The sequence below is a fragment of the Tinamus guttatus genome, unplaced genomic scaffold (genome assembly GCF_059628265.1).
Source record: "Tinamus guttatus ecotype Peru unplaced genomic scaffold, ASM5962826v1 Tinamus_guttatus_pri_ptg000115l, whole genome shotgun sequence".
Lineage (NCBI taxonomy): Eukaryota > Metazoa > Chordata > Aves > Tinamiformes > Tinamidae > Tinamus > Tinamus guttatus.
Window position 1 is genome coordinate 7,121,400 of NW_028288649.1, and position 288,358 is coordinate 7,409,757.

The following is a 288,358-nucleotide window of genomic DNA, read 5'->3' on the forward strand; positions in this document are numbered from 1 at the left end:
GCGCGGGGCGGGGCGGCGGGCACGGGGCCGCCGCGCGCCCTCCCATTGGCGGCGGCGGCGCGGGCCGCGCGCGGGGCGGGGGCAGCGGCCGCGCCGAGTGGGTCTCGGCTCAGCCCGCGGCGCAGCCCAGCGCAGCGCTCGGCGGCTGCCGCGTCCCGTCCCGAGGGCACCGGCACCACCGGCCGCGGTAGCTCGGGGGTAGCGCCGGGCCCCGCGCGCAGCCCGCCTTCCTGCTCGCTCTCTTTCTGCGCCCGCCGCCGCGATGGAAGAGGAGCGGGCGGGCGAGCAGATGAGACCGCTGCTCACCACGGTAACGCGCGGCGCGGGCGCCCGGGGCGGCGGGGAGTGCGCACAAAGGAGGGCTGCCCTCGGGGAGGGCGCGGGTGGGCGGCCGCTTTGTGTCCCGGGTCCTCTTTGTGTCCCCCTCGAGCGGGGGAGGGCGCAGCCGGTGGCAGGGTCCCCCCTCTCCCCGTGCCCCCTCCCGGCGGCGCCAGGGTCGCCCCGGCCCCCGCAGGTGCGCGCGTGCCGGCCGCGTGCGCCCCCCGCCTCCTCCCCACGCGGTGGCCGTTAGTCCCTCCCCCGGTGACCGTTACCCCCTCCCCGCGGCCGCTGCTCCCCACCTCCCGCCGTTGGGCGGGGGTCTTTGTCCGCGCCGCCCGCGCGGGGCCTGGCCGCGGCGTGTGCCCGGCGGGAGGGACGCGGGGCCGGCCCCGCGCGCCGCCGCCTCCCCCGTCCTTTGTGAGCCCTAGCGGCGGCGGCCGCCCCTCGCCTCGCCTCGCCCCGCCGGCCGCCCCCTCCTCCTCCTCCGCGGCGCCTCTGACGAGTTCCTGGGCGCGGGGGGAGCGCGCACGCATGGCCGGCCGGCTTCCCATGTGGGCGCCCGGCCGGGCGGCGAGTTCCCGGGCGGCTCGAGCACTTCTGCAAGCGGCGGCGGGCGGGGAGGCGCGAGGCTCATTTCCTCCCAGGGCCCGTGGCGAAGTAAAACAGACATGTGTTGCCTTTACTTCCTGCGCCGCTGAGAAATACATGTGGCTCCACAGTTGTAATTTCCCCTCCTGTCAGATGACTCAAGGTCTGGGGTTTGTTAATGAGCCTCTGTGTCCTTACGCTGATGCTCCTCTCCAAGGCGTTTTCCAAGGTGTCACACAGCGGCTGCTTTTTAATGCCTCAGGAAGAGGGATGTGTGCTTTTTTTTTTTTTTTTTTAAACACAAAGTGTGCTGTGATAGACAGAGAAACAGCCCCAGAAACAACACGGAACGCACCCTAGTTTTCACCTCTTTTTTTTTTTTTTCCGTTACTTTTCAAGGAGAGACTTGAGTCACATTTGATAAAATTGGCAATCTAATGAAGCTCTTGCTTCCTGTGACATCAATGTGTTTAGTGTTTCCTTTGTTATAACAGGACCTTTGGTAATTTACAGGCTTAAAGATCCACAAATATTACGTCTTCCTTGGATTCTTCCTGTGTTTGTGGTCTTCAGAAACTACTGCAATTGCTTACCTCCAGGACCTTGGAAATCTACCCACTTCTCCATGGGCTTGTCTTTGCAATAAAAAGGCTTGTTCCTAATCCGTGTTATCTTGTTCAAAATACTTTCAGTGAAAGCAAGCTGTTTTTTTAGTTTTAATCCACGTTAAAACTACCTTACTTCTGTGTCAGTCTTGTTAGCTGTCAGGAGAATTCTCCTCTTTTGTAACTAGATACAAGGCTATATGTAGCAAGTTGCAGAATCTTTGGGATACAGGTGTGTGGTGTTAATGTGAAAGATGCTCATGTGGTTAAAGCTTGATTGGAGGACCACTGTAAGTGGCAAGAAAGTTGGGGTGTGCAGAGTGGTATTCAGAAGATAACTGTACCTGGTACAAAGTGAAATGGCCAGATACATGTGAAAGAGAAGAATAGAAAGATTAGTAGGAACTCGAGGAGAAAAAAAAATGCACATCTAATGCACCACTGCATCACACCAATAGTTGTTTTGTGAGATTTCATGTGTAAGAGGCATGCTTACTGGTATGATACTGCCGCCAAAACTCGAGTAGCTTTGACCATGTAACTTAAGTTATTTTGTTTTCCAAGTGGCGTAGGCCATCCTGTGCTTCTGCTAGTACAGGCCGTACTACTCTTGGAAGAGTTTACTGGAACGGCTCTGCTTCCATAGATTCTCAGAGATCTCTTTGTAAGATGACAGGCTTTGTAAGAAGCATGAATGCAGTCTGAGGAGTTAGTGCTGCTTAAAACCACAAAAAGAAGCATGATCAAACAAATGGCTCCCCAGCTCTTCTTTTTCTTCCTTCTCCAGTGTAGGTAAGGGGGGCAAGTTAGATAATTCTGTGCTAATGGACTATTAGGTAGAAATAAGCGAGTTGTGGTGCTTCTTGTGCAGAGAAGCACCTCTGTTGATCAGTTTCTCTTCCTGCTGGATCAATTTCCTAAAAAGTATGAAAATACTTCCTAAACCGCCTTGTTTTGTGTTGTAGGTCTAGTCTTAAAAGAATAGAGCCATCAAGTGGTTTAGGACACTTGTATGTTTAGGAAGCTGGTTGCTTGGCAAAGTAAACGCATGTGTGTGGCGGGGGGATCAAATGCCTCCCATAATTAATACAACCAGAAGGAATACAACAGAAAGCAGATACATCACTGCGGAAGTCCATGGTTCTTTCAAAACCTTACATACTGCAAGCATCTCTGCTCCCACTTTTCAGGAAAGATGCATAGCTTAGGAGATGACAAAGGGAAGGATAGCGAGGGTGATCAGAGGCAGGAATTAGCTCCTGGGTGTTTGAATAGGCTGGGACTTGGAGGTGGAGCCAAGATGCATTAGAGCTCTGTAATGCAGAGCTATGAAGAGGGTAGATGGAGATGAAGCAAGCAGCGAAGTTAGCTCCATGAGGTAGGAGATGCCAACTGAAGCTGATAGGAGCTCACTTCAGAGTACACAAAAGGAGGTGGTTCTTCACTCTGGGCAGGAATTTTACTGGTACACTTTCTAAACAGCTTGTATAGGAGAAGTTTGCATGGACTAGGGTAGAAATTGGAGAAGAATTTGGAGGAGACATGCATTGAGGTTAATAAATGAATGAACATCAGCCTCAGGAAATCTGAGCTGAAAATAGCTGGAGGTTGGAAGAGCATAATGGAGAGGTGTTGTACAGTGTATTCATGACTTGTTCTTCCTCTTCCCTCGACACCTACTTTTTTTTTATTTTTTTGGTTTGCTTAAGTTATGTGTGTGTGTAAGAGTAGTGCGTTATCATTTTGATTTTTACCCAGTGGTGAGTTTGACACTGCACCTATGATCTTTGCTCTAGTTTCATATTTTTGTCATTGTGATATTCATCACTGGAGAGTGGTGGCTTTTTTTGTTGTTGTTTGTTTTTGTTGTTGTTGTTGTTGAGAAGGCATCAACAGCCACCACTTCTGTTCTCTACTGTGTGTTCTTAGTCTCTAACAGCCTAAGCGCAGATTTTGAAATACCAGGTGTAGCTGCAACTTGTCTGCTTACAGACAGCATGGTTGTAATTCAAGGGAGCCCTGGCTGTGGACATCCAGGTTCCTTGTGCAAGCTGCTCTTCTGTGGTGTTTTTAAGTGGGGGCGTGTGAATGTGGTGCCTCTTGCATTTGGTGAAAACAGAGATTGGTACACCAGAAATGGAAGAGATGAGTCTCATTGTGGAAAAATAATCCCTAGTTGCGAAATCTTTCGGAGACTGGATAGAAGGACCTTCAATTTTAGGTTTAAATAAGAAACCATCATATAGTTTCCGTATGTTGCATAATCAACCAGATTATTTATTTTCCTCTTACAGAGCAAGGTGCTCTGGAGAATTCAAAATTCTCTCTTTGACTTATGCTTACCACTGTTTCACTGAGGTGGGTAAAGTAACAAGGGTGCCTGGGGTATGGACATTAATTTCTAATCATGATGATTTAGAAAGTCTGTTGCAAGCAAGGATGCAATAGAGGGGATGAAAGTAAGGATAAAAAACACTTCGTGGATATTTGTATCAAACATTTCTATATGAAACCACAATATGTTTTCACGTCAGATACAATTATTTAATATTTGCAGCAGCATAAGTAGCATTTAGAAAGAACTTGAATTTCAGTTCTATCTCTATTTTGCAGGTATTTCCATAAGATATCTGTATGCTGCTTTTAATAAAAAAGACAATAAAGCAGATTTGTTTGCTTTATATTTGGTACTGCCTCATGTATACTCCCTGAGTAATGGGAGCACATTGTGTCTCTTGATGGAAAAGTGGGTCACACTTCTTCATGGAAAAAAATGACTTTTTTTTTTTTGATTTCCTTTCTATTATTTTTGTTTTGGGATGGGAGGGTGGGTCTGGACATAGAAGAAAAGGCTTTATTTTATTCATCTCAGCTAACTTCTCTGAAACTTCATTGATATGAGATGGATTTTCTTTTGGAATGCAATGGGTGGTCCTGGAGGGCATATTTATTTACTTATTTATTTTCTTTTTTTCTCCCCCTCTGTTGCCTAATGAATGAAATTCAGCTAGTGAGGCCATTTCCTTGTCAACCTCCTGCAGATGACTCCTGAAAGATGTCTCGAGAATCTCTGATCTGTGTTTTCCAGACCTGTGGTTGTGGTACAGATGCAGGGATGCAGCTCAGAGTGAGTGGGGTGGGGGCGTGTGTGCGGCAAGTCCTCCTGAAGCCTGGCACATGTGTGGTACCCTGGGAAGTAGCCCTGCGTTTAATCAGGTGTGATAACTGTTGGTGCTCTTTGAACATTATTGTCTATGGTTTCCCCTTTTTTTTTTTTTTTTTAAATTTCCTCCCTTTATGCGGTCTCTTTTTTATTCAAATGTTGGAAAGTGGACTGTATTTATGTGTAAGATGAAGTATTGTGTCTGTAATGGAGGCTTTGTGATTTTTTTTTTTTTTTTTTTTTTGAATTCTGGGGGGCTCTTTGTCCGTTAGTGTCATATTTTAAGTTCTGAAGTATAAGATCGTAGGGAGAACGGAATCTGGCATCAAAAGTTGGCACTGCCACATTCAAGGAGGCTTTTATTTTAAATCACTGTGCTGATGATAATAGAAGCGCTAGTGGCTCTTGTTGGAGAAGGGCAATCTTCCAGGGCTCTCCATCTGGCTTTCCTAGGCAAACCATTGCAGTAACACTCTCTGCCAGATGTCACTGAAGAGGCCATTAATGTGCTTCTGCTTTTTCCAATTTAACTGTATGATTGGCTTTTTTTTTTTTTTTTTTTAAGCTGTGTGTGTGCCTTATAAGGTGGGGTTTAGACTTGCCTTTTCAACAGTGGTCGTGTTGCAATTGCAGCTTCAGGTTTTCATGTTAGGCGGGATTTGAAGACTGTTCCAGATAGAAGCTCACTTCACTAACAGAATTCATCATCTCAGTGGGGTCTCTCCATCTTCTTGTCCTGATGTAGTTAGTGCCTCATATTCCAACTTTACAGATTTTTTTTAAAAAAAAAAAAAAAAAACCTTGATGGTTTGAGGAGTGTAGGTTAACATAAATCTGAGCTACCCAAAATAAAAATGTATAAAACTGCGTGAAAATTAGCCTAAAGATTGGAATCCTGCTGGAGATTATGGCTCAGTTTAGTAATAAAAAGCACAAAATGATTCTCCTTTTCAAGATAAAAGCTTTCGTATAATGTCATGTTTATATTTCAAAGGAGTACCAGGTTTTAAGTGACAGCTAGAGTGGAATATATGATTTGAAAATCAAGCTTGGGTCTAGTTACAGCATTTCAGATAGCTTGGCAGTGTTGTCCAATTGCATAGTGCACCTCTTGGGTAGCTGCTGAAACCTTTTGATAGGTAAATCCAAGCTTAGAACATGGATGTGGTACTTTGTACGCAAGAATGCGGGTAACATCAATGCAGTAAAACAAAATTTTACAATGTTGACTACCTTATATCTTTCCACATATCTTGGGTAATTTCTAGAAACTAAATACTATAAAAGCTCCTTTTTTGGTGTGTGTGATTATTGGCCTCTTCTTTGACTTTTTCCTCCCTGATAGTAATTCAACTGAGAGGAGAATATTATGCAGGTACCTTTTTTTTTTTCTTTCATATTAGTATAATGTTGTATTCCCTTTATAGCTGGACAAGGATAACTGAGAGGATATCTGTACTGCAGAATGGAACACAGCAGAGTAAGCTCTCCTCACTGACAAGTCTGCGGTATCTGACTGAATGCTGGATCTCTGGAAGTTAAAGCAGTACGGTTATATGGCGGTATGACAGTGCCTCTGATAAATAGCTTGGAGAGAGAAGTTGATTAGCTGCTCGTAGCATCTCGCTGACCTGCATCTGTAACTTCTGGGAGAGAAACTGCTCAGAAATTTCTGTACTGCACTCTTCATGAGCTATAGACTTGGTTAGTGTACTACCTCATAGACACCTGCACCATGAGCTATGTCCTTGATCATTTCTCAGTCAAGTTACTGCCATTAGCTGTGTACACTGGCAGTCTTTTTAAGTTCTTCCTAAGTTGCCCATAGCTTTCCTAAACTTGAGCTTTCCTTAAGCTTCAGTGGATAGGAAATAAAGCTAAGGTATGTAAGTTGATAGTTAAGTAGTACTTAAAATTTTACCAGTAATTGGTAAAATATATTACTATAACATACAAAAACATAATAACACTTTCATAAGAACTGTAGAATGCCTCAGTGAGTATTGTCATGCCTTTAGTTTGTTACATTCTGGAAAAACAAAGTTTGGGAACACCTCAAATAATTTTAGTAAGACAGATATCTAGCCAAAATTCTGAAATTGTGATATGAATAAAATTTTATAAGTAAGTAGATGCACAGTAGAAAGCACTATAAGTATACAAATTGCTTAACCTTATGGATCAGTAAAAGTCAGAGTAGTTTAGCTGGTATTTAACTTTGAGCTATGAGATATAAAGGATTTCTGGAAACTGCCTGCAAAGTGCTTGAGGTGCATCAGCACCTTTCATATTCCCCCGTGGAGGTACAAAACTGAGAATATTGATTCTTCTACAGAATTTATTACATTGTCTACAGTAATATAGTAATATATAGATATGTGTTTCTAAATATACATTTGCACAATTAGCAGCAGCTGAAATATACAATATTGTTTTAAATAAGCATATTTGCATTTAAAAAGTCAGTCTTGATGTCCTAGAGGCTCTGCTGTGTGTTATATTAGTTAGTTACACAAGCTTTCCAAATCCATCTCACCAGATTATATCAATGGTGATTAAAAAGGATCAGCTATTTAAGTGCCACATTAGCTTGTGCTTGGTACCCACTGAGCTCTGATTTTCACAGGTAGTTAAAATTATTGCTATTTATTGACTAGTGTTAGTGTAGTCTGTGATGAGTATGAAATGTTTATTTTAACCAGTAGATGGAGCCATTTTAGTTCGATACCTGTCAGCATCCCTCTTTACATAAAGATTTTTAAAAGTGTGGGGTTATTAAGTCTGTTCCGTTACTTTGTCTTTAGAATATTGTCCATAATTACTTAATCGTTTTTTTTGTCTCCAGAGAAGACCATACATTTCATCCTCCCAATTTCAGTGTTAGGAGGCTATGTCGTTTTCATCAATGTGTGAAAAAGAGGGTGTGCTTGTGCTTGGTGGGTATTTCAGTTATTTCTTTAAGTATAGTAATATGAGTGGAACCTCGCACTCTTTATAGACCTTGTGTTGCCTGTTGATATCCTTAAGAATATCATATGCAATATCAAATATATTTTTTTCTATAATCTCTTAGTTAAAATGACTCAAAACTGTATAATGGAGTGGTTTTTCGATCTGAGTATATTGACACAAATTGTCTTAATCACTGAAGCAGAGTTGAGCTGCTTCGTATCCCTGAAACACTCCTGACATTAATTTTATGAAGTGCCATTTAGCAGAAGTATTTGCAATGTTCTGCATGTCATATTGTCTCATACCCTCTCACAGCAACTGCTTATTTTCTAAAAGATGCCACTTATGTTTTTCTTGGTTTTATGATTCTTTGTCTATTTTGATGAAGTAAGCAAATTCTTATTTGCTTTAGTGCATAGTACTATGTACTGTACTTTAGTACTATAGCTGATGGACCCTCCCCTCTTTTCCCCATCTTCAAATCTTCCTCACTGAAGACTGTCTTTTTGGTAAACAAAGGCAATGAGAAGAGTAGGACCTCATTGAAAACTTCATTTTGAATTCTTGTCACATGTGGTATTTTGTGAGGTCTTCCCCAGGTCCCTCCTGGGACAGATCCTAGAACTTCTGGTGACTCAGTTGTGATGAATTTTATGCCTGCTTCTTGTTCACTGTCATGGGAAGTTTAAATTTTCTACAAATGAGGTGGAATGAATACTGGCATTTTTTTCATACGACATAGTTGTGCAGAAAGGCATCTAGACTTCTGTTGATGGCAGTATGGCTGAAGCTCAAACTTTTTAACTGGAACCTTTTAGTTTGGGGGAAAAAAAAAAGGACAAAGTCTTCAAACTGGGCATCTCTTGTCAAACAGCTGCCCTTACATTAGAATTTTTGATACCTGTCTCTGGACGAATGGAAACTTCTGTGAATAACATCCATAAGGACAGAGTTTAAAAGAAAGTTTCAAGACCTGCTTTCCTCACCCACAAATTCTAATGTATGTAGGAATTCTGCTGATTGTTCTGTTACTCAGCCCTCTGTGCTTGCGTGTGCTTGCTCTTTGATATACAGCATAAATACATACAGATGTATGTATATATAAAAGAGTATGCTGTACTACTGGGGTTTTGTACTATTGAGGATTGCCTTTATGTAAGGAGAATTGAAGATTCATCTGAAAATTTTATTGAGTGATTATTTTTGTCATCATCTTCTAATGATTGGCGCACATGTGCATAAAGAGTGCATCTGTGGACAGCACATCCTAAAAAGCTATGCTTGCCCAAAGTGTAAAATGAGGGTTGTTACTTTTTTCCCAGCGCTGTTCTCAGAGGTTGTGCAGTGTGTTCCTGCGTAGCTGTGCCTGGCCACTCGGCACCTCAACACAGGTGACCCTGCATTTCCTTCAGCCCACTTTTTGAGGGACACATTGGGTCAATATTATTTTAGCAGTATTGTAAACTTACTTACAATGTACTGACTGTTACTTGAGTGAGATAGGTATTCATTGTCCGTTGCTAATGGTTGTCAAGAGCTTTTCAGTTGGCTGATGCAGTTTCATAATTTTACGGCTTCTGAGTATCAAGGAACCAAACAGCAGAATTTTATGTTTATATTTGGTCACGTCATGCACCTGTATGGTATATATGCCTTTTTTTTAACCTTGAAAAAATTAACAAGGTATTTGTTAAATGTTGTGTAGAGAAAAGTCTGCCACATTGAAGATGCTTTTTGTTAAAATGCCTGCATTTTATTATCGTCTTTTCCTCTGTGTTCTCTACAGGCATAACTTGCTGCAGATGGACGCTTCAATGTTTTGGTCTGTGTTCTGGGAATTGTTCTTTTTACCTCTGTCTCACACTTTCCCTATAGAGGGTCTTACTGAAAAGTGCTACCAGTGCTAGAAAAAATTGGAGTATTTCCATAGTTGCTTCCCCAGAAAGAGTGAAACAATATTCCCTATTGTAAATGTTCTAGGTTTTGGAATTGTGATTTCTTTCTATAATTGTCTTGGTTCTTTCCCAGTGTGTCAGAAAATTCAGCATGCCCACTAATTCTGTTCTTTGGAATTCTCTGCATAATTGCTCAATATAGAGAGTTGTCCAGTAACTTTACAATTAGTAATTTGTCTGGACACCCTTTGGGGATTTTGGAGTGGAAAAAAAAGGTTGTTTTGCATTGTTTCAGTCCTGTTTCTTTAGAATTTTTGCATGAATGTAATAATTCTAGTACTGTAAGGTACCCTTGAGTTTGTCACTTTTTTGTTCTTTTTGTTTTTTTTTGTTTGTTTGTTTTTGTTTGCTTGAGAAACTAATCTTTAGGAACATTAATTTGAGATAGTCTTCAGTGCATATGCATATTTTTGCCTTCTCAAGATTCTCCATTGTGAACCTGGTTGCCCAAACTTGTTTTCTGCTATAGCCATATCTTTTCTGAACATTCATTTTAGATTTTGATTTATTTTACCCATACAGGCTCTGCGGTCTTGCTGCTGTGTGATTGAGCTAACTCGCTTGCTGTTGTGTGTTTGAGCGAACTGTTAGCATTTGCCTCACTTGGACATAACTTAAGATTTTGAACAATGCTTTCTTGCTCCTAATAGCCTGTTACACCGATTTTAGGTGTATTAGTTTCTCTTTTGGTCTTTTTTTGAGACATTTACTTTGAGACTTGGGTGCGATATCTTTAAGTACATCTCTAATTTGCCTGCAAGGATTTAATTTCACGAAAGGGAACTTCATATTAAAAGAAAAATGTTTGTTAAAAAGACACTTGAAGTGCAGCTGGTTTTTTATTTTTATTTATTTAAGTCATGCAAAGATGATGAATCTATGCATGGTGACAGGAAGCCGTTAGGTGCTGATGTTGTGAATTAGCTTCTCTACAGAGCTGTGGACCAAATCAAGAATAGTTTGCACTTCTGTAGGTTTTCTCACTAACCTGTGAAGTCAAAGTATTGATGGCCATCTCTTCAGTTAACATGCTAAACAGTAAGGTGGGATTTTTAAACTAATGCTAAGATTTATTGTTCCCTTGTTTCTAGTTTGCAACTGGTGATTTTTTTTTTTTTTTTTTTAAGATTGTGTTTAGGTTGCTGCTTGTTTTAAGCCTAGTGTTTTGGTATCATTTTTTCCTTTGGCTTGTGGAGCCCTATTGTGAGGTTATACTGTTATGTAAGTGCATGCTTATTTTAAGTGTGCGTGTTTATTTTAAGTGTAAGCATATGCATTTCTTTAACATGTCACACATATTTCCAGACAGGCTTAGTGTACGAAAAAGGAAATGAGAAAGTTCTTAGTCAAGAGCCGTGACTGGGAGTACTATTGAGGGTAAATATCTTCATTTTGTATGTATTAAATTATTACACCCTACAAGCCATGCATTTCAAAGCTGTTTATATAAAAACAAACAGAGAGCATCTGATAACTGTTATGACTCATTTAAGGAAGCGATAAAACTCAAGAATAACAGAGAGCCTTTCCTCTTTCAGCTTGACTTTTTTACTGAAGTTGTTGGACTGGTCTGCGTTCAGACAGTTATCAAAAAGGAAATTAGTAAAGCAAATATTGTTGTCTTATTTGGTTGAATTACAAATACTAGGCTAGATATAGCATGGAATTTCACATTTCAGTTTCTGAGTAGAGTGTATTGAGAGGTTCTGAACAGTTTAATTTTAGATTGTAAGTACAAACAAATTTATTCAAACTCTTCTGACTTATTGTAGAAATTGTATACCAAGAAGCTATTGTTATAAAAAAGTAATGATCTTTTTTCGAAATTGTAAATTCCTTTCCAGTAAGGATTTATTGTCTAGTGTCCTTTGCTAGTTTGCTTGTCCTTGTTTTTATTAAATTACACAACTGTATACGATTCTGCACATGATAAGAATAAATATTCTTCAGTCTTGCATTACGCCAAGATACAGCTCGGTAGGGCTTCAGCTGGGGCAGATCACAAAGTTGATACAGTGAGCATTTATTTTTAAACTAAGTAAAGTTGTGTAGATCCAAGTCTCTAGAAGAGAGGCCCTGAAGCAAACCCACTGAAAAATTGAGCCCCAGTATAGAGAACAAAATTAAATAGCTGTAGAGTCCTACCTTATTTTTTTGTCTTGATTTAGAGAAAGTGTTCTTCTATACACTCTGTAGTCCACTCTGAAACTATTTTGTCTGTTTCTGTCCCCACCAGAGTACTTTTGAGCTGTTTGCCAAATGGTTCTTAACCTTTTGTTCGACATGATTAAATGTACTTAAATCATGGATCCATTTATAGACATAAATGCTTTCCAGTTGTGTATAATTTATCTCTTGTACAATTAAAGTATGCTTGGTGGATAACCTAATGGTTTATAGACTATGGCTGTGCTCTTCCTTAACTATTGGTTGAAAGCCTTAACAAATAGTGCTAGTTTAAGGCTTTGAATTTTTTGAGCATGAGTAAGTTGCTTTCGTGTTGACAGCACAAATGTAAAACAAAATACAAGAGGAGAGTGCAAGAAATTTGATACACCTGAGGTTTCCCCCCACAAATCCAGTTATGTTTTCAATGCACAGAGCTGTTTGCAGATCCGACAACTTATGTTAGAAGCCTCAGACTAGCTACTGATCCTCATTTTCCTTGTAATTCTCTGACTGAAGGCAATTCAAAACCAATTTTCCTATGTATGCATTCAGAATAATGTGCCAATTTTGAACACAAAAAGCAATATCCCAGTTGCAAAGGCATAGTGAAGATGAAAAGTGACAATCTGTTGCAGGGAAAATATTATCTGTAAATTATGGTTAGTCTCTGCTAATTGTAAATATACTCATGCATGGCTAATGCCATCTGCACAGCAATGTGCTTGGTCATGGCTCTGTTGTTAGTGCGTGGTAGCAAAGGGGCTCAGCTGTTTCTTTGCATCTAGGAGTATAATTTGAATCCTCAGTCCAGTTTTTGGAATCCTGGCTCCCAGAGGTCTAGGAACTATGGAGATTAATGTGCCTATGTTAACTAGGTGGTAAGTATTATAAATTTAATAGAATGGGATCTGTAACTGTTTAAAGAAAGGCAAACCAAAATATTGCAGTGTCTGTTTCTCATTGGTGGTGGTGCAGACTTACTCTAACTCGTTTGGTATGTAGGATTTTAGCAACTCCTGATATAGCAAATAACTTAGAACGCGCTGTGGTTCTTAAATAAGGTGACTAACTTTTCTCTGTCACAGTCAGTGGTTTGTTATGTGCCAAATATTTACTGTGTTTGCATTATACTAAGAGGCCGAGTGTCTAATGGTTATGAAGTTCTGGAGCCTGGAGGCAGTGTGAAAGTGAGAAATTGCACCTTAAAGCAGCAGTCGTAAGAGCAACTGTGCTTCTGCCAGATTATATTTCATTGACTTCAGGGTGTGAAGTGTGTGCAATTTACCTGCTAACCCATCTGTGTCACTGATCTTCAGCCCTGTGTGTTTCACTGGGGATGAGGAGGTAGGTCAGCACTTGAAAAACTTTCCTATGGAAGAGTACGTTTACATATGTTTAACTTAAGCTTTCAGACAAAGGGCTCTTAGGAGATGTGTGCAGGGTTTGGTAACCATTGGAAAGGTGGTAGGTGTCAAGCAAGCAGGGCTGTAGTCCTGCCTTTTGCCAGAAGAGGCTGCTGCTCAATCTCTTGATTCCTGTTGGTGGTGCCTGTTGTGGGGAGAGCTGCTGATGTCCCTTCCAGGTTGGAGCCAGAGGATGCAGTGATGGCCAGGGAGCCAGGAAAGTGGGCACTCTTCAGAAACAGCTCCTAAAGAGAGATGGCAGGGTCTTCAAACAGGTGCTTAATTATTTTAGAGAAACAGGCTTCACAGGTGGCAGAAGCCAGGGAAGCATCTGATCAATGGCAAGGCAAATGTCAGGGCTGGGAGCAGTGTTGAGTGGCAGGGAACAATGGGGTTTTTTGTACAGAAAAATCCAGAAGAACCTTAAGAAGAGTGTGTGATTGTGCTCTGTGTTATAGGCAGCAGCTTCTCTTTTGAGGCTAATGTAAGTTCATGCTTCTTCCTATTAAAGTGGTTGTGTGACTTTGTTTTTTATTAATGAAGAGCGTTGGGGATAGTATCAGATATCACGGACCTAACTGCAAGGTTTGTAGGTTTCTGGGTACCTCAACTTTTTTGTTAGGTCTCTTAAAGAAAATGTCCAGTAATATACTAAATATATATATAGCACCTGGAGGAGAAAAAAATAAATTCTTTTAAAACAAAGCTTATGTGCAAGGCTTCTCTGGAAGTCATTGTAGATCTTCTGGGGGGACTTGGTCTCTTTCTCAACCTTGCTGAAGTTCAAAGATTCCAGCTGTTTTCTTCCTTTATAGTTCTCAAAGTGAATGAATGAAGAAATTTACAGAGCTCCTTCAGCTGAAAGAAGCCTTTAATTGGATTAATTGTGAGTGTGATAGCCATTCCATGGTATAATATTCCATGCAAAAGCGTGTCAGTATTACGAGGCACTAGTGTGACAGAAAACTTAGAGTGCCATCCCTGAGGTACACGTTCTGCTTGGGAAGGATGAAATTCTCTGAGGAACATCCTGCTTTGCATTTATCAGAAATTCACACGAGTCTTTTGTGTCTCAATTTAGGATTAGTACTGACTGTTAATTTATAATGTAGTAAGCTAATACTCAGTATTATTAGGATGTTGCACTTGTCTTACATTCTGAACTAAAATAAGGTGTATTTTTTCTATTTTTTTGACTTACCTCTTTGTGATTTGATTGATCCTCTTCAAACCATGTTTAGTCATGTATTGGATTGAATACTTGAGCTAACTCTGAGAAGAGCCAAAGAAGTCCTGTGTCTTTCATATTGTTAAGAATAATCCTTGCCAAGGCAGATAATATTTGTCAGGCTTTGAAATTTGCCACTTTCTATATCTTGCTGTATCAATCTAATTTCTAATGTGGGTTATTTTTAAGGATTAAATAAAAGAATGAATAGCAATTTCCTTCTTAAGAGAGAGGCAAAAAACTGTTTTGTCTCCTTCCTCCTTTACTGTGATTGTGTTAATCATTTTTGAGTGATACTTGATATAGTTTAAGCATTATGACTTCAGTGTCTATTAAAAAATAATCCTCATTCATGATTAACATAATCAAATTGGCTGTGAGTGAAAATTTGGAGGTAATAGTAACATTAGTGCTTACAAGTGATTTGTGAAGGGGGCTGTTTTTGAATATCCTTGGATGCAATGTTGTAGTTAAGAAGTGGAACTCCAGTTCAGTCTGCCCTTAATGGGAGAGCTTCCTTTGGTACAGTTGTTCAGTCCTGCTGAGAAAAGGGTTCCTGACTGTTTGCTGTCATGTAAAATGCACAGAAGCCTTAAACAAAATTAATAGCTTTCGTAGAGAGTGAACCTAGTAATAAATATTTTAGAACATCCATTTATTTGCCTCAGTATGCTTTATATCAATTCCTTTTAGTAATGGCTTCTGTTAGCGTTAATTTCAATAGTCAATAATGCAAACCGATACAGTTACTAAAGGTAGATCTTTTAGAAACTTATTTTTAAGAAAGTCCATAAAAAATAAGCTTAAAATAAGTGTTCATTTTAATTACACTAATGATATTCCACTGAAAAGCTCTGAAATTGATGCAAGACCAACAAAAGCTATGATGTCTTTCTCCCTAATGTATTAATTTCAAAGCAATCCTAATCCAAAGAAATAGGTACTCTTTTCTCCTAAAGAAGATTGTCGTGTCACCGTGAATGGTTCAGTCCCACTTGGAGAACGTAAAGGGAATTGACTCTGTTTGCTGGATACATTGGCTAACAGTGACATTTGTGCAGCCTTATTTACCGACAGTTTCTACAGTTTCTGTAGAGTCAGTCCTGCAAGAAAATGAGGGAATAATGGCCAAGGGGGAGGCAGGTAGATCAATTCCTTGATGTGTGCCCTCAATTAGTATCACTGGAAAAAAAGGGATGGATATTTTAATGCATCTACAGTCAAGCAGATGAAACCACTATTGTTAGAAACAGGCAGAGTTAAATAGTGGTTAAGTGTATTCAAAATTTTCCTCTTGGAGCACTTCTTTATGTGTTGCTTTTGGTTTTAGGCAGTATTTTTTAAATACTACAACTCTTAACTGCTTTTTCTCGTATTTCTTGTATTTCATTTTCCTTTTTTTTTTTTTTTTTTTCTTTTGCATGAACCTGAGGTGGAAGAAGTCTTTCAGAATCATGAAATGATGCAAGATTGTTATACTGCTTTTGGTTGCTAAAGAAGTTCTAAGGTTTATGTATCAAAAAGGCAAACATTTCAAGTTATGCTCTATTCATACATGTTATTAAGATATCTGATCAGAGAAAGTTGCTTGATGTAGTAATGCATCACCCAAGGCCTTAAGATGTAGGCGAACATTTTTTTTATATGCCACATAAAAGCAAATCTTAGATTTTGTGTAGATGGTTTCTCTAGAGATTTAATAATATCGAAAAAAATACTTGCTCTGAAGACTTGGTTTGTAACTTCTTATAAACAAATTTTAAAAAGCACAAAGTTTCTATTTCTTTGCTCTTTCTCTCTAGTCTCGTATTTGTAGAAAAGTCATTTGTCTGACAGATACATTTGCCAATGTTTAGATTAGCTGTTGTATATTTCTGAACATTCACAGCTCCTTACTAGCTTTAAAATGTTAGATTGCAAATGTCTAGATCAAGTTCCTGAAGCCCTCGGGTATATCGTGTTCATTTTACTGGAAGCTATTTTGTAGTAATGTTAATTCTAGACGTTCAGGATGTTTTGGTTCTTTTTTGTATATGCATGTGCCTTTTACATATATAGAGTCTTAGGTCTCTGGTCTTGACAATGCCTTTTATGTATTTGCCTTGTGTTCGGTTTAATGTGTATTTAGCATTATAGTGCTACAGTGTTCATTTTTATATTACTGTTCTTTAGAGTAATTTTAAAAACATAGATTCTTTTCCTTGCTTATTTTCAAAAGAAGAAAATTGGAAAGAAGTATTAAAAAATTTAATGTCTATTCTTGAGATAAAGGATGCAATAAATAAAAGATTTTTTTTTTTAAGTTAGGACTTACTGAAAAATAGAAGCAGAACAGACTTGGCTATGTAGCCTTTAATTATATTCAGCAATGCAAATGAGAAATAAAAGGGGATTCCCTTTTAAAAATTAATATTTTCAGTGATTCTGCCAAGAGAGATTAGTCTTCTGGAAGTTTTAAGTTCTGCCAGGTTTTTGTCTAGCAACATATTCCTTTATAAAAGCTATTTCAGACATGAACATATCATACTGCAAATTGCAAGAGGAAAACAGAAGAATTTGGCAAGAAATGATGGGTTTTTAGGGTACGGGTGCATGCTAGGGCTGAGCTGAACTAATATTTTACGCGCACTGAAAGGGTGATCTCATCTTCTCCACTTTGTCTTGTTTCTTCCATAAATTGATTTAATTTGTGAAGCCTCTTTTCTCCTCTACTCCTCTCAGATCTCCCCTTTTTATATGGGTTGGTTTTCTAACATTAATATTACTGAATTTTGTTTACTCTGAGATCAGGAAAGTGCCAGATCTAACGTACTGTTATAATGCACTACTGTGAGCGTGTCTTGAATAGTAGTTGTGACTTTGTCATGGTGGAGGTTTACTGCTAGATAAGCAATTAGCTGGCGTTTGGTGGCATGTAACTGTGGTAACAAGCTGAAATACATGAAATACATTTTGTATGAGTTGAACTTAACATGGTAAGAGATATAATTTGTGGAATTTATTTTGTTCTTAAAGTAACCTGCAAACAACAGCACATGTTGGCATGCGTGGCACATATGCAAACATTTGTGCAAATGCGTGTGCTGTTTGGAACGTAACAAGTTGTGGTGAAATTTTGCTGTTTAAATTGTTGTGATCACAGGGCGGTTCAGAGTTTTACTTCCTGGATACCTTGTTTGCCAAGCATGCTGTACTCCAGCAACGGTATGGGAGGGCTGACAGCTCCTGCTTTCTTAATCGTCCCGCCTTGCGTGTTGAATACGTCACTTTCCCTTCCTGTTAAAATTTGCAGAGCTTTGTATGTAGTGGTTTTTCTTCATGATGAAAGAAAACATGTAAGTTATTACACAGATAATTGACTTCAGTAGCAGGATGATCTAAATGCCTTACCAGGGAAAATGAATAGTTAAAGATGATGGTAATCCCCCTGTGACTGGGATGCAATTATATAAATAGAGGAGAATTAAAGTGACAGGGAAAGTTGAGGGTGAAGAGTTGGTCTTCACTATGTGAATTGCTGAGTTTTCATGATCCTTCACTTTTCTTGTGGAGAAAGATACGTGGATGAATAGTCATTCAAAAAGTACAACATTGATTGAAAGAGTCAAGCTGTTATTTATTGGCTGGTGGTATTTGGTCTTCTTGCTAAGGAACTGTTCTACATGGGAGCAGCTTGATTCAGTTATGTTTGAAGAGTCTATCCTACCTGTAATTCATTTATATATATATATATATACACACACACACACACACACACACACACATATATATATACATTTTTTTTTCCCTCCTAAGTATCTAACAAGGAAAGACTTCTACATGCTTGTGCTTCAAATGATGTCAAGTACAAAACACAATTTTATCTGTTTCTTAGTATGTTGTTTCACACCTAGACTCACTGGCTGTGCATTTTCTGTGCCGTCTGTAGTTCCAGGATAAAGTTGTCCTAAAGTTGTTGATCTTCCTAGGATGCCCTTAATGGTATTAAAGCAGTTCTGACTGTAGTTCTTGTGTAAGTGATCTAAGACTTATCTGGAATTAAAAAAAAAAAAAAAAGTCTCTCAAAGCTGCCAAATTGCAGATGAATTTGTGTAAAACCAAATGATGAAGGGAATGTTGTAATCGCAAAGGGCAGTGCTTTGAATGTGGAAAGCTCCTTTTTTATAACAAGCTGCCAGCAAGGCCTGGCGCAGTGCCATCGCAGGGCGACCGCATGCTCGCACGCGTTGAAGTGAAGCTCTTGTCATTGTGCTGTTTGTACACAGTGAATTCCTTCCATCTGTCACTGCAGTGGGGTGTTTCTGAGTCCAGAAATCATGTTATGCCAAATAAGCTACTCTAAAAATTGATACACTTCTTGCTCGCGCGCTCTCTCTCTCTCTCTCCCCCCACTTCCTGAGCCCCTCTCCCCCCATCATTTCATGTCCACATGAATGAGGACTTGCAGGGTGATTACCAAAGCTGTCCATGCAATACAGCACATACAAATCTGGTGACTGATGCCTATTCAAGTTTCAGACTCCAGCAGGGTCCTCTCTAGACTGTAGATTTGCAGCTCAAAATGATGTACAACTGTGTGACGTTAGAAGGATCCAAACCAGCACATCTCCCCGATACTGTGCCTAGTGGCTCTGGCAGCTGTCCTGAGAAACCCTGGAGTCGGGCAGTGGGACAGCACACCAGAGGATATCTCTATAGAATGCTTCAGTCTTCGTTTAGACTCATGAAGCAAACTAGCAATGAGCTGAGCCCCCCAGCCTCCCCGTATTGTGTTGAAGATTAGATCCTCTTTACTCTACAGGCTGCATCGCTAGCAAAGAATATAATGTTCGCTTCATGTGACTTGTTTGTGTCAGGAAGGATTGAGTTTGGGTGATGAATGCAGTTCTACCCCTTCCTCAAACACAGTATTTAATAGAAGACTCATGCCAGATGCAGGGCTTTGTAAGGCTGGACGTGTGTGCCTGTCAGCACGGCCTCTAAACCCGCACTTGGCTCCTTTGTGCCCAGAGCTGGCCGGGGGCCAGGCAGCTTCACTCCCACAGTGCTTGTGCTTAAGCTAATGTGCTCAGTCCTGCCTAGTAAAGCTACTTGGTGTGGAATAAAAACAGGCTTGTGCCTCGCTGCCTTAGAAAGTCAGATGAAGCGCAGCTCTGTCTTCTCTGGGCCCGGCAGAGCCTGCAATAAGGCAGCTGCATACGGGTAATAGTCGCCCTTTCGTTTCCAGAGCAGAATCTGGAGGCCAGGGGTCTGTGGCTGCAGTAGCGTGAGCTGTTTGCTGCTGTGTTAACAGTAGCGTTTCTGTAAGATATGATAAGGGCGTGTTTTAATTTAATGCTCTAGAAACTAGTTATAACAAGTGGCATGAAAATTGCTCTCCTGATCCATTGCAGTGTTTTCTGCACTCTACCAGATGGCTAACAAAGGGTTTGAGTTTGGCCTGCTTTAATTAATTTTAAGGATTTTTTTTTTTCCTGGAACCCTGCACTTCTGTGTTTCACAGTATCTTGAGTTTGTTTTTTAATAATAATGATAAAAAAGCCTCAAGTAGTTGTTAAAGATTTTTGTGGAATATCGCAGCATACGGTTGCAATCTTGCTGCAGCACAGGTTGTTTTGCTCTGAGTTCTCACAGTGTTGCCACAGAACATGTTCAAGGACATGATAATTTTGAATATATTTGACTACAATTGATTTTAGAGTACTGACTTCTGTAGTTAAGCATGTTTAGACAGTTGCAGTTTTAAATCGCAACGTTGTTCCTTATCTAATGTGAAGCTTTTCCCTGGTATTTACTCTTAGGTTAAAGCAGACTTTTATCACGCAGAATAATTTTGTTATGAGACTTGGGGGGAAAAATACCCCCCAGTGCTATTTGAAAAATTTGGTTGGTTGGTTGGGTTTTTTTAGAATGTTGGCCCTTGAGTTTCGCTCTCACTATGCTTGTTCTTGTATGATAAGTAAAGTTCCTAAGTGTTTTTTTTTTTTTTAAACACTTCTAAAATTTTGTCCCAAGACTGAGTCACTGTTATGTAGGAGTTGTTTGACTGCAGACTAGATGTGGGTAAGATTTCAGTGAACCTATTCAGTGGTTAAGTTCCCAAGTTAAGTAAGTATTTTTCCAAAATAACAACAACAACAACAAAGCCACCCAGAATCCATAAACCCTTGCCTCATTTTCCAAAAGAACAGGCTGCCATCTGCATCCCTTCCTGCTCCCAACACACCAAAAGGCCCACGCAAACCAACTTTGCACTCTTGGTATATATAGTGTGGAAATTGAAATGCTTTGTTTTCATATGGATTCATGCAAAGGGAGTCCTTTAAAATCCAGGAGAACTGCCCAGGATACACTGAGCATAGCTGCTCAAGTCTTCGTGTGAGTACCTGAAGGAAGTTGCATGGGTCTGTGCTCGACATGAGGAAAAGAGAACTTGGAGCTAGAATATCTGGCATTTTGTTTAGCTTATTCTTCCTAATGAAGTGTTTTATTTATGGACATCACACACAAGTAACAAAGGAGGGCTCTGGTAGTTTGGTGGCTAGAAAATTCACCTGAAGGAAGTAATGACAGCTTACTTTTTAATGTGAACACCTACTTACAGAAATTGAAACAAAGTACTTCTAAAGCTGCTTGTCAAGAAGAGACAACTCTTAGAGAGCACCCTGGCTAGTCTGATTTGGGGGTTTTCTGTGTTGAGAAAGACAGTGATGGGAATTGAACATGTCCTTTTCTTAGGAAAGCCTTCTGGTTTCTGAGCTCTAGGTGGTAAAGGTGATAGGTGATACCATCCTTAGAGTTGCATAGTATACTTCTTTGTTTGGTGGTATTTGATCCAAAGTTATGAATAGTGTGTTATTTTGTTTTAACCAAATTGTTCTGTTGTTTTTTGCTTCGGAGGGGTGCACTACTCCAGCAATTCCAGAATTCTCATCATCCAGGAAATATGAATGCAAGGGGGGGAAAAATAAATAAAAAGGAAAAAGGAAGCAGTGTCATGCTGTAGAAGTTAAGACATTGGTAATGCCCTTAACAATTTGTATTTTGTATGATAACATAAGGCTTAGGGCTAAGGAGGCTTAGGAATGGCAATGATGACAGGAAGAATGAAACGAATCTCCGAATTTGGTATGGTGGACTCAAGGATACGTTTCCCTAAGGTTGTTTTAAGCAAACAAAAAATCTTTTGAGAACTAGACTTATCACACCTCAAAGAGAGTCTCCTCTTAATCTGAAAGAAAGCATGAAAGCAATCACAGCTAATAAAATAAAAATTACATAAGAAGAACTTTTAGTAGTCCTGGTTTGTTTTTCTGAGGAAGAATGCTTTGCTTACGGTAGAAAAACTGCCTTTGCAATGGTTATTCAGTGATGGGGCAGTAATATTAAGTAATAATAAGGCTATAAGCCATTAACAGATATTCTGACTTGTGGAGTGCTCTGCTCTAGAAGCCGAGGCACAAACTTGCTGTCACTTACAGTGCTCACAGGGGCTTGCACCTGAGCAAAAATACATGGCTGGGGCTGCTCATAGCTGCTGTGGGTGCAGAAAATGTTAATCTCGGACTCCGTGTCGGTCGCTTCTTTTTTTGGTCTTGCCCACGCTGGAGCTGAAGGCCGGCTGTGCTGCGTGTGACCCTGGGGAGCCGCGTGAGCCATTGGCTCCGGGACCGGGCCGCGCGTGAGGCAGTCGGGAGCGCGACCGCCGCCACGTGGGGCGGTCACCGCTCTCCCCCGCGGCGCCAGGGCATTTGCCCCTGCGCGCCTTGCTGCGAAGAAGCTCGCCCGGGGAGAAAATGCAACCTGTACGTGAGCAGCGGCCGCGGAGCTCGGGGCTGTGCGCTGGGACGGGCTCTGAGGGCAGCGGTGCTGAGCAGCTCGCAGCTCGCGCCGGGGCTCTGGTGGGCTTGTAGCTCAGGGAGCAAATGCCTGGAAAAAGCTCGTGTGGAAGTAGCACTTGGAGTAAAGATTCCTGTTATATAGGAGATATGTTATATAGGAGATATTTTCTGTGCAACCAGAGCTGTTTATTTGTACATGGTGGCTTTATCTGAAAAGAAAATGTTCTTTTAAAATCAGAAGAGTATGTATATTGCCAGATTTTGAGGGTTTTCTTTTTTTAAAATAATTTTTGACTCAGCTTTTTGTAATTTGAAGGTGATTGACTATGGCTTTATGAGTTGCTTATGAACAATTTTCTGCAAGTATTGTTTCTGATGACAAATAGGGGAAGTTTCTGGTGATCAATTTTGGAATAGCTTTGTGATTTTTTGTTTTGACCTCTCTCTCTTTCTCTCTCTCTGTTTCTCTCTCAAAGGAAAAAAAGCAGTGGCCTTAACGAGTTTGTAACTCAGACAAAATGCTGCTCTCTTGTCCTTCAGACTTCAGTGTTAGAGCTGTAGATCTCCCTTTGTAGAGATTTCTGCAATGAAGCAGTGAACTTTAATAGTATTATGAGCTATTGTGTTGTTGAATGAGTAGCCTTTGTCACTGACATTTAACTGCAAACGCAGCGTGTAACAGGAGAAACTGCTTTAGAGTCCAACTAAAATCTATGGGTGAAATTTTCCTACAACTTAGAGCTTTATAGAGCCTGGTGTGTGCCTGGTTTGTCTGTGTGTGCTTTATTTTTTTAAATCTATCAATAAACTTACTATATTCTTTTTATGAGCATAATAAGGGAGATTTTCATTCAGACACTCTAAAATGCATCTAACTGCAAAGACCCCATTTGTTAAGGGCTCTGCAGAACAGCAGGTAGTTTTTGATTTCCAGTGAGGTGCTGCCTTCAACTCTAGACACGGGGCTCCGGGGCACGCACGTGTTAGTAGGGACTTCTCTGCAAGTCAGTACTAGTTAAAGCTCATTTAGTGCTCTAAGGTAATCCACTTTCTTAGCTTTTAAAAGACAAGGCGAAGATCTCCTTCCTTTATATTGGCATATACCACTAAATGGGAAGTGGGACAAATATTCCTTGAATTGGTTCCTACATTGCTGTTAAAGAAATCCAGCCTTTTAGGAAGTCACAAATGCTTCTCTGTATTGTTTTGCTTTTGTCAAACTCTTGTAAGCGTGAGACTTGCACAGCATATTGTCCTTTCCCCCATTCCCTGTTCCTAATTCCCTAAGTTGTTCAAGCCTCAAAAATCTAAAATGTGTATTTGCTTCTGAATGTAAGAAGTTCCCTTTCATTGAAATAATTAGCTCTAACAATTTTGCTATTTTATTTTGCATTCTGTGTTTGTAGAATCGTTCAGTTGTGAAGCAGTTCATCATATATACCATATATTTTCTCTGAGGGATGTGCTTTAAAATGTAGGGAAAGTAAAATTGCTTGGCTGTTGGACAACTGTTTCTTGGGGCTGTAAATTTAGAAATAACTGAATGGAGCTATGAATCTTCTAGATTAAATTTAATGCAGTGCCACAATGCAACTTCATAAAATGATGGCTATTTTGTTAAATATGCAACTTGATACCATGGTGGGTTGGAGACAATACTTGCTAACTGTTAAATTTTCTGGCCCACAGAACACTGGGTGTTAAATTTAGACATCTAATTCTAATTGAATTTATTCTTGTATTTTAGTCACTGTTGTCATATTCAGTATTAATCAAGCCACCACTTTCTTTTGTTCATTCTATCCTTTTTTTCTTCTTTTTTAGATGTAAATTGTGAGAAGCCTTTCTTCAGGGCTTATGCTTCCTGCATCTTTCTCCTTATTTTCATTATGATTTATACATGGCTTTGTTGTCTAAAGATTTATGTGTGATTTATGAGGGATATAGTTTGTCTCGTAATTCTTAGTGTGATAGGGACCTGATTAGTGTTTTGTAGAACTACTGAAACAAAAAACCTATTAATAAAAATTGAGTATTTGCCTATGGAGGAAGCAAAATGTATTCAACCATTAACTTGTTTAGAACTGCTTTCCCTCTAAGTCATGATGGTTATTGTTGTTGTTTTTTGTAACACCTGCACTTTTTTTCTACCCTGTTTTTCACAAAGTCTTGAAGAAATAAGTAAAAATTAGGGAGAGTTACTGGAGTACTCACATAAGTGTCCAGAGTGAGCATTTGTGTAGTTCCTACTTTCTTTTTTTTTTTTTTTTGGTGAGCCTTTTAGAAGGGAATAGGAGAATAAACTGGGCAGCTAGGGGATTAGTTAACTAGAAAAAAAATCCAACTGCCTTTCGTTGTAGCAATGGGTTGCGGAAATCTGTCAAACTTTCCTGTAAGGTTCTTGAGGATCGCTGCGAATGGGCGCGGGGTGGAGGGGGGGGGCATGATTTACATGTGAGGATAGCTGTGCAATGTAGCAATTGTGTAACCACAGATAAAATTCCCAGGAAAAAAAGGAAACAACTAGAAAGCAAAACAAACAAACAAACCAAAACAGCTTGAGCTGGATTTGAGTTGGCTGTGCTTGGGCAATAGCTACTGCTCTCATGGTGGAAAAAGTCTGGGAAACAGCTGTCCCAGTGCACATGAGATCATAGCAAACAGGAGCAAGGAAGATCCATCAGTAGTATATTTCCTAATTTAAAACTGGAAAGTGTTCTGTTGTGGAATTATTATTAATGTTCTCATCTGTGTATGTTTAAAGGGCAAGACTACCTACAAACTACATGCCAACAAAATGAAATAGGTCCCATTTACACTCAGCACACTCTCATGTGGGGTGCAATCTGGAGGAGAAAAAAAAATCTATATATATTGTCGCGTAGGTGATATTGTACCCAAATGACTTATATAAAAGAATTTATAGGATAACTTGTGCAGTTCTGTTAAGACTGTTTAATGGCTGAATGATATCCTTGTTTTTCCTGTAAAGAAAGAAATGTTTTTTCACATGCTGTTTGTCTTTTAAGGAAGTGTCTGTCTCTGCAAGCGGTCTCCTCTGCACAGCAGACACCAGTTTACCCCTGACTTAAAAGCAGAATAAGTTTGGAGAAGTGAAACAACCTATTTAGGGGCTTTCCAAGTGCTGCTTTTAGTCCTTCCTATGTCAGAAGCCCTGGCTGTGGTGTTCTCTTCTACCCAGCAGGGACCCTAGTGAGTGCATTGGATTTTTGGTTTGCTTTTGTTTTGAGCTGGAGCCTCCATAGCAATCACCTGTCTTATGTGAATGCAAGTTCAATGAAGTAAGGCGTGATAGTGCAGTAATTACTGATGTGACTGGCTCTGCTTCCCGGATCCAGGTAACCAGCTAACATTGTGAATTGTCTGCATTGATTTTTGTCTTTCCTGGGAAGTTTCTGTAAGCATCTGTTGCTGCATCCTTGGAGACAGGATGCTGGGTTGGATGGGCCATCTGGTTTCATTCAGCATAGCTGCTCCTATGTACTGGTGCTGTAAATATGAAGAGCAAAATATCCTGTTCCAAAACTCTTGCAGGTTGTTGATTTTGGTATATAAATATGCAGTAGTGTACTGTATAGATTTGCCACTCAGGTCTGTAAGGAGTATGTAGTTCTGTTTTGTGAGATGAGGTTTATTGGTGCCCTCTTCTAGCCAAAGAACTGAATCCCACCTGGCAAATCTGGCATCTCTAAGATGTAGATGAGTTCACAAACTTGAATGGGAATTACTGCCCCATAGTGCCCATTCCTCTCCCCCTTTCACCTCCCCTTCCACAAAAGATAAAGGCAAGTATTTGCCCTCTGCTCAATCTGAAGAGGTTATGGGGTATGATTGGACTTGGCGTTTTTGGAAGCCTTTTCCAACCATTATGATTCTATGGTTATAATCACAGAGCACTACATAGGTCTCATCCAAAAGTGTGCACAGTTGTAGCAGGACAGTATCAAAAGAAGAGGTTTTAAACTCTTGGCCAAGGACAGATGTATTATAAACAAAGTAGAAGATGACAAAACCCCCTTACTCAAGTAGCAGCACTTGCAGATCTGCTACTGTGAGGGTTCCTGATAGCAAGAAGATGGGGAGCCTGAGTTGTCAAACGCGTAAGCTCTGTCTTCAAAACTGCCAACAAAATGCTTTGTGGGCCCTCTCCTATGCCCTTCTTTCTTCTGCAAAAATTGGAGCAGCCTTTTCTTGGGCCTCTGCTAGTTATCCAGCTGGCTTGGAGAAGAACTTGGCGTTGAGAGGACATACATGAGGTAGAGGGGCTAAGTAATACTTTCAAATGCTGTGTTCAAATTATTCTCCCTACAACTAGTATATTACTTCTGTGTTCCAGAAGTTAACAGTATTGATCATTTGTGTGATGGCTATCGCCAGAATGAGAGAGCTGAGTGAATTGGGCTTTAAGCCTCTGAAGCATTGCCAGCAAGATGCATGTCTTGGAAGTAGTTATTACTGAGTGCAGTTTGGCCCTGGGCCCATCTAAGTCTGTCATGTGTATGGGAATGCGTAACATTAGGCAAGTTGCATGGTGAGAAGAGATTGTACAGATAACAGTGGAAAGTTTCCTTTAGACTTAATTTTCTGTGTGTCATACTTGTGCCAGTCCTATGTGCTGTAGGAGGCTGACAGCCTTATCCCTGCAAACTTTGTTTTTATTCATCCCTGCAATGTTCACACAATTTAGACTTGGTTTTAAAACATACTTTTATGAAACATGGAGTGCTCCTAACATTTTATTTTGGGTATTAAATATTCCGAATGTAGATAGCCTGTAAATTGGTGCCCTTTGTCGCAGTCCTGTGTTGGGGCACTCCAAACACGCTCTGTCCCTCAGGCTTCCGTGAGCTGCTCTGGACGTGTCTCTAATGGGTTCCCTAAATGAGTCGTCTCCTCTCCAGAGAAAAGAGTCTTGGACTGGTTTAATCTGCTGTTTAGAAACTCAGTCCTTTTGGCTTCGCTGTGCTGACACCTAGATGCCCTGTTTTGATACAAACACTAAAAACCTTTAAATTCCCCCACTTCTCCCCCACAAAGTGCTTCCCTTTTGCTATCAAAGAGTTAGTGAGCCATGTGCTATACAATGCACATATGTTTGATTTCCCCCACCCCTTTCCTTTCTCCAGATAAATGGCAAGGGTGCCTGCCTAGGCACATTTTCCACCATTAGGCATTCCAGTCTTCCCTAGATAGCAGGATTGTTGAACAGTCATTGTGACTGATAGCGTTAGTGAGATGTGAGGCATTTTTGGATACTTGTTTGACTGCAGTAAAAAGGAAATTCCCCTTTTCTCTTTGACTGAAAGGGACATGAAAATCAGAGGTGATGACAGGAATCCTGGCAGGATTCTACTAGAGTCAAGTGTCTCTCTGGCCTGCAACAGTTAAAAAGGGATTTTGTTTTCATGCTGTTCTGAAATCGCTAGGGAAATTCAGAAGACCAACAGAGAAGACACATATATAAGGCACACAAGGCTTAATATGAAGGTTACTAGAAGGTTGTGTCCTTGGGACCTTTGCAGGTATTCAGGAGTTGGGGGGTAGGAAAAAGTATGCGTGGAGTATTGTATTTTAGTGTAATCTGAGTAGAATTTCTAAGAGTATGATTTTTGCCCCTGTTTGTTTTATGTTTTCATTTATTTTTATGATTGACCACCTCCTTGTAAAAACAAGTTGTAGCTCAAGGCTGTCACTGGCTTTAAACTCCAGGCAGCTTTGGTTAGTGCTTCAATTAGTTTTCTCTCTTTTTACTGAAGAGATGTTACATGTGTTAGACAGAAATTAGTCTGAAGTTTGGCTCATCTTTGTGAACTGGTTTTGTGCATCTGTGGGGTTACTGTAGGTAGTTTCACATGACATCTCTGGTGACCTGCAGAGGAACGCTTGCTGGGGTGATGCGGTTCTCACTAGTTTCAAACAGTTCCTCCTCGTTCTATGAACTTTTTTAAACATATGTAAACAAAGATGATTTGGAATAGAACATGTCTTGATTTAGCAGCTGAAACTGTTTTCTCTCACCCTTATGTCACAATCTGACATGGTAGAGCTTCTATAATTACTGGAAACCTCTGCCCTACAGACTTTATTTTTAGCAGGGAAAATGCTGTAGCCTGAAGTTAGGTTTGTAGCTTATTTGAACATTGTGGTGCTGCCTGGCCTAAGGTTAAAATGTCTTACGGTGGGACTTGCTGTTGGCATTGCACGCAGTTACATTAAGAAATTTCTAAGCAAAGAATGTAAATGAGAAGGTTTCTTCGCTTGTGATGTTTGTGATTGCTGATGGCTTCTTCTTGGAAGAGCCCTTGCATATGTTGAGTACGTAGCAATAGTGCTGGCTGGGGTCGTGAGGGCACGCGTGCCTTTGGGTAATCTAATCTCAAAAGACGCTCCTTTCACATGATGCAGTTCTGCAAGCTGCTTCTCTATGTACAAAATTGGCAAAGCACCTCTGTTACTAAATTGAAAGGATGATTAATATAAATGGCATCCATATTAATATAAATGGCAAGTGAATACAGCAAATACAGTTTTAAAATGTTACTGAGGGAAATGAGTCTTCTACAGTATGTGTGTGTAACTCTCCCCTCGTGTACACATAGTGTCTGTGGAAAAACAGTGTCTTCCCTTGTTGCTGTAGAACTGAGAGTTTCACAACTTTCAGGTCTTTTTTTCTTTCTTTCTTTCTTTTTTTTTTTTTTTTTTTTTTTTTTTTTTGTTTTGTTTTAAAGGTGGGGGCAGGGGCAGGAGAGAGAGTAGGTACAGGATATTTCAGCAGCCTGTGTGGCTTGTAACCAAGAAGCTGATGTGGAAAAGGTTTTGATGGCCCTTTTCCTTCCCCACCCCTTTCCCTCCATCTCCATTAGATGTTATTAATATGATGATTGCCAGACTTCTGCCCCTTTGCTGTAGCAGGTTTCTGTAACGCTTTAGAGGCCGGCCCATCAGACATGGCTTTAGTTTAATCACACGAAACTTTTGTTTGTCACCATCCGGAGTGCTGAAGAGTTCTGGTTATTTTCTAACGTGTGCAGATCTTGGCTTTTGCAGGGCAGTGGTAGTGACAAAATTATGTCATCTTTCAAGAGCACTCCATTTTTAGTTTTTTGTGTGTGGGTATGTGTTTTATTTTTATTTTTTTTCCTCTCCTGAAATGAATATCCCGGTCCTTGAAAAAGTGAAATCAAGAGCTTTGCAAAAGGAAATTCTGTGACATTTAGAGTACTAGGGAATTTCCTCCCTGTTTTTCCATTATAACAACTTCAGATTCTGTTCACTGGTGCTCTTAAATGAGATGGCTTTAGATTGCTGTAGACAGCATTTGTTTTGTGAGGTTTTTCAAGCCATCCAACTTCTGTGTTCTGTGCCCCTTTCTTTCCACTCTTTATTGTGATACCAGTCAGAATGTAACTCTGAAGTGAATTTTGTCTGTCTCTTTGCCTTCAGTCAGGGCAGCTGAGTCTGTTTTTAAAGAGTAGAAGTATCTCAAAACTATACTAGCCATCATTAGGTTAGCTAGTATAGACATTTATCATTAGGTTTGCTAGACTAGACATAGAATCATAGAATCATAGAATGCTTAGGGTTGGAAGGGACCTCTAGAGATCATCTAGTCCAACCCCCCTGCATACGCAGGGTCACCTAGAGCACGTGGCACAGGACTGCGTCCAAGCGGGTTTTGAAGATCTCCAGAGAAGGAGACTCCACAACCTCTCTGGGCAGCCTGTTCCAGTGCTCTGTCACCCTCACATATAGACACATATAGACACCCTCACATATAGACATATGGTCCTTTATAGTCCTATGGCATATAGCTTAGTAGTTTTACTCAAAATGGATGTTTTTCTACATGTAGTAACATTATCCTATACTGAAGGAAAATGTCTTTTCTTGAGAATTGGTGGCTATTCTGCACCATTTGCTTTGTCGGTTTAGAAGCTGGGCTTCTGCCATGTTAGATAACTCTATGACAAACAGCTTCAAGATTTTAAGACTTAAGATTGTAAAATTGGTAAATGCAGAACTTTTAAAAGAATGATTATTGCAAAATATGCTATTTAAAGAACAATTCTATGTAATTTTGGGTTTTCTTGCTTTAAACTCATGGTCTTGTTTTCTTCAGGGTCACGATGAAGAAGCTGTTGTGGATATGGGCAAAATCAGCTCTACTATCAACACAAACTTCGAAAAAGAAGAACTAGAGAGTAAGTTTGGTGTTTTTCTTGCTTGTTCAAAAATATGCCTCAAGATTTATTTTCCCTTAAGTGCAACCTATGTCACTTTAAAAGAATCAGAATTTTAAGGTCAGCATGAAATTCTAGGAAAAAAACTAATGAACTGCAGATGATTTGTGCTTTTTATGGTCAGTAAGCATGCTAATACATACTCACTGTGTTTTCAGAGCTGTCACCGAAGAATTCATTTAAAAAGAACAAAAAAAATCCTGTTTATGAAGCAGGAAGGCTTTACCTTCCAGATTATGAGTTGGGCTATGATTTTTAAAAACCTATTGCTATTGGTATTTAAGTTGTTTCCCAGCACAGGAGACATAAAGTCCTGCAAATTCAAAAGTGGGGGAGTGGAGGCTGGGTGGGGAAGGGACAGAAGGGGAGAAGATTTAATTTCTGTTCTAAAATTGAGTGTCTTTACTGCTTTAATAATGCACTTCAAATGCAGACAGTGAAAGCAGATAGAGGGCTGTCAGTTCCATGGTGAGCCGTAAATTCCTCAGTACACAATCAGTTAAAATGACTATGGAATTATGTCAGTCTTTATTATTTGACTCAGAATCCTTCACTAAGCAGAAAAATGTAGTTGAATCAAATTTCACATAGCAAAATGTAATATTGGATGTTTGATCTAAGATTTAATTTCCTATTGGCCTGAAAAGGAAGTTGACAGGCATGATAATTCCTGGATGATATTTAGTGGTGCTACAGAGGGAAAAAAGGAGGCGGCTTAACATTGAATTCTTATTTGTTTGTCTTTCACGTTGAATGCTCTAAAGGTTTATTAATACTTGTAAAATGCTAGAAGACTATCACTAAATACACTTAGTGGTAATTTCTGAAGGGACTGACTTCTACTGCCTCGGCCTAGTGGAACTGTTTCTAGCTGAGGAAAGGTGACTTCAGGGTGCTTTCACTTTAGACAGTTTAAAGTGATTAGAAGGTAATTTAGAAAGTTTAAATAACCTGTTTAAAAGCTGTTTCTTGCTTCTGCAGTTGCACTCTTGTGTTGTTCCTTTCAGTATGTTCCTGCTTTCTGTCTTGAATTGGCAATTTGGTTTCTCCACACAGTAAAGCCTGGGTAAGCTAGTCAAAAATGAAACAGTCCTGACAATGGAAAATAATAACAGAAACTCATCAGCTGAGCACGTTAAAACAGCTTGCTACATAGATGGATGTGGGCCAATCCTGAGAGGAGGCAGGAGGTGGGAATATAAAGTTGGGAAGAGGTGGAGGTTGCAATACTGGCCGCCTAGCTAAAGTTAAGCTACTGAAACCACTGCCATGGCTGTTTCTGCAGTTAAATCTTCAATGCAGGCTTAAACTGTCTTCTCCTTTGTTTCGGTCTCTTGCTTTTGCCTGGAAGATGGGCTAGGAAAAACCTGTGTGTGATGCCAGTAGGAGTGGGTTAAGAGGACGCAGTGGTTCAGCTGGAGTAGTTGCCCTTGGGCAGCAGGAGCAGCTGCAGAGCTTTAGCGTGAGGTGGGACAGGGGAGTGCGCAGCCCCAGCTCTCCTCGTCGTAGCCCAGGCGCAGGGGTGCCCAAGCCAGAACTGCACAGCGGTCACACCAGATCCTGGCTGAAAAAAGCAGGAGTTAAAGCTGCGAGAAACAGTTTAAGCATTGGTATTAGCGTGTGGGAAAGCAGCCCTGTTTTAGGTGGCCAAAGGAAAAAAGATAAACCCAAACATTTGTTTCCTGAGCAGTTGTTGCCTCAACTGCTATTGAAAGGAGGAAAATGCACATAAAAGTTTTGTGAAATCTACAACTCCTCTTTCAGGAGAGCAGCAGTTATAGCCTACAATGGTAGAAAGAAGTATTTGTTGTTTTTGTTTCTTAATTTGCCATATTAAAATCTCTCAAGAGGAAAAAAATGAATTGTTTGCTACAGCCACTAGAAAGCTCCATATATAGTAGTATTTTTTCATCTGTGGGAAGTTCTATACTAGCATCAGATTTAAAGATCTGAAAGTGTTTCAGTGTCTCATCTCTTTTGGTGATGTGAAAAGGAGCTCTAGGAATTTGGAACCACTCTGTAAGTGTGTGTTAATTCACTTTCAAGGAGAGTCTGCAAGCGGTTAATTCGGACCAGGTGTGATGTGACACAGCAGTTTGAGAATCAGCAATGGCAAGGATGATATAACCTGACATGACCTGTACAAACTAATATTGGCTGGTTTGATGCTGTGGAATGCTGAGGTTTACTGCTACAGTATAGGTTTCTTCAGTGCTACCAGTTTTGGATGCCTCTTTTTCTGAAAATTTTGTGAGGAACTCTTAATGGAGAGAGGACGAGTTACTACAAGGGGAAAATAAATCCTGGAGTTAGAGCTTTCCAGTCTTTGTGTTCTCTTCATGGTATTTGGGGAAAGCATGGTGCACATCCAGAGTGGCAGTGCTTAGGTTAGACATAAGCTAATGGTTTCATAAGTCTCTTCCTGTAAAAGAGAAGTGGTAAACTGTAACTGTGGGCAAACTGTGTGTGTATTAAATCAAGATTCTGCTCCTTACTGAGAGTGAAGAACTTTGCTTTGAAATGATAAGTTTACAGATAGACAGTTTACAGAAGAAATAGAAAGGGAAGTTACAGAAGGCGGAATGGCATTGGCATAAATATTCCATGCTATTTTGAAGAAGGAAAGAAAACACCATTTAGTCTTTTCTATTTTTATTTATTTTAATCAAGAAGTATATGTAAGCAGAACTTTCTATAGTTTCAGCAGTTCTGTTTGGTTTGATAGTGCTGGGCTTTCAGTGTGTGTCTCTGTGTGTGTGATACTTTTTTTTTTTTTTTTAAAGTGAGTGCTCTAGCTCAATCAATTCAGCTTGATTTCTAGATGTATTGACTGTACCCCCAACCTAAGAGAAGAGAGGTATATTTTGTTATAACTGCAGACCAGTTACTGGTGCAGTAAAGATAAGGAGTTTACACATAATAGAAGTCTTGTTCCAGAAACAATCCTGGGTCAGGAATATCTGTCTCAGTAGACTGGTTTTCTTTGGCATAAATCCAAGAAGCAGCCTTCAAGAGTTAAGATAAGTTAGTAGTAACTGTGCTAACGCTATCCTGTGGCAGGTATAAGTAGTGTTTACATTTCAAGTGACCCTCTTATCTCTGATACCTTCCTAGATGGCTTAAAGTCTGTTTTTCCCTTTAAAAAAGCAGCTGTCGTTTCCAATTAATCTTGGTTGATAAAATATATATAATTAAATAACCCCACATTTTTTTATGTTTAGAAGTTAATGTTGTATGAAGTAAAAACCTTGAAGCACAAGCATGTTAGTTGAAGTTTAATGTGTCGTGAATATCTGGAAACTTTTCAGTATTATGAGGAAACTCTGGGGAGCTAAGAGAATTTCTGCTGCAATTTGTAGTGGAGTATCCTGCTAATATAAGCTTTTTTTTTTTTTTGATGGGGAGTGATAAATGTAAAATTATTCTGTCTGTTTAGATGCCTTTAAATTGCCACTGTTAAAATCTTGAATGGTTCCTGTAAAATCCTTCCAAAAGAACAAATTGTCTAGCAGAACAGAAACACAAGTAATGTAACAGAACTTATCGTGGCTGCTGACATGTATAAAAATGTGCTTAGTATTTAAATTTTTTATGTTCTGTAATAGGCTGTGCTAATTTAGACAGGCAGTACAGAACAGGTTTCTCCTGGTTTTCAAACTACAGAATGAATACTCAAACCTTTAAAAGACCCCCTAATGTCCCAGAAAAGAACCCTGTTTATGAGGAAAAAAGGAATTTTGAAAACCTCTTCCTCATGAAGTTGTATCCTTTAGGTGACCAAAAAGTGGAAAAAAGGATGTATAACTATTCTTAATACAAAAGTAATTTAGGATGGTCATTAATGATTCTTGCAGACTACCTTTCATCCATTCTCTCTATCTCTGATTTGAAAAGGCCTGTCAGCTACTCAATGGAAATTAAACTGACAGTAAGCAAAGTGTGTCTGTTCAGACACAGTCAGCTAGTCAGATATATTAGACATGGTCTGAGATTTGTGTAGCATCAACAAAGCGTTCACATGCGCTAGTTACACTAACAGCTGGTGCAAAATAATTCTTTTATCAAGAAATATATGTTAGCTGTTCCCAGCTCTTCTCTGTAAAGCCAAAAAACTGAAGATATTTTACTAACCTGATTCTTTATGCAATCCTGATTAAGTCAGTGTTGGAACTGTGTTGCATCACTACACCTTTGTCACATTTACATGGAAAATTTGCAGTCACACAATCTCATATATTATTGCCATGGGAATCCTGCATTACACAGTTCACACAAGAGTTTCACATGACTTCTTGTCCTGTTCATTGCGCAATACTCAAACTTCTGTATAGAAAGAATATTTTCCCCATTGAGGTTATCTGTGGTGCTCATCACTATAGTTAGTCTTTAACAAATGCTATCAAAAGTATTTACAGATTTTTCAGCTCAGAGGATAAAGTTGGCAATCTGTTAGTACAGACGCTAAGTTCAATAGGGCACCCAAAGCAAATAGACATAATTTATAATATATTCTATAATTATAGTTTATAAGAATAGCAAGTAGGCATAATGGTATGTTGTTGATTTTGAAGGGTTATTTCTAAATTCCAGAACAGTATTTTTGGAAGGTGTTTTGGATTCTGCACAACCGATTACTTGCAAATTACTGAAAACATGAAATTGTTATTTTGTGTGCTACGTTACTTCTAGATTACTAGAAAGACATACCCTAAATGTCTAGCAAGTGAAACTCTCAAGAAGTTATTTGAGACAAGAGAACTTTTGCTTATTTTTCTTTTACTTCATGATTTTTTATGGTAGCTTACTAAGAGTGGAATATAAGAAGCATAACAGTGTACCCACGTAATTCTTATTCCTGGATAAACAGCGAACATTCAAGTTTTTTTAAAAAATTCTTCTGGTGGTTCTGATACCTTCTTCTTTAAGTGAAATTATTCATGATTCTACAAACAGATCCTCTCAATTTTAGCAAGTGCTAAAACTGTTTTTGCAAAACTGCTATTTTTGGAGACCTTTCTTGTTTGCAGAATGGTCTCATCGGCTGAGAAACTCTTCTGCATACCTCAGTCTGTTAATGGTTGGTGACAGGATGTTTTGTGTCTTGCTAAGAGGATGTTATCCAAATTTACAGTCTAAGTTGGACTTAGCAGTAGTATATACTGAAACTAAGTCCAGCTTTTGCATATGTCTCAAGTCAGTTGTTAGAATATGAGATAGTATTCTTGGTTTGATTTTACTTTCACCTGGGAAGACATTATATAATACTAAGAAATGCATATGACATTCTATTTCAGTTAAAAATCAAACAAATCTGCTCAGATTAAACAGCCTCTGTAATGACTTTTATTTACCTGAGATTACAATCTAACTTCTGCTTTATGGGAAGCCTAGATGAGTAACCTCAGTGGCTAATGGGATACATGAGTAAGGAATAACAGGAACGCGTCCTAGCCGTGCTTCCGTCCTTACGCAGTCAGTTTAGGGTATAAATCTGTGTATAAATCTGTGTGTGTGTCTTTGAAGGAAGTGATGCAGCAGAGAATAAAGTCTGTAACTGCTCCGGAATGTATCCGGAATGTGGTGGGAGAAACAGGAAACTCGCTTGATTCTGCAGCTTGCTGTTTCTTAGTGACTTTCTGTGGCATTTATCTGTCCATACTTAGACCTTAAAAAACTAGATGTTCCAAACACTGGATAAACCTGTGACCTGGGGATATGGATGTCAGAAGTCCTGCTCAATGGATGGTTTTTGTTTCCATTTGCAATTAATCGAAAGTTAATGTTTAATTATAATTAAAGCTTTTAAAATGTGAGATGTTTTGAGATTGATTGCTGTCTACTTCTTATAAGCGAGCAATAAAAGTTTATTTTTCTTTCACCTCCCTTTCTCCCCAAGGGTGACTTACCTGAGGCAAGAATACTCTTCAGTTTTTTTTTATTTACTAGAAATATCAGCAAGTAGATGCATTTTGTGGGGATGGTTCAGTTAGTCCTAATAAAAATACATGCGATAGTTGTAGGAGAGAGGTATGTAATCAAATTTTAACAAGAATATATTTGACCTCTTGATGAAGTGGAAGCATTTTTTTTTTCCAAACACATTTTTTGAAATGTTGTGCAAGTATGGTGTTATCAGTAGGGAGTCCTGCCTTCCCTACAGTGCATTAAAGCCTTGAGGAGGGCTTGCAGTGCAGATTTCCTTACCGCTTGACAAAGGGCCAACCTTGGATTTTCAGGGAACTTTTTCTTGGTATTGCCAGTTCCTAGGTTTTCTCCCCTCCCAACAAAAAAGCTCTTTTGGAGATCATCTCTGCTGAGTATCTTCTGAGCACTGCCAGAGGAGGTAGCCTGTGGAGGATATTCCAGCTCCCAAAGGCAGTTGGTTCCGCCTCCAGACTGTCCTTGCACGTTGCAAGGGCAGCTAGTTCCCCCATCTCGTGCCAAACGCTGGCTGCTTTCCCAGCCAGGAGATACCAGTGCTGGCAGCGGGCCGCAAAGCCACACAAGGGACAGACGGTGACAGAATCCCCCCCATGTCTTGTGAGCTGGCACAAAGCTTTTCCTATTCCAGGTACTACCTGCGTGCCTCAGGCAGTTATGGATAACGCCTTCTTGCATGTTGTTGCTTATGTCAGATTGAAGTATTCAGTCCATATTTCTCTTACGACGGCCACTCGTGGCTCACAGTTAGTTCAGAGTGTGTAGAAGAAACCCACTTCCATGTACGTGAGAGTTCAGGTATTCCTTGCTTCTGCCAGCCAGCATAATATGATGCTGGCTGCACTGCGTTGAAAGAAAACCCTCTTTATACTGAACTCTTTTAATGTGTACTGTCCGTGTAGAATAAAGATTTTGAATCGCATGTTTCAGTCATGTCTGCCCAGATATTTTAGATGAAGACCATATTGTTGGATGCACTTAATTAGTAGGAATAGCTGGAAGAATCTAGGATAAGGCCCCAAAATTTTAAGATTCTAAACTCTGCATTATGGAGAAACTGCAGGGTCCAGATGACTTGTAACTGTTCTGTGAAACAATGGGAGGGTGGTTTTGTTTTAATTATTATGCCATAATATGGATTAATTAAAAAAAAAAATGACTCCGACTATTCTGAAATGATTTGTCAAATCATTCTTTTTTACTTGTAACTTGTTTGTTTTTTCACATAACATTTGAGGAAAAAAATAGCAAAAAACCTTGATGATAATAGGGCCTTTTTGTAGCATCATCCTTGCATAATCCAGGCAGTTGCATCAAAACGCTAATATTCCTTTTTATTTTATTAACTCCACAGGAAAATGATTTGATTCTTTCTGGAGCACTTCTTGTGAGGGAGAGGTTCAGAAAATAAGCTACAATAGAATTGTTTATTTTTAAATATTTGTCTCATAGTTTTTGTTGTCAACATTAAATTTTGCATTGAATTGAATAATTCAGAAACTTGGCATTACTTTTGATTAAAAAAACGGAGAATGAAATTAACAGTATTTTCAGTGAATTTTCTTTTACTCTTTGGACTTAATGATCGGGATTTAAGAAAAGGGAGGAGAAGATTCTCATCGTTTTTAGATTTCATCTTCTACAGCCAAGAGTGTTGAGGAGGACCTTTGCACTCTACATTTTTGGGTTTTTTTTTTGGGTTGTGACAGGATCTGCTTGCTCTCGCTGTACTTCTGTCCAGCTAAGATTATTTTTCCCGTTTGTGTTTCTTCTAACTTGTTGAGCATATCTGTGACATTTAAACATTATTTAAATGAAGGTTTCCATGTAAAATAAATGGTCTGTCTTGCAGTTATTATCTGAAGATACTTGAAAAATACTAATTCTTAATGTTTGTCTTAAGCTGCCTGTTGGCAGCTTACGGAGAAGATGGCATCAGGCAGTTGGTGGAGGCACACAGGGAAAGAGTAAGGGGAGTGGGCACAGGATGCAATATGGGAGATCATGATTAGATCCTAGGAAGAAGTTATCTCTGAGGGTGTAGTCAAACACTGGAATAGGAGACCCAGAGAGGATGTGGAATATTTGTCCTTGGAGGTCCTTAAAGCTGCCTGCCTATCATCCTGAGTAACCTGATCCAGAAATGGCTTCCACTTTAAAGTTAGTCTTGCTTTGAGTGAGGACCAGATGACCTCCAGATGTCACTTGCCACTGTAATTGACATGTGATCGCTGCAGTTCAGATTTCTAAGCAACAGAACATGAAAATGTATAATGTTCACTTAATTTTCTTTGCTTTCCCCTTGCCAGCGCGGGGAAGCGTGTACTACTTTATACAAAGTTTACAAGGCTTCCAGCTAAGAAAATGATTGTCAGAAGAGAAAGCAAGCTCTGTGTGAGAATTGTGCTGGCAGATTTTCCACATCAGAGTATTTTTGAATGCATGTTTTTGATCTCTCTAGGACTTTTGAAGTCTGCTATTACTTTTTAGTGGCTGTGGGGAGAAATCCAGAAACCTACACAAAGAGTTTTCTCTTCTGTTCGTCCGTGTTACAGGGCTTCCTTTTAAGCTGAGTTACGGATGAGAACAGCCATGTGATTGGGACACATAGCAGATGTCTCCATTTCAATTTGTTTCATACTGGTAATGATCTTAACGAGTAAATACCCTTGGTGGATTTGTGCAGTTAAGCTTGGATAAAGTCATGTTAGATTAAAATGAACAATTATCTCTGGAGTTCTACATTACTAAATTTAGTATCAGGCAGCCTACTAATTCTATTGATTATTGGTTTAAAGTAATTCTGTAACAAGATTTGCTTGAGAGCAGTAGGATGGTACAGGTGTTTGTGTGAACGAATGTTTGAAGGTCATGTTGTTTGAAGCCTTTAAAAACAATATTCAAAGTAAAAGTTGGTATTCCTTTTAGAAATAACATTGGTGCAAGCAAGAGAAATGCCAACCTTCTCAGCTGGCTCTCTCTGTGAGGGAGAACTTTTTCGTCATCCCTACTGTTGCTTTATTTATTTATGTATTTATTTTTTGGCAGGGGTGAAGAGAGCTGTTAATACTTCTGTCAGCTTCACTGGGAATGGAGAAAAAAATCTCATTTTTTGTTTTCTTGTAAATTGTGCTATGATCTAATCTTGGTCTGTTCATCTTTTGATTATACCTACGTTAGTAATGAAGCTGAGGGAACACAGATCTACTTAATTCAACTGCCTTTATTTTTTAAAAGGTCATTCAGTGCTTTTCGGTGTGGAGTTAAAATCAAAATTAAGCTTGTCTAAGTGTTATGAGGGTGCAACATGTCTGTGTGCAACATGTCTGTGTGTCATCTTGGTTGTCTACCCAACAGTGATATTTCTGGACTACCTAGGAATATAAGAAATCTTTTAGTTCATATAGCAGTTCTGTACCAAAAAAATTCACTTTATTTTGCAGTTGTTGGTGCATTCTGAAGTTTCTTAGCAGGGGATGGATATTTTTGCAAGAAATGAAAAATAAGTTTCACCCTGTGGAGAGGGCTGAGGAGACTTCAAGGAATGTTGGTGTCGCTCTTAGGTGGAAACAAATCACTTGTTATAGAGCTTAATTTCAGAGTTGGTCATAGTCCCAGTCAGTCAAATTCTAATTAAAACTTATGTTGGAAGTGTGTCAAGAATCAGGCTTAGTAATTTGAAACGGAGCCCTGATCAAATTAACTAAACATTAAACTTACGTATAATTACTGATTAATTTTTCTTAGCGTTTTTCATTTTGTATCACCACAAAAGTATTGTTTTATTGAAGTTTTATGTCTCTCATCACTTAAGCTTAGAGATATATTTTGTTTCAAAGGCCAGTTACATATGCTAGTGCCTTTTATTCTTTTGAAGGAGGTGGTGGAGTTCTGTAATGGTTAGAATATTTCAATAACATTAATGCATGTCCTTGCATATACAGCATCCCACCTCCTAGGGCTTCCTCAACTTTTAGAAATTTGCTGAATTTGTGTCTCTTAAGAGTTGGAAAACCACTTCCTTTTCCTTTTGGTAATCTCAGCCTTTTGTAATAAATTTTATAGGATGAAACAAAGTATTTAGCATTAACTTCCAGGCTTATAGTTAATGTGTCTCTTCCTGAGATTGTTTAAAAAGGAATTGAAAAGGTTATTGTATGTACTAACCCATTTAGAGGAGGCATGTCAGAAATATTTTCATAACAGCTTGTTGATTGATTTCTGTTGTCAAGTTGTTGGTGATTGCATTAATGTGAAAGGCCAAAGGAAAAACAAGTTCAAAGTAAATGCTACAGGAATGCATTTATCCTCCTCTAACATTTTTCTTTTTTCTTCTATCCTTTTAAAGATCTTAATTTGAGGATGTGCAATGTAAGCTTATTACAGGTTTGTGTAATCTTTTGAATGTAAATTTCTAAATGCCGGTTGGGCTCTTAAACTGGTATTAAATTAATGGTATTTTTTCAGTGTCAGGGTCACCTGGATGCTTCCCATGACACTTGGGAATTATTGGTGGCGCACTGAACCATAGAAAAGTTTTTTTTTTTTTAAAAGGTTTTAAGTTATGGGTAGTTTCTTAATGAAGTTCATAAACTGAACTGTGAGATCACATTTTGCCCACTGTAGTCACAATCCATGTATACTGACTTCTAGCAAAAGAAAGCAGTATAAGTTCATAGCATTACCAGTAGTTGTCTGGTGTTTATCAGGTAGCCTCTCCAAAGGTTAAAAATCAAGATTATTTTTCTATATTCCTTGTTTCATATCTGAGTTCTTAAAATGTTCAATTGGTTGTGGAAATCAGCATATTACTAGTACACTGACACCTGGCACTTTCACTGGACCAGTATTACCTCTTGCTGTCTTTGCCAAATGCTTTCGGATTGGTTTTTGGCTGTGACCAGCTCTTTTCTTTTTGACTACAACACTGAAGTTGTGCAAGAAGTTGCTTTTTAGCTTGTTGCATTTAGTTGTTCCCTCTTGCACTTTCTTGAAAGGCCACAGAGCTGTCTATATTGGCGTTCACGTCCCACTTGGAAAGCAGGGCCGTCGACGGCACAGGCATCGTGGGCACAGGCATCACAGAAGAAAAAAAGAAAAAGAAACTGACAGAGAGGATGGTCGAGAATCTCCTTCTTATGGTAAGAAATCGATTGTGTGGCTTGTGTCACTTAAGAAAAAGTCAATAATAAGGGCTCTGTGCTTAAATGTAGTTTGGTAATGCTTTGTTTTATTCTTCCTAAAAATATGCTTTCTGGAACTTTTTCCTTTGGTTTCTTTTTTTTTTTTTTTCCCCTTTATTTTTTTTTTTTTTTTTGAAACTTTTTCAGTTGGAGCTATTGGAGAGCAGATGTTGGGGATAATCATATTAGTTGCCAGGTGATTTTAAATTGTGATGGTACATAAGCAAGGTGCATAAACCTAGTGTTTCTAGGCTACTGAACTCTCAGCTGAAAAAGGATGCAGACCTAAATTGACTCTTTTGAGTCCAGGTCGGGTCTAAGCACAGCTTGCCTCTCATTGCAGTAAGCACCATATGGAGTCAAGGTGTTTTCATTCCAGACTGATTTCTTCCTGGAAGTTCTGTTACTGCAGCCCTTTGCTCCAGAGTAACACTGCCCCATTCCTGTGCTTCTGCACCTGGGCTCATTGCCCTGCCCTGGTGGGGCCAGCCCCAAGCCGAGCCCTTTCTCAGAGCATGGGAAGCCTGCGCTTAAATAAGCTGCTAATTGCGGGCAGGCTGGGTACATGTTCTATGCCCTACTGAGACAATAAAAGGCCCGAGGTCTTCTGGTACTGCAGAGAAGAGCCTTCTGGAAGAGCCTCACGGAAATTATTATTATTATTTTTAAAATCTTTACAGCATGATTATAGTGAAATAGTATGTAGCTTTTCAAAAGAAAAAGAGTGGGGGCAGCAGTTCATTGCAGTTTACACGTGTTTGCATTAAACTGACTTTTTTAAGGCTCTGTAGTAGCTGTAATGCAGTCACTTATTTGATTTTTTTTTTAATTTTAATACAGCCTTGTTGCACAGAATTGTTGAAACCTGTCCTTAAAGTGTATTTATTTTTATATTAAAATATAATTTGAGAAACATTTCCTGGAATTATTGGCAAACATTTTTGATTTAAAAAAGGGAGAAGATTTCTCTGTTGATAGAAGAGTATGTAATTATGTTACCAGGATTCATACCTCCAGATTTTTTTTTTGCTTTGTTTTCAGGAAAAAAAACAATATAAGGCTTCCTTTTCAAGAAGTTTCAATGTTTGTTTTATTTCTGGCCTCTCTTTATACGACTGTTGTGCAACTTGTTTCTAATAGAGAGCAGAAAGCTTAACTGTTATGTGTTGTGTCCTGTGGGAAGCTTTTAATTTTTATTATTATTTTTTCTCCTTTTATTCAAGACACACCATCCCAGCGAGTGCAGTTTATCCTGGGTACTGAAGATGATGATGAACATATTCCCCATGATCTCTTTACTGAAATGGATGAACTTTGCTTCAGAGATGGAGAAGAATATGAATGGAAAGAAACTGCCAGGTAAACAAAAAGCAGATTTGCCTGAAGGTATTGCTTGTAGTGATGCTGTTTCAGAGAAGCCAGGTCAAGCTTAGAGTTTTCATGAACTATAGTAGTTACTCAATTCAAGTTCAATAAATTAAAATGCTTTTTCTTTCTGTCCAACTCTGAAACAGTCAGTGCGGTGTCTCAACAGGCTCTTAAGTTCTTGGTGGTGCTGTCTTGATTTACTGCAGGCTGGTCTTGCCAACTGCTTTTGGAAGATGTTTGGGTATGAATACTGAGGTTCAGTGTTCAGTATTCAGTACTGAGGTTCACCCAAGTCATAGAATCATAGAATCATAGAATCATAGAATGCTTAGGGTTGGAAGGGACCTCTAGAGATCATCTAGTCCAACCCCCCTGCATACGCAGGGACACCTAAAGCACGTGGCACAGGACTGCATCCAAGCGGGTTTTGAAGATCTCCAGAGAAGGAGACTCCACAACCTCTCTGGGCAGCCTGTTCCAGTGCTCTGTCACCCTCACTGTTAAGAAATTTTTCCTTAAGTTCCTATGGAATTTTTGATGTTTCAGTTTCCGGCCATTTCCTCTAGTCCTATCAGTGGCCACCACTGAAAAGATACCATGACCGTCCTCTGCACTCCCTCCCTTGAGGTATTTATATACACTGATTAGATCCCCTCTCAGCCTTCTCTTCTCCAGGCTGAACAGGCCCAGCTCCCTCAGCCTCTCCTCATAGGGCAGATGTTCCAGGCCCCTGATCATCCTTGTAGCCCTGCGCTGGACTCTCTCCAGCAGCTCCACATCCCTCTTGTACTGTGGAGCCCAGAACTGGACACAGTACTCCAGATGCGGCCTCACCAGGGCTGAGTAGAGGGGCAGGATCACCTCCCTCGACCTGCTGGAGACGCTCTTCTTAATGCAGCCCAGGATCCCATTGGCCTTTTTGGCCACGAGGGCACACTGCTGCCTCATGGTCAACTTGTCGTCCACCATGACACCCAGGTCTTTCTCCGCAGAGCTGCTCTCCACAAGCTCAGTCCCCAGCCTGTACTGGTGTCTGGGGTTATTCCTCCCCAGGTGCAGGACCTTGCACTTGGCCTTGTTGAACTGCATGAGGTTTTTCACCGCCCAGTTGTCCAGTCTGTCCAGGTCCCTCTGGATGGCAGCACAGCCCTCTGGGGTATCGGCTACTCCTCCCAGTTTGGTATCATCAGCAAACTTGCTGAGGGAGCACTCTGTGCCTTCATCCAGGTCATTGATGAATAAATTGAACAGGACTGGACCAAGGACTGACCCCTGGGGGACCCCACTAGCCACAGGCCTCCAACTAGACTCTGCACCGCTGATCACCACTCTCTGGGCCCTGCCATCCAGCCAGTTCCTAATCCATCTCACTGTCCAGTCAATTGGGTTATCTTGGAAAATGAAGACTTGTATGAACTAGTGGGTTTTGCTCTTCTGTGTCATGTAGAAGTCAAAGGGAAGGATGGGATCATTTGCCAAATTGCTTCTCTTATAGGAGAAATGACATATAAAGATATGCTAATGTGTATATACTTATCATTTTAGGTGGCTAAAATTTGAAGAGGATGTTGAAGATGGTGGTGATAGATGGAGCAAGCCTTATGTAGCAACTCTGTCTCTGCACAGCCTCTTTGAACTGCGAAGCTGTATTCTTAATGGCACGGTCATGTTGGACATGAGAGCAAACACACTAGATGAGATAGCAGGTTACAGCAAAACTTCTTTTGAAATATTTCATTTCTAAATTTTAATATAAACTTTAAATGTCTTGGTAGTTTTTCCTTATGTTCTGGAAACTTCTGCATTGAAGATATGTGCGGGTTTACTGCAGTTTTCTTCATCTGGTTGTAAAGGGCTGATACTGTAAACTTCGCTTACGATGAACAGCACTGGGATGAGTAGGAGCATTTATTAAATATTTCAGATTGAGGCCCAGGATTTTCCTTTACATTCTAATCCCTGAATGGGTTCTTTGACTTTGTTTCTACAGATTAAAAAAAAATCAAATATCATAGTAGGACTTATTTGTGCATTTTTCGTACCATAATTATTAATCATTGCTTGGCTGATGTTAACTTGATGCCATTAGTGCAGTTGAGTGTTACGCATCTGGTATTTTTTTCACCTTTAGAAGAGGTGAACAGAAATAAGCTTGTAAGTATTGTTTGACCCAGTATGTTGAGTGTCCTCCCCAATCACTTGGCCATGATCATGTTGAGTATTACAAAGTCAGGTTTGATGTATATTCCTGCTTAGCCTGGGCTGCCTGTTTGGACCTGTTTTACATAATTTTCCTGGTATCTCTTACAGTATTCCACTATGTGGTACCTGTGGCATCAAGAATCATGCTGAGGCTTAGGGTTGACTAACAAATATGTGATGGACAAAGTGTTTTAACTGAAAAACTTGAACCAAAAAAAAATTCTGAAATTTTTGAAATTTGCCAAAGAATTTGGCATCCTCTTCCTGTTTTCCTGACTTAAGTCGGAATGTTCAAAAATATCCTTTGTAAATGTAGTGTTTTGATTTTCTGATAATTGTAGCAATAATCTTGGTGCATAAGAAAAAAGAAAAAGTTTAATCCTCTGTAAGCATCAAGGTTTTTTTAATAGCAGGTATTTTAGGTGGAACTAGGACGTACTGAGAAATTCCGTGCATTTGTCTCAAGCTAATTCTATGTGCTATGATGAAAGCATCTAGGATAGCAACTTTGATACAGTATGAAGATACAAATAAGTTTTCTTGTTCCCCTGAGGAAGGAATATGTAATAGATGTTCTTGGTTCACATTTACACAGGAAAGAAAGGTGGGAGGTTTTCTTTTCAGAAGCTATAGCTCTAGGCAATGTGTTATAAAGCCAGTAATCCCTGCAGAAATCGGTGTTGTAATGATGAAGACTTCATTGCATATAACTTTGTAATGTATATGGAACCACCATCCTTTTCATTCTGAAAAGTTCTGTGTCATTGTAGGCTACCAGTACAGCTAAGTTCTTGATACATGGATTAAGAGAGAGAAAATATGTTTTGCAAGTTGGTGTGTCACACTTGTATTAGTTTCAGCAGATGGAACTAGCCTTTGTTTTATGCTTCCTGTTCTACAGCACATGAACTGCATGGCATTAGGTGGGGGGTCCCAGGAATTTAGGATGCTTAAAAGTGACAGGAGATAAATAATTTGTCTTATTTTATAGTAACTTTTCCTTTAATATAGTTTTATACTTTCAAAATACAAAACACCAGATTAAGACTGTCTTAAGGAGTTAAGTAGTTTCTTCTCCATTGGGCGTTTGCCCTAATGCGTTCCCTTCTGAATGGAAGTTGAATATGTAGATGCAGATGGTTGCGGGTTTCTTGTTTTGTTTTGTGATGCTACTAAAATACTTTTTATTTGCATTCACACAACTATGCTTTACTTATTTACGTATTTGCTTGTCCAGGGATGTCTTTGAAAATGTGTTGTGAATTCTGGAAGTTCACCCCTTCCTGATATAATGTTTTTGTATGAATTGGGGCAACTACAGAGCTCGGGTGTGCAGAGAGAGAGATTTGATAGCCATATATGTAGTTTTTAATTTTGTTCTTTTTAATTATTATTTATGTAGATATGGTTTTGGACAACATGATTGCCTCTGGCCAGCTGGATGAATCCATAAGAGAGAACGTAAGAGAAGCTCTTCTCAAAAGACACCATCACCAGAATGAGAAAAAATTCAGCAATCGGATACCCCTGGTTCGATCTTTTGCAGATATAGGCAAGAAACATTCTGATCCTCACTTGCTTGAACGAAACGGTGAGATAAGTTGTAGCATCCAATTTGTTCTAACCTGTTAAATAATGTTCTCACTGGGAGATGAAGGAAAATTCAGCTGATAATAGCAGATAAGTGTTTCCTTCTTGATAAGCAAGGAACGAATGTCTTTCTGTGTGTAACAATGGATGTTCCTCTATGTTTTTGAATTTGCTCAAACTCTTTGCTCCTGCCTGTGTACATAGCATGCACTGTTGTTATGAAGCGTGGAAGTAGACTCACATTGCATCTAATGCTTTATGGGATATGTTTGAATGAAGTGTGTAATGCTTGAAGACTTTCAGCATTTTGGTGTAGCTTTATATGTTTGTCACCTAGATTCTACTTGCTAATTCAAGTTTTTGTACTAGGGATTTTTTTTATGCTGATGTCATGAGTTCAGTGATGCTGACAATTACTATGTTTTAATTGTGTTGTGTAATTTTTAGTCGGAAGACTTTGCTATGCTTAATGAGGAAAAAATATTTTTAGTGAGGACCCTTATTTTTATCTTGTTTTGTATAGAAGGATGAGAGAGGAGGAAGAAAAAAAAAAAAGGTGGGGGAAGAGGCATTGAGAGCTTTTTTTCCAGCATTTATTACATCTCTTACTACAACTAATTCTGAAAAATTCTGGAAAATTGATACATTTCATCTAAAGTCTGGATGCAATGCATATTCCTAGAGAAGCTTACTTTTTTTTTTGTTATATGTCTTATTACCTGTTTCCATCCCCATTCTTCATGTTTCCTTTCCTTTGTGTTAACTAAAACAGATATAATTGCATTTGTAATTTTTCTGTCTAGAGAACGTAATACTGATAACATGAATTGCTCCTTGAAATGAAGTTCCACTTCATTCTTGAAAGATGTCTCATTTCTTACAAGTGTTTAAATTCAAGTTAATTTCATGGGCGCTCTGAGTTTGATACATTCTCGGAGCTCGTCTGGCAATTGTTCAACTTTGTTGATAGTGTTCCTTAGTAAATATATGATGTGTACGTAAGCATTTTACTGATAGTTTCAGAATTAGTTGTTTCTAGAATGAAAATATTAGTATTTTTGCAAGAGTATATCTTCTAATCTTCTGACTTCCGTGTTTTGTTTAGCAAACTTCAGCATTTCAAATGTGAAATTGGTTTTACCCATGCTGGAACATCTAGATTCCTCAACTGTAATTGAGAATTGTGTATTTAAGGAGTTTGCAGTTACTTTTCACATGCTGCTTCCTCTTTCCAGACCATTTTATTCTTATGCTATTCCCACAATAGGTTATAGAATATATACTGATATATTAAACCAGTATAACAGGAGGAACTTGCTGCTAGGATATACTCGTTATTTTTTTAACGTGCGTATACTCATCCTCTGCACAACTGGTTAAACAAACATGCAGTATATTACATTGTAGGCTCCTTTTAAGACTGTGTTTACTAGGGTCAGGTTACCTGATCTTCTTGATTCAGAACAGACCTACTGGCAGAAATCTGATATTGGTAATAGATTAGTGGTTAGTATAGGAAAAAAATAAACAATTTGCCTTATTGGTCCTCCTGACTACTAAAACTTGAGTGTAGTCAAGCTTTAATATTTATTTTAAATAAAACTTATCCGTATGACCCACCTTTCCGTTGTTGGAGTTGGGAGGAAAAACCTATATGATGGAATTTTCTTGGACATAATTTCTGGCTCTCTTTTTTTCTATTTTTTTCTAGTTTATTATTCAAATAATATACTAATATTTTATAGTTATTAAATTATTCTAGAGCTGTTTAAAGTGGTATGCTCTGTGTAGTGCCTAATACAAATATGAGACTAAATGTGCCTGGTTTGTTCTTTCCTTGTTTGATGATGTTATGTGAAAGCAGCATATTTTTAATTTCCAAGATCATAGGGGAAGCAATCAGTACTGTTTACAAAGACACTACCATACTATGAAGAGTGTTCTTTATAAACAGGCAGAAGGATATCACTAAACTGTCTCATGGAAATACTGTGGTGATGCAACCAGCCTCTGAGCGAGGGAGGCAAGCCTATCTTCTGCTTAATATGAAACAGTGAGACATTAAGACTAGGTAGGGCAAAGTAACGGTGGCTTTGGGGAAAACGTGTCAGATCTTCAGCTGATGGGAATACTTGGTAAGTCAGAGCAAACGGAGATGGAGAAGGTACTGTGTAGCATGCATATCTACGTGCCTTCTTCAAAAACTCTCTACTAAGACGGCAGCTGGCTAAGAAAAGGGTTTTTGTTGGAAGACAGATTTAACATGATTACATATGTTTGATCATGTTCATTTTCAAATTATTTTCATTTTAAAAATTGAAAGAACTCTTTGTATTTAATGAATGTAGGTAATAGGGAAGTCATGTAATGTTGGGGTGATATTAAAGGGTTGGTATTAAAGGTAGTTACTAAGTGAGAGATCATTTGTCTAGAAGAATCTAAGGATCTAAGTTGGTTTAAAGCTTTTCTTGGTTGTTTGTTTTATTTTATTCTTTTGCTAAACACCTTGCTGACTTTGAGGTTGTATTATCTTTTCCCACATCTTTTTGGCATTCTAATCAGTACTCACCTGTATTCTGACTGTCCTAATGTCTAAAACCAAATTTGCCCTGACCTTACTTGCATGAGTATGAAACTTTTGGGCCTTTAAAGCTTTCAGTTTACTGTGTGGATTGTTAATACGTAACTTGTGTCTCTGATTTTTAGAATTTCCTTGTTGTCAGCCTCATGGTGTTTCATCTGTTTTGTCTCAGGGGAAGGCCTCTCAGCCTCCCGTCACTCTTTGCGAACAGGTCTCTCTGCCTCAAATATTTCCCTGAGAGGAGAAAACCGTTTGTCTGTTCTTCTCAATTACCTTCTTCCTTCTTCGAGAGCTGGGACCCCGGCAGCCTCCAGGTGCACAACCCCCGTTCCTACCCCTCAAAACACACCACCCGCCAGTCCTACCTTCAGCCACGCGCCAAGCACAGGTGCCCAGCCAGACCTGCCTCCGGGCAAGGAATTGCTGGTGTCGCCTGCCAGTGACGATATTCCTTCAGTAATAATCCACCCACCTGAGGAGGACTTAGAAGTGCAGGAAAAGAAGACAGAGGAAAATATTGACAAAACACCAGGCAACTATCGAAACCTAAGCTGTCCGTGTGCGATGCGCTCTGCATCTGGGTCACTTGCCTTGCAATGTCATTAGCACAGAGCTTGGGCACAACTGAGTATGATACCTCTGCCTGCATGCTTGTTCTCGCTGCGACTGTTTTCTTGTCTCTTAACTTTTTTAGCTTCTTAACTAAAGCCAGCCAAAGTATTCTGTAATTAACCTTGACATGTGTAATTAAAAAGGATTTTTTTTTTAAAGTCAGACATATGTAATCAAAATGTCAAAAATGGTGGCCTTTTTCTTTCACTTAAGCTCAATCCATCTGTTTTTGATATATTTTTTTTCCTGTCCTTATCAGTGGATATAGTAATATATTAAATGTGTGTTTGTTGTCCTGACGTAACTCTAGTCTATGACATAAAGTTTCAATAGGAATAAGGAAAGTATGAGGTAATGGCCACAAACTGAAGCACCAAAAGTTCCACAGGAACTTAAGGAACGAATTCTTAACAGTGAGGGTGACAGAGCACTGGAACAGGCTGCCCAGAGAGGTTGTGGAGTCTCCTTCTCTGGAGATCTTCAAAACCCACTTGGATGCAGTCCTGTGCCACGTGCTCTAGGTGACCCTGCGTGTGCAGGGGGGTTGGACTAGATGATCTCTAGAGGTCCCTTCCAACCTTAACGATTCTATGATTCTATGAGGAAGGCTGTAATAATCTATGTTGTTAGTAGTTTAGTTGGATTATGAACATTTTAGCAGTTCTGGTTTTGCTTCTGCAGGGCTATTAAGAGTAGTAGAAGTTTGTGATGAAAGTGGCAGATTCGGTTTGTAGCTAATTGCAGGTAGCTTTCTACATCAGAGACTTCATTATTGTTTTGTAATTTTTCATAAAATAAGAGAATATGAAGTAAAAAAGTTTATAATCATAGGTCAGAGATCAGCAATATATTAGTGTGCTGGCATCTTGCAAAGCTATTGTTTCTTCCATGTAAAAAGTTAGATAAGTTTATTTAAAAGAAAGATGAAAACTTGGGGACAGTTTCTTTAATCTTTTTTTTTTTTTTTTTTTCATTAAATGTTCCATCACTCATGTATTATATATGCTGTTATACTGACTCTTCTTTTGCAAAATTACCACCTACTTAGACTTTGGTATTCTTCTGGCTAAACCTTATTTTAGAGATCACTTTTCTTTTTAGCCTCCTGGGCTGCTCCTGGAGGAGTTGTTCCCTCAAATAACCAGTGAGGCTTTTCTTGGATTTCTTGCTCACATATTTAGTAATACAGCATAAGCTGTAAAAATTACGGAAACTTAGTTAGCAACGTGCCTGGGTGTGTGAAAGGTGGTTTTTTTTTTTTTTTTTTTTTTTTTTTGTCAGATTTCATTTAGATTACCTTTTTTTGGATTTTTGTTTTTGGTTGTTTGGTTGGTTCTTCCAACTTACCTATTCATCTCCATGCCAGAATCAGTTTCCTGGTGAAAGAAGCACAGACACGTACATGTACAGCAGTGAAAGCAAGCTGACAGTGGAAAGATTTTTCTGCCTTTTCACATTCTTCAGGCAGCTCCCTAACAGCACACTGTGTTGTAGATTATAATTTTGAGTTGGCACAGGGACCTTCCCTTGCTTAAATTTAAAAAAGCAAACAAAAAAAGTCTTTCATTGCCTTCCCTATGGAAAATTAAGATAATTCACATAAAGATCATTCTCATGAGTGATCTTTCAACAGTATTTAAAAAACAAAAATAAAGTAACAGCTGTACGTGGTTTTGCAGTTCTCCTTTTTTTTTTTTTTTTTTTTTTTTTACTCATCAGACAGGAATGACAAGATGTCAGGCATAAGACCTCTGGAATCCAAGAGAGAGCAAACAAATGTAGATGAAATGTAGATTTCTTGTTATTATCACTGTTAAAACTTTCCACCACCATCTCCAAGCTGCTTTCAGATAGATTTTGGGCCTCAAGGGAATGTTTCTGATCTCACCAAGGAAAAATTGGAAAGGACGATTTCCCAGCTTATTTGTAAACGTTTTTGCAGAGAAAGATGAAGATTAATAAAAGAAGACAGACCTTTTTCTGAGGGAGGTTTGGACTGAGGGGGAGGGAAGACTTGTCTTTTTTGGGTTTGTTTTTATGCCTTCCCCCTCCCCCCTTCTCTCCCCTGCCTCCTTTCAACGGAAGAAATCATATGACCACAGAAGTGTTTTTCCTTTGAAATGTCATTGAAGATGTTCTCAGACTGAGTTCTGGGCTGTGAACTGGACTGATGCCCATCTTGGGAGGCAGACCCAGAAGGGAACCCACACGAGGAGTGTTCTTCCTTGTCAAAAGAAAAATTCTCTAGGTTCATATCATTAAAGATAATAATGTGTACTTCCTCCCTAGTAGTTCAGGAATTGGTACTCTAAATATCTTTCCACACCCTAATTATTCTGTTGATTTTTGTATCTTGTGAGCATTAGGAACTGTGATAATTTTCTAATAAGTGACTTCTACCTGGCCTCCTTCTATCCTTGGTCTTGTGCTAAACAGACTTTTTTTTTTTTTTTTTTTTTTTCTCTCTCTAAGTAGCTGGAAGGTTATTGGATGCAGCATGAAAGAGGGAAGGGACATGTTTTCAAATAACTTCGTATTTTTTATCACCCAGTCATCAGTTTTATAAGTCATTTCAGGAAAAGGGATGTTTAACATATCAATGACATATCAATATCCTGTTAATAATTTTTCTTTAATCATCAGTTCAAGAACAGCTTTTGTTGTTTCTTCATTAGAACCGTTGAATGGCGATTTCCTTGGGTAGTAGCTGTGAAAAGAGCTATGTACGGCTTAATTTCAAGATCGTTAAATAACCAGCATCATTACATTTTATTAGTGTCTGTGAATAATAGCACTCTTTTTTTAGCAGGTAAATGTTTTAATGGTCTTCGTTATTCATTATAGTAATTTTATAAGTTTTAAAAATCAAAATTTAGAACAATTTTTTCTTACAATAATTATTACTGAAAATAGTCATTCAGAAATATGTGCATCTCTGTTAGGAATAGTCCTTTTTTTTTTTCCCTGCATAAGACCTCATAGAAATTTATTTAAAAAAATACATATTTCTTTTACTTCCACAAACATGCCTGTGATACGATTTTCCTTTACAAGTTTTCCTTTTCATAAATTTTACGTATACGAACCTGATAGCGCAGGGACATTCATGCTTATAGGTTGACCTCATCTAAATTCCTCTGACAAAGTTTTCCTGTTCACTGAAGCAGAGATATGGGTGGCAAATTTCAGCTTTTTTCTAGCTTTCTTCTTCTTCTATTTGATTTTTCTATTATTCTCATTCTGTTTTCTAGAGTTTTGTCCATATGGTGTTAAATTAAGTGACTAGAAAGCACATGTGCTTTTCACTGAAGGTGTCCCTGGAAAGTACTTCTGAGGAAATTTTAAGACTGCTTCAGAGTTTCAAGGCTAGAAGAGCTCATGGAAGACACTGTAAGAGCACTTGCTCAAGGGCCATCCCGCAGTTTTCTTTCAAAGGAAGCGGGTGATCCACTTGCATAGTACCAAATGCACACGTGATGATTCCGCAGTGCCTTAGTAACACTACAGGAATTTTTGTCTCAATCTGGAAAAACTACTAGGTAGTTACCTAGTTAGTACCAGCCTCTGAATTAGTATTTACTGAAATGGAGAAGATACAGCAATATTAGTCTGAGATCTGAGGTGGTGTTTCGTTATTGGAGGTGGTTTATTCTGCATTTTAGGAAAATAGGACAATTAATCTGTATAACGCAATGCAGTATCATAGGGAGATTCTTGCTCAGGTCTGAAAACAAGCACTGTTTTCATACTGTTTCACTGTTTTCAAGCACAGCACTGCATCCCTCTCTTAAGCAGGAAAACTTGATTTAAATAGGGCATATTCCCTCTTGATATTTTAGCATATCAGTGCTAAAAAGGATGAATCTTGACTGTAACCCTTCGATGAAATTATGAAGGCATCTTTTAAAAGAATTGATATCACTTTAGTGCTGTTAGTATTTCTAAGTAGTAAATTACTTGCTGCTTGGTATGTAGAAGTCTAGGGGTGAAACTGAGATCATTGTTCTTATGTGCATTTGAGAAAATACCCTTTTTTCAGCTTTCAGGCACCGTGCACACTGGGGTTAAACCAGGTAGATAGGTTGCAGAAATGCCCGGTAGATTTGTTCTCTGTCTTCCTCTGCATTATCTCTCTATTTTTCATTCTCATGTCTGCGCGTTCTTGTTCATGGGATACTTATGAAAGTACAAAACAATGTGTTATTACTTACCTTTTATCATAAGCCTTTTATTGCCTTAATTGTTACGTCGGCGAAGTGTGAAACGACCCTGTGGTTATCTGTATATTTACTCCGATGTCACACTCACTCTTCTACTGCGATGAATTTCTAGCACTTCTGCTCTGTTGCCAAATCTACAAATCTTTGATGTAACATCAATGTAACATCTCATTTAATAGTCAAAGTTAATTTGACAGGTGATTGATTGTAATTAGCTCCTCTTGTGAGCAATGTCTACATCTCTGAGCAGAAGGGTAGAAAGTGATATTTTGGTTGTCTATTGCTTTTGCTTCCTGAAAGTAGTATTTATAGCACTACGTAATTACTTGTTCATGTTAGAATTTACAAAGGAAACTGTGGCTTATTAACTTCATTTGTGTGTGTTTTTTTTTTTTTTTTTTTTTTTCCCTTTGGCTTCAGGAAAAGCTACCTATACCATGTGTTTTCCTGTGAACTAGAAGAATGAAGTTGCTAAAATGCTCTTTTTTTTTTCTTTTTTTTCTTTTTTTAAATGTTTAATTGTTAACTAGCAAACACAGAGGTAGGGCACTGTATGTTTCCAGCAGGTAGCCAAAAAGTAGCCTGTGAGGACTTCAGTTTTGTTTTGACTGAAGTGATGTTGACCTTTAAAACAGGCTTTTTATATGTTATACAAAATTCCAAATTCGGGTTTAGTCTAGATGTGGCTTTGGAAGCATGTTAAAGCATGTTTATTACCACATCTGAAAGGTCTAGTGCAGACAAGCAAAGCAAAATAAACTTCTAGAGCATATAGAACTGAACAAGGAAAAGCTCTGTAATCCAAAAGATGGGATTTCGGTTTGGTTAAACATGCCCAGACCAACTTTTTAAATGCTAGTTGGATAGGGATGACTGCAGCAACATAGAATTCAGTATATGAACACTCATATATGAATATGAACATTCAGCAGACCTGCAGTTCATGTTAGTATTTTGTCAAGATACATAAAACTGCTGCGACTTTGGGCAGATATTAGAGGAAAGCTGTACGTTTGACTGAGTAATTTCGCTGGAAATGCCTTTTTAGCTCATGTGTTTGAGAGACCCTTTACACAGAATAATCTGCTCTAATCTATAGTTGGAGCTTTAATCAGTTTATTTAAGTCACGATTTGCAAGTCGTTGATTTTTTCTGTAGTATGCTGCTTTTATAGAGATAGTTACCCTACCAGGCTTTCATCTCTACTACTCATAGCCTGAGTCTTGCCTAGCCATTTTACAATTGGAATACCCATTACACAGCAAATAGGCAAGAGAAGTGTTTGCTTTGATTATTTGAGGACTTCTAAAATTAGTGAAAATGCTGTCTACAAAGTTCTGGGGAGGTTAAGACTAAATGTGAACAGATTTTTCTCTCTCTTCCTTGGCACTCCTCCCTCACCCACCTTAAAGTCACTCTTCTAGTGACTATTCTGCAAATGGCCATCATTTAGGCAACACTTTTTTTTTTTCATTATGTCAAATTTTTTACCATTATGACTTGTTAATGTTGCATTTATGATACTAATGTAAGGCACTTTAACTTGCACATTTGCTTTAAGCAAGCTGCCACATTGAGTTTTTGTAGTGTTGCATACTCATTTCACTCTGAACTTTATTTTGAACTTATCTCCATTTTTTAAATGTAGGACTATTAGCATCTCCACAGTCAGCACCTGGAAATCTAGATACTGGGAAATGTGGAGATGTTAAAGGTACTGGAACAGGAGGAAGCAGAGAAAACAGCACCGTTGATTTTAGTAAGGTAAATAGCACTAAATACACTGGAATTCAGCACAATGAGACTATTAAAAAAAACATTGTTATTGCTGTCTTAGTTAAGTATGACATATATAAGAATCAGAAGGTGGCATAGATTAAATATATGTTTTGATAGTCTTCCTGGTGGGACTGATCTTTCTATTTCATTAGGTGATTTCTCCAGTATTGTGGTAAATTAGTGAGTGCAGTCACCATCCTGTCTCATACAGAGGGAGATATTTGCAGAACTGCTATAAAGTCTAAAGTCTCTTGTGATAATGTGATAACAATTTTATAGACGCCACTATAAAGGTTTTTTTGTTTTATTTATTTATTTATTTATTTTTTTGTAGAGGGAGTTTTTAAAGGGGACTTGTCCTGCACTGCTACTGAGTTTGCCACACAAAAGCTATCATACATCTCACTTGTGTACAACTGTAAATACTATTCATTTCTTTTATGATTTAAATTTGCTGGGCAAGTTCCATCCTGGCTGTAGTGTGAAAGATTGTAAGAAATCGGATTTGCCAAGTGAAATAAATTCACTTAAGCAAAGGTAGCTTACACTATAGTTCTCACCTGATCATGGCAGGTGCCTTTTATTCCTGCTCCTCTGTCACAGTTTTTGTGTTTTTGCTTGGCCTGTCCTTCTGTACACCTGCCTTGTCTCCTGTTGGGCAGGAGTCAGCCTCCTGGCACTGTAGTTGTGGCACACTTGGTATGGGACTCAAGAGGCCATCTGTAAGTTCTCTGGATAGCAGTGTAACTGGTGTTCAGTGTGTGCGTGCTATGCGAACAGAGTTCATGTGCTCCACCGTTTTCTAATGCTCTTCCCTAGTTGCATCTGGAAACAAACAGCAACTTTTCAATTGTGTTTTTCAGGGATGAAAAATGTATGAAAATTCTTTTGCAAAATTTTGCCTTTTTCTAACATGAAATATGAAGCTGTGAAATAACTAGCTACATTCTAGAAAGCGTATAATTACATGAACTCTCTTCAGACTTGTTAAGATGTGCCCTATCATGGAATGCTTGTTGTGAGAAGTAATCTTAAAAAGGTGGCTACGCAGTTTGGAGGCTTTTAGAATATAATAGGTAGTAGTGATGCTAACTTCTAGAGAATAGTTTAATAGATGGCTGGCTGACATTTTATACTTATGTTTGCTGTTTTTGTATTGTGAGATATTTGATTTGCTTTTATGTTTTTCTTTATGCAGTAAATATTTACTAAATACTGACTATAAAATTATGTTACAGAAGTACTGCTAACAACTGTAAGGAAATAAATACTTCTTCCATCTTTTTGTGAATAGGTTGATATGAACTTCATGAGGAAAATTCCTTCAGGAGCAGAAGCATCAAATGTGTTAGTGGGAGAAGTAGACTTTTTAGAAAGACCTATTATTGCATTTGTGAGGCTTTCCCCCGCTGTCCTTCTCTCAGGTCTCACAGAGGTTCCAGTTCCTACACGGTAAATAAATGCCTGGAAAGCTGAGCTTTACTTCTACCATAAATTAATGATGATGATTAAGGTTTCAAAACTTTTCCAAGCCTGTGTTGCCATTTTAAAGGTGTGCATGAGGAGTGTTGTAGTTCCCTTATCTGCAACACAACATGACAGGGAGGAAGAGTCCACTGAACCTAAAAGTCTGTATAGTCTGAAACTGTTATTTGGTAAAAATCTATGCCTAGATGAGTAATCCAGATGGTGAAAAACCTTACTTTTTGGGCTGTGTACCTAAGTCTACATCACTGACACTGTGGTAAGCAATCTGCAGCTGATAGGTTGAATCTTTTCAGAATCTGCTAGATTGTGTCATCCCGCTTGCCCACTCCATACTGTCTCATGAATATTGTGACCAAGTGTGACACTAAATATTTATCGTGTGACTAAAATGCGGGTCACATAATGGGGATCTGAGTTCACTTCTTCATGTGACAGGACTAATTTCAGTCCTAAAGGGAAACGTTTTCTGTGCGTGTTGAGGTATTAGATTGTTGGATGGTGTTTGGCAACTTTTTTTGATTTTTATGTTTTAAAATTATCATAGTGCTTGTTTATCTTCAGTTTTCAGCATGTGTGCTGTAATGAAAAGGAAAAATAATTTTTGCAGTGTTCATTTAAAGGTATGGGAGAAATTTCAGAGAGTCGTTGACGTTTGTGCTCATAATAATATCTCGCGTGAAATTCATAAGTTTGTGTAGACAAATTATTGTAGCTAAAATTCCATCCTGTGTTTTTCAGAATAGTGAAAAGTTGAAGATTTGAAGTAGCAAACTTGATTTTGGAGAAGCAATCTCAATTTCTGTGTGAATAATCTACTGGCAAAGAAAGAATAATGTTGAGATTTTTATTTTGTGAAGTGAAAACAGTGCTACTTTTTTCAAATGGGTTTTACTTAGGAATTTCATACTGATAGAATGTAGTAAGAATGTAAAAAGAATTACTCGGGTTCATTCATAGATTATTGTCCTCTTGTTTCTAAGATATGCCCTGTTTTTATTTTAAAAAACCATGAAAATGATGATTGTGGCTGGTAATGGAGACCAGCTTGGGCCATGTATTGTGAGCCATCCCTTGGTTGGATTCCTTCCCAGTTACAAGACCAAAATGCCTTGTGGAGTATCATTGTCACTTGTTACGTGTCCAAAATGCAGGTTCCCATCATTTCCACTGATATAGAACCAGGATGGATAAAACCAGTGTCTTTGTTGAAATGTATTTGTGCATCCATTAGGTGACATGGGACTTAGCAAATGAGGGGTGTAATTCCCATGAAGAGGTGATCAGTAAGGAGATGGGAGAACAGGTCATAGAGCTCCTATTGTCAATGAGACAAATAGAGCTCCTCATTTGTCAATGAGAGAGATGGAAAGGCTCTAATCTGTAGGAAATGTTAATTGGGCTGTAGACTGCGGTTTTCTGTTCCAGTTATAGCATTAAGTTGTTGAAAAATTAGGCTTGATTAAGTTACTTTGGTTCAGTGTGAAAGCTTTAGTAGAGATTTTTGAGGTTTGTCTTAGTCTTTGAGCAGTCTATGAGATGTGAAGCCGTGAAGAACTTCATCAAATATTCTTATAACATTAGTTTGAAAGAATCTACTGATTATATTCAAATGAGCCAGCCCTCTTGATTTGTCTCAATTGCTTCCTCCATAGATTTTTGTTTTTGTTGCTGGGACCAGCAGGCAAAGCACCACAGTACCATGAAATTGGAAGATCCATAGCTACGCTTATGACAGATGATGTGAGTAGTGTATTTCAAACTCATGTAGTTAAAGACTAGTAAAAATAATGTATTTACCGACTGCTTTTAAATATATGCAGGAATGATGTTTTAGAGAAAAGGAACCAAACTGGTTAAATGAAGAACAGTAAAAACTTCATTTTTTCCCCACAATTCAGTGATCTAGATAAGAGTAAAGCATTTTTTTTCTTATTTCTTTTCTTGTAGACATCCCAAATATATTCCAGAAAAGATATTCTAGCAATGGTTTATGGATTTGGTTTTCCTACTATTAAACAGAATGTATCTGACATGAAGCATATGGCAAGGTGCGAAACATCTTAGGAAAGAAGATTTAAGAATGCATGCAATTGAGTTAACATTTTTAGAAAAGCAGGATTGAATGATTGAAATTAGAATTTTATTAGACATTGAATAAGAATTTATTAGGCTTAGAACTCTGGTGAACAGTTTTAAAGAGAACAGGGGAATGGGGACTCTTTATCATCCTACTGAGCAACATTTGGATGTTGTTCCAGGTTTGGCTTCGTATTGAGCGCCACCTACTGAAAGCTGAATGAACTAGCAGAAATCATTTTTCTATGCTGCAGCAGTTTTAACTGTGGAAATTTAAACCAGAAATTGCTCATTCTATAACTGCATCGTTAGCACAGGACAAAGTATTTGTTCTGAATGAGAACTGAATCTTAATTTGCATCTTCTCATTTTTTAGGTAGGCTAATTATTAGCAGTGATGTAGATTATTGAAATAGAAAATATAAATTACTTGGTGGTCTTCAGAACCTATCTAGGCTTAAAAGTTCTGATGTACAGTTACTAGATGGAGCAGTCAGGTCTTTTAGAGACAAATAGTTCAGGCTGCAGTTATCTACAAAGGCAATTTAGGAATTTTTTCTGCAACAGCTTTTAATACCAAACCTAACAATGTTGTTCTACATCTTCAGAATTCGAGGATTATTTTGTTTAATTTTTTCCTGTTTAGTTTTAAACCATGAATTCAAAGTCTATGTTACTTTAAAAAAAAAAAAAAAAACCTAGTAGAGTTTTAATACAATGGTATTCTGATTGTTTGTTTTGGTTTTTTTTTGAAACAAGATTGCATTCATGTGCTTCTTAACTTTTCTATAACGAATTAAACTAGAGGATGTGTGGTATATAAATGAAGTTCTTCGTAATATCATGTGTTATGGTTTTAAGGTAGTGGGGTTTTGTTGTTTTTTTTGTTTGTTTGTCTTGTTTTTCCCCCTCCTCCCCGATTTAGCACGGTACAGTGGTATTTGACTGTAGTGCAAATTATATTGGCAATATTACATTACTTTGATTTACTGAATATGGAAGAAGAGGATTTTTATGAATTTTAGAAAAAATGCAAAATTCTTTTGAGGTTAAAAGATAGAATTTTTATGGTCTATACAGTTCTTAATGCAAAAGTATGCAAGTAAAAACCTAATCATTGAGGAACTTTAATTTTTTTTTGCCCATCTCATTCCTTTTTAAAAAGTATTAAGTGTCTCTTGTGATCTATTCCTTTTTTAAAAATAAATACTGAATGGTGGGTAATTTCTCCTCATAGGTTTTCCATGATGTTGCTTATAAAGCTAAAGACCGAAATGATTTATTATCAGGAATTGATGAGTTTTTAGACCAAGTAACAGTCTTGCCACCAGGAGAATGGGATCCATCTATACGAATTGAGCCACCAAAAAGTGTTCCTTCCCAGGTAAAATAAAAAAATATATAAATAAATAAAGGGTGAGGGGTGAAAATCCCGTAGCTATGTATGTTGATCTTTAATTTTTAAAACATAATTTCCAAATGCAAGTTAAAATATACAAAATTGTTTATTGAGTATGAATTTCAGGGAAGTATCTGAAAAGCCAAAGCATCCTTTGGAAGAAGAGTCATGTAAGGAGAAAAATATATATATGTTAGATCAGTATCTTGATGTTTTATTTACTTCTGTAATACCAAGGTTGGTTTGTCTGTGATTTTAGAGAGTTGGCTGGAAATAGTAGCTGGGTCCATGGTATGAATTTGATTTTTAATCTAATAGTGGTCAGAAGAGCCTGGTACTTCTTACAAATCCTGTATTTGCATACGGCATTGGCCGAAGTTTTGATGCTGCATGTTGGCTAGCAGGAAGTTTATGAAATAGGTAAAAGTGCCTCCTGTTCCCCACTTTGCTACAAGGCTTAGAACAAAAGTCCTGGGGAGGCAGCACCTCCAAGGGGCTCAGGCTTCCTTGCTCTCTTCCCCCTTACAGCTAAGGGAAAATTCCTCCCACAGGTATCGAGCTTGAGAGAGGGAAGTAACTCTGATTCCAAGGGTGATACTGATGTTGAATTATGTGATGATTTGGGAGAGTGGATGGAATATAAAGGGGCTGACAGTTTAGTGTGAGTTGCAGTGCAGTTTAGTTCATAAATAGCATGAAGCTGCTGCTTTAATTTGTTTCCAAAATAAGCACAGCTAAAGCTTTTCAGGAATGTAAGCTTGGCGGAGAATTTTATGAGGCGCTTGGGAGCTTGCTGAAAGAAGAATGGCTTCTCCTTTATACACTGAATACCTACTGTATTTGTTGTAAAGAGATGTCCATCTTTGTTACAAATGGGAGGCTTCCGCCCTGTGGCAAGGGGTGGAAAATCTTGGTTTTCTCAGCCTCATGGCTGTCGTGTGGCCTTGAAAAGGCAGACTTTGTTTCAGCATGTCTCAGGGGAGGTATTTCCTGTGGCAGCAGAGATGAATACCATTGGGCCAGGCACTAGAAAGATGCTTATTGAAACATTGTACAGTTCAAGTCTTGTGTATTCAACAAAAGTTGAACTTGGCAAGTAAGAGCTGATAAGCTGATAAGCTAGACATATGAAAGGCTTTGGAGACTTGGAGTGTCTATATACTCGCTTTAAATAATAGTGTTTTGTTTTTTTGTTTAGTGTAAGAGCACTCTTGAAGTATGCTTTCTTTTTCTTCTTTCTCTCTCTCCATTTTTTTTTCCTCCTTCCTCCTGTAGGAGAAAAGGAAGATACCTAAGTTTCCAAATGGATCTACTCCTACAGGAGAGACTCTCAAAGAAGAAGGCCATCATGCTGGACCTGAGCTTGAGAGAACTGGAAGGTGTGTTCACTTCCCAAATACTAGTTACCACAGAGAAATAAAAATGATGAATCTTCACAGTTTTAATGATGACATTTTAGCATAAAAGTTCATGGTATAAGTGTCAGGGCGCATCCTTTCTCCTTTTGAAGTGTTGGATTTTTGCCTGTAACTACCAGTCTACTTAAAACATTTTCAAACCTATGGCAATATTTCTCAACACATTCGTGAAGGATTTCATATATGATGCTGCCTTATTTAACTAACTGTCTTTAAATAATGATTTTTATTTTGTAATTGTAATTATTGAGAGTATGCAATTGTCATGATTAGAGCAGAAATATACAATTTTCAGTACTGGGCTAGGTACTGAAGATTTCCATTAATGCAAATCCATTTTATTAAACAGGTATGAAATGGAGCAACAAGGAATATGTAAGGAAATAACATGTTTTGGTCAGGTTTCTTTTAGACCTAAAATGAAAATTGGAGAAATTAATTTCAGTTGCAATTCGACTCTCAGTTCTGAAACCTTTGTCAAAGGTTCCACAGCATTCTAAATGCATTTGGATAAGACTAAAATTCTGAAAAAGATGTACAGAGTTGTTATACCCAGAATGATAAATTTCCAAATGGAATGCACATTTATTTGCAAGAAGGATAAAGATTTTTACCATTTTTTCTTAATTATGCTAATTTCTTGGCTTATTTCGTGCAGTATGTGGGCGTAAGCTCATTTTTATCCGTAGGATTATCTCTAGATAACTCTTTTTTTTTTTTTTTTTTTTAGGAATGGAATAATTTTGCTTTTTTAATTAGTCCTTTATAATTCACAACAAAATGCAAGTCTACTCTAATATTTTGGGTATGGGCTGTGAAAATTTTTAAAAGCTACCAAAAATATTTTAACCTCTTGCTAATGACCTATCCAGTTAAGCTGACTTACATTTTTTTTCAGATTTCCCTTTTGCAAAATATCTCAATGCTCAAAACTTTTCTGGTGTTAAAGATGATAGACATGTATTTTTTAATGGACCTAACCGTATGTTTACAGAGAATCTGGATTAAAACCAAAGCTAAAGTTATTGGAGTTTTGACATTGGAAAGTATTAATGCAGTCATATTGGTTGAGCCTTAGTGTATTTCTTGCATGTGTATTCCTTGTTCTGAAAATCATTAGGCAGATTTGTCTTGTACGTATATTTGCTGATACTATTTGCAGAGATGTTTTTTCATTATCTAGCCCAATATATGCAAAAATACCTAGCCAGCTATTAAAAAATATGGATAATGACCTGTTTAACTGTGTTTTTGAAAATTACCGAATTGGAATTGATAAAATTCATTTACATTTTAAACTATGTTATGCTTGAATTTGGAGTATGAAATAATTAATTTGTGCTGGCAATAGGCACAGGCATTCTTGTGTAGCCCATAGTTTTGAACTAGCTAGAATCCTTTAGTGTACAGTTTGACGAGTTTCATCTCACCTATTTAGGCTTTTTGGTGGTTTGATACTTGACATCAAAAGGAAAGCACCTTTTTTCTTGAGTGACTTCAAGGATGCATTAAGCCTGCAGTGCCTGGCCTCGATTCTTTTCCTATACTGTGCCTGTATGTCTCCTGTAATCACTTTTGGAGGGCTCCTGGGAGAAGCTACACAAGGCAGAATAGTGAGTACCAAGAATGGTAGTGGCCAGGCTTTTAGACCTTCAGAGGCAAGTCACTGTGTGCATTTGTCTCATTTATTTACCCTTGTATTTGAAGAATTTACCCACAGCACTTGATTAGCCTGCCCAAAAGCAGATCTTCCCACAAAAGGTAATTGCTGTGGAAAATGTGGGGAACCCATGTGAACAGGAGAAGATGCACAGTGGAGGTAAAAAATGTTTATCCTGCCTTATTGGATGAATAGCTTCATGAATTGAGGAAGGGCTTGCATTGCCTTCTTTTTGGCTTCTTAACTAAAAGTAATGTATAGCAGTAAAGGTGCACCATCCCACCAGGCAAAGTCAGAGGCTCAAGGTGGATGGCCAAGAACATGCACTGGCCTGTGAGGATGTTAATGCCTACATTGTATGGGTAGAGAAATTACATTGTGTATTTAAGCAATGGACAAAATATATGCTCTCACCAATTTTTTTGTCAATAAAATGATGGCTAAGGTTTAGGAACAGAAAATACTCTTCATTTTAAGTGACCTGAATATAAATAAGTAAGCTTATAAAATGTTGACAGTACTAATATTGGAGAGTATATAACACCAAACACCTTTTTAACCAAAATACTTGTTTGTGCTTTGCATATTTTGGAGTAGGGAAAAAAATACTTATGCAATTTTAGTAAGTTGGCCCTTGTGTCAGCTGGCTTGACTAAGCTAATCTGAAGTGTATTTTCTGTTTTTCAGCTCTATTAGAAAAAATAAAGCTTGATATTTTGTGGGAGGGGAAAGATATATTCAGAAACTTCCTTTACAAATTTTAAGATTGTGATGAAGCTTGTAATGATGCTATAAAATTCATTATACTGCTCAGAGTAAATTTTGAGCTTGTAATGTGTTACAGTTCATAGTTGTATCACTTGTAAATAATGCAATTGACTTGAATGTTTATTTACTGATGTAGCACTTAAAGCTGGTAGCAAATGCAGAAATGTGTCTCTTCTGTGCACTCTTTTTGCCCCTGTAATTTTAGGAATAGATTTTCCTGTGGTTATCAAAATGTTGCTGTAGTTTTTGAATACACCTATGTATAGCTGTGAAAACAGGCTCCGTTATGAAGCTTGCTTCTTAAATACCTTCTTTCTTTTAGCTATCTGGGATTGTTTGCGGGTTTGTTCCTGCCTTCAGATACTTGGTGTGCATCATATAAAATTTAGTTACTGCACACACATGTTCAAGCACAGTAGCTGACTTTGTAAGGTACACACTTCGTGTTCAGACCTTTTTCTCATATCCCCAGAGGTCATCACCTCCACAGCACTCCCTGTCCCTTCCACCCTGGTGGAGAGCCCCGAGGTTAATGCATTGACTAAAAAACAACCAACCAAACAAACAAAAAACTAGTTCGAAGGTAGTAGCTGAACAAGAGACTGCTTTTAAAACATTTTGTTTCTAGTATAATGAATACTCTTATTTTTAGCAACCCCAGCTCAGTAAAGCATTTTGCTCCATTTTAGAAGCTTTCCTGAGTTGGGATTTAACCTTGCGTAATTATTTTTTTCCCCAGGCTTGCATAATTGCAAAATAGTAAATATTTTCAAAAATCTCATTGGGAACTCGTTAACCAATAATTCATGACTTCTCACAATTTTAAGTGCTGTAGTTAACTACAATTATTAATTCTACTAAACTATTCTACTAAACTATTATTAACTACAATTATTAATTCTACTAAACTATTAATTCTACTTTAGTAGAATTAATATAATTTTAGGTTCTAGAAAGCCCTACCTCTCTGTTTTGAGGTGCATTTTTTTTCTTTATAACAGAGAATATTCTACTAAAACATGTTATTCAATAACTGGAATAAGTATCTTTATTCAAGGCAAAGAAATGCATTACCAGGTGGGACATTGGTTGGCTGCTCATCTATAAATGGTGTCATGTATGCATAAACAGATACTGTTCAGTAATTTGCATCCCTCCTCTCCCATCCCCTTGCCCATCAGTTTTTTTTTTTCTTTCGTAACACTTGGTTGCGCAGGTTTGGTAAAGCACGCTGTATCATGGTTTGGTACAGGTATGTTGCAATATGTAGTTCTTTTTATTTACAGACAGATTTTTTTTTTCCATTTCCTTAAACTACATATGCAGTAGATTTTATCTTAAGTAACTGTTGCTATGTTTTTCCTCCATAGCTAACACAACTAGTAACTTGTTCTCAAGCTATTGGATAGCTTTACATTTCACAAGAGTGAAGCTTTCCAATTCTTTTATCTGTGATATTGTTACTGTAAAAGTGTGTTAGATTATTCTTGTGTCTCAAATATCGATATTGGTTTTAATGTTTTTACGTCTTGCTTTGTTTCTGAGTTTAATGCATCTTAAAGCTGTATTTGTGCAGATCTGGTGTTAAATGCTGACTTGAGAGACAGCATAGTTACAGTGCTTTCTTTTCCCCCAAACAGAGTGCAATAGAGTCTCTCTTTGGAGCCTCGTTAACTGGGATTGCCTATTCTCTCTTTGCTGGGCAACCTCTTACTATTTTGGGGAGCACCGGACCAGTTCTAGTATTTGAAAAAATATTATTTAAATTTTGCAGGTAAGTGATGTTCGCAATAGCTTCATGCACTTTCTAAATTTCCAGCTTATTTGAGTATTTTTTTTTAAAGCAGACATCTATTTAAAGTGAAAGTCTGTGAAGATAAAGCAAGAAATCAGGGTATGTCCATGGCTTGGCCATAGCTTGAGACATTAGTGGTCCTTAATAAGAAAATCAGTGGTTGAGAAGTGGTCAGCATCTGTCTCAAAATGATATTCTGACTATGGGTGGGTGCTTTAGTTCTACGGGGATTTAGACTACCATCCAGGAAAGCTCATCTAGGTAGTGGTGGAAAGAACATTCCCTGTAGTGCCTTCCAAGCCGGGTAGCTGCACCCTGCATCCTAGAAATGCCTTGCAAGGTTGTCTGCTGTCTTTCATGGAAGGTGAGATGGAAGAGTTTCTGCTTCCCTCAAAACTGCCTGGTGAAAGAAGTGATGGATATTACAGATCTTGGCCTCAGTATCTCCTTTCAAGTAGGAGATGACATAGATGATTTTAGGCTCAATTAAATGTTTGCTTCTTTTTTTACACAGAGACTATAAGCTTTCCTACCTCTCCCTGCGGACTAGCATTGGTCTGTGGACAGCGTTTTTATGCATTGTACTTGTAGCAACAGACGCCAGCAGCCTTGTGTGTTACATCACTCGCTTTACTGAGGAGGCGTTTGCAGCACTTATATGCATCATATTTATTTATGAGGCATTGGAAAAGCTTTTTCACTTGGGAGAACTCTATGCCTTCAATATGCACAGTGATTTGGATAAACTGACTTTGTATTCGTAAGTATCAAGTTTCTATCCATTAGTAAAATATGTAAGGAAACTTCTTATAGCAACATACCATTTATCAAACTACAGTGTGTGCTGCTTTCCAGGAAGGCAGGAGAGAGGCTAGGGGTGACTGGACATGGAAACTTCGGAAAAATTTTATTCAGGATGAAGAGGAATTGAATTTTCTATAAAAGTTCTGAATGATCGGGTGAGATAAGGGGCTGTGATAGCTGCCTGATCTGTCTGATTAAGCCTTTGATTAAAGGCCAAGCTTTCCACTAGCTGGACAGAAATCCTGTCTTGCCATTTCCAGAAATCAGGAGGACTTCTCCCACTTGGATGAGGAGTATTCCCTGATTGCTGGGCCTTGGTGTGAGTTGAGAGCGGTCTGGGTAATGAGACTTCCACACTTCTTTTAAGTGATTTTTTTTTTTCCCGAAAGTTTGTGTGTTATTTTCTTGTTAATGTTTAATCCGGATAATGAGTGTCGACTTCCTCTTCAACATGATCCATTTGGGACAAATGCTTTGTCATACTGCTTTCTTTATTCCATTCGCAGGTGGTATGTTTTTTTTTTTTTTTTTTTAACTCACTTTCCTGTTTTAACAGTTGTTAAGACGTGAAATGTGCAGGCCATTTTTCCAACAGTGGACCATGGGGGTGCACTTGCACTAGCTCTTCTTAAATTTCCCCCTTTTTCTTTCTCTTGGCTGTTCATCTTTCTATTTTGTTGACTGTGACACTTATTGGACTCCCATGTGATTGAGGTAAAATCATCTGGCAGAAACTATCCAGTTCGTGTGTAGGTCCCTTCCCATTTCCCGTCTCCCAGTTGTTCTGCCACGCTAGTGTAGGCAGACCCATGTGGGGAGCGTATGATAACATTTTTGGAGTCACATTTGTCTTTCTGGACATGCTTCTCTGTGCCTTTCTCTTTTTGGCTCTCTCTCTCTCTTTCAATTCCACCCCCCCGGCAGGAAGGAGTAGAAGATCTGGCCTTATAACTCATCCATGTCATCCGCCAAATTTTTAAAAAGATAGTTCAGATCTCTTTATTCCACTCTTATTTTAGCACAAAATGAGTGTGACTAAGTGAATTGTGACTCATTGTGGGATGGTTTGCTGTTGTAATATTAAAATCTTAATTTGTATACAGTCATAGAAAGCTACTTGTGACTTCATCCAATGATGTAAAAATCTTTACAAGTAATCTAGGATATTTTAGCCTATGTTTTTTATAAAACTTAGGTTTGTGATTTTAAAGATTTTTACTACAAGAGCAATATCTTCCCAAATGTGTGAAAATCCCTGGTTTAAAAAAGCCAAATTTACTAAAAAAGCCAATTTATTTTCTGATGGATCAGTGCATTGTCTTATATGCTTAAAAACCTATTTGTTCAAGATTTGTCAATTCCTTGTCAAGGTCTTTTTTTTTTTTTTTTTTTTTGTCAGGTGCATATGTTCTAAGCCTCAGAATCCTAGCAATGAAACTTTACAGATTTGGGGAAAAAAGAATAAGTCTGTGGAAACGATAGCGTGGAGTAACCTTACAGTGTCTGTAAGTATCTAAAAGGTACAAAAATACATATTAAAAAAAGACACACATACAATACCAGTCTTGTTTAATTATTTAAGCTCTTTTTCAGTTTAAGCACTGACTGGTTTCTTTGCAACTCTACTTTGAACACTTGTGGTTCTGCCACAAAGCTTTAAGCTGAGAGAATTGGAGTTGTATATTTGACAAGTGAGCCCATGTCAGTAAGCACTGATATTATTAAACTTTTTATCTCAAACAGCTATTAATACTGACAGGTAGAACATTTGGCTTTGTGCCAAAGTGCCAATGAATATACTGAGCTGAGGAGAAAACAGGGAATTGCTGCCTTCAATTTACTGAAAAGGAAGGATGAAATATGTTTAAGAATCTGGGAGGATGAAATCTGAAGTTAAGGATGCTGGAGTAGACATGTTTCATGTTAGATATTGGTATAAAACTTCAAGAAAATGAGAGAATTTGATTTTTCAATTCTTCCTTCATCATTCTGATGGGTTAATCTTACCTTGTAAGGATTTATTTCTTGTTCATCTGTATCAAGACAAAGCAAACCCAAGAATAAAGAGGTATAAGAAATTAGGCGGAGCTCATTTTTTGTCTTCATCAACTTGTAAGTTGATTTTGGGTGATCTTATTTTCTTGAGCTTTGTTCTTTGCCTTTATTTACAACATTTAGTGTTGTTATGTTTTGAAAAATAGGATAGAAATGAGATGAATATAAGTTATTTCCTAGGCCACCACCTAACATTTTGGCATCTAGAAATATATATCAGTGTTAGCTTTTGTGACTTTTGGAACAGAGAGCATGCAATCTTTGTTGCATTTTAACTTTTTGCAAAATAATTAAAGTGTGCTTTATATGAAAGGTTCAAAGACTAGAAATCTAATGAAGCTCTTCTCCTTGCAGGAATGTTTAGAATTTCATGGCGTATTTCGTGGATCAGCTTGTGGTCACCATGGACCATATATTCCAGATGTTCTCTTCTGGTCTGTCATATTATTCTTCACGACATTTTTCCTCTCCTCTTTTCTGAAGCAATTCAAGACCAAACGCTATTTCCCAACTAAGGTAATTCTAACCAGAGATGATTGTTCTGTTGAGACAAGTATTTGTGCACATTAGTGTAATTTAACGAGTGGATTATTTTTATTACTGCCCTTCAAAACTTTGTATTGTGAGTATGCTTTTGACCACGTTTCTTTTAGGACATTAGAAAAAAAATAGGGAGGGGTTGTGAAAAATAAGGCATTAGATGCTCCAAATATTGAGACCTGAGCACATCTATCATTCTGTATGGGGTATTGACAAATATCGTCTGGAATGACTATATTCCCTCAATTTTTTCACCTACTAGTACAGAACATTGAGTGCTTTCCCCTAACCAATGATGTCTAGAGTGTCCTGTGCAATTCCTCAAGGAATTGTTTTTTCTTACAGGTGCTCATACAATGATTATCCTCAGATGTATTTGCACTACATGTTTCTGCTAGACAAAATCAAATGGAGTATCATCTCTGGGCCTCAAGCTATACATATAGCATGTTCTTAGTATTTCTTAATGTCACCTTCCAAAACATGAATGTCCCTCATACCAGTTAAACATGAAATGAATGAGTGTTGATATCAGAACGAGTCAACAGCTACACTGAATTAAGCTACAGGAAACCAACTGTGGTGGCCCAGCCTCCCAGTAGAGTTCAGATTGGGTATTCCCCAGTATGATGATCTGAAGATGAAGAAGTTATTTGAAACAATTTGCTTTTGTGCCAGATCACTTTGAATGAGATTTTTGGTTAGGTGAACAGTACTGTAAGCTGTGCTGGCAGATGGTTTACATTTTTACAAGCAAGTAAACAATGTTCAGTGGTCTACTGTATAATATAAATAGACTTTAAACACTATTTATAGCGGAGAAAATTCTCGTTAATCATATGTAAATTGCAATGGTGAAAAGCAAGTGTTAATAAAGGTCTTTTCTTTATAGGTGCGCTCTACCATCAGTGACTTTGCAGTATTTCTGACGATAGTAATCATGGTTTTGATTGACTATCTTGTAGGAGTACCCTCTCCTAAGCTTCATGTTCCAGAGAAATTTGAAGTAAGAGATAAAGCCTTTAAAACAAAAACCCCTTTTTTAAATGCTTGCAATTTTATACACGATGAAATAGTGGGGTTGCGTAGAAACAAAAATATGTTTTTTTTTTGATTTATAATTAAGTATTTAAGTAATTTCCCGTTTTATTTTGGGTGCACATCCCATGTGACAGAAGAGTATGTTTTATATTCTAATATGGTTGAAAAGAATCTATTCTTTTTTTGAGATGTACCAAATCAGAGAATGCTATGGACTATTTTAATCTTATCCATGTAAACATCACATTCAGATTAAGCAGCTAATCAGTCTTTTGGTCAAAGCCATTTTAAAAAATATGTAAACATATAATTAAGAGACTCCCAAAGGAAAAGTTTTAGTAATGGGAACTGAGTTGATTTGTTCATTGTAGTTACTATTTGTAGCAACAAAATATCCTCTTTAGTGAATTAATTCTTTTTTTTTTTTTTTTTTTTTTGTGCCTATTTTTCAGCCCACTCGGAAAGACCGAGGATGGTTCATAGATCCTCTTGGAGACAATCCTTGGTGGACACTCTTGATAGCTGCTGTTCCTGCTTTACTTTGTACCATTCTCATTTTCATGGATCAGCAAATAACAGCTGTTATTATAAACAGAAAAGAGCATAAGCTGAAGGTAAAATCTGTGTATTTTATGAAAAGCTCTGAATTAATTTTGATTGCATAAGTAATTTTGATTTTTAAATTAGACTCATTCTGTAAGTCGGGTGTAAACATTACCGATGGCCACTAATAATAGATCACCTTGCATACTAATAAAGAACAAGTATCACTTTGTGCACACACTCAAAATCTCCAACTTTTGTAGTCATGTGGTGTATGATGTATCACTGTGTTTAAGCTCATAAAGTGAGTCATTTCTTTGCTTGATTTCACAGAAAGGCTGTGGATATCATCTTGATCTGCTCATGGTTGGTGTTATGTTGGGCATATGTTCTATCATGGGCTTGCCATGGTTTGTTGCTGCGACTGTCCTGTCTATAAGTCATGTTAACAGCCTGAAAGTAGAGTCGGAATGTTCTGCCCCAGGAGAACAACCAAAGTTTTTAGGAATCCGTGAGCAGCGAGTGACAGGATTGATGATTTTTGTTCTGATGGGACTGTCAGTGTTCATGACCTCTGTGTTAAAGGTAAAAAGTTTTTTTTTTTTTTTTTTTTTTTTTTTTTTTTTTTTTTTACAAAAATATTTATGCTTTGTGCTTTTTATTTTGATGTTATATTTTATTATTTTGTGGTGTTAGCAAGCTCTAATGTTAAGTTAAATATGTGGACTGTTTTGCGAAATGCCTTTTTAATCAACAAATATTAATTGAATTGAAATGATGGGGGGAGATATATGTAAAATTAAATCTGAATAAGGTAGGTATATAGTGAAGAAAACAGTAAGGTATATAGTGAAGAAAGCAATGTTTATTTGTGTTGCTTGATTTTTCTTGTTAGAGATTTTTTTTTTTAGTTTCTGAGTGTGTTTTACCAGATATAGTCCTAGTAGTTTTAGTGTGAGTGCAGAAAGTGAGAGAAAATAGGAATGTGGTAAAGCTATGAAGTTTTAAAAGTAGAAGTAATATGGAGCAGCAGAAGAAACAAAAACATCTAGGGAAAGTGAGCATCAAAAATGACCTTGTTCACTTTTGTTTATTAGCTCAGTAAACTCACCGTGAGATTTAAAGTTCAGGTTGAGGATTTTAATGGAATAAAATCCCCCAGTTTATATGACTTTCTGCTTAGATTTGAGTAAAATCAATCTCGGATCTGCTTGGCTATGTAAATTCCGTCGATTAAAATGAGAAATAGAGATATACACACACACTAAAGTACTGCCTTAGAGATTCATTATTCCAGGATTCCAAGTTTCAGTAAGAGTCTTTATTCAGTGTCTATTTTAACAGTTTTTTTCTTAAGTTTTCCAATTACATCTTGTCCTTTCTTCATTTAGAACTTTCTTGAATTCATGAGCAAAGCCAGCTGCACTTACAAAGGCTTGATAAAATTGTCACTGAAATCAATAGACAAATTGATTGCTATTCTTACCAGAGCAAAACTTAGCCTTGAAAACTGGCAGATTTTCTTAGTTAAGTAGATGTGATTTCTGTTTCATTTGCTCTGGAAATGCCAGATATGCTGATCAAAAGTAATCTTCATGTGGCAGTTTCATGAAGCTGATGGTCTCAATGCAGTGTCTCGGAGATAGCCACATAAGCTAACATATTTAGTAATTAATAGAAATCTTTGTTACAATCTAGAAAGTATAGCGGATGGGCAGGCAAGACTGAACTACATTTTAATCAGGATGATAGCCTTGAATAGGTCATGGGGAAGGATGTAGATCCTATACCAGTTCCCTGCGTTTTTTATGCTGTTCAGTTGTCAGATTGTAAAAGCAGAGGCTGTTTTTGATATCAGTTAAATATACAGCAAAAAATATATATTTCATTTATTTTACTAATGTGAATTACCATATTCTTTGTTATATTGATTCTAAAAGTAATTGTGTGGGTTTTTTTTTCCTCCGCAGTTTATTCCAATGCCTGTTTTGTATGGTGTCTTTCTTTACATGGGAGTATCTTCATTGAAAGGCATTCAGGTAAAATCTGTTTTTAATGAACAGTTTACTTTTACTTAACCCTAGAGGAAAAGAAAACTTTTCAATACATTCTTTTACATGAGCATGAAATGTGGCCTGTACTGTCACTGTAGAACAGTGTCTGAAGTGGCACGTTCATGTGTTTGTTCTTACCACACTGCACTTTGCTTCTCAATTCTTTTGTGTTTATTCTTTCAGTAGTTTAGCTGAGTAGCAAATTTCTGAAGTATTCTCAAATGTTGAAGCAATTTTGTTAAAAATGTCTGACGCTCAGCACTGCTTCCTCCTACCTCACACATACAATCTCCATGTCCTTCATTACTGCATGTCCCCTAAAAGCTGGGACTAATATCTGCTGCTGGTGTCTCCCAGAAATGTTCCTCTTGCCTTCAAGAGGAGGCAGAGATCTCCCTAACTGAAGTGTGATTTGACTTTTCAATGCAGTTTTTCGACCGTATAAAGCTGTTTGGAATGCCTGCCAAACATCAACCTGACCTGATATATCTACGTTATGTGCCACTCTGGAAGGTCCATATCTTTACAGTTATACAGCTCACTTGTCTGGTTTTGTTGTGGGTGATCAAAGCCTCTGCAGCTGCTGTTGTTTTCCCTATGATGGTAAGTTTTCTGTTCTGCAAGCTGTGCATTTTCAAAAAACACATGCATCAGCTGAGATCTCTTCAGAACATATTTGCTGCCTTAAGAAACGGAGTGGGAAAGAAAGGGTAGTTTGTGCTGTAAGCTTTTCATTTTTGAAACAGAGAGGCTTTTTGTTTCCTGAAAGTAAGCAATTTGGTTGTGAATAGCTACAGGAAATGGATATGATTTAACTGCACAGTAACATAAAACAAGAACTACAAAAAAGGTTCTTAGTTAAAGATACCAAATAAGCTGAAAGTATGTGTGCATGTTAATTCATTTAAATAGTTTAACATAAGTCTCATTTGTGGTTCCCTTAAGGTGCTAGCGTTAGTGTTCATTCGCAAGCTCATGGATTTATGTTTCACCAAAAGAGAGCTTAGCTGGCTTGATGATCTTATGCCAGAAAGCAAAAAGAAGAAAGAAGATGACAAAAAGAAAAAGGAAAAAGCAGTAAGTGCAAATAAATAAATAAGTATGTTGCATTCGTGACCCTGTTTGGACTAATATCATATTACCCTGCCAGGGACATTCAGTTGTGTTTGTATGCAGAGCAGTACTTGAAACCAATTGCTAGTTGACCCTTAATAGAGCTTGTATAACTTCTATGGAAAAGTTGATTTCTGCTGCATTAATTTTATAATCTTCGTTCTTGGGATTTATAGGAAGCAGAGAGAATGCTTCAGACAGGGGACAGTGAAAGTGTACATCTTCGATATGAAGAAGCAAATGTCTTGGATTTTCCTGTAAAAACCCTAAAATACAGGTATATTTGTATGCTGGTCTTTTAAAAGGAATTTTTGTATGATATGCCATAATTTCCTTTTTGTGAGATCAGTCATCTATGAGTTGAATGAACTTTCATCCAAGCTTGTAACACAGCTATGTTTAGAAACCTTTGAAGATACCTCTCATTTTACTGTCCTAGCATTTATATGTGGTGGTGTTCTTTGAAACTGCATCTTAATTGTCAATTTACATGACCATCTTGAACAGATCAGATGACTCAATTTCGACCAGCTGTACTCAAGGTGAAGAGACTTCCTTGGTCAGTTTTCATGGAATATTTGTGTGTTACTGTGCATGAAGTGCTGGGTTTTCAACAGTGATTGATGAATAGCATCAGTTGAGCCATATTTTTACCAGCCTGTTGAATTTTTAAGATCTCCTCAGAGTGCAGTCCTTTAGCTGCCTTGATTTGGATAAACCAAAGTCCATAATTTTGTGATCTAAAACAATTTTGTTAGCCGGCAGCCTTTTCATTTAAACTTACTGCTGAAAGTGAAAGCAAGGACAGGGTTGTCAGTTCTCTTGCAGAGAAACTGTTTCACCCTGATTTTTGTGCTTTGCTGAACTAGTTTAGGAGCAGCTAAGGAAGTGCTTCAATTATCCTGACAGAATATTTCTCCAAGACTGGATGGTGTTTTGTCCCTTTGCTTATTTCCCTACTGAGGAAATATTAAGCTAAGTTTTCAGGTATTCTGCATATGTTGAACATGCCCCAGGGGATGTGACAACTAAGTAACTTGTCACCTTTTGTGCCTCTAATAGTAAGTGTTTGTAGGTTAAGAACTGACTTTCCTATGGATCTAGAGGAGTGTTAAATCTACTTTGATGTGAGCTGGGAATAAGCAGGCTTCAGGGTTTGATATTTTCTGACAGAGTTCTGTCATCTACTGTAAGAGCAAGTTCAGCCCTGCAGTAGCAACTCAAGTGAAGGATGCGAAAGATTTTTTTTTTTTTTAAACCTAAGAGTTACTAATAGTAAAACTGTGTTTTCATCAGCTGTGTGTTTATATGTGTGCATTTACCATATATTGTGCTGTCTTGATTCTTAGAAAGATAGCTTTGAAACATTTCTGTGCTGATTTATAATGCACATAGCTCTGCAAGTTGCAAGGCAGTAGAGAACTGGGCCGCACCGTGTCTGATAGTTCTTTTACAGTGACTGTGCACTAGAGAGCTTTTAAGTGTGCAGCAGAACTTGTGCTCACAGGCACCACATTTAGGCTGCTCTCCACACGGAGGTGCGGAGGGCAAGTGGGTAATAATAGGTGCTGAAAGATTGCCATCTACAAGCATAAACTTACTTCTGTGGGGCTCTGCGAGGGGGAGGGGACTCAATTTGTGTAGCGTGGCTCTGCAGGAAAAAAAAATACAAGAAAAATCTGGAAATCCCAATTTCTAGACATATTTTTACATTACCAGTTTCAAAAATGTATTAGCATCTCTTCTTTTCCTCTTGATTAATTTCTGGAAACAGGTTAAAATAATTCTGATTTATGAGAACCTTAGCAGAGTAATATAATTCACTTTGTAATTCCTGAACATTCAAAATAATGTTAAGTTACAGGATAATTTGAAAATGCAATACTCAAATCTCATTCATTCACTATGTCTTGGTGATATCTGCATGAAAAACTCAGAGCTGTTTTAAGATGCTGTATGAGGAGGGCAGTGCTAATGAGCTAAGAATTCAAAATTTTGTTTGAATATTTTTTAAGAGGTGAATTCAACTTCTGGCTGCGTAAACGTCAAAAGAAGGCCCAACTGATGTAAACATTGAGTGACAAAAAGTGTAATGCTGTTGCGAGGTATGGCGTACTAACCAGAAAGTATGTTTGCTCTCTAGTGTTGATCCCTCAGTTGTAAACATATCAGACGAAATGGCCAAAACTGCACAGTGGAAGGCTCTTGCCATGAGTACTGAGAATGCCAAAGTAACCAGAGCTAACCTGAGGTAGCTATAATTACTCACATGTTTTTCTAACTACAGTTTTATGTTTACCAAATGATTGTTGTGCTCATTTTTCTTGAAGTGAGTCTCAAAATGAGTGTACATGCTTGGTAAACTTGTATTGATGTTTTACTTTCAAGGGCCTTTCATCTGAACTTTGTTTTTTGCTTTATCATGCAGGGAATTCTTATTAAATATGTTATTAGAATGATAAAGTTATTATTTATTTGTTTAATACAATTGCATGCTACTCTGATAGGCATAAGAGTTTCTAAAAACTTTACTAGAATAAACATAAGCATGGGAGCTCTTTGATCCTGAATATTAGAAATGCCAGTGGGTGTAAAAGGTAAGTTTCATTGGTGCTTTATGCATCCCTAAGGATCTGCCTCTTGGTCTGTGTGCATGTGTGGGATTTTTTTGTTTTTGTTTTGTTCTCTGCCCCTTTTCCTCCCCGCTGCCCGCAGCTTATTTTTAAACCCTAAAAAAAATAAACCTGGTCTAAATATCTTCCCTGGAAATGAAAATATTTGCATGAAATATTGGACAAGTTATGAGCTGTTGCTGCTATGAAATTTTCCTGCAGCTGGTCAGCCTTTTTCTCAGAAAAATTTCATTCAGTGAATCATCTTGGGATTCTGCCTTAGTCCCTGTCTGGCCGAATCTATCAAGGGAAGCAAAACAAATCTTGATCATACAAATACATAAGGTCCCCTGCTTCAAGATACGTATTTTGCAGGGGCTGTGGTCTGTTGCAATAGGCCAGCTAATCGTGAGTTGGCAGTGTTTTCATGAGGGGAGAAGAGAATCGACCTGGTTGTCCAGGGAAATGAGGCTTAGCCTCCTCTGTAGCTGCATAATCTTTTGGGTTGGTACCTTTCAGTTAACCTGTTAGAGGAGGACGTTTTCAAGAGAAAGTTGTCCAGCTTTGTGTAAATTTTAACCTCAATGGAAAAGAAGTGGGAGTGAGGGGCCTTGGTGGAAGCAGTGGTAGTGCCTGGCTGCTCAGCACTTCCATACTGCCTGTTTGTTCAGCATGTGCCACACTCCAAACGAGGCATGGAAATGTGCTTTATTTTGCCCAGAAAGTGAGTAAACAAGAGCAAAGCGGGGGATGTGAAGAGGACTCGAAGTGTTGTAACAGAGCTGAAGGGAACAATTCATACACGCTCTAGTGAAACTCTCCGGTTGAATCCCTTGTGAACTTGTCTCACAGAGAGATTGATAGTAGAGGCTTATTTTAGTAGAGTAATTGCTTATTTATTCTCTTTCATGTTAGTCTGAGAAGCCTGTTGCAGAATTTGTGGAGGCTTTCTGTTCGGTATCTGATAGTTCTGGGTGTATGAGGTTTCAAGAGATACAGACCTATGCTTTCCTTTCTAGATGAACTCAAACTTTTAGATTTGTGTTTAGAAGTATGTGAAACTGCATCTTGCACTTTCATGTTCTTTGAGTTGATAAAGATACTATATAGAACTATATACAGCACAAACACATTAGATTTCTGACCTGTTTGTCATATTTTTGTGATCCTCTGGTAAAAAAAGGTGTCACCAGTGCTCAATAAAAAGTATTTTCCAGTAATTTTCTTTGTTTCAGTTATCTTCAGTTGTCTTCTGTTTAACAATCTTCATTTGTTAGTGTGGACGTGTGTGTGCTGCCTGCAGGAAGATTCCATAGTCACTGCTAGTCTCAGATTCATGTATTTCAAATAAGATGCTTGAAGCAAACAGTGTTTTCTGGAGCTCCAGATACCACATTGCATGAGTTGACATTACTCCTTAATAGTCTTAACCACTTTAATATTTCGTTGCCAAAATATACCAGGGTGTTTTTCTTAACATGCCTTTCTAACACTCTTTTATCCTTAAAGAACAGCTCCACAGACATGTCTTCTAACATGCCTGAGAAGCCACTTATCACTTAGCAATTTCTCTTCTCCTTTTCTGTCTCTACCTTGGAACATTTCTGTCTCTGCTTGCATAAGTCTCTGAATATCTGTATCCCTAAGCAAGCCATTTTTGAGGGGTTCCAGACAGCCCTTTGTCTTTAGGGCCTTCCCATTGAATGGAACGTTATCCAGATTTCCAGCTGTTGTCTCCTGTTGCTGCAAAAGTGGTTCCTGATTTTTATAAGACCAAAATGCTTTCCCAGTCTTTTATTATGAACAAAAATTCTCCCTTCACAATAATAAATTATTATTGTTATATACTTGTATTTGCAAATTAGTATCCTTACATAAATAGTTTGCATGTTGACTATTAAGTATAAAATGTTTTAAAATAAGCCTTTAAAGCGAACCAAACCTTAAATGTTCATCTTTGTTTTCAACAGCTCTGAGAAGCCAGAAAGTGTGAAAATAAACATGGAAGATGCACCAGTTATGAAATATGTGGATGCTGAAACATCTTTATAGAACTGAACCAAGGGGAATTTTGTGTATTTGTGTGCGTGTACATGTGTGTATATATATATATCACTGTAGGATATCATACCATTGAAGTGTGATTTCCAAGGTTAAGGAGTAACATATATTTAATTCTGCCATTGTTTAGGGCACTGTAGATATGCTTGCATAATGAGAAGATTTTCCTACAAATAAGATGAGTGGTAATCACACTTCAGATATTTATTTTATTGGAAATTTTATTTTCATTTTTAAATAGGAAGTTTGTAATGAATGCTTATTCTTTTCAATAATCATTATGTGCATAAATCAGCTTTTGCTGATGATTGCTGGTCCACGTTGCTTAGAATTTTGCAATACCTCTGTGTTTATAATGTGTGTTACAGAAGTTTATTTTCCATGCAGTTACTGCGTGTTTTTTGCAGGGTAAGCACGTTTTTTGTGGTTTCGTAGAACGAATATTAATGTGCTGTTAACATGAACTACTGTGTTTTATGTCTCCACTACATGCCATTTTTTTGATTCTGTCACTCATATACAAAAGTGGCCTAGAGCTCCAAGTCAGGTGACTAATCCTTAGAATATATACAAGTATGCTGATGTTCTGATACTTTTTAAGTCGACCCTTGATTTTAAATATCCTGTTCTGTTACTTTTTTTTTTTTTAATCCACTATTGATTGCTCCCCTCTGCCCCAAATTATCACCCAGTAGTAGTATGGTTGCAGTAATCATAGTTAAAGCCCCAAGTCAGTATTTGCTATTCTGGAAACTACAGGCTTAAAAAACATGAATTGAGAAATTTGACTTAAAGACAGAAATTCTGTATATAGGAATTTATACATACTTACTACACTAGTAGTCTTGAATTCTTTCCTTCTTGTTTTTATTTATATTTTCCACTGGCTTTAAAAGTTTGATTTGCTCAGCTGTAAGTCTGAAACTTTGGAGTATTTCATTTCCTCAAAATACCTTTCTTGCTTAATTCATTTTTAAGCTTACTGTGTGTATTTGATTAAATGAGCAGTAGTTGGTTATAATTCTGTAATAGGTTTATGACCAGTATTGTTTTATGACTTACAAATTGCTTTGTGGTATTTGTGTTTACAGTTCTGATCCTCTCCATTGTAAAGGGCATATATGATAGCACACAACCTATTTTTAAGCATTCTATTTATTTTAATTAACATAAATTTTTATCATGTAAGACAAATGGAAAAAAATAAATATTGATTTATTAAAATAACTAGGGTTTTTGGGGGCTCACAATTTTTTTTTAATGAGTGTTCAGTCAGTGCGTTTGTTACACTTTCAAGTTCTAATGTTTAGCATTCTAATATTTGGAAAAATTATGCTTTTATGTAAAAAATCAAAATCTTGATCACTTAATCAGCAATGGAAATTGCAGTGGTTTTTTTTTTTGCCTTACATTGTAGTATTTTTAGCTCTAATTTTGAAATGGTCTCTACGTTCTAAACTGCTACCAGTCCTTTCTGGCTTTAACTATTATCCATGCTCACTTTAAAATGCTGTTACATTGATTTTACTTTCAGCGCTGTTAGGCTGATTTTACTGTCAGCGAAATGGAGTGTTTTACCGTGGGCAACAGGGTAAAATTCTCATAATCTTCAAAAGGAGCAGCTTTTGGAGGAGGGCAGAGTTCATCTGAGAATTCCTCCTAAGGTGGAATTTTGGTGCTCTTCAGATAAGTGTCATTTGGAGAGGAGTTAATTATATATTACAAATAAAGAAATGAACGGGAATATATGAAAATATTAGAAGTAGGATTTAAGTTACATGGACTGTTACCATTCCCTTCGAAAACATAATGGAAGTAAGTGAGGTCTAATGACCAATTTGAGTAATCTGTGCATGAGCAGTGTAGCTGTTTCTTTATTCTTGGGTATTAGTATAGCTTATGCCTTATCTTGAATATGTGCTTTTGCATAAAATATCAATTTTTTTCACTAGTTAAATTGAGATTTTAACTGAGATTTCATTGCAGTGAAACTATGACAGATGGTTTCCTCAAACCTTCTGAACGATTTCAAAAAAAATTTTTTTTAAAAAATAGTACACCTCTGCAGCATCGCATCCGCAGTCAGTGTGGACTGCTAAGTAGCTTTTGCTGAATCCAAGGACAAAATTACTGTTTCTAGCAGTTAACACAGCAATACCTGTAATGCCAGCAATATCTATAATGCTTTCATAGCAGCCTTCCTATCAATATACTTTATACTGCCCTACAACCCTACAAGCAATTTTTGAAGACCCAAGCAGTTGTCACACACGTCACAGTTTTTAAACTCTCTAATGCCAGAAATAAAGGTTCTCTGATGCTGCACACTGGCGTCCACTGCTGAAATACAAAATTTGGGATAATATTTTAGGAATTGTTTTTTCTAGTAAAGTTTTTAAGAAGACAAAAAATATACCCCTAAATCTAATCACAGTATTTCTTTAATTGTGTGCATAGTTTAATTGGTGCTAGAAATACCATGACTTGCAAAGCAATTTACAGTGTCACTCAATTTTGTTACTTTTGGTTAGTCACATATTAAATTGCACATTTTTTTTTTCTTTTTCCATGTGAATAAAATAACTCTTTGAATTAAGTGCATAAAATCCCAGTGTTATTCTATGGTGAAGTAATTTGCTGCTCATCTGACTCCTTTTCTGCTTTAAAACCATAATAGTAAAGTAAAATAGCTAAGGATGTAGCTTACTGTATGTAGATGAACATTTGCCTTAATGGGTGCAGAAAAGCAGTGATAATTACTGTGCTTTGATTTTTAACACAGGGGTCAAGCCCTAAAAAATAATAATAATAAAAAAAGCCAATATATATTTCCCTTCAAACAGCTGGAAATAAACAGCCCTGCACTTTCCATATAGATGCCTTGGTTTTCTAGAATGGAGCTTGTTGCTACTGTGTCTGGCTTCAGAGCCACCTCAGGAAGTTGTGTTGTTTTGTTTTTCCTTTTTTCCCCTCCAATATTTTCCTCTCTACTCTTTTTTTTTTCTTTTTCCTCTTTCCTCTTTCCATTTTTGCTTTTCTCTCTTTCTTCCTTTCCTCTGTTCTTTTTTCCTTTTTTTTCTTTCTATTTATTTATAAAGATGAATGTTTACATAAAATGTAGGTCTTGATTTTGACCACTCCATTTAGGTTATTTTTGAAAATGCTTCATTTAAAAGGAGGCAGTCTCCTGTTTAAATTGCATTTTACAAAACTCATTCTTAGTATTTTTCATGTGTATTACAAGGCAATTTTTTTCATCCTGTTTACATGTGCCCAAGTTAATTATATTTTCTTCCTAGTTTAAATTTGCAACTGTATTGTAATGTCTTGTATGATTATTTAGTGAAATGATCCAAATTGCCAAGTTTTATGATGATAATCTTGCTAAGGTAGTGCCCTAGTAGTTTTTCCAAATAGGCATGTTGGCCATTTTCTTCTATGTTTAATCAAAGTTCTGTAATTTTTCACTTGCTTCCCCTTCATCTGTCTCTATACATTAGTTTACTAATTAGCTCTGTGCCCTTTGCAAAGGCAGGTTCAACATACTGTAAAGTGTATATTTAATGAACAGATGTGCTGTAAGGAAACCTGCACAATTTTAAAGGGTTGTCTTGTACATATGTTCTATAAATCATGAGGTAAATGGTTCATGATTTTCAGCTCACAAATGTAGTCTGTTAGAAGAGCATCATGCAATGATTTTAGTGGTTTTTTTTTTTTTTGGCTTCATATGATTAGTAGTGTTCTAATTACTCATATAGGTTAAATTCACTATGAAGTACAGTGAAAATATGTGAAATATTTTGTTTATACCAAAAGTAATTTATTTTACAGCAAACTAAACTAGAGGCACACAGCTTTGAGTCAATGTAAAAGCAGTGCTATAAATAAAAAGCAAATTTTCTTAGTAATTTTAAATTGATTTTTATTTTGTATTTTTTAGTGAAATCAAACTTTAGAAAATTTTTAGTTGTCATTGAAATTAATCTGAAGACACTTTCATATTGAATTTAGTATCTTGGAATAATGAGTTAATTTGGAGTAATCGAGACTTTTCTAAGTAATGTTTTATTGGCAAGAGAAGACACCTTATTTGTAGGGTTTTATTTTCTGTTGTTGCTGATGCGCTTCTGTGCAAATGTGTCTTCCAGGGCTCAGCCCCGTTCGCTGAACCGCAATTCGGATTTTAATACTGACCCTTTGAAAGGTGATGCCGTGTTGCATGTTTTGAAATTTTTATGGCTGTTTTTCTAATTATCATGATGCTTTCTTACTTTGATTTCCCCCTCTGGAATAATGTTTTAATCGACTTTGCATTCTGTTACAATGTCCAGTTTATACAGAAAACGCCAATCTCGGACTTGTCTTTAATGTGAAAGATCCAGCCTTTTGTTAAGTGTTTTAATTACCGGCGGCGGAAACCGTTCTCTCTTGTCATGTTTCCGGCAGCCGGTACAAGTAATAAAGCCGCCCGCCCGCCGGGGCGGGCTCTTCTCCCCGCGCCTTCACCTGTGCTTTCTGTGCGCGCTGCGCGTGCGCGCGGCGCGGGGCCATGGCAACGCCTGCGGCGGTAGCGGTCGCTAGGGCGCCGCGGAGCACCGGGTCTGGTGATTGGTCGGCCAGCCGGCGGCTCCCCAAGAAGGGGCGAGGCGATTGGCCGCGGCGCCGCCGCAGTCGGGCGCGCTGCGGGGAGGTGGCGGCGCGGGGGCTTCGCGGCGGCGCCGTGAGTGGGGCGAGGGGGGCGGGAGCTGCAGCCGAGCTGCAGCCGGGCTGCAGCGGAGCCGGCGGGAGACAGCGGAAACGCTGCGGGCCTCACACTGCGGAAGAAGGGGTAAAAGGAGCGATTTTGTGCCAGCACACGGGTTGGTGTAAAACACATGGGAAAATTAAGTGCCTGGGGGGAGAGAGACCCTTTGCAAACGACAGGGAATCTCTGTACTTGGAGTCCAGCGTGCGCTGGGTGCCCTCTGCCTGCACGGGTGGCATCTCAGACCTCCGTCCGACCAACAGCCGATAGAAAATGTCTCCTAAAATAAGAATTACGGGGGCCTGTTCGCTCCCACGTTCCCTCTAGCGCCGTCCTCCTGTGCCTCAGCCAGCTGCTCCCCCTGCTCAGAGACATTAGGCAGCCCGTCACCATCTCCAGTCATCCCAATGCACTTCCCTAAAAGGGTCTGGCCGGGCGGAGGAAAAAGATTTCCTAGAACTACTTAAGTGTCGTTGCCTTGTTACAGATCTTCTCTGTAAATCTCGGAAATGCTCCTTCTCTGCATGCATGCGAGCTGCAGTTTATCAGGGTGGACTCGAGCCGGGTCTGCAGCCATAAGTTATGAGCTGGGAAAGGAGCCCAGGGCCTCGAACGGCTCCTCTGCAGGCATGTGAGCCTGGCCTGCCCATTTATGGCTCCACGGGAACTGGGAAAGCAGAGGGAAAACATGCACACAAAAAAAGTGGTTTGAATGTTTTGCTTTGCTGGGGGCATAGGAACCACTCTCTGGATCCTCCCTGTGGTTAAACAAGTAAAAACTGAGAAGTAGGTATATGTGCATAGCGTGGCAAATGTACAGGTTTCCATGTTGATGCAAATCCCGTGAGAAATACCCTTCAGCCGATGCCTGTGTGATTCATGGGTTCAGACTCTCCTCGTCACGGGCTGTGCAGCAGTGACCTTCTGGCTGCCTCGCTCTCTGGGAGCTGTGGAGGAAGCCGTCCCAAGTTCACTTCGATTTCAGCTAACTGCACAAGTAGTAAATTTCGAGAGCTTTCCATTGCCTTTGATGCTTCATTTGACATTGTTTTTTGAAATGCCTTTTTTTTTTTTTCTGTTTTGGCAATAATATATTGATAATTGCTCTTTTAGGGAGAGATTTTTCATCTGATCTCACATCCAGCATATAGTACTAGATACTTTCCTGTCTGACGACAGCATCAAACTCTTATTAAAGCCAAAGTATCTGCTGTCTCTTTATCCAGCTTGCGCCACTTATGCTTCTGTGTGTTAGATAGCGGAGCTCAGCCACTGGTGTAATTAAGAAAAGAATTCATGATAAATAAGACATTTGGCTTACAAAGCTGTTCATATCTATTATCTGTATCTAGTAGTTACTGATAGTAAAAATAATAAAGCATGCCAGATTTTTATTTTCTGTTTAAGACCATTTTTAATTATTATAGTTACGGAGGTAGATTAGCCTCCAGTGCCTCTTTGGGCTTGTTTTCACTTTTTGAAACCTTGTTTCGGAGGAGGAATGGAGGCTGTCAGGTTTCATAGGAAAGTCTTGGTAAGGAGACATCAACGGAACATCCAAACTCTACATTTTAGTGAGGAATGAAACAAAGGGAGGAATGTGTTTTCCTTAAATCCAGAGTGCTCTAACAATACACAGCTCTGTGCAGTTCTCTGGGAAGATTCCTCTGCTCCAGCCCGCTCCGGATGGACGAGACCTTTTCTCCCCTTGGAGCAGGTTCTGCATCAGTATGATTTCTCTAGTGGTGGCCAGAGCTTCCTCTTCTTCTTCCTTTTTGTCCTCCTCCTCTTCTTCGTCTTCGTCCTCTTATTTATTTCTGTGACTTTCTGTCCCTTTCTCCCTTCCTGTGATGCAGTGTTTGCAGTGCGGCTGTTGCGCGCTTTGGAAGCCGCCAGCCCGGAGCTTCTGTGGAAAGTCAGCGCATGCATGGGAGGCAGATGGACACACGGAAAGTCTATGGGCAGTGGAACAAAGAGGCAATAGAGGGGGAGGCTCTGCTCTTGCAGTGCTCCTGTTTCACAAACAGCTCTGCTCTTCTACTGACCTAAGCAGGACACACCTCCCGTTCGATAAGAAAAGCTCGGGTGTTTTTTGGGCACAGCTTTCAGCTGAAATCCAGGAGATCCAGATTCTAAACTCTACTGGAAATTTCTGTGGCTCTCTGGTAGTTTGCATAATGTATGCGCCACATTTGTTCTTCTACCTTTCTACCTGTTTTTCTATCTTCTTTACTTAGATGATAAAAAGCAATTATCTTCTCTGCTGCCTGGGCAACACATTGCACGAGCCAACCCTGGTGTCATCATGTAAGCACTGCTGTCACGTAAATGGTCATCCCACGGTAGGAAGTAATTGTAACAATATGCTGCAAGAGGAGCAATGCCAATGCAGATGAAGAGCAATAGCAAGACAGCTGATGTAATTTATCCCCACTAAAAATGTTTTTGGAAATGAGGGTTTCTGTATGTAGGGTTAATTACTTTGCTTGCTAATATGTGGAATTCTAAAGGATTCTAGGCATTTATTGCCTAGAGTTTTGTGCTGACCAGATAGCAGATCCATGTTTTTCTTCTTGAAGTAATTCCAGTTGTTTCTGTAAGCGTTTGCTGCTTTTTGTCAAAGCCATAAAATTCTATTGCTCTATTTTTCAGGAAATGCTTTTTTTAGCCCCATGACAATGATGGTGGTCTACAATGCCTGATCAGGACAAAAAGTTGAAGAGCACAGAAAAAGCATCAGACAGAAAAGCTCATGAGACATTTGCTAGGTACAGTATATGACGTTCTACTTTGTTTGGACTTCAGCAGTAATCCGTGTGGTATTTGCACTAGCTGCCAAAGCTGAATACTTTAAATGGAAATGCAGTGTAAACATGACGACTGTTACTCTGGTCACAAAGTTTATTTACACCTTTGTTGATTTAAGGCATTCTGGAGAAGCTATAAATTCTTCTCTACACAGAGTGGTGACACTAGGCCATATCAGAGAACTTTATTTTTTCTCATTAGCCATGTAGCTTGTTGATCTCTCTCTCTTTTTTTTTTTTTTTTTAAACCAAAAATTCTTTTATGTAACTATTAATGTATGTACTCATGCTGCTATGTTTTGTCCTAGGGATTATTCTGATCTTAAAAAGCTTCGGGGTCTCTTAAATGTTCAATCAAGCAAACAACAGGTATTTTTTTCACTAACCTCTATTAAACATGGTGTACAGTTGTATAATTTTAAATAATGGTGACTATGCTCTGCTGCAAACAGTTATGACATTGTATTCTGTTACAATTAATTACATCTGTTAGTAAAATCTTGTGCAGAGGATGTGGCATCTTTTGTTTTTTGGCAGACTTCGAGTAGTGGGACAAATCCCATTCAGGAAGAATGAAAGAATGAAGCTGAATAACCTCTTAACCTCACCTGCTGTAATTTCTGTTTAATGGGAAAAGATTGCTTTGTTATGTCAATATCTCTGGAAGGCTTTATAGAGATATTATTGCACATAGTCAAGTGGTCTAACAGCTTTATCTTCATCTGCACTCTTTACACAATACCAGGAGAAAGTAGTCTCGGAGATTTATTAGTTACAACACGATGAAGCGCAATAAAAAATATGAAAGCACAAACTGGCATTTTCACTGTAAACACTTCATCTTAGGAGAGTGACGCTACAGCTCAAGATTCTCAGCGGGTGGATACCAGTGTAGGAGGCTTCTTAGGATCATAGTAAAATCTTCTCCACCTCAATGCACTTAGTGGTGCCTGTGTTTCTCATTCAAAGGAAAAGAAAAGCAAGAGATTGTAAGAGACATCGGTTCTTTGAATGCCAAACAGTTTCTGCCTTTCCGTTCTATAGAAAAATCATGAAAAAATGACTTGAGGAATCCTCCATAGGGTAAAGGAGTTACTCGTTTGACTTCCTGGCTGGAAGCATGGAATTGCTTCTGAGTATAAAACTGAAACACCCGAGTTTTCCAATTTAAGTAAAATACAAAGGCTGTGCAATTGTAAAAGCGAAGGTGATAAGAAGTGATGACAAAAAGAACTGAACTTTGTTTTGAGCTTTGTTATTATGAATTCTAAAAGACAGTATCTTGACGCTTTATGTAACTTGATGTACAGCATTATTTTACATTGGTTCTCCGGTGCTTCATTTTCATATTGTGATATTTATGTGTGTGTGTGCGTATATATAAATATACACGTGTATATAACACAGACATACATATAATACAAATATACATGTATATTTTATAATGGCAATTATAGATCCAAAATTTAATGCTATCTGTGATTCAAGTCAGAACTTGGAAAAACGTATAATTTTGCTTGTTAATGTTCTCATAGAACTGTTAAAATACAGCGATTGCCTTATAAATACTCCCTTTTCTCTTTAGTTTCCAGCTGTTAATTTTGGAAGTGATCAAGGCAGCATGACAAAATCTCAGCAGTGTCTCATCAACAGCAATGGGCAGAAAAACCATAGTCAGTCGCAAGGAACCATTGAATCTGCTGAACTTGAAAAATTCAGGTAAAAAAACAAAAGCTCTCATGGTGACACCCTATTGTATGTCAACATCTTAGTATACCTTAGGCTTGTTGAGGTGTTAAAAGCATTTGTAATCTGTACTTTTATCTGTTACTTGTACTTCCATCTTAACCCACTCTCCAAAATATGAATTATATACTTTCAGCTTTCTAAACCTAACACCTAACTATATATTCTTGCTTCTGTAAGTGTCAGTCATGTGTTCCCATGGAATCAGGATTTATTATATTTGATTTAAATAAAGTAGTAATGTCTTTATTTGCAAAGTCCGAACTATTACCTAGACTCATCTATTGTAATGGTCCCCAATTATGCATGAGAAAAGATTGTTCTTCCATACTGTTCATATTTGGAATTTTGAAATTGTCTTATTGCATTGCAGCTGCTCATATGGCATATATTCTTTTTTCTTGCTAGTACTAAGTTTTGGTAATCTAAAATGATCTTGTTGCAAGACAACTACTAATAAAACTGTTTTTTTAAAACTTTTTTTCGTTAGCATGAGCTACAAGAATGAGAGAAATTTTAGCAAACATCCCAAGCATCAACTCTTTCAAGAGATTTTTACAAGTTTAGTTAAGAACAGGCTTACCTGCAGGTAAGGATACTGCATACATTTATATTTAAGGAAGAGGGGTTACTCTTCCTTGAGTTAAGCAAAGAACCTGTATGCATGGGTAAGATCTGGCATGTATGTTTGAAAAGTAGCCTTTTGTGTGGAAACTACTCGCTTTGTGTATCTGGGTAATCTTTGTTTAAGCCTTATAAACAATCTCTTGTATTCAGTACTGAAGACTGAACACTTGATTGGTAGGAGGAAGAATTAGTTATATTTGACTAAAGCTGGATGACCAAAATTCTAACATCTCCTATATTTCCCATGATTGTCTGTCCAAATCTGGTAACTATAGTTTGTGTTTTTTTTTTTTTAATTTAATTTCATTCCTATTTTATTTATTTTTGTTCTTATTTTTTTGGACTACTGCCTATATATAAAAAGACTAGCGCAATTCGGATGAGCTTATGTTGCTGTTCATTTTTATTTGTACATGTGCATGTAACAAAAAGAAAAGAAAAAACATTTCTAATGTTGTTCTCATAATATTTGATGGAGCAAAAAAGTAAGTGCAAGGCCTTTAAGAAAATTGGCCCCTTTTGATGCCTTTCCTTTCTGGAAAAGAAAAGTCTTTTTCAGAGTTTGATTAATATATGCCACTGAAGTGTGTTATTTTTCATCAAGACGAATCTTTTGAAAATTTGGAAACTCTTTTTTTGCAAGTGAATTTCATCATCTCAATTCTACTAGAGGTGTATCAGTGCTTCCACTTCATTTAAGTATAAAAATTTAAGAATAACTTATGTTGTCTCTTTCCAAGCTGTGTTTACATGTTATGACACGTGTTTTGATGATGATATAATAAAACCAGCCTCCTTTATTATAAATGAAAGCACCCAGATAAGATTAATGAGACAAACATATATTAATAGATCTGTAAAGCCCATAACAGAAGTGCAGTTACAAAGGTGATTTAGTTGCCCTTTGTAAACCTATTACTACAGCGGTGATGTTATCCTCTCTCTGGAACTACGGCCATGGCATTTTCTCAGAGCTGCCTTAGGAGCTGTCACCTGCATCTGCATTACATACTTTGCTGGCTCAACTATGTTTGGTAGGGGTGCAGAAAATTCACACCCACTTACTGACATCACTGTGTTGGCAGAAGGCCTGGTTGCAGCTAGTTCTATTGAGAATAAAGCTCTGCTCAGCTTGGGGTAAATTTGGAGAAGCAGTGCAGCTAACAGGCAGAAAAGCCTCCTGCTGGCATGTGCTGACTTACACTGGGGTCTCTAGTAGCAAATAACGTAAATGTGACTAGTGGCAGAGGCTCTCAAACATTAACTAGGCTCAAAGAATTACTTTCCTCACTTGAAAGTATTGCAGATGGATGGCTCCATTAAGGAAATGAGCTTTGGTCAAGAATCAAGATCCTTTGCAAAAATAACTTTACAGGATCCATGTTCAAAGTGAGGTGCAGATCATTTCCAGTCTCACCTACAACTTTTTCCTAGCGCATGGTTTGCCAGTATGTGGTTGCTGTCTGCTCTGCATGAAAGCAAAGTGCTTTTCTGAAGGGGCCAAGTATGGAAACACAGTAAAAAATATTACTTCTGGCAGAATATTGCATTAAAAGGGCTGCGATTTTGCTAGTATCTATTTGCACAACATTTATTTTTATCCAAATGTTTTTAGCCATTGGCGTCATTCCTAACTGCAAATGCTAACAAGGGAAGAGAACTGCCACGTCGCACAGACTTCTCCCCTTCTTTGGAAACTTGCCCAGATATAGATTCTCTCAAGTAAAGCAAAACCAAGAGGATTCCAATGTTAGGTTCCTTTCAAATGGGGAAAGGGGATATATACTTTCCAAAGACAATGTAGTTACTGATACATTCCTGGTATTATGCAGGACAACGGCCCTTTGATATTTTGTGCAAATCCAAATTGTGGTTTCTGCCAAGCTTTGTATGCAGGAACAATAAAAAAGGAAATTCCATGTGAAAGTATGATCCTATATAAAAACATTTAAACAAAATAAGTTATTCCAAAGACTAGTAATAGTCTGCAGAATAATAAGGCTAATAATAGACTAATATTATTACAGTAGTAACATATTTAAAAAAACAGGATAGATCATGCTCATTTAAAATTTTATTTCAAATCTAGCTATTCTTTCTCTGCAGCACTCATGTTTTTATTACATTTTTAAGAATGTAGAATTTGTGTACTGAAATTTGGCATATGCTTTTTCTGCTTCTACCCTTTGGGGCCTTAATGCTTGATTTATGCCAAGTTTCTGTCAAAGCATGATCAGATCTTTCCTGATTCATTTCTGGATCACTTCACTGATAGTGTTCATATAATGAAATCAATTTAATTAAATTTATTACCAAATCTGAATATAAAGAGGATTTAAAGTTGTATAGTATAAAATTCTGTATTATAGTATACTGTATAGCTAGTGTAGATTATTAATTTCTAGTTTATCAATCCCTAAATTGAAATAACTTGTGTAATGTGGTTTATTGTTTTTGATTTGTATGTTTGGATATTTCCACTGCAGGGAGTGGGTTAACCAAGCTCCATCCCTTCATTTTCTGCGAGTATTAATCTGCCTGAGATTACTAATAAGGGATCCATGCTATCGGGTCAGTATGTCAAAATATTGTTTCCTGCTTAGAGAAAATAATGCTAATAAGCAACATGCATATAATAATCTAGGGCCTTGTTTATAAAAATGTGTGCATTTTTACAGACACAAACTTAGTATATGTTTGCACCTATATTTCTTCATACGAGTGAGCTGCAAGCAAACAGATTCCAAGAGCAAACCTCTGCTGTTCTTTGATAATTCATTTAATTTCTGGTATTTACTATGTAGTATGCATCGCTGCTAAGCCTAGCAAAGAACCTGTGAGTCACTGTAACAGAGAGTTGATCATTGCCCTGGTTGCTAGATTGCTTTCTTGACTTGATTTGGCATTAACATATAAATTTCCTATAATATATTAATTGAAGAAAACTGAAAACTGCCCATTCTTCCTGGAAACCTTATACTTTGAATTACAACCTAATAATTTTGATTGTATTCTGGCTATTATATTTATTATTCGTAAGACTAGCTCTCAAACATCCATGAAGATATTTATCTTTATGAATTTCTTTCCCACGTACTCTGAAGTTTATATCACTGTTCCAATTTCCAAACTTTAAAATTTCAACCCTATGGTTTTATATGTGTAATAAAATTTATATAAGTAATTCTAAACTTGAAGGTGCTGAGCACTTCCAGAATCTATTGACTTTAGCTACTGTTTTTTTCAACTCTCATAACAAATAAGGCATTTATCTTCATATGTTCTCTCATTCTTGTTTTCTGTATTCTTAAGTTGTTTATATATTTATTTTCTTGTAGGAAATGCTCCACAGCTTGGGTGGTATTGAAAGTCTAGCTCAGGTAAAAGTCTTATTAGTACCTTGGCCCATTACATTGCACGTAAAAAGCAGTGGACATGCAGGCTTGCTTTATAGCGACGTGTGTTCTGTTTGCACTCGGGCAGGTAGTGTGTTTGTTTTTTCACCAGGGCCCAAAGCAACTGTTTGTGTAATCGAGCAGGGGTTAACCCATAGTTTTTAGTTAGGAGAGTTCAAAGATGCCCACTGAAGTGGCAAAAGGTTTAGGACAGGTCAAGGTTTGAGTCACTTGAAAGAAAGGGAACTGTAGCCTTTTGAAGGCAAGATGAGTGAAGTCACCTTGAGCTTCAGTGAATGACTTCTGAAGGAGGCAAAGTGCAGTGAAAGAGCTGCTTAACAGGCTGAGGTGTGGGAACTGCAACACCTTTGTGTTAAGCTCATTGTGTTATTGTTATTGCTATGTGTTAATATTGCTTTGCTCTTGTTGTCCATTTGACAGCAAGATTTAGCATCACTCAGATATGTTTGAGATTGACATTAAATATTGGTAGTTTTCCTTCCAGAAAAATAGAATTTACAAAAATAAATATATCCTTCTAGAATGTAATCATCGTTCATGGGTATCTATGGCATCACTGTTACTTCAGGGAACTAATAGTGTGCTATGAATTCTTTGGTCTGACAGTTGCTAGTCTAAAACATCTGTAGAGCTGCAAGTGTTAAAGATTGCTTCCTTCTAATGGATGTGGTTGCCATATGAATTGTTTGGTGTATTCTACTGCTATGGCATTAAATGTTTAATTGGACCTCTTGAGGGATTCCACAGCACGTAGTAGAGTGGCCTACTGAGGTTTTGGCAACATCTGCAAATGCCGTCCTCTGTAGCAGGAACCAAGTCATAGAAGTGATTATCATTTTTGCTGCATAGGTATTGCTGGCCTAGAGAATACAAAAAATATCACCAGTAATTCTAATGTTTTCTGAACTTTTGGAGAAGTTAATCTCTTTTTATCTTTCAAAGCGAGATAAAATAAAGTGCTAAGTGGATTTCTGGCACCCCGAAATTCGCTTTGAAAAATGTTAAGGCTGAGATTTTCAAAATTCCCTCAGAAATTTGAATAGTAGCAGCAAGTGTAGTGTGAATTGTTCATCTAAATTTTCTTGCCAAATCTGCAAATATCTCAGTTTAAGGTCCTTCATTAGACTATTAGATGCAATACAGAAAACATATTTTTGGCATCACAGTTTCATATGAAACCCATAACATATAAAAAAAATCTTCATTTTAAAGTATTTTCGGATGTTTTGATAGAAAATGCTGATAAAATTATAGTGGTGAACCTAGCCACCACTAAGTTTCAGGAATAACTGAGCAAACTGTACAGTATCATGAAGCAGATGCACCACCTACAGGCCATTTATGTGCAATAACAATTAGATTTATGATTTATTTTTTTTCTCTAATAGTATCCTTTTATTTTTTTCCTACCTATAGTGTATGGAAACAGTAGCAAATGGCTATCTTGAGTATGGAGAGCAGCAGCATAATGTGGACAAATTGGTAAACATGACATGTAAGTGTTATAGCTGTTATCTTACAAGTTCCCTCAGAACTTTGTAGCAAAGATTGTATGTGAGGCTTTAAAAATGTTGAAAACGCTTTAGAAGGTCAGAAGTAAGATATCACTAGATTCAGTGTAGACATGATCATGCAAGTATGAAGGTACCCAAAACTGCTGTTGGATAGCACATCCTGTTTTTGTAAGTACTAATGTCTCTTCCTAAAAAAATGTTACTTCCTTATATATTAAAATAACAGAGTAAAGTGAACAAGAGAGAACTTATCCTTATTTTTAATTTCATTATTTGATCAGCAAAATGAAAAATATTCACTGATGAAGACACAATTTATCTGATTTCTTATGTTCCATAGATATTTTTCAAAAGATTGCTGCTCTTAAAGATAAAAGAAAATGGGTTTTAGTGAGTGGAGCGCATAAAGTAAGTGCTTTATAAAATTGCTACTTATAACCTATTAGCTACTTTACTGAATTATTTATGCTTTCCAAATTTGATATGTCTGGGACTATATTCCTTACAATGTCAAACTTGCTGTTAAGTATGACAATGTCATTTTTGTGTTTTACTGGTGTGAATTACTATCATAGAATTATTTCATGTATGTGAGTTAAATTGGCCCGATGCCTGGTTATTGGTGTTTTGAGGTAATTGTCTTAAGCGTTTTGGCTAGACTTGCTCCTATAAAAACAGTAGTCGTGCTTACACTGTACTAAACTACATATTGCTATAATGTAAATTGGTAGGAAGTATCTTCTCTGATTATTCACTTCAACAGCTTGAGGTTACCGTGAATGTAAGGACACGCACTTGCCATATTTAAAGACTGATTTGTGGCCAAATTGAGAAACAGTTGAGATTGAAAACAATAGTGCTTGGTTATTCTACTATGTTGCAGTAAAAAATTAGCAATTGTGATCAGACAGTGTTTGAAGATATTATTTTAAAGAATGCAGACATTTCTGAGCACTACTGTATAATCTAAATCATTATTGGAATACATGCAGTGTTTAAAATCACACATAGTTTAAATATAAGCTGAAAATCAACTTTTAATTTGAAGGGCCCTTGATGTAAAGTTCTGAAGTGTTTCACACCAGGAGAGAATTTAAAATGGTACCTTAAGTTGAGCTTTAACAGTCATGAGAGATGCTAGCTGGAGTTTGAAAAGAGAGCCTTGCTTGTCCTAAGACTCAGTATATTCTGAGATTTTATATGTATGTTTAAGTGTACCTTAAGTATATATAATACTTTTAGTGTATTTTGCAAGGATTCGGTGTCTTTATTTTTTAAATACTGACTTTCCAATAAAAAAATGTTTTTGAATCATAACAGAAAAGCATATAGTTTACATTCATTTATCTTGTTCTTTGTTTTATTTCCCAGACTTTAGTACATTTGTTAGCTGCCAGAGACAGCAATGTGCTGTTGGGGGCCCTCCTTGCTCTAACAAGCTTGGCAGAAAGGTAAGTTCAATTTAACATGCTGTCATTCACAATAAACATTTTAATGTTATTTCTTGGTACACTGTTAAAACTGTTATTTATGAGGCAGACACTTATTTTCAAAATGAGGCCTTGTTCTGCAGAGACCTATGAAGCAGTAAAAATGAAAAGTTAAAAAGCCCTCACAAGCTACCAAGTACAGACTTAGGTCCTTACAGCAGCTTTCACACTCATGTGAAGAAGGCTGGAGTCGTAATCTCTTTGTAGTCCCTGCAGAGGCTTCTGTAATACTTTCTTACTTCTCTATGTATAAAGAATTTATGTCATGAACTGAATATGACAGTGCCTCAAAATAACGAGCAGGAAGTTTGGTGAGTGTAGTAAATAAGGAATGTATACAGCGACATACATATGTGTGTATCCTGTCTTCACTAACAGCTGCTTTAAATGTGCATTATATTATATAGTTCTGGTGTGGGGAAGAAAAGGAAAAGAAAGATACAACACTGTTAATTCTTAAAGGTTTTATAGAAGAATTGCTGCTTTTTCTACATTATATTTCTGTTTCCAGAATTTTAAAACAATTGTATCTTTTAAGTGAAAATTTTAAGTGAAAATCATAAAACTGAAGGAAATCCCTTTCATTCTATTTCTATTTTTTAAAAATATTTCAGGACATTTAAATTATGCCTATGTTTTTAACTTGTGTTTATTTTTTTCCAAATAATTTTATTTTATTTTTTACATCTCGATAGGACAAGAAAGTATTTGGAGTACATTAAGAATATTTGTGCAAATAATGTTTGATTATTAAAAAAAACTCATTTTCTTAATTTCTTAATTGCTAATATCAAACAAAGTAAATACGCTTGTGTCCTTACTTTTACACGCTTACTCTTCGATAATAGGAAAACTGGAAATTGTGGCAGTATCAGTTTTTGACTAAACATATTTTTGTGATTTTAAATTTCCTGTGCTCAATATGTTATTATTATTCAAGGCTCAAGAAAAAAATAATTGGTCAAAGTAATGCATAAGGAGGAAGGCTAAAGAGCAATGTGCTTTTTATTTATATGATTTAATTTGATATAAATGCCAGGAATAATCAATTTGTAGTCCAGAATGTAGGGAGAAGATAAGTGAGCTCATCATTGTTGAAAACTTGCTGGTGATACTACATGAATATGATTTACTTTCTAAAAGGTGAGATTTTGTATATAGATTAATTTAACTTAATTTATAAAAACTTTTTTATTTAGAGATATGATTATTTAGATGAAATAGATAACATGCAATTTTATTCAAGGTAAAGTTCTAAAACTCTGTGTTTTCAGTCCAATATTAACAGAGCAAAATCCTCTCTAGGAGGCTGTCTCCTGCCTTCCTGGTGTTGGCCTGCAGTTCAAATCAATGCTAAAGCTACCTCAGAGGGACAGCAGTTGCTTTTCTTGGTGCTTCCCGTCTTTGCTACTAGCAGAGCAGCTGGGTTAGCTGGCGGGTGTGTTGAACCCTGACAGATCCTGGATGCACAATGTAGAGTAAGAAGTCAGCAGATGCAGCTGCCTTAGTTTCTAGCAGAAGCCCCGTATCCCCATGCTCAGAAGGTCATAAAGGCTCCTTCAGTCCTGTCTGCATTTGTAAAAGAATCCAAAAACTCAGACTTGATGATATTTCATTTATCACATTTAAAATTTTAGAGAATATTTTTTTATTTCTTTGCTTATTAATTTTACATGTGACTAGAAATAAAGCAATTTAAAATGCCAAAAGATTGTATTTATCTTCTGCGTTTTAAATTATTTAGATTGCATTTAAAACTATAATGTTGTTTTAAAAACTGGGATTTGAAACTAGGAAAGAAGCTGGTGAATTCAACGCTAGCTAAGAATAGAAGTTCAGATGGTTTCATTTGCATGTGTTTTATCAAACAATACAGCTTTTTGCTCCAAGCGGAAGCCATAATTTCTCTAGTACCTCCACCCTAATAACAGGGAGTGGAGTTGATAACAATTTTGTATGAACTTTTTCTGCAATATCTTTACAAAAGGGACTGGATATAATATTCCATAATATTAATACCATACTGGAGAATAATCTAAATTGTTTGCACAGTTGCTATAATTACACAGATAGACTTTACAAGTTCATGCAGTGGTCCTGGTCACTACATGTTTGGCTGCATATGCTGACATTCATACTCAATAAAGAAGATACTTTCATCCCATGTGAAAATTCAGACCTTCCCTCCCTCCCCTCTGTCTCTGGCAGTGATTTTAAGCATTTTATAGTGACCTTAGGCAGTTCACAGTGACACTAAGAAGTTTTCTTTAACCTCTTTTTTTCTTTTTTATAGGAGGTATGTGTTCTTTCTCAAATATTTGCTATGTTTTTTCTCCCCTCTGTTGAATGGCAATTCATTATAAATGAGGGAGTTGCTCTTAAAATTTCTTGCTGATGTTTTAGGCTCACAGCAGAGCTGTTACGACTCCTCTGTGCAGAGGCACAAGTCAAAGAACAAATAAAAATGTACAAAGGAGTTCCAGTCCTGCTAAGTTTGCTCCATTCTGATCATATCAAGCTTCTATGGAGTATAGTTTGGATTCTGGTACAGGTTTGTGAAGACCCTGAGACAAGTGTGGAAATCCGAATTTGGGGCGGAATCAAGCAGCTCCTTCATATATTACAGGGGTAGGTTTTCAGTCCTCAACATTCTGGCAGTTTATGTCCTTGACAACCTGCTTCATATATTAAGGTGCATCTGACCAATTCACATTTGAATAAAATAGCTTCTTTCTTTTCTTCTGCTGTATGTGATGTCTGCAGAAATTAAATGCTATGCAAGGCATAATGAATAAGGTTTTTTTTTTCCCAATTACGCATATTTCTTTGCTCTCTTAAATTGCATTTTTCATATTTTCAGTGTATAGGTAATACCATGGATAGATTTAAAATGCCATTATTTTCTACTTAGTTTCCCTAATATTCGGACACTTTTTTGGTAAGCTAGATTTGTGGATAAAATTGATGGACATGGTAAAAAGTCTTTCTGCTTAAAAATCTGTCTGCTTTTTCAAAGTATAGTACCTAAGCTAGTGAAAAGATAAGTATCCAAATTTTTGAATGTAAGAACTGGTTGACAAAGATACGTTAAGCCAATTTTTAGATTGCCATTTTAAAATTTAATTGAATTTTATTTTCCCCAGCAAGAGAAATCTTGTTTCTGATCGCTCTTCAATTGGAAGCTTATCTAGTGCAAATGCAGCAGGGAGAATCCAACATCTTAATTTCTCAGAAGATTTGAGTCCTAATGAGATAGAAGAAAATACTTTCTCCCTTAAGGCAGGTAGGCATGTTAAGACTAATCCTTGGTTATGTGTTCACCTCCACCTGCACAAAGGGATTCAGAATATTTCAAAGTTGAAGTAATAACCAATAACACGTACTTTGGTGGGTGGGAGCATCAAGTAGGCTGTGTTTATTTCTAGATGTGCAATCCCAGTACGTATTTTCAGATAGTATACTATTTTTTTAAACAAAGAAAGAAGCAAACGGTAATGTATTTAATTTATGGGAATCATATGCATTTCTTCCACCTGCAAAACATGTCAAGAATTTTTTCCTTTTAAACTTTGTTTTTATACTGAGTTTTTTGTTTTTATATCGGGTTGTATCATACCTTCTGTGTAAATTTACTATGCTAGAACACTCCTGAATTGATTATGGTGGAGCACTTTGAAAAAGGTATTTCAAAGGCTGCCTTAGGGGAGGTCAGTAGCCGCCTTCAGCAGCTGTGTAGAGATTAGAGCACGTATCACAACAGCAAGTCAGTCCTGCTATTCTGAAATGCTCTTTGGAGAACTGTCTCTCACTGTGGAAGGACCATGCGAATGATCCTTACTGGGATTATATTAACCTTTGCAAAGTCTCCTTCAAAATTATAACCTAATATGTAGCAGTCTGGTTTTGAATACACTATCTGAGCATTATATCCGAGGAGCTTGCAATGTGAAATACGTAACACTAGCACGTCATGCATTTATAGAGAGTATGGTCCCCTTGCAAAAACATCGCCCCCACGGAGTATCTGTTTGAGTTGCTTCTGGGTGCTTTCTTGAAGGACTCCTACATAAGTCACTGGAGTGTAAGCACTGAACCTACGGAGGTCTTTGGTAATTTTGACTGAGGTTTTCACTTTTTATTTTTGTCCGCATAAATATTTTTGTGAATCCAGGGGTTTCCATTACATCTGATCTTTTCAATTCTAGCTTGTTGTGCTGCAATTACTGAACTGGTGCTCAATGATACCAATGCTTACCAAGTCGTACAGGTAAGGCGGCTTCAGTTAAGGCATCATTTTTTATAATTTTACTGTATCTTGATAATTCCCTTGAGCAAGGAAACAACGTTCCGCCAATATTTGAAGGATTTGACTTATTTTCTGTTACTGCTCAGCATTTCCAAAGGGATTGGATATGTCTTTACATGACTTTAGAATCGGTGTCTCTTCGTACGCATGCACACACTTATATCGACAGGTATCAACATATGTGTCTACTTGCTACAATAAACTGTTTTACTCAAACACCTATTTTATTTCGATTGAAATCTCTCACCATATTTTTACAATATTCAAAATAGAATAGTAAATCAGAGTAAACATGGAATCTACTGAAAAACACAGTTTTGATTTTTATGTAGTTTATTAAAACAGACTTTGAACAGCTTAATGTTGGAATTTCAGGCAAGCAATTTACCTTCTTTCCTCAGGATTTGATATTTCCGAAGTAGTGACCTAGCATTCCACCCCAGGAAGTGTGGCTCTAGAACGCATTATAAAATGTGTTATTTAAATTGTCTATAATCAATGGTTCTGAAAACAGTTCTTAAAAGTCCCTGTTACGGTTTTCAGGCATAGCTAAAGACATAACTATTGAGGACATTAACACCAGCTAAAATCCATAGCCACTTTCATTACTGTAAATAATAGGCCAAGATTCTTAATCCAAGTGTTAGTTTAGAATGCAGCAAGAGCTATTCCTAACTCAAATCAGGAGAATGGAGAGTCTTAAATCTGATAGGTAAAGGAGTTGATGTGTATTTCAAAAGAACTGGTCAAGAGAAGAGGAGTGGAAGTAGGTCTAGAAAAAGAATTTTCTGTGTCATTTAAGCATTAAAATTAATTAAGTCATATCAATTTAGACAACCTTTTATCTGCATATGTTTTAGGCTGAGTTTGGTTTTATCAAAATAAGATATCACTTATTTAAAGTAGATGTATTTTGAAAGCAGAACTCTGGGGAAATTAAGGAATTAGTGTAGAATGCAAACATAATCTTGAGTAGATTTATTTCAACAGCAGTTCCACCCCACAACAGTCTCTTTCATTTCCTGCCCTTTTCCTTTCTGCTTATGTAACTTTTTGAGAGCTGCCTGAAGAATAAGAGCAAGGGGCTCCCATAGGACTATTTTTATAAGACAGAGGAGGAAGAATTGCAACTCTTTTGTTTATGTGTTGAAGCTTATAGAGAAAGTCAAGGTAATCATCTGTGAAGGTTTATCTCAGTGGCAAAGGCCTCTCTTCAAACAGATGAGAACTGTTTTTGCTGTAGCTGCTTCTTCCACTACATCTGCGCCTTTGTCAGGAATTGCAACCTGAGTAGCAGAGTCTGCCAGCACGAATGTGCATTTATGGCACTGCTTTACAGTCTGAAACCTTGGTTCAAATCTGTTTTCATGAACAGCGTGAGCAAGTATGTCAGGAACTGCACCAAAGCACGTGTCTGCAGAGCAGACACCTACCACCTCCAGTCCTGCTAGGGCAGAGAGTAGTCTCTAACAGGGAGCTCTACCATGGAGATGTCTGAGAGCAGCACTGTAACTATATCCACCAGTGAATCCACCAACACAAAGTGTTTTCTGTATTAACAGAGAACATAATCATGGTTACAGGAAAATGGAAGCTGAAAAACAGTGTGTATTCTGATTCTGATTTATTTGAAGTAATGCTAGTTTTTATTTGTGGTTTCTGTGCAAAGAAGTGCTATTATTATTGACCTTTCTCTTTCCCTTCCAGGCAAATGGAATCTATACAATAGCAAAGCTGATTTTACCAAACAAAGAAAGTAGTGCTGAGAAAGCTAATTTATTACAGGTAACTTCCTTTAACATCATTGCACACTGAAAGCTCAAAATAGTCCCTGAGATTTATTTTTATAATTTAAAATTTTATTTGAAAGATCAATAAGCCACTCAAAGGAAGGGAAGGGGAAGTCAGGTCTAACAGGTGGCCCAGGAACTAAAAATTCAATTGTGACTCAACTGTGGGGTCAACTTAAAATGGAAATTATCAGTAGTTATGAATTATCCAGTAGGTTTTCTCCAGCCTCTGTGAAATGTCATTGGTGTCTCACGAAGCGCTAGGGAAGGAGCAGTCTGTGATTCAGGGACATCTGTGACACAGCTGCTGCCCTGGTTGCCCTTCTGTGAGCAGATGAAAGACCCAGATCACACCGGACTGCAGTCAGCCACACGCTGCTGCCTCTCAGCAGGTTTTTGGTCCCCCCACACTGACGTGGTGATACAGTTACTCAGCTAACTAACCAGGTAGACATGGCCCTGGACAGGGACAGAAGGTGTTTCCACAAAAGAATTTGTTGTAGTGTCATCATTCTCATAGCAATTCCTCCAGGTCAGGCATGGGGAGCAGATTCAGTGCTATGAAAAGATTTTTTTCTTTGTACTTCAGTTAAAAAGAACTCTCTGTTAACATTACTTGGGGGGGAAATACAGGTAATACATGGCTTATGTATTAATGTTTAATGCAGTTGCTTGGGTTATATGTGAAACTATGTAAATTAATAATGGATTTAATAGTGACATACAAAAACTAAATGCTGTTCGTGCAAACAATGAGAGTTATGTATGTTATAAAACCTTATTCGGCCTCTCATTCTGCTATTGCTGTTATCAGTGTACTGCTGTCCAAAACAGTAGCTGTTGGAATGCCCTTTATGAATTTCATAGGCATTTTCTTGGCAATCTGGCAATTCTGGCACAGTTTTTTTCCTGCTCCACTGTCTGTGTTTTCAACTGTTAAATTTTCACTTCTGCTCTACCATATTACCTTAGTGATCTTTGCTCTCAGTGTGGCTGCAATATCAGTTACTCAGTGTGCATACAAACAAAATGTAAAATCATCATACCTTAACTAAGGCATGTCATAGTTGTTAACATTTGACATCACACTATGAGAGAGACGACTATTCTTCTCGTTTAAGAAAGCCATTTGTTTCCTTGTTAATCTCTTATTGTGCTGTCCCCTTATGGATGGACTCCTATACTAAGAACTATGTACAGTTTCTAAAAAGGAAAAAAAAAAAAAGCCTTTCAAGGTAATAACTTTGACTGAACATGGCCAGGTTGCTCTACACAGCTAAGCTGCTGTTGCTGGGATTCTCGAGGGAATGTTAGATAAAGAAGCTCGCCCTGTTTCTCCTTTTTGGGTATTTGTTTTGGACTAAAAAGGAGCTTGCTCTGTAAAAGAGAAAGAGCTGCTTGGCAGCATTAACAAGCCAGTTCTTTGTTGTAGCGTTTCAAGTATTTAGCTTCCTTCAAAGATAGTATTTGACCTTGTTTTTTTTCATTTAATGTGTCTTCCACATGTTGAAAAAAGCATTTTTGACTTGGGGACCAATTCTGCACTACTAGATCACAGTTATGGTTGCCTAAATAGAGATTTTTGAACTAGACTTTGGAAATATTTCAGTCACTGATGTAATAAAGTGGACTAAAATAATGTCCAAGGCAGTTACCATTTTATATTGTTTTAGATATCAGTAGCATATTTCTTTTTGATTTGCTTCATATTGTCGTCTTTGTTTGGTTAACCATATTGGGTTAAGTAAATGACTCTCAGCACAGAGTGTTCAACATGAGTTACCTAAAAGCATTCATATTAACTGCCTGCTGGTGGCTATTTTAAAATTCAATTTTCTCTGAAGTAAACATATAGGAACTGAGGTATATTTCTGGAAACTAGAGCAATTTGTGTGAGTGAGATAAAAACAAGAAAAAAACAACCCAAATCAGTAGAACCTTTTTTCCTTTTTTTTTTTTTCTAAATATTTTCCTTCTGTTAGAACTTCCAGTGCTCTAGACTTCATTTTCAGAAAAAAAAAAAATCCAAAATTCAGTTTTACTGCATCATTACAAACTCCCTGGTTACACTTACCCTGTTTCAGTATTGGAGAATGGAGTAGGTCTCAAATCTTAAGCTATTTGCAAGTGAAAAGACACAGTTAAGACTTAGATGCTCCTTGGCATCCAGCAGAACTATCGCTATCGTCACCCATATTTTTTTCCAAGTAGGTGTGCCTTTTTTTGAAATACAGCAGGCACGGATGCAAATGACATGTAGTCCCTTGTATAGAATTGCATATTTTAGCTTTCTTGAGGTTAATTTACGAGGTAATCTACTGACTCATTTAAATGCAAAGATTACAGATGTGTTTTTATCAGAAGATCTTTAATTTGTATATATTTGTCATTAACATAATTTTTTCCTTACTGTAGTGCTATGCTTTCAGAGCCTTGAGATTCCTCTTCAGTATGGAAAGAAATAGACATCTCTTTAGAAGGTATGTCAACAAGATGTTTTGTACAACTGCCTTTGGATAGCTTACAAATCATCACCGCAATCACAAGAACATGCCTTTTAAATGTCATCATTTATTTTCAGCAAAAAGAATAAATAACAGGTAATGTCTGTCCAGTCCAGTCTCCAGTGGCACCTTCCTGCCCCATAAATCATAGTTTAAAACATGTTGAGGGAAGATGTAGGTCTGCTGGAGATAAACCATACTTTTATCCTAAAGATTAGCAAAACAGTACCAGGGGTGAGTTACAGATGTGAATCTGGCAAGTAGCTGGGAGGAGTGCGTTTTTCTCTCTGTTCCCCTCTCCACTCTTTCACATAGGAGGGACCGTGCATCAAGCAGAGATACTTAGGATTATTCCTGACAGGTTGGTCAATAAGGAGAAAATATCTTTCATCAGTTACCCGTGTTCACATCATTGTAGAATGATGGCAAAGTTTTATCAGATGGAATACAAAAGATGTGTGTAACCTGGTACATTGATTTGTGGATTTAGGATAGAAATCATACTGCCTATGGGTTCTGACTGTTGGTAGTGTTTCTCTAATAATTTATTTTGCATCATAAATTGCTAGAATTCTAAATATATCTTTTGTCTTTTAAAAAAGTGGAATTTGTGAACTTTTTCTAGTGTAGGGGCCCCACCTTGTAATGAATGTCTGGTGCTAGCGTCAAGCATTGGAATATGAATGGCTGCTTTGCTGTCTCATTTTTTTTCAATTGCCTTTTCAATATTTCCATTCCTGCTGTAGATTAATAGCTCTTGTGAACATGTCTCTAAAACATATCAAAATGTTAAATCTTTGTAGACTTTTCCCTACTGACTTGTTTGAAATCTTCATTGATATTGGACATTATATTCGTGATATCAGTGCTTATGAAGAGCTAGTATCAAAGCTAAATTTATTAAAGGTAAGTAAAAGGTTTCATAGAGTCAGGCAGATATATTTTTTGCACATAAATATTTTATATTTATCATTTAATTTATAACCAGGATGATGAATTGAAGCAAATTGCTGAAAGCATTGAGAACATCAATCAGAATAGGACACCTACAAAACATGTAGGCAATTATGCAATTTTAGAACACCTTGGCAGTGGAGCTTTTGGAAATGTATATAAGGTAAACTTCCCTTTTGATATTAACTGCACATTTTGCGGGAAGCTTCACAAAGAGGGTCTAATAACTATTCCAAATACTACCTCCCTCTGAATTTCATCAAGGGAATGCAGGTGTTGAAAAACTCTTTTTTTTTCCTCCGGGCTTGTTGCTTGCAGTTCTGCATTTCTTTTTTTTTTTTTTTTCTAGCATTTACTGTGATTTTGATATCTCGGTGTAAAATTGACCTGAATTACCTCTCATCGGTATACTGAATGCTGCTTTTACTTTCTTTTAATTACTTGCAATAGACGAAAGTACTGTTTATAGAAAGTTTAACAAATCTCTGTAGAAACACAAAAGTTCAAACATGTTTAATTTGAAAACCAACATTTGGAGCTGATAATGTCCCTTGAAACACTGCAGAGATGTCAGCAGGTTACTGCTCACTTTACGGTGGGGCTGCAGCTCTTATAACTAGTCACATCAACATATAGAAAAAAAAAAGAAAAAAATATTTTCATTTTTGTGAGGGAGGTTTGGACTCAGAGAACTAATCTGTAATAATATTCTTTTTGTCCTCATATTAACTCTACAGGGTTTTTATCTTCTTCTTAGGTTAGAAAACATAACGGACAAAATCTTCTAGCAATGAAAGAAGTCAATTTACACAATCCAGCATTTGGAAAGGATAAAAAAGACAGAGACAGTAATGTAAAGAACATCGTCTCCGAGTTAACTATCATTAAAGAGCAGGTATGTCCCACGGGCTCTAGTTTTGTGTATGGGCATCCTACTGTTAGCAAATATTGTTGTGAGACCTTATATAATGGGGCTTCCAGCTGCTGTTAGTGGTTTTGTCTGATCAGTGCAATATTGGCTCCTTGTGCCTGAAATATGTCAATATTGCATAATGCTTGCTGTGATATAAGCAGCAGTGCACATACTTATTACTGGAGGTGTTGTTTTTTTTTTTTTTACTGGGAGTATTCAGACATTTTTTTAAAAGATTTCAGTAAATTAAGATGGCAGTTGAAAACTGATGAGTCTCTGTTCCAATTAATTATTTCTGAGTTTAGGATGTAACATATAGTGAGAAAATAGTCATTGTTACAATCAGAAATCCATTAAAAACAAAAAAATAAACAACAACCAAAAAAAAACAGGTTTATTTTTGTAGATTGTGATACTCGGATGCAGATATAACTGCCTGTCTATAGACTATTGTGTTATTAAGAGGAGAGTGTATAGCAACCATGCTGGTTTTTCTTCTGCTTGTGCTAAGGGTAGCTGGGAAAGGCCTCTTTCACTGCAGTTCATAGACAACTTTGTGAAACTCTTGTTACCTGTGTGCTTTACAAACAGCAGGAAGAAATCCCATTGGTATAGAAGAGTATTAAGTACCTAATGGAATGGCACAAGCCAGTTTTAATGCTGAGTAATAGAAACAGTGTTCTGAACTTTTGTTTTTGATTGGAATTCAAAGAACTATTAAAAAATCTAAAAAAAAGTTGTTACATCATAACTACTTTCTTCCTTCCAATGCATAACTAAACATTATAAATAATGTGCCATCAGTCTAACGATCCTGAACATCTGCATTTCTTTCCTTGTTGTAGCTTTATCATCAAAATATTGTACGCTATCATAGAACCTTCTTGGAAAGTAAGTATAAATGCAGAGAATTAGCACATTGTACCCACTAAAGAAATAGAAATATGTAATAAGTGCTTACAGTTGGAAAGGAATGTGTCTAATTTGAGCAGTAAGTGCTAATATTTTCTTAGAGAACTATTACAGATCAGACATGCTTATATTGTTTTAAATTTGGGGAAAAAAAAAGGATGAGAAATACTGCTATTTCTACATGAGTAAAAATAGATGCAATGTAAGCACATAGGAAATGTGGCCCTCAGTTATGGATCCAAAATTCATGATTGGAATGCTGAGCAGGCTGGTACATTGAATGAAATACGTTGCTCAGTCATGTTGTCTTTTTAATAAAGTGAAAGCTACCTACACCTGCCCACTGAATAGTTGTGGGAAAATGACCTCCTTATAGTTGCCTTGATAGAAATGGATATGGAGGAAAAAAATGGAATAACAAGGATAGGACCTAGAGTTAAATAAAATAAATAAATAAAAAGCTACATCTTCTGTATAAATCTATTTCTACACTACTTTTTTTGTGTAGATGACAGGCTATATATAGTGATGGAGCTCATAGAGGGGGTGCCATTGGGAGAACACTTCCGTTCTTTGAAGGAAAAGCAACAGCAGTTTACAGAAGAAAGAATATGGAATATATTTATCCAAGTAAGGGTCGGTGTTTTTTCATTGAAACTTTCCTGCAAGTAATTAGTAGTGACATTTATGTTTCTCAGGCGAATAATAAATGACTAAGTAATGCTTATTGTGTCACTAATACAAGATATGAAGAAAAAATGATTTGCCTCTATTTAGGCTGCAGTAAAGAATCTTTGTAAAGCTCTTTCTTTTTGTTTTTAAGCTTTGCCTTGCTCTTCGTTATTTGCATAAAGAGAAAAGGATTGTTCATCGAGACCTTACTCCAAACAATATCATGCTGGGGGATAAGGACAAAGTTACAATTAGTAAGTAGAACTCCTTTACTTGAAGAAAATGTCCAGTCACATAACTGAGGAGAACCTGTGTAATGTGACTCATGGGAGGTGCCAGACTCGCATCCTTGACCGTTGTGCCTGGAAGCAAGTGAATTGCTTCATGATTGAAGTGTTCTGTAAAACAATCATTATGCCAATTTAGGGGTCATTGCCACCAGGGATCATCATCCATAGCTATATTTTTTGCAGCTAAGGGTGTTAAATATCACTAAAGAAATGATTTAGCTATAAAAGAAATAAAGCTATCACAGTGCTTCAGGGCCTGCTTATATTTAAATCAACAATACGGAGATAACTAGATTAGGTACCATGTCTAAGCAAATGCTAATAACATACAAAATAAAATGGGTATCCATTCTAATCCAGTTTGCCCATGCAAATATAAGTACCCATCAGTTGTTCTCAGTGCTCAGTTGAGGTGGGGGGCTATGTCTTTAATCCTGTGGCAGTGAATGGCCTTGCCCTATATTTCTATAATCTCTACTGTGTGCAGTAGTCTGAAGTTTTACGTTGGTATCCTCTTTGAATTAATACAGTCTGGAATATGCAGCAAGCTTAACAGACAATTCAGAGACTATAGTTTTTAATTTCCACAGACATCTACTACATTCTTTATTATTACTTATGCTACAGAACAAAATAAATAATTTGAGGATTGTAACCTCTCTCCATGTTTGTAAATAAAAGGGAAATGCAGACATACATGTTCACTCAGCCACAAAACGCTATGTTATAATAGACGCAATGTATTTGGCTGCTGTCATTTTAAAATAGATACTTATACCTGCTGATACACACATTTAAAGTCATTATCAAATCATATGAGCTGAAAAGCTCTAATTCATAACAATAATAAAATTTTTGAAAAATTATGATTTAATGGCCATGAATGGTAAAAATTAATACTCAGAATGTTATTGTGTAGTTGTATTTTATACCAACACCTAGCCACAGAGGGGCAGTCTTGTCTTGATTTAGCACCTTTATCAGCCTTACCTCTGGCCAAATTTACTAAATTGTCATTGAAAAGTATTGTATTTTGATCAAAGGTTTACAGATGTTGAGGAAAACTGGAAGAACTGAAACTTGGTTTGACGATTTCTAGACTCATTGATTAGAAACCAATGTTGTGGTATTTAAACAGATAATTATTTTATATAGAAATTTAAAGAGTACTAGCATAGTAAAATTTAAGGAATTTTCAGAGGGAGTTGAAGATCTTTTATCTATTACTTCTCAATTTGAGTGAGCCTTGTTGTTCTGCAACCTTAATGAAAGTAAGAATAATTTCTGTTCTTCTACTGGTAGTTAATATGTACTGTGTTGGTATGTGCTGTACACATGTACACACAGCTGTAGTATCATGCTTAATTCATACAATGAATCCATACCAAAGACTGGATCATTTACAGTGTTGAGCATGAGATCTTAGAGTATTTAAGGAGAAAGTTGACAAATCATCGACCATTTGACCAGTTCAAGGGGTTTCATACAAAGTTTTGTATAAAAAGTCTGATGAAAACGAGAGCATCTGCCTCCAAATTAAGAAATCTTAAATCTTGGCTCTGTAGTGAATTTAACCTTTTGCAAGGTTTTTCAAAATAGATTGTTCTTCTGCTCCACAAATCAACTCAGAACTGTAGTTCTGTGTTCAGTCACCCCAATTTGCTCAAATACTAAGAAATCTTAAATCTTGGCTCTGTAGTGAATTTTGTAAAATAAAAGGTTCTGCTCCACAAATCGACTTGGAACTGTAATTCTGTGCACAGTCGTCATAAAGAGATATAATTCAATTTTTCTGGAGACTTTCAAATCCCAAAATGGTGCACAAATTATCTCTAACTGCAGTAATACTGTTGTGGTATTACCAGTGAAGCAGTGTTGTGTGACAGAGTAATTAAGAATTGTCTTTGATCTCTGATGATAGTCCAAATTATTTTGCTTTGGGGGAATAAAGCTTAGAAGTTTGTATGAGTGTAATGCTTCTCTCTTTTTTTTTTTTTTTTTTCCCCTTCCTCACTCGTTTATTCTGGAAATAATACTTTTGTAAACTTTTGTGGGGAGAATCTCTGACAATGTAATTCAATTAAGCTTATTGCTCTGTAACTGAAATTCTTCAAATATGTTGTTCCTATTAGAGCTACAATGGCCCAGGTTTGGGACTCACACAGATTTTGACTAAAATAAGAAAACTGAGGAATAAATTGGAGCAAAGTGCTTCTATAGACTTTCACTCTATATTGAGCATGGCTATGGAGCAGCCCAACAACAGTGTGCTTTAGAAAAGTTCTGGGACCCTCAGTGTTTCCCACTGTGGGCAGAACCGAGCCACTTCTGTTCCAAACCTTATCAAGGTCTCTCATAAAGATTCTGATTTTGTGTCTGTTGAAGAGGAAAGGAATGTTTAGTAGGGGAAATACTTCTTCCTTGCCATTAGCACAGGAAAAAAGATTAGACCTGCTGCAGAAATGTGCTTAGGCTCTTGAAGTCATGGAGGAACTGCTGCTGCGTGCAGAGGAGGCCCTTGCAGAGCGATTCCAGCAGAGCTGGTAGGCCGGGGCCCAGCACAGGGGTTCCAGCGGCCAGGTGACTCCGTGTCCTGGAGAACTCCACGATTGGTAGAGATGGTCTCTGAACGTGTTTGCAGTGGCTTTCCTGCAAAAAGAAGACTTGAGGTAGTAATAGGGCGAGCTTTTGAATCCATGTATTCACAGTGGCTTTTTTTTAATCCTTGAATGACACTATTCTTATTGAGGTTTTGTTTGTTTGTTTTAACTTAAAGAAGATCCTAACAGAAACCCTAAGACCAGGAAGCTAACAACCAGCATCATTTTCATGTGTTGATTATAATACTTCTGTATTTCTCATGATGTCTTTTACCTGTGGGAACTGAATCTGCCTCGCCTCTAGCTTTTCCAGGCTCTTTTAAGTCACTCATTGTCAAAAAGGAAACAAACATTTACAGTCTGATCATAGCCATATTAATGGTGATCTCTGTTTCTGATTGTAGAGATGCAGTTGTTATGTGTATCTGTTTTTACTGCAATAGTATCTTACTTCAGATGTGTTTTGTTTCTAACACAGCATACTTCTGTCTAAAGTTTCATAGTTGCATGTGTTTGTAGGGCAAAACGGAAGACTCTGTACATCATTTTTCCCCAGTGTCCTCTAATTCCAACAAGGTATAGAGTTTGATGGTCTAAGAAGGCTATATAGAATTGCTTTGAGACCTTCCAGATCTGATATCAAGGAGATTTGTGAAGGGTTTCATATTATTTCATGGACCATGTGCTCTGTTTGTGTTTTAGTGCAAATATAATGCAATTAACAGGAGAAGGGATGTGTATGCAACTGAAACCAAGGATTATTATATAGCAGTGGAATATTGATTATGAGACAAATTACCTCTCTGATATGCTTGTAATCGTAGAAGGCAATCACAAAGTGACAGAATAGTAAAGCAAAGGAGACCCAAAAGTTCATGTAGTTGGCAAATCCTGAAGAGAAGCTACATGGTAACTCTGTAGTTTAGAATACTTGGTTGTTATGTGTGCTTTTTAAAAGACTTGTTGTCTTGCTCTGTGCCAGACACCACCCAGAGAAATGGTGTCTGTGAGGTCTAGTGATATAACTAGTGTCTGTTGTGCATTAGTCATTACTCTGCAGTGTCACTTAGAACAGTGCTATTTTTGCAAGTCATATAACCAGTCTTCAGTATCAGGATCACTACCCTTGATATAAAGATTGAAGGATGTGTGTATAGTACTTAATTTTCAAACCTTTCAGAAGAGTTTGAGTGGAGTTTTCCATCCTTTTGTTTAATCTCATGTAGTAGATCAAGCATTCTGGACACTATTGATAGCCTAATGCACAATCATGTATTTCTGCACAAATTACAGTTCTAAGTGTGGAACAATGCTAATGTTCCTAGTGTAAATTTGCAAACTTCAGAAAACTGACAAATCTTATAGTGCATTTGAGAAATATTGATATTAACAAACTGCAAAGAAATTATATAGATTGTCTAGGAAGGTGTATTATGGATCTTGTCTTGGTAAATTTCATAGGACTGGAATAATCATAAATATGATGATGACTTATGAATTTTACTTGAGAAATACATCACAAGATATTTTACGTTATAAAAAGCTGAAGTCTGCAAGTTTCTCTGCTCTTTGAAGAAAGATGAGATTAATATTTTAAGATAAATGAACTTGAATAACTTGCTAGTAACTAGAACTGTAGGGACATCCATCCCTAAATCTCTCAAGTATCAGGAATTGAATTTATGCATTACTACTCTTTCTTTTTGGAAGGTTAGTTATATGAAGAATTCAGAAGCAGTGAATTTAGAATGATTTACTCAAATTAAGGAAAGTATCAACATTGAAAAAATCTCTGGTCTTATTGTGAATGTTATTGTCTAGGGTGAACTGCCTGAGGAGTCTAATTCAAGGGCAAAAGGGAGACTTTTCACACATCCTGTTAATTTAACATTCTTTCAAAGAACTACAACAATAAAAGCAATACAACACTACAAAGAGGAACTTCAGTCTTAAAGAAAAAGTGATCTGTGGCCAGGGTACCCAGATTAAGCTTTCTTGTCAAAAGGCTTTCTTGAATAAGACAACTACTACTTTTCAGACCTTTGAGCCTCACACAAAGCAAGAACCAGCAGAAACCAATTTTTCTTAGCTGTGTTTAGTTCTGATCCACAGCTGCTTTGATGAACAGGTACATTTTGGACTAAACTTCATACCTTAAAAGCAATTGAGATGAGAATGCTGTGATAGGTGTTCTCCTACTTGCCTAGCAGTAGTTAGGATACTCTCTAGATCCATGTAGGCAAGGAGCCTTGAAATATTTTAAACCACTCAAATCTTACCACTTCTAATATGGCATTAAAATGCAATGTTTTATTAACAAATCTTTAACTGTGTACAGTGATTTTTCTCTTGCTCTCTGCTTTTGGATTTAGTAAAGTGCAATATCATAGCTGCATTGTTGCAGTCAGCTGTACAGCACTGATCTATGAAACTTGAAATTGTTTGCATGAAGGTTAGATGAAAAAAAAGATCTATAAAGATGTATGTGACTTAATTATGTGAAAGATGTAACCTGATAAGTGCACAAAAAACATTTATTTTAACATCATTTCATGATAATCTGGATTTAGTGTTTTTATCATAAAGTAAGACTAGGATTCTCCATTATTACTTAACGAGGACAGCCCTCTAACATCAACTTTTCAGATATTTGACCTCGCATACTTCTCAAAACTAAATTTGGAAGAAGTCCATGCTTCACATGTGTTTATCATAATTTGAAATCATATAATTATTTTTTCCATTAATTTGGGTATTAGATCACTACTTTTAGATACTTTACTACTGTCATATAGATGATTGGTAAATATCAATAGAAATCTGTAATTGGTCATATAGTTTGGATTAAAAGCACTAAATATGTGTTTATATTTTTAAATCTGTCAGGACTGATTAAAACAAGTGCCATGGATTAATATGGAAATAGGCAGATAGGCATTACTGCAAGGTCTAAAAGATTACAAAAAACCAAACCAAAACAAAAAAACAAATGCTTGTCCACTGTTCTGAACCTGCATTAAGTTTCAGTTATTTAATTGTTAGAGTAGTTATTAACATATAAACCTTTCCGTGCTTTCTTTTTTTTTTTGTAGCTGACTTTGGTCTTGCAAAGCAAAAGCAAGAAAACAATAAACTCGCGTCAGTTGTTGGAACCATTCTGTATTCCTGGTAAGAGTAAACCACAATATTTAATTGCACTGGCTTCCATCTTCATGATTATTTTTCTTAAAACAGACACCTTCTTAAAATGCAAAAGGCACAAGGTGGACGTAAACACATAGCTACTCTGCAGTAATTCCTTTTTTTTGTGTATGAATTGTTACTGTTCATTAGGCTGATACAAAATGAAACATCTGGTCTGGAATAACTTGTTCTTCTACCCATACCCTTGAGGATAAAAAAGCATTTTCAAGCTATAGAAAGATGTATGTAAAGAATATAATTTGATTTTAATGACTTTTAATTTAATTGTGGCTCAACTGGTCAGTTACACTATATGTGTGAACAAATTGCATTCTGAAAAATACTTGAAACGTGCTAGTAAGTTTTTTGGGGGGTCAGTGGCCATGTGGTTTTAATGATTGAATTGTTGTTTGAAATTTTCAAACAAAAGCTGTTGGAAAGCATCGCACACTTTTTTTTGCAATTTAAGCTTCACTCTAAAATTTTTCCTTAGTTGATATACTGTTCAGGCTGAGCTAAACTTCCTTTGGCATCCCATTTGTTTGCAAGCTGCAACGTTAAGTTACCACACTGATACAGCTGCCTAAACTTCAAGATTACTCCAGTCTTGGAATAGAAAGCATTTCCAGTCCAAAAGGTTCCCTGCCAAATGGAAACAGTGCATATAATTATACACATTAGATTTTATGCACAGATTATTCACAAACAGAGCTACATGTGAGCAGGACAGAGTATTAAGATCTTTGTGTTTTGTGATGTATAAATAGCAGCCATTAGGGATCACTCTATTGTGGGAGTGCTGGTGGACAGCAAGTTAAACCTGAGCCTGCACTGTGCCCTATGTCCGAGAAGGCCACCGGTGTCCTGAGGCTGTAAAGCAGATGAGACCAGGCGTCTTTCAGCGGTGCCCAGCAGTAGGACAGGAGACCACAACCACAAACTGAGACACGGGAAGTTCCATCTGAACACGAGGGTGACAGCACTGGAACAGGCTGCCCAGAGAGGTCGTGGAGGCTCCTTCTCTGGAGATCTTCAAAACCCACCTGGATGAGATCCTGTACAATGTGTTCTAGGTGACCTTGTTGGAGCAGTAGGGAGTTGCACTGCATTATCTCCAGAGGTCCCTGCTACCTCTGCAGGTTCCTCATTTAGGAATGTATATCTAGCAAGAGCAGCATTAGTTCTGTGGGAGAAAAGGAAAGGGGAGAGAGAGCTGAAAGACAACACTGTCATTTTAGAGCGGCAAAAATTGTTTTCTATGGAATTGAAAGGTGATAGTTACAGGTAGTATGAAATGCAACCCGCTTTTCTTGGAGCAAACAGCACAGTACAGAAACAAAATAATAAGTGGAGCCTGCATATTGTTTAGATTTGGATATATGGCATTATGCAGTGGCTCAGATGCTAGGGAAAACATAACCCTAAACACAAAAATGTTGACTACATATAGTGATGATTAGTAAGAGCAAGTAATGAATCAGTCTGCTAGTGCAGTTCAGGAACTGCGTTATTATGAAATAATACCAGTACTATGTTTTATGTTTAGAGAGGGGCTTATATAATTCTACTTTGTAATCGTGACTTTTTTTTTTCATTCTACTTCATACTAATACATAATTCTAATATAAAAGTGATTCAGTTCTTTTAGTTATATCCTTCAATTAAAAAGTTCAGCAATGTGCGTGTTTGAAATAACACATTCGTTTAATGCTTTTTTTTATGTTTAATACATTAAACATTGAGGATCTGGCTGCTTTAAGTTATTGATGGTGAATTCCGAAGGGTTTTCCTAGCCTGTAAGTCACCAAAAACAATCTGCCTGAAATTAGTAGTGGCAAAGTCTTTATAATCCAGCTGCCTGAAGGCCCTCCTAGAAGAAATGGCAAACCAGAAGTAGGTGTAGAGAATGATGTTTTCTTTCATGTAAACCTGCCATTTCTTTGTTTCACACACAAAAAAAAATCAAGGTTATGAAGGGGGCACGCGAACAGTGGAACAAGAGATCTAAGCATAATTTAGCCAAGCTATGATTATGATAACTGTTTTTGTAATTGTGTTTGTATGTAGAAATTTTTAGAAAAAACTTTGGGGAATGAAGTAAGTGTTGAAGTTGAACTTGAATATAGAATTCTATTGCAGTTCCTTGAGAACTTTACTAATTTGGAAAGCTATTGGATAAACTGTGAGAAAGAGCAGACCCCTCAGGTATCATACAGAATCATCTAAGGATGACCTGTGGTGTTTGGAGTATTAACTTGATCTTTCTATGGCATCATTGTTTACTTCTGAAGTGATAGATAGATACCAATGAGTAGAAATCTTATGTAAGATTTGAGTTTCCCTCTGTTAGAGATGAGATTTTATCTCTTTGCAGAATTTTGAGAAACTCTTCTGTATTTTCTGGTAGTTAGAGTCAGTATTTTTCCTTGTGTCCTCCCATCACTCCTGCAGTAGAGGAGAAAATATTCCTTGATCTTCATTTGTGTCCACCGAGCACCCAGTCAGCCACCCAGATTTCAGTTTTAGTATTGATCACTGCTTCTGCTTGTACTGCCATGTGTTGTAAGAGCATTGCACGACTCGATATTGTGACAGCGTTTTATGAGCTGTGTAGTTTTTTTTTATTGTTGTTATTGTTCATTCTCTTGGCAAATAAGATAACATTTCACTTATTTAAAACCTTTTCCGGTTGCAAGGGGTAATTAAAGATGTGAGAGTAGGTTGTACTTTAATTTTTTAGGCTGCTTTATGATGCTGTGTAATCATGCTGATTACTATTTTTTTCATGCTATTTCCTTCTTCAGAAATAACTTTTAAACCATTTCACCAATTTCAGTGAGGTTTTGAGGGTTTACGTTCTTTAAATGCTGGTGGAAATTTGGTAATGGATAGTGTGTAGAGATCTACGTTGTTATCCTCAGTGAGAAAAAAGCGTGAGCTCACCTACAAAGTTACCCTCCAAATAAGCCCCAGGACATAGTGTCATCCAATAGTACTATTCGGTGTGAGGATTTGCTAGCTTGCCTAGAAAAGTATCAGAATTGGATAATCCTTTCAGTATATTAGTATACTATCTGTATAATAGGATCTGCTAAAGGACAATTAATTCAGGTATCTGCTCTAAAAATGAAGCATAGCAATGAAACATAATTGTGATAGTGCAGTTGTATTTTAGGCAAAGGTTTATAATAAGACATGTCTGCATAAAATCTAATTTAGTTTGAGGTGAAATCCTCGGAGACAGTATAGCTGAAGACAGGCAGATTATACTGTTTCTCTTTGTATGCAGCAGTGCAACTTTGCATAGAATGTTATGTTTCACTGTGGAAATACTATTACTAAAAAGATAAACTGGATGAGCTTCAAGGAAGAACATTAAAAGTAGTTGCATCGTGACTCCTGAAAAAACATCTGAGTGATTTAACTTTTATGCAGTTTGGCTAAATATCAAGTTGACTGAATTTCAAACATGAAGAGACATTTGTTATCTATTTAACACCACATCTGGTATTACTCAGCTTTCTACGGTGGAGCAAGACTGGATGTTATGAAACAGGAGTTAGAAAACATAAAGATTTCTGTTTATCTCAGGAAAAATTTCACTGGAAATTATAGCGTCCACATAGTAAGACTTGCTTAATACTAGAAAGGACAGAATACACAAAATATGCAGACTGTAAGAAAGCCACATTGAAAGAGATATGATCTAGTTTATACAGGTGTTTATTCTTTTCTCTTTCTCTCCAGTAGATAGAAATAAAAGAGATTTTTTGACTCAAAATAGTTTACAAATAATCTTACAAAATTATAGAAGAATTCTTCTTGGTGAGAGTGTGAAAATACAAAATAGTCTTTATACCTTTTGTAACAGGTGAGTCGTGCTCATCTAGGTTCTAAAGAATTACTTTAATACTGGAAAAATGCATAAATTGAGTGCACTATGTAGGAATTTTTACAGTCTATGATGAATGTAATCTGCTAGCTGAAAGAAAGTGTACTAATCTCTGAGAGTAACAGATCAACAAGGTACTTCTCAGAAATAATTCTTTCTCTAGAACTTGCATAACAGTTATTTCAGGAGTGGCAGAATCTGTTATTTAAATGAATAAAGACTTCTAATTTGTAATCCCTTTGGAGTCAGAAAAGAAATGTAATAACTGAGCATTTTGTATTGGAATAAAGTTAGTCATTTCACCAAAGTGTCTTTTAGTCCAATGTTGTTGGTATTTGTTTGCTGGAGTTCCTTTCCCTCTCTTTTGCAGTCTGCTTAAAGATAAGTCAGATATAGCATCAGAATTACTGGAGACAACATGGGGTATGCCAAGTATCTGACTGAAAGAAAGGCCAAGCAAGAAGACTGAATAGTGGGAGACTGAATGCTTGCAGTATTCTTCTAGGATAACTAGGATAAAAGGAATATTAAAATACAGAAAAATAAATAGAATAATAACTAGGATAGATATCTGGGTCAGCAGTGCTGGAAAAGGCGGCACTGATACCTGCTAAAGAACAAGTGTTTCCTGAGAAGGTCAGTGGGAAATCTCGTTCTTCCACACAGATATTATTTCTCTCTATTTGTATTTTCTCTACCCAGCATGGTTCTGGGGTAGTGCGGAAGAGAGAAAAGGAACAGCCTGGCCAGGCTGAATCAGGGAGGACGAATAGGAAAAGTTGTTCTGGAGGAATTATGTCCTCTAGTGTTAAGTTAAATCCATGCTGAGTATTGAATTCCGTTTGAGTCATCTGAAAAGCAGAGCAGTCAGTAGACTTTAGTTGGTTTAGTTGATTATTTGGTTTTTATGTATGGTGTTTTGTCTGAAGAGCTGATAAAGGCTTTAGTTTATTCCTGGAAAGAGAAGAAAGCTGTTAAGATACTTAATATTTTTTTTTCATCTTGAGGGTGCCAATTACCTCATTTAGAGAGCAAATTGAAAATGTCTCAAATCTCCTTCCTTCTTCTTAGTCTTTGCCAAATTTCCCATGTAGACTTACCCTTTCTGCTGATGTTTGTAACTGAGCCATCAAACAATTAATTGCTTGCTTAATATTAAAATACCTACCAAGGTATGTCCATGTTTTAAACATAACATTCTAACAGTCATATTTATGTTATGATTCTGTGCTCATATTTAGTTCACTGGCATTCATGAGAGTCTTTGCAGGTATCTGAATCAACAGACTTTATTTAAGATTTGGCAATTATATAAGTTCTGTGTAAAAGAAGACAATAAAATTACCATTATATTGAGGTAAAATATTTATCTGTCGGCTTTCTCACTCTTTTACTCTTTAATAAAAACTGATCATGATCGCTAAACCTTGTTTATTAGGCTCTAGGAAATCCAAATTCTTGAAAAATCATCTAATCCGATCAGAAAGAAGTCTCAAGTGTGGCGGGATTCATCTTACCTAAATGCAGCTGTTCAAAAACTAGGCATCTTATTCAGAAAAGCAGCTGAATGACTACAGAATGTGACATTAAAAATAGCACTTCGGTTGGAAATTACATCCCATCTATCTTCAACAGCTATGCTAAGGTGAATCATCTTGATGTGTATCTCTCTGTTTACTATAGAGGGAGCCAGAGCACTAACTCAGTTTAGATCTAATTTATGGAAATTTAAAGTTAGGTGACATTAACAGTTTTTATGAACTCGGTTGTTTGCGATTTAGGGTTATTTAGGGTTACTAAAAAACTAGGTTTGCTACTGCTTGTGGTCATCTTGCAGAAAATTCTTTTTCTGCGTCTCCCTGTCAATTTTTAATATTCATGTTATTGAGGAACTTGACTGTTTGCACAAAGACATTGAGTTAAGTTTATTTTGAAGGACATAAAACCCTGTAAGCAAAATCTTTTATCATTTTTAAGTGATCAGATTTCTGCTTCATAGTTTAAAGGAAAGTTTTCTAAAGTCTTTTTTTTTGTTCTTTTTGAGCTGTTTTTGCAGTTACAGATTTAAGACAAATCTTCCAAGCATTCTGAAAAGTTCCTTTTAGATGCATACTAGGAATACCTTTGACAATATGAACTCATCAATTTTTATGTACAAGAAAAGTGTCTTGTCACAGCTTAAGAGATATATTTTATCTACAGCATTTCTTTAAAAAATGAGAAGTGAGCTTTTTGGTGTAAGAATACTAGATGTGTGGACCATGCAGCAGTGTTTGCCTTAAATAATGGTAATCAGAAATCGCAGTGAAGGGAAGGTTTCTTTTCTAAAGTTTCAGGATCTGGCTTATACACTCTCATTTTAAGCTTTGTTCCGTGATGTCCCTGATGGAATAATAGGTGTAAATGAAAACTTGAATATGTACAGAGCTGCTTCCCAGGCTCCGTATGTAATATTGGACCTTTAAACTAGGTTGTGATTGTGCTTTGATTTGCCTTAAAATTGACACGTTTTTTAAAAAGAAACAGCGTGGAAATGTGAAATGGTTTTATGCACTGACTTTAGAGGCCTGGTATTTCTTTCAGTAGGACCATATATACTTACCTTCTTATCTATCTATATGTATCTACTTAACTATCTATATATGTGCGTGTATCTACATATTTATATATGCATATATTTGCGTATATTTAAAACAGTGAGAATATTTGCAGAGAAGTTAATTCAGTTTAGAAAGCATGAGGCAGAGATGGTCCTGTTTGCTCAGTTTATTTCTGTATTCTACATTGCCAAATTAAGCATAGTGTGGTTTATCCACACTAAATGTGCATAGCCACATTGAAGGAAGGTTGTCATTGTCAAGTCTTCCACGCATTGAAGTTCATACAGTCCTGTGCGTTAGGAGAAGTTGTCGCAGCTGTTTTGTTCCAACAGCTAGGGCTGATACTTAAGCAGATGACTTTGAAATTGTGCAGTAGTATTCTGGCAAACAAACAGTTGAGAGATCTGGGAATTGTTGGAGCATATTGTGTTCAACAGAAAAGCAGAACTGCTACTTATTTGGGTTTACAATATTTTTTAAATTACAATCTTAGCAATTTAATAAATCTGCAGCTATTTTGGCCTTATTGTGTGTTGCTATGTGCTCTGCATTCTGCTGGGGAAACCATCTCTGGAGGAATGACTTGTTGCATTTATGGATGCAAAAATATATCTTGTACATGGAACATGCTTTTGCAATGCATCGGTATGCAGTAATTCAGGTATGAGGATGACTTTTTTAAATTAAAAAGGCAAAGAATAATTGAATAAACTTTTTTTTTTTTTTTAATGTCACTTGATTAGTACCAGAATGTGACACGGGTGTATTCATCAGAAGTGAGTTGCAGTCATTCTTCATATATTCTAGAACACTGTCTAACTACATTGTTAAGGCTCATAAATTGTTTTCCAGTTGAGGTACTTGGCATCTGCAAGCAATTAAAGATGATACTAGCTTAATGTTCTGTAAATTCAAGAAAATACGAATTACTAGTTGAATGTTAACTCAATGCCTATATCTTTATTTCCAAAACTGTAAAATAAAAAACGAAAGCTAGAGTGCAAAACATCTGCAATTGTTTCTAATAGGCAGAAACTGAATATGTGCTGAAAAAACGCAGTAAGTTTGTGATTTTGTAGATTTTTGATCAATGACAGTGTAGCTGTGAGGAAATATCAGTGGTGTGGGCTATTAATCATTTATTACTGATTACGGATTCTTGTTTTTTACATATTTCTCAGTGCTCATTAGCATTTTAGTTTGCAACAGACTGTGCAGAAATTTCTTACCGATTTTGGTGTTAAGTTCCCTTCCATATCAGAACAGGCTTTTTTGGGGGAAAAGCTTCAGTAAAAATTAAGAGAGGTATTGCCATACAGTCTGTATATATCCTACAGTCATTAGTGGACTCTTATTTATTGACCTCAGATGATTTTTTTTTTCTTTTCATAGACTAAATTAAATGAATGGAGGGGAAATTTCTGTGCAGGAGATTACGCTGTTGGGAGTTATATATGGGAAACTTATCTCCCCCAGCTGACTTCAGTCATTATAAAATTACATTCCCTACCTCATGGCATGAGGATTTATTACATTGTAAGATTGTAAACTAAAGGTAATAAACTCCTTCCCTGCCCCCATGCATTTTAAAAATCAATGGAAATTGTTACTTTTTTTCCTAGTAGGCTGCAGAGAGTATTTGAAAGGATTTCTTTTGAGAAGAATAAAATCTGTATATAGTTTTTTACAAAAAGAAATACTTAATTTCTAATGAGAAAAGTAAATGTAAGTTACTAGACTTGCATTAGTGGACTATATAACAAAGCACATTATAAAGATCTTTGCAGTGCATTTCAAAGTAGAAACTAGGCTAAAGCTAGGCTAGGTTACGTTTCTAACTAGTCATGGAAAGTCTTTTTCCAGCTGCATCACTCAAGGGATGGACAGAATATCCCCCAAAGGTTTGTGGTGAATTCTTTTTGTAGGTGAAAAATGCAAAGAGCTTTTAGTAATGTTCACATAAACTCTTCATTCAAGCTGTCATTTTTGTGGCTCCAGTTCCTCTTCTTTCATTGCTTATACTAGTAATTATGAAGCTAAATGAGCATTTGTAGCTTGCCCCAAGCTATCCAGAGGAAAAAAAAATGTGATAAGCATTTACTGCATTTCATGTTTTTTCGCTTTGGGGTGATGCTAATGGTGAGAAGCTTTTTATTTCTACTTTCCAAATACATTTTCATTCTGTGATTCAAACAGAGAACTGATTATAAAGTAGGATCTGATTTTGTTTTCTTTTAAATAATGCTCTCCAATCTTCCACAAAGTCCTATAGAAGTTAAATAAAGTGCATGGTCTGCCATGTGAGTAGAATTGGGCCATTTGGTTCATCTAAACTTAAAAAAAGGTGCTCAAATACAAACCTCCCCTTGATCTTTCTCAGTCTTTGGTCTAAATTTCATGATCTGGACCTGGCTCTGAATAGAAGAAGGACATTTATTGAAATAAGGGAGGTTCTGACTTGATATACATATATATATATATAAATCTCCGTTAGGACACTCAAGTATAGAAACGGGCTGTTGGAGAACTTGTACAATCTTCACAGCTCTTCAAGACCTGACTAGATAAATCAATGGCAATCTGTTTCAATCTCATAGCTGTTCCTGCTTTGAAGTAAAGATTGAAGTAGAGATCTCCACCCTGAAATCTCTGTTAACTGTTTATATAAGTCAAGGCTGGAAGTGGTGTTCCCTCCTTTCCTAGCGTGCTTTGGAACAGAAAATGTACGTAGATCCCACCTTCTCTGCAGATTACTGGTGCTGGTAAGAGAAAGCAACATAAGTTGTGCTGAGATCTGTTGACTATACGCTCAGTCAAGCCGAAATTTAAGCTTTAACAAAAGCTGCGGGGAACAGTGCTGGGGATCTATTTCTGTGTCCTTTGCTTGGAAGAATTTAGCTTTGCTTTTGCTGTGGACATTTGTTCAGTGACCACCCTGCTATAGCTAACATAATGCTGCTGCCATGAGTTTTTTTCAGCTGAATATGTAATTTGGAAATGAGCAGTGATTTGTAAATGTAGAAGAAACCTGCAGTTATAACTGTAAGAACCAAATGACTATTTACAAACAAAACACTTCCCCTTCCCCTTGATATAGCTGGTGCCTCCACTATCCAAGACTATCAGTATCGTAAAAAATAACATCTGCATTGCTGCTTCTCAGCAGTTTGATCAACCCTGGGAGCAATGGAAATGAAACTATTTATCAGCTCTTAGAATTTCTTCCTTTACGTATTTTGCTTTTACACTGTAAGCTTTCTACGATACGGACATCTGTTTGCTAGAAATCTTATCAGTGCCAATGCTTTATTTTCCCCAGTTAAGAACTAAAGGAAGAAGCCTTTACAAGAAAACCAAAAAGCAGTCATACCAACGCTATTCAACATAAGTTGCTTTCCTGTACGTGTTGCTAAGACTGATGTTGTAGGATTTTTATGGAATAAAATTCAAGGTTTGGTTTTACTCATTCTTTCTGGCCTTAACCAGACAGTGACAATTTATGCTCTGTTGTCAACTGAGTTGCACAGGCTGCACATACTCCCACCGCCCTGCTGTTGTGTGGGCAGCAGGGTCCAGGAACAAAACTGGGCCCTTCCTCTGCTCGGCCTCCCTCAACGGTGCCGAGCCGAAAGGTGCAACTCGATTGCAAAATGGTTTTGCTGGCCAAAAGGTACTGACTACCCACCCACATTTCTAACTAGCAGATGGCTAGGAATGCCTTCAGAGCAAGATGAGGGATTTCACTACTTTGCTTTTTTAGAGTAAATAAATAATATTCAGAAATTCTATTTAAAATGTAAACTACACTTTTTTTTTTGTCATGAAAGCATATGTTATCATATAAGGATAATATTATGGATTCCCTATGAAACGGTGGCAGTTACCCAAGATAAATATTACTTTATTAATACACACTACTACTACAGTATGAGACAGGACTCATCCTAATGCTCTAAATATCAAAGACTGACTTCTGAATAAGGACGCTTATTCTGGAAAAAAAGATCAGCTAGTACTCTGCTGCAAGGCCTCCTTTCGATAAAGAGAATGGATTAAGTTTGTATTTGGAATAAGAAGTCTTTCACTGTGAACTGGTAGACCAAATAATTAACTTTAAACTACTATGTTTATGAAATGCTATGTATGAAATTTTGTGTAAAATATGACCTTTAAAAATCCTGTTGTCTTCAGTTTATTCTTTCAGTGAGTCTTATGCAGCTTTGCATTTTTCGCAGAGTTGCATCAATTTGGCATGAGTAATTTCAGTTTGGGTTCCTATTTTTACTCATCTGAAAATAGTAATTTGTAACTTTATAGGTCTTTATCCATGAAAATGGCCACTAGAAAGGTTTGTAAAGCCTGAGTCATAGACCGGTTTTTATGAGTATCACTATAGTCAGAAGTTTTACTAAGATTGAGCTTACCATCTGTATATTAAGTTGCCATACTAATAGCTGCATTTAACAAATGAAAATGAAATTTTGACAAAGTCCCTGGAGTCTCAGAGAGGAATAATGATGGTCCAGTTACAGAAATGGTATTCTGTTTTAGCATCATGTTCCCCATACTGTATGGTAACAGCAGGAACAAATTCAAGGCAAATTGCTAAATAGACTTCACCCAGAAATTCTCCGTCTCGCTTGATGAATTTTATCAGAAAGGTCTGCCCTTGTCAGTCTGTCTCATTTCCCCACACTGTGATTTCAGGTGTAATTTTCTAGTCTGTTAATTTAAATATCACCTCAGCAAAATAGCTTATCTAAGGGACCTCATCCCATTTATTTTAAATTTCTGTATTTATTTTGTACATACCAGCATGCTGTCTGGCAAAATACTTCGTCTAGAACACACCAATAATTGAATTTATACATTACCTCTTGGATTCAAAATAAGAGTATTTTACCAAAGATGACAATGTCATAAAGTTGATTCTGTGGTTCTAATTTCTAAGCTGAAAGCAAAAGGAAAATAAGAATGGCTTAGTTGATTTTACAGATGAAAGGACTGAAGTGTTTTCTTTATTATTATTTAAATGAACTGAATCTCCCAAGTAATACAGCCTTTGTTTACTGCTAAGATTTCAAGTCCAGCATCAGACTATCCCTATTAATATAAATTGTTACCATCAAAATTTATGATGAATGCTCAGAAAATTAAGGAAATGAAGTCTGCTTCATGTTGAGTCACAGCTGAAATTACTGCCTTCTTTCATTTGCTTTAAATAGAACTTTGCAGTATATGTTTTTAATTGTCATTAGGCTATTGAGTGTCTATGCAGTATCATCAGGGATATCAGCATACTCAGTGCAGGACAATAGTTTTAACAGCATAAAATGATATTGAGAGCATTTTTTTTACATTAGCAGCAAAGTCCTCCTCTTTAGTGTTCTAAATATAGGAATGTGATTCAGACCTTTTTGATATTTGAATTAAGAGAGGATGTGATATATTTGACCATTCGTTAGTCCAATTTATTGAAATGCATTTTCACAAGCAAATTCTGAATGCACTAGCTCGTTTGGATCCAACAATTCTGAAGAATTCCCTTACAGAATTTAGCAGGGAAAGGAAATAAATGATACCTTTTGAAAGTAGTCGCATATACCCAGAAAATTTGTTGCAGTTAGACACTAACTGGAGTTTTTTGTTTGTTTGTTTTGTTTTTAATTCAGCCTACATCCAGGTGAAAAATATTAAGTAAACACTTACGGATTACCTTGCTCTTTTTTTTAGCCCTGAAGTTGTAAAGAGTGAGCCCTACGGAGAGAAGGCTGATGTCTGGGCTGCAGGATGCATCCTTTATCAGATGGCAACACTGAACCCACCATTCTACAGCACCAATATGCTCTCCTTGGCAAATAAGGTATTTGGATTTGCTAGATCAACATACCCAATTATTTCTGCATTGTTCATTGGATCTTATGTGCTGGATCTTTACGTGCTTGAGCAGTGGGGTTGGACTAGATGATCTCTAGAGGTCCCTTTCAACCTTAATCATTCTGTGATTCTGCGATCTACAAGAATTCATATGGAATGTTATAGAAGCACAAACCGCTCTGTGCTTCACATATGCAAATGAACAGAAATATTTATCACTGTATGGATTGTATCTTGTCATTATAATCAAATATAATCATAACAAATATATCAATATATATCAATATATATCAATATATATCAATATAAACATATCAAACAAAAATAGCTTGTAAATAATAATACATGATTACTTTTAATACTAACATGTTTTTATCACATTTTTATGCATTTGGAGATGGGAGTTTTAGATAGATAGAATACCACATATTCCCTATGAATTTTAAAGTACTATATTTTCTTCGATTAACCCTAGATTATTGATTTTACAGATAGTAGGGGCTGTGTATGAACCTGTGCCAGAAGGAGTGTACTCTGAAAAAGTGTCAGTTATTATTAAAAGGTAATTACTAATTTTGTCTTATTTTGACATCTTGCCAAAAAGGTGTTTTGTTTTGTTTTGTTTGTTTCTAGTAATGACGTGACAATTTATTGACTTTAGCAACCATTGATATTTATCTCTGAATATGCAATGTCTCCTGATTGAGTGGAAAATAGCGCTATCTGCTCACCTTGCTGATAACATGCAGTTAGTACAGACAAGACTCACAGCTACGTGCCAGTAGAGTCAGTGGGTTTAGGCAAAGGTATGGGTTTGTACAAACTACTGAAGTGTTTAGCGCTACCACTGCTGCAGTTCATCCATTACACATAAAACTATTTTTGCTTTCTAAGTTACAGCATTTTGAGACTTTTTCAAGTGCAGTTTGTGGTCAAGGAAGTAACTCTGTTGCGGTATGTTATCTATAGATCACTATATGATCATGTTCATCGTTTCGTGCTTTTATTTGATTGTTGGAAATACATTTCTCATTACTTCTAAACATGCTAACAAAGCAGAGATAACACAATGGCAGGGAAAAGATGAATCTCTGTTTGTTCTGTTCAGTCATTATATCATCATTGCCTCTTTGCTATGATTACAGATTTCTTCCTAGTGAAAATGTAGCATATAAGGCAAAATAGAATGTGATTTGGTGCCCTTCTACAGCGGCTTAACTTGTCCATTTTGGAAAGTCTCCACTCAGAAAAAAATCTCTTTTCTTTCTCACTCAAATGTGGAATTCTGTTTCTTAAAAAAAATACTTTCCCGTGCCAAGACTATAAAATTTCTATAGTATCTCTTGCAGTACATAAAGGTTTCTGCTTTCCAAAGACCTTGAAAATGATAAAAGTCACTAGAGAGGATAGAAGCAAATAGAATAAATGTTTAAGTTTCAAAGGTTCATAAGTGAATCATTTCAAATATTTACAGGTATTTGTAGTTGATTTTGAACTATTTTAAACTAAGTACCTTTCTGTTCTCTGTACCATTAGCTGCCTAATGACTGGCTAAGGGTGGTTCTATTTATAAAAGGAGACTGAAAACAGTACAAACAGTATTTCTGAAATAGCGTTTTGATAACATACATGACATATTCTGTTTCATTGGCACTTGATAGAATAACTGGCTTTAGTCATTCACTGCTCTCCATTTAAGAGTAATATAGTCTTCCCAAATGTATCCAGAAAATATCTTCGCGTCATGTTGAATCAGGATTGATATGTATCGCATTGTCTTACAAATTTGAAACTGATGTTTATGAGTAAAGTTGGACAAACTCATCCCAAGGATCTGGTCTTTCTCTTCCTCGCCTGTCTTTTTATTCTCTTCATTCTTGATAATGAGGACAAATGCAATAAAAAAAGTGTTTGATTGGTAGAAGGCCAGCTATTGATTGATTATCCATTATAATTATAGATATTATTGCTGTATTAAACAGCTTCACTGAAAGCCCCTCTATCATTATAAAACCGGCTGCCATTTTGTTGTCATCCTTTTACTGATAGTCAACATAGTTTAAATAGCAGATTAAATAGATATTTGCATGAAAAGTTATGATTTGCAATCACATAAGCTTTACTCTGCCTACTTTAGTTGCAGTGGGAAACATCTCGTTGGTTGGTTACTCTGAGATATTAACTGAAATGTTTTGATTTTTCTTTGACTCATGCTTCAAGAGACATTTAGACAAAATTAAGAACATCAAAGGAAAGAAATGAAGAAGATCATTACTGAATGACTGAAGCACAATACCTATTCAAAGAGGAATGCCATAAATAGAAAAAAAATATTTTCTCTTGTTAATAAAGATTAGAAGAAAATATAAAAAGCTTCATTTTGCAACTGGAAATTTGCATTCAGTATATTAGATTAGTTTCAGTGGATTAAGCTACTAAAGAAGGTTTAGAAATCATAATCAGCAAAGTCATTCAGAATTGAGCATCAGTCTGTTCAATGATGAGTCACAAAACATTTCTTTTTAGACTTGGAAAATGGATTAAGGATCTATCGGCAATCTTTTACAGTTCACATGATTCTTAGAAATTTTGACTAATTTCAGTGGATTAAAGAAGAATTAGAAGAAAAATAAAGAATTAAAGATAAGAAATTAATAAGAATTAAAAAGAAAAATAAGTGGAGTATTTCTTAGGGCAAAAAATGCATCTTTTTAAAGGAAATATGAAAGCTTAATTAAAACAGATTAACACAATTATGATAGTGAGACGAATTATAATGGGTTTGAGAAATTGCCTATAGAAAGAGGTTAAAATCAAGAAGTTATAATGCTGTAAAACATATTTTCAGAACTGCTGCTTTACATGGAGGTAATGTTTATTTAAAAAGTACTGTTTTAGAAATAATAAAGTAATTCTGTGTCACCTCCTTTAAAAAAAAGGATGTTGGGTCAAGTGTACGATAGCCGAAATGATAGCTTGTCAGTAGTACTCTGCAGGAAAAACATAGTAAATTGTCAATCCCACTGGAGTTAATAGATTTAAAACAAGTTATAGTACATGAATATCCACCTGCCTCAGCGTTCATGCCCTAACCTACATCCCAGATATTCTAGGGATTTAAATATTGACCTAATCATAAATTGTTATTGTTACTAGACATCAAACTAGAGTGTCTGAAACAGGAACCATTGAATAATTCTGGTTGGAAGGGACTCCTGGAGGTCGCCTAGTCCAGACCCTTCTCAAAGCAGATCCAGTTAGGCCAGACTGCTCAGGGCCTTGTCTAGTTGAGTTCTGGATATATCCAAGGATAGCTGAGTTCTGGATATATCCTTCTGCTTGCCCTTCTTCAATATACATGTGATATTTGACTTTTTCACAGTCTTCAGAAACCTCCCCCATCCCTCAAACTTTTGGAAATGATGGACAGTGGCATTGGTCCATTCCCTCATCACCCTCATGTGCATCTCATCTGGTTCAATGAACTCATGTGTACCCAGCTGGCCAGCAAAATTCTATGTAGTGCAATTACTTCTTTGCATGGATTGAGACCCATGTTTCTCGCCTTCGCTGGCTTTCCTAGAAAGCCTGTATCCATCTGTGGCAGCACTGAAGTCCTACCACGTCTGACATTCCAGCTCCTTTTAATTCCTTCTACTTCCTTTTATTCCTTCTTGTGCATTTATGCACAATCACTTGAAATGGAAACCAAGTTGTACTTTGTTTTACTTTCACTAGAGCCCCCTCCATCATACAGTCCCACGAACAGCACCTTACCACCCCACTTATTTCCACTTCTCTCTGTGTTTTGCAAAACTTCCCTTGGTATACCTAATTTAATGCCTTCCTCACAAGGTTAGTAACTCTCTTGACAAAAATTTTCTTGCCCTGTTTCATCAGATAGATCCTGTCCCTGCTCAGTAGTTCATGTTCCTCAAACAGGGTCCTGTGGAAGTGAAAATTGTTCTAACTGAAACACCGGCTGCACATCCAGGTGTTGAACTGCAGGCTGTATCCACCCAGACTTGAGCCTTCCCCCGCTATTGGAAGGGCTGAGAACAGCACCTTGCCCGCTGCCCTTTACCCTCGAACCCAGTGCTCCGTAGGTACTTTTGGTATATTCTGGATTAGCCCTACGGATCTTTGGTATCCGTATGGATGAGCAGCAACAGGCCCAAGGGCCAGATGAGCTGTGTCAGTTTCTCCCAGCATCCTGGACTCAAGCTCCAGACAAGCAACAGGTTTCCTGATTGCCAGTTTTGGCATTAGATGTTGCCTCTGTCCTCTACAGCAAAGAGTCTCCAGTGGCTATCAGCTGCTGTTCTTTGTGATGTGGATAGTTACTTACCTGGTTTTGGGAGATGTGTGCCCTGTTGAGTCTTCCTACTCCTCCCTTGATCATGGTACAGGTCACTTCACCTGTTCTGTAATTTTAGATCTGCAGGCAGAGAAAAAGCCTTTCTTCTGTTGCCAGAAGTTGCAAGTGTCCAGGCTTCCCTATCTTGTGATCATGTGTGTGCTGCTTCTTTAAGGGTGATTTCTAATGGCCCTTCTCTTTTTCATTGTGAGCTTGGGCTCTTGAGGCTGCTGTCAGTCTCCTGTGCGTGTTTCCTGACAGTGCATTCACCTCTCTTGTGATTGCTCAGCACCTTGAGAAGAGCTCAGCTGCCACAGGTGAGGCCATTGTCTCCCCAGACACACGTGGGAGACACACATAGCCCTACACAGCAGCCGTTGATGCATCTGGTGTGATGGGAAATTGGTGCTGGAGACTGTACTCTCTGGTGGCGAGCACCAACACGTGCAGTGCTGAGCAATCCCACTCAGGCTTGAGGAGAGTTTCTGGGCCCCTTTGTGTACCTGCTTCCATATCTGCTGTGACAGCTGCTGTGTTTACTTTAGCTCCCACTGTTCACTGTCGTCTTGAATGGGAAAAGGCTGCTTGATAAATTTCTTACTATGAAGGCTTTGGCAAATACATTTTTAAAGCCACTAGATGTTGCTCAATTGGTCTTTTTGCATTTGTGCATTTCTGAATGTATATCCATTTGTAAAGTTTGAGTCATTGTGAGAACTTAAAATTGTTGTCCTGATAAATTACTGTTTTGTCCCAAGTGAAAAATGAACATGACTTGATAAACGCCATTGGAATGAATGCAGTGGTAGTCAAAGGATTACAAGAAAAAAGTAATTGCATTTCATCAGAGAATGGTTCTTTCTCTAGATGCTTAACTCCTGATGCAGAAGCACGTCCAGACATAGTGGAGGTCAGCTCACTGCTATCTGAGGTGATGATGAAATATTTGGATATCTTATCCACTTCCCATCTCATGCTGGAGAAAAAACTGGATCGGGAGAGGATACGCACCCAGAGGTACTTCATGGAGGCTAATCGAAATGCAGTGACTTACCACCACCAGCTTTCCGTTTTATCACAGGTAAGTTCATGTATTAGTCTTTTTTTTTTCTCTTATCACAGCATGTCATATCTGGGAAAATGAAGTCTAGCAAAGCAGAAAATAAAACAAAATGAAAAGACAAACCTCTTAGAACAATTTCAAATTCATGCAGACTCTTTAATTTATTTTTAACTAGGTACTTTTTCATTCTCTGTAGACGTGCTCATGCAGGAAAAATAACAATTATCTTAAAAACCTATTTCATCATATGTTGGAAAATGACATTATTGTGGAGGTACTTGCAATTTTGATATCCTTTGATAACATCTAATTATTAATGCCCATTTGTGAAGTGTTAGTGAATAGGAGAATGTACACTTGGCTAGAGTGGAACAAATGGATAATCTTGTGTATGATTCACAAACAGTGGCACTAAGAAAATGAAACCTACACAAATACAACTTTTAACTACAGGTTGGTAGATAAAGAGCAGTAATGCTGATAATGTATTTGCTAAGGCTTTCTTATTGTCTGATACAGGTATTTTTTAGTATGCTTGTTTATCTTCGCATGCTTTCTGTAAGGCTTATAGAAATTAATCACTTTTCTTTCATAGGTTTTCAAATTAGTAGTCCAAGAATATTGTCTGTATCCGGCGATGACATATTACTGTTTCACCCTGTTCTGTTTTTCATAAAAATGATGCCAACAACTTCCACAAAATATCAGTAAACCACTGTGATTTGAAGTATGAGAGATACTGAAATGGAGGAAAGGTATAGGATAGCATTATGACTTAAACAAGTATCAAAAGTTATTTTACAAATATGTAGTGTTTTCTTATCCTACATTGAAAGCTGGTTGTATAACATTTTTCATATCTTGATACAGTCATTCTCATGCATAACTCTGATCAATTTTGCAAAAACACCTGCAATGCAAAACCAAACTGTGTTTATTGTAGTATTTCAATGCAGTGCATTCTTCAAGAAGAGTGCTCTGTCCAGACCTTTGTAAGCCTTTATATAACCTTTATTATGATCCATTAGCTGTGCCTTGAAGTTAGAGCACTTCTGTTTTGTATAAAGTCTTAAAAAATACACTAGTCTTGCAAAGAGAAGGAAAACACCTCTGTAATTTATGGAATAATGGCTTATCTTCTGAAGGGAGAAACACTGTAATTCTAGTTCAACTCCAAAAGGTATTTTATTATGTATATAGAATGAAAGAGATTCAAAAGGAGGGTCTGAGAAAGATCCAGAACACCACTGAAGTTGAAGGAATATGACTCTATATGGAGAAGTGGGAGACCTGATTGCGTGTTCTTGTGTAGATCAGATAGCATAAGAAATTAGGCTGGGAATTCCCAGATTTCAAGAGAGTGCTTACAGGGTTTACAAGTAGGAGGAGCCTACAAATATAAGGTTTCCTTTTTAGCATTGCAGGAAAGATTTATGAAGCTGAAGGATTTCTTATAAAAAAAGAAAACTAACTACTCCTGAAGAGTTTTAACTTTTGAAGAAAAAAAAACAATATTTTGACTAAAAATATTAAGGATTTCAAGCAGCTGTTCTTGAAATGAAAACTCTATGAGGTGTGGACAACCTCATTCATCTTAGTCATGGCCCCAGTGATTCCAGAGCCAGGTAATTTGTCATTTTTCCATGGTGTCAGAAAACTCAGCATTTCTGCCATGTAGCTCAAAGTTCTGTTGAAGCTACTCATCTCACACATCATTTTCTCTCTACGGAGATGTGCCATGGTCTTCTTTTTCACCCCAGTTATGTCATGTTGTGAATGTTGCTCAAATAAAGAGCATACTTCCTGTCTGGGTTTACAGAACTATGCGGCATAGATCTTTTGGAGCCAGAGAGGAGTCTGCTTTATAAACAGGTTGAGACCAGTGTGGATAATGATGACCTGGTAACCTGAAGGACCTGTTATCTCGCCTGGCAAATATAGCATAGTATCTTGAAAATAATCCTGATAAAAATAATCATTGTCACCTCCTTACCTAAACTCTTATCCTTCATTCTTTTTCTTTTTTTCTTTTTTTTTTTTTTTTTTTTTAATGAGAGCGAAAAGAGATGTAAGGATGGTGTTTAATAGCAGTAGTGTCCTGAAAGGAGTGTCCTGAAAGTTAGTTTGCTGGTATATCATAGAGTACTTAGGGCACAAAGTAATAATTGTATATCATACATAGTACCTTTCATTTCAAGGTAGTCAATATTATATTTTCATGCTGTGAATGGAAAATGGTGAAGAGGGAAAAGGTAGTTTGTGCAAGGTCGCCAAACAGACCATTGGCAAAGTTGAGTCTACTGGTTCTCATATAAAGATATGAGTGGGTAACTTAGTGTGGATTCCATTGCTTTATTTCAGATAGCTAGATTTGAGAAGTATAGAAATTATTTTGGCAGTGTACAAAAAGCTCAAAATACATCATTTTTAGTACTGTTGAAATATATATTTGATTACATGATTATCATCCATTATTGTTTCACTTACTGCGTATGTCCTGAGCCTTTTCACCTTAGGGTTAATGCCTAGGAGCCCTAGAGAAGCAAGTATATTCACGTAATTCTTGTCATATAAATAGGAAAACCTTTCTCTAAATGCCTGCTTTTTTTCAATTTACAGTATCAGTATACCAAAAACACACCTTGATTTTGTACTGCAAATTATGTTTTCCTTCAAAATGTACAGTTCCCCTCCAGAACAATATAGTGTGATGTGTAGCTGAGATCGGCTACATGCTTTGAATGTGGGATAGGAGACCATAAACTTTATGTCAGAATCTATATGTAAAAATATATAACAAAATCTGAGCCCTTTGTACCTAGTACTGTTCTGATCATATAGGTAGTCTGTCATGTCTGCCCACTTCTAAAGTAATCTCTGAGAGTAGCCTCTGTATCTCCCCCAAAGGTTGGTTTGTGCATTTGGCACACCCGCTCTATCACATTCTTTCCATATAGCAGGATTTTATAGTGTTCTATTCTTTAGGAAGTTAAGCTTATTTTCGTTCTTTGTGTTAATAATATCACCTGAATTCACATTTTATGTATAAATCCACACTTTATATTTAAATATTCAAATGCAGTTCCCTATTATGCGGAGTACGGTAACGGGAGACGAAGATGCTTAGGTAATGGAACAGTGGGTTAAACTGCTGTTGTACAGTGCAGTCTAGCGGAGTGGCTCCACATGCAGCGTTTGTCAGGGTTAACAGTCACCCTTGGCTGAGCTGAGTGCTTTGGACTAGTGTTCACAGGCGCAGGGATGCTCATCAGCTGTGGCATACATAAAGTAAAACGGTGATAGAAGCAATAGCTTCATACAGGACTGTGTCTAAAGTGAAGAACCTGGCCAGACTTGACATGGTTTGTGCAGTTCTCTGTTATCCCCAGACAGACTACCCCAAGTTAGGGAACAGTTTGGAATCCGCATAGAAAACCTCTCTGCTTTCAGCTATCACATGTCTGAAGATGTCCTTTTTTTATCCCCCATTCAAAAATACTATCTGGAAAACTCTGAGGAGACCTGAACCACTATTAGAAGAGAACTGAAAATCCTGGGCGTATCCATAGCACATATATGAACTGTGTGATATACAGCAGTTGCAGTTAGTCGGATGCTTTCAGAAAATGTTGGTCTGACTTTGCATGGCTGACACATCAGCCGTGTTATGGATGAGGTATTCCAGGAGATAACAGATGTATGTAAGAATCTGCACATATGTGGTGCACGTGACACCTCAAGGTATCAGATCTACATTTTGTGTACAAGGGGTGTTGTAAAAGTGTTGCAAGAGTGGTAAGTCCAGCATGTTTCCAAAATATTGGATGTACTGAGCAAGTACAAGGCTGCTACACAGTACTAACATGTTAATGGCCAGGATCCCGGGAAATTATGATAGCTGAGTGCTTGCAGTTAAGGGGGTTTAAAGACTAACGTGAATTTCCCTTGTTTCAGTGACTAACTGCAAATGACTAAAAAGTGTTAATTTACTGTTACTTTCTGTCCTCTCCACACTTGAAATACATACATAACTGTTTTTTCTCATCTTTGTTATATCTCCCCTCTGACATTTTTTTTTTCCTTTGGACTGAATAATCCAATTCCATCAGTCTTAGTCTGTAAGTTGTGCTTTTAGACCTATTCTCATTTCTCTCCATTGGTCTCTTTCCAATTAATTTAGTTTAGTTAATCAGTTTGAAGCATAGTGTCCAAAACTGGACTCAGTTACTCCAGCTACAAGCCTTTTCGGTACTGAGCAAAAGGACTTCACTGCTCTTAGAGATGGTTCTCCTCTTTTATACCTCCCAGTATGATTGCCTTTTCATAAGGGCATGGTCCTGTTAAATCCTGTTCTGTTTCTGGTCCACCCAAGCCCCATATCTTTTCCTGTAGAGATGCTGCTGTCTACTGTTCATTTCCTGTTCTGCGCATTTCTGCAGTTGTTTCTCCCTGCTCACACAACTTCATATTTTTCCGTTCCTGCACTTCGTCCCTCTTGATGAACAGGGGATACCTAAATCTTGACTAGTATAAGATCGTATTTACTTGTCTTTAATAATGAAGTTTAATTAAACATTTTCTTTTCCAAATACTATTATAGAGCTGTCTATTTCTTAGAGAAAAATTATTTCATTTGGACTGAAATATGGCAAATTAGACCTAAACTAAGTATCTGTATTTTAATTAAAACTACTTTTTGTTTTTCAAGAGCGTGCATTTTTATTTGTAAAAGATTTAGATTCTTGATGGAAATGGAAAAGACCAATTTCCAGTGCAGATTTCATTTGTCTAAAAATGAAGTACATCTGATATGACAGTTTATGGTGACCAGTGGAAACAGAGAGAGTGAAAGTACGTAGGGTATGGATGAAACATCTCAGCTCTTAGAGGCTTTTCTTTTCAGTTGTAACACAGATTTCTGTTTCCACAGATGCATTTGCTCTGTTATAAAGATGAAATCAGGAAAAAAAAAAAAGTTTAATGGCTCTTAATGAGAAGATTTTTGCACAGGGAGTTGTTTCTCTTTGATTTCTTTTATTTATACAAGAAAGCAGACTTTGTTTTAACAGAGGTGGTAAACAGTCTGGTCCATGGGGAAAATGAGGCTGATTATAACAATATGAAATTAAGTTAGATTAAGTGAGGAAGCCTCTAGAAAGACTTGTAAAATAGCGAACTACAGAATGAGCTAGGAGCTCAGTTTAAATCAATCAGTTATATCCATTTAACTCGTGTTTAAATGTTGGAAATGTTTTCCGTGTTTTCCATATCTCACTGTTTAATATATTTACTCACAGTCTATGGATCTGTCTTCCTGCCTGTGGAAAGTGTTGTTTTAAGGTGTTGGAGAATACCTTCTCCACTCTGGCCACAAAACAGTATTCTTTAAAGGTCCTGCTGCCTCCAATCTAATGTTGGGCAGAAGTGGTCTTGAACTTACACACTCCAGGCTTTTCCAGCTGACAAACTTTTATTTTATGACAGTACATTTTGATTCTACTCTTGCTTTGCTTTGCTTTCTTTGACTTAGAACAGGGGATTCATTATCATCAATAACTGTGTATTAAGTATCTTGCGCACAGAAAAACGTGCCCATCGAGCTTGCCATACTGCGCGACACAGCAGCCACTGCTATTTTAATATCTTTGAGCTGGCTCAGCCCAGCATTTGGACTGGGGAAGACTTGAACTTAGTTGCAGGCCAAATAGTCTTTGACATGTTTCCTAAAAGAGTATAAGCATTTTGGAATATATTATCCTGTGAAATTATTTTCACATTAATCTGTTATGTCTGTATGATTTATCTTTTGTTCACTTTTATCAGACTTTACTTTGACAAGATACAGTAGAGTGAAGAATGAATTTATTTACATGCAACAGCAATAATATGAAATGATTTGGAACAATATATAAAGGGATCATAAAACCAGTCTGTCTTCAAAATACATTGCATTAGAATAGAGGCATAACAGGGATCAGTGATCTTTATTCCTTCTAGAAAACCTATAGACAGCGATAGCAGGAGAGGCAGAATTTTATGCTCGGTAAGAGCAACTTGCTGCAGATGAGATTCAGCACTTAGAGCCCTGAGACAACCAAATAATTTATATTCCATGTTTTGATTTTCTTATCTGTGTTTTGCTTTTTCAGTACATATTGTGCTTTTTACACAAAAGCTATAAATAATTTGTTTAAATAAAGACTTTGAAAGTTTTTACTCTAAATTTAGAATCACTTGTTGGACCTGATACCAACAGTTAATTGGGAATTAAAAGGTTGATTCCTCTATATTTATGGGTGTGTGTATACAAATGAATCTTGCATTTGTATATCTGCATATCTAATCTGTATATTTGCATATCTAATGAGTGCTGGATAACACCATTTGCTGTTTGTTTTTTTGTTGTCAGGGACATTATGAAAAGCCAAGTCTTCATAGCAGCAGCAGTGGAGCAACCAGTTGCAAATGTGAATTTTCAGAAAACATTGACATCCTGGCAGAAAGTCAATCTGTGTGTGGAAAAGATGAAGACAGAACATATAGAGAAGTCTTGACAGAGGATGACAACACTTTAGACAACTCTGAGAAAGGTAGTCATTAGCAAAAGAAGCATCAAGAGTACTCTTATGCAGCTCAGAGTTGGATTAAAAGCTGCTTTGCTTGATTTTTGTATGCAGATATGTTCTCTGAACTAGATGATGCGCTGGATGTGTTAGACAACTCAAGCAGCTCCAGTACAAGTCCTGTCAAAGAGACTGTTCTTGGTAAGTTTTCCTAAAAGTTGAGGAGTTCAGTGATTACTGACTGGTACCACCGAGGCGCAGTTCTTTTCCTTTACTTAGGGCCCACAGTGCATGATGAACTTGCAATTAATCATACATTAATATTTTAGAATATGCTTTACTAACTGTGCCTCGGTGGTACCAGTCTTCCAGTATGGTTCATTATTCATCACATTTGCTTGTGTAGATTGTCTCTACATTTTGAAACAATGACCAGGGCAACCTGAAATGTTACCGGGTAACTTGACAAAAATCTTGTTTTTAGCTTTGTGGAATATTGACAAGGGACGGGAGGAGGACAGTGTAAAAACTTTTTTCTCAGGAGTAGTAATGCTGTGCGTGTGGATATGGAGGCCTGTGTAAGCAGGTTCTGAGGAAACGATTGAAAAGAGGCAAGTTATTAACTATGGGGGTGAGTTGATTGAATAGAAGCGGAGGAGTGCCTGATGCCTAATGATTAGATTTGAATTAGGAAGGGAGTTTATGACAAAATACAACATTCAGTCTGCCTTTAGTTATTTATGATAATCAGGTAGAGAGGCGTCAGCTGTGTTGGTTGATAGCTTTGTTTGTTTTTGTATTATGTTCTAAATCGAAAATTGCAGAGAGGTTCGAAAGACCTATAACCACTCTGAGCAACCTGCTGAAATGTAATACACTGCGATCTGCCTGTTAAATGGGATGGCTTTCTAATTAGATTAGAAGAGAATCTAAGGGCATTCTCTGTTAGAAAAAGACTGATATTAGAACCAAGTAAAATCTGAGACTTCTGCCCATGAAGGTCTGTCAGACAATTTGTGAATGCTTTTGAAAGCACGTGGTCCTTTTCAAAAGTGAAGGAATGTAGCTGTCAACAAATCTTCGTGTTACAAAATCCCAAGCTTCAAAACACATAGAATAGCACTTTTATCTATTTGCATTGCTATTTGCTATCTGCATTTATGCTATCTGCACTTGGATTTTGGTACAAGTAACAAAGAAATATGACTGGTTTTAATTGAACTGTCGAGCCATTAGCACAGGGCAAATAAATGATCCAGTATTTCTCCTTAAAGTCCATTAATATCTTCTACTAATTGTAACTGGATAGCTTACCATTAGGAAGGTTGGAAGGCCTGTGTCTAGCCAGCCCTGAATTATTATTGAGCTTTTCTTGAAAAGTGCTAAACAAGGCTAAACAGGAGAAGGCTAAACAAGTAAACAAAGTCAGATACAGGGAAGAGATGGAAAAACTTCTGTAGATCAGTCACCAGCAGAGGAGCTGTTCTGTTTTGATATTTATATTAAAGAATAAAACATTGCATGTCCTCCAGGAATTAAATACGATGCTAACTCAGCATCATACAGAGACAAGGAAAATACTTTCCCACTCAAAAGCATTCTTGGTAATCATTTTCTGGCTGTTCATTTTTCTTTGTTAAGATTTTGACATCAATAAAAATAATAGTTAAATATAGTTAAATAGCTATTAGTTAAATATTTTATTTCCACATTACTATTGATTTAAGAAAATGCTGTAACTAGAAAGAACTAAGCAGTTCCTACTAATCCCGTGAATTTTGATCAGTTACTTTAATCGATTTCTGGAAGTGGATACACATTTTCCTCCCGGCAAACAGTTTAGTTGCTGTATAGATACTGCAGTGTTGCTTTTCCAGAATAAGTAATTGTGCAGTCATACATTCATAGATCACACGTAGTTTCTACTAAATGGTGGAGTTAATGCTCCATATTAGTTGTAATTAATGTTGACAAATTTTTCTTCTTTTAAGGAAAAAAGAAAAGATAACTTTTTAAAAAATTGCTATGAAATAAAGCGTTCTTCAGTATTGCTTGGGTTATACTCCATTGTTAATAAATGACTAACTCTGTATGAAATGTCAGCCGTGGTTGTGTTGAACAGGTCAGTTTCATAGGGAAAATATGACCAGTTTTCATCTCTTTATCTTGGAAACCACTAATATGAAAATTTGAGTTTAAGTTACACTTGTCTTGATGAGGGTATTAAAAGGGCTTGTCTATTCATGCTGTCATCACAACATCCCTTTCAAAGAAAATGTGAGTGTGGAAAAATATATGTAAAGCTGGTAAAGATGGTATTTTGTGAAAAAAGGTGTGTGACAGCATTGTTTAATGGCACAGAAACTATTATGCAGGTAAGTGTCAGTGTATTAGTGGTTAGCTTCATTATAGTCCACTAGTTGCCATAATATTCTAAATAATTTTACTTGGCCTGTGCTTTTTATTTCTGTTTTAAGAAAAGGAGTGTGTGCCTTAGTCTAGCCAATACAATTCTGCAAGACGAACTCTTTTAACAACTGCCAAATGCAAGATATGTAGATTTGGGTTAGATGGTCATGTGACTTAAGATTGTCTTGCTTAAAATTTTAAATACTCCAGACTTTACTAATCCCACAGGAGCAAAGTTCTGTATGTAATATCTGCACTGATATTAATTAACAGCCTCTCTGCTAGAGGTAACTGCTTCAGTTAATACTTGTACAAGAAAAAGGAAAAAAAGGTGGAAGCAGATGGATTTTGACCTGTCATTTGCAGGATTTGACAATTTTATTATCCCTTAAGCTTTAGAGTCAGAACCAGGGACAGAAAATAATATGCGAAAAAAAAGAAGTTTAACAACAAATTTTCCTTCATGTCATCAACATGACAAATTAGCTGCTCTGCTGTGGAGATGGCCGACTGTGCGGTCGCTTGCTGGGCTAGGAGATAATGCAGTGTCTGCTCTCTGGAGTGCGGTGTTTCCCTCAAAATTTCCATTTAATTGCAGATAGCTACCTTTTCTCTTGCAAATTCAGCTTGCATTCAGAACACGGTACTCTGTGGCGGGTTTGATGATCTGAGAAGAATACTGCTTCTTTAAGTAAGATTTAGTTTGGTAAGTCTTAAGGGAAAGAGCTTCTTGCATCTGCTACATATGGTTCTTTAGATTGCTAGGGAAATGCTTAAGAAATTTGTTGAATATGATTATTGCCTCAAGAAGCCCATTATGTGCACAATGAGCTGCCTGTGGAGAATTTTAGTGATCTTAAAGTTTTTTGCTAGCTTGGTTCTCACAGACTGCCTTTGTCTAAAATCCAAGTTTCTCCTGAGACCTTGAGTCTAATGGGGACAGAAGGTTACTGCAGCAGCAAGCTTTTTGAGATCTCTATTTTCTGATACTAGGCTTTGATGGTTGAAGAGTTCTGCTAGAATAAAATCTGCTAAGACCTGGCTTTCCTTTATGCTGCATCACTTAAGCTTAAACTGTGTTTATTGCAATTTCCATTGCTGTCTGGTTAATGAGCAAATTAGTTCTTTGCTAATGAGCAAAGAACTAAATCCTGTTTGTTCTGCAAACCAGCTTTGTTAACATATTTGGTGCTGTCCATTCTGGTTTACAGTGATTTAAAGGGCAGTTTACTAGGTGCATTTCATATAAATAAAGGCAATTTGACCTTTCTCCTCACAAGAGCTTTGAGCTCTTATTATAATAAAATAAAAATAATAAATAATAAAATAAAAATAAAAACAACAACAAAGAAAAACCACTGCCATTGTTTCACTCAGGGACATTGATTTAAGTTTTCTGTTAATATGAAATCCTGATTCAATTTTCCTGTCAGTATTATTAAACCTGAGAAGGTTTACAGAAGTTTTTTAGATTCACTGGAGTAAAAGCCACAGCAAAACTATCCATCTTACCAAGTTCTTCTGAACTCATATTATGTTATAAGCTCTTTTCTTGAAATTACATGGTGTGAACCTACATAGGTAGATGGTTTGATGCCTGCATAAAAAAAAAATAAACTGTATTTTAGGATGGGTTTGTATGATTTGCAGTAATGTCAATGCATGTTGCAATGTTAAAGTCCTAGAATTTACTTAATTACACCAGTTATTAAAGAGCAAAGTAGTAATCATTAAAAATTTCCTGATGCTTAATTCGACATTTTTTAATGTCCTTACAGAATCCTCATATGGATATTTAGAGTAGAGGAGGGGCCTGAGAATCAAAAGCTTTAGCATTGGTCCTCACTCTCCAACAGGGGAGGGCACACAACCAAAAAGATACAGATCACTCATACTTTGTTTTCCATGAGATTATCTTGAACTGAGAAATTGCAGCTAGCGAGACATTTGAAACAAACATAGATTGCTTTGCCCTTCCCATCCGTATCAAAGGAGTAACCGTGGTAAAATGAAATGTAGCCCAGGTAAGACCATGGGCTGATTATAACTAATGTCATTAGTGTTCAATGTATTTGTGTATGTTTTGTTTCCTACAATGATTTTTAGATGTCTGAATCTACTCAATACTTAGTTATTGAAGAAATTATTACGAAGTGTTTTCGCAGTATCAAACATAAAGAGACTCCTGTCTCAGTTTTAGTGTTCAATGGGTCTCTAACATAATGTCAAGCTTTAAAAAAGGAGCCAAAGGTTGTTGGCTGTTGTTTAATGAAGCTCTGTGTCATTATTATTATTATTATTTTTGACTTAGTAAGTTTTTTCCTAATCTTGGTGCATGAGTCAGAAGGTAACCCTTATTACATTTCTGCCATGTGCAGTGACTGGTGAGGTAGACTCTTCGGTGTGAAATATTACGCATTTGCAAATATACTCATAAGCAAGCAGATTTGCAAGTCAAATGTGGTGAATCAAAATCTAACTGATCAAAAAAAAAAAGGGGGGGTATGAGCCCTTTCTTGATAGACTATTTATTTGAAATAGCCAAAGATTGTAGTATTTCAGACCCAATTTAGTATATACACAGTCGAAGAGGAGTAGCCATTTTTAAAATTGTAGCAAACAGCTATATTGAAACTTAGCTCTCCAGCCAAGGGCTTTTGGTTACAGACTTTTTTTCTCTCATATAGCTGCTAAACAGATCATATTCTTTGTTATATCAGAGTGCCCGAGTTTGTAACTCGAAATTCTTATCCCAGGTAACGTGATTCAGGTTCGACCAGAGCTTCTGCTTTAGCATTTGCGTTATTGTGTCTGCATCCTCTGCAGGTCAAGTATTTCTTACTTGGGTAAACACAATCATAATTTTTCTTTACAGAAGTGCTTCTTTGCTTTATAGATAGCGGACACTTAGTGCCCACTCAGTGTTAAAGTTATTTGAAGTAGGTACTTGTTTAAGAGATTAGCTTATTTGTTATTCTATAAGTTGAAGACTTGTATCCAATCTTTTTGGCTACCGAACTTAAGTGTCTTTTTTTTTTTTTTTTTTTTTTTTGCTAAGCAGAACAAGGAATAAAGCAAGGAATAAAATATGGAAAGCTTATGTCTTTGCTCTCTGCCTTTCTCATGCTGTCTTTCTTTCACTTGCTCTTTCACTCTCTTTTCTTCCTTCTCCCTCTTTCTCTCTTTCCCCAGCCAGGTTAGGCTTAAATAAAAGATCTATCATTTGCTTTAGATTTCTATGTGGTTTTAATGTGGCTGGTGTCTGCCTTCTTCAGAATCTTTTCATTTAAGTCAGAGAATCTCTAAAAAGTAGAAAAAAGTTGTACTATATTTCAAGGCACAATTAGAAGTACGTTTGAACACAAAGCAAAGATTTAACATTCTTCAAAATATATTCATTTCTGAAGGCTGGTCCATCTCTGAAATTCCTCCACTGTTGCTTTAGGACTATTGTAACTATTATAACTACACCAACAGTGGGAGAATTACGGAAAGTTTTTTTTCCTAGCTACTTTTTGAGTGATTAAATACATCAGGTCTTTTTTATATAATAAAACTTGTGATATTACAGGTATGGAGAAATACCTTATGTAGATAGATGCAGGATATTCTATCAAAAAGTGTTAGTTGTATAGGAAAAATATTGCAGAACTTCCTGATTTTGCTACCCAGACCTTCAGTTGTGTGAAATATCTTTTGATTTAAACATACATTTATTCCTTATTGTGCAAAGTAGCACAATATGTTTGTAGCAGTAACTGAGGTAGTAATTTCAGTGCTAATTCGTATACATCTTCTGTGGACATAAGGTCAGCATGTTATGTTAGGTTCTGTGGCATTCTGAAAGAGTATAATAAAACTCTGGGAATGGTTGAGACTTTGGTTAAGATGCAAGCAAGCCTTCAGCACAACAGGAAGCAACTCCGCTTTCAAATGTGCTTTCGGAGTGCTCACATTTAGAAGTTTATATTTGCTACTCCTTTTCAAAAGTTATTTTGACACGATGTCTGGGAAGCTGAGATTACTAGAATGTGTGTGTGTGTATATATATATGTCATATTTTTAATGTAGAAATTTAAAATATTTGTGCCTTTGTTTTAGGCATAATTAAACCAGGTTATAGTACTTCTGAAAGACAGCATCAGATTAGGTATGTATGATCTTTGATTTTAATGTAGATTTTATAAATTTTAAATTCCTGTAGATGGAACAGTTGCAAGTGCAGTTGCCTGCATGAAACACTTGTGGAATTTTCTTACTTGTCATTACAACTTCATTTTGCCTCAGCCTGTGTCAGTCAGTCTGCTTGGGGATATTCTTTGAGAATGCCTTCATGCAGAAGCTTTATATGCATAATTTAAAGATTGCTGTCAAAATGATAGAGTTTTAAAAGTGAACGCTGTTACGTAAGTTGGTAAGATAATTTTATATTTGTAATTTTAGGCAGTTATTTTCCATAGAAAAATATCTTTGTATATCTGTTAATGTAGGATAATATCTCATCCCTTTGAACTGCTCTACACCTCCTCTGTAAACTTAGATACCTATTTTGGGAATTCTGAAGTCCTGCTCATTTTCTCCAGAAAGAAAACAAAACATAAACTATGACATCACCATGTTCATTCTCCTTCTGAAGGGCTTTCCTTTTTCTTCTGTCATTAACTCAGATGTGCGTCTAACACATTCCTTACCACTCGTTGTTTTTTATGCCTCTGGCCTCACTCTCACTCATAGACTCTCGCCTCTCTTTATATCTTAATTCAAGGTTTTCTCACCTATGTAAAAACAAAAATTGCCCACTTTTTCATCTGCCTTCAGATATTTTTTTTTCCTTCTCTCCTGTAACTTAATTATTTATATTAACTGCCTTGACTCATTTCCTCTGTTTCTCCACAGACTTTGTTTTGAATCAGATTTTTACAAGGAATATACTTGAAGCAACTCTTACTAAGCCTTTAAATAAACTCTTCCAAGTTACAGTACTTCATTTTCTTGATCTGCTATTTGCCATTAGCATTTTCTTCCTCTTCTTGAAATCATAGGGTCTTTTGACTTGCCGTTTTCTGATTCTCCTTCTTAAGAAACTGTTCTTAAACACCTTTTTGAAGGATATTAGTTTATCTGTCCTTCTGATTTCCTCTGGATGTTGTATATAGCTTTATTATTAATTCTCTTATATTTTCGTCTTTATCTAAACTTCATGTGTACAAATTCATCTACCTTTGATTAAAATAACGAGTTTAGCTCTATAGGTCAGATGTGTTGTGTTCTGTCCATATTTAATTTTAGTTTTTCTCTCTAAGATCTCTTTATGGCTGCGTGAACACACATTTGGGTTCTGCACAACTGCAAGTCATAATTGTCTGTACCCGAAGTCTCATCCACTGCCTCCTGTTTTTATCATTGTAGAAGATAATACCAACCTTGACCACTCTGAGATCTGAACAGTCACTTATGTTTGCATATCTAAGACTTTGCATCCACTATCTATCTAACTGTGGTAGGCTTTTTTTTTTTTTTTTTTTTGTCTGACTGGCATCTCTACAATAAAGCCTTTTCTATCAATATGCACTTAAAACTTTTGCTCAGGTTCACAGGGCTGTCTATCATGAATGCAAAATCTTCTCTGGCTTTATAAATGCATCCTAGTCCCTGAAACGACCATTCAGGACCCTTCTGCAAGGAACGTTTCTATAGCCATACCTTCAACCCTGACATTTTCTGTACGTCCTCTTCTACTTCTAATGGTGCAGCTTTTTCTGCCCTTTAAAACCAAGTCTTTTATTTTTCCTTTTGAACTTCTTGGCATATCACCATCCAGTCTGCCCTTTTCCAGCCACAGAGCTGAATCAGTAATGGCAGCTTCCTAATGCTCAGGTGTTGAAGCCAGCACATCTCTGCCCCTCATGCAACCATCAGCAATGGTTGAGAAGGAGTTAAAGAATATTTACTACTTCTACCACCTGAAAAGCCAAACTACAGTTAAAATGACTGATACCTGCTTTTGTGTTTTTTTTTTTTTTAATAGAGATTACCTTGGAGGCCTGGGTTCAAGAATGCAACCAGGTAATTTTGTGGTTTCAACAATCAAACTTTAACTGAAAATAAACATAGCCTTCCACCTCTTTGCAATCTGAAAAACAACGGTATTATCTAACAAGATACAGCTCTGTATAAGTCTGTCTTCTAGCACTTGTTAAGGAAGTCAGTGGGGAAATTCAACAGGATAAAATGCTAATAGTTCAGTTGGAGACCAGTTAATTTTGGTGTTTGGATTTCCTCTGCCTCTCAGTGGAATTTTTCTCCCTGTTACCAGATCACTTGAGAAAAAAGAAAGAAAAAGGTAGATGTGAATGTGCACATAAGACTTTACGATCTTTAGGTTGTTCCTGTATGAAGAAATTTTAGAATCTGGATCCAAATTTGTCTCTAAAACATAGTTTAGAGATGAATTAATTTAAGAGAGACAAAGGTTTGATAGCTGAAGTTCAATACGTGGATCTAAGTTTCCAGGCTTAATACTCCTATTGGAAAAATAATTTTGTAACTCAGTGTTCTTTAATGGTAAGTGTTTTGTAGTGGCAATCTCCTGATAAGTTTATATTTAGTCTCTGGGACTGACAGTGTATATGACTTGTCTTGTTGATCAAGATCATGTCTTGGATTAAATGGATGTTTATGGCAGGTCCTAGATAGTAGCTCCGTAGAGGAAATATACTTGCAATTTCAACGTTGTTTGTCAGTTCTGCATACCAAGAACTAAATATTTTCATTTAACTGCTATATTTTCTTTCATCTCTTTTTTACACAAAGCAGTACATGAAAAATTATAAATTTATTTTGCTGAAAGAAAAGCATAGTTTTTATTCACGCATGACTTCCTTTACAGCATTTTTATTAATGAAGAATATACATTTGATGTGTGGATTTGCTAGATAGTGAATAATACTGTAGCTTTAGAGGAAAAGATTTAGATTTACATTTACTTACAATTTTCATGAAATGAAATTTAAAATATCAGAGTTTTTTTGGCCCTTGTAATAATAATTATTAATTTTGTTGTCTTTCATGCTTACTTAAATAAAATCAGCAAAAATTTAATTAAAATGAAATGAGGAAGCCAAAGCGTTTGAAATACTGCAATATTTTTTATTCCAAAATCATAAAGTATGATTTTTCCTTTCAGTTCCAAACAGACTGTTTTTTATTTTAGAGTTTATAGTACAAAATGCAGTGTCATTGTTATAGGGATTTGATTGATGCTTATTAGCAAAGATCTCTTTTGTAAACACAATTATATAGCTAAGCACTGGAACGTGAGTTTTGGTGGGCACATATATTTGGGTGTGCATAGTTATTGCCTGTGTTGTTAAACAGTAGCTAAAGGAATTGTTCAAATGTAGTGTTATAAAAATGAAAAATTATTTTGAACATTATGTTAGAAAGGAATAGAAACGTCTCACAGAAACTTTTTTTTCTCAGAGCAATTGAAACAATGCTCAGACAGACAATTTCTTATTGTCAGTTCTCCAGCTTCTTGATCTCATCCTAGTCAATGAATGGTTCTCTTCTAAGCTGTCTAGTGTACAAGTCTACTTGAAATGGTAATGCTTAGAAAATTGCTATATCTGGAGTTTTATTGAGAGAGAGAAATTTTTTTTTCAAGCCTGACAAAACATGCAGTTTCTGTATTTGCCAAGTCTTTCATTTTTCTTGAAATGGGCCAGAATAATATACCATGAGGTGCATAAAAATTTCATTATATATACTGTATATGTAATGTGCATAGCTCATTACATGCATACATATGTGGTAATTGAATCAATGTTCATATTTGTGGTTAGCTTAACCTCATGCATTTTTCTATCATTATATAACTAGCTTTGCATTTAAATTTTTTAAAACCAGCTGTTCCTTTACATTGACACGTCAACACAGTACTTTTTTTATGGAGTTTACAAATGAAAACAATGCACAGTCTGTAGTAAAGAGCAGTTGTCTGTATTCTTTCCTTGAGGGGGATGAGAACACACAGAAGAGTATGTGTGCATTTTCCACAGCATTACCTTTACTTAGTGTTGATTTTTCATTTTAAGCCTTAAAAATACCACTTTTATGCACGTTACAGTGATTTCATTTAGATCATAGAGAATGCTTATGGCGGTCTTTGCATATTTTCCATTAACACGTTTCATACTCATGCTTTAGATAAAATGATCTCTGGTAGGAGGGATTTTCTGACAAAGAGCAGAAACTACAAATTCTCCCATGGAAGAAATCTTGAACTTTCTCTCAAAATCTGTTGTAGATACTAGGAAAAAAAGTACATGTTGCTAAAGGCAAGTAAAAGGATATTTTGATAAAAAGGTTTTCCAGATTGTCCACATAAGACATTGTATTGGAATTCCTATTTCTTTTTTTAAATGTATGATTAGTTATAGTTAGTATGATTAGATGTTAGTCTACGTGGAGATGAAGATCGGTTTATCATGTCTTTAGTTTTCTATCATATCTTCAGTATCTTTAGTTTTATATATGAATAAATGTGGAAAATATATTATTAGCAAGGAACATTAATGCTTCTTTTCTTTCTGATAGAGAAACTTAGTATACAGACCTCAGGAAAGATATTTTCTTTTGAAACACATGAATTACACTACCTAATTTTTTAAGTTTCCAGTTACTCTTTTTTGTTTCCAACACTGTTGGAAAAACAAGTCATGCATTAAAATTCAATATATTAATCTACAGTTTGCTCATACTAAATACAAATGCTGCTACTAATACAGAGAGGCTACAAAATAAGCTCTCCTGATTTTAGTGTTGTCATCTACAGCCTCGTCAGGAATTGCTGTATCACAAAGGAAGGTGCGTCAGATCAGTGACCCTGTTCAGCAGATCCTTATTCAGCTCCACAAAGTTATCTTCATCACTCAAGTATGCATTACTGTTGCTTCTGACATTCTGTCTTAGCTATTTGCTGTTGTCAAAATGATGGTACTGCAAAGTACTGCTAATTTAGACACTCTTCTTTAAAAACAACAGAACTTGACATTTTTGCATATGGCAGGATGTTTTAAAAATACATCATTTAAATACAGACTAACCTTGAGTATTAGTATGCGGAGGATGGCAATAATATGAAAAAAATCCATTCGCTTACCTCAGATAAATGAATTGCACAGTAACTTATTTTTATAACATTCTGTCATGCCAGTAATATGAATATTTTAAGTGACTTATGTGGAAATCTCATAAAATGCTTTCCTCTGTAATAATAATTTCTATGTGATATTTTGTATTATTAATAAATACTGGTAATTTCATATTTCAAGTGCAATAGTTCAAATCCTGAGTGTGTTAGTTTAAGTATTTCAAAGCTTCAGTACAGGTGTTTTTCAGACTTATGACTGTGTTTAAAATATTTCATAATGAAAGATAATTAAAGTTATTTCATACTAAATGCTAAAATAAAAATGGATTTGCTATAGATCCACATTGAACTCTCAACTGAAAATGTAGCAGAAGAGTTTTTGCTGTCGAGGGTGATGGCTCACATTGTTGCTCTCAAAATTTGCTGTTTTTAATTAAACATCTTTTTCCCTTCCAAAATGAAAGGTTTATACTTGGCAAATGATATTTATCACCACAGTGGCTTTCCTATTGCTGAGCTCCATTTGTACCATTTCTTTTAAAATTGGTTAGCACAGTTGAACTCGGGTATATCTACCATGTGTTGTTTAATTTTTTTTTGGAACTGGCAGACTTATCCAAACAGATAATACAGGAAATGAGTGATCAGGAACAAAGAAGAAAAAAGTCATTATTTAAAATTAAACCGAAGCTTTGAACTTCAATTTAAATGGTTTTAATCTATTAAAATAACAGTAAAAAAAAAAGAGTGATTTTTTTGCCAGAATGGTTCCATTGTCTGCTGCCAGGAATGAAGCAGGTTTTTATTATGCGTCTAAGATGCTTGTATTATCCTAACACAGACACCTGAAAACTCAAGAATGAAAAAACAACTCAAACATTAGCCCCAACTTGGCTATTTAAGCAATCATAACAACTTTGATACTCTCCATGAAAGTTTGTTTCAGAAAGGGAAGGCAGAGGAGGCAGGATCCGTGCCTGTGCTTCTTCGCTGTGTGCTCTTTGCTTCTCTTACACTTGTTTATAATCTTACAAAGTAAGATCTTTTAAAGTAACCCGTCTATTTTCTAAAGCCCTCAATTGCACATTTTAGCTGACAACTCGAAACTGAAGTTTTGCAGGGAGAATTTGTAACTGTTAGGTCTGGCTGTCAGCAGCCTTTCCAATCCAGTTGCCATGGAAACAAGAGGCAGCTGAATCTATGGAATATAATGTAAAAGAAAGTTTTTAGAAAAGCATTATGTAAATCTTTGTCTTGCCTTTTTTTTTTTTTTTTTTCCTTTGGACAGTAAAGCACAAGCTAAAATTGAACACTGGTGCATAAAGCATATCTGAATTTCTAGTGCAGGGGCACCTGTCCTTTGTCACCTCTGCTTCAGAGTGTCCCATTATGTCACTAGAACATACAAAGTTCATTGTTGTGGCAGGCTTTTTCTAGTGCATCATTTTTTATTCATTTATAGGTTAAGGACATTCAACATTTGCTTGCAACATGCATACAAGGCATCATGAAGAGACAGTACCACCTCACTATAACAGAAAGCTGTCTGCAGTTGCTGAAGTCTTTCAAGCCTAGAATTTAATCTTGATCTAAGGTTTGCGGCAGCAGATCAGGAGCAGTTCCTGTGCTGCTATTCCAGATTTAGAGCTGTCTAAGTAGAGTAGTTCTTTCCAGAAGGAAAATTTCTTTGTAATTTGTACCACAACGTTGTTATAAATATGTCAGTAATGGCCAAACCGTTTCTAGGTAGTCAAAAAGTGTCCTGAGTCAAAAGGAGCACCACTTTGTGAATTCCCATTAGTGAAGTGCTTATAAAGTGTTTACAAAATGGTAGGAAATCACAGTATAGGAAATCACTGGTATAAAAAAACAGAAATAGAGTAGAGTAGAAACAGAAATAGAGTTCAAATACTAATGTATATCATAGAATGATCATCAAACTGGAATGGTGACAGATGTGAGTATCAATATCAGTGCAGTGACCAACAGCTGAAGCTTTACACTTACTGTTGGAGAAGTGGTTTAAAAAATCTCAAACAGCAAAAAAGGGAGCTCCTTTGAACTGCTTGTAGATGACTTTTTAAAACCCAATAAAGTATGCCGTGTGCTTTCCTTTTGTAAATACAATAGTGAGATGTGTGTTTTTAACCCCAAAATACAGAAGAAAAACTATACAATATCAGATTTGTTGTATAGTTTATGGTCAAATGAAATGTACGTTACCTCCCAGAGGAAAGTTCTGGTAAAAGAGCTGGCCTGAATTATATTAAGATATACAGACAGTCCTCAAAAAACTCTTTGAAATCATGAGGAAAGGTCTCATTAATTTCTACATGCATTGGTGAAGGACTTAGACTCTTGTAGTTCAATTAATTTCATCCAGAGTAACTCAAAGTAGCTAACATGAAATCTACCCTAACTTTCTGTGCAGTGTGTACTGTTTTCTCTTTGGTTTCATCTGTAGAGAAATGTCCCAAATATCAGGACTTGATCACTTTGGTTAGAAAGGCAAATCCAGTTTTACCTGTATTATGACCTTGGGTTTTTTTTAACCAATTTAATGACTTTTTTTTTTTTTTTTTTTAACCTTTTCCTTCATGGCTAGAGTGACTAAGATGTAAGATGTGCCAATCCTAATAGAACGGGTAAACTAACAGCCACCACTATTATATGCCATTAAAACAGGTTTTGTACTGTTGTTTATCTCTGTACTATTGAATGTCAATGTGGCGTTTTTTTGCAGTATAATTACTTTTTTCAATAATGGTGCTGGTGATCAAATTATCTTCACAGGAGATGTAACCACGCAGTGATAAAATAACATGACATTCTGTGTCTCATTTAGCTTCCTCCAGCTTTGCAGTGCAACATGAAAAGGAGAGTCATTGAGAGATTCAAGAAGTCCCTCTTCAGTCAGCAGAGCAATCCTCGTAACCTTAAATCAGAAATGAGAAAGGTACAGTACACCTATTTTATTATCAATGGCAAACTTTCTCTCTTCTATTTAAATTAACCCATTAGTAATAATATTACAAAAATAGAAGTGTATGTCGCAATTTTTAAAGGGAATATTTAGCATATACTCTGACTATTGCTTATTTGGAAAATTATGGAGGCTTCTTAAGTGTAGTTAATACTGATTTGTTTCAAGTGTGTGTTTGATCATTAAAACATGTAAATGTAAAGGTTCAACTAGCTGCTAATATGCAAAACAAAATCCATCTCATCGGTGCTCAGAGAAAGAAAAGAGAAAAGAAAATGTAACTTTCTGTGCCAAAGTATTATTTCTGTGGCAAAGGGCTGCGAAAAATTATGTAAGCTTTTCTTAATTTATACAAACTCCTCCTAATTTATTATTAGCTTGCTAATATTTCTCATGATTTGAAATGACTTCCTGCTTAAATGGTGAAAGCACTTAAGCTGACCCAAGTGTCCTGAGCATAGAATATCTTGTCCAATTGTTGAGTAGTGTGCCAGCAACAATTTAGTGTCTTGACTTCAGCAATACTGCAGATTTGCAAGAATCGCGAGACTGAAGAACCATGCGTGCCTGTTTTCCAGTGACATGTTGGACACTTTCCAACACAGAAAGAGCCCTTCATGGCTAATATTAGAATTTCTAAATGTTCCTTCTTCAAAATCTCCTGAGAGGACTGTACTCAGTAGAGGATCTGAAAATGACATCTTCAGCATCTGGGTACTGAGGGAGACTCTGAAGCTTAGATATTTCACTCTTGGATTGATGACAAAGCAGTTTTGTAGGTATACTAGTGTATCCAAAATTTGATGACAAATATCATTTTTAATATCACTTGGGATATAAGAGATGGAAATTCAAGTCCTTCCTGTGCCTAGCCATACTTGCATTGCAATGTAGACTCTTATAAATCATTGCTTGCTATGGAAGGGAGTGATCCCAGTTCCCAAATTCTGTCTACTTTCATAGTTTATCTGAGACAGTAAAGCTTTGTGGAAGGTGGCTAGTCAGTGTTTACATAGGTAGTGCCTTTGAAAGACACTTAAAAACGAATAGTCTCCTTCCAAGGCATCAATTTCCTGCCAGTTTGCTGTCAGTAAATCAAGCTGGGATTTACATTAAACAGTTCCTGTATTTCAATTATGTACATCTAAGGAGATTTTTCTATTCATTTACTGAATATATATTTCCGGGATAGGGTACTCAAAGATAAGATAAAAGAAGTATTTATTAAAAAACCAGCCAATTTTACAAATGTCCATAAATAAAGGAATCTTTTTATTTAAAACTTTAAAATATTATTGACTCTAAAATGGTGTTAACTTCAAAACTCTCAGACATAAGCCTGAAATAAATTGAAGACACTTGAAATGCTTAAATTCAATTTAATACAAAATACATTAATACAAATTATTTAAAAATGACAACAACAACAGAAAGCAAAGTTATAAGGATGAGGAATTGCTTAACATCAGTAAGTAAATGATGCATATTTTAATCAGTGAAAGTCAACTAAATTCTTCTATGGGTCAATGATGAGTATAGGTATTCCAACAACAGATATTCTTCTGTTTCTGTAGCTTCAGAAGTCCCTGAATGAAAAGTGTTAACATGTTGCAGAAATGCACAACTGAAAATTCTTTCTTGCCTACAAAAATATTTTCATTTCAAAGGTGTAACAATAAATATTTTCAAAACTAGACTTTAAAAGTTTGGTGTCAGTTGATCAAGTAGCTCTTCGGGTAATCAAGTAGCTGAACAGACTTCCGTGTTTCAGCAGTCCCACTAACAGAAAGTATACCACTTGAATATCCACTAAATTTCACTTGAGATCCAGTTTTGAAAACCAAAGTCATTGACTGTTTCTCTCTCAGATTTGAGAGAACAGACTGCCTTCACACAAAGGTGTGATAGATAGACCAAATAGATAGAACAAAGAACTCTGTGCTTTAGATAGACCAAAGAACTCTATGCTTTATACCCAGTGCATTTTGGCAGCTTGTTCAGTAAATGTCTCTACAGAGGAGGTACCACACTCACAGTTGTGTTCACCATTTTTCGTTAATCTAACATGTACTGAAATCTTCTTTGACCTCGAGTAGTGGTGGGAAACATAGGAAACTGTACATTCCTTATAGATATCCAAAGTTTTGGCAAAAAGAAAGAGTGGGCATTTCTGATATCCTCTTTACTTTTTTCTCTTTTTCCCTGCCACAGCTGCTCCAAGGTTCTCCTGAACTGATTGAGCCCAACTTCTTTACAGCAGATTGTCCTGTGTCACTTCTCTCTTCAAGTAGAAATATATTGATTCCTGATGATAGAAAAGGTAAAAGAAAGTATCAAAACCTCTGTCATGGCATATATTTTTCTAATAAGGATATGGGACTGAAGTGGAAGGAACTCCTGCTCAATGGGCATAGTTTTTTGTTGACTGTACTGACTTTTAGTATCAATAGGTGTTCTTTTTTTCCCTCTCTCTCTCCTCCTGATAAGAGGTGCAGTTTATCACTGGTGGAACATTCTACTAATTTAAAAGAGTGTATTTTTGAGTTATGAAAGATACCAATCAAACATTTTTCTTATAAAAATCAACAGGAGTGTTTGTGACTACAAGTATCCTGCTTAGAATTTGCCTACCCTTTCACATGTTCTTTAAACAAACTGTATTTAAGCTCTATGTTGTTCTTGTATTTAGAACTTAGATATGCTGTGATGATTTAATTACATGTCTGATTCAGCCTCAGAAATAAAGAATACACACAGTGACAAACCATGAACTCCATCTTCATTGAAACCCACTAGTACTGGCAGCATCTAAGGTCAAGAACCCCAATTCTTAAGCAAGAATAATATGTTCCATAATATGCCTCTTTGTGCAATAAAGGCAAGAGAATATTGAAGGGGCTTAAGGGAAATATGCGGGTTGTATTTTGTCATTTCCATTCTTCTAAGTGCAAGAAAAGTTATGTTTGCAATTCATAGGCTAGAGGACATAGAAGGATTAAGAACAGTGGTTACTGAAAGAATGGAAGCTTTGTTTTTGCAGACCTTTGGGTTGAAACAGGCATATTACTTCCACAGCCTGTTGTAAAAACAGACATTAATACCATCTGTCAAGGATGATACCTGAGAAAGAAACATGTCTCTAACAGTCACTTTAAATGTGAACTTTATTTTGTTCCCTGAGACAACCATGCAAATTGATCAAATGGTCACTTTCTATAATTTTTGGATCCTTTAACAAGCAAATAATACTTTTGTTTTATATACAATTTGCCTCTTTCCACTACAAGTAGTAAGTGGGAAGAAAAGTGATGCCGTATTATATTCTTTCATGTTAAATATTTCTAAAAAATCAATACTTTTCCATCAGTTATGACTTTTCTTTATAACGTAATGTGCTGTCCCTCAATTGTTCGCATCATACCATAAGGCCCCTTTCAGCTTTGCAAAGGGTGCTCAGTGCAATGAACTATTGCTCATCAAAACTAACTTCTTATTAAACAAGTTTCTCTGTTGTCAATATGTTTACTTTGGAAGTACTCGGAAACTGAAACTGAGTACATGGACCCAGAACTGAGTAGTATATCATTACTTGCCTTTAAGGTATTGTTGGCACTTTTGACACAGCAGAAGGGATGACATACGAACAGTTACAGGTAAGATTTTTATATATTTTAAGAAATAATGTTATTTTGTTGCTCAAGATAATTTTACTGAAGCAAATTTCTTTTAACTTGTAGACTCTAATTGAAGAGGTTTTAGAAGAAACTGGTTATTACAATTTCTCTTCTAACAGGTGAGCCCAAATGTTCAATTTAAAAATGAAAAATTAAATTTTGTTGTGTTAAAGAAATGTATAATTTTTCTGATTTTGGAATTGCAATTTCACTTTAAACTTAGCGCAATACACATTTCGTTATAACACCATAGATGCATGGACTGGAAGAAATTGATTTGGGACACATTAGCTAATCTAAGCTGTTTTGGCCACATGGTTTCCTCACTCAAATAACAAGACAAGTTTGGCAGCAATTTCCTCATTTTTTCATATAAAGCCATAGTTGTAAAAGAGATCATCCTGCTCATTTTAATTGAGACACATTATAATACTTTGTTTTATTATAACATCTGAAAGTATTAAGCTGACAGATATAGTAAAATGCGTACAGCAGAAAACACAGAAAAAATGGTTGCTAAAAGGGAAAAAATAAAGTTTTTTTTTTTTCTTTAAAACTTTAGGTTACACTTGTTCAAAGATCACTTTTGCAGCCATGAGATCTGACAATTTTGTTCCTAAGTATTCTCAAATAGTTGAAATTTTTGTCTTAATCAAATGCTGCCAAGGTGGGGAGCTGTAGGAAAAATATGAAATAGTGAACAACTAGTGATAAAATTATGGAAAAAGCTCTCACTGTGAACTTCAAGATCTAGCAGGCCTTTTTATAAATTTATAAGTGTGTTGTCTTTGTACAGACTTTTATTTCCTAAACAGACTGGAAAAAAGCATCTTATTGCAATTAAATGTAACTGAGCAGAATATTGAATGTGGACATGAGTCTTTTACACTCTAGTATAAAAATGAGATATCAATGGAAATGTATAGAGTGCTTAAAGATTATGGTAAAATATGCTTTCAACATGTAACAGGAATATGACATAAACGCACAGGAGAAGAAGCAGTAAAATAATTAATATTCTGTTTTCTATTGACAATGCTTCTTTATAACTACTTATTTTTCTGCTGTGCTGGAATTTCCTCCAGTGCAATTGTTCTACAGAATCATAAAGATTTTCTTTTGTGTTTTTGGAAATTTCATTTTAGAGGAGATATGAGGCCATTCTTCATGGCCACACAGGAGGACAGTGTAGTGTAAGTTATTTCTTCCCTATGCCGTATCTGTCCTGCAGGAAGGAGCTGGAAGAAAATAATAAGCTGGGTCAGTACATTTCCACACATACATAAAGGCTAAAGAAGTCTGGGCAATGTTCAGCATTGTTGTTGACTCTGGTGGATGTGGTCTGTGATATATTTGATTTTCTCAGGAACACATTAAAAAGTAGAAGTCAAATTGTGGCTCCCCTGAGTCATGCTGGTTCCCCAGCAGTGCTGATTTGAGCTTCATTCATGGGACTTGTGGCAAAGGCAAAACTGACTCTGGAGAGGGTGAAAGGAGTGGAGTAAAATCTTCTCTTTCAAAGCATGTTGCCTAAATTTTGGCTTTTTTCTGTTTCTTGCCTACAGTTGTTGATGTGCATGTAACAGCTGTATGAGGCTTTGACCCACTCCAGTGCCTATGTGTTATTCTAGCATGGCTGGCATTGGCTGGCACATAAAGAACAGCCATACAGATGCCTGAGTGTTGAGCTGCCACTGGCAGCAATAGGTGCCCTCAATTTTTCACCACGCTATTGCATCCTATTATCTGGTGTGATGCGTGATTACATTTGGTTCTCCTGTCACTATTGCTCCTTTTCCAGTCCATGTTCCACTCCCAGATAGTTATATATTTTTCTCTGTTTTTTCGCTGTTTCAGAAAATGTTTTGACACACATACTTCGGCCTTGGCTGTCAAAAATGTCCTTCTCAATTTCTAGAAGACTTACCACGTCTTCAAAACTATTCTCAGCTCAGTGCTACTTAGAACTTTCCGAACTCGGGCTTATTTTTTTTCTCCCTAACTCTTCGTCCAAACAACCAAACAGTTCAGTTTTGATAGCTGTCCAGTATCAAATGATTCATTTGGCCAGCAGACATGCATCATTAGGTTTTGCCTCAAACTCTCCAAACAGCTTAAGCAAGCCAAAAGGACAAATCACTCTCGCAAGCTGCAGTCCAAGCCATTTATCAGTGTCCACTGTTATTTGGCTTTATTCTAGTACACAGAAGTCAGTCTGCAGCCTGCAGATTAACATCCTAACAGCCATTTTTGCCTAGAGCTGTTATGAGCTTTACTCCACTTCCTCTCTGTTATATATAGTGAATCATTTCAGAAACAACTGCAAATTTTTACAGCAAAAACTCAGTGCACCCTGTGTTTTTCCTGGGAACTCCTTTCTTAGAAAAGTATTTGGAAGGAGAGATTTGGGAAAAAGAAAATTACTTATTGGGAGTAATAAGTGTCTGTATCTTGTTAGTGTTAGGAACACATAGAAGGGCAGCACTCCTGTTTTTAACTTTCCTAGGTTATTTAAAATGCTTTTACTCTGCACTGAGGTCTTCAATTTCTAGAATGGGAAGTTGGAGTGAGGCAGCCTGGGTGAGGCTCTGAAAAGGAAAACAAAAAGTAATATTTCTAGTGGGGAAACAAATTGTCTTCCCTCTTCCTAATAACAAGTTTCTAGCTCTTCCAATACAAGAGTGAAAAAATGAACCCCAAAGAAACCTCAGAAGGCACACCAGATTACTACTTTTTTTTTTTTTTTGAGTTTCTTATTTTTAAAGCTTTTTCTTCGCTTTAGGGCCATTTTCTTGATGATTTCTGAACACTGTGACTTAATGAGATTGGCTCCATATGCCGTAAATCTATAAGATGAATTCTGTTTTTAAACAATGGATTCCTATGCAAAACCATGGGGCATGTGTGCACTTTCTAAAAGTGCTATTAAATACAGAATGAGTAGCTTGACTGCATATAGTGTAATAATGAAGTCTCTTGCCTTATTATGAAGCAGGCTTTATACAGAAAAGAGTTTTGAAATATATTTGCTTTTCTTCTTGGTTTTTTTTTTTTTTTTTTTTAGAGAGTGTGTGTGTGTGTGTGTGTGTGTGTATCCCCAGCTCAAGGTATTTATGACAGGACACCAAATCTTACGTGGGGAGGTGGCATGGAAATTGTATAAAATGAATAAATTGTATAAAGGGTTAAAAATGATTCAAGCACTTGATTGAGAGAAACATTAATTCTTTAGAAACTGAGAGACAGCTTCATAAGAAAAATGTCATGCTTCTTTTTTCGTTTTCATTATAATAGTAATTACTATCTCAATACCAGTCATTTCATGGGGATTAATGACCAGCTGAGGATAATGACCCTCAGCTTTATCTTGAATAATCAACTTGTGCCCATTTGTCACTAATCCCCTGAAATTACTCAATGCTCAGATTGTGTTACTTATTTATGCAGACCCCCTAGTAAACACATATAAAAAAAACCTAAATGTTTCAAAATCATTCTATTCACACCCATCCTGCTCTTATTTCTTTTTTTTTTTTTTTTGCCTATCCTGATATAATATCATACCACCCAAGAGACAAAGTTTTTGTGCAACATTTGATGAACAGCACAATGAAAATTAGTTTCAAACTCTCATCTTCATCTTTATTTCTTCTACTTCTTTATTGAGGTAGACATACCAAATCGATGCAAAAAATCTGTTTTTAATTAATTAAGAGACTTAATCCAAGCAGCAACTCAATTATATAAGAAAGATTCATTACCAGTAAACAAAAGTAGCAATGATTAGCAACAATATTCTGTTCAATTGATTACTGCAGCCCACTGCTAGTATAAAGGCAAAGTTTTATTGCACGTATGACCTGAAATCTGTGTACGGAAGAAATGTTGTTCAAGATTAGTTTTGTAGGACACAGAGCAGTAGTGGTGTAATATAAGAATAAAAGGAAATGGTGTTCATAATGAAGTACATTAATTAATATGTTGTCATTTATCATCTTTTAACCACTTTGTTCAATGCCTCTTTTTTATTTTTATTGGAATTTTAGAATTAGAGAAATTTAGAATTAGAGAAGGGTTTGTGTAGTAGCAAAGAGATATTCCAGAAAGAGGACAACTGTCAACTCTACTTGTAATGGTAGTTATACGTTATTAGGTAGTCAAAGAATTGCCCAAGGTGTTACAAGAGGGTAATATCACTCAAGAATGACAGCAGATTCTGCATTTTTACTGTTTGAGGGAGGCTTCATTTGTCTTGGGGATAATGGTCCACTGGTACATCGTTCAAAAATATAAACACATTACTGCTTGCTTGCAAATCCTTACCATTTTACCTATATATTCTTCAATATTAATTTACCTATTGTGTTAATGATTAAATTATTCTTTTTTTTTTTGTGTACCAAACTAGCCAGACTTTGTGATGTCTGGGTGTTTTTAAAAGCGCTGCTGCATGTTAGTCTGTTCTTCCACCACTACCTATTGATGTTGTCTTGCATTTTCAGTTAATTGATGACTTCTTCCAAGTGTTTATCCACATTGGCTCATACTTCTCACCTTTCTCATACGCAGAACAAAATTATTATGGCCAGCAGCATTTACTAGAGCCATACCAGCAAACTGTTGGTTTATATCTCTCACAAAGAATATAAAAGGCTGACAAAACTCAGCAGTCTCTTTTTTTCTTCATCCATGGCTGCAATTCAGTTGCACGTAGGCAGTCCTCTTCCCGCAAGCCAGCATTTACCACATCTTTTGAGTTAGCTGTCCTTCCACTAAGAGGCAGTGTAGGCCTATATTTCATAAATCACAGATTCTACAGAAATTATTAGAAAAAGGAGGAGCAGCCTGAAAACATGGAGTAACAACTGACATTGCCTGCAGATTTATGCTGTGATAAAACAGTGGCTAACCATTGTCACGTTGGTGAATAGAGAGTGTTCCAAAGGGTGTTCCAAAGACAAAGAAATATGTGGCCAAATGGCCACATTTTAGTCATTTAGGATTAAAGAAATTTACTGGACATAGTTTGCCAGTGAATAGTATGTGCACTGCACTTTTCATGATTGCTGGAGACATGAATTTTACCAAGGGATTGTTCGAGCCACATCAGTAGTCGCTGTGTTCAAAAAAGAAGACAGGTATACCAAGCCTTACTATAAATGGTATAGTGGAGCTCTAGAGAGATAATAACTTATAGAGGAGGATAATAGAGCACAGGAATTAGTGCTAACTGAATCTTTAGATAGTTTCAGGAAAGCTCTGGTCATCTCAGAGTGGCCAATAGTCCAAGGGCACAAAATGTGTGTGTGTTTTTTTTTTTCTTTCTTTTTCTTTTTCTTTTTCTGATTTATGATACCAAAACAAAATACTTTTTCCACTTTGGTTAGTAAGTCCATTTAATTAAGATTTCTATTTCAGATTGTTTTCTGTGAAACAGAATTATGGGAACTACAGCAGAAGCTGTTGGTTTCTTTAGAGTTTTTAATCATTCAGACTACTAGATTGTCTAGCATCCAGATTCCTAGGTGTAAATTACTTATATGCAGACCTAGCTGTGATTTATGAGATTATGTTGAGCAGACCAAGGGTGTGATCCAGGGATCCATCTGGGGCAAGTACCAAAATAAGCTGATCCTGTGGTAGGACTATCACTGACATAGAAGCTTGCTCCTTGCTCAGTTCACTGAAGATTGTTTTAGCAATGCGATAGGTGGAAGCATGCATATCAGTCCCTATATTGAAAAGATGGAGGGGTATCTGGCCTGCTACAAAATTTTGGATGCCTGGTATATCCTGAATTGTTGATACAGTTCAGTGATAACATAAAATTAAATAGCCTCTTGACAGTGCAAATGACTTAAGTCTGCATTGTCTGTAGAAGTAGTGCATGATTATGAAGCTGTCTGTCAGCATTTGGACCATGGAAATGACTGTTTTCAACACTAGGCAGATGGCTCTGATCCCTTGCAGAGATCACATACCCTGAGCTCTCAGACATTCTTATATGAGCTTCCCATCTCTGAATGGAAGCATCTGTCAGCACAGATTTGTTTGACTGAGATAAGGTTGGTTTGCTCTTCCAAACTTTGTTCTAAAGTGGGCCTATCTACTAGTTTGAGGAAAAGATTTACTTCTCGAATCACTTCTGTGTGTTCATGAGATGTCAGCTTGGCAAATTTCTTTTTATAGAGCATAGATGATGTCTATATAAATAACATCAAACATGAAGACATGTTGCTAGTCTTGGTGGTTCACAAAGCGCACTGTAGTCTGGAATCATTCTTGTGCTAGCAGGCGTCTATCTTGCCTGACTCTCTGGACACCAAGAGGTTGCAAAGATAATCTTTTATGGCTTGAGGCTTTCTTGGTTTGCTTAAGCTAGGGCAGTTCTACTGAGATGAAAGAAATAGATCTCCTACCAAGATGTTATTGAATGGAGTTTTGGGGTGTGGCTTTTTTCTTGGCTGAGTGAAAGGCAATCTGAAAGTTTTCTAGTAGATGGAAGACATGATTGGCCTTAGTGTTCAAAAATCATAGCTATATGAAGATAAGTTCTTTAAAACTGTCTCAAAATATCCTTGATGACTGTAGCTAGGGGAAGAGTTTCACATTGTTAGTTTGCATGTAGCAGGGTAAGATGCAATGAGAGCTATTCTAGGATGTCAGTATTGTTCTGACAACTGATATGGTGCCCCTCAAGGTATAGTTGTGTCACTTTTCCATGAGGACTGCAGTAGAAGTTTACAGATAATGGAAAGTCAGATCTTCATGGCTCCAACTTGGTACTCCATAAAGATAAGGTAACCGTTAGGTCTTATCAAAATATCAGCACCAGTTTAAATATGCTTAGTCTTGACAGAGCATAGGAAAATTTTCAGGTTAAGCCTAGACATCAGAACAAAATGTGAGGTAATCTGATCAACTCAAGGTAATGTCTGGGCAAAGAAATTGTGAGTACTAACTGGTAAGGCAGAAAACAGAAAGTGAGCAGGAGATGCATCTAACACAGCCAAACAGCAGGAAAAGGAATGTGGGAATAGTGGAGGGGAGACTGATACGGGAGAAGGAAAAACTGACTGGGACTGACCAGGCAGGACAGATGGTAGACTAGGACAGAGGTGTGTGAAACAGGACTCAAACTCCAAAAGGAAAGAGGGAAAGGGAAAGGAGTCTCTGACAGCTAGAGCACTGGAGTGTGTGATACTCTCTTTTAGATTTTTTGGAAAGCGTGTATCTCCTCATCTTCTGGTGCTAGTACTCACAGAGGATTGTTACCATAACTACTAGAAGTTACTTATTAGTGTAAACAACAGAGCCTGTGGAGTGCAGCTAGTGCTTTCAACCTTGCAGATGTGACCTGGATGGGTAATGTCACATAATGGAATTTCTGGAGAGGAGCTAATTAATGATATAAAGATTAGGAAGTAACATACAGAAAGCCTGATAGTCAATGTTTTCAACTACATTGCAGTAGTTGTGCAATGCAGTTGCATTGTAAGTAGTTGTGAGTAAGTAGTTGTGAGTAAGGCAAATGCTCTTCTTGTTAGGTATCGTGATAAATATTTCAGTTGCGTGACCACATTCTACTTTTTCCAGAGGTACAGTGCAGTATCATAGTCATAGTACTGTCCTACATATTACAGTACACTAACATAATAATTGAGGATTATGTTATCCACAGAGTGAGGCTGAGTGAAGGTTTGCTGGTAGCTTTCGGTCTAGCTTCATTTTTTTATGTGTACTGGGCTTTACAACTTTAACAGTGATCTTTCAGCAACTGATTTCTGAGTACGTGTTGATATGCATGTGTAAAAAATATACAGTATTTTTTTTCTTTGCTCATCACTGGAGTTTTTCCATGTCTTTTAGTACTTCTGTAATCAATATATGGTATGCTTCCCAAGGTAGTTTGTGTATAGAGGAATGTTTGATAGGTCTTAGGTTTTGGATATCTGTTATACCTGATGTATACTTATGTCAGGGAGAAAAGGGCTGAAGAGGTCTTACTCTTGCAGTATAGAGTAGTGATGTTTTGAGATTAAAAAAAAAAAAATAAGCACTAGCACTACTTTCTCGAAGCACTGATTGTGAGAACTCTTTTCTTCATATTTTTGTAGGATAATTATGCTGTAAACAACATGATTATTTAATGGAGGAGTCTTCATGTACATAAAGCAGCTGAGAAACAGCTTCATCACTTTCTGTGTTCATTTTCTTTCTAGCCATCTAAAGAAGGATTAGCAAAGGAGTGATGTTAAGTGGTGTTAAAGACTTCCTTTAAACTACTCTTCCGTTTTGCTGAAGTCTCTAAAGTTGTTACATCAGCAACATAAGTTAAATCTGCCCCACGAATGCTTTGTGTTGCATTCAGGTCTCATTGATTAGCTGTTGAGAGACCTTTGCAGCATGCACTGTAATTCTACTTGTGTGCTGTGCAGGCAAGTCCATAAATTTGAAGTTAGAGGAACATTAGGCAAACCAGTTCCATACATATAGTGTAAATGATAGAATTTCACCCACAGATTTTGGCATCAAACTCTGTTATAATGCCTGAACTAAAGCATTTCTTTGAATATGTATCTGGGCTCTCTTGGCTTGTGCATCATATTGATGGCATGACTGCTTTCTGCTGATAGCACAAAGACTGACCCTAGAGCTGGTGACTCTGATTAGTGTAAGCTGCTTACCTAACTACCTTTTTTTTTTCCAGGTATCTTGACTACCAGGGGGCACAAAGAACTATCCAACAAAAGAGGAGATCTTGTAATTATGAACAAACTGTTCAGAACTCTTCCTGATTAAGTCAAACTTCTTGTACTTCAGCAGATGCTGTCTGATTACCAAAGGGACATTTGAAGGATTGCAGTGTGGGATAGTTTCAAGAGACCTCACTTGTGATATTTTCAGGGTGATACTGTTAGTGCAGATTTGTTTACAGCATAAGCACTTTACAAGGAACATATGGAAAGACGCTTCCAGGTTTGTACATTAGGTGCAAAACACAGCTCCCAAGGTACACATCTTCTATTTTTATGAAATATATTTAGGTTTTCTGGAACTATATTTTAAAGCCTGTATCTTTTATATATATATCCATTTATGTCTTTAATGGGAATAAAAAGAGCTTGGAGGTTGAGCTATCACCAAACAGCAAATTTATGTAGGTTCACTGTACCAGAATTAGAAACAGATTAAACCTCATCAACATGATTTTAATATTTAGGAATAGTTTATCTACTGCTGATATGACGTGTTTGCATGGCATTTGCAACTGGCATAGCTTCTGATGGACCTGCTATTTTAAAAATAGCTGTTTTAACTGTTATTTCAGAATGTCTGTATATTATATGTCTATCTTTAGGCACACATTGTATAGATATGAGTATATAAAGTGTGTGATACGTGTGTATACATTTTATATACACACATTTACTGTTTAGCAGAGAGTAAATTAAATACAAGCTTTGCTGCTAATTAAAACTGTAGCACTTGAAAGCACTTTCAGAATTTCAATATTTATTTGCTCTATATTAAATGGAGATAAAAATGTATCTGTGCAGCATCACGGAGCTACCTTTTTTTTGTCCACAGTTTGGTAAGGAATACTTCTGAAGGCTTTTCCCTACAGTTGGTACTATGGCAGTCACAACCACTGAAAGTAGCTGGACTGCATTGGAAGACGTAGCCCTACTAACTCTGAAAACTGTTAACATAGTGGTCATCATATGATTATACGAAGTAATTTGTTACAGAGGTAGACTGTGTAATCTTTGTAGGTTGGGGGAATGATTTTGCAGTTTCTAACAGGTTTGTAACATATGATTAGTTAACTAGCCTTCATTTCCTAACAATCTAAGAATATTATTTCACCTATAATATGAGATGCAGTGAAAAATGGTCTGTGGGACAGTATGTAAAAAAAAAAAAAAAAAAAAAAAAAAAAAGTATCCATTGGTTTTATGTAGCATAGAAAGTTTCCAGCAGTTTCTCTACATCCATATACTGGTACAGTCATGATAACAAAAGCCCATTACGGACTGCTTTAAAAATCATATGAAGAAGGTAAAGTTAATTAAATGTCTTAATTGGGCTTTCTTATAATGGAGGAAGTGAATACAGTTTTGTCAAACCTGATGGATTATAAAGTAAATCTATACTACATATAGCTGCCAATGGAACTGATTGTATTGATCATTATTCAGAAAGACTTCATTTAAATTAAATCTTGATATGCTGCCCCTATTCATGTTGAATATTCATTCTCATGATAATTTTACATTCAAAATAGTATAAAATTATCTTCACTTAAAGAAATCCATTTCAATATCTTTTGGTAGAAATATCATATGATTTAATTGTCATGAATGCCTTAAAATGCCTTGGATCTTCTTACACATATGTTTTGGAGTAGCATAGTTTATTTAATCTGAATTTAGGTAATAATGTAAAGTGCTCCACTCCTATTTGATGGCACTATTTTTGTTAAAAAAATAGATTATAATTAATGATTCTTATTGTGTTTATCTTAATACGTTTGTAGTGTTGTTGATTTTGAAGTAAATTTTGAATTGCCTTTTTTTTTTTTTTTTTTTTTTTTCCTTAAACCTCTGAAACATGCTAGACTGGCTGCCTCTGGTGGCCAACAGCAGAGAGCAGACCTGTCTCCAATAAACGGAAGATGGGTGGTAGATTTCATCAAGGCAAATCCAAGCAGGGAATCAGCAACCTTTTCTGTTTCTTTCCAGGAGTTCCCTAGGAATTTTTTTCTTCCATAGAGTTGCAACCAAACTGGCTTGCCCACTCTTTCAGAAAGGAACTGAGACATTCTTTTCAACTTTCTTTACTCTTTGGAGCAGAGACTCCAAGACTCCATTCTTTTCAGCTTTCTTTACTCTTTATTTACAGGCACAGATGCTTAAAATTGAACATTTACTCTGTGTTGCTCCTGGTTTTAAAAGCAACATTTTGGTCGGATCAGGGTGCTGATGGGGAAATGGCTGCCTTAAAATGGCACACGGCTTTATGCTGTGTCCCTTGTGCTTTTGAAACGTGTTAAACATGGTTCAAATACGAAAAATTCAATATGAAAATTTTGTTACTCTGAACATTGGTGAAAACAATTGCTTGCCAGCTGGAAATTTAGCAATTTCTATTAAAATGGAGATTCTCCTGGGAATATCTGGATATTTAGTGAGGATAAATATGAAGAATGCTGACTTTATCTCTTCTCTTACACTATTTTTTGTGAATAGGAATTTGCAAATACCCTTTGGGCATCATTTTATGATAAAGAAATAGTTGTGTGTATCACTAGATTTAAACTATATTTTGCAACAGAGAACTTATGTAGTGGATTGTATTTTGTGATGTAATACTGCCTGGGAAGAGCTGCAAATAGTTTGGAAAATTTTGCAAGTGTACATCATCTAGATAACATATGGATGTTTAAAATAGTATGCGCTAGATATATGCCATGAAATTCTAACCTGTAACCATGTACCTGTAATAGAATGGCTTCTGTTTTTAGTTTGAAAATACAAAATGTACAAAAAGTGTCATTACCCAAAGTGTTACTAATCTTGAGGCATTACTACATAGATGCCTTCCACTGAGACCAAGGCCCATTGCATTTGACATCGTATAAAAAGTCACAAGAGCTAGTCCTTCTATGAATAATTTATTGTTTAGGGAAACAGAAAACAAAAATAAGTTGCATGATATCATTCAGCAAATCTGTAGCAAACTTCAGAATACAGCATTCATCTGCAGAGCTTTAGTTCAGTGCTTAAGTGGTGCCCTTCAAGATAAGTATAGTTTTTTTGTGTGTGTTTGTAATCTTTACTGCTATATGCATGAAAAATACCATATCCAAGAACCAGGTGTAGATTTAGACGACTTGATTTTTCATAATAATGGTGTTGAAGGCAGTGGGTTTACCCACAGTTAACTGTGAATTTCTTGTATGGTAGTCCAAACTACGGCTCAGTAAGACCTTTCCTTCAGCTTGCATGGCTGCAGTAAAGTAACGGAGATCGTGCAGTACTGTGCCTTCTGTTTTTCCTCGCTGCACCTACCTTCTGCAGCCATCTGACTGCAAGTTCTTTCCCTGGCAAATAGACTGTATGTGGATTCTGTAGCCGGATTTATTTGTCTTTTGTTGTCTCTCAGTCATCTCCCAGTTCCCTGTCAAATCTCTGAATAATGGACTATTGACAGTAGATCAAACCATAAATCTTATTCTCTGTGTGAATTCTTGTTTGCAGTTGCAGAGTGATGTACTTAAAGACTGCATTTCTTAAAGTCATTCTGACTTTCAGGGCAGTTTTTTGACAGAATTGTTGCCTCATTATTTTTGATATTTCATATCAAAACCATAGGTGACTAGCTCAAGATCTTATGAAATTGTGTTAATTAAAGAAGAAAGGCTGGCAATATTCCTTGCTAAAATCAAGAAAGCTATTAGCATTATCTTCTTCCAATAGAATATTAGACACAATTTTAGCTTGTATATAATTTGTAGGAAATTCTAGCCAAGTTTTAGAAAGAACTGGCAATTTTAAGCCTCTCCATTTCAGGAGAGGTGAGAAGAGGAAAGTGCTTGAAAATGTTTGATTCTGACTGTATGAATAGGCCACTGATTTGAATTTAAAAAGTCGGATCTGGAGGTTTTATCATTCAATCTCTCTAAATTTGCATTTGTAAAAGAGAGGTCTTCTGATTCATTTTGTCTCTTGTCTTGCAGGAAACTGAATTATACAACTCCTCTCTGTACAACCGTTCTCAACAAAAGATAGTGAGAATCATAATAAGAAAAATACTCATTTCAAAATACTTGACATTTGAATCCACAAATTTCCTAGAAAACAAGGATCTTGGTTTTGTTTCTACAATTAAATGACTATTCACTGCCATGTTTTTACCTCACCTACTCTCCAAGCAACACTACCAAGTTTTTAATTTTACCAACCAAAGCTATAATCCTTGAGTTAAACTATAAATAATCCAATTTAATTTGCTCAAAATTTAGATTTACAACTACCGTATTGTCTTTCCTCTGCCTTTATCTCCACTCATGCAGTGTGAGCAAGTATAAAATGCTGGCAGTTATCCTTACCAGTGGAATGGGTGCTCTGCTACACTCACAGTCTTGTTTGTAATGATGATGGTTTCTTCTTATTTCCTCTAGGATCCACTTGGAGTCATTTTTAGACATTTTGATATTTTTACACCTTTGCTCTTTATTCATTAATCCCCATTAATCCCCATTGCATCTGAATTTACTGTATACGGTGCCTTTTATATGTATTAGATAGTACTTCTCTTTGTTACAGTTTGTCCAGCTCCAAGTGTGCATTTCTTTGGCCATGGGTGAGTTGTCCAGACAGAATGGCTCCATTAGAACTAGTTTTACTATTGCTATTGATGAAAAGATTATGTCAACTGTAAGGAATATGTTGTTGGAGAGTAGGAGATGGGATGATTTGCTGTGTGCAGCCCACTTACCTTTCTCACATCTCTTCTACCTGGTCCTCACGCAATACAAGGATGGAGTTGTCCCACAGAGTACCTTTCTAACTGAATTTCTTCAACAGTATTATGGGTATATGTTTGCAAATCCAATTTCTTTATACAGTCATTGAAATAATACGTTGCTTTTATTTTATTTAGGAAGTTTTTTTTTATTTATTTTAATTAGCAGTATCCAAAATCGAAAGATTTACATTTCCTTAACTTGATCATGGTGATTAGTCTGTTGCCTTTCCTCAGAGCAGGTCATGATCCAAGCTGGAGTTACCCGGGATGATGAATCCTGGTGCAATGTGGCACTTTGATGCTGTTGGTCTGATGCCCTGGCCCACGGCCCATGACACAGCATATGCCTCAGGGGCTGTTTATCCAGTATCTGCTGTGATTCATTCGTGGTCCGGATCCAACCAGTGGAGATAAACTGGAGGCAGCACCGTGCCAAGCACAAATAGGACCGTCCAATTTGTCACCTGTTAGCAGTGTTGGTTTCAACAGCCCTCTTGTGAAGACCTGTAGGAGCCAGCACCGGCAGCCCAATAAAGCCTAGAGACTTTTGTAAAGCTCTACAATGCAATCTGTTAGTCTTAAATTATGCTGTGTTGAATGGATCATTTCTGTAATTACATTTATATTGCAGAGAGTAAGCATTAAATAAATGAGGGAGGTGTAGCACTCCAGTAACTCCAGAGAGCTATTTTTAAAAATATCTTCAGTTAGGCTTAAATTAATGTTGACCTATTTGTCATTTTCCCTTCTGCGAGACAGACATTTCCTGTGCTCCTTTACATATATTTTGAATACCCTCTCAGTATAAATGAGGAAGCCTGGCAGTTTATTAGAGCTTTGCCTTGAGTAACCTGCTCACTGTCTTTCAGAAAGAGCTTTTCCTGAGAGTTCATTATTAAATGATGATGTGCTAATAGCAATATTTCTTATTGAAAAATAATTATGGAATGGACAGAAATAGATGTTCGTGACATGCAGGAGTAATAGACAATGAAAAATACTGTGTTCCTGAACAAGATAATCAACATTGAACATACTCATCATTGCCTTGTTCCCAGAAAGAATTGCCTGCTCGGAGACATGCTCGTGGAAATCAGTGGGTACTTTTTTTTTTCCCAATGCGAAACTCATATCAGATTTCTCCAGGTGAAATGAGTTTAACTGACAGATTAGGACTGTTGGACAATGGTTGGACAACTTACTCAAGGACAACTATAATAATCCATCGCTGCCCTCCTCCGATCATTATGCACTGTGGACCATTTTGAACATCTCGTCAGGCGACCTCCCTGAATTTTCCCTTGTTGATGTACAGGAGTTCCTGCACTCATTAAGTATTTATTTTAGGAAGAAATTCCTTAAAATGTTGCTATTCTTTCCAAGATTGTTTTCTTTGGGCATTTTCTGAACCTTGGGACCTTTGCATGACTGCTTTTAGCAATGGCTGCAGGACAGAGCTAGAAGGGTGGCCAAAACCCTGGATGCAGAGACTCTCCCAGTGACTATTCAGGGTGGATGTGGGAGTCTCACTTTGCTAAACGGGCCACTATAAAGTAGTATAAACAGTCCTTTTGCAGGGTATCTGGAAGGTATGTGCAAATTCTTATCAAAGGGATTTGGACATCTTCTGCTAAAGGATTAATCCCATGATACTGTTAATATTGTTCAGGATCACCATACCCCATAACTCATCTTTGCTCAGTTTTCAGGTGCTAGCAGAACCACGTGACAGAGGTGGACAAAATATTATTAATCTTACACCATGGCATCTGCTTCCTATTAAGAGAGAAAGAAATAAACATCCTGATTTTGTATTATGTCTCTCTCAACAAGAATCCTGCCAGCCAACTACAGGAGGTCAGATCTGTTTCCCTCATACTCTCCCATGGAGCCTCTGTCTATGTCATTTTTCTTTGCTCAGAGCATCCCTTGGTCATCAGCTTCTTCTTCCTTCCAAAACATGGATTTTTAAAGTGCTTTTTTTTTTTTCCTTCTCATCTCTGTGATGTATAGCGGCAAAATTATATATAATAATACATTAAAATATATAAAATAAATATATATAACATGTATATTTAGATATATAAGATGTAAAAATACATAATATTGATAAGCCCAGACTATGTCCAACCATTGCAATTTTCAAGCTTTCACTTCAATTTAAAATTAGTTGCTAATCTAAGCTTTTATTTCCATTATTATTCAACCTCTGTTTCTATTGCTTTGTGTATTTCTGTCTTGTTTCTTCAGCTTGCAAGAAAATAGCATATTTATATGTAGAAGAGAGATGCATTTCCTCAGGGTATTTTCCAAGGTTTGTTCTTTGATGTCGTGTGTTTCTGTCTGGCTGCTCTGTTCCTTTGTGCACCTCAGAACTGGGGGATATTCCTACTTCTTCAATCAAACACACTTGGCAACAAGCTGAGTCGCTTGTTTAATGAAGAGGAGTTACCGCCCTTTCAGAGTAGGTGCTTGTTTGTCCTCTGTGGTCTCTCTCCTTTCTATCAACACTGCACACAGCAAATGTTCCCTCTTCACTGCTTCAAAGACACAAGCCCAGTGTCTCACATTCAAATAAACTCCCCCAAAATATTCAAAAGTGTCCTAAAGCATGTTTCACCATAATCTGTAAGGGGAAAATTTTGGACTGAATTCTTATAATCATTGCTGTAACAGGTGCAGGTTTTTTTTGTTGTTGGTGGTTTTTTTTTTCAACCAAATGATACATTTCATGTTCACGAAAATGTGTTCATTGCTTGACAGTAATTATTCTACACATTTGCTTCATTACCAAGTAAAATATTAAGGCTTAACTATCCTTAGTAGTAGGGATTAACATCCTGTAGCTTTGGGTTTTTTTATGTTTATGAAAAGCTTTTGAATAATTTGGGTGTTTAGTCTTATTCTTTCTTGTTTGTGGAAATTTTATTTCACTTATTTGTAGAGGATGGTGAAGGTGGTGTAGATGAAGGAGGAGGGAAGAAGACTAGAATCATTATAAATGATTTAAAATTTTATTATTGCATTTGAAAACCTAACAATATTCGTCCTGCTAAGATAAGACGAGTTTCTTCTTGTAATGTATGAAAGAGCATGATAGTAGTTTGCTTTCTTGTAGAGCTTTTCATCTGACGCTCAGGACTGCTTTATAAATGTTAATAAATGGATATTTTAGCATTCAATCAAGGGAAAGCATCAGATCCTCTTTTTACAGTTGTAGAAGATAGACAAAGAGACAGAGGAACTAGCTTTAGTTTAGTTCATTTACTCACTAGGATTTTGATTACAGGTTTTGTTGAGTGAAACACCTCATGTCATGGGCAAGAACACCCGGTTCTGCGGAATTTGTGCAGTTCTGTACACCTATTTTACTCCAAGCCATAGGATCAAAGTCTCTTGATTCCTGGTATTTCAGCTACTGCATCCTCTTTTTTCTCCCAAAGTGGAGATCTTCTAAGAATATTCTTACACCATGTACTTGTTTGAAAAAAAGCTTTTACTTGTTGCAAAAAAGCTTTTCCATGTGTTCCTGAAGATGAGATTAGTTTCTAAGAGCTTGATTCACTGCAGATCATGTTACTCATGCAGCAGTTAATCACTTCTTTCGAAAATAAAATACAGAAGCAGAAACCAAATGCTATGAAGCTGTGTTTTGCCATCATTCCTGCCTGGCACTGGTGCAGCTTACTGCACTCATGTCCTAGTAGTGACATTAAGAGCTTAAGAACAATAGGATGAAAACTGAACTGGCGGATTTGGGAGTGTGGAATTTCTCTTACGAACTTCTGACTTATCTGCAAAACCCAGAAACTTGTAACTGGTCTGCAAAAATAATTTCTTAACCACTACTCTGGTTTTCAACATTTCCAGTTTTAATTGCAATGCATTTTATAAACAGTAGTCTTAAAAGACTACACTGAGCCAGCTCTGTGGACTGATGATACGGCTTTTTTTTTTTTAAGCAATTATGAAAAAGCTAAATGAATAACCCTGTGCCTGTGTAATAATTTTTAGATGATACTCAATGACTGACTTTGTCAGTCTGTCCAAAAAGAAATAGTGCAAGACCCTCCTGAAGCAACATATAAACTGTAGATGAGGCACGAAATGTGCCATTTAATTTGAACTTGCTTACATGTTTGTTTATTCAGTCTTTTTCTTTAGCTGGGTATATTTTTGAAAAAGACCTTTTTGCAAAGAGTAATAGGATTGTGATAAAAAGTCTGCAAAAGGTAAAATCAAAAATTGTGGCCCAGTTTGATCTCTTACTCTTGCTGTGAAACCAAAATCAATCTGCAAACAAAGCGTTATGAAATTGGTACTATTTCAGAAGGTTATGAGAGGGAGACTGCCTATAACCTGTTTATGCTGTAGTTAACTTTTTATGGGCTATAGGAAGCATGGCAAGTTAGCCACATCTGAGCACTTACAGCAATATTTTCAATGTTGGCGCTAGGATGCTGTTAGGAATACAAAACACCTTCTGTATTTGTGCTGTTCCCGTTTGTATTCCTTTCATGTCTCAATTTTGGGGCAATTCTTAGAATTGCAGAGATGATTCTAAGGACATTTGGAAACATTCAAAGCTGGTGATCCTGTAGAAATGTGCTTCCCGTAATGCATTGAAATGTCCAAAAGGTGCAAGTGTGTTGTCTTCTAGCTGTGCTGCTTGGAAAAGATGATCCATTGGTGCACTGCACTCCCTGATTTCTTTGTGTTCATGCTATATATGTTGTTTGGACAATATCTATCCATATGTATACTTGGGATCAGAGGTTAGAAAATTCTTATCAGAGAATTCTCTTATTGTTTGGGGAAGCAGGCAAGGAAAATATGGTGCACATCTATGGATTTTTAATCTCTTACCTTGGTTATTCACAACCCCTGTAAACTACTGTGTTCCTCACAGACATGCTTTTCTGTCTTCACATGGCCATACTCTGCCCCCCCAGTTTCCTTATGCCATCATTTCATCATTTACTTCAGATTAGTTATTTCATGGCTGCATAGTGAAAACATCTCAATGGTTTGTTCGTTTGTTCGTTTGTTTTAATTTTTGGGATGTTATTTAATTGTTCATTTCTTACCAATAGAAGATATGTTATTAATTCAAACACTGCTTATTTTGTTCACTGTTATTCAAAAATAGGTATTCCAAAATGAATGGAGATGTTCCAAAATGCCTTTTATTTACTTCAGAATATTTTAGGTCTTTATTTATTTGTAGGCATTGATAGAGCAGTAAAACCTATAATAACATGCAAAAACTGGATGTTTGGCTTTACAGCTTATAACTTGCAGCCAGTGTACTGAGGGCAAGCAGCATTAAGAGAGCATAATGTAAACATTAAAGAAATTGTGGCTTTGCAGTCAGGACATCTGCAAAGACATAGAGGTCCTCTCACACACTTCTTCCGCAGCAGTATTTATGCAGTCCCTGATGTCTTCCTCTGTCTAGTTAAGTATTTAATTCAACATATAGTCAGAACGATGATTACTACAGGAATGCTGGAAAGAAGTAAAAGTGGAGGTGATTGATTTTAAAATGTGGTCCGCAGGAAAGCTGGGATATAGAGCTTCCTGTTCCCATGAGCCCATGGAGGGATTCCTGCCCTGTGCAGGGCCTTACAGAAAGTCAAGAGAACTAGTTAGTAGCTCTGTTCCTCTGTTTAAATCTCCGATTTAAAACTCCATTGACTTGAATCAACCACCTAGTTAAGAACATCTTTGAAGTCAGAGGTGTTTGAAGAAGAAAGTGATCTTCCTAGATGGAGCCTGAGTGTGGCTGAAAAGTGGAAAACAGTTTGTGTTTTTTTATTTTTAACCTTTATCCTCTCTTAAACTTTCTGATATTTTGTCTGCTTTGAGATTTCTGTTCATTGAATGAATCTGAACTTCCCCACTCTTTCTATAAAGGAGCTTAAACTTTCCCCCACCCTTGTATAAAATGCTTTTATGTTCCTCATGCTGGCAACATTCCAAAACTCCTGAGAGATCTCAAAACGAGGAGTTAATATGACTTTAGGCTTTGATTTTCTCATCATATGGCTAAAATTCTTGCATTACCTTCTAGGTGATTCATATGCTATTAATTTGCTATTTACATGTCTGAATCCAGCCTGTGATCACGTAGTGTCTTTTCTTCCTTTCAGCAATGGCTCTTGGGATCCTCCCACTTTGTTTTTCCTCTTCTATTTTTTATTTTATCTCTTTTGCTTTCTCATACTATCTGTTGTAGGGACCTTGCCATCACTTTTTTACCGGAAGTAGCGGGATGCTCAGTTCTCTTGCAAAAGGGTCTGCAAAAGAGTAAGAACCACCGTCTCTGTAGGGCTGTCCTACAGACCAAGTCTTCCCACCTTGAGAAATATAGAGCAGGGCTGTTTGAAGTTGTGTCGCATGGATGGACTTCAGCATACCCAACACAGGAACTTTATCCCCTGGTTGATAGTGACAATTTTTAACCAGTTTTGTAAATTGGCTTTATATTTAAAAGCTGGCAGGGGCTTTTGGCTCTAAGTTCACATGCCTCCGCGTTCTACCTCATTGATAATACGATAGTAACTATGTGACTTAAACACTTATAAAAGGGTACAAGAAAGTAAGTGTCATATTGATATTTCTGTGTCATGCTGTTTTTTCTACATATTCTGTTATGCTTTGCTTTTGCTGTTCATTCTATTCATCAACACTATGTTTACAGCTTATATAGAAATCATGGCACTTTTTCCAAGTGTGAAACTGTCACTCCAGCGACACAGCATTGTGGCTGATTTACAAAGAAGGCATCATCATGCTGTACACAGGCTGTGACCGGAGCAGAGATATTGTTGGTCCTTTGAAGTTAAAGATTTTATTTATTTATGCGACAAAAGAGGGATTTTCCATCGTTCAGACACCAGGAAAAAAATAAATAATCCCTGTGAGGGTGAGAGCACTGTGTTCACTTCTCCATACCACAGGATCTGCTCAGGAGAATCGGAGACTAGAGAGCAGCAGACCCGAGTGAGGGATTTTTCTGCCTCCAGTCACAGCCAGACTCCACTCCTCGGCTTCGGTCATCCCAGACTGGCCCTCCTTGGATGCTGGAAGGGCCAGCATCGCTTCAGAAGAACGCGTGGCTTGAGTCAGTGTAGGGCTTTGGAGTCTCTTCAGATTCCCCTGTGTTGATGTTTTTATGTGAAGTTAAGTCAGGCAGTAAATTAGTCAACTGATGATTGAATTTGATCTGAAAGAAAAGAATTGGGACACTAAGGAAACATTTTTAAAGGAGTGTTTTAAATGGCTTTGATTCTTCAAACTGCAGCTGAGGATAGCTTAAAAACTAATGCGGAGTTTCAGTTGCTACCCCAGAAATGGCAAGGTTTGGCAATCATTCACTTACCATTAATGATTTAAGGACTTAAACCCTGCTTAGGAATGGAATTCAGTCCAACCTTAAGGCCCACCTTAAGGGAACCTCTAGAATAGAGATTTTTACCACCACATATTTTTAAACTTCATATTCATAGTAAAAATGTGAGATGGGAAACTCAGGGGAAAATCCTAATGGAGGAATCACATGTCAATTTTTAATCTAAGCACATTGATCTTAATGTACAGGATGAGGTTTTGGTAATATTTATCTTATGCTAAGAGTACATCAGATGAGGGAATGTACGAGAACTGCATATTGTTACGGCAATCAAATTGAGAGTTTTGGAGTCCAGAAAAGAGGTATCTAAAATTAGTGAAATTTCCTAAGACCAGAGGAATACTGTCTGTACAAATTTCAGAATGTTAATAACAAAAAAGCAAGTTATTGAAAAAAGCACAAAATGAAGGAGTTTAAACATAAAATTATGAAGGATTATTTTTTTTCTTTGACACTGAATCTGTACCCTCTCAAAATTTCAGAAAAGTAGTTTTCTTGGCTAAGATAAATAAAATGGTACAAAAGGTTATCCAGTTTGGTTGGTATTCTAGCTTTGATGCTCTTGTTTGTATATGGAACAAAACAGATGAAATCTGAAGAAGGTCAGTGTTGATAATGATGATGTTTTTGAACTTGCCATGCCAACTTCGTGTTCTCCCTGCTATTTAGCAGGTTCCGCAGAAGTTCTTCCCACCCTTCCTCTCACTGCAAATTGACTCGTTATTCTTGGCTTTTCCTTTCTCTTTATTGCTCTTGCAAATGTTAGTAAACTTTTTCAATGGCAAAAGTGTTGAATTCAGGTAGAGCTCTCTATATAGCCTGCCTTTAAAATATTTTTCTTTAGTTATTGAATGTTTGAATTGTTGCTTGATGTCATGCCTTCATATTTGATTAATGATTGCTTGTCACTTAAAAAAACAGTGTGAGATGGAGAGAGCGCCTCACTGGGAACACTGTTCTAAACATGAAGGCATTTCTGAAGCCATGTAGCATAAAATGCTTAATTCTCTGCTTTTTCTTTTCTTTTTTTCTTTTTATGGACTATCATACTGCTCATTTTGCTTAAGGGCTAAAGGTCTCTGTAGTTGTTTTAAAGGAACACTTTTGGAATATTTAAACATGTGAACGCTCCATAATGTGAAACAGCAATCCTGATCTCTGTTTACTTTGAGCTATTAGAAAGGAATAGCTTTAAAGAAAGTTCATATACATAAAACCTATAAAATATAAGTATATCCCCTAGTGCGTATGTTGCAACACACATTTTCCCGTCTTGCTTCCTCTAGGCCCATAGAATCATTAGAATAATAAAAACTAAAGATCTTGGGAGATCATCAAATTGATTACTTTTCCTCAAGGTTGGATGAGTTAGATCTATTTAATTTGTCAGAGAAAATTGTGATTTGACCAAGCATTTTTTTTGCATTTATTCGCAATTTTCAGAGGTGAGTACATAGTTGTTCTGCGATGGAGGAATGAGAAGCAGATAAACTTTTACAGCCAGTAAAAGCAGTTTATCTCCTTGCTGTTGTTTTGTATGAAGTGTGTGCAGAATTACAGTCAGTCAGCCGTTCCTCAGCTAGTGCAGGAACTTGCGGTCAGTATTTCTGCTCTTCTCACTCACCAGCTAGGACGACTCCTGCCTGTTGCCACCTGGGGTTACTGAGCTGCTGATGACTATAGCTACATAATTTTAGGGACTGTCACAAACCCTGAGAGGGTCGTGTGACTGAGAAACACTAATTTTTTAAGACTTGAAATCTCTCTAGATACCCCAGCACACTGTTTCATCATCATTAACATTAAGAAATTCTTCATATTGTCTGAGCTGAACTTTCTTACTTTAAAGTCCGGTTTAAATCCATTATTTATTACCTTTTTCTCTATGAATAGTATTCATTTCCCCTTTGCAAAAGCTTTTTATATTTTTGAAATCTCTTTGCTCCCTCTCTGACTTCTTTTCTTTCGGCTGAGAGGTTTGACTCAAATATATTAGAGCCCACTTTCTGATTTTTTTTTTGTGCATTTTAAATTTACAGTGGGAGTTTTGTCGTCGGTTTCTCTGGAAATAGGAAATAAACCTCAGTGCCTGTTTGTTATATTTTGTATATTAATGTGTTCATGTGTTGATTTTAGCATTATACTGTTGTTCAAAAAAAACCCAAACCTCCAAATCTTCTGTTCTTTCATCTATGTGTAGGAAATGCCACGTATGAGGCAGGGACCTACGTTTGTGATATGTAGTTAAAAATCAATAGAAAATTATTGGCCGTAATTTTCCATTTCGGAGAAAAAGTAGTTTTAAAATATGATCAGTACAGTCTGTCAGTCAGGAGTCTTAATGAAGATCAAAGCTCATAAAACTATAAGAATATATATGAAAAGCAAGATGAAATGCACCATATCATGTTAAATATCTGTGAACATTTGCAGCAAATGATTATTGATGAAATACTAAGATTAGAGCTAGAATTCATCAGGCAAAATTGGTTTTGAATTGTCATTGAAAAATATCCTGCTGTCACAAAGTTAAACTGGAGATAAGGTTAGTTTGGGGAATACTCTACAGATTTAAACACTGATGAGACAAGGGCACCAAAAGATCTTTGTATTTAGTTGTTAAGAAAGCATGCTGAAAATCCGATAGGCAGTAAGAATGGAAAAATCATTAGATATTACAGGTATAGGCCAGAGAACATCTTGTCTGCACAATAGCTTGAGATAGATGAGAGGTAGAATGTGGAAAAATCAATCAGAGAAAGGAAAAGAACAAGCTATGTGAGCAACAAGACAAAGTAAATGGGAATGTAGTGAAAAGTGGAGACATGAAACATCGCATGGAACTGTGAGCTGTGGAAACAGATCATCAGCGGTCTCTAAAACAGGGACATTAACTACTCCAGCAACCAGTGTAATTATGATAGCTGATGTTCTGAATTTACCGTATAATATAAAATGACAGATTGGACCATTTTCCTCTAGTCTGTACTACTGCAATCTTTAAGCTGCATAAACAGAATACCTGAGAAAATGGCCAAATCATGTGCAGAGGGGCATGCTCTGTCAAATGCTGTCTTTATACTACTTAATTGTATTTTTTTTCATGCTCTGTTAAACAGAAAATCAATATTTCCTGATTGGAAAAGTCTAAAATTGTTACAGACTGATTTTTCAAAGCCAAAAATCTTGAGAAAGGGAAAACAAGGAGAGGGAAGAAGTTAAAAGCCATCAAACCAAGTAAGATGACAGCAGCTGCTGAGAAAAAGATGCATGGAAATTAAAATAGTATTGCATGGCAACATAAGGACAGAAAGCCTAAATATATCTTACTGGAGAGCTTTAAACATCAAAGAAACATCAGAGATGGGTTCTCCAGGCACTATTTTCACTAACTGAAATTATTGTATCTATCACACCTCAGTTTGTTTTAAAAAGTTTTCCTGAAGTTATCCATCCATGTTATACCACTGAGTTCAGCCAAAGCAGTGCAATTTTGATGTATTTAAATATGCAGTTATGCAAATTTCATCAGTTTGTCTTCACAATTCCTTTAATTCCTCAGCTCCCTACCAATACCTCAGTTCTTTTGAATTTATCTTTCTCCCTTCCAACTCTCTATTCTAATCTCCTTGTGTAAACAGATCTACTTCTCCCATTCTACCCCAGCAGTAATCCTCCCCCTACTTCTTCCTCACAGTCTTTAATTCCTCCTCAAAATCATCCTTTTTGCAGAAGTGGACACAACTCCTCAGTCAAAAAGATGCCAAGATGCTCTTGGTGGCTGTAGCATTTGCTGCTCCGGAGGTCCTGCCTTCCTTGTGCTAACTCACTGGATGATGAAGACACAAGGATAAGGAGACAGTCTTTGACGGGCAGGCAAGAGCCAAAAAGGCTAACTGAATTCCTTGACAAGCCAGACAGGGTCCTTGACTACTGAAAAAAAACAAAAGGCCCCTTTCAAACCAAACCAAGGCTAGACAGTCTAGGCGAAGAAATAGAAATCAGGAGCTAAAAATATGAGATAGTCCCTCAGAATCACAGGGTTCAAATCAGAAAACCTGTGCTTTGCAGGTCTAATTCTTGTGAATGCTGGTGCTTGTATCTACATCTTTCTCCATGGTTATTCTTAGACAAAAAGACAGTGTGAGACAGTCAGGGATCTCCTCCCTGTATCTTCTTAAATACCAATTTCCATTTTCCAATGAGTTATTTTGCTCCTGATAACATTTTCCTCCTAATAAATGGCAGCTTTGATTTTGGTCTCTTCTGCCCTTCTGATAGTAGTACTATGCCTTTTCTGATTGTCCCTGCAGATTCTTTGGCACAGATTTTTAAGTTTTGTGCTGTCTCAAAAATCCAGAAGAAACCCACCTTGACTAATGCCAGTATTACAAATCACCTCCTTTTCCAGGTACTTCATTACTGTGGTGATAGACCTCTGGGAGATTCTAGGCATAACTTCCTGTCTTTTCTGAAAATTGACCATTTATTCTTACCTTTTGCTTCCAACCTTACAATAGGAAACCTCCAAGAGAAGACCACATTTTATTTTTTTTCCATAATAACTTCATTTCAAAAAGGTGCCTGTGATGAGGCACCCTTCAAAAACCTATTAGAAAAGTAAGTAAGTACCTTATGCCAGATGATTCTCTTTTTTTCCTGTGTATTTTGGCTCCTTAAAAGAACTCTGAAAGAACCGTGAGGCATGAGTTCCTTCTGTTGTATTAATTCTCCTGAATTTGTCAGAGATCTTGTTAAGCCTAAGAAACCTAAGGTGTAGATCAGGTAAATATTGAAATAATTCCATATTTACAAAGAGTCACAATATTAAAGTCTTGATTATACAGCAAACTAGATAAACAACCAAACTACAATGCGGAAGGTTTCATAAGAGACTATTTCTTTACGGGGCTACTAATTTTTTTTAGATCATGACATCTCATATAACATTTTTTTTCCTGTTATCCATAATGGTAAGACTATTGACATGTTAGGATTTGGTTACATGCAGTGTGTTAAAAGCAATACTCTTTCCTTTCTGTTTCTCAGATACAAGTAACACATATACATGTCACCAGTTCCTGAATGTGTGTTACTTGGCCCTACATAATCAATTTAACTGCATACATTATCAATTGTGTTTATTATTTGCAGTAATTTATCAGTCAACTCTTTAATAAGCTAATTACTTTTTTTTTTTTTTTTTTACAATATAGACTACAGTGACTAAGCAACAGATTTTTAAGGTCTATTTTGGTTCACAAAAATAGTTCACTTATGTTAGAGTATGCTTTGAACACTCTAGAATGGAAAGTGGGGTGGATGCTGTTCAAGTAACCCTCAAGAAAGCCACAACTCGAGACTCAGGTGAGCGGAATACGTTTGGTTTGAAGGGAGTTCTCTTTTCTATTGTTGTTGCCAATTCACTAGAAAGAAGTTAGATTTACTGGAAATCTTTCAAGAAATCATCAGAAGAGGATACTCCATTCCTCTGAAAATATGGCTGATTTATGTTTGAGGTTACATCTCCCAGTTAATAGCTTGCATTTAAATTCCGTTAGAATTCATCAGGGATGTCACATGAAGAATTTATTGATTTGTTTTTTCTAAACCTCTACTACTGGAGGAGCCAATTGCTTCTATCTGTCTCTGCGAATCACTGTTTGGCTGAAGCAGCTTAACCCAGGCCCTCCATAGCAAACACCAGTGCGAAGAGTTTGTTCAGCCATAGACCTACAAGAGTGCCGTGTTTCACCCTCTTTGTACGTCAGCCTGAGGGAATCCACGAGTGGCTTCCTGCTTCTGATGTACTTGGGAAAGGTGTTATTAGCCACTAGCGAGCTGCTAATGTTCTATCATGTTCTTTAATTTAACATGCCAATAATAAATGCTAGTTTTTGACATGGTTGTGACTTGCTCTTTTTGAAGTTGTCCTTTTCTGCTTTTAACCTTTGTAATTTATTGTTTAATGGTGTCAGTTCTTCTCTGGTCTTTTTTCTTTAAAAAAATTTTTTTTTTGAATGGGGCTTATATTTCCTTTGAACTGGTTCTGCTCTGTTTCTACTACCTGAAAAAAAGTCTTTATCGACGCCAAACACTCCATCCTTTGACTTGTTCTTTTAATCTTTTAATAAGCTTCCTTACTTTTATACAGTTCTCTTTTTTTAGGTTAAGTGATCCTTCAGTGACTTTTCATAGCTTTATTCTCTCTAAAAAATGCGTTGAGTTTGAGTAACTGTGGTCACTATATCAGTATCATTTTGAAACAAACCAGTAGTAATTCAGGAAACTCAGGAAAATTTGCTTCACCTCTTCCTGGATTTCTTTCTTGTTCCAAGAAAATGTAATTTAAGTGTGTGTGAAATTAAGTGGCTATGTTATGCTCCCTTGTGACATTTACCCAGGGTGTATGGGGATAAAACTCTTCCAGTATTAGTCTCCCGCCCTTACAGTCTCTTTACTTTTCTTTAGCATATAACAATATACCAGCCACTTCTCTGAGTGGTTAAGAATATAGCAATAATACCCTTTTTCAGTTCAGGCATGGAAGTTTTAGTCTGTATGGATTCTGCGCTTCTTTGCAACACTGTTAGTATTTTTGTATTTTTGTTCTATTTTACTCTCAGTTTTCATTAACACGTAACTTCTCCTTCACAAATGACAATGCATACTATGTTAATCCTATATACTGTGTCACTGCTATGTAATGAATGACATGGAATATAGGGATATAATGAATATAATGACATAATATGATATAATGGATATAAAACATTATATAAGTAATATAAGGTCATGTCTGGTAGCAGCTTGCACCATAGATCATTTTTTACACCAAGTTTTTGAACCATCAGTGTTATCACAAAGAACTAAGTTTTCCAGGCCACCATCTTATTTTTAGATTCTTGAAGTGCATATAAAACTGTGGTCTTGAGCTGGTGACCTATTTTAATAGATCCTCTGTAAAAGAGACTTTATTTGTTGAAATTCTATTTCAGTGTTTCCTATCAGAATTTTATCAACTTCCATGTCAAACTTCATGTGAAAATATAATCTCTAGTTTAATGACTTCATCCTTAGAATATTTGTTATATGAGGCTGTGTTCTCTTTCATACCTGCTGGCTTTTCTGAAGTCTTAATTTTACAGACTCTTCTATAACCTTTGTACTTTCCAGTGTGATCAGATGATTCCTCTTGTTTTAGACAGATATGTTTGTTTCTTCATAGACCTCATCTGTCCTAAGGTACCTCAAGTCACAATAAGTGAAACCCTCTCTGTCTTTTACTGTCTTCTGAATATGTCTTGAGCTGACTTAACAGGACCTCTCTGCTCCTATCCATGGTATGAGAAGCACTTCAGAAAAATGTCACAGAGATTTCAGTCTTGACCTATGTAGTAGCTCATTTTTTGCCTTGGGAAAATCCCATCCCTTCCTTATTGGTGTGGTGTGATTTCTTCCCATATCCTGAGGAGTTAGAATTCAATGGTCCTCTCCCCAGAACTGAATTCCTATGGTATCCTCATTTCCTGCACTTTTGGTGCTTTTGGCACCCACGTCAGTGTGCTCTTAGCACAGGACACACAGGCACAAGTACTCTTAATGTCTTCCATCAATGAGTTTCATGCAGCAGGGATATTTTGCTGGCTGTCCCACTGCAGGTTGGAGCCAAGAAGAGAGATGTCAACCACTGATCTGATTGTATTTATTGCTGTCAATAGTTCCTTGATGTTTGTTCTTTTCTAGGCGAGTTGCCAAATAGCTGAAAATAGAGGAGAGTACAGAGTATAGAGCAGGACCCTGGAAATCTATAGAAATCTGTAGAAAGTAAATGGACAGAACAAATCAGAAAATCCCTGGGAGAGAGCAGGAATACGCTGGAAAAGTCTAGTAACCAAATTCTGACACCCAAATCCCAGAAGAGATAAACAAATATTAAAGTAAGTGCAAACTTTGAATTCTCTCCCCTGCTCAAGCAAGCTCAGTCGGGAGTGCATCATGGCACAAATGAAATGACTGTGTGTGTCTGCTGTAGTGAGGCTTTGGCAATAGCCCAAAGCAAGTCTATATTGAAAAGATTTAAGTCCAAAAGGCACAAATAATTCCTATGCAACAACGGAGGCAGTGCTTGTGAGAAGAGCACATGTTCATCGCTTCTGCATACAAGAAAAAAAGGAAAGAGTCTCTCCTCTTTTGCAAAACCAGCAAAAACATTCAGGATATCAGTGCTTTGTTGCTTTCTTTGAATTTTATTTGCAGTGCTGCCTCAGAAGGCCTCCCTACAGTAAATACACTCATTTTTAGTTTAGGATTGCTTCCCTGAAAATACTAACCTCTGAACCAGCCCGTTTTGTGGGACAGGAGGCAATCAGTAGTTAGTTGAAATGGCTCTGATAATGGTTTGTGGATTTCCAGGGTGCTTTAGATAAGTATTTTTCTACATTACCAGGCCTGTCACTAGGCATAAATCGAGGCCCAAACTCTTGAACAAGTCCCAAAAAACATTTTTTTTCAGAAAAAGAAAAAGAACAAATGATGAATCTAAATTGTGAATCCAGATTTGGATGCCTCTCTGGAGGCTTGAATCTGTCACTATTTTGCATGCATTGACCTCCTCTGTAAACAAAAGGGTTTATGTTTCTTCTGAACAAATACAGGTCTATAGTTCCTTTTTCTGACTTTTCTTTGGAGACGCCCTGGCTGCAGCAGACTTTTGTGGTTTGCTCACAGCTAAGGTTCCCTTGCAGGTGTGACCTTGCCAAGGGCTAAGGGAACCTGGCTGTCATTTGTCAATGCCTCTGACACTTTGTCTCTGACTGTTTTACTGAGAACTGGTTATTGAACTGCTGCTGCTGCCAAGAGATCTACGCTGTTGAACTTGGTGACATAGACTGATGTCAGTCACCTGTGCCTTGCCCAGAAAGGCAATGCCTGATCAGAGGGCTTAAATGAGCTGCAGCTACCAGGCAGTGTGATGGCTGTGGCTTCATGCCCTGCTGGAGCAGGACTGAGGAGCTCCACAGCATATGAGGGCCTCCTGCACAAGCAAAACCCTGGAAGAGAGAGGCACTCCTTGTGCTGTCTTAGGACTCAAGAGACTTGAGTTCTATTTCTGTCTCTGCCCTTTTATTATAGCTATTAACATAAAGAAGTAACATAAATGTGGTTAACCTTTTATGTGCGTGCATGGCATCGACTTGCCATCAACCCATAATCAAGTATTTATAGCAACTGATAATTGATTTTCGTTTGAGAAGTCTGAAGAATTATCAGTGCAATTAAGCACAGAATAGCCTTTTAAATTTACTATAATCCATTATTAATTGGATGTATTAAGCAAGAGGATGGGTTGAGGTGTTAACAGGATGGTGAATCTTTGGGCCACCTCCAAGTCAGTGTTGCTTACAGTTAGGTGACTTCTGCGAATTGATTCTGGCAATATCGTTGTGGTCAGAGTCCCTGGCAATATCTGCAATGGAAACATTTTGCAATTCGCTCCATAGTCTTGATTGTTTGGATTCACAGAATGGCATGCTTTGTTGTAAAGAAATGAGGACTTAAGGTGGGATAATGGGCCCTGCTATGTAATCTCAGAAACACAGCTGGGATGCTGAAGCTTGGAAGCACTTCCAGGATCTTCAGGTTAACCCACTATTGTAGACTTGCTGCCTCCTAATTAGCTGTCTCGAGGGCAATCTCAGGAAGCCAAGAATGGCTGCAATGTTACCAGCACTAAGACATTCACCTAGATCAAAGCTTGGAGAACATGAGGAATCTGGGAGCATCTCTGTAATACTATGGTTTCTCTGAGAATAAAAAGAGGTGTAGCTATCCACTTACTTAAAACCTTCTATAGGGATTCCACCTTAAAACAATGACAAGGAAAAAGAAATAAGGTTCTTGTCAGTGTATATATTCATTTTATTATTCTGTATTCTCATCCTCAGGTTTTGTTACTATGGCTGTCACCAGTGTATCTGAACATCTTTCAACAAAATTTTGAATTATGTGCATGGTCTCAGTCACAAGTGTATGTTTCCTTCTTTCTTATTCTTTCCTGAAAATAGATTATATATTTCTGGAAGGAAACAAAGGGAATGCAGTTTGGGTAAAAAGAGTGTTCTTTGCTTTCTTGCTTTCTCGCTCTCTTGCTTTCTCTCTCGCTTTCTCTCTTTCTCACTTTCTTTCTCTCTTTCTCTCTGTCTTTCTCTCTCTCACTTTCTCGCTCTCTCTCCTTATCTCTCTCTCTTTCTCTCTCTTTCTCTCTGTTCTCTCTGTTCTCTCTTTCTCTCTTTCTTTCTCTCTTTCTCTCTTTCTCCCTTTCTCTCTTTCTTTCTCCATGAAAGAAATTATTTGGAAGGGAGATGGGGTTTAAGGTAGTGATGAAGTGCAAAAAATTTACTATATGGAACAAAGAGAGCTCAAGAGCAAAAGTCTAGTCATCTGCATTAATCTAGTACCCTAGCAAGTGAAGAAGAGATGCTTGCTGAGTGTGTCTGTGTGGCTTGTTTAGCACAGCTTCAAAGAGAGGAAAAGCACTAGTCCGTCTCATCAATAGAAAACCATTGTGCTGGCACAAGGTCCCTGGAATCATATTGAATTTGTGGCTGTGGAAGCAGAAAAAAGCAGCACAGTCTGAAGAAAGTATTTCTAGGTTGACCCAGAAAGCCACCCCATAGGTCTCTGAGATGTGTTGCATGTTTGTTTCTTTTTTTTTTCTTTTTTCCCTCCACTATATTAAGGTTTTGACAGAAGGCTTGAGAGGGGAGGAAGATTGGGCTGGATTTCTTTCTTTCCTTCTTTCCTTCTTTCCTTCTTTCCTTCTTTCCTTCTTTCCTTCTTTCCTTCTTTCCTTCTTTCCTTCTTTCCTTCTTTCCTTCTTTCCTTCTTTCCTTCTTTCCTTCTTTCCTTCTTTCCTTCTTTCCTTCTTTCCTTCTTTCCTTCTTTCCTTCTTTCCTTCTTTCCTTCTTTCCTTCTTTCCTTCTTTCCTTCTTTCGTTTGTTCCTTTTTTTTTTTTTTTTTGAATACAAGGAGTAGCTTGTCAGATTTTTTTTCCCTCATGTTAATTAACATCTCATTTTGGTGTTGCTTGTTCTGACTATTTTAATTTGCATTTCACTCATATTGCTGTCCCTGTAGGTGTGCACTCCTCAGGGTAAGCTGGAAGCTGTGTCTGTCAGTGTTCTGCAAGCTTCTTTGTACTTTATTTTGTAAGAGGCCTAAAATGATGGGATCATTTAGCCTGTAGAACAGAAGTTTCAGGGGAGATTTTATCAGTGTCTACAATTACCTGACAGAAAGAAGTGAAAAAGATGGGGCCAGACTCTTTTCAGTGGTGAAATGGACACAAACTGAAATTCAGAAAATTCCATTTAAACATAAGGAAAAATGTGTGTAAGAGTGATTGCAATAAGTTGCTCGTGGATGTTGCCCATATAGATTGTAATGTCTCCAGTTTTGGAGTTATTCAAAATCTGACTTGAGAAGATCCCTTGAAACACTCCCTGGTTGACTGTTCTGAGCAGAGGGGTTGGACTAGAGGATTCCCAAAGATCCTTTCAAACCTCAACCATTCTGTTATTCTATCAATTAATATGTGGAGTCATCCCTGCCATTGTCAAAAAGAGGCAATAGAGGGAATCTGACAGTGTCGTATGAAAGCACCTTGCTATTCTGTGGTCAGAGATACCATTTTTGTATGAAGTAACTCGTCTTTTTTTAAAAAAAAATCTTTGTGGCTGACAGTAAAGAAAAGCACAGATATGCTCTCCTGATGAGGCAAATTAGAAACAACTTCTTTTCTTTAGTGAGACATAAAGATATGATCTTACTAGGTATTAAGCTGGATATTGAGCTTGTTTAGTTGCTGAGGATGTCTGTATGTATGATAACATTTCAGATGGGAGACCTGCTAAGTACCTGAACTCCCAGGGTCTTTAGATGCTGGCAAATGCACCTGAAGAAAATAGCTCTTACAGTACCCATGCAAGATGGGATCATAGATGGGCTATTACTGTGCTGGAAATAGATCTCAGAATCAGTTTTTGGCAATTCCCAGAAAATGTCAGTTCCATGTTCCTGAGATTCTTGTGAAACATATAGAGAATGAGGATAACTGAAACTGCTCCCAGATGACTTATCAATCAGCTGCACCGGGTATAGTTCTGATCAGCCTTGTTCAGAAAGGATGCAGCAGGTAGGATTAGAGTCTGGAGAAGTGGAAGGGGAAAAGGGGGGCATTAGCTCTTTGATCTGTTTTCAGCTTCTGTTATTTTCAGCAGTGAAAGAAGTCATCCCAGATGCAGTGGTGCTGAACAGAGCAACACATTGTCCCCTTTCTCTTCCTCAAGCTACCAAGCAGCGTTGTATATCAGGATCTGAACTGGGTCCTGCATATTCCATGTGCTGCTGGACTAAAAGAGATAAAGATCAGTTCAGAGCAGTTGTCAGACTGTAGAACAGCTTCTGTGTAAAGCCAAAATGAAAGAATTGCAACTCTCTAGCCTGGAGAAGTGAGACTGGAAGGGGGAATATAAGGATTAATAAAATCATGGCTGATATGGAGACAGTAGGTTGGAAGTAGTTATTCAGGGCTGCACTAGGGACACGTGCTAAATTCCCTCTTCTTCCCCATCCCCCCCAAATGAAAGAACAGGGAGAATATTTATTTCTTTAATACCCTGTGAAGTTGTGGCTCTCATTGCTTCAGAAGGGTCATAGTGGTGAGAAGCAGAGCAGAGACATGGGGCAGGAGGAACAGCATAGCAGATCTCAGGACTGCCCTGTTGAGCTGCATTTCCCAGAAGGCAGCTAAATCTTGTTCTTAATTATATATTTTGGCAGTATAAACAAAATTTTCATTGAATTCAGGTTTTGTCCCTGAGAGGATATTTTAAAACCTCTTAATGCAATTAGAATTGTATAAAAGATGTAAAATCTATTGCCAGGAGCAGAAAGCTAAAGAAAATGCCAGCAACAGGATAGCTTATCATCATCCTTTCTTCCTGCTATTATGCCCTTGTGTCCCTAAATACTGTCATCTTAATTATTTAGTGTCACATGCCAAACACTCATGCTTTACATTATGTTTATTGTAAGAAACCGTGAAGGTGCCGTTTGGAGTCTTTATTAAGATAAATACTATTAGGCATGCTTTTTGTACATTTACCTGCATCGTTATTTGTCTTAAATAGGTTCTCCCACCTTTGCTTGTGGTGATGATGTCACTGCATGCTTAGGCCCTGAAACCCAGTTTGTTTTCTTTTTTTTTTTTTAATTTTGTTCTGTATTTTTGTGAGGGGTGTCTCTCCTAGGATCCATTCGATTATCTGGTTTCCAGATTAATGTTTCTAATTTGGGATCCGTCGATAAATCAAAGCAGATTATAACTGGAGGCATGACAATCTGTCTGAGTGTAATTTGTCTAGTCTATGAGCCAAAGATGTCTATTGGATTATGACCAATAATTCTAGTGATCTTGGATACACAACTTAATGAATTCACATAGAACATTCTGAAGCCAAATTAGTGAGTATTGGATCAGACAAACATGCTGCTTTTAGTGATTTCTGAAAGACTGTCGTAGGTTAGAGCATGCTATAACCACAGTCTGAGACCATGCCCCAGTTAGAGAAGAAGGAACCCAGTCAGAAACGAAAGGCTGTTCTGTCCCTTAATGTTCTCACCTAAAGTTTCGTGTACAGGTCAATATGCCTAAGGGTCTCTATTCTGTTTGTTTCATGAGAGAAATTATTTTTCTGTTCCTGCAGGTCTCCTAAAGCCTCTTGATCTCACTCCTATGCTTTCAAACCTCTACTAGCCCCCAAGTTCAGCCTGTCCTAATCTGTAGTCCTTCAGACACAAAATTTCACTTTCTCTACACGCTTCACCCGAAGGCCGTTATACTCTCATTTCTAACCCATCACTCTTCAACCAGCTATCATTAAATTAAAATTACATATACTCCATCATTCATAGCTTCTAAACTTACAACACATATATTCAGCGGCAGATGGAAACAAGGAGAAAAATTGCCTGTGCTGCTGAGTTTCATTTCACAAGGCAGACAGGGGCTATAGATCAGGAAGGAAGAAGAAAGAGATTCAATAGGTAGACACACACTTTTTTTTTATTGCAGAGGATGACTGAACAGCTGTAAATAAGTAAAGAGCAGGAGAGATGCTGCATGACCAGAGGGGCCAGAAGGTTTGCAGCAATACTGAGAAGAGCTCAGGTTATGCCAGGGAGAAGCGAAAAGGAATTTCTGTGAGTAAGGTGAATTTTCAAAGACCATGCAGGCTCAGGGATATCTCCAAACAATTCGGCCTTAGTACCTGCAATTCCTGAGCAGGTTTTTCCAGATATTTTCCTCATTAGAAATTAAGCAAGATGGCAATTCTCTTACTTTTGTGTGAAGAGTATCTACATCTTTAATATTATTTTCCATAAATACGCTTTGATTTTTGAGCCCTAGCATGTGATAAGTCCCAAGAACAGTCTCCTCCACTGGTCTGTGTCACCAGCTTTCAATGGTGAGTTTGTGCAATGAGAGATAACCTTTAGCCAGGGTAGAAATAATACTAGAATGGACACAAAGAAAGCTGTTTCTTGCACTGGATAGACTTCCTTTCATCTTGCTTTTACAATTTAAAAAATGTTTTTCTTGAAAACTGAAAGCAAATTTATGCTGTGCCTCAAAGCTCCTGGTTTCCTCTCCAACTTTTTAGGTCCATCTTATTCTAGTTATTGCTCTTTGTGTTGCTCCTTTGGCATGGCTGGAGCTCAGAGCTTCTTTGACTCTATCTCCTTTAGATTTCTGTTGGTGAATGGACACATGTAGTTATGAACTAAACACCCCTGTGTTTTACATTGAAGAGGTCCTTCTTGACATAGCACTTTCTGAGGTGATGGCCCCTAGACTGCCACATAAGTGTCTGGTGGCTGTGCCACTTATAGAGCCCTATTGCCCAACCTTCACTCACACTCCTGTGCTCCTCCTCCTCTTGTGTCAGCACGACTGGTTGCACAGCTGGCTAAAAATTGTTTTAGCCTGGATCCATTTCATAATCCAGTTTTCCAGCATACCTTGTGAAGTTTGTCAGCAGCACAGGGAAGCACTGAGCAGTGAAGGGCTGCTGCTAAACATACAGGTCGATCTGGCCCTTAGAAAATAGTAATGATGGAAAAGAGAGCAGCTGTTAGCTCACAGCATGCTGCATGAAAGATGAAAAGTGTTTGCAGAGAAGGGAAAAGGCTCTGAAAGTTCAAGCTGTGCATGCAGAATATCCATATCACATGCAAGGAAACAGAACATTTTGAAGTATGGAATATGTGAGACCTACACCATCTATTGATTTTATGGTTTCCTTCAAAGCTAGATTTGGACTTCAGTCAGCCCATATTTATTATTTCCCCAAAGTGGTTGACTACCTCAGTGTCTGATCTTGGTAAGCTGCTATAGATGTTTGTAGCAGCTGTGTTTATTAACATCTAAATTGATACAGGGTTCAACAAATGAAGACACACTGAAGTATTCATGTAAAGTCTCCAGAGACCATGGGAAGGAGTGAAATGTTATTCAGCCAGTCAATAAATTGTTATTACACCAGGCAAGTACAGCAAACAATGACTGATGTCTTAAAGTAACATTTCCATTTCCATTCCCTAGTTTTAATTCTCATCTCATTATCTGTTGAGTAAGACAGAAAATAAGTTTAGTGAGCACCCGAGAAGAAGACAGAATAATGATAGAACTGGAAGATCTTAAAGGAAACATTGTTCGAAAGTATTAAAGTTAGCACATTTCGCCAGGAAGCATCAGTCAAAGTGAGCTGGGGGAGCAAATAATCAACTGAATATGGGGAGACAGGCCTTACTGATATGATCTTAATGGCAGAGGATTACAAAGACTTTTAAAAAAAATGTATTAGTCTTTTATAAGCACTTGGAGCTGGGTTGTTTGTTTTGTAGATAGGGAGTAAATGCTTCTATCTGTGTTTCAATCTGCCCTACCTGGAGGTGATTATAAGGTAGCTGATTGTGCATGAGAATTATCTTGGATTAGATGTGGACAGTTTTACAGGCAAAGTCCTGAGATGAAAGAGCCGTCACCTCCCTTGCGCATCACCCAGGGCCAGGTATCTGGCAGCGAGGAGGACTCGTCAGCACAGAGCTCTGTGAGCCCGTCCAGAGCTGGCCTTGGAAATGTCAGGGAGTGGCTGGAGCTAGGAAATCTCCCTGGCATTCGGCATGCCAGCCGGGAGCACATGCACGTCTCTGAGCCTCCTCATTTCCCTCAGAAATGCAACACCCTGGGCTGTGTTTCTTGTCCTTCTGTGCTAGCAGGGCCTGGCCAGTGCAGGACGTGGCAGGAGAGCTCCTTCCTCTGGCCCGCGCACGTGGAAGTGAAGGTAACAACAGCACCGAGACAGCAGGTGAGATGGGTCAGAGCACTGTCAATTTTAGCCTCCTAGGACAGGCAAGAGTACTTAGTTCTGCCTTCCCTAATGCCTTCCCTTGCTGACTTAATGTCTTCAGCATCTGATAAAGTATGAAGGGAATTAGATTATTCTTCAGTCTCGCTCTCTGGACCATTTTAGACAGAAGCCGTTATTCCTGGCACATCACAGAAATCTGCAGTTTTGCGGTCCCTGGTTTTTGCATGGTTCACCTATCCTTAATATCCCCATGGAGCAAGATAGAAGATTGAGCACATGCTGAGAGGCCACTGAAAAGAAACCATGATATCTCCAGGTGCTAGAGGAGAGCTCTACAAATGGGTAAACACAAACTCTCAGAAAGAGGTTTTGAAGGATTTGTCGGTCTTTGCTAAAGTGACTGGAAGAGTCAGTCCCTCTGCAGCTGAAATTCTGGAAGGTTGGCTCAGGATTTGATCTGATAAAAGTAAATACTCCTGGATAATGGTTGGCAGAAACCTGATTTCTAACTGCCCTGCCATATCTTTGAATTAGACCATTAGCCTGCTACACACGATTTCCTCCTGCCATTTATAATTAGCACAGAAAGATAGGGTCTAATGTAATATGATATGGAAAATTTTGAAGTAGATTTAAATTTAAAATGGAAAATGAAATGATGATCCTGCGTGTAAGGACTGATGTAATAGAAGAAATGTATTCCTCTTGCCTAATGAATTTACTGGGAAATATATTGCCAATTACGCTCGTCTCTCTCTGCTAAAAGTCACCAAATAACAGCCATGGTTATTTAAAGAGCTGCCTGTGCAGGGCAGATGGGAAGAAAGGAGCAGAAATGCGAAGGCACCTGTGAGACTGGCAGATGCACTATAAAGTGGGAAAAAAGAGAAAGGGCAGCGTTACCGACCAAGTTAGACTGCCTGCTAGACAAATCATGTTTCACATATCATCTTTACATAGGTAGCTCTCTGGAGGTTTCTGGCAGGTGCTTCATGCCGTACATTAGCATTTCACTGACAAGGAAAAGGTAGCCAGACATTTAAAGGTTGTAGTGGCACATCCTCCCCATGAAAGCCTTAGAAAATGGGGTTGAGTTTTGTTTTGTTTCTTTTCAAACAATATTTCTGCATCGTGTTGACACACTCTCTGTAAGCCAAAATGAATTAGGTATTTTTCTTTCCCCAAAAAACCTTTTCTGCAGTCACCTAACAGAACTGAATGAGATTTTCCTGGAAAGTAGTCTGAATTTTATCCTGAGAAGGGGAATCATCTCCAGTAATTGGTGTTCTGCAGCAAAATATACTGAACTTTCATGAAGTATATAAACAGAGGAAGAGAAAGTCTACAAATTCTGCTGGACTTTAACACTCCATTCACTGTTTCTCCATTAGAATTATGTCATTAGTCTCACAAGAGTTCTGCTGATAAATGACAGGTTTCTGAATCAAGGCAAAGCATATTCGGTCCTCAACTCATAGCCCATGCCCTTGTTCTTTGTCCTCTTGTAACATCACTGGGCTTTTTGGTGTAAGTGGTTTAAGCCGATCTGATACTTTCCAGCTATGACAATAAGCACGATATGGAAGCCCAGCCATGAAAACCAAATACAACGTTGGACAAAAATTGGCATGTTCATTTAGTTTTGATTTTCAGTGGCATTTTCCCAGAATTTGTGAATTTGTTGCAATGTGCTGACATACAGAAAAATAATTCACCTATTTCAGTTTTGTATCAGGTCTCAGGTTTAATAATTCACCTCAAACCCAATACTCAGGTTAGTTTTCTAAGACCAAATTTTCAAATATTTCAGAACTCTTTATTTATTTTTGCTGTTTATTTTTTTTCAGCACAGAACAACTGCTTTGTCTGGATGAAAAACTAGAATTTGACAATAGCTAAGATTAAAAGAGCCTTGTTTCTAACTCAGAAGTAGCATAGCAACATTACGAATGTAGCTGTCGTGTCCTCCTTCTATATGTGACTGAGGAACTTCTTTCCAGAGGAAAGAAGTCTGAGGGACTTCTCAGAGAAGTCTTTGAGATCTCTTTGTCTGAGAGAACACAAATATATAGGTATATTTGCATGCTAGGCCCTTGCAATAGTGCATCTACACAGAAAAAGCCTGCAGAAACAATCCAGGTAAGATGCAGGAATACAGTCAACATAGCACTCTAGGCAGCCAGCTGCAGCGAGCAGGTCTCTGTGCTACAGGAGCAGTACAACTTGTATCTTTCCCTTCCTTTTCTAACTTTGGAAGTGCTTTTGTCTCAGGGGTTTCCACACAGTACTCTGCTTGGAAAGGCAGAACTGCTCCTACATCAGATGTAGGTCTGGTTCTCTGCAGATGTGGTCAAGGAGGGAGCCTACTTGCAGCTATAAACCCTTATGTCTTGGTGTTAACTAGTGAGTACCTGCTAACTGGTTCAGTTTCTAAAGCTTTATGCTATGAAAGAAGGGAACAAGAAGACTGACTCTCAGAAGTGCTGGGAACAAATTGTTTCAATTAACTTCAGTGGGAATAGTCCTGAAAATAAACTGGTTTGATTAGTGTCTTGATGCTAGCAGTCCCTGCATGTTCCATGCTGCAAAAAGATGCCAGGTTTGATTAATTATTCTAGAATAGTAGAAACCAGGATGCAGTAGAAGTACCATGCGTACATATGTCAAATTGTGAACAACACTCCTGCCTACACTTCATTTTGAAATGGGTCCAAGATGCGTCAAAAATAGAAGGTATATAATAGCTAAAAGTGAATAAAGGAACGTGAAGTTTAAGCAATCATCACTTACATTTAAAAGGCAAAATGTCATGACCATGACGCTAGCTAATGAGTTCAAACTCATGAATTTGAGCTAATCTCTAGCTTGATTGCAATCTGTCAGTGTCCTATCAATCTGGAGATGAAAAAAGTCAAATAATTTCATTTCAGTAAGATGATGTGAACAGGTGAGACTGATTAGAGACCCCCTCAGTTTAAAAGAAAGAAAAGAAGGTGGATCTAAATGCATACAATATCTTCTTTGTACAATCCCAACATAGTAGGGTTATTGCTTAGTAGGGTTATTAAGACTTCCAAATGATTCTTAATGTCTGAAGTATCCCATTTTCCTGGTCTGAAGTATCCTATTTTCCTGTTCTAGTACTCTAGATCTTCAAGACTTAAGTTTTATTACCTGATTTCAACTCATAAATGAGTTTTTTATCTGGTCAGTTAGGATGCATTAATCAGGAGATTCTTCTGCTTCTATGAACTAATCCTTCTTTAAGGCTTTACAGTGGCAGTAAAACAAATAATGCTCAAATGTAACGTGGGTCATCTCCATAGGGGAAATAGGGACCATACCTATCCCCACCAGGCCAGGGGTTCAACTCCCCTGCCTAGACTTGAAGAACTGACATGTCCCCAAATCATAGAAAAAACAAACAAACAAACAAACAAAACCCCACATGGTTTAAGCAGAAATGCCAAGCAGTAGAGGAAGGTAAGTGACTGAAGAATATACGCATATTACCGTCTCTGTGGGGAAGCACTTGCTGTCCTTTGGAGGCAGTTTGATCACCTCCATATGGACTGTTGAAAATGTCAGAGCCTGCAATTTAGCTCACTGTGAAATACAAGATGTTTTCTTCCTTCTCTCCTATAGATCTTTCTATCACCTGCCATCTTCCTCAGCCACTTCTAGAAACTATAAAATTAGGAATGACAAAACATGCAAAAATGAATCATAGGTAGAAGTGACAGCTCAGAAATATCAAAATGTGCTGTAGGTGGGACTTTATTTAAAATGGAACATGAAAAAGAGCAGGAATTCTTTGGGAAAAAAAAAAGTGAAATATAAAAATCTAAAGGCTCAGAAAATCCTAGTGTGAAAAGAAAGAACAAAAAACCAACAGAGCCAAGTGAACACAACACAGAGACCTTTGTAAACAAAGTAACAGATGCATTAGAAGTTGCTAATTTAGTTTGCGATTAAACCTTGACTTCTGTTTTAGTCAGACCTGTGCATCTCATTCTCTCTCTCTCTTTAAATGTGTGATCAGATACATCAGATCACATTTTCTTTCACTTTAGAGGCCTGTGTGCCGTTGATGTTTTACCACTCACAGTAAAAGATAGACTGATGGGTTGTTTTTACCTCTGCAATAACCAAAGCTGAGTCAGTTGCTTTGGATATAATTTTACAGGGTTAACTACTCATTCTTGATGACTAAACTGTGTTTTTTTCCTTATCAGTCACTCAGAGTAAATTCTATAAGCAAAAGTAATCTGATGAACTGTGAGAATTGAATCTACTACGAGTATTACGAGTATTAAATCTGCTATAGTACATGGTTCTTACTACATGTCTCAGTGCCTCTCTAAATGTAAACATGGAACTACAGCAAGCATCCACAAAACAGTTGGCATTCAAACCATTCTTTTAGGACAGGCAGTACAGCAACTGCATTTATTGCTCCATCTTGGCGACAGGCTTTCAGATTTCTTTTTGCTGAAGCAACTTTTAATTCATTCCTATAATAGAGTAAAACTTTATTCACCTCTTACTGATATTCAGACTTTAGTCTTCTGCATGGAGTCCAACCCGGATCCAGACCAAAAGCAAACATCATCAAGTCTGGTCCACATGCTGTATTGCTGGTATAGAGGCAATATCTTCAAGTGCTTTATGAGAAGTGCTTTGGAAGAAACACAGCCGTTGCCCTGAAGAGCTTCCATGGCGTGTGTGGGCCCAAGGACTGCTGGAAGATGTTTGCTAATGGGTAAGGGGAAAGCATGAAGAAACAGTGGGATGTTTCTGGAGCACATAACAGTCTTGAACGTCTAGCTCTGTAGGGAGAAACTACAATGAAAACCAATAGACTACTTGGGGAAAAAGATGCTACCAGAGCTATGAAGTCACGATCCCAGAACAACGTCAGGCTGGAGGTCACTCTACCTCCAATCTTTGCTTCTGTTGTACTAAGCAAGTCTCTTTCAGTTGCTGGACCGCAATCAGTAGAGGAGGAAAAATTCTGTACTGCAAGGACACAGTAAGTGACAGTGGCTAGAGATACTTGTTTTCAGTTCAGGAACTTTGTTCCATTAGAAAGTAAGTTGAAAATGAATTCTGTTTTAGTGCTTGAGATGTGTTTGCTTTGAGGAGCATACTGGCAGATCCACTTCAAAGCTCCAAAGATCCAGCTAGGATCCTGTCACAGAAGTCAAGGCTGTATGGAACATCACAAAACAACTCGATCAAGTTGGGTAATGTAGAATGGATTCTGAAAGAGTGGAGAAAGAGACACGCTAGATAAAAGGTTTACAGTAAAGTACCTGAAAACTAAGCAAGAAGAGTAAGTTAAAGTATCGATCTGGGATGTGGGAGTGCCAAATAAAGTCTGTGCTTTGCAGCCGATTTCTTCAGTGAACCTGTGGGTCTTCCTGCAGCTCTGCAAAACAGGTATGAATCCATTTCCCTCCCTGCTGGGGAGAAAGGCGTTTAAGATTCTGAGATGCTGAAAAATGAAAATTGTAAAGTCAATGACATGGAAAGACTCTGTGATTCTATAAGAAATTTTGACAAAATTATTTACATGCAAAACCTCTACTTTTGTTGTCTCTGGGCAGTTAAGAAACTACTTTATTGCCTATGAAGTTGTTTCTCCATTGTAACTTATCCCCTACAAAAATGGCAAAGATGGAAAGATTTCTGTTGTTTTTTAGTTGTTTATTAAAATATACAAAAAGGCAGAAGTAATAGGAACTGGTGTTTATGTCCTTTAATCCTACACTAAAATATTTTCTAAAAGATTCTAAGATTTTGTTAGATTCACCAAACTACTGTTACAAGCAAACTACGCTGTTGATTTTTTTTAAACATCTGGATTTGAATGGCTGAAGTATGTGCTGCTGCAAGCAGTTTCTACTGTCTCTGTCTTTATCCACAGGAAATTCCAATCCAAAACTTGAGAGATATTATATCCCGTAATGTTAGTATTAATTCTCATTGAATTTGAAGGCCTTTCTCGTGGATAACTTCCTTCTCCTTCCAGCATCCCTACAGTACTGCACTGTCTGAAGCTAGGGAGCGACTTACGTGCTGAGATGTGAGAAGACTAGGTTCTCTGCTGTATCTGTGTGCTGATGACTGGCATCTCCCCCATCCCCAAAGAGGGTTTGTGAATGCTGTGCTCAGAAGCTCTGCCCAAGAGCATGACGGAGAGAACCCATGTTCTCATTCCAACATGAGCAACATATCTTAGAGCATAGATTAAAAGGAAATTGCAGCAGAAGGAGGCAGTTATCTCTGAGCAGCATTTGATCACTATTTTATGGATCTGACTGGGCTCTCTGACTGTCCTTCCATCCCTGCTGGCTGTTTTTTTGGCTGTCTTTTGAATAAGAAGAAAACTGGATTATGAAACAAGCTCAGCCCCTCTCTATTTTTTTCCAGAAGTTTGTGAAGCATGTTTCCATTCTTAGAAATACTACCTTCAACAAGCAGCACAAGTGTGTGTGCTTTCAGACCCGTATCCAGTCTGATCTTCTGTGCTACTGTAGCATTATTTTCGCAAGCAATGCCCAAACTATCCATATCTCCAAAAGCAGGCACACAGAAGAAACACTGTGTGGGCGGGTAGCCAGCATCAACTCTTTCAGGCCTGCCTCTGTCTTTCCTAAAATGGTCTCTGAAGTGATTTTGCAAAGTACATGGTTGTAATTAAGAGAGAAAAATGAGCTGTTAATCAGAAACACACTCTGTTTGCTCTAACAGCACAGATACACCTGGGGCAGAGATTGCCATGTGTGATACATCCATATTAAACAGCATATGTGCAGGGTTTTCTTTCCTTGGTTGCCTTTGCTTGGTTTGCAGTGAGTATTTATCTTGCCCAGATGGCTTACGCCCAAGCAGACTCTGGATGTCTCAGTTGTCCATTGCATTCCCAGCTATACCCAGTGCTAGCACAAAAGGTACTTAGACTGGCTCTGCAGCAAGCGTATGCTGCACACTTTGTGTGCCCTTTCACTGAGCCCACTCACATAGGGCAGAAAAGCCACTGATTAATATACTGAGGAGACTGCTGTATATTGGATACAGGACACTGAAGCTTAGAGGTTAACTGGAAGAGTGGTGTCAGATTCGCTGGAGATTTCCAGGTTGTTTATGAGGTTGCTGTCAAGCTCCTTTCTTCCTTTTCAGGATACCTGAGTGACCCAGATTTATAGATCAAAACCAAGAAAATGTGTTTACCTGAAGTTGTTTCAGAGCATGATTATGGTATACAATTGCAGGCAATCTAGACAGTTGGGTGGCCCAACGTAACTTTGATGTGGTGGTCTGGGCCTTTCAATCACAGAAGTCAATGCAACTCCATTGACTCCTGAGCCTGCTAAGGTCATATGGTAGCTGCTTCAGCAACAGCCTGTGTTTTGCCTCACATTTTCTGTTCGGGCCTGGATTAACAACTCTTCTGAGGACTCAGAAGAACAAATACTAAAGCCAAAAGCAAACAGCAGTATAGAAGTCACTCACAGTGAGTTAGGAATAAACCCAGAGATAAATAGCAAGTACGGTTTCCTTTTGCATTTCATGTGCTGTTGCACTTCACCTTCAAAAGCTACAATCAACATTTGAAGTCAGTCATAATGCAACATTTCCATGCATAAGGATTCCTTTGTCAGGCTTCAGGACAATGTAATATTACAGCTAGAAAGTATTGTAATTAAAAATCTGATTTCCTGCGGCACAGAACAGACCTAAGTGGGCCAGAAGTGATTAATAGAGTTCATTCAGTGCCAAGGAAGATAACTATTGAGGAAAAATGAAAAATACTGGTAAAGGAGGGAAGATAGTAGGTAAATTTACTTCACTTTTAGCTGGACTGAAAACTGCAGTGATTCAGAAGCTATTTCATGCGAGGTTGCTATTATTAAGTTGGCAAGTCCTGATACCAGCAGGGCAGAAAATTGAAAATAGAAACAATTTCAGATGCTGAATTTTTATTTACTACCACAGGTCTACCAGAAATCATGGAAATGCCTTGTGTTTTGCAGGAAACCCAGCCTTATCATCTATGAATTTGCCATAATATCATTAGAAGATATTTCTGAGACAAGGATTCTAGATGCCCGTAGGAGAAAGGGATTGAAGTTCCATAACTAAGAGATCTGTTCTCAGAAGACTCATGACTTCATTGCCAATATGTTAAAGACACTAATATACGGAGTAGAGATGACTGTAGCAGGGGAGCAAAATTTTTTCAGCAAAATTTTATTTATCACTGAAGTCATGTAAGTCTGGCAGGTTTATCAAATTCACTTTCTCTGATCCACTATCCTAATGCTCTCCTACCACAACCCCCTCCGACCAGTAACTCAAGTCATGCTGAAAAAAAACAATCCATATTCCCAATTTGGAAGACTGTAAGCTCTTAAGCTTACCTGAAACCCTGATTTTATTTCACAATAATGAATGTCTATAGGTAGTTTTCATTTCTCTCTGAGACTGGCTTTAACACAGAGCTTGTTTCTGGCCTGTGTTAGTTTGGTGAGAATCATATATCTGACTCATGCTAATGTCATCTCAGCTCAGCTGGTTTGAATGATTTCTGGGAGATATCTTCCAAATAGCAGAACAGATGCAATTAAACATGGGCATTTGAGTCTGAATCAAGGAATGAATCTTGACTGAAAGCTCTTGAACTGGATTAAACTTCCATTGTCCTTTTCTATATGATCACTGTTCCTTTTCTGCTAGTCACTGCTGCATATCTCTATTGTTCTCTATGCCTTTCTCATGCAGATTTAGCATTTTCTTTCTTTGCCCTCTTGCTTCTGTCCCCTTTGATTTCAGTATTAATACTGAGAGTTTGAAGAGTTTATCATGGTTTATCATGTCTCAAGACATTCAGGTAGAGCTGAATCACCCTGTAGTATTCCCAGAAAACTCCTCTCTACCCAATAAATTTATTGTAATTTTTATTTGAACCTGGAGCCCATAGCTACTAGAAATGAATCTTTTTGATGCAGAAGTGAGCAAGACACTTTAGCATAAACACAACATTTGGAGAAATACAGTGATTTCCACAGGAAAGCTTCATATTCCAGCACAGAGAGCTCATGTTCAAAGGGATTTAAAGTCTCTCTCGAATGTACTTAGAATTAAGGAAAACTATCGCTGTGATAGATGGCTATTCCCTTGAGAGCCAGACTGAAACAAGCTGCCAGTTTGGGTCTGTGCTTCATACACTGAAAGCTTATAAAACATCTACTTACTCCATGGGTTGGAAGCTGATAAGAATATGATAAGACCAGTTTAATGACTGTATTGATCAGAACAACTATCCTTCTAACCCAATACCCTGTTATCAAAAGTATCTATGAACAGGTGCCTAAGGAAGAATGATAAAATGCAAGCATATGTGGCACTTCCCTCCAAATCTTTCCAGGTCAGGGACTTCCTGACCTTTGTCAAAGCATTTTAGAATTATACTTCCAAGTTACAGTCTGATGACTCTTCTCAGAAAGCTTGTTGACACCTACACAAGACTCTACTAAAAAGCCGACTTATCGCCCTTTATGTAAAGCTGCTCTAACTCTGTCTGGATTCTTTCTGATACAATGTTGATGCAATTTCCTCCTAACTCTGCATACTTTCTATTAGTTTGCCCAATATGGACATCAGTCTGATGTTCCTGTAAATCTCCACTGGGACCTCAGCATCACATATATTACCCTCCAGGCTGAAGAGCCTAGACTGTTTAAAATGAAAGGTTACACAATTCTCTTAGCAATTCAGCTATTTCATCCTCGACTTGCTTCAAAACTCTTGAGTGAATACCATCTGGACTTGGCAATGTGTTACTGTTCTTTATTTCATTTATTGCGAAACCCTTTCTGTAGTCATTTCAGTATCTTCTCTGATCTGAACCAATCCAAGATTCTCTCTTCACTATTGAGTAGGCTGAGGAGTAAAGTACTTGAGTGAGGGATGTTCTTCTGAAAGCAAAGACATTGGTGTTGACACCTGATTTGAGCTGGGCTGTGATTTGATTATATTGCATCTTTTAGCCAATAATTGAATGTGCAAAGGTACCATACAAATAACAGTGACGGTGTTGTACAGAAATGTTCATTTGTCAGCTTTAGCGCTCAAAGGTGGCTCTGCTTGGAACACTGAGTGTGCTGTTTGGGTAATAAAGGGTAGTGATGTCAGGATTACTATCACCAAGAGTTTATGTCCTTCTGCAAAACAATAGTTATTCTCTGGAATTAGAGGTGTTACTATGGGAGCTGCATGATGAGAATACAGCATTGTAATAGTGGGCTTACAATGCAGTAGCTCTGTGCTGTATAGTGGCAATGCCAAAAAAATGTAGCTCAGAAGAAACTTTTCCTTGGTACAGCGGAACTGCAGACTCAGTGAGCTCAGGGCTAAAATTAGGCTGTGTGTAATTGAAGGATGTTCTATGCAGCTTCATACAAGTAATTATAATTATTTTGTTATACATGTTGAGAGTTATTTTCTAAGCTAGAGGTGGCATTATCTTGCCTTATGCTAGTCTCAATTTCTGTTAAAGTTTTGCATTTGCTGAACATGTGAACCAGGCATCATTTTGCCCCTGCATCTCTACTTAAGTTCTGTGTCTGCTCCTTTTGCTTCAAACCAGAGGCAAGTTGGAAAGGCTGCATAGGAGGAGGTGTTGGGCAGCAGTGAGGGACAGCTGCTTCCTAGGGGGAGGGGAAATGGGGACTAGACCAGAGTGGGTCAGGTTTGCCCAGCAATGTGGGCAAAGCAGTGGCCTCATAACAAGGGCCCAGTCCTTGACTAGTAGGAACAGAGCAAGTCCAGTCATGTTAACCAGGATCAGCCACAGTCCAGTGATCTCCAAATTGCTAAGTATTAGGCAGATCTGAGACCAAGCCAGGATGTTGTCTCCACAAGGCAAGGTCAACATCAGCAAGATACAAGGGCCTGAGCTCAAACAAGCTCCTGAGCCAAAGGTCAGAGGTTTATATGGGTTGTGGCTCCCCATGATGGTCCTTGCTGTTCTTTCTCATTACTTAGCGTCTTTACAGAAGATGTAAAGTGTTATGCAGTTGCAATGTGTCAGAGATGGCTGCACAGCCATCCAAATCTCTGAAGCAGGAGAAGAGGTTGCAGAGCCCATTGGTGCACCCAGAGCCCTTGAAGGGTATTTGCTGTACTACATCTCGTATTTACATTTACACATTTTTTACACATTTAAGATTTTCAAAATTTTCCCCCCATGTCTTGGCACTTTTCTGGAGTTTGGCATGTCCTGAAAGAAATTCTGTAAAGTGGTTCTGTATGCCAGCAGATTTCTCCTTGAATCAGCAGAAACAATTTTCTTGACTTCTAGGCCTTATAAAGATTTTTCTTCTTCTTTGCTTTCTAATAAATGAGAAAACTTGGATCAGTTCATTCAAACTTCTTTATTTTATGGTCTCTACAGTGAAACAATTATAGATCTTTTCCTGTCAGCTTTCATGTACTCACTGCTTCTTGCTCCATAAGCTGCTTCTGCAGAAGACATTAAGAGCATCAAAACAAATCCCTGGAATATACATGCAGATGTTCCTTAAGCATTTGTATAATTTATGGAGTTGAGCCTTGAGAGAGCATCTTATCTTTCTGACCAAGTGCAGAGTAGGATCAGTTAAGACTTTCTGGTCATGTGATAAGAGCAGCTACTGACAGATGATTTCCTTGATTTTCCTTCCCTGAAAAAAAAAAATGCAACATTTAGGCCATAGTAACAGGTTCCTTTTTTCCTGTTAGTACTGAACTGATCTCATCTTGGTCATCCATCGCTAATTTCATGTCCTAATAAGAGCTGCATAACTGTGGTCTCTGCTCTGGAAGATATCTAGGTGTGTTTACACTGTGGCAATTGCATATAATTTGACACAGGAGTCTGTTATGAACTTAACATTATCAAGAGGATGTGGAAATTGCATTATATTAGACTTGATGACTGAGAGGCATTCTCTTACAGTGAACTGGGATCATCATGATGACAAATGACACTATTGCTTCACATTCAAGTGACAGAATAGCTAAACAAAAGGCAGATTAAAAGACAGCCTGTAAATACTTTATCCAAATCTGGTATTATCATAAGTGCTTTTATCACATTTCAATGTTGGTTGTTAAATACTGTCCTGTGCAGTTTTAGTATGAGATCAAGTTTTAGATTACTACCAAATACTCCTCTAACTCTTAAGAATTGTCTTATTTCAGTCTACAGTCCCCTCTCTACCAGCAGTCTGAATTCCTAAAGTGATGTAGGTGCAAATTGCCTTTTTTTTTTTTTCAGTCTGTTTAGTAACTGAAGAGTCTCACTCAGCAGAGTACAAAATATCTTAACTATTTGGGCTTAGGATATATATATATGCATATATATATGCAGTCACATACAAGCACACAGCTAGTAAAATACATTGCTGTTGTGTGGAAATGCCTAGTTGTCCTCCAGAATTGCTCATTTCTTTTACCAAGTCAGTCAGTAAAGACAGTTGTTTGCATTTTAGCAAAAGGAGCCTGTAATTCTACTTGAAAAAATAAAAGGTAGCTTTATGATTCTAGTATTATACTCTCTACGATCCTCTGAAGTTTATCCTAATCATCTTTGTATTGGAAAGGAGAGTTAAGGGCACAAATATTAATTTCTCATAAGCAAACTATAGTTTAAATACGCTATATCTTGAAGTTAATCAGACAGTTCTGAAACAGCATATTTTTTGCCAGTACTTTACAGTGTTATCTAAATTTCAGTCTCTATCCTGCAATGCAAGTCTTTCTCAAAGGTGTTTTCTTACAGGCTTATGGTCTGAGGTATGGAGGGGAGTAGAAATTAGCTCCTACAGGCAGTCATTTGTGAGGTTTTTTGTGGTTTCTGTATGCCTTCCATTCCCAGGACCTCAGGAGGACTCCAGAGATGGATGTAATGGCAATGGCAATGGGGGGTTTCACATCACCCTGGACATCCCTTTAGCTCTGTGTGCCACAGGAGGGCAATACTAATGTAGAGGTAATGGCTACCTCTTCTCCCACCTAATTTAATCATCTTCTGAAAGAGAGTGTTTCCCCTCACAGGATCAAGCCTAAAAAGTAACATTTGGTTGTGTCTTCACTGTGTATGGAGTGGTCCACAAAAAATGGAATAAATTACACTGACTAACCTACAGGAAATAAAAAGCAGAGGAGCATATGCTTCTCCCTGGTAATGAAAGAAATTAAAATAGTTTTCTGGAAAGTAATCTCCTTCTAGTTGATAAATAAAATACGTTGTTTTTCTTCACTTGCTGCCTTCCATTATGTGGTTATGAATTATAAAGAGACCTTTGTGGCTCTCTGCACATTCCTAAGAACAAAACAGTCATTTTCCTCCTTTTGCCTCTTAGGAAGAAGGCTCTAAGTACACCATCATCAAGTACTTTCATATAAGGGTTAGTGATTAATGCTTCTTACTGTAACAGAAGCGGTTGGATATCTGCTAATGCACTTCCAGATATTCCCAAAGAGTGGCTGTGGAGACACTCTCCGGATTTGCATTCAATAGGTAATGACCTGATGGCAGAAGAAAACTAAATTGGACTGATGGAAATGTATTGTCACTGTGTCTTAAATCCAAATCACCCAGTGAATTTCTGTTTTGCTTCTATTGTTTGCTAGGTAATGAAGGATTGACTTCTAACATTCATTACAAAGTTGCATTATAGTTATAGCTGTGAAAACACTCTCATGATAAAATCTTCCATTCAGCTGCATAAAACTTTCCACCAAATTTACCCTTTGGGCTAAAATTACTTATGCTTGTTCTGCTCCCAGAAGTAATTTGTTTTTTGAAAGCAGTACAATTCCGTTGGTGGTGGTGAGATAAACACATTAAAGAAATAAAAATCTTTGTTGCAAAATGTGTTTCTTTAATCCTTACGAAATGACTAACAATCACAACTTCAGACTTGCTGGACTTCATAGCCAAGGAGGGCAAGTGATTTTTTTGAGCTTGAAGTTTCATTAATTAGAAGTATCAGGGCAACCTTGCCATTTCCATTTATCTTATCAAAGGAATCTTCAGTCATTCCACAAAAATATGTTCAGGATAGTTAAGCATGTTTTGTTTCTGCATGTACATGCATTTTTGCATGACATTCCAGGTGAGTGGAGGCATATATGGCCAGCTACCTAGTTTGTGTATGTAAGTATGTCTGGTGTCATGTTCATTTACCAGCTTACACATGCTAGTGGCAACTTTTTTGAGTTTTAATGAAAAAATGGGCCCTCGGTGTTTACTCTCACACTTCTCTTATGGGTTACCATGAGAAGGTCCGCAAATTTAGCACTGAACAGTAACATTTTAAAGCTCATTGAAATGGATGTTGCTTTCCCTGTCTAATGCAAAATGTCTTGTATAAAATCTTAGGAAAAGAAAGCAACATGCCAGTGAATTTTCACGTACACTGTTGAAGGTGTGAATAAATCTATGGACTGCTGGGTAAGCAAATCATTTACAAAAAAAATGAAGATTCTTTTTGTTATTATTTTCAGATTATAGGAGGAGCTGAAAGAGCATTCAAATGTAGCCTACTAGGAAAAGCAGCTTATGTTCAGCTATTCATCTTGTTGTCAGCATGAAGAAACTCATGCTTGTTCCATCCCTTGATTTTGCAAAGTCAAAGATGTCACTGAAAAAGTTGTGCCGAGGAATAAGAGTAGCATCACGGAAATGATCCATAGTATCACAAAAGAGGCCATTAACCTAATAGGATGAACAGGTGAGAGAAGGAAAGATAGGATGTCGTGGGACTGACTCTGACTGAAACATTACAAGAGGGATGTGGAGCTGCTGGAGAGAGCCCAGCGCAGGGCCACAAGGATGATCAGGGGCCTGGAACTTCTGCCCTATGAGGAGAGGCTGAGGGAGCTGGGCCTGTTCAGCCTGGAGAAGAGAAGGCTGAGAGGGGATCTAATCAGTGTCTATAAGGACCTCAAGGGAGGCAGTGAGGAGGATGGTGCTGGCCTCTTTTCCGTGGTGGCCCCCGACAGAACTAGAGGAAATGGCCACAAACTGAAGCACCAAAAGTTCCACATGAACATAAGGAAAAATTTTTTAACAGTGAGGGTGACAGAGCGCTGGAACAGGCTGCCCAGAGAGGTTGTGGAGTCTCCTTCTCTGGAGATCTTCAAAACCCGCTTGGACGCAGTCCTGTGCCACGTGCTCTAGGTGACCCTGCGTGTGCAAGGGTTTGGACTAGATGACCTCTAGAGGTCCCTTCCAACCTTAACGATTCTATGATTCTATGATTTTGTTTCAAATTACAAGGTGTATCTCTCATTTATAAGAAAAGACTGAGAACATCCTGAAATAAAATCTACCAGTAAAGCCTGCAAAGTTTTAGAGCTTATGTATGTCCATCCATCCTACTACTGCGCTTTTGAGTAGTGGCCATTAATGGCAGTCCCTCAGAAACATGGTATTATGCTCTGCTAACTGTACACTAGGTTTCTGTGGTGAAATACAAATGTGACTTCCCCTCTATTTGATACACATTGGGAAACCTGGACTACAGCTTGGCCTATGTCTGTCTTAAAGAGAAACTGTTATCTCTTGGAACTACGTTTTATCACTCCAAGGTTAGTCTCAGTCCAAGAAACAGGCAGGGACCTGGTCTCCATAGATTTGAATCATCACTTCTAAATCTGATGAAACATTTGGGAGATTTACAGTAAATATTAGAGCTCTGTTTGGATCTAGAAATATAAAGGAAGGGAATGAGTTGTGATAGCTTGATAAAATTAGTCTAGCATGCCCCAAAAATTCTCTTCAAATTAAGGCTGTCATTTTCAGCTCTGATGGGGTTGCAGTATAGGACTGGAAGGAATTACTCTAGGAATCAAAATGGAGATCAGATGGATTACTAGGTCAATAGTAAGCAGGAAAATTGATTTTAAAGAAGTCCCCATAATTCTGTGGGGCCAGAGAAGTACTTAATCAGAAGGACAAGTAGTCTGCATTAGTGAGTGCTGTCACCCAGGGAGAAGTAATAAAGTTATGGGAAGGATGGAAGGATGTAGTTAGAAGAGATAGGAGTTGGCATTAGCAGCAGGATATGAGAAAAGAAATCCACCTGAGAGGTAGCAAAGCCCCAGAAGCCAACGTTGTGAGTTCCCCTTTGGCCAGTCTCCCTCATTGGACGCCAAGACTGGCGCAAGATGTTTTCAGCAAGGCCTGCATCTCAAGTGGACAGAACCCTGGGAAGATTGTAATGGAAGATAAGGGGAAGATCCTGTGAGTATTTTAAGATATTTTATTGTGTCACTGATCCTCAGTGCTCTCTCAAGAGGTCTGTTTTTATACCTTCCAAAAGCTCTGAGGTTTATGTTTTTTCAGGAGCCCCAGTACTTTGAGGGTGTGATTGTAATACATCAAAACTTAGTTTATCTCAGGATCAGTAGTGTCCTGGGCAGTTCCATTCACCAGAAATAAACTCTAGCATCTCTCAAAAAGAAAAAAAAAAAAGAGCAGAAGCATTGAGGTGGGGGGACAAAAATCTATACTTCCTATGAGATAGATAGAAATTCTTCAGGAATATGTGTCTTTCTAATTTTAATGGCCAATATCAGAAGTATAGAGAAGCAAATAGAAAAGCACAACTTACCTCCCCCGCCGAGCACAGAAGGCCTTAGTTACAGCATTACAGACACCTTAAGAATGCTGAGAAATTTAACAAAAGCTTCAGAATCCACTTTTAATGCTATCACGCTGGCCAGAGGTTGCACTTTTGTGCCTTGCTTTAATAAGAGTTTTGCACAACAATGGGTGATCTTGAAGGAGAGTTAGGGGAAAAAAAATTAAATGGAGACTTGCTATGTTCTGAGTGTTTCGCTCCTTCTCTCTCCAACAGCTTAAAGCAGACTGTCAGCCTTTTCTTTCTCTTGCCCTGAAAATCTAGGCACACTGATAATCACTGGAATCCAGTAAACCCTGAAACCTGGATATATGTGACCCTGTTTCAGCCAATGCACCACTGAAATCAGTGGGAGCAGCCCTGCTTGGAAATGGCTAGCAGATTAGAGCTGTGGCAACAATGCTCCATGTGACTTACTTAAAGCACACTGATGTGCACAGAAAGATGCTTGTTGAATTTAATGAACCTTGGCTTTGCAAGGATTAGTTTACCCTGTTTTCTGCCTGCCCCATCTAGCTTTGCACATTCCTCTGTGTTAAGGTATAAAGGAAAACACACTCAGGTGTATTCAGGATTCCCTCTTTGAACTCAGGGGTCATAAATAGCAACACCAAGATGTTTAGATGGTTTTTCTTTCCAAGAAGACCACTTCCACTTGCCAGTGATAAGCTGACACTTTGAGAGCTGGTATGAGCTTAACCTTTATGTTAATAAGAGCAGAAAAGGGTGCTGCTCACAGCAGGGAGCCTGGCAGAGAGGCTGAATGTTTCTGCCAACTCTGGAAATACTTGTGCGGTGCTTGGACAAGGTGGATGGGGCTGCACTGTGCACTGATGTAAGAGTGACCTGCTTTCAGAAACTGCCAGACAGAATGACAGAAAGTTCACTTGCAGGCAGGAAGCCTGTTTAATTCAAGATTCCCCATTTGAAGTTTACATATTTTCTATTGCAATAATTATCCAGGTGATGCCAGGACTGAGTTTCCTATGAAAATTGTACTTATGTGCACTTGCACTTCTGTTTGTCTCTTCCCACAGCAATTTTTGAACAAGCCACAGGACTTCACCCAGAACTGATAGAAACAGGGATCTAGAAAGCAACTGGGGAGGAACTTACCTGAGGGGTAAGTGCAGTGAGAATCCTCCAGGGCAGAGTCCCTTGGCATTACACCTGCCCAGCTGCAGGCAGAACTTTGGCCAAAATTTACACTCCGTTATGAAGCAAAATTAGCTTGAAGTAAAAACCATGTGAACCTATAGGAAATCAAGCTCCTTCAGTTCCAGGACTCAGAGAACGACTTAATCGCTGTATATCTTCATGCACAGAGTAACTGCAGGGAGGAAAAGGATCTCTCTCTCTTTTCCTCCTGCTCTGCAGTAGCACTCTCCAGCAAGGTGCATTCTGCATGTTCAGTCGTGGAGGTGTGAGGGAGGCTGTACACACTGCAGGCCCACATCACCATCAGGGATGTCTGCTTATAATTTACCTTGTGCAGCTGTTATTCTGGCATGACAGATGTATGTAGGTATGCGGATACAGCTCTCCCTAAGGGCAGAGCCTCTCAGTAGACTCCCCAGCTCTGTGTAGAGACGATGCCCATAACTGATGTGGCACAATCTCAATTCCAAGGTAGCACCAATGAGCTAGAAACCAAAAGAGTTCAAATGTTTATTTATTTCCTTCTTTTCTGCCCCAGGTAAAATTCTGCTTGATACAGTGCAGGCTACACTGAAGGCAGTGCTCTGAAATGTGCAATAGGTTATTTTTGCCTTGGCAGTGCACGCCAGACATAGCAACAGTATTTGAAGACAAAGGACATCAAGCAGTAAAATATGCCAGATTTGAGTATTTGACCAAGATACTAATAAAGCTGGCAGTGTTGGCAGGGTCACACGCCAGGGAGCTCACATTGCAAATGTATGCAGATGATTTTTTTCATATTGAAATTACTATTCTCTTTTCCTGTCCATGAACCAGAGGGAGAAGGTGTCGGCCTTTTCAAGCCTCTAACATTTGAATTTATGAGCATTCCATCCATATTTTTGGATGAGGAGAACAGCCATTGCTAGTCTTGCCATTGCTAAAATTAACTGACATCTTAGGCCATGTAAGCTGCTTATTCCCAAAATGTCAAGTCACTAGGGACACTTGCTGCGGACAGAATGTTAATGGAGTATTTATGAGAAAAGGCACTAAGTAGGAGAAACACTAGGACAAAGATATAAGCGTTTGAAAGTCATCTAAGTACTTACAATGCCAGCCAGAGTGGTCTGTGACAGGGAAAGCTAGTAAAAAATCCTTTGGAAAAGTAAGCTGAAAAGGATTGTGGAAATTTGAGATCTGCCCCTGCACGTGCACAGAAACAGATGATTGAGGCATATTTGCAACACACTTCCTGTAGTGTGGTCAAGGCCTACGATATTTTAGATCTGGCACTTCTTTCTTTCCTCTGGCCTCCAAAGTGCACTTGGGAATGGTATTCCTTTCTCCCTTCTTACCACCTTCAGCCTTTCCTAAAAAGAGAAATAAAAAAGAGAGATTTAACACAAAAATCCCTCAAACCTCACCCTCTTTTACGTTTCCAGAAGGCATTACCAGACGATCAACTTGTTTATTCTCCCTCCCCACTTCCCAGTTATCCTAACTGAAATGAATACATTCGAAGTAATATCAGTGTTGACATAGGAATAGCTTGGTGATTCTGGTAAGCACATATGCTGGGTAACATTGAATGTGACAAGTCAGAAAGGGTCTGCAGAAGCCAACATGGACATCTTAATGAGGCTGTTGCCTTGGGGAAAACAGACAGGCCTCCATAATTGGGGGAGCCAGGCTTAAACGGCAGCTGGCCAAGTGCAACTCCAATTACTGGAACCACTTATCTGAAAACCTCTGGAGACATGACCAGGCTTCAACAACAGATGATTTGGGATAAGTAAGGACTGGATACTCAGCATTGCTTGCTCTGAGCCATTTTTGCGTTTGGCACATGTAGGTAGCTCATGTCTTTAAGCGTAAATATACCATTATCACAACCAATACATTTTTTTTTTTTGCTCACAGCAGTAGAAAAAAATGTTTATCCGTGTCAAATTAATTGCCTTGATATTTGCCTTCCTCAAACTCCTTTTGGGGGGGTGCTGGATAGGCAGGGATGCTGGGTTATTGAACTGCCTGCCAAATCCTTAGCAAAGCTAGCCTTTTTGAAGCACATCTTAGAGTTGAGATGGGCTTACATTGCACCCAGCAATGCTATACTATACAGTATACTATAGTATATGCAATATATGTATACATACATATGCAACATATGTATGCAATATACTATAGTATACAATGCTATACTATACCTGCAATTTCATGATGCTTCTGTCTACACAGTGCATAGTGATATGTTGCCCAAAGACAGCGATGGAAGTAACAAAAGGAAACTCTGAAATAGCTACAACTCTACCTCTTATTAAATATCTCTCTTACAGCATTCTACAGGACCTTGGCAGAGCGGGCACCTCCTCTGGCAACTAAATAGACATGTTTCGTCTCCTGCCCGAGTTAAGTAGCATGGACGTAGAAGTAAAAGTGAAAAAAAAAAAAAAACTTTATCACTTGTGAACCAGCAAGTTCATGAGGTTGTCTGACCATGACATCCAAAGAACCTGTGTGTAGGGACAGTGTTAACAGAGGCAGCCCAGCACACGCTGCTCTCAGAGGCCAGAGATTGCAGTGAGAAAGGCAGCGTCTCCCTGGGGAGTCCCCACTTCTTCTGCAGAATAATAGTAGAATGGCACCAATTAAGTGCCACAAATGTCATTTATTGCCAGTTGCTCCCAAAGTTGTTTGCTATGTAATCTGTGTCACCCAAGGAGCACAGTGTTTTTCTCTCTGATTCTAACATTAGAAATGTACATATCTTTCCTTAGTAGAATTCTTTTAGCTTTCTGTAGCCATTATTTTTCTATTACATTTTTCTCTTTTTCTATTCTTCCTCTTTTTCCTATTATAGATTTGCTGCCTGGATATCTTAACAAAGTTCAACCTCCTCATTACTGGTCTCAGAATTGTGTGTGACATTATGACAATTTTATGCATACACATTTTCACATGGTTTGCTTCCACTTTTTGTCAGCAATTATGAGCTGTCATTAAAAGCATGAGAAATGGTTACTGTGCTGTTAAAATTTTACATTGACAGGCAATCTAAAGGGAATAAGGGAAAGAGAATAAAAAGACTCAGGAAACAAATGTGAAAGAAGAGAACTGGGAAAAGGATGAATTAGTAGAAGAATATCAAGAACAGGGAAAATAGACTCTTAGGCTCTTCAGTGTATTCTTTGGTACAGTGGAGCCTTTGACAGTTCTCTAACCACTGTCCAAGTAGCCATATCTGGAACAACAGGGAGGATGTATCCCATAGAAGCCTTCAGGTTTGTGTTATAATCCTCTAGATCACCACATAAGCAAAGTCAGCAGCGGCAGTGTGATAAGCATGTACATGGGTGCATCCTTGTGGTTCCCTAGCCACTCATACTGTTTTTCTGTATAATAGTTATAACTTGCTGTCACCATGACGAACAATACTAGACCTCTGTCACTGAACTGTAACATATTCTAGCACATCATTGTATATCTGTGTGCCATATGTATATGACATTTATAATAGAATTGCTGTGTGCTAGAAGGGAAAATTCCATATAATGTCGTCTATTGCAAGCTATATCAGTGTTTTAAAATTCTTGCCTAGTCAGTTCTTGACACTTTTTTTTCCAACAGGAGAGAGAGCAAAACCCCCGAGGAAAGCAGTCTTTCTCTCCCAAGGCAGGTGGAGTGAGTCTCTGGCAGAGGCCTATGTTTCTTCACTGTTGTTATCAGAACGGGTTGGCCATAGACATCTAATTCTAACTAGAACAGAGTCAGAGGCTCTCCACTCAATAAAGTTAAGGATAGTACAGTTAAGAGCAACACAGTATGTCATCTCTGTCACACAGTTATGTTTCCTGAAGTCCTTTCTCTGTGTATGAATTTGTTATACTTTGCCATGGAAGCTTGTTTACTGACAAGATTCTCTGCTGTGTTAGACTCTGGCAGGATTTCATGGTGAACAGAAAGAAACTTGTAGTTCTCTGCTTATGACATAGAGTGAATGTAATGAAATGTTTACTGTGACATCTGGGTTTTAACAGAGTGGGGGAAAGTTCTATTCTTCCTGTATAGCCAAACCCACCTCATTCCACATCATCGGGGGGAAACATCATGACCATCATTAAAAGCAGACATGAGGTTCCCATCATTTAAGTGAATTTCAGTATTGGTCTTAAAATGTTATATTCTGAGGCTAAGCCCAGACATGATTTTATTTTTGCTGGTGGATATAGTTTTGCTTATGTGGACTGAACATGCTGGCATTCCCCCAAAGGTATAGACAGTCAGTGCCAGCTGTTTAAAGTGTTGAACAAGGATGGAAGTTAACTCTGTGAAAGATAGAAAAGAAATTTGAAAGGTTTTCAGATAGCACATTGATAGGTCTTAAGAAGAGTCAAGATGTTTATAAATACATACCTTCTGAACCTAATTTTTATGCCTTTTTTTTTTCCCCAGAGAATGCATGGTAAAAGCAGATATTTTTGTCAGTATACAGGGCTTCTGTCTCCAGAAACAAGGCTGGAAAAAGCTAGAGGTAGGGTAGTGGAAAAATCCATGCCTCAGTTAGCCAAAACTGGACAAGCATATCCTCAAAAAAGCATATCCTCAAAAAGAAAGAAAAGGAGATTTTTCCCTGAGCAGGATGTATCACACCCTTTAAAGGAGACTGATTGCTACCACAGGTAAGTCATAAATACTATTGCCAAGTAAGTGTGAAATAGAATCATAGAATATTACTAGCCTATGACATACCTGGGTAGGGAATATAAAGAAATAAAAATAGATAAATTAGAAAGGAACCAAAAAAAGTCCTCATTTTGTTTTCAGACACAGGTTGAATCAGCCTTCCATATAGCTCTATATCAGAAAGAAACTAAGCAAACAACCTGCTCCATCTATCATAACTGATCAAATAAGTCATTGTCTAATAGCAAGAAGGTTGGAAGAAATTTTAATAATATCAGGTTATTGAACTAGTAAGATACAGTAGCACACTAGAGCTCTGCTTGCACGATTGGATACTCTTGTGTTATTGCTAATCAGTGGAGGAGGGTTGAATACCAGTCAGCAATGTGCCCTCATGGCAAAAAAACCCAAAATTGTGCTGGGCTGCTTTAGGAAGAAAGTCACGAGAAGGTCAAGGATCTGTTCGGCACTGATGAGGACATATCTGGAGTACTGGGTCCAGTTTTTGGCTCAGTGATACAAGAAAGACAGATTTACTGGAACAAGTCTAGTGAAGGACCACAGAGATGTTTGAGGGAATGGATCATGCCTCATACGATGAAAGAGCTGGGACTTTTCATCCTGGAAAACAAAGCTTTTGGGTGACCTTATCAATTTGTACAAATGGCTGAAGGAAAGACTTAAAGAGGATGGGGTCAGACTCTTCTCAGTGGTGCCCAGGAGGCAAAAGACACAAACTGAAAAATGGGAAATTCCAATTGAAGATAAGAAAACCGTTCTTTACTGTGAAACTGTATGAAGACTGGAAGAGGTTGCCCAGAGAACTTGTGGAGTCTCCATCCTTGGAGGTATTGAAAACCCAGCTGGGCATGATCCTGGCCAGTCTGCTTTAGCTGCTTGATCAGAGGATTGGACTAAATGATTTCCAGAGGTCCTTCCAGCCCCAGCTATGCTGTGATTCCATGAGGGCCATGTGCTTATCTATCCCATACTGTTATAAGCAAAAAGCACAAAGTCAGATCCTGACAGATACTGAGCATACCCACATGTGGCCAGGTCAGCCTCTTATTTTAATCTGTAATTTGTGTCAAATCTTCTAAATCTTTTCCTCAGACTTTTACTCTTTTATTTCCCAGTGTACCATCACAAACTGGAAGAAATAGTAATTGGCCCAGGAGACCTGGACAGAGGCACTGCTTCAACAGGTAAAGACGGAGGTCCAGGGCAAGAATGTGAATGTTCAGCATGTATTTGGGCTAGGGAGTGTTTTCTTTAATAACAGCAAGGAGAGATGGAGTCTGTTCCTACCTCTGCTGCTGCCCTGCTGAAGAAGTACATGAAGGTAATCAAATACATGAAGGTAAATGGGTTACAGTAACAATAACAATAGAACAATACAATAACAATACAACAATAACAATAACAGTACAATAGTGGGTGTGCTAATGAATGCAAGCTGAAGCCTGAAATAATTATTTACCATTACATGGAGGAAATTTGCCAAATATTTCATTACTGTGCTTGGAAAAAAGCAATTGGTTGTGCAAGTTGACCGACTGGTTGGCTATTTCTTGAGGCAAAGGAGTCTGGATTGTGTGAATGGTCATTTCCCTTTAAAACCATGCTGTACCTGTGCTTCAGATAGATTTTTTTTTTTTTTAAGTTTCCAAATGAGGATTTGGAATGGCCAAATTGGAAACTTCTAGCCTCCCTTCCCACTGTATTGGTTTTAATTAATTAATTCAGTATGTTCTAGTGTCCAGGGGATAATGAAACGGCAAATCTGCTCTGCAATTCTAGGTAAATCTACAGACCTCACTTTAGAAATGAGAAAAACGAGCCCAAAGGTCAGACTTTCTACTCAGCCAGTCTCCTGTTTTTGGCCTTTAGAATTTTGTGGATATTTTTATGCACATGATCCTGTTGTATTAAACTCAATCTACAGTAGTACCTCCTTCCATCTCCATCCTTTGAGCCTTCTCTTATCTCTACTTTTACCATAGACCAGCAAAAACAAACATCAATGTCCATCAGCAACTTTCATTTCAGAATAAAAAGAAAACTGAAGCTGCCTGTTTTTGGATGATATACATCCTTTCATCTAAGGAGGCAAGAATTGTAATCAAGAGTCACCTGAGTGCATATAACATATTCAATGGAAAAAATACATGTCTTGCAGGGTAAAAGAAGGCATAGACCCACGCAAAATATGACAAACACCAGCCACAAGAAAAGGTAAAGCCTCTAAAACAAGTTTTTAAATAAACTAGGAGTACATAGGTTTGATAGTAGCAGCCAAGGCACACAAGACCTGTCTTTTAAAGAATTTCCTGTACGCCCTCTCAGAATGTCAGTAGCATAATTAAGTTCGGCTTTAATTTTTCCTAGCCAAGAAAAGTAAGTAAGTGATGAAATTGAACTGGCATGTCAGTGATTTAGAATTAGTTTGTACCCAGCGAAGGGCAAGGACCTCACTGTTGAATTCAGTACCAAATCAGATGTTTTAGATTGTTTTAAAGCCCAAGGAATGAGCAAGCTGATTCCAGTTTGTTAGAAACCCTATTCTACACATAGTCTCATATGGCTTTAGTGTCTGCTAAAATTTGGTCAATAAATTCTTGTCACTTGCATGAGCCACCACAGAATTGCTGTAGAAGATTTTATGTATATTTATATACATACACATACATGCCTATATATAAAATACAAATATATGCCTGTTGCCCCTCAATAAGGACAGTGGACTATTTAATTGAGTAGAATTTAAGCCTCATAAGGTGACAGGTGAAACAGTGCCTCCAGGGAATTCAATAGGAAAATGGCAGCTGAGTTCAGTGGAGCAGGATTTCATCCATATATACTTGTTGATGTAAACGAAACCCTTTGGGAATAACAGCAGAGAGCAAAATATCTTTGTATGTTAGAGAAATGTATGTTAGACAGAAAAGAACCTATCAGAGCAAACTGACATCTCCAAATGCTGGTAAATAATATTGATGTTTGAAGATAAATTTCTCACTTTCTAATCAAAGTGCTTACCATATCAAGTGCCATGTCTTCAATATTCAGAACTAATGAGATTCAATTATTTTCCTCACCTAAGTATGCTTCAAAATCTCAATTGATCACTGAAGGCAAAATTCAAACCTTAACAGTGCTGAAATGGGGAATATAGAGATATGTGAATAACATATTGGGAGATGGAAGGCTCAAAGTGCTTATTTTATGTTACAGAGGTCCTCAAAAGTGAGTGGGTCTCTATATAAACAAAATGTGCATTGCACAGGTGATAATAAACACATATCTATTCCCCAGAGGCTGTTAGACTGTGGATACTGTCTATTTTTTGCAAAATTACAAAACAGGAGATCATTCTCATGCATTCTGTTGCATTCAGTTCACCATGAGTTCGGATACACTATAGAGCTATCTTTGAGTAAGTGCCTATTTCTCCAGCTTTCAAACTCCCAGAGTGGCATGACCATGCTTTGACATATGCTTCTGTTCTCTCTGCTTTAAATACAGACTTTCCTTTGCAGCTTCTCTATTTCACCTGGATGTGTGTGTGTGTTTCTATTTTTAGAATGACAATGCTAAACCCTTTTTGTTGATCGTTAGTAAATCTGTCTGATTAGCTTCCTAATCTAGATGCTAAATTTTCAGCGTTGCTGCTAGCAGAGCATATGTTCGGTGATTGCGGTGTTATTGTGTTTCCTTAGATAATTTTACATGAGAAGACTCTTAGATTTGCTATGTTAATTTAATTTGATAGAGACTTGGCTAGCTCTTTTCATTTTGCTTTTACATTATTTCTTATGTTAATTAACAATATTCTGTTTTCTGCATCCAGAGAAACTGAAAAGTGCGCCTACACCTCAAAGCAAATGAGAATATAAGGAAGGAGCCGTTTTGTGTCTAATTATAGCAAATAAGAGAGAGGGCTGAAGCCAGAACTGATTTATGGACTAGCTAGATCCATGAGTGCATCATGTACTCCACCTACTGTAAGTCAATGAATTTTGAAATGGAAGCCTACTGGAGGTAAAAATCTACAGTACTTTAAAATTTTTCTTTTTCATTACAACAAAACACTCGGCCAAGAAGTGGGAAGTTATTTTGCATTGCTGTGCCTTTTCTCATTTTAGGGGAAAAAAGAGAATCTTCTGAAAGCCGTATAAGGATAATCTTCATTAAGGCATTATTAACAAGGCATGTTATTAGAACTGCTAAAGTCATTGCCCTTGATTATAAATGAGTAAATTGGTTAATGAGAATAGTAGTTAATTGGGGGTATTATTGCCAAACTGGGAAATTATATGAAAGTTAAATACATCACAGTGGTTCTTCTACACAATTAAATACCTGGTAGTATAGAGATAAAGGAGGAGAGTGTAGGAAAGTAACAGTCATAAAATAGAAGAACATTTTAGAAAGTGTGTTGCAAGAGTCTATTAAATGAAACTGAATAAAAGTCAATGGTGCATGCTTATTTCGGTGAAATTCTTCTGAAACTGTTTGCAAGTTAATAGATGGAAAATCTCAAACACCAGCACGGTGGCAAAATGCTTCATCTGGCTGGAGTTGAAATTTGTACTTTTTCACTTGCCTTAAAATCCACACCTCGCGCCTGTCCCATCTCAAGCCTTTCCTTACCATGTTGATGAGTTTTATATACTATGATAACAATGATCATTTCGGGGAGTTCTTTGCTGGAAGGGATGTGTGTTGCAGTTTTTTTTTGCAGGCTGAATGACACTTTCTTTCCCAGTTAGCTCTGCTGGAAATTATTTGCTTTCCTGCCAAGAACTTTTTGTGAGGCAAGATCGTGCTCAGACATGCATGCTAGGGTCTAAATCTGTTCCCAATTATTTGACATCCCAAGGAAGATATTGCTGAATTGGGGTCAAGTGTGAAATAGCATTTCTCCTATAAGACTTTATTTGAAAAACACCTAATTTATTTGGAGAGCTTTTATGCAGGCTGAATCACAGTATTTATGCTTCAACAGCATGATCCATGGAGAATCTTCAAAGGCTATCCCTATACTGCTCGGGACCAAAGAGGGCTGTGTGAAGTGTAGGCTGCCTCTCATTGTTACCTTTAGCCTCCCAAGCATTTCTTTTAGGCAGCTGTAATTCAGTCTGGGCTAGCTGTGGTTGGTAACCTAGTAATCCTACGTGCCTTTGCAGCAGAAAAGGTCCTTCCAGAGAGGACATTGGCTTGTCACTTTGGCTAGAAACATAGGTTCCACATTACTGAAGAATTAAGCACCATGACCAACCTAACAGCAAATAGAGGCAGATTGAAAGGTCCATGAGAGCAGAAGGAAAGCTTAAATAAATACTCTCTTGAGAAATATCCTCAACACCCCTTTAGGACTGCAGTGCTTTGTCATAATGTGGACAAACTGCTTGTTCGTCTTGGAGTAGCCCTAGGGGCCACTGTCTGTGGCTGTGTAGGGATCTCCTCCTGGATAATACAGGGTCATAGGTAAAGGACTGATGCTTACATCTGAGGTCATGCTGTGTATGATCACTCCAAAAGGAAATCAATGCAGCACACATTATTAAGAGCAGCACAGGAGACTTTTGACTCCAACACATGCCTTGCAGCACCTGTGTGCAGTCTGCATGCCCAGTGCCTTTGACCTTTAATGGGATGACAGCTAGGTCTCTCCCCAGGTGGTAGTGCTAGCCTGGAGATGAAAGGGCTGGAGGATACAGCACTGGCAACACCATTTTCAACTCCAGCTAATCACCATTTCAAGTCAGTAAGAGACATAAAATAAGGTTTTCCTGAACTGCTTTTGCAAATAGGTCATTAATAGCCCATGGAATGTTTAAGAATAAGGTGCATGGCCAGTGTAACACTGAAAGTAACAGGGGTGACACAAATTGTGTCACTTGAGAGCACTGGCACTAACAACTGTAATTATTCATCTTCTACAAAGTGATCAGCTTGGGACAGACTGTCATTTGTACGATGAACTACTAAGTGCCTAGCTGAAACTATGATGAAAATACAGATGGAGTGACCACATCCCACCCACCCTAGCTCTTCTCAATGTTTTCTAATGACGTACTTTCTCTTCCAGTTTTCCAGCTTTATAAGAAAAAAAAATACTCCGTGGAGTGTTTTTTGCAGAAGGCAACCATAAGGCTCCAGTGGGACGCCCCAGAAGCGGATAGTTTTTGTTGTATGTTGGCAGGCTTAGACTGAAGCTGTAACGGTCTTAGGCTTTCTTCAGTTTGAGAGCTGCTTTGAAAACCTGAAGATGCTGTAGGAGGGGGTGGGGAGGGAAGGGCAGGAGGTCCATAGTGAACAGTGTTTTCCATTCAGCTTCAGAAAGCAAAGCCACAGCATGCTGCCAATTTCCTGTCATTTGTCTGATGGTGGTGGCATGCTGTGGAGCGCCAAGCTGAGCATCCCATAGATCTCTTGCATAAAAAAAAATGTGTGGGAAGATGATGATACATGTCTTGTAGCAAAACAACACATAAGGGCTTCATCACTAAAGTCTCTTTCTCTTCATTTTTTAGTGTTACCCCGAAGCAAAGTTCGAGTTTGTCATCCTAAAGCTACAGAACAATTTGGTTCTTGTGAGAGATAATAAAAAAGCCTGCCAAAAACACAATGTGGTGGAAAAAATTAAATATCAGATCATAGCTCTGTGAAAAAGTGTAATGTGGATTATCCACAGATAGTTAACTCCCATGAATACCGTACAGTTGGGGCATCTCTTTTCTCTGATCTCATCTATCAGGGATTGTTCTGGTGATGTGTGCTTCATTTCACCATTTCACATCTCTCTTTAAAAAAAGCAATCAATGAGTATTTGCTCTTCCATTTCCCCACACCATCATGAATTATCGTTACGTTCTTTATCTTGGTGAGTGTAAAAATAAAAGTACTAGAGCTGTTGCTCTCCTCTTAGCCTCTCCATTCTGGGTCAGCACGAGAGTGGGTCATAGTTTTCTCTGCTAAGCTGAAGGCACAAGAGGGCTACTAAGTTTTTCTGTAATCCTTCACAACCATTCTCTTTTTAGCTTAAGCAGCTTTCAGCTTTCCAAAAGTCTTTAGCCTTTTATTCCTCAGTTGTTTCAGCTGATGTCTAGAATATTATCGGGGAGAGAAAAACAATGTCTGAGAAGAAAGGATGCCCTTTAGGCCTCTAGCCTGTTGAGGGAAGGTTAATATATTAACATAAAGCAAAGAGCTGACAGCTCTGGCCAGGCATTTCCATGGCTTCTTTCATTGCAGTGTCTAAATGCCTCACAAATATCTGTGAATTTATTCTTACTGTCCCACAGGCAGCTTCATAAGGCATTGTTGTTAACCCCATCTGAAAATGCAGGGAGAGATTAATTGAATTTGCTGAGATCATGCCAACAAAGTTTACAATGAAGCAGAGAAGTCTGAGTCACAGCCTAGCATTTTACATGAGACCTTTCTCTCAGCCTCTCCTGTGCTTAACTGGTGAGGGTCCACTTTTTCCTAAAGAGGGAAGGCACATAGAAAGGCTGAGGTTGGTGGGGACTCTGCTGTGCTGGGTCTCCTATGAAACTGGTCTAAATGTAACTGATAAAAGCATAAGGCTTTTTTTTTTTTTTTTTCCCCTTAGGGAAGTTTGGACCCATTTAGACAACTAGAACCCCAGCTAGTGACACAGAGGAACTCATCACAGATTTTCTGGCATGTGAAAGAGGATCTTGATTCCAGTCCTGCTAGAATTAGGTAATGTGTCAACTGAAGAATAAATATTCTATGTCACACTGACTCTGAATAAAACTACCTTGTATACATCAGTTTGCATCCTGAGATAAATTATACAGAAACTTGCTGAACGCTAGCTGCAAATTCACATGATTGAAGCTAATATGCTAACTGCAACACAGCCTGGACTTCAGCCAGGATAGAGAACTGTGTTGCAGCATTGGTAGATGATTTCCCAGCAGTATGGGTACTAAGTAGTCTCTTTCCCTTTAGTGTATGTTTATATTTCATGTTTATATTTCATCTTTGCAACCATAAGATACTTCTATTTCACCCAGTGGTGCTAGAATAAGTTAAATTCGTGGCAGCAGTTATGGGCGGGGGTACCAAATGGGTGACAACAGGGAACCACTCCTCCATCCTTCCAATTATTTCAGAAGGCCCAGCTATTCTTCTTCAAACTTCAGTGGGCCAAACTTTGAACTGGTGAGACAGTATAGACCAGGGACCACCAGTAGGCCAAAGATTCACAGCTCTGCTTGTCTGGCAGATTGCTGTGATGGTCCTCCAGTGCTTGGTAAGATCAGCCTGTTTTGAGACTTATGAGATTTGAGATTTGAGCCTTATGGCTGAAAAAGCTAACAACACCCTAGAGATGACAGGGACAGTATTGGTGAGTAGAAATAATTGAAACCTTTCAAAGAGCGCAGCCAGAGAGCAGACTCACTGGTGGAAGGGATTCATAGCAAGCTGGCCAGCATGCCAATCTGATTCCTTGCTGGTACTAAGATCATACGTGCCATTGTTCATGGATAATATTTTTTTTACAACTCAATTTTCCCTAGAGTCTCTATCCTGATGGTTGATGACCTATCTCCATAAAATCACTTCTTGATGGCAATGTGACATTCTGAGGGCACCTATTGCTTGACATGTAAGTCCTAATAATATAGAGCACTGCAAGTCATCCTCAGGGCTCCCATCCAACCAGTGTTCTGCTCTCAGCAAGGCTTCTTAGGAGACTCCGAAAAAAGCATGGGGTGTGGGTTTGTGTCTATTAAGGGACTATATTATACACACATTTTAAAACACCTTTGCACTTTTATTTCAAACTACAGTCATCCAGTAATTTTTCTCCCTTGACATCTTAACTTTTTCTATAACAGATTTTAAAAATTCCCATTTGAGGAGAAGGATTTCCTTTAGGGACTGGTTGAAGATTGTGCAACACAGTCTAAAGAACCAAATACCATCACAAACTTTCCAATCCAGCTTTCCAAGGCTCATTCTTTACCTTGCCCCTTCCAGTGTATTTAAGGGTTAAAAACTAAAATGTAAATGTAATCCCAGAAAATCCATGTGTTTCCCTGAACATGCTTTCCTTTCCTTGAGGAGCTGTCAGACAAAGAATCCCTAACAACACAGTGATGCTGTTGCTTACTGCATCTGCATTTCAAGGTGTTGGTCTTGGCCAGTGTCAGCTCTGTGGAGGATTGTACTTGGAAGCCTCCCTCCCTCTGGTCACTTTAGCAAATACTTACCTTGCTGTTGCTTGACCTGGGCCTCCTAGTAGCTTTAAATAACCAGATCCATTTCCTTAACCAGGCCTGTAGCTGCTATTTTTGCTCCTCTTAACTGAAATAAAAGTGCTGAAGACATGAAGATATGTGTCCAGGCTCCACAACAGCAGATAATTTTGTTCATATATCAAATATGCTTCTGGGCACCTCCACAAGCATACTAACCTTGACTGTGCTATAAATGATACAGTCACATTTGGACAATAAATATCTATTGCTGTGGGCACAGAGAGGAAGGCTGGATGACAGCATCTCTAGGGAGCAGATCTGAGGTAAATGGAATATCTATCTATGGACTATACCTTAGACTTCTATATATTCAGGTCCATCAGGGAATGTCATATTAGTCTAGAGTATTAATGATGCTTTTCCACCAGAATTCCTTTGACAAGAATTTTGTTTGAATCATTACCAGGGCTCAAAACACTGCGGAAAGCAACAGAGGAAAAAAAAAAAAAAGAAAAAAAAAAAGTGAAATCTTTCCAATAGTCCTCCTGAATAAGCAGTTAGGAAGAATGCCTGGTCATAATTTCTCATCACCGTGTCCTTTCCAGTAACAAAGGCTAGTGAAAAAATGATGGAGCATTTGGACTACCAGCAATTACTAGAGTACTAGGAGACGAAGGTTACATGTGCATGGCAATATGGCACATACATCCATGGTAGATAAGATTACTTGATTTAGAAATCTGATATTTCTTTCTGTTTGCTCATGAAATAGGTGCCAATATTGCCAGTATCTCTTGGGGAAGACTGAAAGATGACACTGGTGCCCTGGCAGAACTGTTGTGTTAGTTCAGATTCACACAGATTAAAACTGTGAGGTAGTCAGGAGTCTGAGGAAGGCATCAATTCCTAATAATTTCTCTAAGATGGGATGGCTGAAGTGTGTGTAGCCCAATTATTCCCTGGTGACACCATCAGGTGCTAAAAGCACCCATTTCTGCAGGGGGAATTTTTAGAGATGCAGAAGTGTTTTAAATGTCTACATCCAGTAAGTAGTAATATTGATTAGCACAGGGTTTGGCCATTTCCATTCACAAGGGCTCTAGGAATATTTCCCATTAGCAACTATCTTCTCACAACAGCAGAGCTGCTATTTGATGCTGAGACTGCTAGGTACTTAAACATATAAATAGAATCATGCTTCATAAATGTGGAAATATCACATGGTTGAATGCATGAAAGTGCTGAACTGGGAAAAATTCCTCTTACTCTATAATTATCAGTGTGCTAATATTACGCTGAGTGCAGTGATGTCCTCTGGAAGTGGTAGCCTGGCTAAATCCAAGAATAAAGCACTGTGGCAAGCATTATGGAATTTAAATGATAATTATGATTTAATGATGAAATTTCTTTGCATACACAGTATAATAGTGGTGTAGATCAGTATCAAGGCTGTAACTGTGTGCATACCCAATGCACTCACTTAATCATCGGGACAATGTAGGAGCTCCCCAGCTAGTCTCTGTGTAGATGAGGCAATGGATTGACTTGAGCCATGGTGATTGACCGATCTCCTACCTGCCTCACGGCAAAGCAACTGACTGATTGCTACAGCTTTGCAGGTGGGACTTTCAAACAGTCTCCCGCTGTGCCTAGATTAATTGATAGTCACTATTTGTATGCTTCAATGTGTTGATTAATTCCCTTGGCAGAGAAATCCGGGGCAGTCCCATGAATACCACTGGCATTTCGTGCTGTAGATGAAGGATTTGATCAGACTGCATAAAGATAATTTTAAATAGACAGAAGAAGGTGATTCTACAGCTGCAGAAATATTCTTAAAGTTTTCAAGTCTCAACTGGGCAATTTCCTGTGCAATCTAAACTAACTGGACCTGCTTTGAGCAAGGAATTGGACTAGGTAACCTCTAGAGGATCTCTCCGATCTAAATTATTCTCTGTTTCTGTAGTTACATGTAGAACATTCTTTAGTACATAGCATAATAGTGATGAGATATTTTGTGTATCATTTAAAATAATCAATATAAATGGATCATACATGTGCTGTAATGGTCATATAGAACTGCAGGATGGCTGAATTATGAGAAGACGCCAGAATAGGAAATTGTGGTACCTCACCTGATCCAGTTGAAGGCACTGTTGCTGCAATGACTCTTGCAATGCAAGACTCCCATCTGGACTCTTATTTGGATAGCAACTCATCATCCTGTTTGAGAAATTTATTCCACACAACTGTTACTTTATGCAAAAGATCCTTTTTTTTTTTTTTTTTTTTTTTTTTTGACAAATTCTTCGTCTGTGCAGCAGCCTCCCATGCCCTTGCAACATTTGAATTGATTTTTGGAAATGTTGGAAGACACCAGAGTTTACATAGGACTTTGCTTACCATGTTATACTTCTTGTCCTGCTTTGCATAGGAGCATAAGAATGGAAGGGAGTCTTGAAGATCACTGGATCCTGTGTGCTCCTCTCCTGCTAATAAATAGAATCAATTCAAATTCCTCTTTGCGAGATAGGGAATGAAGGAGTTGGGCAGCAACTGCTCCAGTTCCAAGTGGTTTTCTTGTGATTGACTTTCTTTCCCACCAAGATGGCTCTTTCACTATATTCTTTGCAATGGAATACCATGAGTTTTCTTTATTAAAAAGAGATACAGGACTGTCAGATATTGCTGACAGTTAAAAATTGAAAAATGAAGTTCAGTTTGCTTCGTAAAATTTGAAGTAAATCTTTGATATAACAAAAAGCCCATCTTCTTTTTTATCACACTTTTATCGTGAGAACAACAGCTCTCACCTGAGCTGTAACATGATAATGGTGGTGGGGTCTTAAGTGTGTGGGTGGTGGCAGGTAGCAGTGGCTGAATGTGGCACCCTGAAGCTTCGTGAAGGGCCTATTTTGCTGTGCTGTTGATGTCCTTCCTACAGTGTGGCTGACACTACTGATGTGTCATTCCTGGTTCCTCTTCACTCCCCTCCATCCAGCCACATCATCTTGCAGACTCCAGGTATCAACAACCTTTCTTCCTTTTCCAAAATGTCCTATTAACCCCAACTCACTCTCTGCACCTGACTGTGCTCCCACTGTGACTTGTCTCCACTGCTCAGGTCTTCTCTTCCTACCAGTGTCAATATCCACCATTTCTCACCTCAACTACTTTCTCCCTGTCTCCCTGCTACCAGGCACCTGTGCTGTTCATCTATTTCTTATTTTTGCAGCAGTTGTTCAGATTTTAGTTGTTCAGATGTTGTTCAGTTGCTCAAATGTTTAAAAGAAAAAAAAATCTTTCCTTCCCTTTAGCTTTTCCTGGTCTTCCTTGTAGTCTGAATACTGCATTAGAGTATATCTTTGTGTTAAGAGAAAGACTGCAATTAGTATTTCTGTGTGCCAAAAGAAATACCTCAAGAGACCACCAACAGAATTTATTTCCTATCATACACAGACACATATACAACAATGATATATTACAAGATGTTCCAAACATTTCCTGCTAAAAAGACTGATGTCACATTCTTGCAACTCAGAATCACATTTCTTAGGAGTTACAGACAGATTATGCCAATGAAACTCTGGAGCCAAGAGTATTTTTATGTCATCCTTGTGCAGTCTATCCCATTCCAGAGATGATAGTGACAACAGTTTCTCTTGAAATCCTAGTAATGCACCATTTTTAGCTATGGTGTCATTTCACGCTGTCTTGAGAGAGTGATAGACCTTTATTTTTGAAATAAAGAGTGCAAAGGCCTTCTTTCCCATTTATAAAATAATATTATTCACTTTGGGAAACTTTTATTTCTATTTAATCTTCTACTTCATACCTCTACTGATACTGAAAATCATTATCGAATGTCATTTGATGTGTTACCTCGAGCAGTGAATTACCCAAGCCAACTGAACAGCAACAAACAGAATGAAGGCCAGTCTCTGCCTGCAGATCTGCCTAGTTTCACTGATACCAGTACTATTAAATTTATCCATGCTCAACTTGAATTCCACCCAAAGCTTTATTTAGTTGATTAGCGAGCTGTAGATTTACATTCCCCGAGTCCATTTCAATGCTGGCTGAAATCAGTGATAGGCTTCTGATCTCAGGGGGTTTTAGATTAGACCCTAATTCTTGGAAGTAAAATAAAGGTTAAAGGTTTATTTTTTTCCTGAGAAATGGTGAATGCAAGGCAGTGGAGCAGGTTATGGTCCAGCCTTTTATGCTTCATAGGACAAAGATGTTTTGGCTGAATCCGGAGCATTCATATAGGAGTGGTAGATCTGGAATTGCATCCTTTGACCAGGTTTTGTGTTTGCTTTTTCCCTTTGCGTTTGGATTTACTTATTTATTTATTTATTTTTAGTGATTCTGAAGTTTTAACTGTCTAACTTAAATTAAATTAATTTGGATTTATATGTGCTAAGAATCCAGTCTAGGCAGCTTTGGACAATTCTGATGGAAAGTAAAACAGTGCACGTTGATAAACTCTGCAGATGTCCTGGTTAATTGCAAAATATTTTCAGTGATTTACAGAGCACAGAAGGGCCACTGGTCATATCAATTCCCTGAGGCCGTGAAATTTTAACACTACCACTTAACAACACCTGTAATATTATAACAGCGATTCACTGGCATTTAGCCAATGGATTTCTGCCTTGATTCAGAGCTCTGTTGCTGATTTTCTTGATGTCTGTGAGAGCCAGGTGTGGCAACAGGACTCTCGCCTCTCCAGAAAACACTTGTGGCGTGAAAGTAAATGAAAAGTAATTATTATAATGAACTTGTCTGCAGCATTATTTCATGCCTGCTGGTCATTTTATGTCTGTTTGGGATTTCATTTTTCCAGCTTCTAACCAATTCTAGCCTGTGTGATTGCTTCTTGTACAGAAGATGTTATCAATATCTGATTATTCTTTTTGCTTTTCTTGGGAACACTTCTAGCTCTAATCAAACTTTTCTAAGATAAGGGGATTAAAACTGCATGCATTTTTCAAGATGTGGGCAAACCATAGATTCGTAAGGTCATACTATAATTTTGTCTATTCTGCTGTCTACTTATCTTACTAATGATTGATATTTTTTTGACAGCTACTGAGCACTAAGCTGATATTTTCATGGAACAAACTCACTGTGTGTTAATGCTGAGCTCAGAGCCATCATTTAAGATTCGACGTTAGAACTATGTTTGTCCTCTGTTCATCACTTCATATTTATCCATATGAAAAACCACTGTGATCTTCCTGATTACTCAATCTCATAAGTCCTCAAACTCTTCACAGTCAGTATATTAATGCATATGGTGACCAGAGCAGGTTCCAGTGCAGATGACTGAGGAACCCCCTTGGTTTCTTTCCTCCTTCTTTTTTGATTGACTAATTGAATAATTTCAGTACTCAGCTCTTAAGGGCAATTTGATGCACATTTTGCACCGTTGCTAGTAATTAAGCTATTTCATTATCAGGTTCTGCTGGCTGAACAAAATCTAGTCCTGGAAATTTGCTACTGTCCATTTTTGTCAAAGACAAAGATCTTGTCTTTTTTACAGTCATTTTAGTTTCAGAGAGATTCTGTGATGGGGTCTCCCACAAAGAAGAGTCTAAACGTAAGAATAGTGCCCCTTTCTTCTGTTTTATGCATTGATGCAATGTGCCATTTAACTTTTTGGCAATTACTTCATCATTTGTGATGAAGCTCTTTTTATAGCTTGGTCATTCACAGATCCAGAAGCCTCTCAGGTGAGCCTCTTGTTCCTGATACTTCATAATGTGTTGTTGTTGTGCACTGGCATGTGTAAGTAAGTCTTACAGGTGTGGATTCCTCTTGGTAGGAACTTGAAGAGCAAGGTGATGGAAATTAGATGCTCCATGAGAAATGACAGATAATAGAGAAAAATATGGTGTTTTGGCAATTCTTGTGTTTTTTAAGACTGGGGCTCCTCCTTACCAAAGACTATCTCTACTTCTAGTCTCCTGTACAGTTTCCAAGATTTAGTCCCTCTTTTTGTCCAGCTGGAATTTAATTAAGCATTTGCTGCCTAGTTTTCCTGCTGAACTTTGCCTGTCCATTCCTTATCAAATAGGTTCTCTTTGTGGAGTAAGGAGAGAGACACATGCTATTCTTGCTCTGGAGTATCTTGGGTCTAGATCTAGATCCAGATGCACAATTCAGCTATTTCCCAGTCCCACTTTCATATATTGGCAAGACCCAATCCATGCCAGAGTGCAATTATAATTATAGGGCAATTTAGACACCCAGCAGGACGCAAACACCATTTCAAATACTGTGGAAATATGAATCATTTTCTTCTGCCATTTTTGCAGGAGTAGGATTTGTAGAATTGAGATGTTTATTTACCAGTTCTGGTGTTTGTTTAGCAATTCAGAAAATCCTAACATTCTTTTGAAAGTGCAAGCAATATTATTCAGCCTCTTCCCATTTCACCGGGATTCTTTCAGTTTAAATAGATTATCATAAAGTGATATTGGCAATTGCCATAGCAATTGCGTGGTGTACAGCTCTCTCCGTCAGCTGAGCAGGGGTAATTATATTGAAAACCTGGCTGCATTAGTCTAATCCAATACTATATCAAAATTTACAATCAGTTATACATCATATAATCTCAGTATTGTGTCAAATCAATATCTGTTTTCAGTAGAAAAATGTGCAGGTTGTGCTGGATATATGATTAATGGATTATTTTTCAGTATGGCATTTTGTACTACAAGGAATAATGACAGTTGTTTTCATCTGGAGTAATTACAGCTCAGCGACTGCTAGTTAGATAATTGCTCAGGGAAGCAGACCTCAGCTTTGAGAAGAAAACATATGGAATATAAATTCCATACATGTGGTAGGAAAAAAATCCACTTCCAATAGAAAGCAAAAGAAATAAAAAGAGATTAACAGAAAGACTTATTTACATAAGAGTCCACACACACACACACAAAATCATGTTTCCTACGTGAAAAAAAAAAAAAAGCTTTTCAAACTTTCAATCTTTGTTTTGGTCAATATGATACCACGAACTCCTTAAATTGGCAAAAGGGAGGTTGGTATAAACACAGCACTCTGTCATTACTAATACAACATGTCTCCAGAGAGTGCTCAGTGGGAGCAAAGTGCTGTGTATTTGGTAAGGTATGCATACAGTGAATGCGTTTTATGATGCATTATGAAATATCATGAAAATGTGTTTTGAAACTATCTTGGAATGGTTCTGATTTCCAGGAAGGCCTTTTAAAACAGAAAGATGTCCTAATTTAAGAATATGCTGGGCTATATATTCAGGAGGGAAGTGTTTTGCATTTGATACTTCAGAGTGCAGTTCTGGAAAGCAAGGGAATAGGGAGAGTATATTAATTATTAGAGATATGTTTGGAAAAGGAATCCCTATTATCAAACCTTCCTTCTTATTGGAATAAGGAACAAGGAAACATGAGGAACAGGAGATCCTGAATGACAGAGAGAAAAGTAGCTCCAAGCGATGTTGCCTGGGTTTTTCCCCTAGATTAAAAGACCATCTTCTATTTCATTCTTTGAATTTGGTACCTTGAATTTAGGCCCTCAAACTTTTGCAACACTAATAAATTAGCTCCTCAAGAAGGTCTTGTTTGCCTTTTAAAATTTAGCCCGCAAAAATGTGGTCTTTTAACTAAAGGTATCCACAAAGCTTGTTTACAAATCAAAAGATGAAAAAAAGAGATATTCCTTTTTTTTTTCTTTTTTTTTTTAATCTCCTCAAACTACCTTGAAATAAAATCGCAGATATGGCACAAGGTGAGAACATGGCTGTTTCTTCTGTACCTACCCATAACCCAGATAAGGATCATTTTGGAAGGAAAAAAGAAGAAAAACAACCCTCTTTTGGGAAGGTCCATTAATAGCTGTGTAAAAATGAAATAGCTGACACATAGGCACATCACTATATTTTACTGCTAAGTTTTAGTACCTATTGTGTGCATAACAGGGCTGTGAAATCCATTCTTCAGCCAGACCTTGGAAGTGCCTAGGTGGCTGTTTTAGCAGGGCTCACTGCAAACTCCCATATGGGTCCAATGGGGGTCTGACAGAATCTGACCTGTAACTGATGAAACGTCATTTCCTCAAGTTGCTTTGGTGTGTGATCCCCGGTAATAATATTTTGTGCTGAGCCTTTTAAACCATAGAATCCTCTATTTCTCTATATGGGGATAATTTCCACCTGCATAGAAACACGAAAATGGAAAATTGAGATGTATTTTCAATATTTTTGAGTTTCTGGGGGAATTACTGATAGGATTAGCCTATATATTCAAGCTTTCAGTAAATAAAGAGTACTTTATCACATATATTTATCGAAACTACATTGTGTCTCTACAGAACACAGTATCTAATGTGTGGCTCCGTACAGAGTAGGCAGATTAAGTCTAACCACCCTAGTATTCTTCATTGGCTGAGCTACATCCTTACAGGGATCATAACTCTGGCAGCGATGGCAATAGTAATTCCTTTAGTAAATCATAATGCACTCCCTAAATAGAAAAAGCTTTGCAATTTCCTGAACGAATGGAAAAATAATTTTGCAGGATCAGTAAAGATACCAATAATTGCTATAAGGCCTATTGCAATTTATGCTAAAGAACTACAGTTGCTCATGATAGAATATGAAAAGTAAGATAGCATGAAAATGGAGTCCATAATAAACATAAGCCTAGCATAATTTAAAAGATTTTTTTTATTGCTAAACAAATAAAAGAATGCAGAAGAGAAGTGGCTACTTCCAAAACAAAGTGTACAATGACAAGTCACTTCCTCATGACGATAATGTCAATAACATTTTTTAAAATTCATTCAGGTCTAAACTGACATCCCAACACAAAAATATTTAAAATGCTTCAATAATTGTTCCTAACTCTCTTTGGTAAATAGCCTGTTGTCTACTTTCTTACCTTGAGGGCAGCATGGAAGTGCACCAGGAATACTGCAAAATATAGAAAATATTTAAAATAAAGTAGTGCAAATTTTGACAAAATTAACTTTTGTAATGTACTGTGTAAATATTGCTCTGGGGAGATAAAACTATCTACAAATTAATAATATATGATAATGAATATTATTCACATTAATCTCCCAGATATATACTGCATAATACAAAATACATATGGCTTATGTTATGGTATTGAATGGGCACAATGAAAATTTAAATCCTTTTTCCTTTTTTATTAAGTGCTTTTTAGAATTATGAGATAGATTTTGTTCTGTTAGCCTTAAAAGCATGGAAATGTTGAGGAACATCTCTGTAAGGTGATTGTTGCTAATCCCTGCAAACGAAGAAATCTGTAAAGGCTGATCTTCCATTACTTTACTTATGTATTTTAAGCTACAGTTATATACTTCCCTGCCTTCCCACCACAGTCCTCTCATTTTTATGGAATTCATTTTTTGCAATCAAACCTTAATGCTGTGCTAGAAAGAATATTTTTGTTTTGTGAACAAACTCGGACTTTTTATAGTCATATATTATTAATTCTTTTAAGGAAAAGTTCAAAATCATAGTTAATGTCATTTGCACATGTGAAGAGTTTCATGAATGGATTTAAATGGGGTTAAACTGATAAGAACATTTTTTAATATCAAATTGAGTTTTATGAGAATTTAATTGTTTAGGTGAGGGACCTGAGAAGTGTGCATTTGAAGAACATGGCATATTACGAAAAACAATGTTTCCCTAAACATCCCTTAAAGTATCATCCTTTATTTTTCTGGTGGTCTCTGATTTTAGGGAGAGGTTTCCAACCAGTATAGACCAGTGATCCTGGAGTTCCTGCTCTGGAGGAAGCAGCTGGCTTTCCTAGCAGCCTGCAGCATCATCCTGGCCACACAGACTTGCAAAACATTTCGGCTTTGACAGGTAAATGAGAATTGCCCTGCTTGTATGATAGTCCTGATGGAGTTTACAGGGAAATCTAAGAAGGTCAAGTATGCAGTTTCAAGGAAAGCCCATTTTCCGTTTTCCCCACTCCTGAAACATTTATATGTCCAAAGTGAAAGCTTGTAACCTACACAATATAATTTTTACATCAAGCCATCTCAGTGAGCATGTCAATCAAAAACAGTTCTGAAAACACTCTGTAGAATGTAAAAATCAACTGAAGCTTTACTGAAAAAAGGTCTATACACCAGCTTGGTAACAGCTGTCCAGAGATTGCCTTTGATAGTGATTGGAATTATTAATACATTTGCATTATTTGTCTTTTGTATCTTTAAATCTAAATCTCAGAGAGAGATGCCATACTGACAAATTGGTCTAGGTAGCAGCACACTGTGGCAGTCATTGAAGCTCTAATAAGCATTCATAAGGGCAGTTAGCCAAGGAGCAATCTACAGATTTTGTGCATGATAAACAGGCTTAATTGTATATATAAAAGAGGTTAGGGATGGCCTAACTTGTTTATCTCTGAGAAGCAGCGTCCCATAAAACATTGTATAAAGGCTGCGCATGCAGTTGGTACTGGAGTGTTGGGCAGTGGAGAAATCAATGATAAGAAGTATTTTGATTACAAAATACACACATCCAAGGGAGAAAATACCAGGAGTGAACTGTGTATCCAATCTATCAAGGAAGGGCATGTAAAAAACACTGGTATGAAGCTAACAACCAGCTAATTTGAACTAAAAAGCAATACTCGTGTTGTTCTTGGTGGGAGTGATTGAAACAAGTTACTGGGAGAAGTGATGGATTCTCCATCTATCAATGCCTCACAGAGCAGGCATGTTCTTGAAAAAAATATAGATGTTTTTGCCAAGTTCAAGTTATTCAAGGGTGGTTTGAAGGGCAGTAGCTGATGATCTGAAAATCCCTCCAGATTCAAACGCACTGCCACAGATACTTAAGGTGAGATAGGAAATATAATGGATACGACAGCTTTATTTTGCAAACTAAATGAGAGAAGACAAACAATAAGGACCACTGCAGCCTGAGACAAGGAAGGTTCCTATGCTTGAGACAAATAGGCTACTGGATGTGAATAAATACCTCATGCTCCTACAGCTGTCGGAGGCTTTTCTGTGATGCTCCAAGGAACACATACTCTACTCATGAGATCCCTCTTAGCTTAAATACACTTCAATTCAGATATGATATGCATAAATCAGTTCAAATGCACAAATCTGTGCCATGAACACAGCTGGAGTACTAATTGCAAGAAATCCTTTCCAAATCAGATATGAAAATTAAAAAGGTGGTAACATGCTGTAGTAGCATTTGTGCAATTACAGTACAGAAGGCATATGTGGCAGGTACTTAATCTTCATACGCCTGTATTTCTTGTCAGTTCTCTAATTTTTCAATTCTTAAGCCCTTGACAAGGATGCTACATGTTTACTTGTGTCAGAAACATCTTGCTGCTGTATCGTAGGGAAGAGCACATTCCCAATCTTGAGGGCTCAGCCCCAAAATATCTCCTGCAGAGCAAAACAGCTTCATCTGGGGGAAAATGCTGATTTCCAGACATATCTTTACATCCTCACAGCCTAGCTATCTGTTTTGGGGAAAAATGCTGGTAGAGTTTCTGGCACAGGCTGTTTTATCTGCCATTATAGGCAGGCAGCAAAGGTGTATTTGGCTGGTGGCCTCCCTGAAATGGGAAAATGCGAACTGTGTGTAGCTGCAGTGCTGTGCTATTTTTTGTCAAGGAAGTTCCACTACAGGATAAATAGGACGAAAGGGGCAAGACTCAACAACTGTCTAATTCAGAAATCTGGAATCTCCAAAGTCTATGCAAAGATTTTAATCCAGCAATAACATGTCTTTTTAGTTTGCCTCCTTTTTGGGGCTATTAAACCTTTATATGCAATTTAGTTCATAGCGTATGCTCCTAATATCATGCGGCCTAACTCCTTTACTAAACAGGAGTCAGCATGATCGTTATCTTGCAAAAGTTCAAATCCTTGTCATTTGCCTGGCACTATCATTCCAGTGATGTAATCAATGGAAGAGCAAGGGTTTCTCTGTGCTGCCATGGATTCATCATCACTATAAAATCCTATTGATTCTCCATATCTAGAAATATTTCTTTGTAGCACTGAGTTTAAACTGAAAGTACTAAAGCATACTTTCAGTGCAGTTTGCATCAAAATTGAGTGATTTCAGAAAATATTCATGAATAGGTCCGTAATTTGGATTCTTTGTTTGAATCTACAGTTTCAGAGTGTTTTAGTCTTAAAGGTTAATTTTCCTCCATGGTGAATAGACATTTTGTGACAAGTGCTTTTCAAATGGAAGTTAGCTACTTTTATTTCCTCTAGTCATTCAACAAATGAGATTTCTTTTTAAAGGATTTTGTTCTCTTCTGTCCCTAAATGAAATTCCAAACTGTGCCTGTGGAGCTATCTGTGCCACCAGATTGCTGTACCCCGGGAGTGTGTGTTGGTAATTATATGAAATGTCTATTTTAAAAGAAAAGAAAAAAGTATAACTACTTAGAATTAGGAACTGTTTGTAGCTATTGAGTGTTGTGAACTCAAATCTTTGAACAGTAAATTTTTCTGAGGTTTGTTAGCTTTTTAGAAATCCTAGGCACAGGTTTGGGTTTAGTTCATACTGTGTCCACGTTTTGAGCAAACATGGACTAATTTATGCATTTAAGTGTAAAACAAGAGAAACGCCACATTTTTTTATGATCTCAGCCTCAAGTAAAGCATTGCAATGTCAACTGTCCTAAGATTTACGTTTGTTCAGAATCGGATCCAAAGTCATATAGATCCTTCAGAACCATGACTATTCAGCTATGTGTGACTCAGAAGGAATTATTCAGATGTAAAATATAAATTTCACATGCATTTTTGAAACAAACAAACAATTATTGTATGCTTAGATTTACCTCTTTTCAGGAAACAAACAGGCATGTGTCCAATTTGCTTTAAAGTCATTTGACTGCAACTCTTTGCATAGCACAAGCCAGAGCCAAAATAGAACTTCCCTGCTCACTGAACCTTAGATTGACACAATGAACAATGGTACCAAAATACCTGGAATTCTTCCCATCTTTCTCTACTATGGGTAAAGCCAAAACTGTCCTATTAGAAGTCAGAGTCCTGACTAATAATCACTATTTAATTAGATTTTTGTATTAACTGTCTTCTATCAAAACATTTTTTCCCAAGTTCAGACTCTCTCTCTTCAGCCTTATATCAAAGGTCTGTTCAGTGGTGAATTGCTGCCTCTCTCTCCTTTTTTTTCAGCTTTATTTTATAAGGAATCTAGTTCACTGCCACTCTATGCTCCATTGCTTTTTGAATTAGGTGAGTTCTTAGTGGATTTTTCTTAGAATGTTGCCTGCAGATTGATACGAGTACATCCTTCCCTAGGGATGTACATAATCTTCTCCTTTCCCATCAAGGGGAGTGTGATTACAACAGAGTGCAGTGTGACAGATGTGGGTATTATAAACAGCCTGTCAGCACTTTCTGGATGACTCAGGCATTGCTTTTCCCTCCTATCAAACACTGATAGAATGTGCTGTGTATTTCTCTGTTGTAAATTCATACCCATATGTTGTAAACTCATACCCATTCTTTCCCAAACTGTATTTTATTTAAACACTGATAATAGTGTGTTAGGATGAACGTAAAATCTGTGCAATCCTCCTTCCTTCCTTCCTTCCTTCCTTCCTTCCTTCCTTCCTTCCTTCCTTCCTTCCTTCCTTCCTTCCTTCCTTCCTTCCTTCCTTCCTTCCTTCCTTCCTTCCTTCCTTCCTTCCTTCCTTCCTTCCTTCCTTCCTTCCTTCCTTCCTTCCTTCCTTCCTTCCTTCCTTCCTTCCTTCCTTCCTTCCTTCCTTCCTTCCTTCCTTCCTTCCTTCCTTCCTTCCTTCCTTCCTTCCTTCCTTCCTCCCTCCCTCCCTCCCTCCCTCGCTCTTTCCTTCCTTCCCTCTTTCCTTCCTTCCCTCTTTCCTTCCTCTGATATAGTTGGGATGGGGAGGTTGCGTTTCCAAACAGAAAAGAGCCTAGATTTGCATTTATCAGGTGTTATAATCAGATCTTCCATTTACTGCCTTTTAAAAAATTTTGCGTTCTGCATCTTTTTTTTCTGTTAAGACAGAACTGTTCTGAGTCTTTGCACCTTTTTTATCATGTGTTAAGGTAATTGTTTCTATTGCACAGCTCATGGCTCACTTGTCCTCAGAGTCTATTTTTTCATTGTTACAAAACTGTAACAAAATTTGGGAAGCATTCTGCCTCGCTGTACATTTTACACTTACATGAATATACAGTATAAAGACTTTTTGTTCCTAGAGGTCCCACTTTCTTGTAATTCGTTTTGTGCAGAATGAAATGAAGGGCTATCCATTTTACCCCTGCCTTGGAAACCAACAAAATGAAGGAAGCTCAAAAAGGAAAACAAACTTCCATAGAAGTTTAAATAGCTTAAAAGAACAGTAGAAACAAATAGCTCTTTGCATTCAAATGCAAATGTAGCTAGAGGGACTTTTAAACATTTTGAGTTCTTCTTTCATATATACTCCTGTTTTCTTTGTATTGATGCCTGATTCCCAAACAATCCTATAGAGACAAAAAAGAACCACTTTCATGGCTTTAAATCTCTCTGAATCTGACCCTCAGTGAATTGGACGTGAGTGCATTAGCCAGCCACTTGTATCAGCTCTCCTGTATAAGGGCAGCCACGTCCCCCGTGGAGATAGTGGGTAAACCTGTTTCTAACCACTCACTTTTATTGCAAGACTATTTATGGGAAGCATAATCATTATGGGCTCCATACCAGAAAAGGTCATACTCCAAATCAATTCTCAGTGTTACTCTGAGTCTAATACCACACCATGCTCCATTTTCAAGGATTACCTATAAAAGGCATAAGGGCTCCTTTTTCATCGATGGGAGATCCTGTTCTTTCACGGGCGGGAAATAAGGGCATATTGCACAAGGGCATGGCTCCAATTGGATGCTGCAAGAACTAAACATATAGATTATTCCTATCAGCAGCTTCATCGATGAGCTGGTCAGTAAGACGTGTTTGGACATGCATTGAACAGCAGAAGTCTTGACTGGAGAAGAAAGGCCTGCATTCACAAGATAACTTATCTGTAATAAATCACACGAGCAACTCTACTTGCGAGGAAACCTCCTTCAATGAAGCTGATTTCAGGAGGTACCAGCCAAAACTAGCAATGTGTAGGTAGGACAACCTGGAAGGAACAAGGTGAACTATTTTTCTTTCTCGGTAGCTGCTGTTCCTATGTCTGCTGTTTCACTCTGTTAGAATGAAATCCATTTCAGATTAGGACTTCTTTTTTTCCACATTTTGGGTTCATATTTACATTTGTTAAGGTTAATAGACCTGACAACTTCATGTTCTCGCCAGGGAGCAGTCACTGACAACCGTGGGAGGGACTGCAACAATATTCTCCAGAGACAGTAAAATCTGTGCATTGTAGGTCTATTATACATTCCTTCCTAGCAAGAGTCCTGCTTATATCTTGTTGGTGTAAATCAGCACAGTGCTGCTGACTTTCCCAGAGCTATGCTGATTTGCATCGCCTGCGGATCTGACTGCCTATTCTTGTTGCTGATCTTGCCAGTATTCTCCTAGTGTTTGTGCTGATGCCTCGATGTTCAAGTCCACTTTGCTCTTTCAGAGACTTTCTTGGTGTTTCTGATTCTATATCTTCTATGCCTGGGCCACAGCTCCCCAACTTAACTGTTCTGCCTATACCATGTGCAAGAAGGATTTTTTTTAAAGTGCTAACAGAAAGGAGAGGTCAGGCAAGTCATATCTTTGACCACTTGTAAGGTTACATGCCTTTAGAAAAGTACAGTAAGTGAGGAAATCCATTCAGAAGAAAGGATTGAACTGAATTTTTGAGGGCAATACATAATCTATTGTGTGGCAGTGTATTCCTCCTGTTGGAGCAGAACTCTCAGCGTATCTGAGGCAGAGACATCTATGAGTTTGAGACACTCTTCTCTAAACTTTCTTCTACTTCCCATACCCCAAAGAAGACTACAGAGCCAGACTAAAGATTCAAGCAGACAAGTAAGGCCTTAGGATTCCATGGCCACATGCCTGCTCTTAGCTTAAAATAAATGTACAGTAAAATGCAGTAGATAAATGAAGAAGTCTAGAGTAAAATATTTTACTTATATTTACAACACTATAAAAAGCAGGAACAGTTATTGTGCTCAAGTTGATGTTCGGTTTCTTACTATTAAGGGAATGAAATCCCATATCTGAGTCCTTATATAGAGTATTTTCTCTTCCCTTCATTCCTGACTTCAGCACAAAAAGGCGGGATTGGGAAGCTGATGACAGGGTTTTAAAAGGTCTACTCTGCAGACTAGGTTTTCCAGAGATTCATCTCCAAAGCTTCCAAAGCTTTTTATTAGATGATTTCATTCTTTTGCCTGTGCTCTTGCCTTTAATGAAGTCTGGGTCTATCACTGCAGAGTTCATCCATGCAAAGATCTTTCACCACAGTGCCTTTATGTTAGAGATCACAATAATAAATGTCTCCCCAAAGTAGATTGAAGTTAGAGCAGTGTGAAGAGGTCAAATTCTTGCTGTTAGCGACCTTGTGGTGAAGACAGTAAAAGTCACCCTTTATTAGCACCTTTTATTAGCCTCTGTGACAGATGATACTACTATTTCCATGGGAGTTCCAACAACAAATGCTCCACGTGGCCGAGTGCTAATCATAGTTGTTTACTTGCACCCCATGACTATCATCTCATTTATCCTCTACCTCCAATACCACCCTAGTGGTTTGGAAGCCCAGGAGCAGAAAATGTATGGCTTGCTGTTAGTTCATCTTCGTAATCTTATGTCATATCTTCTTTGTAATGGGATTTTTTATATCACAAAGTTCCAGTGCACATCCACTGCATGATATTTTAATCTGGTCCTTAGTCAGAAAAATCGCATGTGGTGACTAATAAAGAAAGAAAGATTGGGTAAAAGGCATATAAGGTCATGAAGATTTGGCCCTGAGTGAAGGCATTAAATGTAAATGCAGATAGGAAAGGTAGAAAATGCTAGTGACTTGCATGTAGCTTTTCTTCAGGGGCAAATACATTCAGAACATTTTTAGATTTAAGCTGAATAGAGTATAATGCTGTATTTGTCCTCAGTTTGTATCACAACTGAGAAGAGTGAAAAATTGCCTCATCTGTAAGAGTTTGGCATATAATGAGCTTCTCATTCCTAATATCTTTCCCCTGAACAGACAACTGCCGCAGAGGAAATGCTGCCTGTTCCACTGGTTATAGAGCAGTACCACAGAACCACAGATCTCCTTCTGCAACTCAGCTGGCTACTCAGAAATATAGAGCCTTTTTTTGGTATCCTATGGACCATCAGTTGCAGGCGTATGTATAGCTATACATGCATTCAAACAGAGGCAACAAATGTAAATGTACATACAGAAGGGGAAAAGGCTAAAAATAGGTTGTTTACAAACAAACGTACCTGTTTCACTATTGTACACCACTGTTTGAATGCATGAATTAAAGCTTCATTTGAGCTAAACTTTGTTTAGAGTAAAAGTAAATTCACTTAGACTGTCTCTACATCCTAATATATATGAATATACATATATGAAATACCCAAAATATATAGTTAAGTATTATAATATTGTATACTATATATATAATGACTGGGATGTTAGCTTTAAATTCATGTCCCCATTCTGAGCTGCACAAAGGACACTATTTTCAGCCTCAAAACCAACAGGTTTATTTAACCTCTAAACTTAAAGAGCAGCAGTATATGTTCTTACATACCACTAGATGGTGACTTCTGTAGTGAGTTGTTATTTTTTATCCTAATGTACCTATCTCTTCATCAAAATGAAAGTAAATCATGACATTGCTGTCTGTGTTGTTAGTAAGTTAGCCCTAAATATACTTCCATTAACAACATCCTTCTCAGTGTAAGAGTCTATGGAAAAGCTATGGAAAGGTAGGATGAACATGGTCCCTGACAGATTCTGTTTGGGGTTGTTAGTATCTCTGTATTGTTCAAAACATCTTTTTTATTAATTCTCATACAAACGATGAGGCTAAAATCCACATGCTCCCAAGCCAAGGAAATATCCAAGGTTTTCTTCAATTGTGTAACAGTATGTGTATGAGAAAACAGTAAGTCTTCCCAGATCAGGCAAAACAGTGTACGTTGTGTTTCTACTCCGAGCAGCCTCTCATTTTAGCTCTTTGTTTTTAAAGGCTACTTCGAAACCATACTTGGCACATTTCCCTGCATGGCTGCAGTTACAACATCAAACAAAAGCAATTTGTTTGGCAGCTGTAGCCTCGCTCCTCAACTGGACAGGGGATCAGACTCTTGTCAACAAACAGGCTGTACCAAAGAACCACTTCCCTCCAGTGACACTTGTTGCTATTAATATTCTTCACCTGGCATAAAGGGCAAGCAAGCCTTCAGCCTCAGATAAACGAGGAAAGTCCATTGATGACTATGCACTGGATAAGAGAAAGAGCATTTGGTTCTTTCCTGTAATTGAAATATTCAGATTCAAACTATTTAGATCCATGTTGTCTTTTTTTCACAGCGTGTTGCATTTGTACAAAACCTCCCGCAACAGAAGGTCCCTATAGCTGCTTGTTCAGCCCAGGCCTCCAATCTTTATCTTCACCACAGCACAGCTAAGGATGCCAATTCATTGCAATAAGTGACAAGTTCCTGTAATTTGCTCATTATTTAACAGGCTGCTACATATAGGTTATTGTTTCAAAAGCAGCTGGAGAGTCAGGTACTGTTGAAAACCTCAGTTTCTCATAATCAAACCTCCTTACTGCATGAACTTAAGTCGATGATCATGAGTCATTTTTGATGTGTGGAACTGATTCCCATTTTGCAAGCAGTTAGTGAACATTTCACAGTGAATATTCTTGTAAATCTTCGAGGGAGAGGGAATTATAGCTCGAGAACGTGGATATGTTATCCTCTTCTTTTATTTGTTTGTAAAGACAACCTCCTGGATGATTTCACCAAAGAAGAGGGTATTTCTACTCTTCACCAATCCAAATTTTTCTTTCTCATCAAACAAACTTCAGCCTGCAACTGGCATTTCTTTTCTGGGAGCCATAACACAAGGTAAATTTGTCTTGTGCAAATGCTCACGAAAAAACAGACCAGGGCTTGACTGGATCAAACTGAATGTGAAGATTCACCAAGGCATCTGGGAACCTCTCTGCTGCTCTTCCCCTACCTCTGCTGTTGAGCCGTCTAGTACGACAAGGTCCTGTGCATGGCTGAACTCCAGACACTTACTGGTACACTATTTATAAATGTCTCGCCAGGATGAAACATTTCTGAAGCAAGTTTCACATCAATATTTACAAGCAGAGACTTAGCTCTAGAAATAGCCCAATCAAAAGATATCAGAACAGGGAACTGTTCATGCGCATTATTTGCACGTTCACCCTCCCCAGTTACACTTCATGTTTTTCTCGTAGATTCATTCCCCCATTCAAAGCTTGCATGAGGAAAATATGTTTGCCTCTTAGAATACAGCTATCTTCAATTTCTGCTGCCTTTCTGCCTGCAAAGCTGCCTATTGATTTCTTAACCTGTGTACTGCTCTTCTAATGACTAATGACTTAGCCTTGAGCTGCACCAATGCTACCAAAATGGGGTGTGTTTATGCCACACAAAACTGGATACCAAGAATTATATTGCTTTAATTGGAATAACCTCTGATCATGTCTTACTAAGCAGAGACTGATCTTGTAATGAGCTGTGTAGGGAAGAGAGGGGAGAAGTGTCCCCAGAGAGCAGGAGCCTTGGAGCTGTGCAGGAAGGGGTCATGCCAAACCCCTGCTCCTCTGGCCACAGGCAAGGGATGCCTCTTGCAGTCCTCAGTATCATCAGTGTGAGCTGGGATTTTGAATCTGGCCCTTCCCGCTGACAGGGGGTGTTCTGGGCGGATGAAATTTCCCTCTCTTTCCCACTCTGTGGAAACAGCAAGCAGCATTTTGGCTTTCAGGAAGGGTTTGCAGTGGCGGCTGGTAAATGGGAAGCAGTTAATTTTTTTCGTGTTCTGTTGTAAGCTTCGGGGTGCTGCAACCTGATCCCATCCTGTGCCCGAAAGCGGTTTCTGCAAGAGTGTGTGGCTTTTCAAGCGAAAATACAAACAAAATGCGAAAACACAAACAAAATGCGAAAACAGAAATGAAACGCAACAGCCACCCAAAAGCAAGAAAAAAAAAAGGCATAGAGAAAACAGTGGACATTAGTACTTACTCCATTCACAAGAGCAGTTCTGGCCAGACCCTAATCTCTATTCTCCCTTTTCTTTCACTGAAATTTATCAGATGAATTTTGAATCCCAGGGCAAAAAATGTCAGTTGAAAAAGCACTCCTGTGAAACTATTTCAGAGGGTTATTGCCTAAGCCATATGTTATAAACCTCTCTGGTTTCTACCAGTAATTTTTAAAGAAATATATGCCATGCAATTTATATGTGCATGTACCTTGTAACTGAGTATCAGCTAAAGAGCTAATTCCATCTGTAAATGTGCATAGGATAGACTAGCACTTACGTGATCTGTTTTCTTGTTGAATAAAATATCTGGAAACAACAAATGTGATAGATACATCGCTGCCACTAATGCTGTAGACTGTCCCTTTGTCTAAGTACTGCAATTAATCTTATTCTGTCTTTGTTTGGCGACAGCTAGGTTAGGGAAAATGATCTGAGTGCTTTTAATAAAGACTGCTGTTTTGATCGCTAAGCTCACAATCTTTTCTTTGACAGATAAAAATATTCAGTATTTTATTGCAATCCAAGTGGGTGCTGCATGGTTCTTCAAAATACAATTGTATGTGACTAAGGGAGTGGGGAAAATATTCGCTACAAAAGGAATATTCCTTGTAAACACAGTGGGAAAAATGAAATTCAGTGTGTCTAGAGCATTTTGTCCTATTCTGTCTCTAAAAATGTCGCAGCTGCGTTTCACATTGTATGAAGACCTCCCATAAGCTTTGAACTCACTCATTGTCAGTCTAGCTACATAAAGATGATGTAATAATTAGGTCTGAAGCAGATGGAAGGCCTGCGTTAGCAATACACTCCCTACAGCAGCATATGCTAGCTGCCTCCAATTCCGCATGCTTTATTCCACAAAACTGTGCTTGCTATCAGATGACTTCTACTGAAAATAATAGCAGAGGCAAGGTTTACCCACAATTTTCTGAAACATAAACTCTTCAGCTTTGCCAAACTGCATTTTTATACTTTTTGCTGTGCATTCATTATGCTCTATGTGCTATTTTGTGGTTGTAATTCTGGGAAAACAAAGTGATGAGGTAACCAGCTCACTGAAACAAGTGTCAACTTCTCTGTCGACTGCCAGTGGGGAGAATTTTACTTAACGTCGGATGGAGGAACATAATGTCCACTGGCTCAAGCAGTGTTTCCTCAGACAGTGGCTAAACCTCAGTGAAGATTAGCTAAATGGCTTATCCTTATCTACCCTTGATGTTTTGACAAATAGGACTGTGTGTGCATACAGAGGACTGGATACCCTACCAAATGAACACAACTCCAAAGGTAAGCCTGCTCCTGCAAGAGGACCTCTCTTCTTTGGAAGAAAAAAAGGGCTTTTCTGTTCACGTTTCAATGCAAGAGTCCAGAAGTCTCTCCTGGTTTCAGCTCTTGTGACCGGTATCCCATCTGGCACAGCAGATCAAAACCAAATCTGAAAACTGGAACCGAACACAGAGTTTGATAGAGCATATACCTTGTGGCTAGATCTCCTAAGCAGGTCAACAGTTTTTGCAGCTCTCGGCTTTTGCAGCTCCCAGCTTTTGCAGGGCTTTTAGAGACAACCTGGATAGGAAAATTGCAGGTGGAGATGGCAAAGGCATCAGACATTGCTAATCCTGCTGAATAAAGTTGCTTGTTTGCCATATTCCATGTGCTAAGGGTTTTCTAGGTTTTCTGTGTTAAAGGTTTTCAAATGAATACTCCAATATTCATTTGTGCCAGTGTTATTTAGAAGCGACTTGCGTGCTCAAAACCGGGGATCTGGACTATTTTCTTTTCACAGTGACTGTATTCCTGACTTATGTTCAAAAGCACTTTAAATAATAAGAAACCTGCTGGATCTTTTGGCCTTCTACATGTCTGTCTCCCTGATGACCATCTGTCTCCCACACAGTTCTGCCTTCTCTGAAGTGGCTTTTTACTAATTACAGATAGTGCTACTTACACATATATGTACAATGACTCCAAGTGATTAGTTCAAATTGAAGAATTTTAAAAGAGAAGCATGGTGTGTGTGTTCATTTTAGGAAGTAATCAGAATCTATTTATTATTACAGAAAAAAACTGGTAGATTATGACAATTATTTTCTTCTCATATTGCTGTGGCAATCAGGAATGCTGCAGAGAGAAACTGCCTGTTGCCCAAACAGCTTAGAAGCCCAGTGTAACACAAGAGAAAGCAGATGAACATAATAAAGATGTCAAAGTGGTCTAAAAACTGAAATATTTGCTTTATTTTTTTTTGTTATTCCCCAAAAAATCTCAGCTAGGGTTGAACCCAGTAATGCAGCTGGCCTCAGCTGAGCGCCTGTGATGAGTGCCTGGAAAAAGCGAAGGGAGTGAAAAGCTGGATTTTCTCAAAGCTGCTGCAGATTGCCATTTTCCTTACCTCATAAATAGAGCTCATAAATGGAGATCTCCCTGCCTGGATTACAGCCTCTCAGCTTCTCCTTTAACTTTGGTTTCTGGGATATCAACAGTTAGAACAGTCCCTGGGACCTTGCTCTTACAGCTCAATACTTCGGTGAAGAGACTATGGTGACTTTATGTGGCTTCATCTTTCCTTGTGAAACAAAACCTTTCCTATATGAAACAAAACCATGTAACAAGAGAGACTCTGCAAGCCCCACTCCAGAGAAGGGTCTCATCCCGTGATTAAACAGCTTTTTCAGAGAGGTGGAAAGGAGTTTCAACCTCCTCAGCACCAGGGCAGCACATTTGCTTTTGGCACTACAGCAAGCACCGCATTAGGCCGGATCTGCAGTTAGACAAGTTTTGTGGATGCTCCTGGTAGCAGCAAATATATGAAGAGACTATCTTAACACATGCTATATAGATATGCATATATTTGCATATATAGAGAGATAGAATCCTTACTTATAATGAGGTAGAAGGGAAAGGTTTTGAGGGCCTTTATACTGAAAATAACCAGTTTGTGTTTTATTTGGTATGGGAGCAGGGGTTCAAAGACCTGGCTGGAGGTCTCCTGTTGAAACTCTTGCTTCCCTGGAGCAGGGCAGTAGGCAAAGGCTACGAGCTGCCACATGGTGTGGGGTTTGGTACAGACGTAAGTTATTCATAAGAGCTACAGGCTGAAAACCAGACACCCAGGTCATCCCAAACAACTTTTTGTATATCCTACGTACTGCACTACAGCATTTCTGTTATGTTTGTGATGCCTGCCTTACAGAAAAAAAAAAGTATATTTTGTGTAACTTTCAGAGATCACTTTTCTATTACTGCTCTTTTTCTTCGTGTCTCAGTCTTGCTGTTAACTGTTGGCAATGTGTTCATTTAGCACACTGCAAAGATGTGTCCCTTTGTTCAGTTTACAAATTCTTCACCAAGAATGTGTTTGTTACTTGGTGTTATTAAACAGCCGATTTTGCAGGAACGCATTCAAGCTCTGGATTGTTTGCCAGCAGTTTGTAATAAGCCAAGAAGAGCAACATATAATCAAATCCATTATGACTACATTAAGATTACAGTAGAGAAAGGAAATTAAACAAACAGAAGTATTGCAAAAGCACAGCTAGGAACAATGAAGATATCTGAACAATGTTGTAAGCACTTATTGCTACTTACATAAGGACCACTTGTCTGTTTACTCTCAAGCCTGGGACTGAGCGGTCCCTGAAGACTTGCCTTTTAAGGCTGCCCTCAGATAAGGTCAACCTCTGTTAATATGGAATCATATCAAATATAAACTTGTTTGTTTCTCTGCACGCTCTCTTAGCAATACTGAAAGTATTCCTTAAATGGCCAGAGTCTTACTTCAGTCCTGACAATTTTTATTAATGGGCAAACAAAAACTACGAGCTGTAGAGCGGTTGGTTTTCAAATGATAAAGAAATAAAATTTCAAGTAAGATGGTAAAATTGCAGAGGAATCCACCAACTTTAGCAAAAGAAGCATTTAAAAATATTTAATATAGACAAAGTTAATAATTAAAGGGGTAAAAATGCCATGGGTGCATAAAGAAGGAGGGCATTTAAGGCAGAAGAGGGAAATAAACAGAGATGAAGCACTAGCAGAGGAGGAGGGAGAGGTGCCATGCACCATAGAGGTCAAATGGGAATAGCCATGTCGGTCAAAGCAGTTTCTCAGGTCTCCCTCATTTGACGTCTGCTGTGAGATGGGGATGGAGACGACTGGCAGAAGATGACACCCCCCTTGCACCCACATTGCTGGCTAGCTCCATCAGCAGCTTTTTCTTTCCAAAGTATGGATATGAAAGGCACCTGTAGCAGCTGTGTAGGCTCCTACCAGCCGCAGAGGCATCTTGGTCACTGAAGAGGGTGTTAAAGAAATGGACTCACACGATGAATGGCCTATCTTTCTCTGAGAGCATTTTTGGTGAAAATTTTAACAGGACATTTCAGATTACTGGTCCAGAAAAATAACTGGACTTTGTTCATCCAGATACTATGCTGTTAAGACCAGTGGCCTTCCCTGAGCTAGGCTCAGTGTGGCCAGAAAAGAATAATTCATTATGTTCTCACTGGCAAGGAGAATATTTCAGCATTTTGCTAGGAAAGGCTGTTGAGGCAGAAAGAGAACAGAGACAGAGAAAAATATATGGCTTGCTGTGCAAATGATATGGTCCTCTATTTTCCTATGCATAATTCAGTCTTTGTCCGCTTTTCCCAAGCGGACTGCATTCAGTTTGCCTTTCAGGAAAGGTTATTGGAAATGCCATCTCTCACCTGTTTCACTATGTTGGCTCCAAAAATGGTAAATAATTATCTCAGGAAGGGCAACTCTGAAAAGCCAGAAGTCATCACCTTTCCCCTGGGTTTTCCTCTGGTCATCTTGCTATTTAGAATTAAAGAAAACTTGCAGGCATCGTAGAACTGAATCATTAACTAGAGGCTTGAGATTCAGGTAAATTAAGCATATTGAGACTGAAGATATCAGCTCTCCTCCTGGGTAAATTTATACTGACATAAATTTGATGTGAAGTGGTCATGGATCTGTTCCACTAAGACAGAGCCTGTCATACCAGGGTACAGTTTTATTCACTCTCACTATGTATTTTCTGCTATCATGTACCCAGTCAGGAAAAATTACTTGGAGAGGAGTTCTGTTTCTTCTTATGCACAGCCATCATGATTATGGACATCATTACCACTTCCTTCGGGGAATGAAATCAGTATCTTTTAAAATTAAATCACAGGGAGGATGGCTGCTTTTGCAGCAATTTTCAGGATTCAGAAATGTGTTTAGGTCTTCAGAGAAACAAAACCAGTAAGCCTTTCTTCGTAAATATAGATTAGCTATGGCCATGGGCCTTTCTGGGGACAAAACCTGAGAAGTTCAGCCAGCAACATCAAATTGCCTGGGAGAGGAGATAAGGTCTGCAAAGGGAAGGCCAAGCTATTGGAGGTCTCACAGGTCAGCACTTGGCCTGAAGTGTAGCTGTGTGATTATCCACAAGCCGCAGCTCTCGTGCTCTTTGCTAAAGCGCAGCCCTTCAAGTGTCTAAACATATGCCAGAGTTGTATTTTATGTATGGGCCTGGACTCTGTTCATTTGGTATGGAACATTTGGATGCAAGTCTCTGTGCCGTGCAGAGATATAGGAACAGGGCAAGCAAAGCCCACTCCGGTGTGGTCAGTATCGAGTAAGCAGCCAAAGTCATCGTCATGTGTCCCATGCCTGCAACAGCTCTGGGTAGCTGGTGTCTGAAAGAAAGTCACTGGGGTGCTTTTCTGGGGGCATCTAGCATTGCAGGCAGCAGATGTACAAAGATAAGCTATGGAAAATGCAACAAGTGGGCAGCAGAGGGTATGGGGTTTTTCCTTGTGCGCTATCCCAGTACTATTGTGCACTAGCTCTGTTTTTCCCTTAATGTGGAATCAGATAATATTTATAAATCATGTTCTTGGGAAAGTATCATTTAAAGTGCAGAGCTAAGTATTGCCATAAAGGATTAGGCTGCTGAGGCATCTGCATTAGTATCCTGCCCTAGGACCAGCTGCTCCAAAAAAGTGGTATGTAAGGTAAAACTTATTTCTAGTGCCTAGATCATGAGGACTTCATTATGCTTAAATCTTGGTTACATTTAGGGGTTATTCCTTTTTTGTTATTGTTAGGACACACGATTTGTGTCACATTAGAAGAGTAACTGATTAGTGGAGAATTGTTATGATAAATAGGAAAAATGATGAAATTAATGTGTATAGGTTTATGTTTGTATATTTTTAGTGAACATGAAAGAAAATATCCTCCTACATATATTTACCTCCACATAGGCCTATATACACAGTACGTATAGTACCACATGCTCAGATGCAGTTTGCTCCGGCAATCTGTGTCTCTATTTCTATTACTGCCCTGATATGCCTTCTTTCTCTGCTTCTTGCTTTGATAAAAAACAAAACCTGGAGGAAGATAAAAATGCTGCACAAACATTTAAAACAAGAAAATCGTTCCCTTCCACCCACCCTCACCCGAACTGTGAAGCATAAATTGAAACCTGATCCTTTCTATGTAAAGAAGCAGAGATTCAAGTCAGATGGTAGAGAAATGTCTCAGTGCTGAAGCAGATCAGGCTGTGGAAGAGACTGCCTGAAGACATCCCTGAGTCACATCAAAGGCAGGATTGCCTCGCTGGGGGCTATGGAAATCTCAGCAGCCCTGGGACGTAGCTGAAGAGCTCCTGCGAGGCAGGATCAGCTGCCTGACCCTGTCACCTGTATCTCTGGGTCTGTTTTAACTCAAGCACCATTTAATTGGCTTCCGGATGATCTGCACATGACTAAAGCTTGCTGTGAAGCTCCTGGCATGGCTAAAGTTTCGGGTTGCAGCTAATCCTATCCACCTGCCGGCTGGCGGCGAGAGGGGCACTGGAGCCTGGGCTCCCCTGGTACTTGGTCCTGGTGCCTCCCTGCCCCTGTCCCTAGGCACGGCCGCTGCTCCGAGAGCCGCTCTGCTGTTGCACCCGGCCATGCCCCTGTACTGCTGCCTTTGTGTCAGCCGTTAGCTAATGAGCCACAGAGAGTAAATAGCAGAGCTGGATGGAAAACATTTTCCATGACACGATCGCAATGCAAGTGTGCTAAGCACCAACACTGCACCGTCACTCCCGTCTTCACAATGTCAGATTCACCAGTCTGCCATTCATTCTGTTATTATTACTATTATTCTATTCTGTTGTTATTATTCTATTGTCAGGGCTACACTCGGCCCCCCACCAGCAGGAGGGGTGCCTGCCCAGCCAGCAGCAGGCAGCACCGGGCTGATGGAGCAAGGAGAGGGGCAGCAGTTGGCCCCTCTGCATGCAGACAGAAGGACCAATGCTGTGAGTTGCTGTGTACTGTTTCATTCACATGGGGGTACGGAGCTGCTCCTCTTCTGCTTCCACTCCCTTCGTATGGCAGTTGCTGCCGCATCCTGCTCACTTCTGCTCTGGCAGCACATGGACCATCCCAATGGCAGTGGGAAGTGTTTTTCACTGAGATCATCTTCAGTGAAGCTTCAAAGACACATGCTTCATAGAATTTAAGGCACAGTTCAAACACTGCAGCAGCCTTTTGGCAGCTAATTCTACATGGCATTTTGCAAGAAGGAACCCTCGCTCCCCCAGCTTTGAGTATATGTGTTATGGAGAATTCAGACAGGCAGAGCATAATACCTCAGGCTGTTTTCCCAGCTGGGAAGTACACCCTAATTGGTTTAGAAAAAAGGGGCTTTCCAGCCCTTGTGCCTAGCAGCCGCATAGACATAGCCTCCTTACCTATGTCTAATACAGGTGTGAGCGGCCCTGACTTCTTTTAGCAGTTCACTCACCAAAAGTAAAGGAAGTTATCATGTAGAAATAAAACTTAATAACAAAGAATCAGGAGAAGACTATTTAAAAATTGCAAAAAAATGAGCTAAATTGTTGTAGGACAGGTAGCCATCAAGTTTTTCCAAAGTATTGTCTCAAGTACTGTGAACACTTTAGATGAAACCTGTAGAAAGACCTTTGTTTTTCTAATTGATTAGGTCTATCACTACAGTGTCAAGCGGAAAAACAAGACTTGTAGACTGAACACATCTGAAATAGGAGTTGGTATTACGGAGAGTGAGCTCCTGCTCTGTGTTTCAGGGTTGCATTAGGCTTCTTCCAGGATAGATCCTGTGAAAGCATACTTAGCCTGTAAGGACGCACAAAATGGTAGGCTCCCATTTAGGGTTATCATCATACGTGTGTGTGCACTGCCAGGTGCCATCCTTCTTCTCAGGTTTCCTTTGGGATTAGAGAAGCTGGTCTTCTAGGCTGAGCACAGAGCAATTTGAATATCAGAGGGCTTTCCTCATCTGGCTTGTGTTATATTTGTGCTAGTATTCATCATTATATCAAAATAAAAGAAATCTCTGATAAGAAAATTAATTGAAAGGGTGTTCCAAGTGATTTTGTGAGAAGGAGGTTGTGCTAAAAAATACCTGTTTATGTATGTACATAGTGTGAGGATTATCACCTCAGGAAAGCATTAAATAATGCAGTCAAGTGTGTGCAATGCACTGCTCCACACCTCTATATGCCACTGTGAGAATTAGCTATCTTTTCTCTATAAACACCTCCCTGCACCAACGAGAGAGGATGTGAAGGTAGCTCTAGTCACTAAGTGAACTGCACAACAGTCATCACCTGTATCCCACTGGGCTGCAGAGACTTTCTATTTTCAGCTTTTTACCTCTATGAAGAAACACATTTAAGCCTAAAGAACAATGACTTGCCATAGGCAATCATGACCTCACATGGGCATAGCCATGCCTCTTTCCTATTTATCCTATCATCTTGTCCTGTAGGAAATAGCTCTTGCAAGTGAAAAGAAGGGCTGAATGTGCCACTAATTTTGTTTACTGTAAATCTGTGCTGTTCTGCTGTAGAAAATGCACAGTATCACCTGGGGAAAAAATAAAATAAAAGAAAAAAAGAATACTTAACGTAATTTACAGATCTCTTATCAGGTCATCCTAACTGTAGGATGTTGACTTCTGCTCTGACTCAAAAGAAGTAGCATGCATAGATATTCCAGTGAAACAAGTTTGTAAGTAAGTAACTTGCTTCTGTGGTTAAAAGATTGTTGTTAAAAGCTGAAGGATGTATGTATTCAGTGTGTTAATGTAGAGAGGTGCTATAGCTAAGAACGTAACCAAAAAGCCCAAGTCACAGCGGATCAACACCTGACACTGCAGGTACGTGCTTGCCAAGTTTGCCTTTATGTAAAAGAGACTTCAGTTGCTCCCATCTTCCTGGAGACAGATTTGCAGGTCCAAAAAATTACAGTGAGCAGGAGTTAGCTTAATGCTGTAGTTTGAGATTGCCATTTATTTTACCTGCAGTCTTAAACTTAGACCTGATTAGGGATCAGAAAAGGGAATGTGGAAATTTGTTGCTGTTCAGAAATGGTGTCTGGTGTACATGGTGTCTGACTAGGTTGGAATTCTTGTATAAGATTTTTCCTTATATTTCTTAACATCATGCTTTGTCTCAGCTCCTTGCGTGCCAACCATTCTCATTTGGCAGACAGTGACTGAACAGCTCTCCCTATCACTTGCTAGTTGGGTGGTTTGTCTCTCCCACCCTCATGCCAAAATCCTTTCTTTTTCTTTTGAAAAAAAAAGTCTGAAGACATGTTATTCTGTCCCAGAAAGTGGGTTTGGTTAGGAAGCTGCATCCTGGCTACTTCATTAATAAATACATTTAGACCAAACATTAGGCAACTGCACCATCCACTTTTCTAGCCTGGGGTGCAGCAGCTAAAGAGTAGCCTTATTTTTTTAAAGGTTACATTGCTTCTAGCTTATCTGCACTATGTTGGGTGTAGTACTGATGTTTCATGGCATCAGGGTTACCTTTGTTCTGACAGCAATACAGAAATACCCATGAACTGCAAGGTGATTTAAGTTCTTTGAGGTGGTTACACAAAAGGCAGCCCAGTAGAAAATGCACATTTCATTACAGTGAAAGAAGTAAACTTTTGCTCAGGTTTGTGGTATGCAAGTGAGCTCTCTTCCCTTTCCTTTGAAACCCCAAGTTTCTCAGAGTCACCCAAATGGATAAAGAATAAACAAACAAATAAAAAGCCAGAGGGTAGCTGAGTTTGCATTTCTGTCTTTTTTGTGCCCTTTGGACAATCTTTTCCTCTCCTTCACCCAAAATAATATGTTTTTCAGTAAAAAATTTTCGCTGGGTATGGAGACAGCTTGATTCAAACTTCACTGTGAACCGTACCTGGAAGGCAGCTGGAAGCCTGCTTACTCTGGTGAGCTGAACATTTCTACGCAGCCAAGAAACTTCTCTTGTCCATATACCAATGATAGGTTTAGACTAAATAAACAGTACACTGAAATCTGTTCGATTCAGAAAACATTTATGTACCAGTATTTTCATCTTCTACTCTTGCTGCTACACAGATTATAGATCAGCCAAGAATGAAGGAAATGTGTGGAGATGAAGCATGGAAATCTGACATTAATGCATCACTGTAGACTCAAGAGAAGATGATGCCATACAAAATCCCAATACAGACTACAAAAATTTTTCATGCCCTGGAATTCACCAAGGCTTTTGGAAAGAAAATATCCTGCTAAGGACACTACTGAACAAGACGAAATGTGTTGTCCTCAGACAAACCATTGCTTAGATTGGAGATGGCAGAAAAAATGAATAGTTGACAACATAGCACAGTGTTGAGATGGTTTTATTGGATAGAAAATAGAGTTAAAGTGGTGTAGTCTCAGGATTTGGAAATGAGGCTGAGAAAGTGAACTTCACGTTAGCTGAAGATGGGACTGCAAGGAGACTTGCACATTATTATAGTCAGGTCAGGTAGCTGAAACTGGAATGAAGTGCTGGGAAAAGTAGACTGATGCAGCAGTGGGGATTCAAGCCTGTCTAAGTGTTTAAGTAGGTAAGGAGATTTTAGCCAGAAGGCACTTAGTATCTTAACTAAGAGTATTGGAAAACATAGTCTGGAGTTTCAGAAAGACATAATCCTCAGAGGATAGCTGTAGAGAGAAAAGATAGCATAATATCAGACTATATGAATAAAAGACCAAGTTATAGATCAAAGGAAATGCAGATGCCTGTCTCTATGACTGCGGGCAGATCGCTCTTTGGGTGTTACATACCAGTCTGATACAAGATACTTTCTCTAGATGTATAAGACAATACAGATGGACACAAAAGAGCAGTATGAAGTAAGAAAAAAATAGTTTTCTGGGGAAAAGAAAAAAGAGAGATAAATATATTCCTATGGAAATATGTCTGTTTGGTGCATGAAATATGCATGTACTCAATGAGAACTCATTAATTACATGCAATAATCCCTTTAAAAATACTTAGAATAAAGAAATTTGTGTAAAAGTATTTATAGTCAAGGAGAACCTTTCAGTATTAAGGAGAGGGAATTTTTTTTCTGCTTTAGTTTGTGTGTGTATGTATTTCAACATGAAGAAACTCCCAGTCATAGCTGGAAATAGAGAAGGGAAAAGCTTTACTTTGACATCAGCAGAAGTATTGGTGCATGACATTGATTCATGAAATAGTTCCTCATAAAATGTGAAACAGGTGGTACAAAAAACTTAAAGACAGAACACTATGGGAATTAATACCACTGCATGTATCTGCCTGGCAGTGCTTACCAAAATTCAGCAAGAATTAGCTTTTCCCATCCCTGGATCTGCTGCATGTTGTAATGAAGCCAGGTAAGGAAGTAGCAGCCGCCTGCTATTACACAGGGTGCCAGATTAACCATGGAAAAGATGATGTTCACAAAGATCCCACATGTTAGTGTCCCTGGGGCTCTTTCCACTGGCATTAGGAAGAATCACAGCTGGCTTTGCACTTGAGTCCTTTCTATGAAGCTGCTGCCTGGATAATAAATTGCAATATTATAGCTCTATAAGGGGAACAACTAGCTCTTAGTTTTAGGCTATTTCATATTTGACAGAACAGTACAAGGAATATATTGCCAGAAAGGAGATGAAAATAGCTCCTTAACCCTCAAGAGGTAAGCGAATCACATTTGCTTTCTGTTTTACGCCATGGTTTATTCTTTGGCAAGGAATACATGTTATTCTTGGTGAGCGGGAAAGCTGTGATATTTGAGGGGGATATTTGAGGGTTTTTTTTAATGTATTTATGACTTACAAAGCCTGATATAGACAAAAATGGGGAGGGGATAGGAGGGAAAGAGAGAGAAAGAGAGGATGCAGCAGTTGAATTGTAGACTTAAAAGCCAGGAAATCCAAGTTCTAATTGTGCTACTATTACCAATTTGTTGGGTGTCCTTGGGCACAATTATATCTTATCAAGTGTTTTGAGGTGGAAGAGTGATATGTGCTACTCTTAAGATGGCATAATGAGGCTTTAATGAGGATAAAATTGGCTACCTCTCTGTGGAGATGATATAACTATTGTAAATGTGAATACATAATATCAAAGTTGGAAAGAAAGCTATTCGTGCCTTTGACATGAAATCTAATAAATGGGACATAAAACAGTTTCAATAAGTATTACACTAGAGAGAATACATGCTTTTTAATGTGTGAACGTTGCCATCAAAGTTTTTAAATTAAGCTATTTTAATTCATGTTGTTTATAATTCCTTCTGACTGAAAAAACTATTTTATTTACCAGCACAATTCATACAAACCAGTAAAGTCTCAAGACAGGGGTGGGACCTCTGCTACATTTTGCTTCCTGTAAGAGCATTAAGCCAGCTTTGACATTCTAGACATATTTAATTATTTTTGCAAGCTAGAGTTTGGTTCTCACCATTTTTATAGATTGAAATTCAAAGGTAAATTATTTTAACAATTCTGCACAAAGATCCTAAAATAAATCCTTTCAGTTCTGAGATTGCATTGTCTGTTATCTCTGTTTTGAAGTAAAACAGATGGCTCATTTTGCAAATGACGGATGAATAGGACTTCCCCAGTGTGATGCAAATAGACTTTTGGAACTGGGATTGTAAAAATGAAGAGACACTGATGTTGGGAGAAAATTCCTGGACAAACATCAGTACTGAATGCATTCTTTGGCTGTGTTATACCACCTTTCTAAAATATAAGCACATACAGAAAACATAAACAAGCAGAAAGATGGTTGTTTAATTGTAGGTTCAATAAAACAGATTAGTAAGTACACCAGCTGCATGTCCTGCCACACATTTCCCTGTCACTTTATGCACATGACGTCACTCACTGTGGTTCTCTCTGGACCATGGGCTATATAGGAGGGTAACAGACTCCCTTTGCTTGCCGTCTGTCTTGTATTCAAACTATGCATGTTTGGGGGAGACATATTTTTCCTGCAAATAGGATAACCAGTAAACACTGCTATAATCCAGAAATGAGTAACATTTGAGAAGCAGTAGTGTGATGGGAGCAGTATTTCCCTTGAAAATGATTTCAATAAGCATCGAGTTGCATGGAATAGACCTATGAGATCTGATGAAAAAAAAAAAAGGCCATTTCATTTGAGCAAACTTTCTCAGCTTTGTCCACAGTAATGTATTTTCTTGAAATAACATATTATTGCTATAAGTAGAAGGAGAATCAGGTTTAACTTCCTCTATGTCCAGTATTAGAAAATGATTGATGAACTTTCAGTCTATACCTTACACTGTCTCTGTCCTTCAAAATAAGAATGAAACACACTTCCAGGCTGAACATGCTGGACAAATTTACATATGTTTTACAGTGACTTTTGTTATGTTTATTTTTTCCTTCAGTATTACAGATTTGTAATGTATTTATGAAAAACAGAAAAATAAATACATTCATTGTAGCACTTAAAAGCACATAATAGCCTTGCTCCAAAATATAATGTACCAGTTACTATGTCCCCAGGTCCTCTTGTTTTATTTCACTGAGTATTGTGGATCACATAATATATGATATTGTCTTTGTAAAATAATCTGATGAGTTATTTATTGTTTTTTAGTGCTGGTGGCCTATGGCTTTTGGAAATTCATGAAATGTCTAGGAGAATCAGCTTCTACAGGCTTGGGTGTAAGATGAGGAAAACCTGCTCATGGAAAATCTTATGACCTGTAAGCCTCTGATAATTGAACGTGACACCAATTTTTCAGATTTCTATCGCAAGAATTCATTTTCCTCTGTTTATTGGACCTATCCAACATACAACCCAAACTTGCCTCTCACTATTAAGGAGTTTTGGAATAGATTACCAGTTCGCTTCCTAAAAGCTTCCAGCAAATTTCAAATTTCCTCTTTCCTATTCAAAAACTGTTTCCAAAGACCAAAAAATACTCTTCTTCTGCCCAACTTGCCAAAAGGCTGGTTTATTTAAAATTTCTCTGTTTATAGTTTCCAATTTACTTGAGAGGCCTAAGATGGGTCCTCCAAGAAAGATTCTGAAAGGACCTGGAGAAAAAAGGTGATCAAGGATCACACACTGGGAAGGAAGGAGAAGGCTAATGCAGGGCTGAGAAAGGAGCATTACAGAATAAATGAAAGAAGGAACTTATGGAAACTTGAAAGTGTAAGGAGAGCAACCAGAAGTCTGAAATGTCTTGGTAGTTCCCTTGATTATATTTCCTGGTATTTCCTTGTATATTATACATGTCATTCTTCCCATTGGCTTGCTGGGCCACACAATGCTTCCATCTATCATTGTTTTCTGGCATACTGGGTACATATATAAACTTTTGGATCCAAAAGTCCCATTTGGTGACTTTTCTGCTTCTAACATTTACTGGAAAAAGCCCTGTGCTGAGTCTGTGCCTTTGGTGGCAGCCACTGCGCTGAGGGACCATGCAAGCAGAATAAATAACAAGACAGTGCTGAGTGGATTTTCTTGATACAAATTGCTGTAGGATGAGAAGAGAGGTCATATTTTCTTAGCACAGGATAGATCACCCATGGCTGAGGCTGTAGGTAACTGATCCACTGTTTTACTCTCTGTTCTGAAAAGGGAGAGAAGAAGCCTTTTTGTTATTCCTTGCGTTCTGCTGTGCCGTCTGCCACAACAGCATTAGCAAAACCAGCCGTGTTCTCATCAGCTCAAAATATTGCTTTTATTTCTGAATGCTGATTTCTCAGGCAGACTGTGAGGCAGAGCTGTATGAGTTTAAAAAGCAGAGCAACAAATCATTACACTGAAGCCACAATGACATTGAAAGTGGAGGCAGGGTACAAGCAGCCCACTTAAGGGACCTGGAGAAGATGTGAGGAAAAAGCGTCAGGAATGTGGCCTGAAGAGAGCATTTACTTGATACTTGTTAGATCCCATTTAGAGTGCTATATCCAGTTTTGGATCTTCTAATGGCATGAATAACGTGGGGTGAGAGCAGCAGAGAACCCCCAGGGTACTTGGCCTGAGAGAGAGCAGGACTTGTTCAGCCGGGAAGAGAGATGGCTTCAGGGGGATAGATTTAGCAGATGTTGAGCATCTACAAAAGAGTTAGTTACTGAAAAGATGGAGTTTGGTGATCCACAGTGCAGCATGGTGCGCAGACAAGAAACATTATTGGAACAAGAGAGGTTCTCATGGGACATGAGGAGGAACTTTTTGCTGTGAGGACAAACAGGCAGTAGGAGAATCTGCCCAGAGAAGATGTGCAGGCTCCATCCTTGGAGGTTTTCAAGACCAAACTGGATAATTCCCTGGTCTGATCTCACAGCTGACCCTGCTCTGAGCAGGGGACTAGACAGCAGCCCTCCACAGGCTCTTCTACTCAAGCTGCTTTGTGGTACTGTGGTTAGCAGCCACTCTGGCCACACTGTATGTTACAGTAGCTCTCCCTATTTCACCACAGCGATGACAGCCGAGTCATCACTCAAAACACACAGCATCCATGTCTAGTATGTTTACTACAATGGACAAATCCTTGGGCCTCCAGGCTCTGGCATCCTTGTGATATTTTCATTTGGTTAAGAAGAAAATCTTGAAAACTTGACCTCAGTATACTCAGTAGTGTGCTAGCACTCTGGGACTGCAGGGAGACTGAAAAATGGGTCCAGGCAAGAAGTGTTCCCTCCTTGAGGAATACTAAGTCTGAAATCTGCTGCTCCAAGGTCCTCGGTTTGGGGAGAATTATATCAAACCTTCTGTGTCGCTTGGGCCAGGACGGCTAAGCCAAAGAGCAGGGTGCTGCAGTGTGTGAGATTTCCTTTCTCAAAGACTATTTCAGGGGAAGCACATCTTTTGTTAATCCTCTTCTGAGCTCTTCTTGCTTGCTGTTTTTATCCAAATATAATAGGTACCTAGAATAGACTTCTGCAAATTATATAAAAATCCGTGGTGTAAATCACATATGTAACAAAGTTCAAGAGGGAAAGGCAACAGCTATTAGTCAGAAGTCAAGAAATATAGGAAAATGATGAAGGGCAAGAAATTACAGAAAATTAATGTCCGGCAGGTTGAGGATGAGAAGGACTTGAGAAAGGGCATAAGTCACTGATTCTGTTCTGTACTCAGTGAAAAGCAGATGATATGCCTTAAACACTTTCCAGGCCATGGGAGAAAAAGGAGGCTGCTACCTCTTTTAATGTTTACAAGGCAGTAAACTTTGGTTCTTTGCATCAAGACTCCTTAGAGATACAGCCAATGACTTCATTGACCTGATAATGGTACAATACAAAGGAAAAATGGGTTAATATAGGAAATCACCTTGCTAGCTTGATATATGTCCCTTGAAAAATAATGGAAAAGCTGACATAAGATTTAGTTAGTAAGGATTCAAATAGAGATGAAAGGTAGGAATATAATTTAATGGCAGTCAATATGACATTGTTAAAAAAATGAATCTTCAAGACAGTCTGATTTTACTTAGAATTACAGTATCAGTTCGTGAAGACTATGGTGAAGACATAAAAGATTTGCATGGTTTAGTGTGTTCTGTTCACTGCCACAGGATAGTCTGAGCTAAAAAAAGAGCAACTGCATGGAAAGAAGATTGCAAAATTAGCAGAATAGAGTGTCAATAAAACTCATATTAGATTAATTTAGGAAATGTGAAATGGCAGCTTGCAAAGCAGTTGCTAATGTGAAATTGCCTCTGAATGGGACTGTTTCTAGTGTCCCATTGTGGTATATACTGGAAACAGCGCTGATGAGCAAATTTGATCAGTGATCTAGAAATAAATGTAACATTTCTGAGGTTTAAAACAATTCTGCTCATATCACACCCACTGGTGGAATAGAAATAATGATGAGGGCATGGTGACTGTATGAAGCAGTGGTTGGGTAGACAGAATCTAATCATCGGACTAAGGTTTTCTACCATGGCTAGGCCACACATCCATAGGCTGCAGGCTGTATCTGCGGAGCCGAGGAAGCAGCAATGCTGAGCAGTGACCCTGGGTTCCTGCAGTTCAGTACAGTCTCCCACGGTGATGCTGTGGCCGTGCACACTAATGCAATAACAAGGTTTATAAATGTGAGATAGACGAATGGCGCAAGGAAGCAATTTCACTGGGACTGAAGCATGACAGCCTGCACTTCTGATGCTGTCATCTTGAAAAAGATACTGGAAAATTAAAAAAAGGTACAAAAATCACTCGAAGGCTGAAAAGAGAGAAAATACCTCATTCTGAGAGGGCTTGATCTATTTAGCATGAGGTGAGTTGATAGCAGTAGAAGTAGGGAAGAAGGGAGATAGATAGGGCACAGTGAGTCCTTAATCTAGTGTGAAGTTTTTAATGAGAAACAAGAACAGGGTTAACAAGCTCAAATGCTGGAAGCAGATGAGGTTGCGTTAAAATGAGATGTATTTTTTTAACAGTGAGGTTTGAATCTTTGAATGAAATTACAAAAGGATATGAGGAGTCTGTATCTAGTTTCTCATCTCTGGATAAGAAGACAGATTTTTGAAAAACAGGTTTTAGGCAACTGGAAGTCATGTGGTACTGTAGAGGAAAAACTTCTTAAACTGACTGGATTGGGCTAGAATGTCACTTTTTGTTACATGGACATGCCTCGGCTGATGATAGAGGCAGATGGTATCACATTAAAAGCAAAGGAAACAGAAAAAGAGTCACCCTGAGACCTCCCCTGCCAACATCTCTCATGTCTCATGGAGATGTCCAGTGAATGTAAATGCGCTTGTGAGAGGGATTTTATGCCTGTGATTATGTTTTTACTTAGCTGCCTGTACGGTTTACCCATAGATGGGGGCTGTCCATGCTCTGGCAATACTGGCTGTATTCATCGTTTTTGCTTTGCTCTGACTGGATATCACAACCATGCTCCTTCTGCTCCCAAAGTGAAGACAGCCTTGTGTCTCTCTCTTCTGAAGGACTCCTCTGTGCAGAGAAGAGCCGCTAGAAAATGTCCTGCAAACATACATTTATTTTCTGTAACCTGGAAATAAGAAACAATTTGTGAAAGAGGTGAGTCATTGGGTTTTCTCCCTGGAAGGATCCCTCTGCCTAGTACAGATACTGAGCTTATCACAGTCATCTCTGGCTGACAGGAAAGTTATGTATGTACCCAGTAACAGCAAACATCAATGAAAGAAACCTTTGGTGGCAGCTTGAGTCACCTTTATTGATGTAGAACGATGCAAACTGTGTTTGCAATGGCAGCAGCTGATGCACCTCAGGGCCAGCTGCAGAGGCTGCTTCAGAGAGGGGATGACAAATTTAAATGGGCTTCAGGTATCCTGAAATAACCTCTGTAACAAGAGGCACAACTATGGATGCTACTGGGCCAAAGAGCCCTTCTGGAGTGGGACCTTCAACTTCCTCAGAAAAATGGAGGTGGGAGTCATCTGCTTAAAGGTAGGTGGTCTTGGTGGCCTAGTTATCAAGGGAGGTCCCATCAGAAGAGTTCAAAGCATCTCACCCTCAAATAGGCATCTAGAATAAGCCAGAGGAATGCACCCTAAAGTGGCCTCTGTCTTTTGGCTAATTAGGAGCTTTGCTGACTCATTGCACTACAGACAACCCTACTGTTAGGCACACCAGCCAGCTTTCCAGGGTCTTGTGCCCCTAAGAGCAGTTGCGTTTCTGCTGTCTGTCGACATTGGGAAAAGGCCCTGTTGAGTTGCAAACACACTCAGTGTGTGCAATGGGAAGGAGCAGATGTGATTTCATTGCCTTCCACATGCATAGAAGCGTGTTCACACTGACTGATGGCTGCTTACTGTGCTGAGGCAGTCCAGCCTGCACTGACTAGCCAGCCTTGACTAGTGATCTTTGGATACCTACAAGTGAGTGCAAGTCATTTCTGAAAATTTTCGTGAAGGTTCATCCAGGACTGAGAAGAGAGCACAGCTCAAGACTGTAGACTCACTCATCTTACTAACTGGCGGCAAAACAAACAAAGCTTGCTTAAACTTAGGGACAGACAGTTAACCTGGTGGTACCTTCTAATTGCAGCACACGTGGTGGCGTGCTTTCTAATTCTAAACTCCATCATGACATTCAGGTAGGCCTGCCACATTGTCAGAACCAAAATGTCACTGGCAGCATTATCAGATGCTGAAGGAGGAGCAAGTGGCTGCTTCCCAACGCAGCTAGCTGCTCTAACAGCGTTGTTGGTTACTTTGCACAGAGCTCTGAGTGTAGCAATGCTCTGAGAGAAACAAACAGAGCTATTTTTGAAAACTATGTAATAAATAAAGTCTTTCAAAGGTAGCTCGTTATTTCATTCATCACGAAAAATATTCTTTCCATCAGAGATGTATTAAGAAGCAATGTAAAAGATGCCAAGATTGGTTCAAGATTCCTGGCATGTCACTAGTCAGATACATTTTTATTTGTGTGAGAATATGCCCTTTCAAAACAAAGATTGTAATTACAATGTGGCAGAAAAAAAAAAAAAAAGAAGCATTTGTACTTTACTAAGGGAACATAAAATAATACCCAAGAAAGGCTTGGGTCTTGCAGATTTGCACAGTTCAGGTAAATGATGAACTGCTCAGTGAGCCTTTTAAAATGACAAGAGCTATAAAAGGGTTACGTGAGTGCATTACAAATGCATTTTTTTATCCTGTTAATGTGAAAAATTTGGTGGTCATTTATGCTGTACAGAGCTTAAGAGTGTTCACAAACAGATTACCATGTAAATAATACATTGTAGGTGACATCAAAATTAGTCTTCTAAGAAACCTGAGGCCAATGCAAAAACAGGACACTAACCATTTTTTACACGAAACAGGATCTTAGCTTCCTAATATTTCCATATTTAGACAGGAGCTAAAATAAAAGAGCTTCTTTTCCCTCTGCCTTCTGTTGTGATCCTTGTTTTCACATCTTGGCTAAGACCAAATGAAGAGTTAATTGTAAATATATTCCTCTTATTTCCGCATCTCTCGCACACAGGGAAATGCTGAGTGAACATTCTGTTTAAAAACTTCTTTGTCTGACTATTGAGACTAGACACACAAGATAGCAATGGAAAGAACCCGAGTGCCTGTTTTATCCCTGTGGTGAAACATGGGTATAACCTGCAGTAATCCTAGCAGAAAAAAAAAAGCCTCCTGTTGATGGCATCAGATAAAAGAGAAGCACTATACGTCCCAGCTGCAGGAATATGCAAGATGCCCTTTTGTCCCACACTCTGTAAACTGAGACCCAAGGCTACAAACCACAAAATATCAATGATGTGCAGGATCTGCTCCAGAGACACAGGAAATTGGATAGGACCATGTGAGATATTAACAGAGCTGACTCATCAAAACTACACAAACGTGATCTGTGAGGGTTACTAATGTAACTCAAGTGTACGGCCTTTACTATTTGAGTTTATTCCTAAACACATTTACTGGAGCCAAGATGCTGATACACATCTGGGGTGCAAAAGTAAAACCCTTTTCCCTGGGAATTGTCTTACTTCTAGCTCGTGTTCTAGAAGCCCTGCTCTCTGTTGGTTCCTCCTATGCCATTTATCCTCAGCAGATTCTTCTCTTTCCCCCAGTTTTTGCAGCATCCTTGTGGTGAGATCCCCAGTGTGATCATACCCAGCACTATGGTGTTCTACTTTATCTTTGTGACTGCTATTCACAAGGAATTCTCACATGCGGGAGGATTTGTGAAAAAACATCACCTCTGCATGCTACTCCTGTCTTGTTTCCACTTTTTGGTTCCTTCCACAAGTCCTTGCTGCTCAAACTCAGCCGTTCATTAAATCTAATCTGCGTCTTCGCCCCACTTCTTCATTTAGGGTACCTTCAAAGCCATTGCTTATCATGTAGCAAGGGAGACAGCTAGCATCTCATTATCTTCTTTCACAAGTAGTAGGTCTGCGTATTGTTTTTTTCTTCCTTTTTAAATCACCCTTTGCAATTTTGGAAATCCTCATTTCTCTTCATATCTCAGTCCAGCTTTGGATCCCGGGACTTTTAGAAGGGTCATTATGGAGAAAATTAACATCTTCATCTACTGAAGTAACCCATATGTTGTTCTGAAAAAATCACATTCAGTATTCTGGTCAGATCCAATAAATGTCTTCAACTTGACTCTAAACATGTCTATTCCCAGTAAGGTAAGACTTTTGAGACTGGGCTGGAGGATAGACCTTCCTGGTGCCAGATATCTCTCTCTTTCTACCACTGCACTCCAGAAGTCCCATTTTTTACAGCAGATCCACCCACTGTGGCATTTCCTGCCCACACAGCTCCCACCAAAGGTGGAAACAGAACCTCACCTTCCTGCCCTGCTTGCTCCATAAACACTCATCATGTTTTCTGAGGCCTGAGAGTAGAGTATCAATAGTCAAAAAAGTTCTCTAGGGGAGTGCTCTGTGAACGTCTTTTTTTCCATAAAACAAACCGGAGAAGAAGCTGAAATGTGAACTGATCCTCCCTGCTCCTATCAGGATTCACTGTGTGGTTGAACCTTATTTTTAGCTCTCTACCTCTTTTTTTGCAAGGGACATTTATTATTTATCTCACGGCTTGGCAGAGGTCATTCTTCCTCATCACTCTCTGAACTTTCAGGTAGTCAAAGATTTCAGTTCGTGTCTCTTTCCTGCTTCGATTATCTATGGTCCAATAAGCCTGACTAATGCTGGCGGACTCCAAAAGCTTGGTTTGCTAGAAAAGGAGCTTAACGCCCATTATTTTATCCCCAAGACACTTCAGGTTTTCAAATAGCTCTCAAATTTGAGATTAGAAGGTATGAACAACGCACCCGATTAATTACAAGAGATCAGATTCAATTTTTCAGGCACCATGGAACAGGGGAACCTCTTCTGCCAGAAATGTGACTGCTTATATGGCTGCTTAGTGTGAGCAGGCTATGCTCTTTAAAAATCCTTTTAACAAAGAGAAAAGATACTCCACTATATTTTCTTCTCTTCCTTAGATGCATAAGCAAGAGTTACACCTGAAAGTCTCCAGCACCTCCTTCCATGTGTGTACAGAAGAAGAGGGGAGAAATCACACACGCTTCGCCTTAGTGGGAGCCACGGCCTTGTACCCTAACCTGGAAAATTAGCTTTCAATTCCTGGTTTCGCTAGGCATGCTACCTTTGCCACAGCACAGAAAACACAACTCATGGTGGATTTAGAAGGAATTACATTTTCTGGTGTGCATGGCCTTTATGAAAGATGAATGGTTTACTGTTCACTCCTAGATTTTAGCTAGCCCTTGTAAGAAAGCTTACTTTACCTTCCTGGTGTCTTACTGCACAGCAAAGCTGTTATTTCAGCATCTAGATAAGTACAAAACAGTAGATACTTAGACACCTGCCCTAACCAACAAATGTCCCAGTGTGCTCTTGGCCTCGGAAAGCCCCAGTCCCAGGCTCAGCCACGCCAGGGAGAGTGCCTGCAAGGAGCTTATCCGCAGTCTTTTCCTAACAGCATCCTGATCCTTTGGACAGCTTGTTACCTCAGTTCCCAAGGATCGAAGCTTTTAGTTGGCTTGAGAATACATCATTGTTTCATTAAATGAATTGGTTTTAATACTGAAGAGCGGCAGTTACTAAATGAATGACATCTGTTAATATCTCTCCTTGCATGATTTCCAAGGCTGTTAAAAGCTCTAAGTGCAGAAACCAGCAGGGTAGGGAGGCAGGAAAACCAAGGAAAACCACAGAAAAATGGCAACTTTCATAATACAGAACATTTGTGCACAAATAAAAGCAGCTGCACACTTGATTTAATGCCCACCCTAGATAAATGTTAAAAAGGACATATTTGTGAAGAGATAAAGCCTTAAAAATTTCCAACTGAATGAAATGTTAGGTATCATTACAGACTTGGTCTTCTGCTGATTTCTGAAGAAATACAGCAGAGCCACCTGATGAGGGCCAAGTGACATCCCAACAGTTCTAAGAAAAATAAAACTTTAAAATATAATATACTGCAATAGTGACAAAAGGCTGTCTGAAGATGTTGTGAATGACTATGCCTTAAAAGCTGGCTATGTCAGGAGAACAGATTAGTGATCTATACATGGTAGTGAGACACATGTGTAGACAAACCAAATACCTTAAAAATTAAATTAAATCAAGTAAACACTTTGAAATGAAAAAAAAAAGAGAGAGAGAGAGAGAGAGAGAGATTGTAGCAATCTCTCTTTCTCACCAACTCTGGACTTAAATGTTACAGAACCACAGACCGGGAACAAAAAAAAACCTGTCCTTTGATGCAGGCGTTACAAACTACGCATGGAAGACAGGATGAATGAAGACAGTGTATTTCAAGGGTTTTCATGATTGATGATGATAGGTCCTTTCCTGTTTATGAGGAATGCTATAAGAAAGAATTAATTTCCCTTGACTTTCCTTGGACAGACAGAAAGCATGGCAATCAAGCATAGATAATATGGACTCCAAGTGTCTTTTATGAATATTCAACAGGCCAGATCTTTAGCTTGCCTCTATTAGCATAACATCATTGCCTTTTTTATTAATGAAGCATCTGGTCTGAAGCATTAATATCTGAAGGATATTAATGATTCTGGTTTTGTTATTTATTTTTAATGAACATTCATATATATTCTAGCAAAGAAGCCACTATTGCTTTCTTAAAACAATGGACCAAGACACCCCACCATATGGGGATGTCAAAGTGGTGTTAAAAAGCTCCAAAAACTCCTCAACATTGTCAGGATTTGTTCACAAAAAAAAGAAGGCTCAGGCCTGGTTTATTTTGTCTCAGCCAGGACATGCCTGCCCACTCTTGCACTCGTAGCCTGTGTGCACACATACCTCTGTGTACTACACACAGTCCAGTAATGGTACACAAAATAAATTCCAGCTACGACAGGACCATGGGAGTGCCTAAATTAGCTTAGCCCTCACAGAATAAGCTTGCGTCTGGTCCTTTACCTGGGTTCTTCTATTGATCATTACTATTGCTTTGTTTATATTCTCTCCAAACACACTCTAAATATAAAACAGAGTGTCTGGCAGGGACAGGTGAGGCGGGTGAGGTGTTTGGGTGGAGAGTCAGCATCCTCATGCTTCTTAGCCAGAAAATACTAACTCAACACATTCTTGATGATATGATTGCATCTCCTGGAAGCTGAGATTGCCCAGAGGCCTGCAAATTTGGAAGTCATAGCCATAATATTTGGGGATAAACTTCTTTGGGACTTGTCCTGGTATTCCATCAGCTATTGAAGCCTGTCTCAAAGATTCAGTTCCATCTTTCCCTCCTGTTTATTACCTGCTTAAGTACTGTCTCTACCTTGGCTCTCCTGTCCTTCAGTCCACTGGAAATTCATCTGCCCTTAATGAGCTGTCAAAAATGATTGATAATGCCTCTGTAATTATCTCTGCTTTCTCTTTAAGAACACCGAGGTGAGACTATCTGTCCTTGCTCATATGTGAGCATTTAGTTTGTCACCATCATTTTCTTCATTCTTTTTCACCAGGCCAAACAACTGCTTCCTTAATTGTTATCTCACTTTCTCACCAACTGCTCTGGAAGCACCACATGCTGAATACAAAGCAACAAATGCTGTGCTTGCATTTACCTTGCTTGAGAAACCTCATGGAGGTCAATGGCAAGTGCAAGAAACAAATCAGAGCACAAGTTAGCCTCAGAGAAACGTATTCTTGTATTTTTCAATATACTGCTCCTGGTTAATATAGCTTTGAATTCTGTGCTTTCTTCTGATGTGCCAGTCTCCAGGCCAGTTTTTTGTATTAGCAGCCAGATTCCAGCCTTTCACAGACACAGTTTCTCCCCTCAAGCCTTTTGTTTGAACTCCACTCATAACCCAGCTAAAAAAGTCAGATTTACATACAGGAACTTAATCTGGTGTGGAAGGAATGCTCCAGAGCACTGAATTTACAAAGAACAAATAAAATTATTTGCTTTCAGAATAGATAGGGAAATTTAATGTGTTTGTTCAGATTGTGGTGTCTGGGAAAACATCATTACAAATTAAGTCAGAGGGATGAGTGGGGCTGATGAAGCCCATTTTCATTGGAAAGGAATTTTAAAATAAATGTTGATGTTTAGGATAACAGAAAGATTACTATGGTGTTTATCTTCATAGTGAATTGGCTGAAATTCAAGCATAAAACCATTTATTTCAGCTTCCCTTTGCTGTATGTAGGAACCTTATGGCCGCACCAGTTTTCCCACTGAATGTTTAGGAGTATTAATTACTCTACATCTCAATCAACTGCAAACTTCTTAAGGCGCTGAAGCCAAATAGCAAAAAGTACATGATAAAAAGTTACTAAGCATCAGATCAATTTTCTAGGAACTTACTAGGATTGTTCCATTGACTTTAGTGAACAGAAGCATCCATCTAGCCTATCTATCCATAGCCATTCTGAGGAATACCTTCTCATCCTTGTATTAGGGAAAAGACTTCACTGATCATGCCCACTGTGTATTCCCCAAGGAGAACATCTCACCCAGTTCTAGACCTTTACAGCATAAACATCTATAGATGAACTAACTGCTCACTGATCCCTCCCTTCAGTCAGCAGAGATAAACATGACAAATCCTAATTTAAATATCAATTCCAGAAGAGGAGGAACCGTATTATGGAGTATCTCTTCTCTCCTACTTGGTCAGAGGTCTGTTTCCTTTGTGTCAATTTGGATTTGGTGTAAAATCTGGGCTGGTCAAACAGATAGGATTTTAGAAATCTCATCAGAGCTGGAACCAACAACTGAGCAAGAAACTATTAGTCTTCTTTTTTTTATTATTTTCTTAACTGCGAGAGAATATGACTGTTTCTTCTTTTAGCAAGAGACGGAAATACAACTGTTAGCACCCCAATGCCATTCTAAAAGAGGATCAATATTACAGTGTGGCCTACTGTTTTTTGTGACTCAAGCTTAATGAAATGTGCACTAGAGTTTATTAGATTGATCCTTCAATACGTTTATTTTAAGATCTGTTTTTGCAGTTCAGATGGAGCCCTATGAAGAATGGGTACAGTTTCATTGCCATCATTATTTTTTCATTTAAATTCACCCACATCTTCCAGTAATTGGGTTTCCTGATTTGGAGCCCTGAAGGATATGGGTTTTCAAGGTTCTTTCAACCTATCAGTCAGGCTAATGTCCATACCCAAATATGGTTTGTCAGGCCACCGGAAAAGATCAATATGCACACTGTGCTTCTACGTCAGGTATGCCACAGAGCTCCTGGTCTATCCTAATCCACTTACCCCTGGCAGAGATGAATCCTGTTGCTATTCTAAGTATCTGGTCAGTAAGCAGGGAAGGCTTTAATATTGGCTCCAATGTGAATTTTGTACACAACGTTTTTTACCTCCGATTTGGAGAAATTGCATTGAAACCAACATCGTTGCTGTCTGGAAGGATGCCATTCTGCAAACAGCATGCCAACTACGAAAATCCCTCTCTGTAAGCAGGGGAGCTGCCAAAAGTGATCAGGTTTACACTGGGTAATTTTTATAGTGACAGTGACAAACCTCGTAGCAGTTAAAACAGAAAATGCATATTCGAAGCACTGAAAAGGCACTTTTCAACCCACTATCTTGATATGTATAAAGAAGAATCTGAATGTCTTGTCCAGAAAAAAGAAAGCCTATGAACATGCTATTTTTAGCATAGACTTATTTTTATGTTTACTTATAATATTACTTCTATACACGAGTCTGGTTTTATTTTCTTAAGTGTAGCAATACCCAAATGTGCACCAAAACTTTTAAATCACTTACTACAGATTTCTTTATCCACTTCAGTTTTGTCTCTTGAAGCTAACACCCTTGGACACAGGAGTTTTCCTTTGCTGTGCTTTTGAAGAGATTTTTGATAAATCTGAGAATGGGAATGCCTAGACAATACAGATGAAATTGGTACTTGCTATGCCTTCAATAAACGCAAGAATTTTCTCAAGCATGACTAGCCAATATAGATGAAATTGGTACTTGCTATAACTTCAATAAAGTCAAGAGTTTTCTGAAGCATCTTAGCCATGAAGGGCAAATTGCTAGAAATGGAAGAAACGCCAAAGAGGAGAATAAAGTCAGCACTTTGAACACTGCAGTGAGTCCCCCCTCTTTCCCTCTTGCAGCAAGTTGGAAATGCTACAAACTATGAATACTTACCCCAGGCATAAGACCCTGCAACACCCTAACTACTTGCTTCCTGATAAAGCGTGCTCAACACGCACCACCTCCTCGCATATTGTACTTCAGTTCCTTGTGTGCTGAAAATACCAGCATGGGGAGCGTGGCTGAGTGCTTTTGTGCATCCAACTGGTCTGTGGCCTCCTGAGTCTCTGCTACACACAGAAAGAGTAGTCACGCATTGGAACAGGCTGCAGCGAGAAGTGGTGGAGTCACTGTCCCTGTCGGTGTTCAAGAAAATGTAGATGAGGCGCTTAGGGACATGGCTTAGCAGGCATGGCGGTGACGAGTTTATGGTTGCATTTGATGATCTCAAAGGTCTTTTCCAGCGTAATGGTTCTATGATTCTATGACTTAAGCTCAATGGAGCAGAAGCTGCCTGCCGCTTTCCAGGCCTGAGCCCTGAGTGAATTAGTAGCCTGTATAGAGATTTTTGAGGTGCAAACATAAAGCTTCCCCTCTGCTAACTGCATGTTATTTAACTTTTGGCAGATTGGTGCTGCAAGAGCAAGCTTTGGAAGTGTTAGCAGTAAAGTAAATAGTGCTGAAAAAGCAAGTGTGTTTCCCGGGGGAAAAAAAAAAAAAGCATGTTATTCAACTATGTGTGTGACTGAAATATTGTTTAACTAACTCCTGTGCTTTCTTGTTTTAATTAAACATGCCCCATTCTTTCTTTTAGGAAGAGAATGTCAGCAAAGAAGCATAATTATAAAAAAAAAAAAATTATTCAGATTTTCTGAGGACAAGAAAAGATTTCTTTCTCAGTCAATTACAGTGAGTCAGTCTGCCAGGGCCAAGAATTAACACTAAGTGAAAAGAAGTGCACGTGGGTAATTAACAGCAGTAACTGCAACACCAGAGCTGGGAGCTCAAGATATCCGGAACATAAATGTTCCTCAGGCGCTCTCTTTCTTCAGCTTGGCTGGGAAATGAAAACAGCACCTTTTTCCCTCAGAAACTCAAAGAAGTGAATCATTTTTTGGCCATATTACTCCCCCCATTTCTACTCTCAAGACCCAATCCCAGCACATTAAAACGAAAATAAATACATCTTTTCATTCACCTCAGTGCATCCTGAATCAGACCTTCTGTCTGGAAATCCGAGGAATGAAGCTTGAGAGGAGAACTGCTCCTGTTTGTTGAGACATCTGGCTTTACTTCTGAATTAAGAAGTTCCTAGTATAAGTAGGAGATGGTTGCTTGAACTTACATGTCTTCCTTCAGAAGCACATTTTTCTACCATATTCCTCCATTATAGATTGAGAGCATTTGTCAGCTTTTGTCAGGGCAGGTTCCTTTCAGTGTAAGTAGAGAAAAAGCTATAATTAGAAATCTCTTACACTGGAAATCAGGTACAAACCACAAAATGCAAAAAAAAAAAAAAAATCACTAAGGCCTTCACAATGGAAATTATCACTATATAATATTGTTGAGAAAAACATAATTAGATACAACTTTCCTAAATGCGCCTGGATCAATACCATACTTGAGAAGAAGGTTTCAGCTATCTGTGGAAAAAAAAAAAAGCTTAATTTGTGATTTTATACCAGTATTTCTTATTTCCCTATCTGTCCTTTACCATGATATTAGATGTTCATTTCATTCTTGGATTTTAGAAACCATGTTAAGGTTGGAGAAGTTCAAGTTCTAGTTCATAACCCCAAGGTATGAGATGGAATAGGCTGAATCAAAGACTAGATCTTTATTGTGGCAAAAGTGCAAAACGGTGAATTATTATTACGGTAAAAGTTTTGGTAAAAATTACAGTATGTTTAAAGTGCAAAATATTGATATTTTATACTTTCTTGCACTCTGCACACTTGCACTCTGATGCTTAAACAGCTTGAAATTATTTCTTAGGAAGAGTTTCTCTTCTTGAAATTTATGTATCTTGGTGTACATAGAGTAATCAGATAAAATTGATAAATCAGATTGGAAAGATCTTTAATCTACACTTAATCTTTAATCTTAATCTACACTTAATCTTTAATCTTAATCTACACTTGTGATTCTAGTTTCACACTGATACGGATGTAGCAGTAGAACTTTTTTTAAGCAAAAAAAACAACTAAAGGAAAAGTGCATTGTACAAATAAAGCCATATATGACAAAATAAACCTTTTGAAAAAGTCATATGAAGATAAATTCTGAGCACATAACAAAACCTCCGTGTTTGCATTCAGATATCAGTCAAGCACTTCATACAGGAGGACCTTGGCTCTCGGCAGCTGCACTTGATAGCACTGCTTTGCTACTGCAAAGTGCCTGGTTTTGCTGATCAGATGGTGGCTGCTTTTGTTCCCTTCACATTCCTTTCACAGGCGGCCAGTTCTGCTGATGACAGACAGCAGAGCCACATCCATGGCCCTTCTCCACTCCTTTGGCATCTGTTCATGCTCAGCTGGCAGCTACCTTGTGAATCAAGTGACTTCTGCCTGGCCTTATACGAAATACAGAAGCTGGAGATCCAAAAGAGGAGGCAGCCTCTTATGTCCTGGTGCTGAGGATCCCAATTGGAGTAAGGCAGAATTTGGCTTTCTGGTAAATCCTTTTTTTAAAATACAATTTTGCTTTCATGAAAGGTTGCTGAAATTACACTGTTGCACAGCATTCAGAATACGATTGGATTTCACCATTAATCCCCTCATTTAACATGGACTCTATCCTCCCTATGTGCTTGAGGATTTTGCCCTGGCATAGGTCAACCCCGAAGTCTCCCAAACAGCTCTTTCAAAGGGATTATTGGGCATACACAAATATTGCGTAATCTAGGTTAAATCAGGAAATAGTATAAGGAGAAGCAGTTATATGGCGAAGGGAGGTCAAAAAAAGCAACAACAGGAACTCAGAAAATATGAGGTTATAAATAAAAGGACAGGTGCTATCTTCAGTCATGTAACGTGATGGGGACTCAGTAATTGACCTAAAAATAGAGGAGACTAAAAGAAAACATTCTGAAAAACCACTAGAAGCCATAACCTCAACTGATAATTCAGCATGCTTTCACAGAAAGCAGTATAGAAGTGAATCATTACAGCAGATTAAAAAGACCTTACATATTTATAGAAGAAGGGGCAAAAATAGCGCTTGTCAGAAAGCATTACTCAAAGCTAAAGAAAAATGCTTATTGATGTAGACCACGTTCTGGGAACAGATCTGTGATTACTATATTATACTTAAAGACAGGCAATGCATAGACTAGGTTAATTTTAAATACAAGTTAAGCAAGAAACATTTGGTAGCTATGATACATATGGTAACAATCCTAAAAAAGAAGAGATCATGTTTATATTTTCCTCCATGGTAGTATTTTTGGAATGACAATAGCTAAATCAGAGCAAATACTTAAGTGGATCATGCTCAGCTGGATATATATCTGATCAGATTTCAAACCTTGCCAGTTTTGCCTCGGATATAATTATCTCCAGCTCTGCAGAATCATCGAAGGAATTTTACTTCTCAGAGGCAACTGATAATTTTAAAGGATGGACACTCCACATCAATGTATGGACAAAAGGACCATAGGCTAAGATCATCTCAGATAACCTAACTCTAAATTTTCCTGCTTTGAAGTGAGATATTAGATTTCCATTTTCTCCTGTTTCAGAATAGCCCTGCTTAGTGTGTTCTGGATCTCACCTTCAGCAGTTTCACTGTTGTGAAACTTGAAGGGCTGCAAAAGATGAACACTTTTCTCTTTGGTAGATCTTTCATTTAGATAAAAAAGTTTCCTGCAGCAGGAGAAATTCTGTTCTTCGATCAGTAAACAGCAGGAGAAGCGTGTTTTCTGGCTGGTGTCATGCAGGCCGAGAACACTGCTCAATCTGCGGTTGAATCACTGACATTTTATGCAACAGTCTGTAATTAAAAACAGGGTTTTCACTTGAAATGTATCTTATGCAAGCAACATATGTTTTGTGCAATCCAACTTAACTGTTCCAGTCCACTGAAGGAGTCACTTCATTCCTGGCAATCAGAGAAGAGACTGTTTCCTTACAGTGCTGTATGTTTTAGGAAGCTCAGCTCAGTGTCATCCTTACCACTGCCTCAGAACGATGGCCTTGCTGTTGTAAATCTGTTGTGAGCTTTACCAATATGCAGGTTTGAGCCTACTGAAACCCTTAGGCTGGTCTTTAGACCGCCAGGACTCCATGAGGCACAACAATAATTGCATCCAGAAGTGATTTTCTCCCCCAGTGGCTAAATGCAAAACCCTGTAGCAGAACCAGCTCCTCAGATAACGTTGCTGGGTCATTGCATACATTTTACATATTCATAGGTGAGCAGCCTTGTATGAACTGTAGCAAAATGGTGCACTTTAATACAGCAGAGTAACAATGATAAATGGTAGATAGTGCCTTATTTTCTTTTTTTTAACAAGTCCACCTGGGCTAAGGAGTAATTCTGATAGCACAAAAATCAGACTCTTTAATTCAGCCTTTTAATAGCCTTGAACTATGTTTGCTCACAAAATATGAAAGCTGTAAGTAGGTATTATTTCTGGAGGACTAGGGCAGACAGAAAGTGTTATGGAAGCATTATAGTCATAGCCAACGAATCTTTAAACTAGCTAGAACAACTTCAATCCACAGCACCTAATTTGTAGCTGAATAGGCTAAAATGAAATAGAGGCAAGATATATGCCTTAGGGCTACAGTTTAATAATTCAAAAGAGAATTAAAGTAACATATACATTTTTTTTTCAAACAGCAGAATGAAAAAAATGCAGGAAAATTTCAACAGTACTTGAGGCTGTTTGCAAAACAGCAACAACTTCTCCAGAAGAAGAATCAAAATTTTGCACATCATTTTGAACCAAGTCTCCTTGGATGCTTAGAAATCTCTTTTGAGAGCCAAGCAGAGATTTGGCAGTAAGCTGAAATCTGCACTGCCAGGTCATCAAATACAGTGCAGTATGTAGTAGATAATGTAGTAATTAATCCTTTCATTCTCTTAATATCTTCTCTTTGGTTTGTTTGGACCAGAAGAGACCTAGGGATTCTTTCACATTTTTCTTTTTACCTGAAATATTCCTGCTGAGCTGGTCTGTGAAGCAACTAACTTGCTCTCCATCAACTATGTCAACAGTTGCCCCTGCTAAGCTTGCAGGATGGTGACAAGTGTGACTGAGAAGTCTGATGAGGAGCAAAAATGTATTCATGGTTTAATTATTTCCATTTAAGCATTTTAAAAATAGCTGCAGACATCCAGATAGTCACACATTGCCACCACCTGCATCTTTCATTACATCTTAGTAATGAAGCACTTTCGCTCATGGCTAGTCTAGAGCAAATCTGCACAGACTTAAATGAGATTTCTCTGCCTTCTCTGCATAGCAGCATCTTGGTCCTTGCTAGAAGCTGTGCTGTTAACCTTGCAGACAGTCATAAGAAAGAGTTTGAGGATCTTACAGTGGCAGTGAAATGCTAAGCAGCTCGCCGATCAAGTCTGTGGCAGTTCAAGGCCTGTGCAAATATCTTCAGTTAATAATGGGAATACTCTTTCTGGCTGTGTAGTGGAAAACATTCAAACTGAATTATTTGAAAACCCACTCTGTGCTTCCTCCAGTTTGACAGAAAACCCAGTCTTAAATATTGACTTTAAACTAGAACAAAGTTACCTAGTAAAGGTAGAATAGAAATGTGGCTAGTAGAGCTGGGGATCTTTTGAGATAGGCTCTTAAAACAAGAAGTTGATTAGTAACAAGTGTTCTCCTGCACAGATACTTGCACCAGGAGGATTATGAATACTGTTTGTTTTCAAAAGTTGAAAACATTGCATTTTTTTTAAAACAGCAACAGTATTTCTTTAGCTGTGATAATATACGGCTCTTGGCAAGGCATGTAGGAGGAACTGACGTGTTTTTGTAGGCCAGCTGACATAACTGAGGGGAAAACAAACAAGTATTTCTGCAGTTTCTGTACTTTGCAAAAGTTTGCGTGCTTATTTTTTTTTCCTTTTTTTTTATCAGCTATATTCACCAGTGTAAGAAAAGAAAGTACCCTTCTTTTATAACAGGCAAGCTAACAGGAGAGGGAGTGCAAATGTGTTTGACGACTTTTAGTGAAATAAAAGATCCTGGCTAAATTAACTAAAAGTAAACAAACAAACAGAAACCCTTGTGTGAATATCAGAGTTTTTTAAATGGTAAATAATGAGGACAGAGAAGGGCATATTTCATTACCCTTTTTATTGCATGTGCTTTGCTCAGGGCTTTTACACCATTTAACCCAGCAGTGAAACACCCTAGGAGATGTTCCCAACATTGAGAGATTTTAGGTGAGAGAACACAGTTCAAACAACTGGGTACATTAAGGGGACACAGAAAAATAGAATTTCTGCCACATAATGTATTTTTTGATCCTATTCCTAAAGATCTTCTAGTGTTCTCCCAACCTCTAACTGCAACAAAACAAGAGAGGAAGGTGAAATCAGAGACTCGCACCCATCACCAGCACCTGAAGCATGTATCTGAGCAGGCATTAAACCCTTCTGCCATCAGCTCCCACAGAAGAGCCTGCAGATGCACAAATGAGGGTTTCTCATGCAGAATTCAATGGGAAAAATGGGAACAGTTTATTATGTTATATACTCAAAAAGCTAGATTTTCCTGCCTTGATGGTTAATGCCTACTCTGCTAGGATATGTTTGATTCCTGCCCCTTTGGAGTGACACCATCCAGCAGCAGGATCCACAGAGTCCCCCCTGGAACAGCTACCACTGCTGTAGCTCCTGGAACAGCACCCTGTGAAGGGCTCTGCTTCATTTGCCCTATCTGCTAACCCTTAAAATGAAGACTTGTTTCTATTAGTTAAAAGAAAGTAGCTTTGATTTCTGTCCTGCATCCTGCTCCTCAATAGATACTTCTAAACTAACGTCGGCTTGATGAAGAAAATCCCAAAGAACTGCATTCTTGAAGGCAACTTTTTAATTCCCCTGCATTCCAACACAATCTAAATAATCCAACCCTAAGTCTCCTCATTAAGGCCAGATTTACAAAATCTTAATCAAATTTCTGCTTGAGGTTTGGCAAATCTGGTCCTAATACACATATTTAGAGCTGGAACACAGAACAGCTTGAAACTTTGGAAAACTGAAAAAAAAAGACAGATAGAAGGGGAGAACTACCTCCATTAAAAAAAGGAATATTCTCTCATGTTCTCTCATGTTAGCTATAATGGATGGATTTTTTGGTTCATAGGTTCTATCTGATAGGTAAGAAGAATAAAAACTAAATCTTTTATGATTGTCTTATGAGTGTCTACTTACACTGTAACCGTGTAATATCTGGAGTTTGATTTTTCATTCTTTCTAAGCCTTTAGAAAGGATTGTTTATTTTGACCTCTTACATTGTAAAGAAGAAGCAAGATTGCTATTGAAGACTTATTAAAGGACTTCTTTATCTAACATTAATTAGTCAATGAAGAGAAATACATGTTAATAGAGTTTGAAGTAGTCTGATTAAAAGTAATTTCCTGCCTCTTATTAAATTCACTTGGCTCTGGCAGCTCACCATTTCCTATTCCCCTTGTCGCTATAAAATCATGCAGCCCAGGTAGAAATTGAATTTCAAATGTGAAAAAAAAAATAGGACCATCTGTTTTGTCAACTTCTTTCTAATCATCCTTCATACATCTTTTCCTTTACAGGTGACCTTTACCAAAGTACATTTGTCTAACAGTTGAGGAACACTCCTGTATGGCATCTGGCATTTTGCACTCTTTGCTTATCCCAAGCACCTAGCAGACAGCTTTTCCAGTCATAACATTCAAGAATTACAAGGTCTTAGAAGAGTCAGGGAGCAAGAAACAAGGGTTTGCAGTTAAAAAGTACTCTATTTCATGGAATTCTCGCTTCCTTGAAAATGGTAAGGCTCTCAGGTGGAGTTGGCTACTGTGTCTAGCATAAGTTATATAAGCCTGCAAAACAAGGTTATCTTTAAAAGCAGGATGATCATTGGAAACTATCCCTCTGTAAATTCCTTACAGAAGCAAAGGACACAAGATGGGAATTATAACCACTAGATTTAAGTAACCTCTACTGGAAAGGTGCAGTTTTTAAGTTAAAAGTAAGCCTGAGACTGATATCTTGGAACATGTTCAAATCTTTTAAATCTTCCTGGGTGAAGGTTCCCTAAGAATCAGACTGGTAGAGAGGTATTTTCACTCAGGAAATGCCAGAAGTTTTCTGCTTGCATTACCATATATGTACATATACACATACAGACACACTATAAATATAAATAAAGATATGTACACATGCATATATATTCTGGTCCACTAAACATTGTCGTCTTTCCAGAGACTATTTAAACAACAAAACTAATATGGTCATAATAGGACAACCACCTTCCAAACACATGCAGACTTCTCTCCTCTTCTGCCTCCATTTCTTTGTGGTATAGTACCCTGCTCTTTCAGGAAGAAGGAAAAGAGAATCAGGACTGCCTTTGTCCCTTCTGCTTTCTAGTTACTTCACAATTGCTCTTTTCTAGCCTTGCTTTACTGCCCTTGCAGTTCAATGATGACATTTTTAACATCAAACCAGAATATTGTAAGGAAAAATAAAAAACAAAAATCACACCACAGCTATAGTGGCCTTCCCAACCTTTGGGCTAAGAGCCAGGAGTTCTGCTTCCTTAATGGTGGGAGTTCATAATACGTTTCATGTCCTTCCATTCTCTGATGAAAGTATATGACCTTTTCAATATTCTCTGAAGATCATAAATAAAAGTGAGCTTTTATTTGTTACCTACAAGGCTTTGGAGCTCTCCTCATTTGAGGGGAGGTGCAAGTGCCTTTTTCTTTCTGCTGCTGCTTAGTCCTGATAACTTGTCTATACGCTAAGAGAGACTTGTACCAACTCAAATCCTTGTATCAGTAGCTTTTTCTCTGATAGAAACTTCTTGGCACAACAGAAATATTAAAAAAAAAATTAAACCAGCTGGACCAAATATTTTCCCCAAATTATCAAGGATTTCTTTTCTTGTGCTCAGCAATGATGCTAACAATTTAAAATGCATTCTGCAAGGGGCACCTTTGCTGTGATAAATGAGAATTGTTCCTTTGATTTTAATGGAATTACATTAAACTACTGCAGGTAAGGATCTGACCCTCTACGCTTTTGGATTACATCCAGGAAGACATTACAGTATGGGTAAGTGGTCTCCCAGCAAATGAATTTTTAAAAGAACAGAGAATGAAGGGAGAAGCATGAAAGAAATGACTTGATTTATGCAGCCTGTTCCCTCCCTCATAACATATTCTCTGTGTTTCCAAAGACACATACAGCTGGTTTAAATGCTCTTCTGTGGGACAGCAGAGCACAAAAATTATTTACAATTCTCTGCCTGAGAAGAAAAATACCTCTTTTCTCTGGAACTGTTGGGGATCAAGCCAGGAAGAGCCAAGCATCAAGTGAGCTGTGGGGTGACAGCATGACACAGTGACCTACCATCTCAGGGCTGTACTGGTCATTGGCATTCTGTCTCAGCTCTCAGCTGGACCTGCACATGTCCCTGCTACTCTAGGTGGTCATGGTGATACCTGCATTGCATTTACATTCTTCCTCTCCCTCCGGTAAGATCTCACTGAGTTGGAAATTACTGCACCCTTGCACATGCATTCACATGCAAACAGTAGGCAGGAGCAGCTGGAGCCCTCATTTCATGAACTGATGCTATTTCACAAAGGGGTTCATCAAGAAGGTCACCAGAGCAGCTTCTTCAGGCCTGCAGGGAGCGAGGTTGCGTTCCCACTCTCCAGGTCCTCAGCCAGACTATGCAGGACCTATTGTAGACATCTTTTTAGTTCGTACACTGGGTCTTCTGTTGTCCTCAATCCAACACCTGTGGCAGAAAGCACATGCTCATCAGACCCCTAATACAGTGCTCAGGTAACAAGAGCAGCCATCACCTACACGCCTCTACAGCACCTAAAACTGGCTGCTGTGCCTACAGTCATTGTCATGTTTTATCAGGACAAATCTCCTGGCATCAGCATTTCAACACTGATGAAAGATTTGCCTGTAGACTTTCCCAAATGCAAAATGTATTTGATCACTGTATTTCTGTGGAGTTTCAGGGAAAGCAGCTGAGCTGTGAATGACTCACCCTCCTCAGCGCAGACCGTTTGCCCACTGTGCTAAGCACAGCAGCTATTTGCTACTGTGCAGCAGCCAGGCATTCAATGTGTGCTAGGTCTCCTCAGGTGCGCTGCCATGCACTGTTGTGTCTTTAATTGAGGTAGTTTCCATGCAAGACCTTTCCTTCAACCCCCCAGGAGAGCCTGAAAATTTCAAGCTTGTTCTTTCAAAGACAACTTTTTGCTTACCTCTACAAGCACTTTTCACTGAGGACACAATGGTGCATAACAGCTGTAATTGTGGAAAAATACTGAGATACAAGTATTTAAACAATAATGATGGCAATTTTCCTGCTGACTCCACCAATTGTGCTATAAGGTAGCTTTGTGGGTGATGCTGGCGGAACAGTGACCCATTACTGGAAGCCAATAACGTACAGTCAATCTGATTAAATGCAATTTCTTTACACCGAAAAAACTTGCACTTGTACTCACTCACGTACACACATCCACACACGTGGATTTTAGATAGGTCCTTGTACAGACTTATGCAAAAAGGCACCATCTGCCTTTTATCATGAAAACAATAGAAGATTCAGACAATTGCAATTGTGATTTGCCACTTGAATAAGAAAACACTGGTCTCCTATTGCCACTCTAGATGGGAGGCACTACTGAGGGAGCACCACTGCAAAGCTGTGGGGCGTCATTATTATTAAATCATTAAATCCATTATCCATAATCATTATCCATAATCATTAAATCCATAGTCACTCCTCAAGTACAAAACCAATCACCAGGACAATCACTCAGATCATTTCATATCAGTAACATATTTACTGGAGAAGTGCTGATTCCACTAAAGACAATGGCAAAACTCCTACATAAGGCCCAAATCTCGTTCTTAGAATCAGAAAGTTTGCTAAAAACAAAGCACAATTTCATGTTAAGACACACAGTGCGATGTTAATCAAGATAGAGATACCTTTTCTTTTCTGAATTATTTATAGTATTACAATTTGCATCTGCTTCCACCTATAGTTTCAGGGCTGCCACAGTTATTGAAAACAAATAAATGCTTTCACGTACTGAAAAGTTTGTCTTTTAAAAGAGTGACTTTGTATTTTACCCAGCACAGGAGTCTTGTTCAAAACAAGTAGCAGTTTTTTTCCTACTCCAAGACTTTATAACAAAATACAGTAAATTCTACATTCTTCATTTAGTAATCAAGCATTTTTAAAACAAGTTTACATATCCATCATCTTTTTTTTTTTAGAAAACCCTAGTACACTCATCAGTTCAACAACCTTGTGCAATCCGTGAGAAAAGAGCAAATATATGCCCATTCATGCGTGTATTTCCCAGTGAAGTCCACCATTGAAAGCACTAGAAAATAGTCTGTGATAAATAAAAATAAGCTCATTGAAGATTTATTATGAAGATCTAAGATAACATTAAAAGTTTATTCATCCACAAAGGTAATATTAAACAACAAAGAATGAAGATAGGGGAAAAAGAATAACATTTCCTGTAGAGATGCGATGCAGTTAAATACCACCTTCTCGAAAATAAAACTGGGTATGCTGATGTTCTTCAGTTGATAGTACTGGAGATATTGAAGATGTCCCACAGATAATCTGTAGCATTCTTTTGAAAAGGAGCCATAAAACTGGCTGACCATGTCTGGCCGCATCATGATGTTGGGAGGCCTATTAAAAAAAAAAATCAAAACCCATGGTTGTAAGGAACTAACTGTCTTGAAGCCTAAGTTATGGCCTACGAAAGGTCATTGAGTCACTTCAAGAAGATTCATAAGTGTTATCCAAACTAGACTTCCCCTCCTTTTACACATGGCCTAAAATGGCAGAGCTGGTGTGAGAATGCAAGCAAATTGCCCCAGGACCATCCTGCCGTATGTGTGTCCCTAATCACAACAAAAAGAAAGAAGAAAAAGAAGAAAAAGAAGAAAAAGAAGAAAAAGAGGGAGCGAGGGAGGGAGGGAGGAAGGAAGGAAGGAAGGAAGGAAGGAAGGAAGGAAGGAAGGAAGGAAGGAAGGAAGGAAGGAAGGAAGGAAGGAAGGAGGGAAGGAAGGAGGGAAGGAAGGAGGGAAGGAAGGAGGGAAGGAAGGAAGGAAGGAAGGAAGGAAGGAAGGAAGGAAGGAAGGAAGGAAGGAAGGAAGGAAGGAAGGAAGGAAGGAAGGAAGGAAGGAAGGAAGGAAGGGAGGAAGGGAGGGAGGGAGGGAGGGAGGGAGGATGCTGATTTTCTGAGTGCTTCTCTTTTTAGTGTCTTCACTAGGACAGAAATAAAAGATTTCTGGTTCTTTAATAGCATCAAGACCATAGCTCCTGAAAAAGGGTGGAAAAAAGATGTTTTGGTTGCCCCTTGAAAAGCTGCATTAAACCTATAAAAGCTAGTATGTACCTGGAAGAACCTGAAATGTCTCTAGCATGATCTTAATTAAACAACAAATAGCTTCCTTTGCAATTAAATTTAACTCAAGGAATAAATAAATATTGTCTAGAGAACTACCAGCTTTTTGCTACCGACATGATATGCCTCAGTATTCACTGATGCTATGAATTTCATGAGAACTCCATGCATAAGAGTATTTACAGAAACTGAATGCAAATCTGGCTCACCTGCAGAAATAAAAATTTGTAAGCCACTAAATGCAACACTGAAGATAAAACTAATTCTCAAAGGAAGAAACAAGGATAGGTTCTGCTAGGGCTTTTTCTTGTTTTTGTTCAGTTTTGATTTGTGATGAAGGTTTGAAAGTTCTGGGATTTTCCTTTCCAAATTTTCCTTGATCTTTTCTTTACATTAAAATCTTCCAGAGCACACATATAAGTGCACGGTCTTATAGCTACACATATGTGAGGAAAAAGGTGCATTTTTATATATCTCTGAATATTTTTATGTATATATACAGACATGCAAGCAGAACTCAGTGCAGACACCTGAGTTGATGTTAAATCAGACTTAGCTGATGTTAAATTTCAATTGCTTTTTAAATACTAGCAGTTCAGTACTGTTAGGCCAGTTATGTTTAAAACAGACCTATTTTTTCAAATGAAGATGGAGCAGTGTACAAGACTAGAGACCACAAACTTTGATTATGAGACAAAGACTAACAATTATGAGGGAAAAAGATATCTAAGCAGATCATTCAGCATATGGATTTTTGCTCTTAGGATCTTTTTTTTTTTTTTTTTTTTTTTTTGCTCAATGCCCAGTGTAATCTACCACTAACAGGCCCTGGAGATTGTTCTGTCTTTTTGAATTCTGCATACAAACTGCCCTACCAAGTAAGTAGGATGCTGTCAGTGTGCCATTGTAACCTCAAAGCTACAGCTTAAAAACATCCATTTTTCATTTTGGAGCTTTTGTTCGTTTTAGCAGCTACATTCAGATTCAGAACCATCTGAAGAAAATGCCTCCAGGAGGGATAACTATCTCCTAGGAGAAAAACACAGGCAAATACAGCGTAATGCCAAGAGCTATTCATTAAGAAATACAGAAGAGGGGAATTGATCCAGGGACACTAGTAACGTTTGCTCTCTTCCAATAAATGGTATTACACCATTCACTTAATCGCTGTTCGTTGGGAAAACCGCATTGCTTTCTGTGAACTGAAAGGAAAAAAAGAGAGGGTTTGAAAGGGTCTGCTGGAGCTCCAAGTGGTAAGTGATGGCTTTGGCTAAAGACTTCAGGAAGAGAGGACCAGCACTGCCAATGAATCCACTGCCTTTCCCGCAAGGCAAACATCCAGAGGGTTTCCTGTTTTATCTGTGTGCATGTGTGTGTACATGTATCCAGCCGCACTCACACTAACCAGAGGGAAATGGGAAAGAATTTCAATGAAATATGAATGAACTACACATGTATGTCTACATATATGTATTGGCACACACAAAACTCATATATTGACGTACATACAGCATGTATTTGAGGCTTCTTTGGTTTTGCTCGCTGCATTAACTGACTCAAGAGGAAACAAAACCTGAAGACACTATTTACAGTAAAGTATTTAGACTGTCATTAAATCATCACAGTAGTTTTCACTGGAAAAAGCAGGCAGTGATCAAAAGGGATTTCTTTCTAAAAAATGCCCAAGTCTTTAGGATTTTATAAACATCCAGAACTACTCTCTTGGGATGGACCATAAGGTGAGCTGAAAGAACAGCACGGAAATGCCTTGATGCAGGTTACTGAAAGAAATCTGTCATTCCTTTAGTTGACACGGACTCGGCACAACCCAGCACAGGGCACTTGAGTGCTATCCAGCAGTTAGTGCTGAGATTCACTGCAACAAGACAGCTGTCTTGTGCACATCATTTCAGGTTTCAGCATCTCTTGCTCTGGCATCTCTTTCCCATGATGAAGAGAGACAGTCTATTTGACCTCTTCTCCTATGGATTCCATTTCTTATCATTGATCATTGCATTTCTCTGCCTCTTTTCCACATATAGTATGCAGGTCTATTTTTCTTTGGAGAAGACAGGAACTGGAACAGAATGCCACCTTCCAGATGTGAGTGCACATTGGTTAATTTTACACAGTTCCTGAGTGCTGTTCCGCTTGTCTGTCTATATCCTTCTTAACATTTTTTTTTCTGCTGATCACTGAGGAACTTCCCACTGTGCCTTGAGGATGTTTTTTTCCCCAAGTAATGACAGCTAATTTAGAGCATAACCTTGTGTTTGTAGCTAAGGATAACCCATCTGCAGCACTTTGAAGCTTTTCATGCTAAATCATGCATTTTGTCACTCTCTCATAGCTCAGGAATGTGAGAACCTTCTGTATTTCTTCACAGTGAGCTGCAGGTTGGACTATCCATCAGCTATAAGCGAGGTTAGATCATTAACTCCCCTTTCCAGATCACGCAGAAATTTGCTGGAAAGCTTTGCTCCTATTCTGAGGTCTTTGGAGCCAT

At 38.0% G+C, this 288,358-nt stretch overlaps 2 protein-coding genes across 4 annotated transcripts; both read left to right on the forward strand.

The window, feature by feature from the left end:
* The first annotated feature begins 207 nt into the window (after positions 1 to 207).
* On the forward strand, positions 208 to 79,890 carry SLC4A7 (solute carrier family 4 member 7). Of its 3 annotated transcripts, XM_088521178.1 has the most exons (27): positions 208 to 310; positions 30,366 to 30,447; positions 41,424 to 41,567; positions 42,833 to 42,968; positions 44,523 to 44,683; positions 46,582 to 46,770; positions 49,523 to 49,882; positions 55,831 to 55,946; positions 56,624 to 56,683; positions 57,256 to 57,413; positions 59,102 to 59,189; positions 60,763 to 60,909; positions 62,200 to 62,303; positions 63,781 to 63,955; positions 66,411 to 66,544; positions 67,080 to 67,325; positions 68,769 to 68,874; positions 69,779 to 69,940; positions 70,857 to 70,970; positions 71,458 to 71,619; positions 71,882 to 72,133; positions 73,519 to 73,587; positions 74,032 to 74,205; positions 74,548 to 74,679; positions 74,892 to 74,992; positions 76,859 to 76,966; positions 79,298 to 79,890. In XM_088521178.1, the coding sequence occupies exons 1-27, from the start codon at positions 263 to 265 to the stop codon at positions 79,377 to 79,379; spliced, it is 3,810 nt and encodes a 1,269-aa protein (XP_088377304.1). In that variant the 5' UTR covers positions 208 to 262; the 3' UTR covers positions 79,380 to 79,890. The 3 variants fall into 3 exon arrangements, with proteins under 3 accessions (XP_088377304.1, XP_088377302.1, XP_088377303.1); XM_088521176.1 differs by lacking the exon at positions 49,523 to 49,882; XM_088521177.1 differs by lacking the exons at positions 49,523 to 49,882; positions 56,624 to 56,683.
* Positions 79,891 to 86,800: 6,910 nt separating this feature from the next.
* On the forward strand, positions 86,801 to 165,473 carry NEK10 (NIMA related kinase 10). Its single transcript, XM_088521206.1, has 35 exons — positions 86,801 to 86,903; positions 87,251 to 87,311; positions 88,528 to 88,661; positions 89,179 to 89,277; positions 91,802 to 91,886; positions 92,654 to 92,695; positions 94,148 to 94,226; positions 94,586 to 94,653; positions 95,617 to 95,696; positions 96,792 to 96,878; positions 98,139 to 98,363; positions 98,879 to 99,018; positions 99,941 to 100,002; positions 101,749 to 101,826; positions 104,247 to 104,311; positions 105,139 to 105,241; positions 105,324 to 105,452; positions 106,047 to 106,184; positions 107,048 to 107,093; positions 107,623 to 107,744; positions 107,938 to 108,040; positions 113,769 to 113,844; positions 126,085 to 126,214; positions 126,720 to 126,790; positions 131,453 to 131,666; positions 138,058 to 138,238; positions 138,326 to 138,412; positions 144,722 to 144,770; positions 146,649 to 146,686; positions 149,457 to 149,557; positions 152,620 to 152,730; positions 154,969 to 155,077; positions 156,358 to 156,410; positions 156,495 to 156,550; positions 165,142 to 165,473. Exons 1-35 carry the CDS (start codon positions 86,830 to 86,832, stop codon positions 165,227 to 165,229), a joined length of 3,384 nt encoding a protein of 1,127 aa, XP_088377332.1. The 5' UTR covers positions 86,801 to 86,829; the 3' UTR covers positions 165,230 to 165,473.
* The last annotated feature ends 122,885 nt before the right edge of the window (positions 165,474 to 288,358 follow it).

What these genes read in the sequence shown, in the direction of transcription:
- SLC4A7 (XM_088521178.1), top strand. Translation starts at nt 263, where the DNA reads ATGGAAGAGGAGCGGGCGGGCGAGCAGATGAGACCGCTGCTCACCACG. An exon ending in CACACTAGATGAGATAGCAG is followed by an intron (nt 44,684 to 46,581) that starts GTTACAGCAAAA and finishes TTATTTATGTAG; the next exon opens with ATATGGTTTTGGACAACATG. An exon ending in GAGGTTCCAGTTCCTACACG is followed by an intron (nt 57,414 to 59,101) that starts GTAAATAAATGC and finishes CTTCCTCCATAG; the next exon opens with ATTTTTGTTTTTGTTGCTGG.
- NEK10 (XM_088521206.1), top strand. Translation starts at nt 86,830, where the DNA reads ATGCCTGATCAGGACAAAAAGTTGAAGAGCACAGAAAAAGCATCAGAC. An exon ending in TAAGGGATCCATGCTATCGG is followed by an intron (nt 91,887 to 92,653) that starts GTCAGTATGTCA and finishes ATTTTCTTGTAG; the next exon opens with GAAATGCTCCACAGCTTGGG. An exon ending in AGAAAGCTAATTTATTACAG is followed by an intron (nt 101,827 to 104,246) that starts GTAACTTCCTTT and finishes TCCTTACTGTAG; the next exon opens with TGCTATGCTTTCAGAGCCTT.